Source organism: Macaca mulatta, chromosome 4 (assembly GCF_049350105.2).
Source record: "Macaca mulatta isolate MMU2019108-1 chromosome 4, T2T-MMU8v2.0, whole genome shotgun sequence".
NCBI lineage: Eukaryota > Metazoa > Chordata > Mammalia > Primates > Cercopithecidae > Macaca > Macaca mulatta.
In genome coordinates, this window is record NC_133409.1 from 45,991,540 (window position 1) to 46,279,897 (window position 288,358).

Genomic DNA, 288,358 nt, shown 5'->3' on the forward strand with positions numbered 1-288,358 from the left:
GTGAACTTTATTCTAGCTCATGTTAAATAATCACAATCAAGCATATGCTATATTTTTGATGTTTATTTGGCTAGCATTGAATTAGGATTCCTTTAGTTTCAAATTTTAACACATACCGCTGTAAACTGCTTCAATACAGTAGGAGGGCAATTGTGTTTTATTACATACCTCTTGACTTCTTGTCTCAGTTGTCTCTCCTCCTCTCAGTAAATGTTAGTTGATGGTAATTCCACCGTTACAGCCCTCTCAATGGCAACATTCTTTATCCTGTAATATTAATGGGGCACATAACTATGACACATAACTCAGACTTTTTATTTCAGCAATTTTCTATCCTATTTACTTTAACTGGCACCCCTAGAGTTACAGTGCTTTATTGGCTTAGTTTAAATGTGCTATTGTTACTTATGGGTTAAGCAGGTAGGCTTGATTGCATTAATAAAAATTGATAAGTAGGCAGGTTATCCTTCCTAATTTATTTCCATGGCAACAGACAAGCAAACCTGCCTTGTTTCTCAGGAGCAGAATGCTAATAATCAAATGTGCCTCTACTCAGATGAATATATAACAGAGTTTACTAATATAAATGTCTTGACATTGTGTGTTTTACTGAAGAAAAATACACATTAATTCTGCATCTAAGTTACATGATGGATATGCTCAGGAGAATGAAAAAATGAGAATGTTCTCTCGAAACATCACAATTGTTCATTAAAGTAATGTATTTTAAATAGTGTGTACACTGAACAATTTAATTCTCTGACATTCACATTGTTTATTTCAGGAGGTGCTTTTATTACAGAAAAATGTCTTAATGCACAGTTATTTTGACATCTCAGGAAATAATGGGTCCCACACAAGAGTTCAATTAAGCAATAATCCCTGGGAAAATGGTCATTACTAGCAGTTAATGATTGGTTTGTTAGTTAATGGCCCAAGGTAAAGCTGAGGGCGGTTAAGACTCTTAACAAACGAATTGTGAATTGTAGCAATGGCTTGTGAATTGTAGTAGTGAAGGATTTTAAATGTTTTTTCCCCTGGTTATGAACCACCTTTAATGGTTTATGATAGCAATAATGTGCTTTTTAAGACTGATTTTAACGTTGGACAGTCTGAATTACCTGATATTTCTAGTAAACTGACAGTTGATTTTCTACTGATACTTCCTAGTGCTATAAATTTGTCGGTGTGGTGTCTTTTTAGAATATAGGTACTTATACCCATATATTGTTCATGTGTTCAAAATGGATGCAATGTTAAGCTAAATACAAATAGCATGCTTCTTTAGTGGTTTTCTAGGTTACAAATATTACATGCATTCCTAGTAGTGATAATTGTATATTTTCTTTAGGTTCTGTGGCTGGCAAGTTTTGACCTGTGATATTAGTTTAACTTTATCTTGAAATGAGATCACCCACAGAGTTTTTCCTTGAAGAGCTTTAAGATTACAGAAAGGGCTCTTGCATTTCCCACACCCCCACAGCTCCCAAAGGAAGAAAATACTAGCGGCACCCCCACTAGCTTACAACCATGTTTTCATGTGTTCATGAGTAATTTAACAGAATAAATGTGCTATATTCAGAATTTCTTTACCTAACATCAGCGATATCTTATCACTTCTCTTTTTTAATCTGCAGGAAATTAGACTTCATTAGTCTGGGTACTTGCCTCACAAAACTACATATAATGAAACTATAATAGCTTCTGGGATCCACGATGGGTTCCTCCGCTTTCAGAAAAATACTATATTCAGCTTCAATTAAGTCTAGGCCTGCATAACTGACAACCACAACCAGTCAACTGGTGAATTGATGGGAAGATCAAACTGATAATTTGGCTTTCTAGATATATTTTTGAAAAAAAAATTAATTGATTTCTTTTAAAATTAGTTTTTTCAATCCATTGAGTTAACATTTTGTAGGTATCAGCTAGAATTTGGAATTGACTTCAATCAGAGGGGTCATGTGGAGGGTCAGTCTAGTTCTATACACACGCAATAGGCACATATTATCAAATTAAATTATTTGATTAAAATTCTCCCATAAAACCAGAGTATCTTATTAAAATGTTCTACCACTTACATATAGGGATTTGCCTTTGTGCAAAGAACATCCCGTGGGAGAACATGTTTTGATCCAAAACAAAATAACAATCTCTCTCCTTCTTTTCTCTCTCCCCCCACCTCTGTGCATGTGCTTGTGTATGCACGTGCGCACACACACACACACTCTCACACACATCTATGGATTTATTCAGCAACTAACATTTGGTGAAAGAAATGGTATATTCTTAAATTTCCACATGAATAAAATGAGAATCATGCAAGTAAACTGACCTATACACTGTCAAACAAGAACAAGTAGCTAATCTGGGATTTAAAGCATTGATGTTGTTAAGTCAAGTCATATGTTTGTTCCTATTACATAAAAACATCAAACAAAAATTAGAATTACATTGGAAAACGTGATATTAAACACAATGAAAACAATCTTTTAAAAATAGTGTAATAGTTTGAAGCTAATATTTTAAGATTAAGAGCCAAAGATTATTATTACTAAAAGAATACTTACCATTCTAAAGTGTCACTATTAAAGCATTTTTCCCTCTGAGAATAATTTAGTTTTCTGAATATCCTAAACACTGTAAGAATCTCCACATGTTCGGTGATACATTTTAACTTCAGTATCAAATGGAAATCAATTAAGGCTCAATAAATTTAGCTTTTATCTGAGGTCAGAATGGGCCCCAGGGAGTCATCCAAATCCTACATAGTGTTGACATCTAATTTATATGTGCAGACGGAAGTAAAGATTTGGGTACTTGAGGATTTGTCAATTTATGCTGCTTTTTCCAATCTTATTCCTATTCACTAAATCTATAATTCGTTGGTATTGTTTTTTCTTAATAATGCATATTTGTGTTCTGAAGAAACAAAATACTTGACATTAGATAAAGAATTGATGATACGTAAATAATGACTATTAGCCCAATAAAGACATGCTGTCAGCAGAATATCTTCCATCTCTTTCTAACTTAATTGGGAATGCAATGCAGTGTGTACATTATGTTGCTCCAATTAATTCAAATCATTCCTAATTGGGATGTCTTAAATAACTCCCTCCTGGGTCTAGAGAGGAAATTGAATCAAGCATTAAATCAGGAAGTCATCTTTATCTTTGAATATACTGTTATTCATAATCAAATATGCTGATATTGATGTTGCCAAAGATTAGGAAAAAAAATATTTTTTAGTACTTTGTAATTAAGGAAGTACTAGTTAGTTAAAATCATGGTTAACTGATAGTGGTAAAAACCAATGGACTATTAAATGTATATTGATTACTGTGGGCAAATGGAATTGCTTACTTGAAGTATTTAGGATACAGAACTAATGATAAAAATACAAACCTAGAGACAACAGGAGCTGATTTAATAACCACATGAGTAAAAATAGATCTCATTACTGTGAATGATGTTATAGAAATAGCAATATGGAGGAGACAGTATTCAGGGCAAAATACATAATGAGAAAGGAAGTTCAATGTTGAAATAGTAATAATAATTCTATGAAGAAAAAAAGCAATGCCTTCCCAGAGGGAACCACAGTGGGAGAAAAAGAAATAAAGAAGAATGCATAGTCCATAATGGAAAGCATTCCCAGTCTAATACTCAGAGGACACTTGGGAAATTAAATTGCCTTCTAGGTACTATATTTTCAAAAGGTATTGAGGAAGATAAAGGCTCCAGAACTGATGCCATAAAATAGACAGGTAAAGGACCTGTAATTATTTAGTGTAAAACAGAAAACTGGGGGGAGATGGTCACTTTTAAATATTTAAAAATTTGTAATTTGGAAGAATTTCACTTAAATTTTTCTTCCCTGGAGTTCAGTTATGAAATAATGCATAGGCATTAAATGGAGGCAAATTTAGCTCAATGTAAAGATATCATTTTTACCATTAGTAAAACTATCCCAAACAAATTCATGTAAAAGTTTAATGATGCAGTATGTTATAAACATTTAAGATGAAACTAAATAATTTCTTTTATCCCTACTGATTTCTCCCCATACTATCTTACGTCTTGAGAGCTTTAGCTGCTGAAAGAAAGGTTTTTGGGAATCCTGAGCCAGCTTGGAGAAATTTAACCAGAGATGGCACAGAATGGCCATTGTTTCAGCCTAGCCCTTAAACTCCAGGGATATGCTAAGATTACCCGAGTATGTTTGGGTAAGGAAGAAGGGAAGTAAGCTGAGGCAGAGTACATACTTCAACCAAATATATTTATGAGCACAGCTTCAACCATGGCTTCTGTCAGTCCCATTTTGACTGTTGCAAGTCACTTCACCTCTCTGAGCTCAATTTCCTAAATACCAGATGATGATGGTATTAACTGATGTCGTGACTATTTCAGTTGACTTGGGTAGTATCAGATAAGATATCGGTTGATAGGTAAGAAAGTTACCAAATGTGACTCTGAGTTTACACATCTGAGGGTATGCACAGGCTTGCTGGCTCTTCACTAGAACTATGTTATTTTCTACCTATGCACACAGATGTCTCTACTTCCCAGCATCCATGTGGCCTGAGACTGAGTTCTATACAAGAGAAAGATGGCATGTGCCACCCTCAGGTCTGGCCCATAGATCCTTCCCACACAATCCTCTTTGTTTTTTAGTTTTTTTTTTTTTTTTTTTTTTTTTTTTTTTTTTTTTTCCATTCTGGCTAGATAGGATGGACCCCTGGGGAAATTTGGAAATCAGGTGTCAAAGATTGAGCCTCAGGATGAAAAGAGTCATTTAAAGGAGAATAGCAACATTCATTTGTGGATTTATGTGAGCCAGAAATAAAGTACAAATGTATTAATTCACTGATGTCTTGGAGTTGCTGTAGATGTTATCCTAACTAATATGGAAATGAGTTAGAATGTGATATTGCCAGCCAAAACCTAAAAATGATAATATTGACCTACTCACTGAGGTGCAGATTACAAAGAAGAAGTTGATGTTGGAGGATGGAAAGATGGAGACCTATGTTATGTGACAAAATATTTAGCAAGTAGGTTGCCTTTGATGACTTTTAAATTGGACCATCTTCATGCTAAGGTCTCAGCACTGAATACAGAGTTAGAAAGAGATGTGCATATCACACCATTTCATAAAATTTCTATTATACAAATACAATAGAAGTTAATAACCTCTACAGCAGAGATAGTACTAGCATTAATAGGATGTGATGGATTTTGATTATTAATCAGATTTGTTTTTAATATAATTTATTTAATTATGTGTTTATTTTAAAATAATGACTGTGACTAACAATTGGCTCACACAATTACTGAAAATTAACTAGTCAATTTTTGTGATCTAATGTGAATCAGCTCAAGCACATAACTACATTTTCAACTTCGTAAGAATAAGAAAAGAATTTTATCTGTTGTAAACCACTGGTATTTTGGAGTTTACTGTGACCACAAGTAGCACTGAGCTAATGAATGCACAGGCTACATTCTTCATTCAGAAGGGGCATGTAATTTCAACTTGTTCGCTGCTCCACTTGGTGATAGGGAGTCCCTGCTTATATCTTTAATCTCTGAAATCTAAGGATCTTGTCTGTAGGTGGCATTTCTCCAGGCTCCAATAGAAACTTTCTTGTCCAAGTGTGTTGAAGGTGGAAGTGTGATTGTGAAAATCCAAGTTTAGTAGCAAAATTGACATCTAGTAATGTAGAGTTAGATGCTTTTTCATTATCACAAGGCAACAGGACCATAATGCTTAAATTCTGTGACTATTGTCCACATAGATAAGTCAGGGGCTGCTGTAGTAATCTCAGAGCAACTAGCAAACAGAGAAAGAATGTTAGTTAATGTTAGTTTACACACCAGACATATGTCCCTGAAAGATTCATGTCTAGTAGTAGGTGTACTATGACACTGAACAATGTACCTTGATATAATCTTTGAGAATTTCTGTAACATTAAATTCTGAGGTTAAATCAAATAATTTTCACGTTAAAAGTTATCACTGTGGCCCTGGCCCTTTAGGTACTGACTGAACCCACTTACTAATATATGGGAATCACAACCAGCCAGGTCATAAAACTAAGCTATACATAAGAGTAAAAATTCTAGGTAATTCTCTTTGCCTTATTTTCTCCTTGTCTCTGTCTCCCTTCCGTTTTGAAAATCATTATCTGATTATCCTTCACCTCCCAAAGTAGGATAATATTTCCCATAGCATTTTTTACCCCACCCAACTCCCATCACTGTTTAATCATCCATTGGAAGAGGAGAAGTGGATGGCCTAAAGACTTGCTCCTATCTTCTGTGTGCTCTCCACAGGAGTTGTGCCTGGTACTGCTGTCATTGGAAGCTCACACTTTTCTCACTATATCAAGTAAAAGACTGCTCCTGTTGGCATTTTCTCTGGTGAATTCTGATGTGGTGTTCCTAGTGATATTCCCGTTCTCTCTTCAGCTTGCTATTTCAGCGTTTCCAGAATCAATATGCATGTCTTGGATGTTTCTCCTACTTTCTGGTAGGTGTCTAGTAATTTAATATGCAGATCCTCACTACCAAAGTCTTGTAAGCATGTGGCTGCTCACTAAGACATTGATCATGCCTTGGATAACCTTGCAGGGCAATGTTCTCAATGCTCCTCTTAACCCTTCTCATAGAGATGTCCATTCTTAATCCTGAATTTTTTTCAAACCTACTTTAAAATACTTTTTAGATAGCCATCTAAACTTCCCAAAAAATCTGTAGTTTTAGTACTACATCATATTTAGCCTAAACTTTAAAAATTACACAGTTGCCTCTCCCAGAGAATTTACTTTCTTTGGGGTGTTCGTGCAGAGAGCTGAGCACATGGTTAAACTTTTAAATTGTCTAATCAAATCTGGCTTGGTTGTCTCTTCAAGTTTGAGAAAGACCACCCCACTCCAAGGATTTTTTTTTTAAATTCTGGTTTCTATAAATAGGTGCTGATTTTCTCTTCAACATTTGCCAAAAACCACTTCCCAAGGAAATTCCAACTTATCTAATTGTAGGCATACTATACTGGGTAAATCTTAATTCTGTGTTTTATATAGAATATGTCTTCTCTACGGAGCTTCTGTGCCACTAGGATTTTTTTTTTTTTTTTTTTTACAAAGTCTCTCTGACTTTATTCAAAATTTCTCAATTTGACTAGCAATTTGTCCATCATAGTGAGGGTGCTGTTTTGCAGCAGAAAGTACTAGGCCATGGGAAGACCATTCCAACAAGCATGAATGTTTACAATTACTGATTACTGAGGATCTTCTCCCTGTTCCCTCCATATAATACATGGACAGCCTGTAAAACCATGGGTGTAGACAGGGTAAATTCCTTACTTCCTGGAGACAACTGGGCATATATTCATATATGATTTGCCTTCGGATTGCAATGGTGTTATGCCACCTGCCTCTGGGTATATTCCAACAAAATTGATAAAAAAAAAACCCATGGGTTTTCCTGAAGCCATTTTGGGGCCATTCTTCTTTCTCAAGAATGATTGTTTCCTTGTTACAGGACTGTTCTTTGGGTGACCTTGGACCAACCCAGTTCCCAGTTTTGCTTGTAGGTTTCAAGAATAACTAGAATGTTCTGGGAATGTAAAATCCTGAGGTAAGGAGGAAGTGGCTGGAATACTATAGGCTCTGTTGCAGCTCCCTTGTCTTCCCAGAACAGGGTGGCCTTCAACAATTTAGTCCAGTGGTTAGTGTGACCCTGAGGTGTATAACTTGGAGTAGGCTGCCACTGAGGCTCCCTCCACTGTGGTGTAATTGGGCATGCACAGCAGAGACTTGATCCAACCCCGGGTAGCTTTCCTGAGCTTTGGGAGACTGGCTTGTGGTGCATCCTAGGTTTCTGTTGTCCCTCATTGCCTATCTGTAAGTGATCAATCTTCTTCCTGTAACTTGTGCTGCATGTGAGTGTTCTGTTTCACTGGACTCAGACAAATTGGCCATCAGCGCACCGGGAACCTGCTTCACATTTGTCAGCATCAGCGTTTCGAAAGCGTTTCTCTACTAATTTGTTTCTCAAAAACTTTTATCTCCCAAAGACCAATCATTCTCCCTATCTCTTATCATTTTCTGGTCAGCCAGATCATTCGGATTCCTCAAATCAGATTCTTGTGTTCGCCGTTAAAACTTTCAGAATACGAAGCATTGAAATGGTAGTGGGTCAAGCTGAAGAGTTTACTCCTATGTAATTGAATTCTGGTGTTTATTTGAAATAGGTTTAGCTCAGTGATTGAAAATCAAGCTTTATTTCAAATATCCCTTTTTGTTTAATGCTGCAGAATTGCATTTTCAATGTTGGAGACAGGTTCAGAGAGAAGAAGAACCATGTCTAATGGGTATTAAAATGCAATTTCACAGACATTCTTGAAACAGTTCCTCTAATAATATTACTTCACACTTAACTAATTTATTTGTTTAATGTGAAGTTAGCAAGAAATCTAAAATCAGAAAAATAAAAATAAATATGGGCCATTTCCATAAAACAAATACATACAGGCACACAAATTTGGCTTGCATTTTTTTATACAAGCAGATTTTTATCAACATATTATTGCCACACAAAGACAATCAGGGTTGTTTTTTAATACATTATTTTGAAAGGTAGGTCAGCATCACATTTCCTGCAAGGATTTGTTTTATTAAGTCAGTGATTGTAAGAGGAATTAAACCATAAGGGACTACTTCCTATATATAGGTCACATATCCATTTACTAACCCTTTCTGACAGTGGGGAACTTAAACAAATAATTTAGATACTTTTACACAAGGAAAGTAGTCAAACAGAAACACAGGGAGATAAATATACTCTAGAATTCCAATTGCAAATGGAAATAAAATATTTGCATGAGTCGTAAGTAAAATCTTCTCAATACTAGCCAGTAGGTTATTGAAATTGCTACATTACTTTGAGTCAGGGAAATACTAGGATGATGCCTACAATTGGAAAATAATAGAACCTTTTTTTTCTTCTCTAATGATATTAATTTCCTACACCAGAACATGAATAGAATGATATTCTTAACAAATGAATAAAAGAACTATACTCATTCTCACTTCAGCTAATATGTTCTATGGTGCAAACAGTGGGGAGGTGATAAATCAGGCCACTTATACTACGAGTCCAGTGAAAGTATTGTTTTCTAACTTCAGCCGTGTTCCCAAGTGGCCAGGATCATGGATAAGAAATGGATGTTTTATAGTACACAAGGCTCAAACAGGGAACAATTTTACTTTCATTATCCAGATTCTGTACATATTCGTCTTTAGCCTCGACTTCTACAGATCACATTTTGAAGAATTTCATTGGCCCTCTAATTCACCTTTTTGTTTACATGAGAACTTTTTTTTTCTCAGCATTACTAACAGAGTGTTATTGTATCTCATATTGAAGATTATTAACTGCACAAGGTAATATATTTAATTACAAGAAAATATTAAAAAAATAAAACTTTGGTATGACGTTGAGCTAAAATTCATCAACATGTCTACATTTCTCATAACATTGACTACCCACTATTCCAGTTTTTCTAAGTTCCTTTATAGCTCCGACACCCTAAAATAAACATTTTTAGAAATGATCTCCTTAGCAGAGAGAATACAGGCTCTATTGTTTTCATAAACCAAGATACTGTATTTTCACAATTGTACCCAAGATCTTTGTTTGCTCTTTTAAACACATCACATTGTTTATAGGTATTGCTCTTGTGGTCTTCTAAAATCTCTAGGCCTTTTTAAAGCAGTTTTTCTTTTCTAGGTCTTCTTTTACTATATGTATTAGTCCATTCTCACACTGCTGTAAAGAACTATTTGAGACTGGGTAATTTATAAAGAAAAGAGGTTTAATTGGCTCACAGTTCCACAGGCTGTACAGGAAGGATGGCTGGGGAGGCCTCAGGAAACTCACAATCATGTCACAAGGCAAAGGGGAAGCCTGCACGTCTTACATGGCTGGAGCAGGAGGAAGAGAGAGTAAAGAGGGAAGTGCTGCACACTTCTAAACACCAGATCTTGTGAGAACTCACTCACTGTCATGAGAACAGCCAAGGGAATGTCTGCTCCCATGATCTAAGCACCTCCCACTAGGCCTCCTCCTCCAACATTGAGGATTGCAATTCGACATGAGATTTGGGTGAAGACACATCGTGAAACCATATCACCATACTTAGAAATGTATCATTGATTATGCATGTTATACTTTTCAATTACAGTTTTAATGAAGAGGTCACATAGACTTCTGTTTTTCATATGTACTATGTTTACCATCTGTTAAAGTTGGGTGTCTCTTGACTTTTTGATAATTATTCTTTGTATGTCTTCCTCCAAAAGACACAACAATATCCAATTTATTTAATCTGGAAGTTTTGATCCACTGATTAAGAAGCAACCTAATTGTCCTGTAATCTAAGCTGAATTTCAGTCTAAACAGAGACTGTAACAGATTATTAAAGGGGAAATAAATTTAGAGACCATTTAATCAAATACTATCTTAGAAGTTTAGAGAAAATGAGTCTCAGATAAATGGAATGCCTTTCTTAATATGATTAAGCATTTATTGAAAGTGAGCTACAACATATTTATTTGTAGTGCTCTCCATATCAGGGAATAATTTCCCATATTTATAAACCAGGTTTGTGAACTATAGTAATTAATTGTGGTTATTAAATTCAACTAACTTTTCTAGATTATAGGCTGCAGCTAATCAAATTTCTATTACTATCAAAGTCTCTTTGAAAGAAGAAATGATGCAAATATTTTATTTCACCTGCTAATTATAATGTTTGTTAATGAAATAAATGCATTATTTCCTCATGTTAGGAGGGAGTTCAAGAATACCAGTTATAATTTTTTTTTAGTACTTGGAAATAAATACATGAACTCTGGGGGCTGTCTCAATCTCAGAACATTCTGAACTTAGAAACGGTGGTTGGAAAAATTGTTTTATTAAAATTGAAAGAAGAAGCAAAGAAAGTTCATGATTTATTGATCTGCTTTTCTTGCTAGCTTGAACTAAGAGAATTGGTACCAATTCTGTATGCATATATTGATTATTATATAAAAGGACCTGTAAGAGGGGCAGTTGAATACTGTTGAAAGTGGCTAAAAATGTTTCCGGACAAACCTTATGAGATTTTTATGGTGTCAATTTTATTTGAACACTACACTCTTGTTTTCGTTATTTTTCAAAGAAAAGGGAAAGCTAATTTAAGCCAGATACAGTTCTTTTTACTGTGAATTGAAAAGGATCAATGATCTTAATGGGTTGATGGTAAGCCCCAAATTGAAAACTATGATATCTGATTCACATTTCATAACTAGTATCTAATTCTCATAAATTCTTAACGTTAATGAAATTAAATATTTAATGAATGATGTTCCACTGAAAAAAATGTAGAACCACCATGCCCATACTTCCTTCATTTGAATCTTTCTTTGCATTGCTTTAAATCTAAGTCTTGCAGACATTATTAAGTCAATATCTTCAGGGGGTATTTAAAATTATCATTATCTTATTTTGTAAATGATTAAAACCATGGTGGTTATTTTTAGGAACTATTATAAGGAAACATTCCCAACTAGGAGAATAGAAATAAAATGCAGGTTTCCATCTGCATTTTCCATTTTTAAAATCTCTTGATACATTTACAGATTTAAAAAGCATAAAAGTATATGAGGTACAGTTGAGTGGTCAGAAGATCATAGTGATATATAAAATAAATATGATCTGAATAACTACAAATACAGAAAAGTACAGTTTGGAATTATTCCCTCAAACACTAAAGTGACATTCTTATTGATGATGCAATTTTATTTTGGTAAAATTTCAAACAACAAATTATGCTCTTTTAAAAATTTACTTTATAGTTGTTTTCTGGAAAATTTAAATTAAAACCAGACAAATTATTTTGTTTATAAGTAAAAGACAATTTCGTTCTTGGTTCAAATAATGCAGAGCCTCCTCACTCGACTTTGCATGAATAACTGACAAGAGTTCAAAAGAGTTCAAAAGGTCTTGTAGGGGCTAAAAAGTTTTTCTTCATGTTATATGCATATGTACTGCAGGACCTCTGGTACCCCAGCTATCCCCCAATGAAATGTGTGTGATTGCTCCCAACACACTTTTACAACCAAAAAATCCATATACCTTTCTAAAGCATCACTCGATGTGACTCCACTCCTCATAAAAACATTGGTTATATGGTATGCTATAGATTAGATACAATATGGTATATGAGTAAACATACAGAGGTAGTCACAACCGTGTTATTATTAGGAATAGAACTGAGACCTTAAAGTAGAATCGAAAGAGAGGAAACTTTCAATATAAGAAAAACTGAATACCCCAGAATGTAATACGCTCCTGGTCTGCAGGCAAGTGAAGCAAAAATGAATCACTTGGTAATAACTTGCAAAAGGCAATTCTTCTAGTGATTAATTAATTGAATGGCCACATTTCCAAGAACAAAGTATTATAGTAGAATTTTTCCACCTGAGAATTTTTGAGTTATCAATCCATAAATATTTCTATATCGATTTATCTTTTTCTGACATCACCCAGTTGCCATTTTATTGGTTAATAAAAGTTTCTTGTATATTTTGTATTGTGGGCGTTGTTCATGTCACAAGATCAAAAATTTTATCAATGGTAGGATATCTTTCATATCCACAACGTTTTATTCCCCCCTTGTTTCTCTTAATGTTTAGATTTAGAAATATCTTAACAAATTTATGATTTGCAAATACGCACACACTTGAGGATTATTGATGTAGACTAGTTTAAGAGGAATTCTTGAATTTAACTGTAAATTGATTGTAAGATCACTAACATTTCAACTAAATTTCTCATCTATTATAATTTCTTCCTTGGAGTGTTCTTCGTAATTATTTATATGCAGTTGTCTAATATCCTCTTTTAGAATGATGATTGAGGAGTGTGGCTATGTCTAATTTACTGAATAATCGTATTTCCTAAAATCTGTAGCTCCTTGTCATAGCACTCATGAATGCTCAATGAATCGTCTTGCTTGACTCATTAAACTTGATCCTGAAGCAGATTTGGCAGAGACTATGTCTATGTCTTTCTGTTAAGAAAATAACCAGCCAGGTCTGGCAAGCTCTGGACTGCTCAATGAACCATTTAAATAAATTGATTGGTTAATTTCAGCAAGTATCTGATTGATTCAAATCTTTTTATTTACTTTTTATCCCACAAAACTTAAAGGATGCTGGAACTGATCACGTCATCAGATAAACTTAGCCAGACCTACATCTAGCCTGGGTCTTTGATGTCAGATCACTGAGAAACAAAAAGAAAAATTAAAGGAACCAGGGACCCTAAAAGAATGGTCGGTGGTACCTTTCCCTTTTTCTTTCTGCTGGTTCCTCCTTCTTTTTCCTATATTCCATCAATACTCTTTTTTTCTCTCCTCCTGTTGCTTCAGCATATTGAAAGATGGTAAGCTATGCATAAAATGGAGGAAAAGCAGATGCGCTATTGTGAGCCCCTGCCAGTGATGCTGGATGAGACACACAGCAAGGCCCGGCGCGGTGGCTCAGGCCTGTAATCCCAGCACTTTGAGAGGCCGAGGTGGGCGAATCACAAGGTCTGGAGATTGAGACCATCCTGGCTAACACGATGACACCCCATCTCTACTAAAAATACAAAAAATTAGCCAGGCGTGGTGGCGGATGCCTTTAGTCCCAGCTACTCAGGAGGCTGAGGCAGGAGAATGGTGTGAACCCAGGAGGCGGAGCTTTCGGTGAGCCGAGATCGCGCCACTTCACTCCAGTCTGGGTGACAGAGGGAGACTCCGTCTCAAAAAACGAAAATAAATACATAAATAAAAATTTAAAAAAAAGAAGAGACACAGAGCAAGGGCGAATTATGGAAAGCTTATGTCAGAAGATAGCTATGGCATTGTGTGTAACTGACCATTTGCCTGCCCATAAAGCACCGCAGAGACACTTAAGTAGGATTGGGTTATTTTATTCCTAAGCGTTGTCAAAATCACTTTTTCTCCTCATGAGAGTCTAGCAACTGAGGAAGTAAACAAGTATTTACTGAACTATTAAGATTATAATGATTCTTCTCCTGAAAAACATTAAAGAAGAAAAAGATATTTTGTGCCAAAACAGAAAGGAGTCCAGGGAGGTCAATGAAAAAAAGTTGTTTCCCTGTTTGCTTTTTTGTCTGTTTACGTGACCCAAATGAAGCAATTTCAATGTCTTTCTTAATGTGGAAAGGGTGATCAAATCCGTCTTATTTTAGTCACTTATTTCTCTTACCTGCCATTCCTGAAATTTTGCACATTATAATTATAAGTAAAAAACTGAAGTAACTATGAAACAAACTAGTCTTCAAAATATAGTTCTTAAACACACTTAAGTCAAGAAACTGAAAGGTGAATGGTCTGACAGACATTTTTATAATCTCATTTTTTTAATGAAGAAGTGAAAAAACAATCTTTGAAAAACAGAACAATATAATTTTAATTCATTTTGAGTTAATGGCTGAAGACCAGAGGCAAAATAAACCAAACAGGAAGAGAAAATAGTACATATGGGTAATATGACTTGGATAATGCTACTAAGGAACCATAACTTTTGACTTTAATAACTTTAATATGATTCAATTTTCAATTTTAACATTATAATGACTCACATTCCTAATTATTACTTTTTTCTGCATATCACGTTCTTTCTTCTTGGGATTGTTGCTAGCACTATTTCCTGGTTAGCACATTTACTTTATTTTGTCTCTTTTAAAAACATGCAATCAACATTTCAGTATAATAATTTCCCAGCTGTATTTTGCATTCTTTGCTCAGAAACGTTTTCAGAAAGAATGCTAAAACTCAACATTTCATGTGATAAAAATGTTTCAGGAATTGTATTTCCTCAATTTTTTCATATGCATGTATAATTTATTTTAAATAGACAACATTATCAAAATTCTAAGCATATTAAAGAGCATATCTTCTTCTCTATGTATCAGTTTTCCTAAAATTTATAGATTCTTTGTAAAGAAAGATAAGCTTTTATTGCCTGTGGCATAAGAAATAATTATATGCATTATTTGAAACCAGAAACAATCATCAAATATCTTTAAAAATTTATCTGTGGCGTCTACTAACTAATGGTTCTCCATCAGATTTTCCTTTTCAAAAAATAGTTAAGGCAAAAGTGTTAAATGTGTTTTTATTTAAATAGCAGAAATGTCTATTACACCAAAATCTTACATAGGACCCCATTTATGAAAAAGATCCACGTAGACTTGAACTGAATGGGTCAGAGGGCTGTGTTCTGCTATATAATTTTCTACTTGCCTCTGCAGCAACTTGTGGAGATCCAAAATTAACCCAAAGTTTCACAAAATACTGTTGGAAAATCAGAGTCAGTTGCCAAACTTAAAAGCATTTTGCATTTCCTTGGCTTATAAACCAAGAAACGGAGCTTTGCTTTCCATTCCTGCGCCTCAAACCACTCACCAACCCACTCAATCCATTGTAGGCTTCTACAACACTCTGTATTTATCTCTCACGCCCTTGACATATTTCAGATTTTACTCTTTATATGCTTCTTTCCAGCCTGTTTGGCCTCTCTATTAATTCACAGACTATAATTCTCCAGATTTTTATACTCTCATTTGCTAACATTATCTTGGGCAAATACTAAGTACTCAGGAAACATTTGCTAAATAATGACATGAAGAACCAACAGATAATCTATTAAATAAATATATAATTTAAGAAGAAATTAAATATACACTGATCAGTAGAATAAAAGGTATAAAATGATGTTTAATAATACCAATTTGCCATTAATAATCTATCTGCATACTATCTAACCTTCTTGCACATCTGTAGCCTCAATAAAGAAGGTTCCCTCCTTATACCTCAACAAATCCCTTTACCTATTGCATTGTGGTATTTTTCTATGTTCTCAGGAATTTTTATTGCTATAGATTGTTCTTTCTTCTCTATTTTCAACCTATCCTCTGCCAATTATTTCCCTTCAGAAAGTAAAAATTCTCAAGCTGATACAAAATTAAGAAATATCTTCTTTTAACTCCATCACCACTTCATCTCCTACCATTCTCAGTTAAATATGTTAATAGTTCAGGAAGAATACAACCTACTCTGTGTTTCCACCAATGTTTCATTTATTCTTCAATCTGCTGCCCATTATCACTATAATGTGTCACTATTGCCAAGATAAAATGAATAATAACAAAAGTGATGATGATAATAACAACATGTTATGGTTTCCCATGTGCCAGGCATCATTCTAATTAGTTACATGTTTTAATTTAATATTCCATAAGAACTGACTCTGAAATACATACAGCTTAACTAGATAATACAATTATTAGCGGTAGAGTCAGTATTTGTGTCCAGTCAGTAGGCTTCAAAACCCAAACTTTATAACTGCTAGACTACAGAGACTGTCACCAAAAGTTATTAAACAATTCTGGGACTTCTTTCCCAATCTAACATTATTGAATGAATATTTCTTCCTTCAAAAAATATTATATTTCCTAACTTTTGGTGAAATGTTCTCCTGATAACTTTTTTCTTCCTCTTAATGCCTTTTCTCCCCAAACATTAAATGTGGGTATTTCTAAAAAATATATCCTATGTTCTCTTTTCCTATTCCATATACTTTTTCCTGGAGATCTAATTCCTTCCAGTGGCCTCAATTACTGTCTCTGCATTAATAACTCAATAATCTTTATCTCCTATTCATTTCTATTTACAAAACTAGTGATATATATCTAATAGCCCTTAAACATATATACTTTGATAATTCATGGTCCTCAAATTCTAAATGTCCAAAGCTGAGCAATAGGCACCAAAATTTAAATGATCATGTTTAAAATGTTTTAAAATACAGAGAACTAGCTGAAACATTTCAAGAAAGAATGAGAACATATGAAAAAACAAATGAAAATTATAGAGATGTAAAATGGAGAAACAGCATCATGTCTGCTACTGGCTCTTAGAAGAGACTGAGGTCCTAACCATGGTAGTATCAGATGACCATTCAGCCTGAGATACCTATCACTAACTGGGTATTATCTGACCCACAGCCAAAAAGTTGTTCATGCACAGAAGGAATATATTATCAACTAAAAATATTTACATATAAGAGACTAGGCTCAGTCATGTAGGAAAGGTACAAGTAAATTGAGCAGGCAGATCATACTTTCTTAATGCTGACTCCTACTACGCTGTCGTCTCCTTTCACCATTGCCTAAGCCTTCATGTTCTTTACAGTTAGTTGAATGAGAAATTAAAATTTGAGCCTGGTTAAAAGAAGGATCTACATGATATAATGATCCATCCAGAAGCAGATGGCTGAGAAATTACAACCCTCCCCAGGGGTGATTCTGAAGCAGAGTCATAAAGGAAAATCCTTCCAGTGTACAGAATTTTGAACAGCACTATTTTATTTTATTTTATTTTATTTGTTTTATTTTGTTTTGTTTTGTTTTATTTTTTAATTTAATTTAATTCAATTTAATTTAATTTTACTTTCATTGGCCACTCTATTTGGCCAGAAATACAAATATGCTCTGATTCACAGGCAGTTGTTAAGAGTTTGGCTGAAAGGTCAGAGACTTGGAAAGAATAAGATTGGAAAACTGGAAATCTAGGGAAGAGGTATGAGGACAGAGCTTTCAGAATGAGCCCAGATTTGAAGATGTTTATATCTCATATGAATAAACACTAAGGAACATCCATTGTAGAGAAGGCTTTCAATAATCAAGTGGACACAATGACACTCACTGTGCATATCAGTAAGCTTCTTTCTCAGCCAAGCATAGTATTTGCTCAATGGAACTATAAACAATGTGTCTATACTGTCAGGAGTAAGGCTACTAATGAGTTTAAAAATATGTTCTTCCTCTTACCAAAGCTGACCTTGCTACCACAAATGCTACTACTAATGCTAAGTACCTAAAATGTCTCTAGCAGTAACCAGTGCTGAGACCCAGTTATGACACCATACCCCAGGAGTACCGTCAGGCACCTGATGGCAAGTTGATTACATTGGACGTCTTCTTCACAAAGGGAGCAGAGATTCTGCCTCTCTGGGGTATGCACTTATTCTCCATACAGATTTGCTTTATCTCCCAGTAATGCTTCTGCCAGCTCTGCCATCGGTGGACTCATGGACTACCTACCTACCATCATTATATGCTGCATAAAATTACTTCTTATCAAGGAATTTATTTTATAGAGTAAGAAGTGAAGCAATTGGCTTATGCTCATATCGTTTACTTGTATTTGCACATGCCTGAGAAGTCACTGGCTTAATAGAAACATAGAATTGGCTTCCTGAGGATTCAGTTAACAGTGCCAGTTGGAAGACGATGCTAAACTCAATCAGAAACCATTTTATGTTCCTGTCTCCTTTATTGCTGGAATACATGGATCTGAGAATTAAGGAGAAGAAGTGGGAAAGACTCCTCGCTAGTGTACCTAATAGTCTATTTGTGAAAATTTTGGTTCTTGTATCAGGAACTTTGAGTTCTGCTAGTGTGGAATTATTTTTTTTCCTAAAGGAAGAATGGTACTACTCAGATACACATGTTTCCATTGAAGTGACGCACGAGAATGCCTCCTGGACATTTTGTGCTCCTTATGTCATCAACTTAACAAATACAAAAAGTGGTTATTCTTCTGGTTTATTATATTCATAATGATAATGATTATGAAGCTGAAATAGATTTGCAGTTTTACAATGGAGGCAAAGAGGAATCCATGTGGAACCCCTGGGAGTCTCTAGGGGTACCTCTTAGTACTTTCATATCCAAAAGTAAAGATTAATCATAGACTAAACAAACAAAAAACGCAGGACTTTTGAAAATAGCACTTTCAGAATAACAGTTTGGGTTACCCCACCTAACAAAATCTTGGCCAGCTGCAGTATTTTTCTGAGAGCAAGGGAATATGGCAAAGCTTGTAAAAGAAAAGTCATAAATATTAATAATAGTCATGACCAGTTATTAATATGTGAACTATAGTTATTTTATATAGTTTCTCCTTATTTGTTACATATATATGTGTTAGATTAATTATATTCTCTTCTTTCCTATTTTTCTTTTTATTTTATATGCAGCATATTGGTGGATAATTTTATAATGTAGTCTTTAGATAACAATATTCAGTGGGATTGTGACTGAATTTGATTAGTGATTAATACAGCAAATGATGGACGATTAGGGCCATGGGCCTCATCATTTTGGTGAGAGAAAAAGGACTTTGCACTTACGTAAAGGATAACAACTTTTTATTAGAAGGAATTATAAAGTCGTTTGCTTGCTGTATGGAAACTCACACTACATGAAGAGTGTGTTTGGAAGCTGAAGAGCTGAAGGGATAGATTATGCCCATTCTGAAAAATGTCTCTCATCTCATCACCCACTCTTCTTTACCTTTTCTTTATGATACTAGAACTGAACCTAATAGACATTCTTCCTTTGCTAGCTGGTTGAAGACATCCCTGGAAGGACACTGTGAAATGAGACAAGTAGACAAGAGCTTTCTTCTTGTATCTTGTGTGCTGCTTTTCAACGTGACAGCCAATCCAGAAGCATGTGGCAAGCCTGGGGGCACTCACACCAGTGGTTCAGATGGACAAGCTGCGGTCAACATTTGGGATGTTTCCTCATCATCTAGCAGGTTACTTCTGTACAACACCTATGGCCATGGTCTCTGGAAAGATTTTCCCCTACCACATGCACTTACTTCAGCATGTTTCTTTACCACCAGCCGTCTGCATGTTCTTGCCCTTGCCAAAAATACCTGAATCTCTATTAGCAGGGGACCTCTTCTAAGTTCTTAGTTCCTTCCTGATTCACACTCTCTTAGCTCTAAAAGTGGTAGTTGTTTCCTGCATTTGTGACTTTAAAATCATTCAGTATTCTTTTTTACCCCTTTCCATAGTTAACAAATATGTCTATTGAATTTTTCCTGCTTTAATTACTAATATATTTTCTATTCCCTAACTGCATCCTAATAGAAACACTAAAGGATTTTCTCAGGCAGAAATAAAAAGATTCCACAATGGAACACAGGAATCGAGAAATAAATGAGAAGCAAAGGTAAAAGTAAATATAAATACACTTAATTGACTGCATCAACATGTCTTCTGAAGTTTATAATATGTAATGAAATAAAATGTGTGGCAATAATATCACAAAGAGTAGGAGACTTAATTCAGTCAAATGATTATTATATGCTTGCATTTTCTAGGAAAAAGTTAGAGTACTAATTGCGTTAGATTTTAATGTCAAGATGAATAATGTAATAGTGAAGATAAGCCCTAAAACTATAGTAAGTCTAATTAAAACACTAATAGAGAAGAAATACTGAATAATAATGCTACTAATAGTAACAATACTGGTTATTACAGAAAAAGCTGATAAAGTAGCAGAAAACAGGCAAATATATGAAACAAAAATCAAACATTGACAGGATGTTAAATATAAGCTAGACACAATAATGATTATATTAACAGTAAATAAATTTTGAAACTCCAAATAAAATACACATATCATCATATTGGTTTAAAGTAAAATCAAACCCAATTTCATACAAATTACCGCACAAACTAAGATACAGAATTTTACAGAAATTAAAGAAAGGTTAAAAAAGAAGAACAAGCAAATATTATCCAAAATGAAGCTGACAGTCTCAATTTTTTAAAAAGGGATATTTCAAAATGATAAAAATTTTAATTCTCAATTTTCATGGACTTATTTACATACTCTTAGGATATATAAAATCAAACTTGATAAAATTTTTAACTAGTAGAACTAGATAAATCAATTGTCATAAAGGGAGAATTTAAAATGCCACTGTCGCTATCTGATAGAAAACAAAAGATCCATAAAGATGGTGTTTCGTATAGATATTTTATAGAAATTCTTTATCAACTTAAAGACATTCTTCTTGCCTTAGTTATCCAAGCACTTTTAAAAAGTCATTATACATAGTGACATCTGCTGAATAAATTTTCTGTATATTTTGAGATGATAATATTCTTTCCTACTTTAATGATTTTATGTAGTAAATTAATGTTTTTTCATTGATGTTAAACCAACCTGGAATTCCTTTTATGAACTCAATTTGATTGAAATGCATTGTTTTTAATGCATTGATGAATTAGCTTGTTAATTTGTTTATGGTATTGCATCTATACTCATAAAAGTGATTGATCAATATTTTTCCTTTCCTGTCTTTGTCTAATATTACCATTCTGTTTGTCCAATGACATGAATTGAAAATTGTCCCTTCTCTTCCCTTTCCTGGGAGAATTTATGTGAAATTATAATTTTTATTTCCTTCGAGGTTTGAAAGAAGTTCTCTAAGAAACTTTCTGGGACTGATACTTATATCTAGAAAAATTTCCAATAACCAGTTGCACTGTTTAAATGATTATAGAACTATTCAGTTTTGTATTTCTTTTTGGTTATATTTTGGTGAATTTATTCTATTATGATTAATATATTATAGTTTTGTATTATGATCAATATAGTGTTCTATTATGTTATTTGCTCTTATCTTAATCACATTCTACTTTGAGTTATTCTAATTTTTTTTTTTTTTTTTTTTTTTGAGATGGAGTCTAGCTCTGTCGCCCAAGCTGGAGTGCAGTGGCACAATCTCAGCTCACTGCAACCACCGCCTTCTGGGTTCAAATGATTCTCCTGCCTCAGCCTCCCGAGTAGCTGGGATTACAGGCACCAACCACCATGGCCAGCTAATTTTTGTATTTTTAGTAGAGACGGGGTTTCACTGTGTTGGCCAGGCCGGTCTCGAACTCCTGACCTCATGATCTGCCCATCTCGGCCTCCCAAAGTGTTGGGATTACAAGCATGAGCCACCACACCCAGCCTCTAAATTCTTAATGTTGTTGCTTAGCTCACTAATTCTGAGCTTTTCTGCATTCTATGCATTTTTACCTAGTATTTTTATTTGATTCAATTCTCAATATTTTCTAAATTTTATTATGATTTCTTCTTTAGTTGAGTTTATTTGTATTACAGTGTAATATTCCTAAGGTGCTCAACTGGATAGACACAAATTTAAATTTATCTACATACCACTATTTTAATCCACGTAACTAACACTCAGATCAATAGATAAATGATTTACAGTGTTCCATAAGTTTCCTTAAAGTCTCTTTCTAGTTGATCTCATGCCCAAATCTCTCCCCACATCAGTATACACTCATTAACTATCTAACTTTTTTCATTTATTTATTTATTTATTTATTTATTTATTTATTTATTTATTTTTTGAGACGGAGTCTCGCTCTGTCGCCCAGGCTGGAGTGCAGTGGCCAGATCTCAGCTCACTGCAAGCTCCGCCTCCCGGGTTCCCGCCATTCTCCTGTCTCAGCCTCCCGAGCAGCTGGGACCACAGGCGCCGCCACCTCGCCCGGCTAATTTTTGGTGTTTTTAGTAGAGACGGGGTTTCGCCGTGTTAGCCAGGATGGTCTCGATCTCCTGACCTTGTGATCCGCCCGTCTCGGCCTCCCAAAGTGCTGGGATTACAGGCTTGAGCCACCGCGCCCGGCCTTTTCATTTATTATCTCACTGGTGAGATTCATCCATGTTGTTTCATGTAGCAGTAGTTCAATCTCATAGCTGTACAGTATCACATTGTATGAAGGTAGCACAATTTATTGATTGATGTTATTGTTGATGAATATTAGATTATTTCCAGCTCTTTGGCTCTGAGGCATTAATCCTCTATGAACATCATTGTTTAGACATTTGGTAAATATGCACTGTTTTCTCTTGGAAATGAAATGGAACTGTGGAATTCCACCTGAACTGGGAATTGAATTGTAGATTTTTTGGAATATAGAATGAGAGTAAATATATATTGTTGTCAGATAATTTATTCTACATGTCATAAAAATTCCTTGTCATTTGATGCTGCTAGCTTTATGAACTATTACATTATCAGTTTTCTTGAATGTTTTTTGAATAGTCTTCAATTGTGTGTATTTCCTACTCGGTGAGTGACATTAGTTCTGTCCTGTTAATTATGCTGGTAATATCTGTTGTATTCGTTCTGATTATCTTTGTCAATTTCATCCATTTCTATGATATGTATTAAAAAGTATCCACTCAATTTTTAGATTTGGCCACATTTTCTTAAAATTATGGCAAACTTTTCATTAAATTAAGTTATATTAATAGCTGCATTCAATTTTAGAACTACTCAACTTAGATGTGAATTAAATGTAAATTTTCATGTAGTGATCTTGTCTTTAGTTATCATAATTTTGTTTGTATGGTTTTTAATCTGATATTAATTTAACTACAACAGCATCATCTACTTAGTTTATGCTTTATATATATATATACACATATATATATATGTCTAACTTTTGAAATTTAATTTTCCATTCCTTTACATTTTAGGCTTGACTCTTGAAAATAGTATATCCTTATATTTCATATTTACAAGTCTCAACTTCATTTTTGAAAGAAGGTTGTTTCATTTATTTCACTTTCATTTAATGTGATATGTTTACATTTACATATATTACAGCACTAATTCTCAATCACTTTTTACCTTGGAGAAAACCTTGAAAATATTTACATGTGTCAGGGAACCTCTGCAAAAAAAATTGTTATATCTACATTGCATAATATATTGGCATGAATAAACTTTAGCTATATTAGTCCAATAATAGTTGCCTCTTATTTTTTGAATAGAGAATAATCTATTTTCTGTGGATCTGTTTATGTTGGACAACTTATCATCATACCATGTTTTTGTATATTTTCCTCTACCATCTACTAAGTTAATAGAATATTTAAAAAATAATTCAAATTTTTCTTCCTTTTAAAAAAATTTAATCTCTTACTTATTTTTTCAACTCAATTCAAGTTTTTCTGAAAGATTTAACATAGAGTTTTACTGCACAGAATTCTAATAAGGATGTTACTATAAAGTATGTGAAAAAGTTTTCTTTTTTCTCTCCCCTTCTTAAAACCAGAATTGACCTGTCAGCCAAACTTTCTTGAATAAAATTTGGTATTAAGCTTAATTTACCTTTCTGCAGATTAATTTCTTTCCTTTTCAAAACGTATAACTCAAAAAGAAAATATACAAATGGTGATTCTAATTGGATATTTTCTGATGTTATTACCACATGGAATGGGTTGATATGGTTGAATGATAAAACTACTAAAACTGTAAACCAAAGACGTACGATTAAAAGTATAGCCTAAAATATAATTTAATATATCTTTGGAAAACATATTTTCTGAGTGGTATGTTTAGACTCAATATATCAGTTATCAAACTGTTATGCACATGTGTTGGTTACATAAACTTTTTCATAACTCTATATATGCCTAAAAGTTATTTTGTAATCAAATATAAATAATTAAATTTATATGAAAATTGTGCTTATGTTTCTTTGCTAAATAGTCACTCAATGCTGGTTCAAACTTGCAATAAACATACATTAGTTTCATTTTAAACTGAATGAGACAATTTCTTTAGTTGCTCCCAATGCCTTTTTAAACAAGTAGAAGGTTGCATACCCATGTTAGAAATTAAAAACTGCATGAAAGCACTCAGTGCCTTCTGACTGGAGGGAGATTCTTTTTCTTCCATAGAAATGTAGAAGGTGTCTAGAGGCAGAATAGTAACTCTAATCTTGATTGTGTGGTCAGACTGTAGCTCATTAAGTTATTTCTCTCTCTTTTCTTTCTTTCTCTCTCTCTCTCTCTTTTTCTTTCTTTCTCTTTCTTTTTTTTTTTTTTTTTTTTTTTTTTTTTTTGACAGGATTTCACTTTGTCATCCAGACTGGAGTACAGGAGTTCAGTGACACGGTCTGTTCACTACAACCTCAACTTCTCAGGCTCAAGTGATCCTCCCACCTCAACCTCCAGAGTAGCTAGGAATACAGGCGCACACCATCATACCGGGCTAATTTTTGTACTTTGTGTAGAGACAGGGTTTCTCCATGTTGCCCAAGCTGGTCTCCAACTCCTGAGCTCAAGCAATCTGCCCGTCTTGGCCTCTCAAATTGCTGGGATTACAGACATGAGCTATGGCTCCTGGCCTCTTTCTCTTCTTTCAAAGCTAAGTTCTCGGGCTGAAAAGAAATTACAGAGAAAGTGTTTATTATTCTGTTATATACTTTGAGTTGAGAGGAAAGAAAAGTACTGTTTAGTATTATTCTGGAGTTCTCGCGATGATTTTCAGAAAAGTTTGGGCTTTGACATGTCCTTTCTCAGTCTAAGCCCAAGTAATGGTGAAAATATTTCAATGTTCTCTTTTGTAATATGATTTTTTTTTTTTTTTTTTTTTTTTTTTTTTGAGACGGAGTCTGGCTCTATCGCCCAGACTGGGGTGCAGTGGCCAGATCTCAGGTCACTGCTAGCTCCGCCTCCCAGATTCACGCCATTCTCCTGCCTCAGCCTCCCAAGTAGCTGGAACTGCAGGGGCCCGCCACCTCGCCCGGCTAGTTTTTTGTATTTTTTAGTAGAGACGGGGTTTCACCATGTTAGCCAGGATGGTCTCGATTTCCTCGTGATGACCTCGTGATCCGCCCATCTCGGCCTCCCAAAGTGCTGGGATTACAGGCTTGAGCCACCGCGCCTGGCCTGTAACATGATTTTTAAAATGCAACTGATATTTCTAAATATGTGATTTTTCTCATTTAACTACAAAAATTTTGCATTTAAAGTAAAAAAAAAAAAAAAAAAAAAAGTATCCAGGTCCTTGCAAAGACTTGTTAAACTGGATCATGTGATAACAATCTCTGCCAATTAGGTTGGTTTCTGCAGTGATTTTTCATCTTTAAAGTGCTCAGCAAAATTCGGCCTGCATTTTTTTTTTTAAAGTGCTTCTCTAATTCTTGTTCAGCTGAAACATCCTATCAGGAACTCTCCCTCCATTAAGCCACTGAATTCCTTTTTGCAGCAGGAGGTGTGTGTGTGTGTGTGTGTGTGTGTGTGTATGTGTGTGTGATATTTGCCCAGGTTTTTTATATATTTTTAAAAAGATTCTTAAGCAAGCTGGTTTGGATTTAATAAAATTGACCATTTTTGTGGTATTCCTGAACTTTTATTATTTCCTTTCCATGACTTTCTTTACACTAGCACCAGTTTGTGAACAAAACATTGTTTGATGACAGTATTTGGACTTTGGCTTAATACGAGAGGTAAAATCTTCAAGGAGCCAACTACTGATGGAGTACCTAGTGCAAATGCTAATCCAACCCACCGAAGAGAAAACTTCTGTTTCCGATATAAAGATAAAACATTAAATATAACTAGTCATTTGCTTGTTACAGACCACTCTTTGCACAGGGAATGTTACTGTGAATTTTATTATCATTTACAAATATTACAAATGCTACAGAATGCCATTTATTGGTGAAATCTGTTCATCAACTTGGATATTAGGTTCTGGTTTTTCAGTTTATTACACAAAACCTCTTCAATATATTGTAACATATCATCAATGCCTTGATGATCATACTCCTTAAAAGTGGAATCTTTTCAAACTTTCCTTCAGCATCTTTTCTCAGCCATTACCTCAGCATAATTTTACATGCTGGCATTATTAGGTTTTGACCATTTGTGTAACTTTTCTGGACAATATTTTCTGCTAATACATAACTTATATCCTTTTCACAGGATGTACTTTTCAACAAACATGATATTTTAAATTCTAATAGTTATACAGAACAATCAGTACTATCATTTATCCAGTGACTGTGATTTGAAATTAGTGTCTTTAATTTTCCTGGAAATAATGTTGCATTTTGAGTTTGTCACAGAAGACAGAAAGGCATATGCCAGGTTGGACTATCAGCTCAAGTAAAATTCACTGAGAAATAGATTTTGTTGGAAAAAGAGATTTTATGTGTCCCTTTCCACACCACTACATGACTCAGCAGAATGTAAGTCTTCATCACGAACCTTATCAGAATTATCCATTGGTACTAGCCTAACATGCTCCTCTTCCATTTCATAACTAATCTTAACAGATCACCCCATTGAATCCTCAGACACATTTAGAAATCCAAGGGCTAATAAGATACAAAATAGAAGGGTATAATATAAAATGAAATGAGAATATTGAAAAAAAATCACAATATAATTTACTTCTAGCCTATAATCAAAGTTTTGTAATGTCTATCGGCAGAGAACTTACATTTGATTACCTGAGACACCTGAACTTAATTTCTCCCCTTAAAACTTTTCTTAACACATAAGCAGTGTTGCAGTTAATTCTGTTACACGTGGCAGATAGTATTTTTCAAAGAGAGCCACATATTCAGAACGCAATCTTCTGTAATAACCAGCTAATGCTTATCATCACATCATTTTGTTCCTTTTACCCAATGTCAAGAATGAGAAAGCTGAATTTCCTTGCTGTCATTTCTGAGGAGTAGGGGCTTAATATCTATTTCATCACTGTTTTTGAGGACTAATCTTATGAATAAGTCTCTTATTTGATGCTTCACCACAGTGTGTCATATGCTATACTTTTTGCAGTCTGCAAAGAGGAAGAATTGAACTTCCATTTTTCCACAGAAATTGTTGGGGCTTGCATTAGGATGTTCTTGCATTGCTATAAAGAAATACCTGAGACTGGGTAATAAATTAAAAAAAAAAAAAAAAGAGAGATTTAATTGGCTCACAGTTTTGCCGGCTTTACAGGAAACATGGGATCTTCTTGGCTTCTGGGGAGGCCAAAGGAAGCTTACAGTCATAGTGGAAGGTGAAGGAGGAGCCAGCAAGTCACGTGGCCAAACAGCAGCGAGAGAGAGAGAGAATGAGAATTTGCCACACATATTTAAATGACCAGATCTTATGTGAACTCAAAATGAGAGCTCCCTTATAACCAAGGGGAAGTTCTGAGCCATTCATGAGGGATCAGCTCCCATAATCCAAACACCTCCCACCAGGTCCCACCTCCAATGTTGGCGATTACACTTCAGTATGAGATTACACTTCAGTATGAGATTTGGGCAGGGACAAATATCCAAAGGATAACAAGGCTAAAAAGGTTTCTTTCATCTTTTTTTAATTACAATAATTTTTTGGTATTGTTGAATTTCTCATCATCCCAGTGATGCTTTAAAAACTTGTGTGTATTTGTGTCTTTGTCCATCTGTGCTGCTACAACAATATACCATAGCCTGGTTACTTTATAAATAATCAAAATGTATTTCTCACAGTTCATGAGGCTGGGAAGTCCAAGATCAAGGCACGAGCAGGTTTGTGTGTGGTGCAGGCCGTTCTCTCTTTCAAAAATGGCACGTTGCTGTACCCTCCTAAGTGGACAAATACTTGTCCTCACATGGCTGAATAGTCAGAAGGGCAAAAGAGACTTCCTTCAACCTCTTTTATCAGGTCTCTAATTTCATTCGTGAGGACTCTGACCTTCTGACTTAATCACCTCCTAAAAGCACTACCTCAAATACTATCACAATGCAATGAAGTTACAACATACGAATTTTGGAGGACACATTTAGAACACAGCAGTTTGTTTTGTTTTCAGCATATCTGTTATTTCACTCCATAGGAATTTCCATCATATTTTTAGGAATAAAAATTCAAAATGATCTTCCTATAAAGCAAGTATTTTAGTGTCATTGCCACTTGAGTGCCACAGCTTGAAACTATTCTGTTGATGATATTACTCTTAAAGTCTAAACTCCTTTACATGCATTACCAGGTCAGCTCTCCTCTGGTCCCTGCTTGCTTCTCTTGTGTATTTTCTCCTTCCCCTTCAATGCACTCATTCTGTTCCAGCTTTCTAGGCTTCTTAAAACATGGCTTCCATTGCTTTGTTTTTCTTTTCTTTTCTTTTTTAGTCTACTTCTATGTAACCTCCATGTGTTTCTGGGGCCCTTTTTTTTTTTTTTTTTTTTTTTAGCAGAAACCTTTATCTAGAAGCTCTATTTCCTCATTCCTCAACCCCTTCTATCTACTTGCTGTCCTAAAACTTCACCTCTTAGAGGATACAGCCAAAGTGCATCATGTCTGCCTTGTTAGTTAACTCTCCAAAGTAGGAAATATACCCCTGGAGAGTGAGTTCATTGCACATCGGTACGGCATCTTTCCTTAGATCCCAGCAAAAGGCCATAAAGATGGAAGGAATTGAGTGTAGGTACAATAAATAAATGAAAGCATCATACCATTATATTACTTATGATGGCCCAAAGAATAAGAGGGTGCACATATGTGGTACGTAAGTGTGCATGTGTTTGAGATGCTTAAAATTATTATTCTTGTAAAAATGGTTTAAAGGAAGATTTCCTGTTATAATTATTCACTCTGAAAGCTTTTTATTTATCTTTCCTGGCATGTAATTTAAGCAATTTATTCTGTTTCTTGATTTAAAGTTATAATTATCATTATTTGAATTACTTGCTTTGTATCAGTTTTTACAGTATTCCTATAGTCATATATTTAGACAATATAAATAATTATTTATGTATTTTATTACATGTTGCTATTAATCTTTGGGGCCAACAATTGCAGTGTGTTCATGTCCATATTATACAACTCTAACTGCTGCATTGAACAAACATAACTCATTAGGATGCAACTATTCCAAAAAAACTATTGTTTTTCACTGTGACCTGGAAATCCACTATGATATGTCCTTCCTCTTTTCTCTGTGAGAAATCTTAGATAGTCTTCATAACATTATTATTATGCCATTATTCTGGCACAATAAGTCTAACAGTCACCCTTATCTGAGGAAAATTTCCATTTTGTTAATTAAATTGTCTTTTGTAGTTGAGCCTTCATTTTCACCTCCCCAAGCAAAGGCCTTCCTCAAGCTAGAACTGTAGTGAGAAGAAGGGATGTTGTCAGTTTCCTCTCCCTTTCCCCAATATTGTGCTAATGCTATTGCTGCACTTCTTTGCTCTCAGTCCCCAATTCCCATCCCACTAGGTTGCCTGGAGCTCCCCATATAAAATAGGGATTGGGGAGAGATGAGTAAGAGATAGTATATCAAATGCACTTTGAATATCAAGAACATTATATATCTCTATTAGTAAATGTGATGGTATAGAGAGTAAGAAAGATATAGAAAGATGGGAAAGAGATTTATTTGTGCAAAATTATATTTTTGATGTCATATTTTTGCCTAGTTTTGGCAGGTAAGGGTTTTCATTCGAGTCACCTCAAGTCTCTTCTTCTCTTACTTTTGCTTCCCTCTGACCACTGGCTTTATTATCAGTAAAAGATTTTCACTCAGCAGCTCCCATATCTCACAGCAGAAGTATTTGCCATCAAAGATAGGATCAGACATGCTACACTTGGACCCAAGTCCAAAAATCAGAGTAGTCTTATACGCATTGCAATGAATATAAATCTTAGGGACAATAAGTTGTGAGGAGGAAAATATAATTTTAAAAAATGTAAATTCCATTGAACCACATATTTGGGGAGAAGAAAAGTGTTATTGCGCAAAAGAGCTAAGTGAGGTATGTTAGGAATTTTAAGTGCAGAAGTCATTAGCCATTGTATGGTGATGGATGTAAAGAGAAAATGCATTCTCTTAGGAAACAGTACCATATTTGTGGGTAGAAGTTTGTTGGTTTTGTTTGGTTTTGATGAAACTTGTAGAAAAAAAACAATTCACCCTGGCTTTCAGAAGACTAAATCTTTATGACACATGATTATGTTGAAATACATAACAGATCTTAGTCATTGAAAACATTATTTTGATTTTTTTAAAAAGTATTTGGAGGCAGGGTGCGGTGACTCACACTTGTAATCCCAGCACTTTGGGAGGCCAAGGCAGGTGGATCACTTGAGGTCAGGAGTTTGAGACCGCCTGACCTACATTTGCCAGGCGTGGTGGTGGGTGCCTGTAATCCCAGCTACTCTGGAGGCTGAAGTAGGAGAACTGCTTCAATCCAGGAGGCGGATTGCTGCTACTGCACTCAAGGCTGGGCAACCGAGCGAGACTCCGTCTCAAAAAAAAAAAAAAAAAAAAAGGGATGATTTTGATCAAACTTAGAGCACCTACCTAAATATCTAAACAATAAGTATCTTATATTTATAATAGCATAACACGTAGCCTTTGAGCAGTCTCCAGCATGGGTGGAGTCAATGGCTCAGCATTGTCATTAAGAGCTGGTCCCCTTCTTTCCTGCTCCAGCCTTGACATTGACTTTTCTTTCTTTCTTTTTTTTCCCCCGTTCTGTCGCCCAGGCTGGAGTGCAGTGGCTTGACCTCAGCTCACTGCAAGCTCCGCCTCCCGGGTTCACACCGTTCTCCTGCCTCAGCCTCCTGAGTAGCTGGGACTGTAGGCGCCCGCCATCACGCCCAGCTAATTGTTTTGTATTTTTAGTAGAGACGGGGTTTCGCCGTGTTAGCCAGGATGGTCTCCACCTCCTGACCTCGTGATCCGCTCGCCTCGGCCTCCCAAAGTACTGGGATTTCAGGCGTGAGCCACCATGCCTGGCCGGTGACATTGGCTTTTCTTAAAAGATGGTGGCGATTTGGCTACAGCCATTCAAGCTAGTCCACAAAATGCAAAACTGATTCAGAGGCTGTGAAGAGCTTAATTTTACTGTGGTTCTTATTTAGATAAGAGGAGTTAATTTTAGAGAAACCCTCTCACTTCCCTTAATGCCTTTGGCCAGAATTTGTTTACATGCCTGTTTCTGATCATGTGGTAGCAAATGGTTTACAATTATTATGTTGTCCATATTCTTGTTGTCTGATGTTACATGGACATTGATGAATCAAATACAATATATGGTATTAAAATCAGAAATCTTTGAACTTTAGGCTGGGAATTTATTTTTTGAGTTCTTGTTTGAAAGAGAAAAAGTCATTAATTGTTAAAACACACATTAGAATAAAAATATAAATATAAACTCTTACCACCATTGTTTCTATTGACTTCATTATTGGATTTTACTTCTATTCTGAAATAAAAAGAGAGTTGGCTTTAATGCTGGTGTAAAAATAATAAGCTGTCATTTCCCAAAGTTTTAGAATTTTAATTCTGCTTTGTGGTGTTGAGTCATTCCTAATGACCTTTCATATTACAAATGCAGCAAATATTCCAATAAATAAACTGGGCATCTGCACTTTGACTCATAAAATAATAAAAGCCAGAGGAAATTATGAGATTAAAATGTAATTTATCTAAAATTCTGATAGAAATTTAACCTTTGGGTCATTTAAAAATAGCCAAAACCATTTAATGCCTCCTTTTTATTATTAAATATATTTCATCTTATAGTTCACAAACAAGTTTATGTTTAAAATATCATTTTAAAATTTAATCTATTTAATCGATTTACTATCTAAACTGCTTTGCTTCTTTTAGGAAGTTTCTAAGAAAAACAGGAAGTTGGCATTAGTAGATTCATCATTGAGCACAGTGTATGAAAGCTTGGTTATCATCTAAAGCGGAATGATTAACAGACATGAGTTTTTCCTATACTCTAGCAATATAAATAAATGGTAAAAATAGTGTCTCATGATTTTGACAGTTGCTTCTGTTAATTAACAATTTATAATTTCACATGAGTAAATATTTTGGCTATTTAAGTTCTGTTGTTCACCTCTGTATCCATCTCTTGAAAATCTTTCCTAATGCTTTAAATGAATACATCTGAATAAAATAAATAAACCAGAAAAAAATCCCAAGGATCAAACCGTAAAATACATTTGTATATTAATAGTTAATAAGAAAAAAGCATTCCGAAAGCATGTAATTTGTATAGAACACTGTAGAATAGTGTGCTTCATACCATTTTATGTAATCTAGCAGAGATAAGCATCTCATAGGTCCAAAGGTGTTAACATGGCCAGAAGATGGTGAGCGGACTGCATCAAAAACACAGGATGGTCAAAATTTTTCTTACACTTTAGTCAATTCATGAAATCTACTTTCCCACCATTCTATTTCCTTAACATGTTCAGTTTCTAAATTTCCAGTTTAGTGAAAGGCATGTTTTAATAGAGTAGATTAACTTTGTTCCATGTACCTCAATGATGAAAATTAGAACATGTTCCTCTTTATCAAATAGTAGAAACATATTTGGATGCTGCTAAAGTCAAATATTTAGTGAACATAAAATTGTCATGATTTACAACTACATTATAGAAAAACAGGATTTCAACAAGCCATTACAAATTGTCCTAGAAGGGTTTGGAAGTCAGACATTAAATCAATCTTAAAACGAGTTGGGAAGTACAAGATTAGGTCAATGTAAAAAAATACTCTTACTATAGCACTAGTTGGAGTTGTTATATTGGCAAGTTGGCAGAGAACTGAGAAATATAAATTATATACCACTGATTTTTATTATTAGTGGCTGATACATTCTATAAATTTGCCACAAACACAAAATCAGTCAATATTGAACTATTGTTCCTAGGGGAAATACAGGTTATGGTCCCTCAAGCCTCTGGTTACAAAATTATCAACTGATTAATGTAATACATGACCTTGTTTTTTTGTGTGTCTCTTTGTCTGAAGACAACTTATTTAATATATATTGTTGATTTATAAACATTGACCTTATGTCTACAGCCCTGTAGCTCATTCTAGAAAGAAGCTGCTAACACATGTATTTTCTCCATGAGGCACATTCTTTTGCCTTCCTGTATTTAGGAAAAAGGGCCATAGTTTATCAGTATCCTTGGGGGACATTTTAAGCAGTGAAATCACCAATAAAAAGCCAAAAAAAAAAATGCCTAAAGTGTGGCACTAAACAGATCACGAAAGGACACTTGTTTATTGTTTGTGAGCCGAGATAAGAAAGCAAGATATCATTTTGACCTCAGCTGGAAATGCGCTTGTTGGACAATTCACATTTTTTACTACACTGGACATATCTGTTTATATCCACAAAATTGATTTTTGTATTACAAAATGTTTTACCAAGTAGGCAGCTTCACAAATAGGGAATTTGTAAGTAATGAGGATTAACCTGTACATAAAAGAGACGTAGAAAAAAAGTCATAATTTTTAACCTCCAAATTTTCAAATTCAAACTCATTACTACTACCAAAGATTTACAAACAGATTATTTACAATTCAGCAACAATGCAGAAAAACAAAAATCACTCTATGTATTGCTCTGCTTGCATGGACTTAAACCCCTATGCAGAGCTTAGCCAAGGTGATTTGAAAACTCAGGTTTTCAAACTTTAGCATGCATCAGATTCATCCAAAGGCCTTATTAAAAAACAGACGGTGACACCCCATTCCCAGGTCTAGCCTGAGGCTTGAAAATTTGTACTAGCCAGGTGACAGTGATATTCAGGAACTATATTTTGAGAACCACTGGATTAGATCAAGTGTAGATCAGGAAGACCTTGTAAATCTACAGGACTTTGGCTCAAAAGAGACTGCATGGGCCTCTTTGGCCCTGTTCCTTTAGCTTCACACCTCCCATGAGATTGTGTTGCTCTCATGTCAAATATAAGAAAGTTAAGTAAAAATAAAGGAAAGGTCTGCAAAATAAAGAGCTATTCTATTTCAGCCTTGGAGCAGAATCCACCATCCCTAGGTTTCCCCAGTGCATGGGGCTTGTGTCACTTGGATGGTAGCCCAATTTTACTATATTAGACTCGTGGTGGTGCTGAGAAATAGTCCAAAAAGGAAATGAAATTTCAAAGTTACTAAATTGTGGGAATTCAAAGCTGAAGAAAAGCCAAAATTAATATGCCATATGAACTCAAGAGACTTTAAACTCTCTTGGATACATTAACATTTCTAGTCCTAAATGTCCTAACACTATGGACTTTATAATAGTTCTCAGTTTAAGGGGTTGTTGAAACACAGACTGCAGTTCTCATACTCAGGTATAAGAGGGTACATAATTAAGTGCCCTCATATTATATTATTATTTTACCTTGGAAACATCAACAATTCAATTAAAAAGATTCCTACAAAGAAATCATTAGTGCACTTAATGTCAATACTGGAATTCCAAGCAAATAACAAGAAAATAGCTTATTTTATATTCTCAGAACATTCTCAATAAAGACTTTCTATGTACTAGAGCAAAAAATGTGATGTGCAACCCCTTTTGGAATGTCTATTTCTTGTTAAACAAAACTGATGTATGGTTAGCAATATAGTATTACATATGATTTTTTAAAAATATTATCTTTTATAGGTCAAAGCCGGAAGTGTACAAAGTATTACATGATTTTATTAGTATGGTTAGTTTTATAAAAATAGATTTGCAATATATAAAGAAATCATTAAAATATTTTATGATGAATGGAAAGAGATCAGAAGAATCTGTAAGAGGTTCTCTGCTTATCAAGTGTCAAAATGTTTATAAGAATGGTCAAATCTGAAGACACTATCAGGGTTTTTTAAGTATTTCAAATACGCTTAAATTTTTAGAATGCACAATTGGCAAATGTCTTTTGTAGCCTATATCAGTGGCGTGTGTTCACTACTTTTACTGTAGAAGTGTCTAGAATGTACTTCTAAAGACAAACTATGGAGTTTGAAGAATAGACAAAACATATTTCTGGCGGGACATGGGAATCTCAAGTTCTGGGCTTCAGCTGCTTATTCCGGTTATTTTACTTGGGCTGTTTTTTCTGTCTGACCAGGATGACAAATTTCCTAAGAGCCCTCTATCAGATTAATAGCAGGGAACCTGAGTCAGACTGCATGCATTTAAAAATCACTTCTGACTTTTACTTTATGGTTATCTCAGATCAGTTTATTTACATGTTTCTATCTCATTCTCTTTACTTGCAAATTGTGGATGATAGATCGTACTTTGCAGGGATTAGAAAAGTACCTAGTATATAAATAATACTCAATATCTATTAGTATAGTTCTATTTTATTTTGTCACAAATTGATTAATATTTGTTTTTTTCCTTGTTTTTTCAAATATCCAGTTTCAGATAACTATCAATCTTAATTCCCAAAATAATGGATTAAATGATTTCTCTTGAAGAAAGAAGGAAAAAAAATCTGCTCAGGCCATATATCGTTTCCCCAAGTGAACTTCCTAATTTTCTCTGTAAGTTTGGGTAAGTTGATTTTTCACAGCACTGTTATAGGAACCATTTATTGCACAGCAGAGTATTCATAGAGCAGTTCAGCTTCTAGTGCTATTAGGGTCCCCAAATTACAAGTCACTGTAACTGTGACAGTGCACCTTCCAAACACTTGGCCTGCTAAATTACCTAGATCCTCTTCCTCTAATAGAATATAAATAATTTTATAATAGTTTGAAGAAAATAAAAGCACTTGTTTTTTTTTTACCAGAGTCAATCTGACAAAGGTAATTTTGTCTATTACAGGGTTTTGCCTTCAATGTGAACCGCTCATAGAGCTATGTCATTGGAAGTTAATATCACACCAACAAAGTCAATTTAAAGTGGTAGTTGTGTAGCAAACTCACCCAAGAACCTATAGGTACCAATAGTTGGCATGAAAAATACTACAGAATAAAAAAATATGTAAAATTATCCTAATGACTCAGAAGAAGATAAACAGTTCTGTGGGTTATTTTATTAAAGGAATAAAAAAAAATGATGGACTAGCATCACAAATAAAATATAAATATACCTAGACTGTGAAATAAAAGAAGAGACCCCTAAAGAGAAATCAGAATAAGGTGAAAAGACAGCTGGTTAAGTTTAAATGAAAAGTGTAGAGTAACAGAAAGATTGTAAATAATTTAAAATATAATATTTTGTTTAAATTGCATGTGGGGAGCAGAAAATTAAAACACAGACATGGCCAAAAATCCTGTCATTAATGTAAGGTAGAGAAAGTAGGTAAATATTAAAATAATGAAAACATTAGAATGTAATTATGAGTGACACAAAATGAAGACCCACGCTAAGCATTGTAGGTGCTCTGAGAAATAAAAATATTTGAAAGAGAAGTATCTTTAAATCTTTGATCAGTGAGCAATCATAAAGATCTTTTTCAAATTATTTTGTAATAATCTCTAGTTAAATTGTATTGTAGCAACAGTATGAATTAGGTAATTATATGTTATGGAAATATTAAGGTTCATTTGATGGGCTAGTATATGGGCAACTTACAGAAATACTAGAAGTGCGGTGAAAAGAAGGGGTAATATTGGTATTAGCCACCTTTGTGCAGGATCTGCCTGTGCCAGACATTGTCCTGAGTACTTCACACACACTGAAATATTCAATTTTCAAAACAACACTAATCCTCAAAATAGCAATATTAGTCAGGGTTCTCTAGAGAGCAAGAACAAACAGGAGATATACAGATATGTAGATCTAGAATGAGATTTATTGTAAGGAATTGGCTTATGTGATTAAAGAGGCAGAAAATTCCTACAGTCCACCCTCTATAAGCTGGAGACCCAGGAAAGGTTGTGGAATAAATTCCAGCCTGGATCTGAAGGCCTGAGGACCAGGAGTTCTCATGATGTAAGTTCTAGTTCAAGGGCAGAAGAAGACCAATGTCTCAGCTCTAACAGTCTGGCAGAGAGAGAGAATTCACCCTTCCTTTGCCTTTTTGCTCTATTCAAACCCTCAGCAAGTTGGAAGATGCCCACTCACACTGGGGATGTCCAGCTGCTTTACTCGGTCTACTAATTCAAATGCCCAGTCCTTCCAGAAACACCCTCATCGACACACTCAGAAATAATGTCTAACCAAATATGTAAGCATCTTGAAACCAGTCAAGTTGGCATATATGATTAGCCATCACAAACACTTACATTTCAGATGAGGAAACTAAAGAAAAGATACGATAAGAAATTTGAGTAAGGACTGCTTAGCTTAGCTTATGAATGGAAGAAGCTTGAATTTATAACTGGCCTCTTGGGCTCCATCATTCATCCCTTCTGATCAGAACTTGCACAAAATATTACGAGAGGGCATGCATTTTTCTATAGCATCCTCTGGCATCTGAAAGAATGTCTGACACATAGTAAGCCCTCACTAAATGTTTTCAGAATGAATAAATACATATTTTTACATCAACCTCATGATTATATTTTGAACAATTTATTTCACTTGCATAATCAATTATGAATGTTAAAACACTGAAAAATTGTACCCCTCACAAATTCTGTATACATTTGAACAGATTTTGTTTTGGATATTTGGTGCTTTGTTAACAAATAGCATGGAAGTGTGTGACTATGAAGTTTTCCATTAGTTGCTCCTTTTATCAAAGAGATTGATATCTCAAAATTTAATTTTAGAGAAATAAATTGCCATCATTGATTTTACTTTATCTTTATCCTAATTTGTCTTAGTTTATTTTTTCATTATTAAATTTCTTTTTAAATTACTTGCACATTTCTTTTAAGAAATATATTATTTGACTCTGGTTTTAACTTAACCTATAGCCTTCAGCCTAAACCATACGTCTTAACTAATGTGCGTCTGTTGCATAGTGGTGTATTTCAAATAATTTATTTCTCTTTCTCTTTTTAAGGTATTATTTTTATACATTGTTGTCTCCTTTTTAACACTATCTTTGACATAAAATTTAGTTCTATTAATAGCTAACTTAACGCTTAAGGAATACAAATGAAAACAACATTTCTATAATTATTAAAGTGTAAAACAGAAGTGTAATAGCTTGATTTTTCCCTAAAGGAACTTAGCAAAATTGAACTATCCTATTTCCCAGTGTCTACTTCTTATTTTTGTTAAAGTACTGAGGTTATATCTTGAAATTAATATTTTGCATATTTTCTGCTCAGAAATTCATCCATCTTTTCCATTAGGCATCTATTTTCCTCTAGAAGTATTCACCTACTGTAGGAGGGCTTCAAAAAAAAAAAAGTCTCTCTCTTTATATATATATATATATGCTTCAAAACTGAGTTCTGACACTGAGCTTTTGACAGTCAAAAGGATCCACCACAAAAGGAAAAAAGCAACAAGTTCATGCCCAATTGAAAATTAGAAAGAAAATACAAGGAGGAGAACAGGACTTGCCTCTGCCCAGAGAAGGCTAGACAAGCATCAGCTATAGCAGAAGGGAGAGAAGTGTTGCCACATGACTCTGCAGAAGGACAAAGATTAAAGACCAGATAACTAAACTTTGGTGAAACAGAAAAATGATTTTTTTCAAGGAATATCCCTCTATCTTGTGATGAAACATGACTTCATTTTCCTGTTCACCTATATTTTAAATTATTCGCTAACATTATCCTTAAAATGTATAGCTATTCTCTTTCTATACAATATTCTTTATTCTTCCCTCACTGTCTACTTCCTTTTTTTTCAGTGTTTTTCATCTTAAAAAAGCTTGTCCTCACACAATAAAACAACTTGAAATTTGTCATGAGAAGTCAGACATAGAAAAAAAAATAGAGGAAAAAGCTTCAGAAGCCAAACAAGTCATACTAAATTGAACAAACTCCAGAAGTGAAGGAAAATATTTGCAAGCTGGATTAGAGTAGGGAATATCATCTATTCAGATCAAGCATTATGAAAAAGATTATAAAATAATTGGCTAGGGTTAAAACTTGAAATATGCCCATGGAATGTGGGACACTGGATTTTCATTTACTTATGAAAGGCTCAGGATATGGTCCAGCATGAATATAGCAGACAAAGATGAAGTTTAAGAAGCAGTTCAACATGTTCCGCGTGTCTTGAGAATATTTCTGCAAGTATTTAGCATCCAGCTTCCAATTTTGAGGCAGAAATTCATCTTATTCATATTCAGTCATCATTTCCATGCCTTGTCTTTTGACTTTTACTTTCCTCAATTTGATATAAATGACTATACCAAAGGAAAAGACATAATAAAGTGTCTAATACAGAAATAGATAATATATAATTGGATACATGATAATAGGATACATGAAGTATAACATACATACACCATATGTCTATTACATATTTACATAATGACTACATAATTATACAAAATTAATTATACTATGCTATGTTCAGGAACAAGTTGCATAATTATTAGATAAATATGAGTGTTTATTATTTTAAATGCCTCTGACATTTTAAATGCCTCTCATTTATAAAAATATTAAGCACATTAAATTTGCTGATCCAATGTGCTTGTCAGAAATTTATAATTAAGTTTAGAGAATTTAATTTGAAATATATGAGATTTTCTATTTGAAATATATGAGAATATGATTTAGTTCTTACTTCTTCCTTCATGCACATGTGCACAGTATTTAACAATACTTCATTTACTAAATATATATAATTTTAGTATGAGAATTGTGTATATGCCATGTCAAAATTTAACTGCTTGTAACAGTCAAATACATTAAATTTGCATTTGTAGTTTACAATATTTAAGGTCATTTGTTGTTTCCTTTTTTCATACTCAGGAACATCACTAAAGCAATTCTCTCTTACACTATTTGTTTTCCATTTTTTTCCTTTCTTGTTTTCATCCTAAAGTATTTACTTCTTCCACATTGACAAATTTTCCTCACTTGACTTCCAGGTCATTACACTTATCTACTTTTTTTTTTCTCTTGAACATCTATTCTTTTATTTTTTATGTACCCTAGTACCCAGTACTCAGAATTATCTTCTTTTCTATTTACACTCTTTCTCTTGATATTCTTCATATAATCCTGAGCCAGCTTGCTAATATTTTGGGTCTTGGTTTTCCATCTGTAAAATGGAGGTAACTGTACCAATGTTATTTAATTGTGTGAACTAATGAAATTAACACATATTTAGAAAAATGCTTAGAATAGATTCTGGTTCACTTACTACGAGTCATACATAGGTTCTGCTGTTATTACTGACTCATCAATCACCCAAGCTCGAGGCTTAAAACACCTTTTATAGATTGACCACTACCAAATTTCTATCTCTAACTCAGACCTCTCTCCAACTCCAGACTCACATATGAAACTTCAGGATCAACATTTCCATTTGAGTGTCTAAAGGGCATCTCAAACACAGTAAGTTTATAATTGAGCTCATACATTTCCCTGCTAAACCTGTTCCTATCTTACTCTTTCTTAGTTAATTGCAACTGCAACCTTTCAGTTGTTCACACCCAAAACCTTGGAGTCATCTTTTTTTTTCTTTCTTGTAAATCCTACAGCCAATCCATCAGTAAATCCAACCAGATTTATCTTCAAAATATATTTAGAATCTCAACCGTTCTTATTACTTTCGCTACCACTACGCTGGTCCAAAACACTATCATCTATCACTTGGAATATTCTAATAGTTTCTCATTAGCAGAGGTAAGGAAGAGCTTGAATTTGGCATACCATTTTATTTCATTTTTACTGCACCTCATTGTAATTTGCAAAAATATCAATCTATGATAAATTGGGGAAAAATAAAAAAAGTGGGTCCATCACTATAGACCAGTTAAAAAGCACTGACACCATGTATAGTAAAAAGTGGTAGATAATTTATATGGGAAAAATTAAGTGGGAATGAGAATAAGGAATATGAGCATCAGAAGGAGGAGGCTGTAGTTGAATTTATTTTTGCCTTCAATTTCTTGTTTTAAAAATTATTTTAAATACAAAAAAGCTGAAATTAGATTAGTACCCAGATGCCTTCAAATTTTATGTAACAATTGTTAAAAACCTTACTTACTTGTCTTATAATTCTCTATAAATAAACCTATGCCTAATTTTTCTGTAAATACAAACGTAAGTTGCAGACATCATGACACATAAAACACTCAGTATCTGTTTCTAAAAAAATGAGGGCAATCTTTTTCCAAAGGTACAGTGCCATCATCACACCTAAGAAGATGTCAATAAGTCTGTAATGCCATCTTTTATTAACTGTCCTGGCCACTTCTAAAACTGAACGTTAGGGAAAAAATGATATGTTATTCCTGAAATCTTGGGTCAGAAGGAGATCTGAATTTGGAGACCAGCTTGCTTTAATATGGTATGGAATTTCATTTTAAATTTATTTTTTCACATTTGTAAAAAAAATTTTAATGCAATCTTAAAATAAATATAGTCCATTGCAATGATAAAAATTTAGAAATGATTTTCAAAGGTGTACAGGCTGTTAAATTCCTATATTTTAAATCCTAAACATTACTATAAGGTTCTTCTATCCAAAGCATTTTGTTCACACTTTTCTACCAGTAATGTAATGTAATTCTTTAGTTCATTCATGAAAACCCACATAAATATGAGAACTCATTTCACATTATATAGAAGAGGTTTTCACATATAGAGGTAGTACAATTTCACTCCCTAATGTTCTTAAACCATTTCTTCACGTTCTATCCTAAAATGATTGTGTATATATATAAAGTATACAAAGGCAAATAGTCAACAATTTATCATTTTAAAGCTAGATGACTATTTCAGAATGTTAGTTCATCTTTCTGATTTTAGTCAGTTTATATTGAAAATGCGTACAATTTTTCCAGAAAGTCAATTTTAGTCTGTAGTTGGCATGACTGTATACATTTCTTTTTACTGAAAATGACATACACATTTAAAAATCTATTAAATGGTGGGGATGTACATTATTGACGGAATTATTGACATGGTGGGAATTTTTTCCCTTCTCACAGAAAAAACCATGGAGTATCTAAAACATTTTGCCCTGTGCATATATCTACAGATCTCCTGTCTTCTCAACTACAGATAGGGTTGAGTGGAACACAGATGATAGAGGAGTACATTTTTTTTTCCAGATTAAACTAGGGTAACTACAGAAAAGCATATGTCTGTATATAATTATAATATAGAACTTTATATTTATTTGAAACACATATATGCCTAAATCATCCTGCAGATGTTCAAGAAACTTGTTTACTAATTTGGTCGTTCACTTGTATTTTAAAAAAGAATATAATCTTAAGTTTTTAGATTGCTTAACATTTAGAATTTCTTTTCATTTCTGACTGCTTTCTGAATGAGGAACTCTTAATTTGAAAGATTGTTGGCAGAACTGACTCAAGTACATCAGCTCATGCACAATATGTTGTTCCGTCTCTGGAACTGTACATATTGTTTTTCTTCCCCTTGTGGATGTTTATTTGAAGGATGAATAGGTCACTCTTAGCAGGAGAGCTAGTCATGTGACTGCCCAATACTGAAGACAGATGAGTCAGTTCCACACAGACTACAAATTATGCATGCTGGATAAATCTATATTCATGTTTGCATTTGACCTAAGCCTCAACTTTAAAAATAGATTTATCAGAAATTATACAGAAATTCAAAAAATTATTTTGCTAGGAAGCAAACAAGTTATGCAATACAATTTTAAAAAAGAATGTTCCCTCTGCTGGAAAGAGATCACATTAGCAAAGAAATACTATATGTCAGTCTGAGCTTAAGCCCAAATTCAAGAACATATTGTACACAAAACTTCTGAAATCTATTTATCTGATGTGTGACTGATAGCTATTGATGCAGCTTGGAGACCTTAGGGCGATACTGACTCCCCATCATTTATCGTTATGGAGTATTCTTTGAATGGAAAGTTGTTTGCCTTTCATGGTCAGGGGAAAATAGTCCTGGTGGCTGGGTGCTAGTTAGAGTATAAGAACGTGGGCTAAGAAGGCAAGGAGCTGGTTTCAAATCCTAGTTTGGACACTTAGCTGATTACATATATCTACAAATTATAACTGCCTTAGTTTATTCATCTGTAAAACATAACATGACTAATAATGATACCTGCTCCATAGGACAAAGCTAAGGTGTGATTCACCTGACAACCTTTCAAAGGATTTAGCACACTGATACATACTTACTTAGGCAGTAATACCTGTATTTTCTTCTCTTTCATTCTTTCCTTTTCCTTTTTTTGAGACAGGCTCTCACTCTGTTATCCAGGCTAGTGTCCAGTGGTGGAATCTCAGCTCACTGCAACCTCAACGTTAAGTCAAGTGATTCTCCCACCTCAGCCTCCTGAGTAGCTGGGACTACAGGCATGAACTAGCACACTGAGCAAATTTTTGTATTTTTTGTAGAGACTGGGTTTCACTGTTGTGACCAGGCTGGTCTCCAACTCCTCAGCCAAGTGATCCGCTAGTCTTGGCCTCCCAAAGTGCTGGGATTACATATGCATGAGCCTCTGCACTTGCCCTGATTTTCTTTGTCTTCCTTTCTTTGTTTTCCTTCCCTTCCTTCCCTTCCTTCCCTTCCATCCCTACCTTCCTTTCCTTCCCTTCCTTCCCTTTTCTTTCCTTCCTTCCTTCCTTTCTTTCCTTTTCTTTCTTTCTTTCTTTCTTTCTTTCTTTCTTTCTTTCTTTCTTTCTTTCTTTCTTTCTTTCTTTCTTTCTTTCTTTCTTTCTTCCTTCCTTCCTTCCTTCCTTCCTTCCTTCCTTCCTTCCTTCCTTCCTTCCTTCCTTCCTTCCTTCCTTCCTTCTTTCTTTCTTTCTTTCTTTCTTTCTTTCTTTCTTTCTTTCTTTCTTTCTTTCTTTTTCTTTCTTTCTCTCTCTTCTTTCTTTCTTTCTTTCTTTGTTTCTTTCTTTTTCTTTCTCTCTCTCTTTCTTTCTTTCTTTCTTTCTCTCTCTCTCTCTCTCTCTCTCTTTCTTTCTTTCTTTCTTTCTTTCTTTCTTTCTTTCTTTCTTTCTTTCTTTTTCTTTCTTTCTTTCCTTCTCTCTCTCTCTCTTTCCTTCTCTCTTTCTTTCTTGACAGAGTCTTGCTCTGTCACTCAAGCTGGAGTGCAGTGATGCAATCTCAGCACACTGTAACCTCCACCTCCTGGGTTCAAGTAATTATCCTGCCCCAGTCTCCCGAGTAGCTGGGATTACAGACAAGCGCCACCTCGCCCGACTAATTTTTGCATTTTTAGTAGAGAGGAGGTTTCACCATGTTGGCCAGGCTGGTCTTGAACTCGTGGGCTCAAGTGATCCACCCCTCCGCCCCCCAGAGTGCTAGGATTACAGGCATGAGGCACTGCGCCTGGCCTGATTTTCTTTTTAATTACATCTTTGTATATGTACTATTGCACAACAAGCCTATAGTGCACACAGACTGTGATTTTTGTAAAATTTTCTATGCATTCTAAGATCTCAGGAACATTTGTCTTGCCTCTTTTTCCAATATACAATAATTTGAAAACTAAACTTCTTTTTAAGAAAGATCTGCAACTAATATTTAAAAAAGAAATCTGAGAAGAACAAGGATGTAATGCTAAATACTGCATCATAGCTAAGTAACAGCAAGTTGATGGTGTATGAGGACTAAGTTCTGATTTTTTTTATCTTGCCCAAATTCCTTTCTAAGGAGGCTGGGAACTCATGCCCTACAAACCATAAATTCTCATCAGATGGGTTTTATTTGATCCCGTGTATCATGACTTACTTTTCAATCTGACTCTGGCATAAATTTACAAGACAAGGAAAAAATATTTAACCTCAAAATATATTTCCTTGCCTTATCTTGAAATTGCCCTGCAAAGTCTCTTGTGGGAAAAATCCACGACCTACAGAGAATCTCCTTTCCCCTTTGTTTTCCTTCCTTTCTTTCTAGATCCAAAAGATAATCGACTAAGAGCCAGGCACCCTTTTAGGGCTGATCAGAAACAATTTACAACCTGCTCTCTCTCTCTGAAGTCTGCTATCTGAGAGATTCCTCTGCACAATAAAACTTGGTCTCCACAATCCTTTATCTTAACTTGAACATTTCCTTTGATCCCAGGTCTTCAGATGGACTCAACCAATTGTCAGCCAGAAAATATTTAAATTGTCCTGCCTTTCTGAACGAAACCAATGTATTTATTGAATATATTTGTCTGATGTCTCATGCCTACCTAAAATATATAAAACCTAGCTGTACCCTGACCACCTTGGGCATATGTTCTCAGGATGTCCGGAGGGCTGTGTCATGGGCCATGGTCACTCATATGTGGCTCAGAATAAATTTCTTAAAATATTTTACAGAGTTTCACTCTTTTCAACAACAAGTAGGATCTGAAAATGTATCACCTTGGTATTCTCTTAAAAAAAAAAAAAAACTGTAGCCCTCATTATTTTATTCTGAAATCTTTGACTTGAGAGTATAAGCAAATTTGAATTTTAAAAAGAAACTATAAAAAATCTGTAGGCACATGCTTAAATTTGAATGATGATAATTTTTATAATTATAATTACATATTTTATAATTATGAATTATTAATCAATATTTTGGAGGAATTTGCATATTTAACTCTTACAGTAATCTTTAAATTAGGGGTTATGATTCTCATTTCACAAGTGAAAAAACTAATGTCCAATAGTTAAAGGCTGTTTTTCAGGTTTTCACAAGTACTAGGTGAAGCAATCAAAATTAGAACCAACTTACCAAACAATATTGCTTTGTGATAGGAAAAAAAAGGTTTAATCAAAATTGAGGGCTTGACTTTTCTCTCTGACACTACAGGCAACTCAGGTCAGGCACTGAGGCTGTTTATTAACTAATTCTTTTCTGTGAAGTTATTGAGCTATTGAGCTTCATGGAATAACCAGAGAACCCATTTATATTTGTGTATATTCCAGTAAAGATACTGGTTAACATAGAGCATTTTGATATTATCTTCTGATCTATCCCGAGAGGCATGGAGGCTAGCGACCCTGAATAGATAGGTCTTTCCATGTTAATTATCAGAAATGATGCATGCCTTTGTAGGTTTTTAAAAATCTATAACTAAGAGGATATACAGACTGGAACTTTGTGTTCCTGATTCTGAATTCTGATGATACTCAGTTAGTTGAGAGATGGTAGTAGTTACGCAGGAAGAGACCTCGTAGGTGTAGCAGGACGAAGCACAGACAAAACTCCTTAGACACTGAGTTAAAGAAGGAAGGAGTTTATTCGGTTAGGAGCATCGGCAAGACTCCTGAACTGAACTGAACTCCCGGAGTGAGCAATTCCTGCCCCTTTTAAGGGTTCACAACTCTAAGTGGGTGCATGTGAGGGTCATGATCGATTGAGCAAGCAGTGGGTACGTGACTGGGGGGCTGCACGCACACGTAATCAGAACGAAACAGAGCAGGGATTTTTACAGTGCTCTTCCACACAATGTCTGGAATCTATAGATAACATAACCGGTTAGGTCAGGGGTCGATCTTTAACTACGAGGCCCAGGGCATGGCGCAAGGCTGGCTGCCTGTGGATTTCATTTCTGCCTTTTAGTTTTTACTTCTTCTTTCTTTGGAGGCAGAAATTGGGTGTAAGACAATATGAGGGGTGTTCTCCTCCTTTATAGGGTATATTAAACTGAATAAATAGTTTTAGCCACATTATCTTGTTATATGATGTTTCTTTCTGTTATCTGTTATAAATACTATCTGGCTCTACTGTATTTCTTTCTGTTATCTAAGTACTCTCTTTAAGTACTACAGAGAAGATTCAGCTGGGCTGCAGGAAGATATTTTTTAGCAAGTCATTAATACATACTTGGGTTCATGAAAGTGAACCAAAAGGGAGAGTTCAAGAATATTCCCTTCATTGCTCAAAGTGGAAAATCTGGAGTTGACTTTGTAAAAAAAATTACAAACTGCTTCAACCATACCCAAGGGCATACAGAATAAAATACACCTGTGTAACCATACCTTGTCCAGTTTATAAAATAAAACATTACAAATGGTAATGAAAACCATGGTATTAACCATTCCATAGACCTAGTTCCTCCTTAAGGTAGCCATTACATTGAATTTGATATTTACTATTTCTATGCATCTATTTTTTACCTTACTGCAGATAGTTTTCTTAAACAAGATATAGAGCTGTTTAGCCAGATTATATAATTTTAAACTTCATACGAATGACATTATATTCCTCATGTCCTTCCACCTTTTTCACTCAGATTTGTTTTTGAGGTGTATCCATGTTGATACACATCACTCTAGTTCATTCACTTATCTGTTATATAATATTTGTGGATTTAAAATCTATTTTTTCTTGAGTCAACATTTAGAACTTCTAAAATTTATTGTTTTACAAACACTGCTGCTTTGAACATTTTCTACATCTCAATATACAGGAGATCTACAGACTATCCAGCTACAATAAAGGAGTATTACTATCCTCAAATGCACTAGAGATTTTCTAAATTTGTCTTTCCACCTGATTGTAGCAATTAACATTCTCATGATATAACACAGCCTTTTTGGTACAATTAGATATTGTTAATTTCATGGACACAAAAATTACCTCATGGTTATTGTAATTGGGTTTTTCTGATTACTAGTGAAATCCCATTTCTTATATTTTGACGCTCGAGGTTTTACTTCTATAAATTATCTCAATATTATTGGTTTATCTTGCCATTTATACACTGGACAGTTTTCTTAATGATTTTAATGTATTCCTGATATAATCTATACCATCTCTTTAGGGTTGCATACATTGCAAATATCCTATCCCACCTTGTAACACATATTTTAATGTTTTTCTTTTTTTGCACAAGCATTGTAACTTTTAAGGTAGTCAAGCAGTTTTTAATTTTAAAAAATTTCCCTACTCAAGGACAAAAATTCTCCTTTACCTACACCTTGTATAAATCAATAATGCTATTTTATTTTATTTTTTCATATACAACACATTGTTTAGACCTTTCATTTGAGTTCATTATTTCCTCATGTTTGTCATATATCATGTTTTTATATATGAAATGCCTGTTTTTTTGGCTTTATCTAGTTCCACTGATCTCTTTATCTATTGTCTATCCCTGAACCAACTGTACAATGTCCTTGTTGCATAAATTTATGATTTCTTAATATCTATACCATTTACTTTTATAGTCTTCAGAATATTCCTATTACAAGTACACAATCTTCCCATATAAATGTTAGAAATAACTGGTCAAATTAATGATTGGCAAAATTTCTAAACTTAAAGATCAACTTGAAAAATATAAATGACTTTAATATATTGCTTCTTTTATCCATGATCATTATTTGCCTCTTCATTTTCTTTAATCTCTAAAATCCTTTAAAAAGTTTATTGAATTTTCACTATCATGGTCACTCATGTTTTTTATATAATTTATTTCTGAATAACTAGTCTATAATTTTATTGTATATTCTAAAGTTATAGATGTATTATCCATCTGTTGCTGAGTTATAGAAAAGGAATTGACATTTATACATTGATTATAAACAACAATGTTGCTGACCTCATTTATTAAGTATAATAAATTGTCTATATATAATCCTTAGTAAACCATGGATATATATATATATATATGCCTTATATAAAATTTAAAAATATCATTTACCTGTGTGTGTTTTATTTTCTTATTTTACAGTTTTACAAAGGTATCTGGTACAATGTTTAATAGATGCAATGAGACTGGGTATCCTTGTCTGATTCTTATTTTTTAAGAGCTGGATATGTTGGTTCACAACTGTGATCCTAGCACTTTGGGAGGACAAGGTAGGAAGATCACTTGAGCCCAAGAGTTTGAGACTAGCCAGGTCAACATAATGAGACTCCATCCTTAATTTTTTTTTTTTTTTTTTCAATTAGCTGAGTGTGGCAGCACATGCCTATAGTCCCGGTCACTCAAGAAGGAGACTGAAGTAGAAGGATCATTTCTTCCCAGGAGGTCGAGGCTGCAATAAGCTGTGATCATGCCACTGCACTCCAGCCTGGGTAACAGAGTAAGAACCTGACACACACACACACACACACACACACAGAAAGAGAAAAAAAAGAGAGATAAAAGAAAAAAAACTTTTTGACATTTAACTATATTATTCAGTGGAGGCTTTTGTTTATATCCTTCACCAAAGTAAGAAAATTTGTATGTGTGTTACCTTGTTTTGTTTGTTTCTAAGATAGAATCTCGCTCTGTCAACCAGGCTGGAGTGCAGTGGCGCGGTCTCGGCTCACTGCAACCTCCACCTCCCAGGTTCAAATGATTCTCATGCCTTGGACTCCCAAGTAGCTGGTATTACAGGCACACACCACCACTCCTGGTTAATTTTTGTATTTTTAGTAGAGACAGGTTTTCGGCATGTGGTCCAGGCTGGTCTGGAACGCCTGACTTCAAGTGAACCACCCTTCAAGTGATCCACCCTCCTCGGCCTCCCAAAGTGCTGGGATTGCAGGCATGAGCCACCATGCCCGGCCTATGTATGCTATCTCATACAGATTTTTGTAATTTAGATTATAAATTGGTTTTGAATTTCCTTGTGTAATTATTCTGAATCTTTTGAGATAATTGTATGCTTTATTTTCTTTCACTTCTCAATGTGATAAACTTATTGATACATATTTATAAAGGTAAGCAATCTTTGCTTTCTATGTTTGCTTATATTTTACTGGATTTGGCTTACTTATATTTTGCTTAGAATTTTTGCATTGCATCCTATTTTAATGAGTAAGATGATTCTATAATCTTTTTCCTATTGTCTTGTCAGAAATACAATAAATCAGCACTATCTTTTTGCTAAATATTTTTTGTGTGAAATTCATATACTAAACTATCTGGAGGGAAATGTTTTATTTCTCTTTTTCTCTCTCTTTTTTTAAGTTTAGATTTGTCTACTGATTGAATTCCTTCAATATATTTTTACTATATAGATGTTTGGTAATTCTTCTTAAGTTAGGTTGCTTAGTTATATTTTTCCAGGAAATAGCCCATTTTATCATATTTCTGAATAATTGTACCAAAGTATCTAATAGTATTCACTTTTTAATTTTTTTACTATTTTTAGAGGTTTCTCTTAATTTTTATTTTTAACAATTTCTGTCATTTACACACTCTCTCTTATTTTCTTGATCTATCTCAATAGAGTTTTATCAATTTTATGTGCCTTATCAATGATTTGAAGGCTGGATTTTTTTACCTTTGTTGTCTCTTTGTCTTTATTCAATTTCTGCTCTCTAAAATACCTGTTGTAATAGTTTTGTGGCTTATTCTACAAACTTTTTGTTTCAAACTTTTAAAATGAGCTATTAACTTCATTTTTCTTTCTTCTTAAATTTTAATACTCAATTCCATAAATATTACTTAGCATTTTTCCACTGGATCCTACTTGTTTACTCTGTATCATTTTCATTAATATTTATTTCTAAATATTTTCTTATTTCCATGATAATTGCTCATTTGATCCATGACTTAAGAGCGTATCTTTACATTTTCATTAAGTATTATTTATATTTACTTCTAACTCAATTATGCTGTTGTCAGACAAAGCATTTTTGTTTGTTTGTTTTTGAGATGGAGTCTCACTCTGTTGCCCAGGCTGAGAGTGCAATGGCACGATCTCCTCTCACTGCAACCTCCGCCTCCCGGGTTCAAGCCATTCTCCTGCCTCAGCCTCCTAAGTAGCTGGGATGACAGGCGTGCGCCACCGCACCTGGATAATTTTTGTATTTTTAGTGGAGATGGGTTTTCACCCTGTTGGTCAGGCAGATCTTGAACTCCTGACCTCGTGATCCACCTGCCTCGGCCTCCCAAAGTGCTGGGATTACAGGTGTGAGCACCGTGCCCGCTTGACAAAGTGCTTTTTATGACAACTATTCTTTGAAGTCTGAAACTTGTCTAATGTGCAACCATGTGGTGCATTTTCTTTAAAATTCCATGTGTCCTGAGAAGAGTGTGCATTTCTAAATTAGATCTGGGATCCCATGTATGCTCTAGTCAAGCTCATTACTAATGTTATTTAAGGGTTCTATATACACGAAAGTAACGATCAACCTTCCATTGGGAAATTCCCACAATATTTGTGAATTTGAAACTTCAAATAAATGAATTAATTTTTGCTTTATATATATAAACATATCTGTTATTTTTGTGGTGACAAATTTAGAATTGCTGTTCTTTCCCAAATAAATATATTTATATATATGCAATTTTAGTAATAGTTTTACCTTGTAATCCACTTTATCTGATCTTTTTAAATTTAATGTTATTTTCATTTATTGATTATAATCCATTTATTTAGCTTAACATTTTATGTCCAAGTTTTTCAAGCAAAAAGCATATGGAAAGATTTTTGTAATTCTATCTAAAACTTTACTGAATTAAGTTCATTTGAACTTCCTGTAGCTACTAATATATTTGAATTTCTGTTAACATATTGTTTTGTTCTTGCTATTTATTCTGCATTTTCCATTCTCTTTCCTTACTTCATTCTATTTCTTCATTTTGGTATTAATCATTCTTCTCCATCCAGTGTTTTGGACATCACACGTTACATTTTAATTATTTTGATTGTTAACATCAAATCTTTAATATTTTAGCACTTTACAGTTACCATATTTCAATGCCTTTTCTCTTGAACGATACTAGACCATTAGAAATCTTTAACTTCAACTTACTCTTATGCAACCTGCATACTATTACAAGCCAGTGTTTTAGTCCTACCCTATTTTCACCTACAAAATTGACAGTCTTGATTCTTACGTTATTTAGTCAAATTTTGTTTAGTTTTACCAATATGTTTATTTATTTCTTTTTCAGTTAATTGACCCTGTTACATCTTAGTCTTTCCACCTTTCTTCTGGATTTAATTTCCTCCAACCAAAGTACATACTTTGGAAGCTCCTACATAAGGGCTTTTTAGTAATAAATCTCTGGTTTTATTTTTCTGACCAGAAAAGGTCTTTGCTTTGTCTACATTCTTAAATTATTTTCTACATTATTATAAAAATTCTATGTTGACAGACATTTCTGTGTCATCACTTTCAGGATATGATTTTACATTTCTGGATATTATTATTGTTGTTTTAGATATATGCTGTTAGTGTAAAACATTTGAGGGAAGAGTAATTTTCTTGCTGTATTTAAATATTGTTTTGGTCTTTGTGAGTTTTGAAGTTTTACAATGATTTATCTAAATGTGGGAGTTTTAAAAATTTATTTACTGTTGGCCGGGCATGGTGGCTCACACCTGTAATCCCAACACTTTGGGAGGCCGAGGCAGGTGGATCACCTGAGGTTGAGAGTTCAAGACCACTCTGACCAATATGGAGAAACCCCATCTCTACTAAAAATACAAAATTAGCCAAGCGTGGTGGTGCATGCCTCCAATCCTAGCTACTTGGGAGGCTGAGGCAAGAGAATCGCTTGAACTGGGAGGCGGAGGTTGCGGTGAGCTGAGATTGGGACATTGCGCTTCAGCCTGGGCAACAAGAGCAAAACTCCGTATCAAAAAAAAAATTATTTACTGTTTTAGAAATTTCTAGGAACACATATTGTATAAATTCAAATCCCAGATTTACGTGAAGATATGCTTTTTTGGTTAGAGATCAGATATGATCATTTTTACCCCACTCTGATTTCAGAACACAGGTAATAATACTTTGTTGTCTTTTACTCTGGACTTTTTTTTTTTTTGTATTCCACCATTGAATTAAGGGAATTGCACTTTGAATATTGCTATTTTATGCAGGAGTCTAAGTTACAGCTCTTCAACTTGCCTGGTTGGTCTTTTTCTATAAACCTCTTAATACTCAAATGTTCTTTGTTTCCAAGATTTACAATAGTGTCTGATTACCCACTATATTTTCTGCTCCCTCTTCGCTTTTCACCCCTACGGTTACCTTGTGTGTTAAAAGGTTATTTATTATATTCTACCCAGGATTTCTAGATGTTGTTTTTTGACTTTTTTTCATGGTATTTATTTTGGTACATTGCAGATAATTAAAGTCCTCTGCATTTAATTTTAAGATAACCTGCAAGTGTTTTACTTATGTCATCATGGGTAATGAATTTAGCTTCTATAATGCTTTTACATTTTTTCTTTCCTTCCCTAACACTTCTACCTAATTCCACCTAAAAAAAAAAAAAAAAAAAAAAAAAAAAAGTTGTATGCGGATGCTTGTAAAGAGTTTCAAAGGAAATAAAATGGTAAGGAATGCTTACACAGAAAACACACTTTGAATGTTTAGCCTATGTCACTGACACAATGGGACTTATTAAATACTACTTAATAACTACAGACTAAACCAATTTGTCACGCAGTCAATTAACTGTATTTCATACTGTGATATGGATTTATGTGAAGATTTATGTGATGATGGAGCTATCAGCTGGGAATAAAAAAAAGTTCTTACCCTTAACATAAGTTCTTAAAATATACGTTCTGATTGACTGAATTTACTTTAAGATGCCAGAATTTCTAGTACAATTTATGGCCTAAGTAGTACTTTGGTTTAAAAAGAAAAGTAACGTATTTTTAAAACCATAAAGTGAACCTAATACATACTGAAGCTCTTCAATTTTCCCATACATATTGAGTAGTCTTATTTAATTGTGTATCATAATCCCACGTGGTTATGGCAACTTTTGAATGAAAAGTAAATAATTCAAAAGCATATTTTTGTCATCAAAAACATACATTTGTCATGTTTATGGCTCATTTTATAGAGAATGAAGAAGACACTAAAGTTAGCTGATCTTAATCATAAGATGAAACTCTAACATGAAGAATGTATTTTAAATCAAATTTAACCTTAAAATGTGGTCAAAATTAAGTTTTTTTGGTACAAAATACTCATTTTGTATATATAAAATCTTTGATGATATAATAATCATGTGACATGACAGTATATCTTATCACAGAAGATATGTCATATGATAATAGAATAATTATTATATAATAATATGATAATAGAATAGAATATAGAATTCTGGAGAGATAGTGATAGCTTTCAGTTTCTACAGATTCTCCCACAAAATATTAAGCAACTACAATAATAAAACCAAAATGTTCACAGACAACAACAAAAGGTATATATGAAGAAATAGGCAGAAAAAAAATAAACTACTACCAAGACCTTTGTGGTATCATCTTCTTTGCAAGAAAAGGTAAGGGGAAGTTAAAGTGGTTTCTTGTGTCTTGAAAGCTAAAGCCATAAATCACTCTAAGATAGTCAATGGATGATTTAGAAAGACAATTTAAGAATCAGTTGCAATGAGATTTTCTAGATTTACATTGCATTTGTGTGCAAGAAGGAAATGTGAGTGACGTAAGTAAACCTCACGTTATGGAGATGTCGGGCTCTATGAATTGATATTAACCAAAATGAAATTTCCTTTCAGGAAAAGACTTAGACTGTGGTCAATCCCTTAGGACAGAAGCTAAACTGACAAAACTAGAGACAACCCAAACATCCACTAGTAGGCACTGGCTGAATTAGTGTGGCTCATTTACATAATGCAATAATACACAACTATACCATGAAATAAAGAAAAACTACATAAACTACTATCAAATCTTCAGGATACAAAATAATGTGAAAAAACGAGCAAAGAAAATGTATACTATTTGGTGTTATTTATCTACGTAAGTGGTGAGTGGTTACAAATACATTTTTATATTCTTATTATTTTTTAATAAAAGTCTAAGTCAAAATGATATTGCTACCTATGTAGGGGAGAGAGAGTACAGGATAAAGAAGATCAGGAATAACAGCTAGACTTTTTTTAACTTTTATTTTATTTTCAGGGGTACATGTGGAGATTGGTTCTAGAGATAAATTGTATGACACACAAGTTTGGTGTAATATTATTTTGTCACATAGGTTACAAGCATAGTAGCAAATAAGTAGTTTTTCTATCCTCATTCTCCTTCCAACCTTCACCCTCAACTAAGCCTCAGTGTCTGTTGTTCCCTTCTTTCTGTCCATGTGTACCTAATGTTCAACTACCACTTGTGAAGTATGAAAATGCAGTGTTTCATTTTCTGTTTCCTGTGTTAGTTTGCTTAGGATAACAGACTCTAGCTCCAACCATGCTGCTGCAAAGGACATGATCTCATTATAGTTTATCACTGCATAGTATTCCATGGTGTATGTATACCACATTTTCCTTATAGAGTACACCGTCGATGGTCATCTAGGTTGAGTCCATGTCTTTGCTATTGCGAATGGTGCTACAATGAACATACACTTGCATGTGTCTTTATGGTGGAATGATTTATAATCCTTGGGGTGTATAACCATTAATGGGATTGCTGGGTTGAACTGTAGTTCAAGTTCTTTGAGAAATTGCCAAACTGCTTTCCACAGTGGTTGAAAGAATTTATATTCCCATCAGCAGTGTATAAGTGTTTCCTTTTCTCTGGAGCCTCACCAGCACGCTATTTCTTGACTTTCTAATAATAGTCATTCTGACTAGTATGAAGTGGTATCTCACTGTGGTTTTGACTTCATTTTTTTCTAATGATTACTGATGTTGAGCATTTTTTTCATGTACTTGTTGGCTGCATATATGTCTTCTTTTGAAAAGTGTCTGTTCAAGTCTTTTGCACTCTTTTAATGGGGTTGTTTAACAGCCACACATTTTTGACTTTATCTTATTTTTTAGATTTCATACTAGAACCAGGTCAATATTTTACACAAGTACAAAACAAATTTAAATCAACATGAGAATATATGAAAGCAAGTGAAAAATTTACATCAAGTTTATGGCTTAAAGAGACAGAAAGACATTATTCCAAGTGACCAAAAAACATAATAAATTGTAATACTTAGTATTACAAAACAAAAACGAAGAGCAACAATAACTGTCAAAATATTCCACAGCTATGTTCAGAAAACATATTTTTGGTAATACTGTTTGTATTGTTATTCAGAAACTATTATGTCTACAACCAGCCTTCTATGTTCATAGGTTCGGCATTCACAAATGTAACCAACCGCGGATCAAAACCTGCAGATGAGGAGGACCAACTCTACTACTTCGTTTCATATGAGAGTCTTGAGCATCCTGGGATTTTGGTATCCTCAGGGGTCCCAGAACCAATCCCTCATGGATGCAGGTAAATGACTGTATATAACAGATAAACCAAGTCATCATGTAAAGTCATCAAGAACCCAGATTTTTAACCAAAGATGAAAGAGAAATTAATATAAAATGAATGAAGTTAGGTAAAAGGTGAAAATATCACATTTGATTCATAAATATGAATCTATGATAAACATTATCTTAAAGAAACATTTTCTCATTAGAAAGACAACCAATTACAGAGAACAAAAAATGGAACAAATTAGTAGCCATGAAGAGCATAGAACAAATTCTGTGTCTCTGTGCACCACAACAACTCATGCTCTTTGGAGATATGGCTAATTTCAGTTCTGGGGCAGGAAGTGGAAAAAATGCCACATGGTAAGGTGAGGAAGCCAGTAAGAACTATTTTAATCTCACCAAAAGACTGAATCAACCTGAAGGGGCTGACATTTATAAAATATAGTATAGTTCGGACTTCATTAAAATTGTATTTATTTAATGTACTTTAAATTGGATTGAAGGTTACAATTTGTAAATTCAAAAATGATACTAAGGAATAAAAACAAACAAAAACTTCTTTAGACATATTTAGAAGACCCTACAGAACAAATTTATTGTCCTGAGAAATGCTAAATGCAGGATACCAAATAATTGAGAAAGTTTCTTTCTATAGAAGAAATTCAACTAATAAAAAGATAAATGGACCTGGTGCGGTAGCTCACTAATCCTAGCAGTTTGGAGGCCGAGTCGGGCGGATTGTCTAAGCTCAGGAGTTCGTGACCAGCCTGGACAACACGGTGAAACCCCGTTTCACAACAACAACAACAACAACAACAACAACAACAACAAAATAGCCGGGCATGGCGGCGTGAGCCTGTAGTCCCAACTACTAAGGAGTCTGAGGCAGGCGAATTGCTTCAACCGGGGAGGCAGAGGTAACAGAAAGTGAAGATCACGCCACGGCACTCCAGCCAGGGCGTCAGAGCGAAACTCCGCCTAAAAAAAAAAAAAAAAAGCGAAATGATTAAACTAAAAATATCACCATTTTACAAACATGTACTGAAAAAAATGGATTTCAGCATGTATTCGTAATGGCCAGTGTAACCTCCAAAAAATAGAAACAATTAGATTGGTCCAACAGTAATTGCAGGTTTTACCATTACTTTCAATGGCGAAACCTGCAATTACTGTTCCACCAATCTGATAGATATCATAAGGTTCTTGGTGGGTGTATACACCACCACATATAAAAATCCCTTTCTAACACCTCTACACTGAATTAGATCATAACTCCTAGATCTATCTACCAGTATTAAGGAAATATAGGGACAGAGAAAGATGTTGTTTTTGTTTTGGCTATCGTTTTCCCTTAGATTCTGGGAGGACCCAATGAGCAAAAAAACAGAAAGTGAGAAATTATAAAACCACTGTAGAACCTATGGAACAATGTCTTCAAAGCAGTATTTTTAAAGAAAAAAAAAAAGAAGAGGAAGTTACAGAGTAAAGAAATTTAAAGACGCATTTACCAAACACAATGTTTGGATGTGAATATAAACAACTTATATTAAAAATTAATTGGGCGTGGTGGTGGGTGCCTGTAATCTCAGCTACTTAGGAGGCTGACGCAGAGAAGTGCTTGAACCTGGGAGGTGGAGGTTGCAGTGAGCCAAGATCACCCCACTGAACTACAGCCTGGGTCACAGAGGAAGACTCTGTCTCAAAAAAAAAAAAAATTATCAGGAAAAGTTGAATATTGACTATTGGATAACTTTAAGATGATTGTTATTGTTGAGTTTTAGGGATGAAAAATGCATTGTGACTACCTTTTTTTAAAGATGTACCTATCTTTTAGAGAAACTTATTGAAATATTTATGAGTTCAATTATATTATGTTTGGCATTTGCCTCAAAATAATAGAGAATGATGGTGAAAGTGAATAGGGGTATAGATGCATAAAACAAAAGTGGTGATGATTATTACAGCTGGGTAATGACTTCACAGGATTTCATTTCACTGTTATCTTCTTTGTATATGTTTGAAAGTTTCCACATACAAAAGCTTCAACATGGGCCTTAAGTCACACTTGTCTCCCTACATTTTCCTGGCCTTGTCATTTCTTTCCATTTCATTATTTATCTAAGCATAAGAATAGTCCAAGAAAAGCCATGTAGTTGATAGGTAATTGAGTTGATCGTGTTTTTGGAACCAGAATCAAAACTTAGTCTTTATCGTCCTATTTGTGACTCCAGTTAGAATAAGAGCTTCACAAGGACAAAAGCCACATATTTCTTATTATAACATCAAGACTTATCCTAATATACAGAACTTTTAGCTATTCAGTCAGTGTTTTAATTAAATAGAAAAAATGCAGCCACATTATGCACAATTATTTTCAAAAGGACGTCTTGATTAGTTTATTAATACCCTTTTTGCTATTACTGTATTAGAGGATTGTAATTTGTCCAGTTACTCAAACTCTTGCATATTTTGAAAGTTTTGAATCATGTCTTAATAGAACTCATAGTGTATTGGGATTTTAAAAATAATATCACATTTGTTTTAAGTGAAACTATGTAACAATCTTGGCAACATATATTGGTCAGTACTCAGCCTTCACTAGACAAACTTAACAGCTCTCAAAGGTTTTATTTTCTTCTGATCAAGAAACTAATAAAATCTTTAGAAAATTGACTAGGATGATAATGGGCAAGAAACTCAATAGCTTATATATAAACATTTGGCTGAGAAACATAGGGAGCCCTCACAATGAAAAAAATAACATATTTTAACATCCAAAATATATAATTTGATTTTAATTGTAACTAACAAGACTGAATAGAATGTAGAGTACTATGTTCAAAGAAGACATATGTTAAACAACCAGAGGAGGTAAGTTGTATTCAATCATGAAAAAGGAATTAAGTCCATGTGTCTACACCACTGAGCAGATGGGACAGAGCCCTAAAGAGTAAAAATGAGTAAAAGTGCCTACTTGACAGGAATAACTCCAGAATAGACATTATGATATCTTCTCTAAATGGCAATACTCTAGATCAACGAAAAAACTCCAAGAGAGACAGACAAAGGGAGAGAGAAAGAGAATTTGCTCACTAGCTGACATAAGAATTTAGATACCCTCCACAGTCAATTTTTATTGAAATGACTACATCAACGTTGTCCTTGCATGAATATGCTTGTTGTGTTTAATTAGTATGTAAGGCCCTGAGGAAGGAATCACTTTTGGATATACTGACAATAATCATATTTCTGGAACTGCCTTGGTATCTTCATCAAAGCACCTATATACCGTAAAAGTTCTGCTGACCTGGCCATTTTACCCTTCCAAATAACCAATCATAATGCTTTAATGCATAGTCACTGGAGCCATAACCCCTGAGTTCTAATCCTTTTCTCTTTGGCTTATGAGTTGTGTGGCTTATTTTGTCCACTTATAAATCAAATTATTAATAAAGGTTACTTCATAAAATTGTCATTATTACCCCCTTTTTTTTTTGAGACAGTGTCTTGCACTGTTGCCCAGGCTGGAATGCAGTGGCGCAATATCAGCTCACTGCAAGCTCCGCCTCCCAGGTTCACACCATTCTCCTGCCTCAGCCTCCGGAGTAGCTGGGACTACAAGCACCCGCCACCACTCCCGGCTAATTTTTTGTATTTTTAGTAGAGACAGGGTTTCACTGTGTTAGTCAGGATGCTCTTGATCTTCTGACCTCGTAATCCTCCCGCCTCGGCCTCCCAAAGTGCTGGGATTACAGGCATGAGCCACCACGTCTGGCCTTATCACTTTTTAAAAAAAAATCTGTAGTACCCATCACTTCCACCTCTTCATGATTGATTTAAGCCAAGTCAAATAGAAAACCTTTTAATATTTTGCTTTTATGTGAATTATTTCCTGATACAAATATTTATCAATTATCATTGCCATATTTTAAATGTCATTTTAGAAATATTTTTTAAAGTTTAGATGGAGCCAAAATATTAGTTAAAAATTGAGGTAAATTAGTGATTTAAAAGTGCTGTCATCTAAAGAAAAACAATTCTCTATTTTAAGGGAAATTTTATTTTAGAAGACCTTAATTATTCTGTGCTTATTGTACATGTCTATCTGAAACTTTCTAGTACATGTATTATTATCCTCATTTTTCAAATACAAAACAGGTTTTGAGAGGTAAAGTAACTGGTCTAAGGTCATACAGGTTAGTAAGTGGAAGCTGAAACTAGAGGCAGGCTTGCTACTTTCAGTCATCAGAACCCTTACAACACACCACAGGGTAATTCCAAAAGTGAAAGTACAGAATTATTAAAATGTACAGCCATGCATATGATAATAATGCTAATTTAGGAATTTGCTATGGATGGAAATGCTGAAGCCCTAACCCCTAACGTGACTGCATTTGGACACAAGGCCTTTTGAGGTAATCAAGGTCAATTTGGTTTCAAGGTTGGGTTCTGATCTCCTAAGACTGGTGTCACGACAAGAAGAGACACTGGAGAGCTCTCTTTCTCTCCATCTCTTTTCCTCTCTCTTTTGCAAGCACTCCCGCCAGCTGCCCACAATATAAGGACGGTGAGAAGATTGTTACCTGCAAGCTGTGAAGAGAGTCTTCACCAGAAACGGAACCCGTCAGATCTTGGTCTGAGACTTCTAGCCTCTAGAACTTCCTGAAAATAAACTTCTGTTGTTTAAACCATCCACTCTATGGTATCTTCCCATGGCAGACTGAGGTAATACAGAGCTTTACTGTCATCCTCAGAAGCATCAACTGGATTTGTAGAAATTATGATTAAAAAGACTTGAAAATTTCACACAGATTAAATGCTTTCACTTTATTTCTCAGTTTTACACTAGTGCTTTCTTTAGACTCTTCAAATCGCATGTCCTTCCTTATGTTTCCTGGGCATTGACTTATTAGTTCCTGGGTGAAATTTAACAAAGGCTGTGCCACAGGTCTAGGATTAGTCATTTTCACAATCTTGGATTTCTCAATAACTATGACTACATTCCCCTTAAATATGAGTTCCTTAGAAAATCTGTTTTTATTATTTGGACATAGTGCCTGGTGATAATAGACAGCCTATGCTTTTTTGTCTTTCCTCTGAACTAGAATTCAAATGAAGGATATGCTAAACACAGCTGTTGCTGTGTATAATGACATTCAGTATGTGGATGCTGCATCCAGATTCCATTTTAAGGCAGCCATCTGTCCTTTAGCAGGCAAAATAACAGAAGATTTATACCTTAATAAAACCACACACATAAGTGCACCCTACACTCCTTCATGTGCCCTCCATGTAGTTTCACATTCGTTAGTGAATTTTCTGTAGGATTTTTCTAGCTTTAAGACTATTTGAGGTTACATTCTGGACCTACTAAGCCTGAGCACAAGGGTTTTAGCATAATATATTTGGACTCATGATTTTCAGTAAATCTTCGTAGATTGACATGAATGTCATGAAATTTAAAAGATTAAGAAACATTCTTTCTCTATTTTTCCAGGCCTATACAGACTAATATTTGTTTAGCACTGCAGAGCTTATAAAACCTTTTCCTTTCTTATTTAATTTATATATCCAGACCTACCTGCAGAGTTGCTCAAGGTCAGAAAATCCATTAGCAAAGAAGCCAGGGCTCCAAATAATAGGTTCTTTCTCCAGATTCCTTAGTTTTCTCATCATCCTGCACAGTTACCTATTAAGCTATGTACTGAATTGTTCTATATTATTTTACTTAGTTATAGATGTTGATAATAATGATACTTTATTGAACCTTCATTTTGTGCAAGGCATTTTTATTTTATATTTTGAATAAGTTATTCTGCTTATTCCTTACAATATCCTGATGTTGTAGACACCATTTTTTAAAATATGCTCTCTAATATAAGAAGTTATAAAAACAATTGTCTACATGCAGAATATATGCCCACATTCTTTCTCAAATACAAATTAACAGAAACGCTTTGTTTTTCTTTTTGTAGTAAAGAAAATTTAATACATTTTTTAAATTAGTATAATAACTTTACTATGTTTTAAAAAGTAAAGCTTTAAAACTGTATAAACTCAGAACACTCGTTTGTTTGCTGATTAATTTGCATATTTAAATGATACCGTCCTCTTCTTTTAACTTCCCATTAACTCTAGTTAATATTTGACTTTTCTATTTGACTTTCATAATTCTGAAGCATAAAAGTATACAAATATTGCATAGGAAAGGAACTATTTTTCACCTTCCATATAATAAAATATTTCAACTAGTTGACCTTTTACTCAGTAAGTAAATTGAGTGTCTATCATGTGCTAGACACTGTTATGAGCACCAGAACTAAAGCAGGGAAAATACAGACCAAAAAACCTTCCCTCATACAGTGTCTTCTCTAGTGGAGGCATCTACTGTTTTCATGCATGGCTATTCTCTTGTCATTGTATGAAAAGCTGGCATATCTTTCTGTTGGTGATCTGGAAGGTGATTGGGTCGTTTATAAACATGTGTACTCTAGAGCCCTACTACTCAAATTGTAACCTACAGACCACCAGCATTGGCATCATTTTGTTAGAGATGCCAAACCTCAGGGCCCACAACAGATCTACTGAATACAAATCTACATTTAAACTAGATCCCAAGGTAATTTTTGTTCATATTGAAATTTAAGAAGTGCTACTGTATAGGTATTCGATAAATGTTTTCACCTGAGATATGTTTATCTCTAGATGATCCTCAAACCACCCTTTGTGATATACAAATGCATATCAAAATGCGTTTTCAATTTGACCATAGTACGTGCATTATCAGTCTCTCTTACAGTTGCAAAGAGCTAACAACTAATTTTTTATTGAATGAATAAAAAATGATCAAATAAATTTCACTTCAATTATATATTTAAAAAATAATTGCTATTAAGTTAGCAATTTTGAATTATGCAATTTATTAAAATGAGGAACAATATACTCTGTTCACATAAAATCCTTTTTTTATCTATACACTGTAGAACCTGATATATAATGAATGCTAAATCTGTCAAAAGTTAAGTATTCCCCTAAACTTAAAAATATAGATATCTATGTATGTTCCTGTCTACCTGTATTTCTTGACATTGTTAAAAAAAAAAAAGGACAAGCTTTTTTTAAACAAATATATGACTGCTTCTCCAGAAATTGATGTACAACCCACAGAAATGTATTTGCTATTTGCTTACCTTTTGAACTCTACATACCAAATAAACAAAAATTGACGTACTTGCACTAGCAGCTTTGCATCTATCTATTTTTAGGACAGACAGCTACATCTTTCTCTCTGCACTGCAGGGAAACTGAACATTTGTGGGAAAGTGTAGTGCATTAATCCTGTTTAATATTCCAGGACTCACACAGACAATTAATTGCATACTGAAAAGGCAGACTAATAAATTTTTTCTTCTTCAGAACACAGTTAATAAGTTTGTTTAATTGTATATTTCTCACAAACACAATTAAATTGTGAAAATGACCAATGTTTGAATGTCATATTCTTTCCTTATTATATTTTTCCTTCCATGTGTAATTTGCTTATTGTAATCAATTTTGGAAAAGTTGAAAAAAAAGTGCAACACAATGTATAAATTATATGTGTTCTATGATTCTGCACTATGAAAATATATGTAACTTTTTATCTGTGGAATGATTCTGAAATCTTTTAAGTGTAAATCTGTTTTGTTAACTTTTTATTTTATAATAAATAAAGACCTAGAGAAAATGGCAAAGAGGGGAAAAGACAGATCCACATATCCTTCACCTGGTCCCATCTTAGATTTCCCTAATACTAACATCTTCTTAACCATGGGACAATAATCAAAGTTAAGATACTGGCATTGATATAATACTACTAATTAAGCTACAGACATTATTCAGATTTTCTTAGTTTTTCTACTTATGTGTTTCCTATTTTTACATTTAGGATCAAATCTAAGCTACCATGTTATGTATAGTTGGCAAGTATTCATTGCCTTCTCTAATTTGTGACATTTTCTCCATCTTTCTTTGTTTTTCATGGCCTGGCTTTTTTTTTTTTTTTTTTTTTTTTTTTTTTTTTAAGAATACTTGCAGTTGTGTAATAAAATGTCCTTCAATTTATTCTTGGCTGATGTTTTATCATATTAGATGTAGGGTATGCATTTTGGGGAAGCATAGCATAGAAATGATATGCCTTTCTCCTTCTCTTCTTCTTGCTTTGTTTCAGGGAACACATGATATCACTCTGTCTTACTACTGGTGATGTTAACCTTGATATCTTGGCAAAAGTGGCATCCAGTAGGTTTCTCCTCTCCAATGTAGAGTGGCTTTTCTTAAGCCTGCTGTACTCTTTATTAGAAGGGAGAAAGTAAGTACATAGCCCATACCCAAAGAGAGGGAAATCAAGCTTGCCTCTTGAAGGAACCATAGAACTCACCATAATAATTAGTAAATATTTTAGAGAAGAACCTTTGAGGACGTGCAAATATCCTATTTCTTCTTAAAGTTTCTTAAGTTTCTTCCACTAATTCTAGTTGTCCTCTCTTGTATGCAGCATTGTTTGCTGTGATGTTTTTGCGTTGATTTTTGTATTCCTTCACTCCTACATGTATTGGAATTCTTCTGGAAGTTAAAGTTGTTCCTTTCCCCTGCCTTATTTATTGACTTATTTTCTTATATCACTATAGATTCAAGAGAATTTTATTCTTTGAGTTATAATCCAAGACTGTCATTATGTACTTTATGGCTCAAATTGTTCCTGAGTTAATCTGTGGGAAATTTTTCCAGTTGACTTCTGTGTGGTGGTCGTCCTGCTCCTCCTCCACCTCCTCCTCCTCCTCCCATTCCTCCTCCTCCTCCTCCATTGGCTTCTGTGTGGTGTTCCTCCTCCTTCTCCTTTCTCCTCCCTCTTTCTCCCTCCCCTTTCTTTCTCCTCTCCTTCTCCTTCCCCTTTTCTCTTACCTCTCTTCTTCTGCTCTACTCTTGTCAAGTAGTATATTTTTTAGAATACTACCTTACCTTCTGGCATGGCAACTTGTTTTGGGTTTGTCTTGTCTTTCCCTGCCACAACCCCAGCACCAATAATTTCTCCAAGAAACCCTGGTTCAATTAATTAGAGAATTATCTTTAGAAACTATAATATGGGTTCTAGGTGTTTTCTTTGCTGGTGGGGATCCTGGTTCTAGGCTGTCTGTGTATAGGACTAAGAAATGTATATATGTATTCTAAGTCATGTATGTACACATATCTGTGCCTATTTCTGTATCTATGCATGTATTATAATAAATGTGTTCATACCGATATCTCCAAGTTCAACCCAACACTACATCTATTATTCCCCTTTGCTTATTTACAACTTCTTTTTCCTACAGTAAAAAACAAACAAACAAACAAACAAAAAACACGTGGCTCACATTATCTATATTATATTTAAACGTTTGTTCAACAAACGTTGTTAAGTATAGTAGCTCACAATTGCTAACCTATGCCCTTTAGGTTTTCCTTTTTCATAAAGGCACAGTATTTGGATGCAATTGTATCTGCCTTTTGCCTTATGGTATCTAGTAAGAAAAACAAAACAAAACAAAACAAAAACACCATTTTATAAGTTACTTGAGGTAGCTCTTTTATTCTCCTCTTGCTTCATTGTGATTATATCACACATTAACAATACAGTTAGATGTATTGGCCAAAGTCTGCATTTCATATTAGGCTTCTCCTGTCAATTGTGTTTCTTTCTCAATACTTTGCATACAGTAAAACTCACTCTTTTGGGTGGATAGTTCCGTACATTTGGCAAACGCATTGATATATGTGTCTACCATCACAATATCATACAGAATAATTTTATTATCTCCAAAAGGTTCTTGTGTTGCTTCTTTGTAGTCAACTCGTCTTCTCACACTCAATTCTTAGCAATCACTGACTTGTTTTCTCTCCCTATAGTTTGCCTTTTCCAGAATGTCATATAATTGAAATCATACAATTGGGGCTTGTTCCTTTCATGGTAAAATGCATTGAAAACATATCTATGTTGTGTAAATCCATGTTAATTATTTTTTTATAGTTGAGTAACATTCCACTGCATGGATGTATCTAAGTGCGTTAGTCAGTCATCTTTTGAAAGTCATTTGGGTTGTTCCCAGTTTCAGTTATGATTGAAACTCGTATAAATTATTGCATACAGACTTTTGGGTGAACATGTTCATTAGGTTAATGTATTAGTCCATTTTCACACTGCTGATAAAAACATACCCAAGACTGGGTAATTTATAAAGAAAAAGAGGTTTAATGGACTCACAGTTACACGCAGCTGGGGAGGCCTCACAGTCATGGTGGAAGGCAAAAGACATGTCTTACATGGCAGCAGACAAGAGAAAATGAGAGCAAAGTGAATGGGGGAACCTGTTATAAAACCATCAGATCTCATGAGACTTATTCACTACCAGGAGAACAGTACAGGGAAAACCACCCGCTTGATTCAATTATCTCCCACCGGGTCCCTCTCACAACATATGGGAATATGGGAGCTACAATTCAAGATGAGATTTGGGTGGGGACACAGCCAAACCACATCAGTTAAATAACTTGTGGTGGAATTACTAAGTCTATGGTTAAGTGTATAACTTTATAACAACTATAAAAACTGTCAATTTTTATTCCAAGGTGGCCATACCATTTTTCCATCCCTTGTGGCAATATATGAGAGTTCCAATTCTCAGCATCTTGAAAAGCTCTTATTTTGAGGTTGGTTTTTGTTCTTTTGGTTTTAGACATTATAATATATGAACAGTAATATTTCATTATGGTTTTAGTTTAGATTTCCTTGAAGATTAATGATGTGGAGCATCTTTTCATATATTTATTTGCCATCCATATATTTTGTTTTGTGAAGAGTCTATTCAGATTCTTGCAAATAATGTTGTAGGAATTGTTTGTTTTATAATGGTAAGTTTAACAATTCTTTATATTCTTTTAGCCTATTCTAGAGAGAATTCCTTCATCAGGCATAAGGGTTGCAAATATTTCATCCCAGATTTGACTTGTCTTTTCATTTTCTTAACAGTATCTTTCACAGAAAAAAAGTTTTTAATTGTTATACATTCTGACATAATTTTTAAGGATTCTTCTTTTACTTTCATATCTAAAATGTCTTTGCTGAATTCAAGGACATAAAGATTCTCCCTATGTTATCTTCTAAAATGTTTGTAGGTGTACATTTAGACCTATCATTCATTTGAAATTAATATTGTACAAGATGTGAGATAAGATTTTTAAGGTTTTAGTTGTTCTTCACTGAATTACCTTTAGAACTTCTTCAAAAACAAGTGCATTTCCCTCTAAACACTGCTTTTACTGCATCTCACAAATTTTGTTACATTTTCCTTTTCATTTAGTTCAAAATAGTTTTAATGATCTTGACACTTCTTTAACCCATGAGTTGTGTAAGAGTGTGTTGTTTAATTACAAAATATTTTGCAGTGTTCTACCCATCTTTCTATTATTGATTAATAATTTTATTCCATTATGATTTGAGAACATAGTTTGCAGAATGTTTTGTATTTTACAATTTTCAGTTTTTTTTAGAGGTTAGAATGTTATCTGTCTTGTGAGTGTTCCCTGTGAGCTTCAAATAATGTGATGTGTTGGTGTTTGATGGCAGAAGGGTTTTGTAAACATCAATTAGGAAATGTTGCTTAATAGTGTTTTGAGGTCATCATACCCTAATTTTCAACCTACTTCTTTATTAATTACTGAGATAGACATATTGCATTTTCTACCTATAATTTTGAATTTCTCTATTTCATCTTTCAGTTCCATTCTTGTCTCATATTTTTTAAAACTCTTTTTTTTTGGCTAATAGTCTTTCTTTAAATTATTATTATACTTTAAGTTCTCGGGTACATGTGCACAATGTGCAGGTTTGTTACATGTGTATACATGTGCCATGTTGGCGTGCTGCATCCATTAACTCATCATTTACATTAGGTATATCTCCTAATGCTATCCCTCCCGCCTTCCCCAACCCCACGACAGGCCCCATTGTGTGATGTTCCCCTTCCTGTGTCCAAGTGTTCTCATTGTTCAGTTCCCACCTATGAGTGAGAACATGTGGTGTTTGGTTTTTTGTCTTTGCTATAGTTGGCCCAGAATGATGGTTTCCAGCTTCATCCACGTCCCTCAAAGGACATGAACTCATCCTTTTTTATGGCTGCATAGTATTCCATGGTGTATATGTGCCACATTTTCTCTTTAAAAATTTAAGATTGTTATGTCTTGTTGGAGAATTGACCTTTTTATCATAAAGTATTGTTCCTTGTTACCTCTGATAATGTTTCTTGTTTTGTTGTTGTTTGTTTGATATTAACACAGACATTCTAATTTTCTTCTTCTCCTTCTCCTTCTCCTTCTTCTTTTTTTTTTTTGTTTTTGTTTTGTTTGTTTGTTTGTTTGTTTGTTTTTTGAGACAGGGCCTGTAATAGTATAGTGCAATCGTGGATCACTGCAGCCCCTACTTCCCAGGCTCAAGAGATCCTCCCATCTCAGCTTCCTAAATAGCTGGAACTACAAACATGTGCCACCACATCTAGCTATTTTTAAAAAAAATTTTTGTAGAGATTGGGTCACACTATGTTGCCCAGGTTGGTGTTGAACTCCTGGGCCCAAGTGATCCTCCTGTCTCAGCATCCCAAAGTGCTGAGATTACAGGCATGAGCCACTACAGCCAGCTATAATTCTATTTTTTATTACTTTGTGCATTATGTACCTTTTCTAACCCATTTGCTTTTCATATTTTTACATATTTATACTTAATGTGGTTTTCTTGTTGAGAGCATTTACTTGTGTCTTACATTTGTATCCCATTTGACAATGTTTTAATTTAAACTGGTGTGTTTAGAACATTTTTATTTAAAGTAAATTTGACATAGTTGGATTAAAATGTACTTATCTGGTAGCTACTTTGTATTTGTTCCTTTTGTTCATTGTTAGTTTTTTCTTCTTTCTCATTTTTACAAATTAACTGAGCATTAAAAAATCCTAGCTTGCTTTGCTCTGTTGGCTTACAGTAATTTAAATTAGATTTAGTAAATTTATTAGGGTTTATAATATGCATTTTAAATTAATCTGATTCTGTGTTTCTATAACATTGCACTATTTTATGTATGGCTTTAAGACCTTACACTAAGTTTTTTCAATCAGCCTCTCCTATCTTCCTAATGTCATTGTCAAATATTTTAATTTTGCTTGTGCTATAAACATAGAGTACATAATTTCTGTTTTTTTTTTTCTCAGTTTTTGTTTGTCTAGGAAAATATTTATTTCTCACCCATTTTGAAAAACCTGTTTTTGTGTGTGTGTGTTCATTTAGCACATTTAAAAGGACACTTCATTGTCTTCTTGGTTGTGCGGAATGTTTGAGAAGTCTGCTGTTATTTTTAACACTGTTCTTATCTAGGAAATATGTCTTTTTCTAAATACCTAAGAGACGTTCTATTTGCTTTTGACTTTTGGCAGTTTCAACATGGTAAATCTAGGTGAGGTTTTTGTTTGTGTTGTTGCTGTTGTTTTATTTGTTTGTTTTTATTCTGCTTGATGTCTTGAGCTTCTTGAATCTGTCATTTGGTGTCTGGCACTGATTTTGCAAAATTCTAATAGTGTATTTGTTTTCAGCCCTTTCCGTCTTTCTTCTCTTTCTGGGTGTCTGTGTATGTTAAAATATATTATATTGTCCTATAACTTTTCCTCTTTGCTTTTTTCTTTTTCATTCTCTCTTTTCACTCTTTGTATTTTATTTACAGCAATTTCTATTAGGGTTATCCTCAGGTTTACTGACTTTTCTCTTGATTGTATTGAATCCACTAATGAGTGCTTCAAAGCCATTCTTCATCTCTGTTACTGTGCTTCTACTTCTAGAATCTTCATTTGCTTCTTTCTTATAGTCACCACATTGCTGAAAGTACCCTTCTGGTCTTTCATACTTTATTCCATTTTCATTAAGGCTTTTAATATGTTAATCACAGTTACATTAAATTCTCTTTCTGATTGTTCCAACATCTTCATCATATATTAGTCCTGTAATTATTTCTTTCACTCATTAGAGTGTTATTTGTTATCTTTTCATATGCCTCTTAATTTTTAGTTGACAGTCAAATATGTTGTATGGGAATTTAGAGACTGAGCATTTGGTGTTTAAAGCATACTTGTTTTCCTGCTTAACCTTTATTATACCTGTTTGCATTCACCTTTCAGGAATTGGGCTGAGTTTAAAGTTTGTTGTTGTTATGTGTATTTTGAGTAGAACACAGGCTTTAAGGTAATTTACTTAATCATATAATTTCATTTCAATTCCTGTTATATATAATAATATGTGATTTACTTCAAATTAGTAAGATTTATGCAAACTGCTCTCTTTTCTTTTGTGAAGGATGTTATCTATGTAACTGTACAAAATGTGTTTCTGAGTGAGTACCTTTGGGAATGTTCACAATGTAGATTCTGTACTTATCCTGAGATATCTGAAACAATCATACTAAGTTATTGTATTCAGATGAAAGATCCACCAAAAATTTAACTGTTATACTTTATTTATGACAATACACAATTTTCTAGTAGATAATTTGAATGCTTATGATTCATGTCCTAAAGGAAAATATTTAAATGTAAGAAAATACTTTAAAATAATTTAAGTCAATTAGTCTATAATGCACAAAGCAAAACCTTCTTTTTATACCTAAATTAGCCAATATTTAATTAAATTGTCATAGAGTAATAGTCTACACCATTATGTAAGTTTTAAAAATCTTATTTTGCCTAATAAGTAAAACATCTTTTAGAAAATGCATTTGACTATATCCTTGAATATGAAAATTATCTTGCTAAGTTTTTTATTCTTTCAAAAAATTATCTTTATTGAATAACTATTGTTAAATATTTCCCAGGAGTGCTGTTAAAAAGTGATGGGAATTAAAAACAAATAATCCTCAGGGGTAGAATATTCAGAGAAGTAAGATATTAGCATACTTCACATTTTAATTGTTTTCTGTTAAGTATTAGTGGCTAGTGCCACTGAATCTGAATCTAGGTCAAAGCATAAAAGGTATCAGATGTAAAAGACAAAAGGGAAAAATAACTGAACTACTGTTTATTTAGACATTCCAAACATTTAATTTCTAAATATAATGAATGTGTATCAAGATGTATTTAAAATGGAGCAATGAAAAACTTAAAGAGAATAAAAACAATTTTACATTCTCCTTCATCATCAGTAACTTCCACTAATAACACACTATGCCCTGTCTTTTGGACTGGCTTTTAAAAATGTTTAACATTAGTATGTTATGTGTTTACATGAACAATCAACATTTTAGGCTGATTTGTAGGTACGGCAATGCAAAGCAAAACACTACATGATTCACACAATGCTTGTTTGCTATGGGTTCTAATTATTTTTCAGGCACTAGCTCTAGGCTACATTTTGGCCAAGTTGAAGTTTGTTTTCAATTCCTTTATTTTCCTAGATACATTTAAATAATAAAATTGTCTTTATAATCATAGTTAATACTAATCACATAGATTTTAAGCCCTGGAATTAAAAAACAATTAGCCCCAAATAATAAACTTTCATTGTTGAAACTGAATAACAGTTTAAGACCAGAAATATATGGACGTGTAGTCTCTATAGAGTCCCTTTCATTTTGCCACATAGAATGGATCTACCTCTAATTAATATTATTGTAAATACAGTAATGCTGAGGTACCATTTTATCCATGTGAAGACACTTCAAGATATCTTGGAATACAACTGTTTTTAGTTGAGACAAAAAATTCATGTTTTAATACCATGTGGACAAAAACAGTTTACTTAAACACAAACATTTACAACCATAATATTGACAAAATAAATCAAACTAAATATTTCGTCCAAAGCTTTGGTTTGGAAGATCTTTTTGATAAAAATTCCAACTAAAAATTGCTTACTGTCCATAGAATCTTTTAAAAAGATTGAGAAAACTGGGTATATTTGAGTTTTATTCAATTTTATTAAAATACAATACTATTAGTATTTAAGGTAAGAATGCTAGTTGAAGTATAATTGCAAAATGCCAGATTTAATTTATCTGATAAGTAATTTCCATATACAAACAGTTTGAGTAATACAAAATGAAAATAATAGCTTAGAAGTATTGAAGTCTTAGTATAGTATACTAGAAAGAAGTCCATTTGTTACATTTGGGGGTTTTAAAGAAATAGTATTGCAATGATAATTTTTCTTTAGAAAGCAGCATTTTTTAAGCACAAGTGAATAATAACTATAACATTCATCATGTCATATTTTTCAGAATTAAATATAAGATTGAGCTGACCTTTGAACAAAAACAAACACATAAACAAAACCATTTAGAGCCTCACAGATGAATAATCCACAGAAAAGAACGATGCTGATACTCCTGATCAGAATGCCCCTATAAATCCAAAGGATGTATACCCTGAACTGAATACAGAGATCACAGCAACAGTCAACCAAATACACTAAATGGCAGTGGTATGCGAGATGGGGATTGGGTTGTGTTGTGGGTAATGGGGATATAGGAATGAACAAGACAAACAGTAAACTTGTCTTTAATAAACTTATATTCTAATGGCAGGAAACTAAATTATCAAAGAAACTACTCAATTATTTTAGGGACAGTGTACCATCACAGACACAAATAGGGTAATGTGTTAGAGAGAGACTCAACGAATGAGAAGCAGCTTGAACTAGGGAATGAACAAGATTCTTCTACGAATCGATGAGTTTGATCTAAATGATCAGAAGAAAACACTCATGAAATTGTTGCAGGACTTTCCTTAGTTCGGCTAAAGACAGGGTTCTTCTCCATTCCACAGCCATGAAAATTAAGGATCACAGACGGTTTAAAGGGTGAGCAAAGCAGGGTTTTATTGGGTGAAAAGGGGGAAAAAAAAGGGTGGGGGAAACCGAGATCCTCAGCAAGGCCAGAGTCCTCTGCTAGAGAATTTCCCACTTGCTGTTGGAATCCCCGGTTCCACACAGGAAGAGGAGGGGCCAGGCAGGCCACTCTGCAAAGGATGTGAACTTCCCGAGGCTCCACCTCGGTGGGCAGGGTGGCTGGAGTTTCTCTGAGGACCCCCTCCCACCTGGCTGTCTCATTTCCCCCTCTAAAGAAGTACATCTAACTGCCCTTAGATTAAAGGATAAGGATGAAGACCGATCTTAACTGCTTCCAGCTGACAGGGGGAACTGTTTTGGGGAAATGGCAGCCAGAGCTTTCCGAGAGGCCTATTTAAGGGTTCCCAGCAGGAGAGGCCATTGTCAGAGCCTCTGGTTGCATGACTGTTTGGAGTCTGATGGCCTGAAGGCAAGAACAGACAAACTGGGTTATTAGAAAACGTATCACTAAAGACAGCTCTAAAATTCTGAGGTATTTTACCAGTTTACACAGGGAGAGAGAGGCCAAAAACACTGGTAAAACAAAACAAAACAAACAAACAAAAAAATCTTTACTCTTTTGCCGTCATGTTGGGCTTTTGGGTTCCTGTCCCCTGACCTCAATCCTAAGCCAACCAGTGAAAGTTTTGGGAAATTAACTGTTTCCAGTTTGGAGAATGCATCTGAGGGGAGTGTCTCATAGTACAGAAGCATAATTACCTATTAGTGAAAAGAGAACTGAGGAGGAGAAAGGAAAAAGAGGCCATTTTTTTCAAAGGAGTCCTAGGGGTTCCGGATGCATTCGAAAGGGGTACAGACTGAAGATGAATGGTTACACATCTATAAAGAGGGGAGCAGCATCCCTGGTTCCCCTTTCTTTCTAGCAAATACACAGGGTATGTGAGGGAAATGGAGAAGTGTCCTCTTTCCATCTTCCATCCTTGCATGTCCGAGTTCCAGTGACATTTGCAGGTCTCATCGTGAATGTCAAAGTGGTTTGCACCCGTGAAGCAGGGAGGTCCTAGAGAATAGGAATTATCTGCTCTCACCTATGTCTCTTTCTCACCTACTGTCAGCAGCCTTGGAGTTCCCTAGACTTCATTTATGCCATGGATATTAACGTGGCCTTTATCCATGAAACAGGAAGCTTGGGGTTGGCTTAACTGACAGGAATCAGCCATGCTCACCTGCGCTGTGCCTTGTAACCTCCGTTGTCATCTGCCTCTGGATCTTTTAGATTTGATCTTTTTTAGATCTTTTAGAATTCTTTCAGAATTGAGTTTAGGACAAAAATGTGTCTTGGGGCAGTTGCCTGGACTCCTTATCATAAGCCGAATGCTGAGGAACTAAGTCCTCCTCCAACAAAGGAGACAAAGGGATGTCTTGTGACATAACCCAGATAACTGGTAGCTATAGTTATGCTTGCTAGGATATGGAGTCATGTTTCTTGGCTTTAGTTAGTTCCCTTGGTCTTACTTTCCCAAACAAGAAACCTCTGGGTGATGGGCACCCTATTTATTCCATCACCTGGAAGGATTCGCAGGATAATTGCTCAGAGCTAGCATATTGATCCTCATTTTCACATTTCTCACCCTCTTGTCCATTCTCAGCTGCAGCCAGAGATTGCTGGGTGGTTCACAGGAACAAGCAGGGTTAGTCTAAAAACGTAGGTAAAAACTGAAAAACAACTAGTGAGTTTAGAATTTAATGAAAAATGTACGATAAATTTTGAAACATGATATCTCTCTTTCCAGTCCTCATGTTTGTTAATAAAAGAAATCATCATAGGACAGAGCAGTTTGCATTTAGTTTTATACTTGCCCTGATTATCTGCATAAAGTGCAGCAAGAATAATTATTTTTACACAGGCCTTTTAAATTGGCTTTCATGGAATTCTGTTCCATAAAGAATCTTAGATAAAACCTTTAAAAGTCGAGCATGGGTCGGTATCCTTAAATTCTTGTGCGTTGAGTGATCCTCTCCTCTCAAGGTCACAAGATAAACTTGGAGCTTCTAGACCTGTTAGAAAGTGACAGTCTTTACTGACCACAGGCCAGGAACTCTGTATATGGACTGTGCAGATGAAGGCATGAGACCAGTCTCCCATGGGGCTTTTATTGGCTCTGTAAGTAGAGTTTGACTCCTTAAAGGGAAGCATACCCTTCCAGTCAAATCCTCAAATCCTTGGTAACCATTTTCTCCAACTGTGTCCTGTTGCAAAAGAAAAAATAAATTCTTATTGCACTGATGCAAACAGCTATATTGCCATAAGTTGAGTACTCCCAGATAGGTTCTAAATTCTGCAAGACCCAGACAGAGAGAAACAAACATGCTCCAAATTTTGATCGCAAGAGTGTATACCTTACTTACTTATTAAATGCCATAAATAGTTCAAAATATGTTCACTTGACTCTGGAAAAACAAAATGAGGATCAGAAATATTCCAAGCAAAGTTTCAAAAGGTTGCTTCAGCTTTCTGAGTTCAGTTCATTTAGTTAACTCTAGTTTTGCTGAATATTCATGAACATTTCAGCTCTTCATGAATCCTATACATTTTCTTTTATTCCAATGTTAAAATCTCTAAAGTTATCAGAAACCTGATTGTCTCAAGTGCAATCAGAAATTATATTTGAGAGCACCTGTCAGTGTCCTATAGCTCATTTTAAACCATCTTTTGAAACAGACTACAACATGACAACAATTGTCTGTGAATAGCAAAATATCCACAGTAGTCACAGTTAGAAACATGATTTGACAAAGAAGTTTGGTTATCTCCTTGGTTTACAATAACTTAAACATAAAAACCTTAATTTTAATTGATAGCATATCCTCAGACATTAGAATTTTAGAAATCCCATACAATTTTGGAATGCATATGAGCATTATTCACCAAGATACAACCTAAAGACCACTGAGCATCATTTGGCAATTCCATGTATCTAAACATGTTAAATAATCCTATTTAACTTCCCTTTTCTGAACACTTCAGGGGCCCTCTGAAGTATTCAAAAAGGCAAGTGCCAGGGAAGACAATTTTGAAACTGAAGTTTTATTTTGGGAAGGCTGTTAAATGCTTCAGGTTAAAAACACTTGATTTATAAAATAGAATTTCAGATTATTGTAAGTTATTTATTTTGTCAAAATGATGACAAAAGAAACAAAGACGTTTTATAATCCTTTACAAAGTTCGCCAAAGAGCAGATTAGAACCTTAGGAAAACCCTATTATGCTTTTATTTCAATGCTCAATTTACAGAAAAACCATGTAATACCCTTTTTAAAATTTAGTCAATATGTTCACACAGAGAATCTCTTCTGCAAGATTATTTTCCTCAATTCTTCTACCACTTCTTTGAACTTTCAGCTTTTTCCTAAATTAACTCAAAACAATCCTTTGACCTTAGGCAAAGATTTTTATTTCCATCCCTTCTTATAACCATTTACTCTAAAACACATTTTATTGTTCTTAGACACCTTGCACATAAATCTATTTTCAGTAGTTTCAATCACGTGTTATAATGGTAACTCTTAACAATTGTTAGCTTTAAGGTAAATCCTGGTAAATTGCTTTAATTGTGCTAACTGGAGTCAATGTTTACCTTCTTAGCTAAGGGTGTGTGTAGTTTCATACATCTCCAGGCCTAATTGTGAAGCAGGCAAGACAGACAGTTCTCAAAATCCATGAAGCAATTTGTAACCTCAAAATGCTTAGCAAGCTTGCATCTGACCTGCATTTAAATCCCCAGTAGTCTTTAGGGCTGTTTTTATTTCTGAAAGATTAAAGTCATGTGAACCCAAAGGCACCACAGCTTTTAACTTCCCTTAAAAAAAAAAAAAAAAAAAAAAATTGATCCAAACACTTCCTTCTGTAGGCCAAATTATTAGAGCTCTTTTTACAAACATCACACATAGTACATACACAGACAGCCAGAAGAAAACCCAGTCACTAGGTGGGGCCCTATAAGAGACAGGGCTAGGAAAACATACAGTTATCCAACCTGAGAAGGCTCGTTCCCTCAAGTGGGATTGCCAAATAAAGCCTTGCCAAGCAGCTGCTGGCCATGCCCCCAGGATGTAAAACAAAATGGAGGCTTGCAACCAAACCATCCAGAAATGCAAAGCACACCAGACTGGCCACAGCCCAAGATTAGCCTCACAAATTCTTTTTCACAATCAAAACTTTACAGAGTGTACAAACAGTGATAGTTGGAGAACGGGGCCTTTTCAAATTCAGTGAAAATGTCTTCTAAAAGGAAAAAACAAACAAAAAAAGTTACAGGTTAACTGCTGTTGGGGTAGAAAAGAGGAAAGGGGAAGGAAAAAAAAGGTTTAAAAATGCCTTGGGAAGAACCTCTTATTCTTAAGCAACCGGTTCCTCCACCACAGGTAAAGCTTAATTACCATCCGATAAAGCTAAACCGTTCTCCCAGGGAAGGGAATGGCTGCCCTGGCTTGTGGTTGGGAACCAGCCAGCCAGCTGTGTGGGACCCTTGGGCCATGCGTCCCAGCCCCAGCAGGGCAGGGAGCTGCTGCTCAGCAATGGGTCCCAAAGAGGGAAGGAAAGGCCATGAAAAGGCCCGGTGTGTCCAGAATTGGTTCCTTCTGGTGGGTTCTTGGTCTCGCTGACTTCAAGAATGAAGCCGCAGACCCTCGCAGTGCGTGTCACAGTTCTTAAAGATGGTGTGTCTGGAGTTTGTTCCTTCAGATGTTCAGATGTGTCCCGAGTTTCTTCCTTCCAGTGGGTTTGTGGGTCTTGCTGACTTCAGGAGTGAAGCCGCAGACCTTCTCAGTGAGTGTTACAGCTCTTAAAGGTGCATGTCTGGAGTTGTTTGTTCCTCCTGGTGGGTTTGTGGTCTCGCTGACTTCAGGGGTGAAGCCGCAGACCTTCACAGTGAATCTTATAGCTCTTAAAGGTGGTGCATCTGGAGTTGTTTGTTCCACAGGGTGGGTTCATGGTCTGGCTGACTTCAGGAGGGAAGCTGCAGACCTTCGCCTTGAGTGTTACAGCTCATAAAGGTAGTGCAGACCCAAAGACTGAGCAGCAGCAAGATTTACTGGGAAGAGCCAAAGAACAAAGCTTCCACAGCATGGAAGGGGACCCCAGTGGGTTGCTGTGATTGGCTCGGTGGCCGGTGTTTATTCCCTTATTTGGCCCTGCCCACGGCCTGCTGATTGGTCTTTTCTACAGAGCACTGATTGGTCCATTGTACAGAAGCAGATTGGTTCGTTTTTACAGAGTGCTGACTGATGCATTTACAAACCTTTAGCTAGACACAGAGCGCTGATTGGTGCGTTTACAATCCTTTAGCTAGACAGAAAAGTTCTCCAAGTCCCCACCCAACCCAGAAGCCCAGCCAGCTTCACCTCTCACCAGGAGCCACAGGAGCGGGGGCATGGTTTCTCCCACCCTCAGAATTCCCAGGATGAAAAGGCTTAGAAGCAACAGTGAGAGCTTTTGAGCCCCCACCTTACTCACCACTTCTGGAGCTCCCTGGCTGCACGCCAAAATGTCACAGGACCTCAGCTAAACATGTGGTTCTTATCTGTCCCATGGCCACAAAAATTTAGGCTCACAGACATTTTAAAGAGTGAGCAAAGCAGGGTTTTACTAGGTGAAAAGGGAATAAAAGGGGGAGACAGGGATCCCACGGAAGGCCAGTGTGCCCTGCTAAAGGCTTCCCCGCCTGCCATTGGAATCCCAGGTTCCACACAGGAAGACGGGGGCGGGGGTGGGGGTGGGGAGGCAGGCTCCTCCCCCATGCAAAGGGCATGAACTCCCCAAGCCTCCACCTCAGGGGACAGGCTGGCTGGAGTTTTTCTGAGGTCCACCTCACACTTGGATGTGTCAAAATCAGAAGGAGGAGTGGTATAGGCAGAAAAAAAATAGTGAAAAATATAAAAGAATTCCCTAATCTGTAAGTGTTAATAAAGTTAGCAAAGTGAAGATTTCAGGTGTTAAATTTGACTTAAAGATTAAGTTATATATTTAAATGCTCTTAGAAATATCTAATAATTTATCACAGAAAAATTTTCTGAACATTATTTGGTTACCTTTAATAGTTCTATGTATTCCAGTTCTGTCAAGAATTTAGGCTTAAAACGTTTATTCTGACTTCCACCATGAAATCAACATTATTTTCACCTCAGTCTTCCCTGGCATAATTATTCCATACAGCCAGTCACTTTGATTCAATTTAACTGATCTCTATGGCTGTTTTTGTTGTTGTTGTTATTGTTGTTGTGTATACTGACCCAAGCTTTACTTTATTTCCATTCCTTCTAGTCCTGAGTATATCTAGTACTTGAAACTTCATAGTTTTCATTCACACACAAACACCCTCTTTACAATGTAAAAACTAGTTAACTCTGGAGAGAGATCTTGGAGGCTTAGTCATGAAGAGTGGTAGATCCTTCTCTAGTATTATCTTAATTCATCATCCATTTCTAAGGAATTTTTCCTTCTGAGTTATCAAGAAATTAAAGTTTGAGGATATCAAAATCATTGTATTAAACAAACAATTCTACAAATATTATAAATTCTAATTTTGAACACATAATTTATGTGGAAAATGATTAATAAGTAGAAACAGAGTTTCTTAACTGACATATGAAATATTTCAGTATAAATGAAAATAGAATAGAAAAGTACCTAGAATAGTCGGGTAAAATTCATTTTAACCCAATTTTCTTGGCTATTCATTGAGTTTCTTAAAAGAATCAGAGTGTAAAGAAAAAAATTGACCTTATTAGTTTGTGTCAATACAATTGAAAGTGCTTAAGTATTTACAAAGACCCATTTTCTTTCAGTGGGTTCTGATCCTCTGTCCTGAAACTTCTTCAGAACTCTAGTTAGTGACCACTTGCTTTTATTGATTATATTGATACAGTTATATACATGAAATAGGTGAACTTTGGCTTTGCCACTGGGATAATTCTACTCATTTCAGACAAGATTTTAATACCATTATTTTACATTAAGAAATATTTTACTTTCAAGCTTATATCTGCTGTGAGTGATTATACTATAAGTGAAAGAAAAATCATTATTAAGTGCATTTTTGTGGTTTGGACTTCATCTTCTGACATCTTCCCTCCTTGTAATTGTAGTTTTCCTGTCTAAAATTCTGACTAAAATTAGTAACCACTAAGATAAAGCAGAAGTAACTTCTTCTTGATATTCAGATAAATGATTCACTGTAATTTCCAGATCCTAAGAATTGAAGAAGTATCCTGCAGTTCTTTATGACATCTAAGGACACGATCTTGACTTATTTGTTAATACCAATACCTGACTAGTCTTAAGGCTTTCCTAGATCTAATGTATCTATTAATTATAGTAATAACTATATCAGTTCTTTCTATAGGAGTTCAAGAGCCTTGCACATGAAGCCCTTTTCATTCTAAGAGGTTGCTCACTCTCTGTTTTCTTGTGAGATGTAAGATCCATATTATACATTTTAGTGGTTGACAAGAATTCAGTATATATAGTGTCACCATAAAATGGCAAAAAGTAAGAGTTAAAGAACCTTGGTTTCTTCTATCATTATTTTTCTATGTTACCTTTAACAAAATTCTCTAGACTTTTTTGAACTTTGGGATATCTTGCCTTCCTGTCATTGTGGCTAGTGGATGGTCTTCTATATTTCTACCTGAGCCTTCTATGGGTCAATCTGGTTACTATGCAGATGTGGTGCTATTTCAATTATGACACATAAAAAATTACTTGAAGAAATTAGAAGACTTAGCTGGAAAAAAAAACCAGTAAATATTAACTCATGGGTTCTCAGACTTTATGCTACTCATTGCCTATTTCTTCCAGAAATATTTTCCACATTTAGAAGAGAGAAATATAATTTTCATTAACATTTACAAGTTCATAGGTGTACCACTCTCCCTGAAACAAAAGAAAGATCAGTAAGAGAAAAGTAAGCAGAAGGATATTAATATGTGTACTTCCCATCACACAGGAGAAAAGTAACTGTCTCTAAAAGTAACTCTCTCAAAGCAGTGGTTTAGGAGCTTTGTTTAAATATTTTAACAACAGCAGTACATTTTATAGCAAGAAAAGAGAAAGAGGAGAACAGTTTCAAGCTCCCAAAGACAGGAAAATTATGAAAGGGTACTAAAGTTTGCTTCATTATTACTCTGGCTTGGTTGGTGCCATTTCTGAGCTGATAAAATCCCTACACCCTCTCCAATAAAATCAAAATTTACATCCTGGCTTTAGAGCAGAAAGGAGATAAGATAGGGAGAGGTTGTGTTTTCTTTCTTTGTTTATTGCTTCTTAATTGCCTTTAGCTAAAATAGATCTACATTAAAGAGACACAATTGGGTAAAATATTTTGGTTTCCTTCATTTCTAAATGTATTTTATCAAGTCCACACAATTATAATCGTCATTTAAAAAAAAAATCAATCCTAAAATTCACATTTCATTACATATCTACTGATTTAAAAAAAAAATTTTATGTTTTACAATTTAGAATAGGAAAAAAAAAATGGATAACTTTGACACAGGATTTTTCTCGGTCACTTTACAAGTGACCACTTTACAAGTGGAACCTCTGGCCAGTGATGCCCATGCCCAGGCCTCACTCAGCCATGCTACCTGCCTCAAGAGATGGCCCACCCACTCAACCCCTTTTAGCTGCACCTGGCTTGCACACTGGCTCAGCCCATAGCTTGCCAGGTAGGCCCCAGCCTGCTCATGTTATAATAGGTCATACCCATATTCGGTGGTTCCCAAGTTCTTGTCCCACATCCAAGAAGAATGAGGATACATTGGCAGTTGAAGGGTGAGGAGGACAGAGAAGAAATTTATTAAGTAACAGAACACTTCTCAGCAGAGAAGGGACATAAGGGTGATCAGCCAACTCAGAGTCAGGTGGTTTCTCTCCCAGTGTGGCTGAGTCCAGGGCTTTTATGGGTTCATAAGGAGGGTGTGCTGATGGTTTGTGAGTATGCAAAAAAGGTCAAAACAAAGGCACCACTCAAAGGTGGGCACCAGAGTGTAAAAAACCAATTAGGGAAGGGTAGGTATATGTAAAATAGGAGAAGGGTGAGAATTAACTAGATAGAGACCTCGGCCAAACCTATAAACTCCTCTAAAGCAAATTCAAAAGCCATTGCACATAGTAAATATGGTTAAATGTCACTAAGTTAAAATTAAGAATAACTCTATCAAATTACGTTTTGAGGAAAGTGAAAAGGGAAATTACAGTCATGAAGAAGATATTTTCCCTTGTAAAGCAAATAAAAAATTAATGTGAAGAATGTATGAATATAAAATGTTGTTGATGGCCGGGCGCGGTGGCTCAAGCCTGTAATCCCAGCACTTTGGGAGGCCGAGACGGGTGGATCACGAGGTCAGGAGATCGAGACCATCCTGGCTAACACGGTGAAACCCTGTCTCTACTAAAAAATACAAAAAACTAGCCGGGCGAGGTGGCGGGCGCCTGTAGTCCCAGCTACTCGGGAGGCTGAGGCAGGAGAATGGCGTGAACCCGGGAGGCGGAGCTTGCAGTGAGCTGAGATCCGGCCACTGCACTCCAGTCTGGGTGACAGAGCGAGACTCCGTCTCAAAAAAAAAAAAAAAAATGTTGTTGCTAAAATAAAAGGAAAATAATACTATATAAAAAAGAAGAAACAATATTGGGTTAAGAAAAACTCAATGATTCTCATTAGTAACCAAAGATGTTTAAATTACGTGATTTGCACAAATAAAAGTCTGACAATACTAAGTACTGGGAATAATTAAGAACTTTTTATAAGCTACGCATAGCACTACAAATTAGTTAACCCATGTTAGAAAATACATGTCATTGTTTAGTAATGTTAAATGAATGTATACCATCCTAAGACTTGTCAGTCTCACATTGTGTTATTTTTTTTAGAGAAATTAGAAGAATGTTCATGGCAAAAAGTAAAAATGAAAGCCAAAACAGGCCAAGCATGGTGGCTCATGCCTGTAATCCCAGCACTTTGGGAGGCCATAGTGGGCAGATCACGAGGTCAGATGATCGAGACCATCCTGGCTAACACGGTGAAACCCTGTCTCTACTAGAAATACACAAAATTAGCCAGGCATGGTGGCAGGCACCTGTATTCCCAGCTACTCAGGAGGCTGAGGTAGAGAATGGTGTGAACCTGGGAGGTGGAGCTTGCAGTGAGCTGAGATAGCACCACTGCACTCCAGCCTGGGCAACAGAGTGAGACTCCATCTCAAAAAACAAAAACAAACAGAAAACAAAAGAGGGAATGGAAAGTGACTCAAATATACATCAGTTGTAAAATGGATAAATGAATTGTGTTGCATAAATTAATTGTGTGAAAATGCAAAACTGAAAAGCAATGGAAATAAATAAATCATAGGTACAGATATCAACTTATACGAATAAAGAAACATTCTTTTTTCAAAAGAATGCCTATAGTATAAGGCCATTTATATGAATGTTAAATCAGGTAACATTGAGTAATATATTGTTTAGGAATAGACACCTAGGAGATAAAACCATCAGGAAAAGCAATAGATAGAGTAAGATAAAATTCAGAATATTGATATCTCTGGTGAGAGGGAAAGGAATGTAACTGAAGGGAAGCACAGAGAGTTGGTAATATTCTAGTTCTCAAGTGAAGTGGTGTCCAAGTGAGTCTTCATTTCATCACAATTCTCTGAAATATATATATAGTAAATATTCTTTGATGCAAGAGCTTTCAAATGAAACATTTAAAAATAAAACACATGAAAAATAATAATATAACAGATATAGGATAAAAGCCACAGCAAGTTAAATTCCAGAGAACCATTTCTCATACATAAAACAAACTGAATTTCAATCACATCATTCATTATAGATGTGCCAAAATATCTCAAAGAGTATATCCCAAATAAATGAAACATTTAACAAAGGGTTCTAAAAAATAACTGATAAAACTTTACAATTACTACAATTTTCTAAATTTTTCACGTTTTTCTATCCCAATAACTTTTAAGTCATTCTAAGGTAGACATTAGTCTTACAGTGAAAACACACATACACAATATAATATCAGAAATAAGAGAAAGTTTTAAAGTCTCAGAATAAAATATTCTTTTTATATACAATTTTTTAGTATTTGGACACTGACAAAGCATATAAATAAGTCACAAAGTAGGAAAAGTGGCATTTTTGTTTTAATGTGATCCTATAAAAATAATGTCACGAGATGTAGCTTATGTAAACAAAAATGTTAATTGTGCTGAATTGTTTTTATTTAATGGCAGAGCATTTTAAATCCAAATTTGCATTTGGTAATTCTTTTTACGCTATGTCAACTGACTTAAATTAATATCTGAATTACATAGTATATATAGTATATACCCAAAAATGAGATGAGAATTGACTATCTTCTTGAGGTGAAATGTTTTGTACAAAATTCAAAACAATAAACTCTGTGGAAAGGTTAAATTTCAATGATTTTTTTTAAACTTTAAGTTTTTATTTTTAATTATTAGAGAATTGTCCAGAAGAGAATAAAGTTATTACAATTACTTCTTAAAATAGCATACTTTAATTAGCTGTTGACAAAAATATGTAGATGTAGGAGGTTAACTTGCAGGCAATTAGAAAAATATTTATTTTAATAATATGTAATTTCTAATTATGAGAAAATCACATTAAATTACCACATTGTATTATACAATATTAGCATATTATGTAAAAAAATTACTACATGACAATTTTTAATATAATAAAGTAATCTATTTCTGACCTTATTTCTCATCAGAGATTGAGAATTCTCCAGGGAAAACTCAAATCAGTTAGTTGCATGAGTGCTCTGGATATTCATGAGCATTTACGGGCCATTGAAAATATAACTGGCTTGGCGCTGTGGCTTATGCCTGTAATCCTAGCACTTTGGGAGGCCAAGGTGGCTGGATCACGAGGTCAAGACATGGAGACCATCCTGGCCAACATGGTGAAACCCCTTCTCTACTAAAAATACAAAAATTAGCTGGGTATGGAGGCACGCACCTGCAGTTCCAGCTACTCAGGAGGCTGAGGTGGGAGAATCGCTTGAAGCCAGGAGGTGGAGGTTGCAGTGAGCTGAGATCAGGCCACTGTACTCCAGCCTGGTGATGGAGCGAGACTCTGTCTCAAAAAAAAAAAAAAAAAAAAAAAAAAAAAGAAAGAAAGAAAAAAGAAAAAGTAAAGTATAACTGATATTAGAAGAAAACATAAGGAAAGGGGAACAAGATTTTTCTATACTATAAATTTAATTAGAGCTGGTTGGGGTAGCTAACACCTGTATTCAGCACTTTAGTAGGCCAAGGCAGGAGGATCTCTTGAGCCCAGTAATTCGAGGCCATCCTGAGCAACATACAGCCCCTTACAATCTCAACTGTTAATACTGAGGGGGCTGAGCTTGGGGAATCAGTTGAGCCCAGGAGTTTGAGGCTTCAGTGAGTTATGACTGTGCCACTGCACTCCAGCCTGGGTGACAGAGAGACACTCTGTCTCAAAAAAAAATAGTAAATAATATTTAACATTAAATTTCTTCATCTTTTCCTCTACTTCGCGAATACATTCAGCACTTTATCTTAACTATTGGTATTTTTCAATCATAAACAGAAATCCAAGTGCATTAATATTATTATAGTTGTAATAAATGTATGTATATAACATTTTGTCTCCAAGGAAATTATTTTTTAACCTACACTCTTGCTTTAAAAAAGAAACACAAAAAGTACAAAACAATAACTTTTAAGGAGGAATATAAAAATTCCTGCATAAAACATCTCTCTCTGAAGTGAAGACATAGTTTCAATTTACAAAATAATCCACGTACCTTACCATGTCCCTGCATATTCCTCCTCCATTACTGCTAGATCCCAACATTTCTGGATTTGTTAATGGTGATACTTTGGTGCTTCTGGCACTCATTGTATTTTTCAGTTAAAAAATTCAATATTAATTATTTTTCTTGCCAACACAGTGCTGATTTTTTCTTGAAACTACTAAATGGAGATAAAGGTAAATGAGTGTTGAATAAAATTGAGAAAGAGGCACAAAGAATCTTTTTCTTCTCCTGAATCCAGTCAGGTTTCTTACTTCATGGAGAGTGAACAGGCATCTGCAGGATATAATTCACTAAGTGACAGGAAAAATATTAACTGCTATTTCTAGCCTACATATAGTGAGGGGATATAATTTCAATGGCATTTTCCATAGAAATGATAGTAGAGTTTTCAGATGAGTAAAATATGTGGGTGGCAATATCATGACTGGAGTTTGGGTAATTGAGAAAACACAGAGAATTACTGAAAATTTATCTCTGGATAAAAAATACAGACAGCTAAGTCTGAAAGAGAGAAAGAAGGGATTTGTCTCAGTTATGCGAATAGAATACAAGGAAAATCTTAGTTCTTTAAAAAAGTCTCAATATAATACTACATGCAAAGCATTTATTTTGGTACAAATAATTATAAATTTTTACAAATTTATACAAATTATTTGAATGGATTTTTCAATAGTAAACGTTGAAACAAATGCAGTAAGCAATGTATGGGTGTCTCTTTAGCTTGCATGTCTGTGACAAGAAGCTACTATGGCTGTTTCCCAAAAGTTATGATTTCCTAAAATATGTAGTCCTGATGAAAAAGCCTCCATGGAGTGCTGAGCAGATACACCTTCAGATTTGGGACATGATTTTTTCCCCCCTAAACTTCCAGGACTAGAATAACAGATTCCAACACATCATCCAACTCACTGATCAGCAATTAAGATATAGATTGAGTCAGTTCTGTTGGTCTATAGCAAACTACCCTGACAACTAAACAGTAGGAGTTGAAGAAATGCAGCACTGTTATTAATGTTTATTATTGTTTTCACTGCAACATATAATAGTTATGTCTGCTTAAAATAGCAGGGAAAATATTAGTCATCTTTAATAGGATTGACAATGCTGCAAATAGGATATTAGTTAACTAGGTTTCAAGGAGAAATAATAACAATCACTTGTAACTGTTGTAAACAAAGGTATTTGGGAAATCTAAAGTAGGGAAACATCATTTCCATGCAAAACAAACTAAAAGACAAGCCTACTTGTCCTTTAGAGTGAGGGGAATAAACTGTATCAATATCATTTTTGTTTTCTGAACAGTTTCACTCTGCCAGGCTGGAGGGCAATGGTACAATCACGGCTACCACAGCCTAGACCTCCCAGGCTCTAGTGACCCTCCCACTCAGCTGAGACTACAGAGGTGTATCCCTGTGCCTGGCTGATCAAAAAAATAATCTGTTGTAGAGATGGGGCCTCCTTATGTTTCCTAGGCTGGTTTGGAACTCCTGAAGAGCCGAAAAATTAGATAATTTACTATATCCATTCGTCTTCATTTATTCTAAGCCTGAACTTTTACATACTTTGAAATCTAAGAGTCAACTTCCTTTAATGTACTTTGGAAAGAGTGAGGTGTCGTCTGTGTGCTCTTCAGTCATCTATATTGTCATGGGGTCTGTAGGGTGTCACTTTTACAGTTAGTTGGAAACCTCTGTGACTGATGGCACATTTACCCTAGTTTTGCTCAGGTCTGCTGGGCTTCTTCTGCCCACTTGGCCCGGCATTGTGGTCAGGAGCACTACCAGCCCGAATCTCATTCATGCCAAGGGCGAGCCAGGCACACAGCAGTGAGTGGTGTGTGAGTGACTGCGGGGCCCGACCACAGTGCTCAACTAGGTGTACGAACTGCAGCGTGGCAGACTGTTCCAGGCGCCAGCATAGGAGCTGCCTCCATGTGAGGCTGTGGCTGGGTCCGGCATAACACAAGTGGCTTCCACTGCAGGCACCAAGGACCACGGTGGCACCGGGAAGCTTGGAGATGACAGGAACCACAGAGTCTCAAAGAGGGCGTCACATTTCTGGCTCAAGGATCCCCTAGGTGTGGGATTCCTGAAGGGCTGCAGCTCTTCTTTCCTTCTCATCACCCATAACAACTGAGTAGAAGTGTGAGGAGGACATGTTTCAGCCCTGTTTGTGTTACAGCTCTTTCAGTCCTGCCATTTGGCAGGTTCCAAGTTCTTGTCCCATATCCAAGAAGAATGATGTGTGCAGACAACTGGAGGGTGAGCAAGGTGGAGAGGGACTTCATTGAGTGACAGAACAGCTCTCAGGAGACCCAAAGTGGGTGGTTCCTTTCCTCAGGCAGGTCATCCTGACAAGAGTTCAGCTCTCAGCAGAGAGGATACTGAGTAACTAACTTCCTACCACAGGCAGGTCGTTCTGACTTCTGTCAAGTTCTCAGTGGAGAGGAGACCTGCAAAGGGTAGCTCCTTTCCGCAGGCAGATCATTCCAAGGAGTGGCCAACTCTCAGTGGTGAGGAGACTCACAGTGGGTAACTTCTTTCTCCAGGTAGATCATCCCTACATCGGTGTTAGTCTGGCTAGGTCTGGGGGTTTTATGGGCTCACAGGGGAGGAACTACATGCTCGTTGGTCCATGGGTGGCCATGAGTGTGACCAGAAAAAGCATCATAATTTCTTACTACTGCTGTGGACTCCACTAGAAACTGATAGCTCAGGCCCCAGGCTTCAGACCAACCCTGGCTTGAAGGTGAGGCTTCACCAGGCACCTGTCTCTTCCTGCTCAGGAGTCTGTCTGCCTCCTGCCCATCAACAGGTAGTCCATGGTGCCCAGGCTATTCATGTTGAGGGACTTCTGCAGACCCATGCCAAGCTACCATCAGCCCCCTCTCAGCCTCCCTCCTGTGCTCGGTGCCCAAAGTCTGGAGGGGGAAGAAGTGGCAGGGGGCTGGCTTGTCAGTACTGCACTGAGCGCTCACATAGCCAGCCAGGTAATGACAGGAATGGGTTTAGCTTCAACTTTGCTCCAAAATCGGTGTAGGTGTTAGGAGCAGGGAGAGGCCAAGCAGCAGGAGCAAGCACTTCTGAGACTGAAGGGGCAGGGGGCCTCCTGGGTCCCCAAGAGTGGGTTGCCCTGGTCCATAGTCATGGCTGGGTGGGTCCAGCTGTGCCTGGGAGTGTGAGGCTCCTGCCCTGCCAACTTGAAAGGGGGTGGGGCTCCTGCCTGTTCCTGGGTCCCCTGGACTCCCTGGAGCCCTGGCCACCCCTTCCCTGCTGCAACTGGTGTCTTTGCAGCAGTTGCTCCAGTTGGGCCACTGCTGCCCTCAATATCACAATTACTCTTCATATTATCTCTCAGCTTTGTTCAAGGGAGGGATATATCATCACTTTTGCATTCTTTTGGACAACAGACCTTCTTGTATGAGAGGCTATCTCTGTGTTATTTAGTCTACAATAATAGCATGGCCTAATCCAAAGTGTACTTTGCTGCTCTAAATCCGGGTTCCTTCCAATATTTTCTGTAAGTAGTGAGAAGATAAATTTATGTGTTATTGTTGGTTGGTTGAGAAGCAACATTTGCATCTAACACAATAACAATACCAACAACTATCCATATACAAGCAGACACAAATACGCACACACATTCACTTACACACAGACCCTCTGAGAACATTGACAAAACAAAACAAAACCCAAAACTAATGAAATCTAAATCTATTGTATGGAAGAGAAATTTGGTCTAATTTAATCAAAATCTCAAAATCAGAACTGTTGTCCTGGCCAGGGAGGAAAGAGCATTACATCATCATGCACAGCAGAGCTATTCATGGATGACCTCTTATGATTCACATTTAGTTCTTCATCCTATTTTGGACCCATTGGAAAACCACACATACCTGGATGATTACTTCATAACTTGGAGCAATAGAAAAATTAAAAGTCAAGCTTACCTTTATTCTTAGGCCATATAATTTACATATATTAATTGCATAATGCAGTGTTGTTAAAGCAAGGAAAAAGGTTCTTTCCGTCACAGAGGAGAGAATAATGAACTCTACCTAAGAGACATGTTTCAAAAATTCCATCTAGGCCTTGAAAAAAGGTTGGAAATTGAATGGCCTATATAGTGAGTGAGAAGAAAATATCATAGGGAAAATGATGAATCAATACCAAGAGATATGAGACACACGGCACCTTTCAGAAATATCAAAGAATCTGGAGTAGATAGAATGAAAGTTTGGAGGCAGGGAGCAGTAACAGCAGTAATGAGAGATGACGTTGCAAACACAGATTGTGACTTCCTACAAAAATATATTTTATCTTTTAATTGTTATAATTGGTATTGTTGAAAAATAAACATTAGTCATAGCTTTAAAATAATTGAGTCAGAGAGTTTGGTATATTTTTGCAAATGACTCAATGTGAACATATAACTACATTTTTCTTGCTCTTTAAAAAATGATCGTTAACAATAGGCTCACATTTTTTACTTATTATCCCTTCATTTGTTCACTTTCTTTAAATTCTAATTTCAAAGAATAGGGAAACAATTTACTGAGCTGAAGTTAAATTCCATAACAGATGACCTCAAAGGAATTAGTCTTATTACACAAAATTGCTTTGGGTAAAATGGTGCAAAGGTCTCATTCATTTGGATGAGCTGTTGCTTATTAAAAATAATATGCATTTATAATATGAACAATCTCCTTTTTAACAAGGGGTTGCTGTTATCTTTAAAATTTCAAGAAATTAAAACACTCATTTGCAAGTTACATTCACTATTCTTAAACAATCCTAAATTCTATTTTATTTTAAATTCAAATGTTATTGTGAATATTATTTATGAAATTTTATTCTACATATAATGAAGAGGCTTGATAAATTGACTAAAAATTACACCACAGATTTTCAGAAACAAATTGTCCTAAGCAGTGTCAAACCAAGGGTGGAGGGGCAGGACCAAGAGAACAGTTTTACTCTGCTTGTGGAAGATAAGGGAGTGTGTTTTAGGAACAAAATTTAAAACAATAATAAAACTGACTAAAATTGCTCTGCATTATATTAACCTCATGCACTGACAATTCTAAATATTGTCAGTGACTAAACTTTACTCTCTGAAAATCTTTTGTTGTTCTGTTAATACATTTGCTATGATTACTGCACACACACACACACATAATATTAAGTTTATATATATGTAAAGTTCAAGAAGAAGAGAAGAGGAGAAATGGAAAGTAGGGAATACACAAAGAAATAGTGACAGAGAATTTCTAAAAATTGAAGAAACCTATTAATCTTCAAATTGTAAAGACCCATAACATACTAAATAGAAAGATTGTGCAAGGGTTGACACATATAGATAGCATAGTGAAATGTAAGAACATCAAAGACAAAGAGAAATTTTTAAATTTCTAGAAAGATCAAAACAGAATACCTTCAATGGGAAATGTGATTTAAAAATCAAAATTCTCAATTGCAACAATAACTTCAAGAAGGCATAGACTTATCAATTTTATATTTCATGGAGTAAATTATAAATTTTGTATCCAGAAAGAATGGCATTTAAGTGTAAAATAAAAATATTTTTAGTTATGACACCACATATGGAAAATTTTATGAAAAGGTCTGAATGTTTGACTCTATTAAATGGAGCATTAAAGCAGTGAAATTTCTCAAATAATTATGCAATAAATAATACATAAACATATCCATAATGATATTTTGCTAACATTTATTATTTATTATGTGCAAAGGACAGATGGAACACTTTCATATATATTGTATATTTAAACCTCACCAAAACCCTAGGAGATCAGCATTATTATCATCCCCAATCCACAGACACCCAATTTGGAAATGAAATTCTACATTACGTCAATATAAATTAGAATGAAAGAGGATGAAGAAAAATAAACTTTCATTTGAAATTTTGTGAAGGTACACACTTGTCTGTGTCATAAAATAAGTTATTGTTCAGTTTTAGAAAACAATAAGAATACTAAGGATAAGTAGAGATCACAATTTTATTTTTTTTTTAAGTACAGAATAACTTTTAAATCAACAGGAAAAAAAATTTGATCTGCCACTGGAAATTAGGAAAGGAGAAAGTCAAGAAAAAAAATGAAAGACCTAATAGTTTTTTGTGTGTTTTTTGTTTTTGTTTTTTGTTTGAGATGGAGTCTGGCACTGTCGCGTAGGCTGGAGTGCAGTGGTGCGATCTCGGCTCACTGCAAGCTCTGCCTCCTGGATTCATTCACGCCATTCTCCTGCCTCAGCCTCTCAAGTAGCTGGGACTACAGGCGCCGGCCACCACGCCCGGCAATTTTTTTGTATTTTTAGTAGAGACAGGGTTTCACCGTGTTAGCCAGGATAGTCTCAATCTCCTGACCTCGTGATCCGCCCGCCTCGGCCTCCCAAAGAGCTGGGATTACAGGCGTGAGCCACCGCACCCAGTTCAAGACCTAATGATTTTAAATTAGGAGAACTATGTCTTAATATCAAGTTGATTGCAGTTATTTTAAACTGGTTAGCCTCACTAGTCAAAAGACGGATATGTGCAAATTGGCAGCCCCTCCCTGAAAAAACTCAGTAATATGTTTTCTCTCTGGCATACTTACAAATAATGAGGCAGAAATATTGAAAATAAAATAATGGAAAAAGGTAAACCATGTATGTATTAACTGGCAAGTATTAGAATAGCAAAATAACAGGAGATAACATCAATTTAAAGTAAAAACTAGCAATACAAATTGAATTTGCATACTGCAAATGTAACAGTAGATCAATTCTTATTATAACAACGACATTATAAGAAAAAATACAGCCTTAGAATAGACAAAGACAAGAACTAAAAAGAGGAAGAAATGGATAAACCAACAAGTGAAGTCATACATTTTACTGTCATTAAAAAATTGATAGATTAAATTTACAGAAAACAAAATACGAGATGTGAACAAAGTAATTAACAATCTTGATATATACAACTTTATACATCATAGAATACACATTATTTTTAAGCATATGTGTAATATGTACCCCCTAAAACACATCATATTCTAACTTCCAAGAGAATCATCAATAAGTTCCAAAGAATCAATTTCATGTTTTCTAATCACATGTGGGAATTCGGAAATTAATAAACTACTACTAAAAACCCTATCGAAAAACTACAAAACATAACACTGAATACATGAGAAACAGGTAAAAGAGGTCTTAACTCATGGAAGAGAGCAATGAGAATCAGACTCCATTTTTGGACAATGGCAAATTATAAGCAAAATACCAGTCCCTTGTAAATGGGCTTCTGTTTAGGGCAAAATCTCTGTCCTGGGTGAAGGAAATACAAGAAATGATCAAAAATCATGTCAGGGAATCTAGGCATAGAATAAACCTTGCACACTGGTTCCCACATAAGAAAGTGGGTTCCGGGGGTAATAGCCACATGGTAATCTCAGTAGTCCAGAGCCTTCTCTTTTCGGGAGGCTCTGAATCCTGGGTCTCATTAGCTGCAAAATCACTTGTAGAGACTTGCTAGAGAACAGGAGTCAACAGGTATCAAATTTCAAAGAGTGAAAATGTGTCCTTCTCTGAATTGATCTGGAAATCAGAGTATTCCTCATAGTGCAAAACCCTCAGTAGACTCACATGTGACAAATGAGGAAAAGCAAAGACCAAGGCTACATCAATGATGCCATGTCTATCCTGCAGTCACAAAAGGTAGATTTACACAAGTAAGAAGAAAGAATCAGTGCTTACTGAGGCATATTCACTCTTCTTTATAAAGATTAGCAAAGAGAAAAAAAGGAGAACACTAAATTCAACGAACATTTTTATCTATTATTAATTTGCCCTACAATTTTGCTGTGCTTTCAAGTTTCATGGCAATCAATGAAATGACTCCTTCTTGATTTAGTGCAGGCCAAAGGTGCAGCAGTCCTGCAGCATATGTGTGGAGATGCTCTTGTTCTTAGATCTCCACTGGCATCAGCCAAAAGTACCTTTTTCACTTTTCAATCAGTGGCTCCAGCATTAAAGGATAAAGGAAATAAGAATTTTCAGTAAGAGTATCTACATCACAAGGCACCATGCAAAATAAAGCATAGTATTCACTGAATATTTATTAAAGAAATAAGACCACTTTTCCTAGAGAGGTAATGAGTAAAGAAGTAATAACTGTGCCAATTTTTACAGCCACATAACAACGTAACCCAAAAGCTAGCAGTTCAAGACAACAATTTTACTTTGCTCACAATTTTCTGGGTTAGGGATTTTGAAACAGTTCAGCTAAGTAGTTCTCAATTGAATTCTTTCATGGAGTTTCAGTCTGATGCTGGTTATGATCAAATTGTCTAAAGGGTGATTTGGTTACATATCCAATTGGGCCTATTCTCAGGGTTGGCAGCTGATGCTGGTTATTGGCTAGGTGTGTTGGCTGATGTTTCTACATTTGGCTTTTCCAGGGTGGTAGCATCAGAACAATAAGAATTGTTACATGGTGGGGCTTCACCAAAAATAGGTGTCCCAGAGAACTAGGAGAATGCTGCATCACCCTTTATAACCTACTTGCAGTAGTCACATAGTGTCACTTTCATCATTTATGGGTCAAAGCAGTCACAAGTCCACCAGATTCAAGGAGGAAAACAAACAAAAAAAAACCCACTTCTTAATGGTGGGAGATGTGTAGACATTTGATTTGTAGATATGTTTTAAAACTTTCAACATGACTAATACCTTATTTGACAATAAAGATTATTCTAAATGAAATGTCTACAGACTTAATTCTTAAAATGAAATATAGAGATGTCAAACGAGTGAATATTCCACTATTAACATGGAAATATCTAATAGGCAAAGACCACATTTGCTTTTAATTTATACTTTTTGCCACACTATAAAATAGGCATGAAATCAAGAGAAATTTTGTATTTGATTCAGAGAACACCAGAAAAGATGTGTATACTACAGTTTCATGTTTTCCTACCTAAAATATGAAGTTTAAACATTTATAGAAAATTAATCATGTAATTACCTGCTTTGTAGACTCAGCTTTAAATGATTGTTAATTTTTGCTTAAACGGTCAACATACCCCAAAAGGAAAATAAATCTAATTAGTCAGTGTATAAAAATCAATTATCCGTATGAAAATATCTTCAATTATAGTAGTAATTATGGAAAGTTTTTATATCTAAAGGCAATGAAAAATAATGGAAGAAATACTGTATATTAAACAAAAATTCAATATGTGTTACTTTTTAAATGTGAAATTTAGAATGTTATTAGTTAAATAATAGAGGCTGATGTATTATGTCTGCTATCCCAAAGGAAATGCCGAGGGATACCTTCCTGCTACCCAATGCATTGCAAAAGAGGACAGCATGCTCTCTAATGCCGTTATTTCCTCCATTATGGGGAAAAAAAAAAAAAAAAAAAAAAAAAAAAAAAAACCTTGGAATTGATTCTAGGTGACAATTTCTATTAGTCCTTGTTTACAAACTATAAAAGAAATAAAACTTGTTTACAGATTCATGTAATTTCATTGTATTTGCCATACAGGTTCATCTATTTATTAAATGCTTTATGAACACACAGAGCTTTCTTTTCTTTCACAATTGATTAAATTTGTTATTGAGAGACAGATTATTTCTGAAGTTATTACTGCCATTTCATAAAGCTCTATATGAGCCTTCAGATTTCTTTAAAAAAAATCTATACTTCTTTATGCCAGGTCAGTCTTTAGAGGAAAACAGTAAGGATTCAAGAGTTATTATTTCTCTCTTGTTTGTGTAAAGACTCCAGGTCGTTTTTGAAAATGAATGGAGTCATAAACTATATCTTTGTCCTCATGTTTTAGCATTTCTCCTTCAATATCTAATATGCCTTGCATTGAAGATGCTACTTCTGTAAACAGAATATGGAATTCATTTGTGAGTAGTGTTTTTGTTCTATGTAGTACTAGTGATAGAAACATTTGGTTTGAAGCCAAAAGATAACTATTTTAGGCTTAGTATAATTTTCCAGCTGTTGTTGAGGAAAGCATGTTACACTTCCCCACCCATTACACTGACATATTCATCTATACATTTATATTTTGCTGCTTTTTCAAATCAGTGATGCAGCTGCCACAATATGCCTCCTCCTTTCAGCAGGTGGTAGATTATTCTCTGTATAAAATGACATCATTCCCTATCTTGCAGAAAACATGCCCTCTGAGCAGAGGAAAGGGCAGAAACATTATGAAAAAGAAAATTTAAATGAATTTATCACATTGTATTTAGTGAAACCATATTATATATTTTAGAGAATTAACGACTAAAGGCAATACAATCAAATTATTAATGGCATTTGAAGAAGAAAGTAAAATGCAAACAAAGATTTCAATAATTTAAATAGGAGTAATACTTTGCCTTCTTTAGAATCAACACTAAGAGAAACATAATTAGTTTGTGTGGTCCTATTGCTATCCTACTTCTTCCCCGATAGAAAGACAAACACTTGTGTTATACTTAAGATAATTTCTGAGCTTATGAGGCTATATTTAGCTGATGATTTGGTTATATGCTTTACTAAGCAACGCCATAACAAACATTTTCATTAGAGCTACAATGGCTCAAAACATTTTTGCTCCCAAACAGAAACCTATTTAATAGTCAATAAAAAGGAGTTTTGGCTGACATTCAATTTTAAAATGAAAAAGGCATATTTCATATTTGTTTTCTAGTGAAGATAGAGTAGGAAATGATGTAAAAATAAACCACAGTACCAATTGGGCTATCCAGTAGTTTACTTTAGAGGTGAGAGTCTATAAAAGAGCAGGTTATACCATAATATTTGCCATTCTTTGATAGATAATTTAAATTATCTGACATAGACTATTCAGCATATTTTTCATTATCTTTGAAGGAAATAAAAATATTTTACACCAAAATATATTTTTTGAAAGATTTTAAAATGGCTGCCTCTTGGTCATCCTGACAGAAGTAGCTTTGCAAAGGTGTCTTAAGTGGGAAAATTGTGCATCTATAAAGAATCTCCATTAATCCATCCATACCCCCTCCCCTTTCTATCCCTTTCCTCTGACCCAGGAGAGATTGAGAGTATCACACTTTTTAAAGTCTGAAAAGAAACACTTACTATCTAGTCTCCCTAAGGGAGGTTTCATCTGAGTAACAAAGTCACCTTTGCTAGCCAAGCTTCTCTCTTCCTCTCTCAACCTGTCTTGCCACTAAACCCGATTTACCTTTTTCTGGCCATACTCTGAGTCTGCATTTTTTACTGTGGCCTCAAGATAACACATAAGTTCCTGTAATTCATTGGGAAGTTGGGTTTTCATTCTGACGGCTCCTGTGTATGCTTGTTAAATACATTTGTATGCCTTTTTTTTTCTTATTAATCAAGTTGCCTCGTGTCAGTGATTTTCAGAGAACCCTTAAGTGGCCAAGAGCCCATGGCCCCATATATTGTACATATTTTATGTATATTTATACATAAATAAAATCATGTTGATGTACACGAAACAGTATTTTCCTTTCTACATATGTTCATTACTTAGTTATTGTAAAGCAGAAAGTATCTAAGATAGGTCTCTATCAATTTAGAAGTTTATTTTGCCAAGGTTTAGGATATGCCTGGAAGAAAAGAACACAGAATCACAGAAACAGTCTGTGGTCTGTGCTTTTCTCCAAAGAAGAACTTCAGGGTTTTCATATTTAAAGATGAAAAGTGGACTGGAGGGAAAGAGGTGAAACTATCTTTGCAAAAATTATAAGAGAAAATTATGACAGGAAAAGAGACCTGACCTAACTGACTCCCTGTTGATTCTAACTTCCAGCTGTCCTTGTTCATTCCTGGGCGTAGGCCAAACTAACTTTGGGAGGAACTTATTTTGCCATTGAAAGTATTGGCAAAAACTGCAATTACCTTTGCACCAACCTAATAGTTTATAGTTTAACTTTGAAACAAAGACAATAACAACCCTTTCCCAAAATGAACCCGCTTCCTGCCTGGGGACTAGACTGCCTATGCGAGAGTAACAAATTAGCCACAAGTTGAGAAATTATGGTTTAGAAGTCACACAACTGGAGGCTACAACATTCTCAATCTCCCGAAATTGTTCCTGGGGATAAACTCATTATTGTAAAACCTGAGATCAGAGCTTGAGATGTTTTATAGACCCTGTATTTGGTGAATCAGCTGGCACCACCCAGATGGATAAACTGGATCAGCTGGTATTGTGCCCCCTTCTCCACCCCGGGAACTGACTCAGTGCAAGACAGCTTTGACATCCTAGAAGTTCATCTTGGACCCAACCTATCAGCACTCATCACTTTCCAACACCCCCCTCACCAAATTATCCTTAGAGATCTCCATCCCTGAGTTTTTGGGGCAACTGATTTGAATAATAATAAAATTCTAATCTCTTGTACAGCCAGCTCTGCATGAATTAAACTCTTTCTCTCTTGCAATCCCCCTGTCTTGATAAATCTGTTCTGTTTAGGCAGCTGGCAAGGAAAACCAGTTGGGAAGTTATAGAGGGAGGATATGGTTATCCACATGTTTCAAGGGAAAAAGAGCAGGAAGGGGAATAGTCAGTTACGCATTCATCCCATGCATTTTAGATAAGATAAGGTGAACACAGAGTAGCTACTTTTGGAGATGTTTAACCTTTTATTTCTACCTATCTGCCTAGGAACAAAAGAAAAGGCAGTTTCTTGCATGGCTCAGCTTTCAGCTTAATTATTTTCTTTTGGCATAAGGAATCGGGGCCCTGAGTTTTTCTTTTCCATTCACATTTCCTTTAAATGTCATAAAAGAATACAGTAAGGAATCAATAGTTCTAATCTCTACTTTGTTAATGTTTATCAGTTCACCTTTTTTGTAATGGTAAAAAAAAGTTGTATCATGTATGTGGGTTATAGAAAAAGCTGGACTTTAAACACATTGAGTAATTATAGCTTGTATATGTTACTTCATAGACAATAAACTATATCTGGGTTATGAAGAAACTTAAAGTTTTGAGGTGAAAGAGATAAGTTCAATTCATGCTACTGTTAGGAGAAATTAAATGTCTGTGGCAATAAATAGTTTGGGAAAGGATTGGCAAGCCCTCTAAAGCAAAGAAACAAATTATTCATTGTGAAGGACTACCAATTACCAGAGTGGATAGTGTGGTTTGTGCTGGAAAGCTATTGACTTGTTTATTGTATCCTTCCTGGAAGACAACACAAGGTGTCATGAGGAAAGTGTTTCCAATATTGAATACTTTTCTATCCTAACAAGATGAGCCCAAGAAGGTGGAGATAATAGATGGCAGTTATGTACTGTAGGGAGAAACATTTTTTAATGACTTAGCACACAGTAGTCCCCAGTGAATCTCTTAAGTGAACAGAAGAATGAAGACGAGATGTACCACATTTTTAGAAAATAAAAAATTACATCTCTCTCTGTTAAGCCAATATTTAGCATGTGAAGTCAATGTTTATATTGCTTTCAGACTTCCAGAAATGCTGTGGAAAGATTAAGCTCAGAATTAGATAACATTAGGTAGCAAATTGATAACAGATACTGTATGTTTTTAGAAGTGATGCTTATGTTGCATGCAGAAATGTTTAAAAATGTTTTTACATTAAAAATTTATTCTAGTAGCTAATTTAACATAGTCATACAAAAATAAGAATTATAAGAACCTTCCATGATTCTACCAACCAGATATAACCCTTGTTATCAGAGCAGCATGTATCCTTCCAGTCTTTTTTTCTGAACATATGTCGCTGGAATCTCAAATTATTGGGATCCACAACATTTCATATTTTCCCCCAATAATACAATAAGTAGATAATTTAAACAAACCCCACTCTCATCCCTGCTTACATACAACTCACATACTTTTTTCTTGCTGAATAGCACTTCCATCATTAGCATTTTTGACTGATTTTATACTTTTCAGTTACCTTTAGTTACTAGACTGTTACAACCTAAGAAATTATCATTTGAACTCAATATTGATCCAAAGCTTTGGTATTTGTCTTTCAACATAGGCAGATCAATGACTCCAGTCCCTTAGTGTAGAGAAAGGTCAGTCTTGTACTGAAAAGCTTCTTAATTTTTCCTTTTCTATTTGTTCCTCAGGGTTTGTCACCATTGAATGATAAAGGTGTTAGGTCCCAGTTGTCAGTTCATTGTTGGCTATGTAGATTTAGAATACATGGTACTTAGCAACTTTTGAACTTAGCTGTGTGCTTCAGGCACAATTCTGAAACAATAGGACAAGTTTTGCAAAGCTATACATAGAGAAACATAGCCTTAATTTTTTATAAAAATGGGACTTACTATACAAATTCTTTGTAACTATTTTTAACATGCATTATATCATAACATTGTTCTATATTGAGCATCATTCATAAAACTTTCATCTTTTCTACATTACAACGATAACACATACTTCTTTTAACAATTGAAATGATATGCAAATATTCCTTGATTTACAATGAGGTTATATCTAGATAAACTGGTTGTATGTTGAAAATACTGTTAAGTGAAAAATGCATTTAATGCACCTAACCTTTAAAACTTCATAGGTGAGCCCAACCTACCTTAAATGTGCCCAGAACACTTACATTAGCCTACAGGTGGGCAAAGTCTTCTAACACAAAATCCCCTTTATAATATCTCCCGTAATTTATTGAATACTGCACTGGAAGTGATAAACAGAATGGTCATTTCGGTTGTTTACCCTCGTGATTGCACAGCTGACTGGGAGCTGTAGCTCACTGCTGCTGCCCGGCATCCTGGGACTGTATCCTGCAGCTAGCCAGAGAAAAGATCAACATTCAAAGTATGGTTTATACTAAATATGTATTGTTTTCACATCATCATAAAGTTAAACAATTGTATGTCAAACCATAGTAAGTCAGGGACCATCTGTATTGCAAAATGCATAAAAGCCATGCTAGTTATCTTTCTCTGCTTCTCCTTCTCATCTCATTGAGATAACCAATGCTAATAGCCTAAAATCCTCACTTTCAATCCTTTTTGTTGTTCATGAATATATATACAAGGATATATATTTACATATATTATATCCACTATTTTCTTGTTACTAAAGTAGAATCATATGATATACACACACTTTTGCAACTTTCCTTTCCCCTGAAAAAGTGACTCCCCATCAGTTGGAAGAGAAAGATTTAACAGCTTTCCAAAACAATTGTCTATAAATACAGATACATATAGACAAATAAAATTTTATTCAAATTAGTTTTTCTTTTTTTCGTGGTCGCATCCGTTTCCTTCCCTCTCTTCTCTCAGGCAGCCTGTGCCAAAAACAAAAAGAAAAAGAAAAAAAAAAAAAAAACCCAGGTATATAAATATTTTCTTTTTCACACAATCTTCCAAACATTTTTCCCTCTTTCACTCACACACACCTGCATGAATGTATAAAAGAGAGCAATTGATAACTCCAAGTGCTCTTTTCTGCACATTACCTTTTAAAAAATCAACAGTAAGGCTTCGAATGATGATTGAAAAGACTCAGTTCAAATATACAGCTCCTCCTCAGATCCTTGGGGCCATACCAAGATGGAACACATTTATGGGGCCAATATAAATCTTTCTCCAAGGTGTCCATTAACCCTCGGATCTCTGAAGAGTAAACAATTAGCAGACTCAATTCAGACTCTGCTCCAAGGCTTTCCAGATTGTCTCCTAAAGCCTCCAGGTTACCAAGATCTTGTATTTCTCAAACAGTGATTCTTAAACAGTGATTCTCAAACATTTGGTTCAAATCCTTTTATATTCTTATTATTCGGGACCAAAACACTTTTATTTTTGTGGGCAATATCTCTGAATATTGATCGTATTAGATGTGAAAACTAAGGAAGTTCAAAAATACTTGTTCACATTTAAAACAGAAATAATAAATGTTTTACACGTAAACATACTACATAAATTACATGTAAACATACTACATTTCAAAAAATATTAAGGAAATTAATGCATAATAAGACTATATGCTATACGTAGGTGTTGAATGTGGCTATGGAAAGTTTTATAAAAATAACAGATGAATAACAACTCCTTTTCTGTTCATATGCCTACATTAACTTTTCTTTTTTTAATGAAAAGGTGTATTCTGTATTACAATTGTTCCTGGATAGAAAATATTAGCCTTGACTGTTATGGAAAGAAAGAAAATAGAGATGACTAAGACTCCAAATATTTGATGAACTACCTATTGGCATCAAAACATTCTGAGAGAAATATAAAGTTGTCCCTTCACAAGCACATACACACTATGCATTACAACAGGACCTTTGTTGCACACTCTTTGTGGCCTCTCCTCAGACATACATTCATAAATTGGATGGTTCTGGCTCCTTTACATGTGTTTCACTTACAAAACTTGCCACTTCTTTTTGAAGAGTACCTAACAACTATGAACCTATCTACTCCCTCACTGGAAGCTTCTTCCCATAGTAAAAAAGGTGATTTGTTTCCTTAGCTTTGACTCCTGTTAACTCTGTGACCTTCTACCTTTGAGTGAAGGCTAGAGAGAATGAGTAAGTAAGTGAGTGAGTGAGTGTTTGTGTGTGTGTTTTATAGGGAGATTGCTGGCAAGGAGCTCCTCCTAGAGGTTAGGGAATGCATCTCCTAGTGTGTGAAGTTATAATTGTTTTAAGAAACTAAATAAAATGTCAAATGTACATATGCTCTGTTAGTATAGATGTATATATAGGAAGCCAAAATTTTTTTCTATATGTGTAAAAATTTTGTCTTCAGAAGTTGTGTCTTCAAATATTTGGGGTCTGTAAGAAAGTCACAGTGAATAAAAGTCATCTTGATCAATTGTGCCACTTTACAAGTAAGAAAAATAATAACAGTCATTTAAAATCTATTGGCAATCAGAATTTTTGAAATCTTGGACACATATCTCCCAAACACAACGTTCCACCTTTGCATTTTCAGTGGTCAAAAATTTAAAATTGAAGTTTCTTAACTAGAACTTACGACAGATATATTTAATAAATAAATTTAGATTTACAGAATCATTATAAAGATAATATAGAGAGTTACAGTATATCCTATGCTCGGTTTCCCCTATTAACAACTGAAATTAAAACAGTACATTTGTCATAGTTATTGAACCAATATTGATATAATATTATTAACTAAAGTTCATTTAGATTACTTTTTTAGATTCCCTTGGTTTTCCTGTTTTTTTTTTTTTTTTTTCTGTTTGTTTTTCATATAAACTATTTATTAACAGACAGGGCCCACATGCCGATTTCTTTTTGGACACACCCACAGCAGGGCCACCGCAGCCAGTGGTCTTGGTGTGTTGCCTGAGACATGAAGGCCTGTGGGCCTGAATCTTCTTCAGTCACTCCAGATCTTCATGGACCTTGTTTTCGAGACCATTGCCCTATATTTTCCACCCTTTACATACTTCTGTCTATTTAAGAACCAGTCTTGGATCTTGCACTGGTGTAGATTTTGTATAATGGTGATCACACGTTCTACCTCATCCTCAGTGAGTTCTCCTGCCCTATTGGTGATGTCAGTGTCTGCTTTCCTCAACACCATGTGAGCATATCTTCAACTCACACCCTTAACGGCGGTGATGGCAAAAGCTATTTTCCGCCACCCATTCATGTTGGTGTTGAGTACTCGCAAAATATGCTGGAACTTCTCAGGGATCATTATGGATATGGCAGCAACACAAGTGGAGGTGTGGAGGCTGCCTGTAGAAGAGCTCAATTTTCCTTAACGCCCTTTTTCTGTCCTAGAATCCCATCCAGCATAACACATTACAGTTAGTTGTCCTATGTCCTATGTCTTGTTTGTGGTAGTTTCTCAGATGTTCCTTGTTTTTGATGACTGACAGCTTTCAGGGTTACTGCTCAGATATGCGGATATTTGGTAGAATATCCCTTAGTAGAGATTTGTCTGAAGTCTCCCTTGTGGTTAGAATGCAGTATATGTTCTGGGCAGTACTATAGAGTTTTATTTGGCCTAAGCATAGAGTTCCTGGCTCATAGCCAATTTTACCAAGAGATGGTCTTCAAGTAGAATATTCCTAGCAAAAGGTGATCAGGAAGTTCAGAGTTTCTAAGTGCTCAACTGTGCTTTAGAACATGTACATTTTCAGGAAGTTTCTAGACCCACATAAATATTGTATTTGTTCCTAGTTCCTAGGAGGCTATTTAATACTATGTATATGGAAGGACAATCACCAAGAAAGTTAACCCAACACCCTACAAAGATAAAATGATTTTACTGATAAGATTTAACTTAATTTGGCAGGGACATTTTCAAATTCTAGCGGTTGTCCCATTGTCATTTTTAGTAGCCTCTGATCTTAACCTAAAAATGTTGGTTGTTACAAATAACAAATTGTCACAAATACAATGACAGAACATAATTTTTTTATTGTACAACTTGGAGATCAGAAAGTAAAAGTCAGGTTTAACAAGCTGAAATCCTGATATATGCAGGACATCAGGAGACTGTGGAGAACCCACTCGCTTGCCTTTTCCAGCTTCTATTGGCTGTGGCACTCATGCAAGGTAACATATGTACAGGTTTGAGGGATTAGCGTGTGGTGATCTTTGGAGTATCATTATTCTGATTACCATACACTGTAGTAACAAAAAAACAAGTAAAAAGTTAAAAACATCAATTTTGAGCCATGAAGCATGTGGGTTTTGGGTACAAGACTTAACTCTGACAATACATTTAAATGTAACTCATTGCCCCTCCATCCATTCTTATCATTCATCTGCCATTCAGATATAGAAACATAAATTATAATAATGTGTGATAACTTTTGGTGATAAAATGCTGTAAGAAGAGAAGGCAAATAGCATAAATTTATGACTGTGTTTATTAGCTACACTCCCCTCTCCTAACATTGCAATATGAACCTAAGCAAAAGCAAGTGAGTTTATGTGGCAAAATCATAAAATTTCCAAACAGAATTTCTTGAGAGCTTTAAGATCTCAATATTATTTTATTGGTTTTTTGCCTTACTAATTCTGTGACATCCTAATGAATTAGACAACTTCATAGAATCATTGCTTAAAGACAGCTTGGTGAATTTCTTTGGTGTGACTAAACAGAGGAAGAGTTGCCTGTAGAAGTGGCAGTGTAGACCGTGGTAGTGGACAAACAAGCAATACAGTAAAATGGAATCCTTCTAAACATATGACTTTTAAAACTAATAGTTGATTTCTAGCACGTTGCCAAGGACATTTCTAATAAGTGTAACTCCATTATTTCCATGTACATTTGAGATAAAAATAATTCAGCACCTTTCATGGTTAAATATTTGTTCATCCATAGCTGAAGACTGCTTTAATCTGTGATGGCATAAAAATAGCCACAAATATTTTGACATTTCTTCTAATGAGAGGTGAGGTCTATGAGTCCTCCCTTGAATTGGGGCTAGACTCTGACTGTTTAAATAATGTAGTATAGTGAAAATGATGCTATAGAGGTTTTGACTGTAGATTTTAGGAGGATGAGCAGCTTCATTCCTCTTGGTGCATTGACCAACCATGTCAAGGTCTGACTGACCTGAGTCCTCTGTACTGTGAGGAAGCCCTAGCTAATGTTAAGGTCATATAGAACAAGGGCAAGAGAGAGGGAGAGAGACAGAGAGAGGGAGGGGGTTGGGGGAGAGAGAGGGACAGAGAGAGAGAGACAGAGAGAGACAGAGAGAGATGCCTTGCTAGCTCTCAGCTCTCTGTTTATTCCAGACATGCAAGTCATTACAGTATCCCAGTTGGGATGTTTTTGTGGATCAGAGATGAACTATCTTTGTTGAGCCCACTCAAATTTCTGAGCCAAAAACTGAAAAAATAAGAAAATGATGGCTGTTGGATGCAAAATTTAGATTTCAGTGTGTTATATTTTACGGCAGTCATTAATAACTGCATACTCAAAGTGTACACCTGCATTCTTAAACAACCTGGGGGAATCTCCCTATTGACTCTGTTCACACTTCAAATTTTGGAGTTTCTTCAGTTGGGTCGTATATGGCTTGTAATGCCTGGCTGATCTCTTTCAATTAATACTTTGTTTAGAATATATGCTTAATTACTGATTCCAGGTTAAACCCAGACTTAAATTTTGTGTTTTGTTTTACACTTTCTGTATATGCCAAAGGCTGACTCTTGTACGTGTAAACTGACCTCTTGATCCCAGAAGTCTAACTGCGAGTTAAGTAGGGACAACCACTGATGCATTTGGGATAGAAAATTTTGATTTTTATTATGGCAACCAGACCTAAGGGGCCATTAAAAAAAACTTAGAACTTTTAGCATTTATTTAACCCTTGCTTTAAAGAGTACGCTACATAACATATTTAAATTTTGAAAAAAAAGCTTTTTATATTTCTATTGTTTTCAGAGTATTAAAAGACACAAAAAATCACCATGTCCCAACTGCTTTTCTAACCACTTGAGTTATAATAGTGAGCAAAAAGGGCAACAAATTTTACTTTTAGTGGTGAGAAAGGGGAAATGTACATATAAACAAACAACAAATATGTAAGTGATATGTCTGGCCGTTTGGTCCTTTATGGTAGTCACTGGCCACATATAGCTTTTTAAATTTAAATGAAACTTAGTTGTAAATTCAATTTAAAAGCTTCAGTTCCCCAGGCACACTAGCCAACTTTTGAGAGCCCAGACGTCTACTATATTGCACAGTATGGATTACAGAAACTTCCCATAATCACAGAAAGTTCTATTGGTTGGACTAGAAAGGTAATGCAAGATAAGGATAGGTGCTCACAATAATTTGAAATTCAAGAGGAACAAAAATATTTCTGAGTGTCTTTTTAGAGCATTATATAGATCTCCTTATGTGCCTCATAATTATCATAATTCTCAAGAGATGATTAATTTTTCTTAGTTGAAAGAAGAAGGTGAATTTGTTGTTGTTCAGCATTCATTAAGGGCACAGTTTAGAATTTCTTCATTTTTCTTTTTTAAATCCCTTTACAAGAAAGAAGAGGTAATATATTAATGATGATCTTTGCTACTTCTGCTGTGGTTGGAATTACACAAAATGTTTACAGATGCTATGAAAGAGCTCTGGATGATGAATGAATATTAATCATGTTCAGATTAATGAATATTTATTGTAAGAAAGAATGTTATAGTAACAAATCAAATAATATTGAAGCCTAAACTTTTGCCATATTTGGATTCAAAGTTGACATTCAAGCAAAACATAATTCACAAAATATTTATTTCAAGAAGATAGAATTTTAATTTAGTTAAATATTACTGAACAAAATATATCAAACTTCTGCCTCTGGCTAATTGGATTTTGATTGCTTTTTAGTTATCATCGTCTGTCTTTGGTTCATCAAAAAGATCTATATCTGCACTCAAATTTTAGTGAAATAATTGTTACTCGCGCATACATATTTCTAAAGTTATGATCATGTCATATTACCATTTAAATGTATTTTAGGTGAAATGTTAATGAAGTGGAAAGGCTTACCACTGTGCCACTGAATAAAAAAATTTAACATATAATGCTACATTGGATATTAAAAAGAGCAAAAATATATTGATGAGAGAAATTTAGAACTATTAGTGATAGAAAGTCATACCAAACTTTGAATAAAAAGGAACTTCTTCAATCAGATAAAAGTAACCACAAAAATCTCTCAGTAAATAACTTATTGATGTTAAATCAGAAACAACACATTAATGTTCAGGGTTTTTTTTTTTTTTTTCTTTTTTGAGATGAAGTCTCACTCTGTCACCCAGGCTGGAGTGCAGTGGCACAATCTTGGCTCACTGCAAGCTCTGCCTCCTGGGTTCATGCCATTCACCTGCCTCAGCCTCCTGAGTAGCTGGGACTGCAGGTGCCCTCCACCATGCCTGGCTAATTTTTTGTATTTTAGCAGATATGGGGTTTCACCATGTTAGCCAGGATGGTCTCAATCTCCTGACTTTGTGATCCTCCTGCCTTGGCCTCCCAAAGTATTGAGATTACAGGCATGAGCCACCATGCCAGGCCCTAATGTTCAGTGTTATAGCATTTATTCTACTTATTATGAAAGGTCTTAGCATTTATATTTTCATAAAGAAAAAAGAGGGGTGCAGGCAGGGCACAATGGCTCATGCCTATAATCCTAGCAGTTTGGGAGGGTGAGGTGGGAGGATCACTTGAGGCCGAGAGTTCGAGACCAGCCTGGGCGTATAGTGAGACCCCATCTGTACAAAAAGAGGAAGGGAATAAAGAACAAGAAAAAAGAGGTGCAATGGTTAGAAAGGAAGCAAAACAGCTATTATTATTCACAAATAATATGTAATATGATTATTTAGTTCAATACAAATAGTCACCAGGTTTTCTGTTCAACAACAAGAACATCTATTTTTGGAAGTTGCATTTATGATATAAATAATATTATGGAGTAGTTATGAGTAAAAGTAAGAAAGAAAGAAAAAAAGAAAAAATGATACATGTAAGTTTTACGAAAAAGTATTTAAAAATGTTGAAAGATATTTAGAAAGTTCCAAATATGTGAAAGAAAATGCTATGCTCATAGACAGTCTTCTCCCATAAAGATATATATTGTCCTAAACTACTTTACAGAGTCAACAGAATTCCAATAAAATAAAAGCAAAAAATATGTACAACCAAGGACACACATTACAAAATGGAGGAGAGATGTTACAAGAATAGTTAAGGCATACTAAAAAAGAATAAGATTGACTGGGGAGGGGAGCATTTTCTATGTGGAAAGATATATTTAAAAATCTTAATAGCTAAGAGTATCTGTTTTGCCTCAGCAATAAATAAACACAGCAATGAAAAGGATAGAGAGAGGAGAAACAGACCTAATCATACAGATTAAAAACCAAAACTTTTAGATTCAAGGGTATATGTGCGGTTTTGTCATATAGGTACACTTGTGTTACAGGGGTTTGTTGTACCGATTATTTCATCAAGTAGCTACTAAGTGTAGCACCTAATAGTTCTTTTTTTTCTGATTCTCTCTCTCCTCCCACCCTCCAACCTCTGATTGGCCCCAGTGTGTGTTGTTCCCCTCTATGTGTCCATATTTTCTCATCACTTAGCTCCCACTTAGAGGTGAGAACATGTGGTAATCCGTTTTCTGTTCCTGCATTAGTTTGTTAAGGAAAATGAAGTCCAGCTCCATCCTTGTTTCTGTAAAAGACATGATCTCATTCTTTCTAATGACTGCAGAGTATTCCATAGTGTATATGTACATTTTCATTATTCAAGCTACCATTGATGGGTGTTTAGGTTGATTTCATGTCTTTGTTATTGAGAATAGTGCTGCAATAAACATGCTTGTGCATGTGTCTTCATGATAGAATGATTTATATTCCTTTGAGTATATACCCAGTAATGGGATTGCTGGGTTAAATGGTATTTCTGTTTTTAGCTCTTTGAGAATTGTCACACTGCTTTCCACAATGTTTGATCTAATTTACACTCCTACCAACAGTGAATAAGTGCTTCCTTTTCTCCCCAACATTGCCAGGATATGTTATTTTTTGACTTCTTGTTAATAGTTATTGTGACTGGTGTAAGATGGTATGTCACTGTGGTTTTGATTTGCATTTCTCTAATTATCAGTTATATTGAGCTTTTTGTTATATGCTTGCTGGTTGCATATATGTCTTCTTTAGGAAAATGTCTGTCCAGTTCCTTTGGTCACTTTTTAAGGGGTGGTTTGTTTAATTTTTTTTTCTTACAAATGTGTTTAAGTTATTCATAATTGCTGGATATTGGATCTTTGTCAGATGCATACTTTGCAAATATTGTCTCCCATTCTGTAGGTTGTCTACTCACCCTCATACAGAGTTCTGATAGATTACCAATGTGATAATGTTTATTAGTCAGAGTATTTGGAACATCTCAACAAATAAGCTCTGAATATTAGTTATCCACATGAAAAAAAATGAAATATTGTAACTAGGCCTAAAATCAAACCCAGAAGAATTTTAGAACAAAATTCTTATTCTCTAAGATAGAAATTAATTTCTCAAAGTTTAATGAATTTTTCAACTATAACAAAAAAAGACATAGTCATCAAAACGACTATAAAGTAAAAGACGAGCTACACCCTAGCAGAAGATGTTTGCAACATATAGCACGGGAAAAGAATTATTATTCAAACTAAATAAATAATTCCTTCATGCCAATAAGAAAAATCATATAGAAACCACATAGAAAAAACAAATGGCAAATATGTAAATGGAAAAAGGAAACATGTGTGTGTGTCTGTGTGTGTGTGTGTGTGTGTATATATATATATATATATATATATATATTTTTTTTTTTTTTTTTTGCGACGGAGTCTCGTTGTCTCCCAGGCTGGAGTGCAGTGGCGCGATCTCGGCTCACTTCAAGCTCTGCCTCCCGTGTTCACGCCATTCTCCTGCCTCAGTCTCCCAAGTAGCTGGGACTACAGGTACCCGCCACCATGCCTGGCTAATTTTTTGTATTTTTAGTAGAGACGGGGTTTCACCGTGTTAGCCAGGATGGTCTCGATCTCCTTACCTTGTGATCCGCCCACCTCGGCCTCCCAAAGTGCTGGGACCACAGGCATGAGCCACTGTGCCCGGCCAACATAGATATATTTTTATCTTATTTATTCATCGGAAAATATAAATTAAACTCATAACGAGATATAAATAAACTAATAATACAAATGTCATGGATACAAAATAGCAGGAACTTTAATAAATTGCTGGTGGCTTTTAAAATTATTATAAACACTCTGTAAAACCATTTGACAATATATAATAAAGTTGAAGACATGTATATAGTAAGACAAAATAATTTTATTTTTAACTGTGTACTTAAGACAATCTGAATATCCACAGTATAATAGACAAATATATGTTGATATATATACAATGGTATATTATATATGAAAATAAATGAACTTCAGATACATATATCACCATAGATACACTTCAACAAAAGAATGCGTGAAAAAACATGTCTAGAGAAGTATTCATGCTATGATTTCATATGTGTAATTAAAAAAAATGTTATTCATATATTATTTAGACATAATATAGATGGACAGGTAATATGTGTGGTTTCTTGCTATTTTTAATCTTTGTAAAAATATGTAGTATATAAAGAAAATATGTATGTTATTTTTACTAGAATTGAGGTGAATTTCATATTTGTTAATTGCTTGCCCAATACCTGGTACAAGACTTCTTGATAAACATAATTATAAAGCTAGATATTATTGTTTTAAATAGTTATTGCCTTAGCATCTAAGACATACCAAAATGGTGAATTTTCTTTGGTTTGAAATGTAGGGCAAAGAGAAATTCCAGAGAGATACGCTATTATTTGGGGGCATCTTTTTACTGAAGAAGTTGTCTATTTGTTGGGACAAAATACTGAGTGCTTTCAACAGCTTCCTAGGGCTAGGGATCCACTGGGGATGGAGATTTTGGAAATCATCCTCTGCCTTGGGTTGAGACTCCCAAAGGGTGCCCTCCCATAAGGTAAGCAAGAATAAAATGTCCCTGCAAGCACTACCACCTAGGTTGCATGCCCTGAATGCCACAAACCACTATAACCCAGGAACCAAGTAGAGACACACAACATTCTCTCTGGTAGAAGAAAACATAATTATATATCTGATATTACTGCAACAAATAACTTTGTAAATACAAAGACAAGGTGCAGTAGGAGATAAATGAGAACTAGTATGAAAAATAAAAAGACTGCAGAAGCATATATACAGGGATGCCTGAGAACAGCTATGCTTACTATATTTAAACACACAAAAGTCCAATGTAAAAATTTTATAATGAAAAAGGAGACAATATATTTGTACAAACTAAGACATGTTAGAACTGAAAAATAATTAAGAACACAATGAACATATTAAAGACTAAATTAAACAAAATTAAATAAGTAATTGGTACATGGAAGGTCAGAAAGAATTATCTATAATAAAATATTAAATAAAAAAATGAAAATACAGAAGAAAGTGTATAGTATCTTTAAGATACAGGGAGAAAGACTGGCATACAATTTAACACAAATCACAGTACGAGTGAAAGGAGAGAGAAAACCGAAGACACTGTATTAGGAATTGTAGCTAAGAATTTTCTAAAACTAATAGGACATCAGATTCAAGGAAGCTGTCAAATCTGAAACAGGACAAAAATTATTGTACACTACTACACTGCATAGCAGACACACAGAAAAAATCTTAATGTAGCTATAGCGAAAGAAAAATGTATTTATGTAAAGAGCAGTTAGTCCAAGAGTTGATTTCTCAACAGCAACAATGGAAGTCAAAGACTGGGAAATAATGTTTTCAACTGGGGCAAAAAATAATCAAAAAACATAATGAGGTATCACTACCTATTTATTACGTAACTAAATTTTAAGAGATGGAAGGAACCAAATATTGGTGAGGATATAAAGCAACTAGAACTCTCATACACAGTTCATGGGAATATAAAATGGTACTTTGAAAACAGTTTAACAGTTGCTTGTAAAGTTAAACATATATATAATTTCCTGTAAATAAAGCTTACTTGGATTTCTCAGTGTTTCTGAAAAGAACCCTAGCCTCCCAAGACACAGAAACAGAAACTTACACAGTAGAAAGTTAAGATTGTTTGCTTTGGCATCCCCTAGAAACATTTTTTACATACTGTAAGGATTAGATTTATTGGTTCCCCTTATGATAGAGATAACTTGTCTGATTCAAAAAGATAAAGACATATCTTCCTTTAAAGTCAAATGTTTATATCCAGGGATAGGCCCTAGCTTAACTGGTAGCACACCACAGAGACTGGTAAGCAATCTTCCTCGATATTGGTATTTCAAGAAGAAATTTGGCTTCAGACACTGAACATATTTCTAGTTCTTAAAAGTTAAGACATTTTGGTCTATCTGGCCCTAAGAGAGATTGCATTTACTTACTAAAGCATTGGAGTAATGAGAAGACTTTTGCAGAGACCAGAATGATAACTTTCTCCTGTGTAAACAGAGAAAAGTCATTTGTTTTCTTATTCCACACCCATGAAGCATCTAGCCACTTGTGTAGGAAAAATTTCCATGGGCTCTCATTGTGTTGCCTCAGGGATAAACTTACCGAAAGGCAAAGAAAGACAATGTACTTATTAATCACTGTGAAGAAATTAATAAGAGATATTTTTCTGATTCAGAACACTCTGTGGGCCCATTGAGGATGAAATTAATAAAGATGAGTATTAAAAACCCAATAATCCTATAACTCAAGAATTCTATTCATAGATGTTTTTCCAAAATAAATGAAAATTTATGTTCCACAAGGACTTCTGAATAAATGTTCAGAGCAGCTATATTCAAAGTGGCCAAAAACTTCCAACAAAACAAATGCCCTAAAACAGGTGAATGTATAAGTAAATTATGGTATATCTGTATGATGGAATACCCAGAAATAAAAAGGAATAAATCAGTGATATACACAATGGTATGGATGGGTATCATAAACATTGAGCTGAGCAGAAGACAGATACTATAGAGTACATTCTGGGTAATTACTTTTATGTAAAGCTTTTATTTATTTATTTATTTTTTTCATCTAATCTGCAGTAAGAAACAGATCAGCAATTACCTGCAACTAGGAGTGGAAGGTGAGGATTTACTGGGAAGAGGAACAATAAAACATATAGGGTGAAGGAAGTTTTGATATTTTTACTCTTTTGGTGGTTACACGGACATATACATTGGGCAAAATTCACTGAAGTGTACATGTAAAATGGAAACATGTATTGCATGTAAATTCTACCTCAATATAGTTGACTTTCAAATTCTGTAAGGGTTGTCATAGGGTAGAAGTGTGCTAAGGTCCTTACTATTCTGTAAGAAAATTATTGCTTAACAGTAGCTTTTATTTTGTTTTGATTAATAGATTTTATTTTTACAGCAGTTTTAAATTTACAGAAATATTGAATAGAAGGTATGGAGTTCTCCTTATACCTTCCCCACAATTTTCCTAATTATTAATGTCTCACATTAGTGTGCATTTGTATAATCAATGAACAAATATCGATCCATTATATTAACTAAAGGTCATAGTTTGCATGAGAGTTCACTCTTTGTGTTGTACAGTTCAATGGGTTTTGACAAACATAAAATGTCATGTATCTATGTTTACAGTAGTATACCGGATAGTTTCACTGACCTGAAATCTACCTGTACTCCACTAATGTATTCCTCTCTCCCTTCCTGCAAATCCCTGGCAACCACAGAGCCCTAAAATTTTGCCTTCTCCAGAATGTACAAAGTTGGAATTATACAGCGGTACTTTTCAGATTAGCTTCTTCTATTTAAAAATATGTATTCGAAGCTCCTCCATGTATCTTCATGGCTTTATACCTTATTAACTCATTTCTTTTTAATGCTAAACTATATTCCACTGCAGTGGTGTGCTACTTTTTTTTATTCACTCACCTGTTGAAAGGTATCTTGATGACTTCAAATTTTGACAATTATGAATGAAACTGCTATTCCCTGTTATGTGTGGGGTTTTGTGAAGATATAATATTCAATTCATTTTGGTTAATACTGTGGAGATCGATTGCTTGATTATATAATAAAATTATGTTTAGTTTTGTAAGAAACTGCAAACTGTTTTCCAAAGGAGCTGTACCATTTTCCAATCCTACCAGCAATGAAGGACATATCCTGTTGCTTCACATCTTCAGCAGCATTTGGTCTTTTGAGTGTTTTGAATTTTGGCCATTCTAATAGGTAGTTGGTGATATCTCATTGTTTTAATTTTAAGTTTTCTAATGACAATGATGTTGAGCATCTTCACGTGCTTATTTATCCATATGCCTTCTTTGGTACAGTGACTGAACAACAGCTTTTTCATCACTTGATGTCAGAAGTTATAAGTTCTAGGCTAACCAATAAAATAACTAAAATAGAGTATATAACTGATAGAAAAAAGAGGAATGATTACATAATAAACACTTCATTCAAAATATTACAACAAAAAAAGTAAAAGGAAAAAAGAATACAGAAGCAAGTAGAAAAAGCAGAATAATTTTTGAAACGTAAATTCAAAGATTATCAATGAATTCAACAAATATAAAGTTATTAACTATTCCAATTAAAAGGCAAAAGAAAGCAGAACAAATGCCAATGATATTCTTTCAGCAAGAGATACTATAAAATATAAGATTAGCAATGATATTAAAGTAGATGATGGAGGAAGATATGTAAGTAAATACTAATCTAAATAAATCTATTGTAATTACACTTAAAATCACAAATCATTATTAATTTTAAAAACCCTTTGTAAAATGATTTTTTTCCATTTATCAGGGAGAAATATAGACTTACAAACTCCTTTTTGTTTTCAAGATGGGGTATTTCTCTGTTGCCCAGGTTGAAGTCAGTGGCATGACCACGGGTGACTGCAGCTTTGACCTTCCAGGCCCACCTTAGCCTCCCAAGTAGCTGGAACTACAGGCATGTGTAGTCGTGCCTGGCTAATTTTTTGACTTTTTGTAGAGATGGGGTCTTGCTATGTTGCCAGACTTGGTCACGAACTCCTGGGCTCAAGTGATCCTCCCAGCTTGGCCTCCCAAAGTGCTGGGATTACAGCCATTAACCACTGTTCCTGGCCCATATACTCTTAATAACATAACCTCAAACTAGATAAAGCACAAGCTGAAAGACCTAAAAAGAGAACAAATTTGCTACAATAATGGAAAAATTAAGAAAAATACCACGGGAACTGAAAAACATCAAAAATCAGAAAGGTTATAGAATGTTAAAAGCAACAATTAGTAGTGTTACTAATTTATCCCCATTGATAAATTCTTAAAACAGAAACAAAACAAAGATGCCTATTACCTAGTGATATATACAATGATATGGACAGATATCATGAACATTGAGCTGAGCAAAAGACAGACAAACTATGTTTGTTCAGTATTGCACTGAGAGTATTAGACATTCTAACAAATTAACAGCAATAAATATAGGGAATAAAAAAGATTAAAATAAATGTAGTGTGTCTAACAAAACACTATAAAACTAGGTGGCTTGTAAACAACAGAAATGTACTTTTTTTTTTTTTTTTTCCGCCAGATGGGGTCTGGCTCTGTCACCCAGTGGAGTGCAGTGGGTGCCATCTTGGCTCAGTGCAACCTCCACCTCCTGGGTCCAAGCAATTCTCCTCCCTCAGCCTCCTGAGTAGCTTGGATTACAGACGTGCACCACCACGCCTAGCTAATTGTGTGTGTGTGTGTGTGTGTGTGTATGTGTGTATTTTTAGTAGAGATGGGATTTCACCATGTTGGCCAAGCTAGTCTCAAATTCCTGACCTCAGATGATCTGCCCACTTCGACCTCCCAAAGTGCTGGGATTACAGGCGTGAGCCACTGCACCTGGCAGAAATTTACTTCTTAACATATCTGGAGTCTACGAAGTCCACGCTCAATGCACCAGTGGATTCAGTGTCTGCTGAGGGCCTATGTCCTCATACATGGTGACTTTGTGCACATGTCCTCTTATGGTGGTAGGGATGAGGGCCTCTCTGGGTCTTCTTTCATAAAAACGTTAATCTCACTCAAGAGTGGTCTGACCTCACAGTCTAACCACTGCCCCAAAGCCCTACATTCTACTACCATCACTTTGGGGATTAGAATTTCAACATATGAATTTTGAGGTAACAAAAACATTTATACCATAGTGCATATATATATGTGTGTGTGTGTGTATATATATGTATGTGTGTGTATGTCTATTGAAGAACCAGTTTTGTGTGTATGAATGTATGTGTGTGTTTATGTATGTGAATTCTCTCCAAGGCCTTTGTAGATTCAATATAAATCCAGGTAAAATTCTAACAAATAAGTATGTCTGATGTCATTTTTATAAATCTGCTTTGAAGGTTAAGAAATGCAAACCTCCAAGAATTGCCGACAGACTCAAAGGAGAAGAAAATGGAAAAATTTACTCGACTGGATGCCAATATTTACTAAATATCTATAATAATTAAGATGGTTTATACAGGTACAGGAATAGATAAATACATGAATAGAATATAAAAAGAGATATAAGAACACAAAATGAGACCGAATATGCATGGAGAGAAAGACACTGCTTTCAATAAATGTTGCTGGGAAGAAAATGGCTAGTAATGTGGGAAAAAATGGCTACATATTGAGGGAAAAAAAAAGAAGACCAAGTCCTTTACCATGCATCACACACAAAATCACATATGAAGTACAGATTCAAACGTAAAAGGCAAAGCAATCAATGGTATATGTGATGGTTAATATTAAGTGTCAACCTGATTGGATTGAATGATGCAAAGTGTTATTCCTGGGTGTGTCTGTGAGGGTGTTGCCAAAGGAGATAAACATTTGAGTCGGTGGACTGGGGCAGGCAGACCCGCCCTCAGTGTGGTTGGGCACCCTCGAATCAACTGCCGGTGCGGCTGGGTTAAAGCTGACTTGCTGAGTCTTCCGATCATCATCTATCTCTTGTGCTGGATACTTCCTGCCATTGAATATGGAACTCCAAGTTCTTCAGCTTCTGGACTCTTGGACTTACACCAGCTATTTGCCAGGGCTCTCAGGCCTTCAACCACAGGCTGAAGACTGCACTGTCAGCTTCCTTACTTTTGAGGTTTTCTGACTCAAAGTGGCTTTCTTGCTCCACAACTTGCAGACAGCTTATTATGGGACTTCACTTTGTAATCATGTGAATCAATACTCCTTAATAAACTCCTTTTCATATATGCTTCTACCCTATTAGTTTTGCCCCTCTAAAGAACCCTAGTACAGTATACACGTTAAAATAAGACAAATGCTAATGAACACATAGTAAGGATTTATTAAACAACACACAAAAAGAAAGCTATGTATGTAGTGTCTACTCTGTGAATATGTATATACACACAGGATACATATGTGTGTCCACCTTGTATGTATGTACATACACACAGGAAAAAATCGTATATTGTATAGAAGATAAAATTTACAATATTTTTAAATGGCTGCATTGTTTGAGAGTCAAAACTGAAAAAGTGAAAAAAACATGGCTATTCACATATAGATGATCATACAGTCACCAAAATGAAAGAACAGGCAAAGATGTCTGATATATTTTTCAATGATAATATTGAACAAAAGAAGCCAATCTACAAAAATGTGCACATTTTATTTTTAAGAAAGGATAATCAGTTAATAAAACTATAAAGAAATACAAGAAAGTAATGATAACACAGCTCTTTGTAATAAAGCCTGATTCCATTTTTCAGGTTTGATTACTGAGAGCATTGAAACTCCCACCTCTCTGTCTTTCCATCTTGCCCTGTATCTGAGCAACGCAATAATAAAGTCCACATGCTCACTCCCTTAGTGCCAGTGTGGAAGTTCCAACCACACAAGGCTGAAACTCTGTACAGTGTAAGGACCCTCATCCTAGCCCCAGAACCTACCTACAATAAAAGACAAAGCAGTCACTTGTCCTTTCTCTCTCGAATTTTACAGACCTATTTGAGAGCCTCCTCTTCTGTCCCAGGAAAGCCTCATTATATGAGTAATAAGCCCCTCTTTCTGCCTGCCATGTGGGATCATCAGTCTCAAGATCTGAACCATATGTTGGTTGGAGGTTTGCTCCTACTGCACACCCTTACATGGTGTAGTCCCCAAATTGCCTTTATAGTGGTTATCTGTGGGAGTTGGGGAGGAGAATGCCATCAGGCAAGAGCACACTGGAGTCTAGTTGGGGTACATGGATGCTTCTTTTCTAACATCGATAAAATTTGCATTTGTCTTTATATTGTTATATGTATGTTTTATGCTTCATAATTAATACAAGAAAGATAATGCAAAGGGATTACAAACACAACACCTGAGATAGTTGTTACTCATCACAGCAAGGCAGATGGCTACCACTGAAGAAACAGACACACAAGTCTTCGAAATTATGTTTCACAAGCTCACTGGTAGTTCCACTGATGTATGATGATGATGAAAATGATTATGATTATTAGAAGAATACATGAGTATTATGTATGGTATTAAATATTTTAGAACAAAACTTTTTTTTAAGAATGAAGCAAGTTGTTTTGTTACAAAGCATAAAAAGCTTATAAGGAAGTAACCTCGGATTTTTGGGGGTAAAATTGAAGTACAATTTGGACTCCATAATAACATTTGTGATTTTATATTTTTTTCTATATACTACAGTGGAAATGATATTTTGAATGAAAGCTGCACATCATTTTAGCTATCATTTCTAAAAGAATAAACATGTTTAGTATGCTCATTTATTACTACCACAGAGAAAGGGACTAGTTATCTCAAGTTCTAGGAGTGTGAGATGGGAATACTCATTTTCCAAGATAAGGTTATAATTTGACACCGAGCAAAGCTGAGTCTGACACTGAGAAATCTTATCTCTAATCAGAGATATCTAACAAGTGAGTAATATAATTCGAATTAGATTACGAAAAATGTTTATTCATAAGCTTCTTGCTTGTGAACTTTCCTTTTGATTGTGTGTTATGTAAAAGCCAGACAGAAACACAATGCTTTTTGTTCCCTCATAGTAGTCTTTATCTCTTTATCCCCTGTATTACATTTCTATTTCATTTGGTAAAGCTTTTATTCAAATTATTGTTTCTATTTTAGTAAAAGAATAAGGTAATGTAACAAAAATTATGATTGGTGTTCAAATTTTAGATGCAATTTTACTCTCATAAATTTAAATTCTCCTGTGTGCTTCTTTATTAGTTTGCACATTTGAAAATGTGAAAGCTTTCCAAACTATGTTTTAGTGTAAGAATATCTTTAGAAACAATGTGTGCTTTCATAATTCCTTTCAGAAGAGAGGGAAATATAAATACATAAATCATAGAAACTAAACTTATACAGGCTGCATATAAAGAGCCAAATCAAAAAATTGTGTCATGATAATATTCCAAGCAATTAATTTGTGTTTTGTTTTCTTAATATTTAACCACCCCCTCCCCATTAAGTTAGTTGAAAGTAGAAGTTTCCAGAGGAGAACCCCGCTTCTGGCTTTTGTTTTAGATACATGAGATTTATGGGGCAGAGTTGGCTAAGAAAAAGACATACAGGTAGATTAGTGACATTGGTACTGGGGTTTTAGCAGTAATTGAGATTTCCACAAAACCAGCAAGGAAGTTTTGGTTTCAAATTAAATAAAGACTGTGATCCGTGCTCCATCCCCTGCCTGATCACTGGAATTGGAGACAAGATTTCAGACAAGAATGATTAGATAACACTATCAAATAGGAAGACAGGCTCTTGGGCACCAAGACTTCCAATCAGGGAAAAGATTACAAAGGCTAAGCTTTTCCTTCCTTCCTGGGCCAAGCTGAGTTAGGTTAACATGCCTATTGCAGTTACCCACCTGGGCCTCCCAGAATACCCTCCTTTGATTTGGAACCTTGCCCACTATTTACATCAAGCTCTTGGGTAGTGTGGGAGTAAAATCGACAATCCTGCCAAACTAATAGGAAAATAGAGTATTTAATTCGAGTTGAATACTATTTTTGAAATATAATGGTCCCGGTACAGTGGCTTACTCTTGTAATCTCAACACTTTGGGAGGCAGAGTGGGGAGGATCACTTGAGGCCAGGGGTTCAAACCAGCCTGGACAACAAAGAACGACCCTGTCTCTATAAAAAATTTAAAAATGAGCCAAGCATGCTAGCACAAGTTATAGTCCCTGCTACTTGGGAGACTGAGACAGGAGGATCCCTTGAACCCAGGAGCTTGAGGTTAAAGTGAGCTGCTCATTCCTGGGGATAGAGTGAGACTCTGTCTCAAAAGAAATAAAGAGAGAGAGAGAAAGAAAGAGAAAATTTATCACTTCTTGCACACTTGAGTATAGTGCACCTAGAATTATGTGTGTGTACTTAGAATTATGTTTATTTTGCTGAATCATGGTCTTCTATTTGGTCTTCTAATAAATGTTTTATTTTTTTCCAAAGGTGTTACATATTCATTTGTCTTCTCCTAATTTTATTTAAATAAAGTATACCCACTTGATATTCATATAACGTTACAAAAAAAAATTTGTTAGAAACAGTAAATTGGCATCACGGATAGAATTGTTGCCCTATTTTTTTCATGTCTTTTATTAAACTCAGTGAATTCAGTCTGTTTCAGACACTGCCTGCAGCTTTTTGGGAAAAAAGACACATGTTTTCATGCATTTTATATAATTTACATTCAACAAAGATTTAAAAAGTAATTGAGTACAGGTTCATGAAGAAGTTTATATGTAAAAAAAAAGTAGACAGGGAAAGGGGTTCCTGCTAGTAATTTAGAGAAAATCATGTGAATTATGCTTTTAGAACAAAATTTAATGAAATTGTGCTAAAGATAAGGTTTATCTAAAGTATTCCGCATAATTTTAAGCCCATGAATACATAAACACAATTATGATTCAAAGTTAAAATGTTCTAGTGTCAAACTTGGTACTGCTGCCAAAATATTAACAGAAAACAGAATATTTGGCACATAGAACCTATCGGTATTTTTGAATAATGCTAAAAATTATGGGAAATAGACAATATTTTTCATCATGTAGTAATGTTGGTATTCAGTTTCTGAAATAACAGAAATATAAAATGAAAATGAGTTATAAGCTTTCTCTGCTGACGTGTTAGTGAAAATTATCATGAAAGAATTCTCTATATTACAAATATTCCAGAAGCCTCAGTTTTTAACACACCAATGAACTCAGAACTGAAATGGCTGGCACAAAGATCTTGACTTTTAGAAGAGTCCTTAGTTTATGAATTTTACTGACTTACATTTAAAACATCAACCTCATACTCTTTTTCTTTTTCAGGGTTGAGTTTATAATTACAGCAGATGAAACAACTTAGAAAAGTAGAGGTAGCTGACTTTTTGCTAGAAGCATGCATTCTAACAACAGCCAGCAATGAAGAGCCATAACTGAAAAACAGACATGAAGGATGAGAACAAAGAAAAAGCACTGATACAGAATTACAAATGCACAGCAACATTTGTAATTTAAAGTTTAAGGAAATAATTTCGCATTCTGCAGTAGCACACATTAACATCTTACCTTGTAATCAAGCAGAAATAAATTACCTTAATAACTCCAACTCGTCATGTAGAAAATTTTAGAAAAATTTGACATTTTCAAGGAAAATGACATATAAATCTCCAAATTTGAATTAAATGACTTACATACTCTTCAAATTCTTCAGAACCATGTATTTTTTGAGTCAAATGTTCTATGATAATCTAAGTATATGGGGATTTTTTTTGACTTGCATTCAGTTCTTATGTCTCTCATGATAGAAACTAAGAAAGATTCCTATGTGTTTCATGTTCAATGCTTTTTACTTTTGTTTTGGCATTTAAAGATCATGAAGAAAGAACAAAACTTGACAGAAAGAATGATGCTGGAGAATGGTCTAGGCTCATTCACTAGATAATTTATTCACTTTCATTAAAATATATTTTGTCATTAAATATATGTGTGTTTTATGGAACATTATTTAAAATATCAGGAATATATGGACTTGTCTCTTAATTTTGAAGGATATTTAACAAGCCATGTGGTAAGCTGAATGCCTTTCCCAAACTGTCCACACCATGATTCCTTGAACCTGTGAATATATTAGGTTACATAACAAATGGGATGTGCAAATATAATTAAGTTTATGAACCTTAAATAGGGAGATTATCCTGGATTGTTCTGTGGACACCACGTAACCACATAAGCCCTAAAAAGGAGAGAACATTCCCTGGCTGTTGTAAGAGAGGAATGGTAGTAGAATTCAGAGAGATTCAAACTATGAGAAAGACTTTCTGGTTTGAAGATGCAGGGAGAGCATGATGAAGAACACAAGTGGCATTAATTTGCTGACAGAGGCTACTGCTGGACAGTGGGACCTCAACCCTGCAACTCCAAGAAAAATGAATTCTGCCAACAACCTAAGGAGCTTGGAAACAGACTCTCCCAGAGCCTTCAGATAAGAGCCTTGCACAGCTGACATTGATTTTGGCCTTGTGAGACCCAAAACAGAAAAACTAGCTGAATGCACCTCAACTTCTGACCTACAGAGCTATGAGAAAAATAAATGTAGATTGCCTTAAGTCACTAAATGTGTGGTAATCTGTCATAGCAGCAAAACAAATATAAGCCATTACACATTTATATTTTTTAAAAGACAGTCACATTTCAATGATGTGGATAATTAAACTGTGTGGAATGCTCAATTACTTAATAAAGCCAGAAAAATTAACTTGTTCTTCAGATTGTGGTACCCAAGGTACATAGTTTTTCACCATGACTCTGTATTGATTCTGTTTCTACAAATGAGAACAGAAATATTTACCATAAAAAATCTCTTATAAAGAACTCAGTTACAGATAAAAAGGAAAGAAAGACAACCATAAGTTAATTTTGCTCAGCAGGTTATGAGGTTAATGTCTAAAGGCCTTATAATGATATAACTCCATATCAATACCATCAGTAGTACTTACAGATATTATAATCAAAGGATATCAGATAGAAGAAAATATTTTAGTTAAAAGATATTTGAAAATAATGGGAAATGAGAATCTAGAAGAACTAAATATTAAAAGAAATCTATTGACAAAATCGTTCTATTTTAGAATACATGTGGCTAAAACTTACATACCTCCTGAATTTCCAAAGATATATGTTTATTTATCTAGCTCTTTCTGCTCCTCACAAACACATGCAACACATAATCCACTCCATTTGTATTTTATTTTTCTTCAGAATTGTGTTGAAAAAACCTTACACATATATGGAAAAAATAGGTGTTAAACTGAAATTGAGAAATTATTTTATTTCCTGTAGGGAAAAAAATAATTCATAGATCATGGATTAAGACAATTTTCTTTTCATATCCTTTCTCATTTTATTCTAGATGAGGTTTAAAAAAATATTGGATAAGTTAAATCATCTATTGAATATTTTAGATCCTTCAGTCCTATCTACATATATTGAAGTAGGGAATTGCACTGTGTATTGTGTGTTTCCATGTCTTTCTTTATGCAGTTGATCACCACAAGTCAAGTACTGTGCTCTTTTCATTCTGCTAGGTTTTGTGCTCATAACAATATTGTATAATAGGTGTTACAGCCCTCTTTCCTTCAGATAAAAGAAAAGTTTTGTAAAATTTAGAAATCTGTCAAAGACCCTTAATTAATCAGTGGTGGAACACATGTTTGAATCCAGAATCATCTTATTTCAGAATATATGCCTTTTCACCTATGAGTAGTTATATGTCTCATAGGAGAGTCTTAAGCAAATGAAATTATCCTTTTCCAATAAAATGCTAAAGTTTTTATAGTAAAGGAAGCTGTTTTATGCAATCAATTCTAATCAACTGATTAGCAAAGTATGGAGAAAATATTACCTGGCATCATTCATGGTAAACAAGTTATGATGCATTTCCTAAAATCCTGAAAAATAAAATAATCTCATTAGTGTGTTTAAACCATTTTAAATCCCAGTGATATAAATCCATTTTGCACAATTTAAATTAAGACATTACAAGTTCTCAGTAAATAAACATTAATGAGTATGCATAAGTATTATCAATTCAGTTTACTATTTTTATATGTATTAAGATAAAAGTATAAACAATTATTCTTAATGAGCTTAATGAACCTTTTAAAAATTTTTGTATAGATTTCTTATGCATGTTTAAAACATTATGAAAGAGTTGTTGATATGCTCGAAATAAAATATAATTAAGAAATGAATTATAGGCCGGGCGCGGTGGCTCAAGCCTGTAATCCCAGCACTTTGGGAGGCCGAGACGGGCGGATCACAAGGTCAGGAAATCGAGACCATCCTGGCTAACACGGCGAAACCCCGTCTCTACTAAAAACACAAAAAATTAGCCGGGCGAGGTGGCGGCGCCTGTGGTCCCAGCTACTCGGGAGGCTGAGGCAGGAGAATGGCGGGAACCCGGGAGGCGGAGCTTGCAGTGAGCTGAGATCTGGCCACTGCACTCCAGCCTGGGCGACAGAGCGAGACTCCGTCTCAAAAAAAAAAAAAAAAAAAAAGAAATGAATTATATCAATGTATAAATATTTCCACATCTTGATTTAGCAGTATAATTTAAAATTTGTTTTCCCACCAAAAGAAACATCAAAAAGCTTACAGCAAAATAAGATAGTAGGGTGTCCTAGAAGCCAAGAGAAAAATAGATCAAGAGTGAGATGTGGTCAACATTTCAAATGTCATCAACATAGTGAATAATATATTATTCAAAGAAGAACCACTGTATTGAGCTACATGGAGCTCATTGGTGACTTTGAAAAGAACAGTTTCTGGCCGGGTGGAGCTTGCAGTGAGCTGAGATCCGGCCACTGCACTCCAGCCTGGGCGACAGAGCGAGACTCCGTCTCAAAAAAAAAAAAAAAAAAAAAAAAGAAAAAAAGAAAAGAGGCCGGGCGCGGTGGCTCAAGCCTGTAATCCCAGCACTTTGGGAGGCCGAGACGGGCGGATCACGAGGTCAGGAGATCGAGACCATCCTGGCTAACACGGTGAAACCCCGTCTCTACTAAGAAATACAAAAAAAAAAAAACTAGCCGGGCGAGGTGGCGGGCGCCTGTAGTCCCAGCTACTCGGGAGGCTGAGGCTGGAGAATGGCGTGAACCCGGGAGGCGGAGCTTGCAGTGAGCTGAGATCCAGCCACTGCACTCCAGCCTGGGCTACAGAGCGAGACTCCGTCTCAAAAAAAAAAAAAAAAAAAAAAGAAAAAAAGAAAAGAAAAGAACAGTTTCAGTTGTAGGGTAGATTTGAAAACCACAATAGAGAAAAGTTATGAGAGCATAGACAAAGGGGGATGAACAGGGTATAGTTAAGTATAGACAAGATCCTGGAATTTTTCTTGTAAGATACTGCAGAATAATTGGTCAATGTATGGAAAAGGCAGGATGAAGAAACTTTGTTTTTCTAAATAAATTAATAATTTAAAACATATTAGAAAAACACTATGTTAGAAGCTATGGTGATTTTTAATTTTTATATTGCTTATATTTTTAGTAAAATATTTCCAATTTTATTTATTTTATTTTATTTTATTTTATTTTATACTTTGAGACAGAGTCTCTCTATGTTGCCCAGGCTAGGGTGCGAGTGGAACAATAATGGTTCACTGCAGCCTCGACCTCCTGGGCTCAATTGATCCTGCTACCTCACCCTCCTAAGTATTTGGGACTACAGTCGTGCACCACCAGGCTCAGCTAATTTTTAATTTTTTGTAGATATGGGATCTCACTGTGTTGCTCTGACTGGTTTTGAATTCCTGGGCTCAAGTGATCCTTCTCCCTTGGCCTCCCAAAGTGCTAGGATTGCAGGCATAAGCCACTGTGCCAAGCCCTCCAATTTTATGTACTTTAAGTACAAGTGCATTTTACACTTTAGTTTTTTACACCACTGTCAGGAGAAAAGCTATGTAAAAAGTCTTGATTGAATCAACATCATAATTGACTTTGCTCAAATTATGAAAAACTATTTATAATAAAAATATTTTTATTTTCTTTTTTATCTAAACATTGGTTCAGAAGGTGCAGGCCCCAAGCCTTGGTGACTTACACATAATGTTGGGCCTGTGGGTGAACAGAAGTCAAGAATCAAGGTTTGGAAAGCTCAGCCTAAATTTCAGAGGTTGTATGGAAATGTCTGGATGTCCAGGCAAAATTTTGCTGCTGGGGCAGAGCCCTCATGGAATACCTCTGCTAGGGCAGAGCAGAAGGGATATGTGGGGTCAGAGCTCCCACACAGAGTCCCCAGTGGGGCACTGCTTAGTGGAACTGTGAGAAGAGGTCCACTGTCTTCCAGACCCCAGAATTGTAAATCCACCAAAAGCTCAAACTGTGTCCCTGGTAGAACTACAGACACTCAACATTAGCCTATGAAAGCAACAGGAAGGAGGCTGTACCCTGTAAAGTCACAGGGGCAGAGCTGCCCAAGACCTTAAGAAAACACTTCTTACATCGCTGTGATGTGGATGTGAGACATGGAGTCAAAGGAGATCATTTTGGAGCTTTAAGATTTGACTGCCCCATGGGATTTTGGATTTGCCACTGGATTTTGGACTTGCATGGGACTTGCATCAATCCCCCATAAAAATTGAGGGATTACAGTATATATTTGATATAAATATATATACACACATATATAAGTATATAATTTTAATCCTATTATATGACATACAATTACACTGTTGATTATATACACTCTAATTCATAAGAGGCATTTTACAGCTTACATACATTATCTTACACAAGTTCCTGGGTACTAATTCTAGTTCCATACATATTTAATCTATGTATTTTTTTCAAAAGAAGGCATTGTGACAGGAAATCAGGAACAGAAATAGCATTGATAGTCCTTATCCCAACCAGCTGACTTTCTAATTAAGAGACAAACTTAGTCTATAGTGATCATAAATATTAGGAAGAATATGATAAATGCAATGAAAAAATGTTAAAAAATTTTTAAAGTGATAAATAAAGGAGATGTTATGGTATCTGAATGTTGAAAGAAAGAAATATTTCAGAGTGTTAATGTGAGAAAAGACAACAAAGTGAAGAATATGATAAGAAAAAGTTCAGAAGTAGGAAAGCACAATACATTTGTGAAATATATACAGTTTGGATGGAGCATTGGTTGGAAAGGAGTAGGGAACAAAGTTAAAATTGTAGGGTGGGACCATACTGTGGAGCAGCTTTAATGTCAAGGTGATTCATTGTATAACATTTATCTAAGTACCAGTAGATAAAGTAAATAAATTTATTTTAAGCATGTTAATCAAAATTTACATTGCTCAAATGTTCACTGAAGAGAAATGTACTCTATATTTTTGTAGTGTATATGTCAATTCTTATTATTTGGTATGTCCTAACATGTTATATGCCAGATGTATCTTATTTTCAAGTTCAGAAGTACATCTATTTAAAGTAGGGTGTTTTATCTCTTGATTAGCTGGAATGACATTTTGATCACAAGTTTGTTTTTTTTTTTTCTGTCTTTTTTTTGTATCATGGATTGTATTCATTAAGCTTTTAATAGGAGAAAGAAGGAATGTAGTAAACAGAGTAAAATCAATTATAACTCAATTCAGCTCTTGAAATTTTCTAGAATACTTGTACAACATAAAAATCATAACCCTAGAAATTTCTTCTCCTTAGAGTATATATATATTAATTTGAGCTGTTCCGCTACAGCTTTCTTATAATAGCTCCTCCACCCACGCCAGTCCTTGTTAAGACTAAGATCTGAAATACTGTAGGCTTAATTCTCCTTCAAACCAAGGAAAAACATTTTTTTCTTTACATTTACAGAGCATTTAACTGAATTCTGTATATTTTATTTCCTTTTGACGCATAACTTCAAAAGAAAGGAAGATGTCCCATGCTTTCCACAAAAGAATGACTCAGAGTTAAAGCTGTCTTCTAAGTAATATTATATAAGCAATTTTTTCAAAAATATATTACTTAAAATATTAGACCATCTGTTTGAAAAAATTAGGGCAATAATTTCAACACATAGGAAATTAGTAATTATAAAAATGCTGCATGCAAAATTGAACCAATGCTGAAACAGAATAATAAATCAACATCCCTGAAAATAAATGAATTGCTAATCCAAATGCTCACTTCCTTCCTCTCCTTACCTCAAAGATTTCTGAACAAGATAGATGTGTTTCAGGTTAGCATTACTAGACCTTTAAGATATTTCTTCTGAATTGTACACAACATGCTTCAGAGAACAGAAAAAGAGAATTTCCCTCTTATCATTTTTAACAACATTATTGAAGTGACACGCAATAAACCACACTGATTTAAATCAAACAATTTAATAAATTGTGGCATTTGTTTATACCCTGAAACAGTCACTATAATCAAGATATTGAGCAAATTCATCTCACCACAAGTTTTTGCTGTCATTTTGCAATTCTTCCTTACATCTCTTTCCTAGATCTTCTGCAAGCATTGATCTATTTTCTGTCAATACAGATTTGTTTGTATTTTATGAGATCTAAGTAAATAGAATTATGCAGTAGGTACTCTTTTGGGGATCTAACTTCAATTCCGGATCATTACTCTGATATTCATCCATGTTGTAGCCTGTATCAACAGTTACTTAATTCTATTGCTGAGTAGTGTCCTAAATGTGAGAATGTACTACAATTCGGTTTGGTTTTGTCTTAAATTCATAGTCATTTTGTGTTGTCTCCAGTTTGGAGTTTTTATGAATAAAGTTTCTATGGATAAGTGTTTTACACAATTACCCTATGAGGGTTTTTTGTTTATTTATTTATTTTATTATTATTATTATTATTTTTGAGATGGAGTCTCGCTGTTGTAGCCCGCGCTGGAGTGCTATGACGCGATCTTGGCTCACTGCAACCTCCACCTCCCGGGTTACAGGTACCCGCAGCCACGCCAGACTAATTTTTGTATTTTTAGTAGAGACGGGGTTTCACCATGTTGGCCAGGCTGGTCTTGAGCTCCTGACCTCAGGCTATCCACCCACCTCGGCCTCCCAAAGTGCTGGGATTACAGGTGTGAGCCACCACAACAGGCCTGTTTCTTTATTTTTATACCTGTAATTTATAGATGAGGAATTGAGTCTTACATATGTAACAGGTTAATTCTTCATCTATAGGTTAACCAAAACTATTCAATTAATAAAGAATGAATAGTGATTCAAAATCATGTCTGTTTAACTTCAAGAAACATCCTTTACTATTTATCTTCATCGAACCAGTGAAAAGAAATTATCAAATGTACCTTATAATGTGAAATGTTTAGTCAGGTCATGATACTGCTGTGAACAGAAGGACATCATTACAACCATGGTTATTCTTAACTTCTGAGACAGATTAATTTTTCACAGCTCCCAAGATTCCAGTTATTAAATATAGAATGCAAAATATGTCAGCATTATGGTTTAAATTAAATTTTAAAGTGCAAGAAACTGTACGAAATAAATATATCATGAAGTACCATCATTTAGGCTCAACAATAATGGCATATTCAGGGTGAATAAAAGAAAAATGATAAAAAGAAGTTTACATTGTCACTATGTGAGAGTAGATGAACAAAGCCAAAAGGCAGTCTTAGAAGAAACTAAGACTTTGCATATTTGTAGATAAACATTTCCAGTGATTTCAGGCTGTAGATATTAATGTGACCATAATAGATGTGTTTCACATATATATTTCTCCTACCAATATGTTACATTTCAGATAGATTTCCTATTTAGAAGTGTGAAATACTATGCAATGATTGGAAGAATAGCAAAATTGTGAATGTACACACTGAGTCTTGTTTTGTTTTACAGTTTATTCTTATACTTTTTGTTATACATTGTTTGCAGATACTTTATTCCCTGGGAAGTACACAAAATGGAGTTATGGCTGTCTATCTGGGATAGTGTATTTGCCTTTTAGAATGATAGCTTTCATCACATTAGAGTAAAATTGGTCAAGCCTGTTTAGAAAAGTCAAGAAGAGAACCCTAGAGACCTTTTAGTCACAACTAAGGATGTGATATGGATAAAAGGATATAAAGAAAGGCACAAAACAGAACTATTTCCTTAAGATTAAGCTTTGTTAAAATCAAGTATCATAAGCAAGTGTTCCAAACCAAGGATCAGACTTTCTATCTAAGAATGTGAAGGATTAGCAATCCTTGGATATCGAAGTGGAAGGAAGGTGAACATTAGAGAAATCTGACAATAGGGCTTAGATACTGGACTGAAGTAATGAGAGGCCGTTTGGAGAATGGGAGTGAAGTCAGAAACTCTGGCACTGAGAAGAAGAGGATGCACAACAAAAGATCCAGAAACTGGAGACGTGTCACAGGATATATGGATGACATTTCAATGAATCGAAGTTATGTAGTAGAAACTCAGTTTCAAGAATATTTTGGAATAAGGCAAGGACAAAAGACTTGGGGACTCAAGATCTAAGTGGGGCTAGCAGTCAACTGATACACTGTTGATTAAGTGACCCCAACTCATATATTCTCTGGCTAGAAAGAGAGACAATCCTTCGGAGTCAGGTCCAATAAATTTCTAAATTTTTAAGAAAAAATTAATTGTGACAATCTTGAAGCATAAATACTGCAGAGACTAGGGTTTAATCTGTCCATTATGTGCATAGTCCTAACCAAGATAAAATATATCTCTGGTATCCCCATGCTCAATTATTTGCAGATTGAGGTTGAATTAATGAAACTTTATACAGATCTAGGGTTCTGATCTTGTATAAAATCTGCTCTATCAACTGAGATACTCAGTGCCATATTTGAAATTACTGGAATGTCACATATGCAAGATTCACATTGTTCACATGAATAGAAATATCCATGAAAAATCTCTACATTTTACAAAATAACTAAATAATAAAAAGAAAAAGACAGAAGCAAAGCTAGAAGATTTCTATTCTAGATAAGAAAATCATATCTGAGAGTATGGCAGGACTCCTTTATTTTCCCTACGGAATGCTCAAGGAAGAGAAAAATGGGTAAAGAGGCCAATATTTATTATATGCTTTTTATGAGCCATAAAAACACAGTTATCTCACCTGTTTCTCACAAAAGCCACAGTGCTTATTACCACCATATTACATATGAGTATCCTAAAGAAGATATGAAGTATCTCATCACATGGGTAACAAAAAATACAGTTCAATTTTAAAATGCATTTGTGTCTTTCTAAAGTTTGACTGCTTTAAAATATACCAGACTGCTTGCTTAATTATAAAATTGACTCTAACTGGATCATAGCCATTTATATAACTCAGATTGCAGAGCATATAATAATAACTATGAATATGTCTCTGAATAATTAGATGCAGAATGTACTCCCATATTTACTTAATATGTTTATGAATCTTTAATTTAGTGCTAATAGTTTCCTTACTACACAGTTCTTTGCTTGGTTTCTTAGTAGTGGTTTTAAATACACTTTAATTTCCTTTGATTAAATATTAAGCTCCTTTATAGCAAGACCGTAGGCAATTTATTAATAGTTTGCACAGCACAAGAAATACATTTTTAATTATATTCTATTGGATGCATCCCAGTTTCCCTTTTTCAATGTTCTTTACCCCTTTTCCCATTTGTGTCATTTCTCTTAATCTTTTCAGACAGATTGTATAATAATTTTTTAAATGACATGGATTGTTTATGATTAAGAAATTTTAACAGTAGATACATATTTCTATATCTTCTGATCATCATGAATTCATTATGCTATACATATTTATGGACACAAACTTCATGTTACGCATTCTTCTTCATAACAAAAATGACCAAACTCCTGGATATAATTCAAGGAGTCTTATTTTACTTGACAGATTCCTGGTTTTATAAAATATGACTTTTGGACAACTTTCATCAGAAAACCTGAAGGGCTTGTTAAAAATGGACACTTTTCTCTCCTGTCCTAGACTGACTGAATTAGAATAAGTCAGAGCAGAACACAAGTCTGCAGTTTTAAAACAACATGGAGGAATTATTATGTACCCAAAAACTTACAGCAAATAATCTGGTAAAAGCCCCTTAAGGTACTGACCCTTCTTGAAGTCAGACACTTCTTTGAAGAAGTAAGCTGTTATGTAAGTGATCATGTTGGAGAAGCCACATGGCAAGGGACTATGAGCAAGTTCTCAGAGCTGAGTAGCCTCTACTTAAGAAACTAAAACCTTCAGTTCTGCAGCCACAAGTAAATGGATTCTGCCAACAAACTGATGGGGCCTGGAAGTGGATCTTTACCCCATCAACATCTAATGAGGCTTCTGCTGACACCTAGATTGCACCTTAGTGACATTCTAAAACAGAGGATAGTTAAGCCCAGATAAGCTATGCCTGACTTTTGAATGGTAAAAACTGTGACATAATAAATGTGCATTGTGTTAAGCCATTAAATATGCTTAAAAATTGAAACATAGAAAATGAATAGAAACATGTATAGCTAACAACATATGTTATCACACTGAATATTCCTACAACATAGACACATTTAATATATACACTTTACTGTGGAGGAGAAAGAATTTTTAAATAAAATATTATATCCATGGTCATATAGCCAATAAGTAGGAGAAATAACATTTAGTAATATTTGATCCAAAAGTGCCTAAGTCTAGGAACCATTTTCATATAAGACCATTAGGAGACCAAAAGATCAATATAATATGAGACACTTACGGGTGAAGATTTCCCAAAATCATTAATATCCTTCCTAACAATTCTAACAATTTTATGCTTCTGTATCTACAGGCCAATGAAGTATGTATTTATATATTTAAATTAGGACAAATATATATTATATGAGAAATTAACATCTATGTCTGTCATCAACTTGCTGGTAGGCAAGCAACTATAAGTGGCTTTTCTAATCTGTGTTGAGATCAATGCTGTGTAGGAGTAAATCCAGGCTCTTGTAAAGTGCAGAGTATGTACATCAGGTAAAACAGCAATGGATACTAGCTAGTAGTTATTTTCTAGGCCCATGTCTTAGTTCCAATAAGGTGAACCTGTCTGAGTAAAGTAGAAACTCAGCAGGCAGATTGGGATCTACTGGCCCCTGAACATCTTGCCAAGCTATGTAGGCTGACAAGTGCTAGCCTGGAAGTCATGCAGAGTAAATTCTCATTTTGGAAACACCTGAATGAGACTTAGGGACTTGAAGGTTGCAGACTTGTAGGACCTCTCGGCTCAAAATCACCCTCTACCCTCATCCCTACATACAGGTCCTTTAGGTACTCTAGATAATAAACTATGATCCATGGACCAAATCTCACTCAACACCTGTTTTTGGATGGCTCATGAGTTAAGACTATTTTTTTATTTGTTTTCTTATTATTTTTTTTTTTTTTCTGAGACTCTGTGATATGGTTTGGGTATGTGTCTCCACCCAAATCTAATCTCAAATTGTAATCCTCACGTGTCGGAGGGGAGTCCTGGTGGGAAATGAGTGGATCATGGGGGTGGATTTCTCACTTGCTGTTCTTGTGATAGTGAGTTCTCACAAAAGCTGATGGTTTTAAAGTGTGGCACCTCCCCCCTTGTGGGTGCTCTCTCTCTCTCCTGATGCAATGTGAAGAAGGTCTTGCTTCCCTTTCACCTTCCACCATGATTCTAAGTTTCCTGAGGCTTCCCCATCCATGCAGATCTGTGAGTCAATTAAATCTTTTTTCTTCATAAATTACCCAATCCCAGGAAGTCCTTTATAGCAGTGCAAAAATAAACTATTACACTCCGTCAACCAGGCTACAGTGCAGTGGCGTGATCATGGCTTACTGCAGTCTCAACCACCCTGGCTCAGGCAATCCTCCCACCTCAGCCTCCCAAGTAGCTGAAACTACAGGCACATACCAGCATGCCTGGCTAATTTTTTAAAATTTTTTGTAAAAACGGGGTTTCATGATCACAATATTGCCTTGGCTGGTCTCGAACTCCTGGGCTCAAGTGATACTCCATCTTTGACCTCCCAAGGTACTGGAATTACAGGCACGAGCCAGGCACCTGGCCAATATTTAAAATAGTTTTTTTGTAATAAAAAATAATATTATTTTATGACAGAAAAATTATATTGCATTCAAATTTCAAATAACATTTTGTTGGAACACAGCCACACTTAATTTGTTTATCCACTGTGTATGGCTGTTTTCCTGCTACAATCACTGTGTTGAGTAGTTTTGAAAAATCTGATGGCCCACAAAACTACAAATATTTGCTATGTGGCCTTTTCCAGAAGAAAATTGTTGACTCCTCTTCTAGATCATCTCTGGTCAGAGACTGGGACCAAACCATATTTCTAGACTTAATTTTCATTTGTTTAGGAATTGAAAGGGATATAGTCAAGAGACTAAAATCCTTTTTGCTTCTAGTTTGGTGGAATTAAGGTAGAGAGGTAAATACACCAATTATAACTTACACGTTTAACAACATATGCAATTTCAAAGTATTCAGGAAACTCTCCCTCTAAAACATACACACAGACACACATATACACACATGCATACACATACACAAAGAAGTGACAAACTAATACATATTTTAATAGTGAGTTCAAGTGAAAATAACATTAGCTCATGAATATAAATTATGTTGAGTTTATGTGATAAGTAAATTGACATTACTGTACCTACTATATTTTTATGGAAAATACTCTAAACCTGAAAAAATTATTCCTAACACTTAATACATCCTTTGAAAGAACATGTGTGAATATTCTGTACAAATGATTTCCTCCAATCGGTTTGAAGAATACTAATTTTCCAACATTGGAGGAAAAAATAGAATCATACTAATGTTTGAATATCTATACATCTCCATCATTAGTGGTATTTAGAAAAAGTCATTTGTGTTCAAATATTCCCAATGGTAGCTTTTGCTAATTAGTGAAAGATTGCTTAAGAAAATCATAAATATTATACATGAATAGATATGTTTATCTATCTAAAAAAACCAAAATGTAACCAAAAATCAGTATGTTCAAAAGACACCAAAAGTTTCCTACATGAAAAGAATATTTCTTGCTTGTTAACACAGGTCTACAAGCTTTTATAATTTTCTTGTAAAAATGTCACATTTTTATAGATTTAAAAAATTATTCTTGGTCTCTCTCAGTCCTTTAAAACAAATATCTATTGTCTATCATGGAACTGAGTCATGGAAAGTTTAACGTATTTTTTCAACCTCCCCAAACAACATTGACTCTTAAAAATATACTGAAGTATCTCTGTAATTATTCAAAAAGTTGATACTAAAGTAAGGCCTAAAGGTCATTTTTAAAAAATGATTATTTTTACTGAGACAAAATATAAAAATGAACTTAAGCAGTTGTTGAAGATATTTGGATAATTTAAAATAATTTTAGTAAAAAGTAAGTAGAGGTTGAATTCCTATGTTGATATTCCAAGTAAAGTAAATTTTGTATCACCCCACAAAAAAGAAAAAAAGATTTCGTTTTGTCTCTCAAACAAATCCCCCATGCACTTCTAATGCTCCTGAAAGACGTAGAGTTTCATTACTTAAGAAGAAATAGCTAGTCTTGAAGGATTGGCTTGTGGTAGATGAGCTTCTGGGAGTTTGTGAAGATAATTCTAACATGAATACTAATGAGTTTAGATATGGTATTCACTGACTACAGTGAGAATACAGAGAAAATCAAGGAAAGTTCCAACGTCATTAAAGCTCTATGGATTCATGATTCGAACGGCCAATTATCTCTTTTATTTAAGAGCAAAGCCAAATTGTGCAAATTATAATCCATATTCATTACTGTCCTCTAGGGAAATGGTTGAAATCCCAGCCTCCTATTTTGAATGGCTTCCTTTTGTCACAGAGATATTCTCCTGGAAAAGTTATGTCTTACTAGACGACAGTAATTCATATAATGTCCTCACACACATAAGAAGATCAGATTTGGCCCTGGGAAAACTATAGTTATTTTGCTGGAGAAAATATTCCGCCTTCTTGAATTAACTTACGTTTATGGTAACAACAATAAACCAATTCGATTGTTGAGGCTTCAGAAACCACTTTTGCTATGCAGATATTAAAATTTGGGGTAAATATTCATATACCATGGTCATTGTTATCCAGAAGGCATTAGAACACTTAAATGTGCAAGATATAATTTTAGTTCTTAGGATTTGTCTTCCACCTTTGTGCACACATTAACACTGGTAAAGTAAGGTGAAGCATTGCTTATATAATCATTTAAAAAGGTTATAGATATTGTTTTAAGCTTCAGTTCATTTAATTACATAAATTTTTCATTTACTCAAGTGAACATTACAATCTCAATTCCAGTTTTTATGTTTTAAACATACAATGGCACTATGTGCCAAATGATTTTGAATCACATTCTAGATACATGAAAATTTTATTCTGGTGACCTAAGCAATTCTAACTATTTTGCAGTGTAGCAGAGTACAGGCTTCAGATTCAATACCATTTTTCAGGGGAAGTAAGAAAATCTGCTTTGCGTTTAAGACTATGATGTAATGTCTCACATTTGCAGATTATTTAAAATGAAAAACAGGTTTTCACCACTTGGAAGCTTGTATTTTCAGTGGTATTCATGACAGGCAAAGCACATTTGAGGCAAAAGTATATATATGTATATACAAAAATATGTATGTATATATTTATATATTTATGTATATAACTTTCAACTGGTGGGCCTGATCAGAGCAGGTGACATTAAATAATTAACAAGTTCTCTTTCCAAACCGCACACCATGCTTTAATTAATATCATTCCTTAAAAAAAGGGGTTGTTTACCAATGCTGCCTCTGCAAGCTGATTGCTGCTCACAAAAAAACCTCTGAGACATGACTATGCCCAAGGGATTGCTTTCATTTCATTGTTTATAATAACTACAAACAAAGAGCTGCAAAAGCTCATCTCGCCATGAGGCATCCTGACAATCTGCCAGTTTAGTCACCAATAATAATGAGACTGGCACCAGCAATAAGCTCAGTGCTAATCTAATGAGGGCCTGTTTCATTCCCCCATTTATATTGCAGCAGCTGCTAAGCACCCAATGTTTAGGACATACAAACAAGAGGTGTGTCTCCAACTAGTTGAAAGATAATTACCCCCACAATATGGCCTTGATAGCACACACAAGTAGCAGCGCCGTCTTATTTTTCTGCAACATTTCCTAGAGATAGAATATCTTGTCAAGAGTACAAAACTAATGAGGTCATCTGCCTATGCTAAGCTTGAAAAGGGCTCAATTAATTGTTATTGTTGCTGGTGGGGTTTTGTTGTCACTGTTTTGCTTTTTTTTCCCTCCAGTCATCCATGCAGATATGAACATACATGTGATTTACAAACTTGTGTATATAAGGAACATGTGATGTCACTTCCTTCACTTAGTTCCTGGGGTGAATGCAATTATGAACAGATGGGCAAATGACATGATTCCACTGCTAATGAACTTCCCTACTGAGGAAGAGGACAGTGCATTACCCTTTTGTACTTCAGACTCTTAATTATCACTTTTTTTTTTCCAATGTGAATATTACACATGCAAACATCTTTGAATTTAAGTCATGTTGATGGAGCATTATGGACGTCATTAACTGCCTCTGTTCTGGTTGGGAAGCAACAAATGCTTCTGAATGCTGCAGAATGAGACATCTAGTATGGGCAGAATTGTCGTACTGGATTCTAAATTAATCGCCTGTAAGTGAGGAGAGATCTTAGTAAACATGTCATTTGTTTGTTAAGGAGCAAATGTCAGAAAGATCCTTTCATTCTCTATGTTTTACAAGAGAAGGAAGGACAAAAATGTAACTAAAAGCATTCTGCTCAAGGTGGGGACATTTTGTGCACGCTGTAGTGCATGTGTTAAAAGCTAACTGATCCTTTAATTTAGCCATAGTTATAATCAAGTACAGTCAGCATCAGAAATTATTCATAATGCACTTATAATTTTTTAAAACAGATCTAACATCTTTTCCTGACAAGATATCATAATTACCCTGTCAGTAGGCCAAGAGAATTGGGTCATTTCCATAGTATTCAAAGAGGGGTGTTATGAAACCTGGGTCACATCCTTATCCTAAATATCCAAAGGATAGAGGGTTCTACAAAAATATATTGATTAATGAACATTCCTCATATACCTGAGCAAATCAGACTTATGGGTCTATTTTAGACACTCTAGATAATACATCAATTTAGGAAATGGCTTGGTTTGCCTGTGTAAAATTCAAGCTCCTATCTAAAGTTTTGCATGTTTGAAGCCCTGGGATGAAATTTTGTGTTCTTGCATATTAATGACATGCTACATCTTATGTTCCTCAGATTTAGGACTAACATTTATCAAATATAAATACAGATCACTCAGTTACATTTGAATTTCAGGTACAAATAATTTTTAGTATAAATGTGTTTCATGCGAAATTTTGGACATACATATACCAACTTTGTATCTGAAATTCATATTTAATTTAGTCCCCCGTACTTTATCTGGGAACCTTACCCAGAATAAAAAGAGTGTGTTTCCTTTTTCAGGTTGGTTATCTAATTTTTAGTGTTAGCATCACGTAGAATTAAAGAGAAACATCATTATTCCTTAATTATTTAGCATCAGTCATTTATTTTGGGATTTTGTATGTTCTAGATTACTTAATTCGCCATATTTTCTTAATTTGAGCTGATTATTAACAATTCCTCAACTGGAGAAGATACAAATAAAACGAACAGGAAAATTTCTTTGTGAGGACAATGTCAAAAATGAAGCCTAGTTTGCTGCAGATACAGAAGAATGAATACTGGGAGGTGAATCATGAGTTCTGATGCCACCATACTCATTTATTGTGCGTCCTTAGACAAATCAATAAACTTCTCTGAGACCCATCTTTCTTGTTAATAAAATAAAATAGGTTAATTTAAAACATTTTAATATTTTATTGATTTTAAAATAGTATTTTTTAATTATAGTAAATCCACCCAAAAGATATTTTGTTCCATTTGGCCTTAAAGATGGCAGAAAAACATAAGCTGATTGCCTCATCTCAAATTGTTTAAATCCGACAATAAAAAATTATTGTACATTTTTTCCTGTTATATGCTATGGAACTGATAACATAAGCCGTTGTGTTCTTTTTCCATTTCTGTAATAACAAAGTACAGTGGGCCCTGTGTATCTGAAGGTTTCCCATCCACAGATTCAACCAACTATGGATCAAAAATATTTGGGAAAAAAAAAAACACCAAAAAAATAACAATTCAACAATAAAACTACTACAATTGAAAAAGTAATACAGTGTAACAACTATTTACATAGCATTGACATAGCATTAGATATTACCAGTAATCTAGAGAAGATTTAAAGTACACCAGAGAATGTGAGTGGGTTATATACAACTACTAAGCACTTTACATAAAGACATAAGCATTTATTGATTTTGGCATCCACAGGGAACCTGGAATCAATCCCCCACGGATACCAAGAGACAACTGTACCACAAATTTAGTGACTTGAGGCAACACATGTTTATTATCTTATACTTCCAGAAGTCAGAAGTTTGAGATGGATTTCACGGGGCTAAAATCAAGACTTCTGAAGAATTTAGTTCCTTCTGGAGGTTCCAGGGCAAAATCTATTCCCTTGCCTTTTTTGGCTTTTAGTTGCTACCTGCATCCCTTGACTCATGACTGCTCCCTTCATCATCAAATGTGGTTGGGTGATGTCTTCAAATCTCTCTCTGACTCTAATGTCCCTGCCTTTCCCATAGAGAGACCCTGTGATTACATCAGGCCTACCTGGCTAATCCAGGATAATTTTCCCATTTCAAAACTCTTAATCACATTTTCAAAGTCTCTTTGCTGTATAAGGTAACATATTAACTGGCTTTGGAAATCAGGGTGTAGCAATCTCAGAGGGCCATTATTCTACATATCACAGGCATTTATTCACAGATTTCATTTATAGTTGCTAAACACCAAAGATTTTTCAGATTTTCAGACAATGGACTTGCTTATAAAGAGACATAGATAATACATAGAATTTGTGCCCTAAAGAATCTCAGTGGAAGAGACAGATAGAGAAGCTGACAATTAAATTATAGACAGTTAGGACTAGAAGTCATGTGATGATAATGGAAGACACCTAACTCATTCTGAAAGATGGAATGATGAAAATAATACTCTCAGAAGGTGGGATTATCTAACGTAAGTTATGGAGGGTAAGAGTGGGCTTGGGCAGGAGATTCACTAAGAGAGAACAGCATGAGCAAAGGCAAAGTCACAAGTAGGTTTCTTAAAGATAATAGAAAGTAATTAGACATAGGCGTATACACTGTAGAGAGGTGAGTGGTGATCAGTGAAGCTGAAACTGAAATCAAAGTCCTAGATCACAGAGGGCTTTATATATGTTAAGGAGAAGGCACTGCAAACATTGAAACAATTCAACGAGAGAAGTACCTGATCAAGTGTGCCTTTAAGGAAAATGGGTATTGTTGTATGAGAGTGAGTCAACCTAGAATACAGGTAATATAAATATTGTTGTGGATCACGTATGAGATTGACATTATTTTAGGCAGTGGTAATAAATATGGAGAGAAGAAGGTGTATTTCAGTGAGACAGGCACAATTGTATTTCAGGAGCAACTGAGTATAAAGATTAAAAGTCTTGATGAAAAGTTTTTCCATACTTATTTGGTTAAGTAAAAAGAGTTCCATTTGTGAAAATATAGAATACGGAAAGAATATATTTTGGTGTAAAGATGATAAGTTTAGTTTTTATTAGTCTAAAATTAGGGTGCTAACAAAATTATAAGTTGAGTTGTTTGGTAGACAATTAAATTTATAGTGTCTAAGGTTCTTTGTAAAAGTCAGCATTAGAAATATAGATTTGAAATTTATCTAAATACAGATGATAGAAGCCATGACAATAGATGAACTATATCAGGAAACACTGTTAGAGTAAAAAAGTCATGAAAAATGAATAGAAGGATATGATGAAAACTAATTATCTAAAGGACAGACAGAGTCCATAAAACAGATTGAAAAAGACAGGCCAGCTGGTTAGAGGGAAAACAAATTGAGACTGAATCATGAAAGGAGGGAATTTTAAGGACCATAGAGTGATCAAATCAAGTATGATAAAAGCTAATAAATATTGAATGTGATTTAGAAACTAGAGGCCATTGTTGACCTTGCCAAAAATAAGACCTTATTTACAATGAACAGATAATACAGTTGAAGAGATCATATAAAGATTAAGGATGTGGCCGGGCGCGGTGGCTCAAGCCTGTAATCCCAGCACTTTGGGAGGCCGAGACGGGCGGATCACGAGGTCAGGAGATCGAGACCATCCTGGCGAACACGGTGAAACCCCGTCTCTACTAAAAAATACAAAAAACTAGCCGGGCGAGGCGGCGGGCGCCTGTAGTCCTAGCTACTCGGGAGGCTGAGGCAGGAGAATGGCGTAAACCCGGGGGGCGGAGCTTGCAGTGAGCTGAGATCCGGCCACTGCACTCTAGCCCGGGCGACAGAGCCAGACTCCGTCTCAAAAAAAAAAAAAAAAAAAAGATTAAGGATGTTACATACACGCCTGTGCATACTCACATGCACAAAGTATATAATCACATTAAGTTGGGTTAGCCTATAAATGAAGTGACCACTTATTTCTTCCTCTTCTGACACCTTTGCCTGATCTTTCAGTTTTAGCATTGTGTTTTATTTATCAAGTGGCCCAATGGACACAGATTTAAATGAGTTGTTTTCTCTTTTTCTCTGTCATTTCAGATTTATTTCCTCATTTCTGAAAATCATCGGTGTATCTGCCACTGGGAAAAACATGAAAAACAATGCACTTGCTTCTTTGAAAAATATTGATTTTAGTTAAACACACTTGGACAAGACATGAAGCTTCAATGAGAATTTTATTATTATTTTTTGACCCAAGAATTTTCTAAAACTAAAATATTAGAATTTTTTCTATGCTTTTACAATTTTTAATTATTTTATTTCAGTAGGTTTTGGGTGAACAGGTGGTGTTTGGTTACATGCATAAGTTCTTTGGTGGCGATTTCTGAGATTTTTGTGCACCCATCACCTGAGCAGTGTACACTGTATCCAATGTGCAGTCTTTTATCTCTCGCCATCCCCCACCCTTTCCCTTGAGTCCTCAAAGTCCAATGTATCACTTTTATGCCTTTGCAACCTCATAGCTTAGCTCCCACATATGAGCGAGAACATACAATGATTGATTTTCTGTTCCTGAGCTACTTCATTTAGACTAATGGTCTCCAATTCCATCCAGGTTGCTGCGAATGTCATTATTTTGTTCCTTTTTATGGCTGAGTAGTATTCCATGATGTGTATACATATGTGTGTATATATATATATATAGATGGGCATTTGGGCTGGTTCTGTATTTTTGGAATTGCAAATTGTGCTGCTGTAAACATGCGTATGCAAGTATCCTTTTTTGTGTAATGACTTCTTTTCCTCTGAGTAGACACCTAGTAGCAGGATTGCTCGATCAAACTGTAGATATACTTTTAGTTCTTTTTTTTTTTTTTAAAGACAGAATCTCGCTGTCTCCCAGACTGGAGTGCAGTGGCCGGATTTCAGCTCACTGCAAGCTCCACCTCCCAGGTTTATGCCATTCTCCTGCCTCAGCCTCCCGAGTAGCTGGGACTACAGGCACCCGCCACTTCGCCCGGCTAGTTTTTTTTTTTTTGTATTTTTTAGTAGAGACGGGGTTTCACCGTGTCAGCCAGGATGGTCTCGATGTCCTGACCTCGTGATCCACCTGTCTCGGCCTCCCAAAGTGCTGGGATTACAGGCTTGAGCCACCGCGCCCGGCCTACTTTTAGTTCTTTAAGGAATCTCTACAGTGTTTTCCATAGTGGCTGTGCTAGTTTATATTTCCATCAATAGTGTAAAAGCATTCCCTTTTCACCACATCCACGTCAACATCTATTATTTTTTGATTTTTTGATTACGGCCATTCTTGCAGGAGTGAGATGGTATCGCATCGTGATTTCTATTTGCATTTCCCTGATAATTAGTGATATTAAACATTTTTCCATGTGCTCATTGGCCACTTGTTTATGTTCTTCGGAGAATTGTCTATGCATGTCCTTAGCCTCCTTTTTTTTTTTTTTTTTTTTCTTTTTTGTAATAGAGCCTTGGTCTGTCACCCAAGGTGGAGTGCAGTGGCGCAATCTCAGCTCACTGCAAACTCTGCTCCAGGGTTCAAGCCATTCTCCTGCCTTAGTCTCCTTAGTAGCTGGGAATACAGGTGCATCCCACCACACCCACTTAGCCCACTTTTCGATGGGATTGCATGTTGTTTTCTTGCTGATTTGTTTGAGTTCTTTGTAGATTCCGGATCTTAGTCCTTTGTCAGATATACAGATTGTGAAGATTTTCTCCCACTCTCTGGGTTGTCTGTTAACTCTGGTGATTATTTCTTTCGCTGCACAGAAGCTTTTTAGTTTTGTTAAGTCCCATCTACTTATCTTTGTTTCGTTGCATTTTGCTTTTGGGTTTTTGGTCATGAAGTCTTTGCTTAAGCAATGTCTAGAAGGATTTTTCCGATATTATCTTCTTGAATCTTTATGGTTTCAGGTCTTAGATTTAGGTCTTTAATCCATCGTGAGTTGATTTTTGTATAATGTGAGAGATGAGAATCCAAATTCACTTTTTTACATGTGGCTTGCGAATTGTCCCAGAACTATTTGTTGAATAGCGTGTCCCTTTCCCACTTTATATTTTTGTTGGCTTTGTTGACGATCAGTTGGCTGTATTTGGCTTTATTTCTAGGTTCTCTATTCTGTTCCATTGGTCTATGTGCCTATCTACAGGCACATAGACCAGTACCATGTTGTTTGGGTGAATATGACCTTTTAGTATAGTTTGCAGTCAAGGTATTGATGACTCCAGGTTTGTTCCTTTTGCTTAGAATTGCTTTGGCTATGTGGGCTCTTTTTGGTTCCACATGAATTTTAGGATTGTTTTTTCCAGTTTTGTGAAGAATGATGGTGGTATTTTCACGGGAATTGCATTGAATTTGTAGGTTGCTTTTGGCAGTACAGTAATTTTCACAATATTGATTCTACCCATCCATAAGCACGGGATGTATTTTTATTTTTTGTGTCATCTATGATTTTTTTTCAGCAGTGTTTTTTAGTTTTCTTTGCAGAGGTCTTTCTAATTCATAAGTATTTTATTTTATTTTTATTCTTTGCAGCTGTTGTGAAAGGGGTTGAGTTCTTGATTTGATTCTCAGCTTGGCTGCTGTTGGTGTATAGCACAGCTACTGATTTGTGTACCTTACTTTTATCTCCTGAAACTTTGCTGAATACATTGACCAGTTCTAGCAGCTTTTTGGATGAGTCTTTAGGATTTTTTAGGGTTAGCAAAGTTTGAGCCTAAGTTCCAAAGCTGTGGACACTAGAAAATTGGATTATATCACCAGCAAACAGTGACAGTTTGACTTCCTCTTCACTGATTTGGATGCTTTCTTGTCTGATTGCTCTGGCTAGGACTTCCAGTACTATGTTGAATAGAACTGAGACAGTGGAGATCCTTGTCTTTTTCCATTTCTCAAGGGGAATGCTTTAAACTTTCCCGTTTTTGCTAAAATACACTTATGCTAATATTATTCTCTCCTCTTTAGAATGAAAAATTTAAAAATAAGATGTCATCGTTTTTAAACAGGAAATAAAGAAGATTCTCAATAGCATCTAGATATATTTGCTTTAGAGTCAGAAAAATTATAATGTTGTAATTTTCCTCAAGATATTTGCTCTACGTGAGCATTGCCATTGAGGATTTTTTCACTGATAGAGATAAAAGACATTCTGTATTTTTAAGGCAGTCATTCAAATTTCTATTAAAAATGCAAAAAGAATACAGGAGAGACACAAAATTTATACAATTTTCAATTGACAGTCTTATTTTAAAATAAGAGTTGGAAGTCCTGCTTGAGACTTAATGCATTTTTAAGCTTTTAAATCATAACAGAAAAATGTCAAATGGGATGTGAAAATTGTCAAACTCTGTTTTTGAAAAAATCATTTACATAGTCTTCCTGATAACATTACATATAGTTCTCTTTCCTTTCTTTTTAAATATAAGCCTCATTAAAAGTAAATCCAACGTTCGAACTCTGGAATAGCATCATAATATGTAAATTGATTAAAAAATTTTCGTCTCACAGATACAATATTTCTTTTTGACAAATGCTACTTTCAGTGTTATAAAATATTCGTCTCATAATTTACTATGAGATAGACATAAATATTATACCTACTGTGAATGCAAGGGATGTAATGGGCTTCTCAAATGGAGGAACCGAAGTGTAGGAAACTGAAGTAATTTGCTCAAAGTAACACAGGTGGTCAATATCTAAAGTAATCTGAAAGATTCAAAGACCCTTCCTGAGCTATATGAGTGTAAAGTCACTATATGGGTTAAGAGGTTAGTTTGTGTGAATGCAAGTTTCTTAATGATTTAGCTTTATCCTATATTTGGTAGAGGACACAGCCCAATAGCAAGTGAGAGAAGCCTATCTCTCTCCACCTTTTGTAGCAGCCAAGTGGAGGACATTGCTCTACGCAGGAAAACAATGGTAAGAATACGGGTAATGCTCTCTCTCACTGTCATTCCTGAATTGAATTTTGTATTGCCTGGTGTCTTAGATTAATTTATTGTTTATTTGGATGTGTCTGGAGCTTCTTCCTGCTTGGGGGTTCGTGGTCTCGCTGTCAGGAGACAAGCTGCAGACCTTCGTGGTGAGTGTTACAGCTCTTAAGGGCAGCGCGGAGTTGTTCCTTCTTTCCAGTGGGTTCGTGGTTTCGCTGGCTTCAGGAGTGAAGCTGCAGACCTTCGAGGTAAGTGTTACAGCTCATTAAGGCAGCTTGGACCCAAAGAGTGAGCAGCAGCAACAGTTATTTCAAAGAGCAAAACAACAAAGCTTTCACAGTCTGGAAGGGGACCCCAGTGGGTTGCGCCTGGCTCAGGCAGCCTGCTTTTATTCCCTTATCTGGCCCCACCCACATTCTGCTGATTGGTCCATTTTACAGAGAGCTGATTGGTGCATTTACAATCCTTGAGCTAGACAGAGTCACAGAGTGCTAGTTAGCTAGATACAGAGTTGGCTAGATACAGAGTACCAACTGGTGTATTTACAAACCTTGAGCTAGACACAGAGTGCTGATTGGTGTATTTACAAATCCTGAGCTAGACACAGAGTGCTGATTGGTGCATTTACAATCCTTGAGCTAGACACAGAGTCACAGAGTGCTAGTCCTCCAAAGTCTCCACTAGGTTAGCTAGATACAGAGTACCAATTGATGTATTCACAAACCCTGACCTAGACACAGAGTGCTGATTGATGCACATACAATCCTCTGGCTAGATATAAAAGTTCTCCAAGTCCCCATGAGGTTCAGGAGCCCAGCTGGCTTCACCCAGTGGATCCTGCACCGGGACTGCAGGTGGAGCTGCCTGCCAGTCCCGAGTGGAACTGCACTCCTCAGCCCTTGGGCTGTGGATGGGACCAGGCGCCACAGAGCAGGGGGTGGCACCCGTCGGGGAGGCTCAGGCCGCACGGCAGCCCACCACAGCGGGAGCAGCTCAGACATGGCAGGCTGCAGGTCCAGAGCCCTGCCCCACTAGGACGAGCTAAACCCAATGAGAATTTGAGTGCAGCCCTGGCGGGCCAGCATTGCTGGGGGACCCTCCGCAACCTCCGCAGCTGCTGACCTGGGTGCTAAGCCCCTCAGTGCCCTGGGCCTACGGTGCCTGACAGCAGCTCTGTGTGCTGGGCCCGCTGAGCCTGCGCCCGCACCCTCCCCGCCGGAACTGGCACTGGTTCACAAGCGCCATGTGCAGCCCTGGTTCCGGCCCGCGCCTCTCTCTCGGCACCTCCCCACAAGCAGAGGAAGGCAGCTTTGGCCTCAACCACCCCAGAGAGGGGCTCCCAGCTAGCCTTGGCGGGCTGAAGGGCTCATCAAGTGCCGCCAGAGTGGACGCCGAGGCCGAGGAGGCGCTGAGATTGAGGGCTCCTAGCACATTGTCACCTCTCATGAGGAATGGAGGTGGTGTGGAGGTGGTGGGACTAGAATGACAAATAGATTCTTATGGAACCTCTTTTGAGATTACTAGTTTGAGATAAATAGATGATGCTTTTTCGTTTTTCTTTCTTTCTTTTCTTTTCTTTTTTTTTTTTTTTTTTTTTTTCTGATACAGAGTCTTGCTCTGTCGCCCAGGCTGGAGTGCAGTGGCGCAATCTCGGCTCACTGCAAGCCCCGCCTCCCAGGTTCAAGCCATTCTCCTGCGTCAGCCTCCCAAGTAGCTGGAACTACAGGTGACTGCCACCACGCCTGGCTAATTTTTTTGTATTTGGTAGAGACGGAGTTTCACCATGTTAGCCAGGATGGTCTTGATCTCCTGACCTCATGATCCACCCACTTTGGCCTCCCAAAGTGCTAGGATTACAGGCATAAGTCACCGTGCCCGGCCCCTCTTGTTCTTGTTTAATGCAATTTTCTAGAGTCCTCAGCTTTGGAACTTAGGCTTAAATCTTGCTAAGAAAAATCTTAATATTTCTCTCTTTTGTCATATATATATATATGAAAATATATATATATATTTTCAGCCATCTTTCAGACACATTGGGAGGCATTTGCTTGTGACTTGTAATAAGGCTCAGATTTAGGCATCTCTTGGATATTGAAGTCAAATATTACCTAAAAGTCTCCAAATAGCACCCCAAATTCTAAAGTATACTTAGGAACTATTAAGAGGATAACTTCCATTCAAATTAGACACACAATCTGGATATAATGAAAGAAAATATTGATAGATTCAAATAAAAACTTTTCCATGGCCAAAAAATTAGCAAGTAAACAATAAAAATCAACTGATGACAAGGAGAAAATATTGCAGAGATAAAGTTCTAAAAATTAGAGAATTTTAAGGTAAAAAGTATAAACACCTGACAGAAAGAAATTAATAGACAATTTGTAAGAAAATCAGTATAAAAGTGATTCTCCAATACCAGAAGAGATATTAGCTCTACCCATATGAGAGAAATACAAATTAAAATTACTGCGTGCTGGGGGGCAGTGGCTCACTCCTGCAATCCCAACACTTTGGGAGGCTGAGGTGGCAGAATCACTTGATCTCAGGAATTTGAGACCAGCTTTGGCAACATGGTGAGACCAGGTCTCTAAAAAAAAAAAAGTTTAAAAATTAAAGAATCATCTGGGTGCATGGCACCTCACTGTAGTACCAGCTACTGGAGAATAAACAATCAATGGTAAAACTAACTCAAAGAATGAAATACTTTAGTTAGGTAACACCATACAAATTAGTGTAGACAAATGATTAGTGTAGACAGGGATACTGAGGCAGGACCCCCAGAGGTCCAGGCTATAGGGAGCTATAATTGTGCCACTGCACTCCAATCTGAGTGACAGAGTGAGACCCCGTCTAAAAAGCAAACATACAAACAAAACACAACACACACACAACTACATATCAATTTGGCAAAAGTTAAAAAGCTTGACAAAACATTCTGTTGGTAAAAGCTATGGAGAATCAGACATATTTTACAAATGGGAATGCAAATGGGAATACAAACAGGTCTTGTGAAGTAGAAATCAGAAATATCTAGCAAATTTGCATTTATGTTTTATCTTTGACTCAACAATTCCACTACTAGAAATTTACTCTGATGAGTAAAGTATGAAAATATGAAGTATGAAAAGACTTCTGCACAAAATTATTCATTGCACAGTTTTTTAATTGCAAAATATTGCAAACAATGTAAATGCAAATAAGCAGGATACTGGTTAACTGTGGTACATATGTAAATGCAAATATACAGGATACTGGTTAACTGTGGTACATACACAATGAAATATTGGATAGCTTATTAAAAAGAGCTCTTTGACTAATATAAAATGTAAAATGATTTGTCAGAATTTTTTAGTGAAAAAAAGCTAAGTGTAAAGAATATTGACAACCTGTTATTTCAATATAAGAAAAAAAAGAAAATATGTAAAAGAATCAACCTACTTTTGAAAGAAAAAGCATAGGAAAGAGAAGTTATAAACTCATGAGATTTGGAATAGGAAGACGCTGGAAGGAATTAGGGGGCAATATGATTCTCTGAATATACCTGTTTTGTACAGTTTTACTTTTGGAGACACTTTAATATTTGACATAAACAAAAATAAGTAAAAATTTAAAATTGGGACATAAGAGCTTAAAATATAATATAAACAAATTAAGCAAATTGTATTTCAAATAAAAAAATACGTATGTATTTCAAATAAGTAAATACCTTCTTTTATCAAAAAATAAATGTTCAAGGAAGATAGGGCAGGAGCAAAAGACAAAGGAACCAGGCTGAAGGTGCTTCCACTGGGCAGATCTTAGAAAATCTAAGCCTTAAAATAGGTAATGAAATTAATGGATGCTATGGTTTGAGTGTTTGCCTACCACCCAAATTTACCTTGAAATACTAACCCCAAGGGGATGGTATTAAGTGGTGGGCTTTTGGAAAATGATTAGGTAATGAATGGCATTAATGTGCTATAATAGAGGATCTAGAGATCTCACCTCTTGCAATATGTGAGGATAGAGGAAGAAAGTGTCATCTATGAACTAGAAAGTGGGTGCCCTCTAGACCTCAAATTTGCTGGCACCTTGATCTTGGACTTTCTAGCCTCCAGAACTGTAGGAAATAAATTTCTGTTGTTTATATGCTACTCAGTCTAGAGAATCCCAAAAGGATCAAGACAATGGATTATAACCCATTGAATGAAAATGAAATCTATGTGTCCTTAGTGATGTCAGTATACAAAGGCTTAGGGCACAAGGAAAAGTTCTTTACATACAGTATAATGCAATTACTAAATGCAAAAGGAATTATGGAATTAGAAAATCACCATTTGAAAAACATTGTCAGAATAATTGATTCTGATACAGACAATAAATGGGGGTAAATTAATGGGTAAGAAGAGAGAGGGTATTTATGTTATTTCAAAATATATCTCCCCAAATATTCATTAATACAAGGGAACTTTACCCTGCAGAAATCTGCTGACTTCACTTAATCAAGTAATAAGAGTTATTTCTAGTTATGGAACAAAGCAAAATCACTTGCACAACCTCCAATTAATCAAAATGAAGCATCAGACACATATAAATAGGGGGAAATTCTACAAAATAACTGTCCCATAGTCTTTAAAATTTTCAAGGTCATAGATGGATGAAGAATGACTAAAGAACGGTTACCGATTTAAAAAATACTAAATAGATTAATCCTGAAGGCAACATGTGATTTTGGATTATATTGTGGACTTTTTCGGTGAAAGACATTATTGAGACAATTAGCATTTAGGTCTGTAAATTAGATCATGAACTTGCATCAATTATACAATTGGAGTACTTATAATTAAGCTATTATACAAATATAATAGCCAGATAAGTATGTATTTATCCTGTTGGAAAATCTACACAGGCATCATATCTGCAGCCTACTCTCAAATGGTTTAGAAAAATATGAAATGTCCTTGTATAAGGAGAAAATTCTGAGAGAAAATATGGTATATGTTAATAATTGGAGAACGTGGGTTAAAGGCATGCAGGACTTTTATGTGTTACTTTTTCAAAGTTTCTGTAAAATCATTTAAAATTTAAAAATTATAAAAAATGAAAATATGAAAGTTATAAAATAAAAATATTTAACTCTTCGCAGACAACTTTAAGGATAGACAACACGGCTGAAAGCTTATGAGCAAGTAAGAACTCTGGAGCCAAATTGTCCTAGAGCTACAATACCAGCTCTAACATTTATTTGTTGTAATATCTTGGGCAAGTTACTTCAAAGGTTTTGTCTCAGGTTCCTTATGTTTAAAATATAAGTGTTTTACATGGGGGCTATTAGGAAGATTAATTGAATAGGTACATATATATCACTCTCAGACAGAGGCTGGCACATAATGAATAATGTATAAATGCTTGTAAAATAAAATGAAATGTATTTATTTTGATATCTATCATGAAGCAAAGAACAAAATATTTATAATATGTAATATATATCATCAATATGGTCAAAATAGGAACCAAAATACATCTTGTTGAGAAATGAATTCCTATTCAAGATAGTGCATACAGCATTAATTTTAAAACAGGAAAAAAACTAATGAGAACTAAGACAAATTAAGTAATAGCACCTGAGAGCCATAAGACAGCCTGGTTGAATCAGGACCCACCATTAGTGTAATGCAAATTAAAAATTGGCATTCCTTAGTTTTATAATTAGAATAAAATCTGAATACCAATCTAAATTTGGACCATACTTTTAACAGTAAAAGTTAAGGAATGGAGTTCTGAGAAAGATAGAATAAAGTAGATAGAGTAATTTTTTTCAGAGGTAATATATGAACATAAAACCACTATATATATTGAAAAGATCATAAAACAGCTGAAAAAGGAGTTCTGAAAGATAAGCGTGAAATCTTTGTATTGTATTGTTTATTATGTATGTTTTGGAGGTGTTTAGTCTGGATGTAATTTGTTTATGGATGTTTAAAAACTTTGTATAGTTCTATCAATTTAGAAGCGTATATATGCATGTATGTGTGCATATTTGTATGCTATTTCTGTGTTGCTTTTATATGGAATCAATAAAATGGATAAATAGATGCCTAACATTCAAAGGAAACACAGGAAACATTAGCTGAAAAATGGGAAAGTTTAAGCAAAGATGAAAGGAATGCTTTTGTAATTTCATCACTTGAAAGGGAAAGAAGAAATAGGAAAGGTATGGAGAGGTTAGAACGATTCTAGGGAAAGTGCCCAAAGAGTGTATGCTGATCTCCAAGAGCCAGGAGACTAGGGCAAGAAGCAAGCACTGTGGATGCAGCACATCTGCATTCAATCAATTCTTTTTTATAAAATGCTCTGTTTCTCCTCTCCTTCTCTGAAATCACCCTTCTAAAAGCCCTGAGGCGGTTGGAACGTGTGTGCTTCCTCCTTACAAACCTCTCTTGGCATCAGGGGACATGTCTCTGTTAATTTAACACAAAACAAAAAGTATACGTAGAAAAAGTTTACCTCTCTTTTTCTGTTGTTTGGAATAGTTTCAGAAGGAATGGTACCAGCTCCTCTTTGTACCTCTGGTAGCATGCTGTGAATCTGTCTGGTCCTAGGCTTTTTTTGGTTGGTAGGCTATTAATTACTACATCAATTTCAGAACTTGATATTGGTCTATTCAAGGATTTAACTTCTTCCTTGTTTAGTCTTGGGAGGGTGTATGTGTCCAGGAATTTGTCCATTTCTTCTAGATTTTCTAGTTTATTTGCATAGAGGTGTTCATGGTATTTTCTGATGGTAGTTTGTATTTCTATGGGATCAGTGGTAATATCCCCTTTATCATTTTTTGTTGTTACTCCTTGATTCTTCTCTTTTTTCTTCTTTATCAGTCCAGCTAGTGATCTATCTATTTTGTTAATCTTTTCAAAAATCCAGCTCCTGGATTCACTGATTTTTTGAAGGGTTTTTCGTGTCTCTATCTCCTTCAGTTCTGCTCTGATTTTAGTTATTGCTTGTCTTCTGCTAGTTTTCGAATTTGTTTGCTTTGCTTCTCTAGTTCTTTTAATTGTGATGTTAGGGTGTCTCTTTTAGATCTTTCCCACTTTCCCCTGTGGGTGTGTAGTGCTATAAATTTCCCTTTAAACACTGCTTTAGCTGTGTTCCAGAGATTCTGGTATGTTGTGTCTTTGTTCTCATTGTTTTCAAATAACTTATTTATTTCTGCTCTAATTTTGTTATTTACCCAGTAGTCATTTAGGAGCAGATTGTTCAGTTTCCATGCAGTTGTGTGGTTTTGAGAATTTCTTAATCCTGGGTTGTACTTTGATTGCACTGTTGTCTGGAGACTGTTTGATGTGATTTTCATTCTTTTGCATTTGCTGAGGAGTGTTTTACTTCCAATCATGTGGTCAATTTTAGAATAAGTGTGATATGGTGCTGAGAAGAACATATATTCTGCTAGTTTGGGGTGGAGAGTTCTGTAGATGTCTATTAGATCTGCTTGGTTCAGAGCTGAGTTCAAGTCCTGAATATCCTTGTTAATTTTCTGTCTTGTTGATCTGTCTATTATTGACAGTGTAATGTTAAAGTCTCCCACTATTATTGTGTGGGAGTTAAGTATCTTTGTAGGTCTGTAAGAACTTGCTCTATGAATCTGGGTGCTCCTGTATTGGGTGCATATATATTTAGGATAGTTAGCTCTTCTTGTTGCATTGATCCCCTTACCACTATGTAATGCCCTTCTTTTATGTGTGTGTGTGTGTGTGTGTGTGTGTGTGTGTGTTTTGTCTTTGTTGCTTTAAAGTCTGCTTAATGAGAGACTAGGATTGCAACCTCTACTTTTTTTTTTTCTTTCCATTTGTTTGGTAAATATTCCTCCACCCTCCTTTATTTTGAGCCTACATGTGTCCTTGCATGAGAGATGAGTCTCCTGAATACAGCACACCAATGGGTGTTAACTGTTTATCCAATTTGTCAGTCTGTGTCTTTTAATTGGGGCTTTTAGCCCATTTACATTTAAGGTTAATATTGCTATGTGTGATTTTGAGCCTGTCATCGTGCTGCTAGCTGGTTATTTTGCTCATTAGTTGATGCAGTTTCTTCATAGTGTCAATAGCCTTTACAATTTGCTATGTTTTTGCAGTGGCTGGTACCAATTTTTCCTTTCCACATTTAGTGCTTCCTTCAGGAGCTCTTGTAAGGAAGGCCTTGTGGTGACAAAATCTCTCAGTATTTGCTTGTCTGTCAAGAATTTTATTTCTCCTTCACTTATGAAGCTTAGTTTGGCTGGATATGAAATTTTGGGTTGAAAACTCTTTTCTTTAAAAATGTTGAATATTGGCCCCCACTCTCCTATGACTTGTGGGGTTTCCTCAGAGAGATCTGCTGTTAGTCTGATGGGCTTCCCTTTGTGGCTAACCCAACCCTTCTCTCTGGCTTCCGTTAACATATTTTCCTTCATTTCAACCTTGGAGAATCTGACAATTATGTGTTTTGGGGTTGTTCTTCTTGAGGAGTATCTTTGTTGTGTTCTCTGTATTTCCTAAATTTGAATGTTGGCCTGTATTGCTAGGTTGGGGAAGTTATCCTGGATAATATCTTGAAGATTGTTTTCCAGCTTGGTTCCATTCTCCCTGTCACTTTCAGGTACACCAATCAAACACAGGTTTGGTCTTTTCACATAGTCCCATATTTCTTGGAGGCTTTGTTCATTCCTTTTCATTCTTTTTTCTCTAATCTTGTCTTCACACTTTATTTCATTAAGTTGATCTTCAGTCTCTGATATCCTTTCTTCTGCTTGATCAATTCAGCTATTGATAGTTGTGAAACTGGAAACATTCCCTTTGAAAACTGGCATAGGACAAGGATGCCCTCTCTCATCACTCCTATTCAACATAGTATTAGAAGTTCTGGCAAGGGCAAACAGGCAAGAGAAAGAAATAAAGGGTATTCAAATAGGAAGAGAGAAAGTCAAATTGTCTCTGTTTGCAGATGACATAATTGTATATTTAGAAAACCCCATTGTCTCAGCCCCAAATCTCCTTAAGCTGATAGGCAAATTCAGCAAAGTCTCAGGAAAAAAAATCAATGTGCAAAAATCACAAGCATTTCTATACACCAATAACAGACAAACAGAGAGCCAAATCATGAGTGAACTCCCATTCACAATTGCTACAAAGAGTTAAAATACCTAGGAATACAACTTACAATGGATGTGAAGGACCTCTTCAAGGAGAACTATAGATCACTGCTCAAGGAAATAAGAGAAGACACAAACAAATGGGAAAACATTCCATGTTCATGGATAGGAAGAATCAATATTGTGAAAGCAGCTATCTTGCCCAATGTAACCTATAGATTCAGTGCTATCCCTATCAAGCTACCATTGACTTTTTTTCACAGAAGTAGAAAAAACTACTTTAAGTTTCATATAGAATAAAAAAAGAGCCCATATAGCCAAGATAATCCTAAGAAAAAGGAGAAAGCTGGAGGCATCTTGCTACCTGACTTCAAGCTATACTACAAGGCTATAGTAACCAAAACAGCATGGTACTGGTACCAAAACAGATATATAGGCCAATGGAACAGAATGGAGGCCTCAGAAATAATGCCACACGTCTAGAACCTGACACATCTAGATCTTTGACAAACCTGACCAAAACAAGCAATGGGGAAAGGATTCCCCATTTAATAAATGATGTTGGGAAAACTGGCTAGCCATATACTGAAAACTGAAACTGGATCCCTTCCTTACACCTTATATGGCAATTAACTCAAGATGGATTAAAGACTTAAACATAAGACCTAAAACCATAAAAACCCTACAAGAAAACCTAGGCCATGCCATCCAGGATATAGGCATGAGTGAAGACTTTATGACTAAAACACTAAAAGCAATTGCAACAAAAGGCAAAATTGACAAATGGGATGTAATTAAAGAGTTTCTGCACAGCAAAAGAAACTATCATCAGAGTGAACAGGCAACCTACAGAATGGGAGAACATTTTTGCAATCTATCCATCTGACAAAGGGCTAATATCCAGAATCTACAAAGAACTTAAACAAATTTACGAGAAAAAAATGAACAACCCCATCAAAAAGTAGGTAAATGATATGAACAGAAACTTCTCAAAAGAAGACATTTACGCAGGCAACAAACATATGAAAAACAGCTTATCATCACTGATCGTTAGAGAAAGGCAAACCAAAATCACAATGAGATACCATCTCATGCCAAATAGAATTGAGATCATTAAAAAGTCAGTAAACAACAGATGCTGGAGAGGTTTTGGAGAAATAGGAACACTTTCACACTGTTGGTGGGAGTGTAAATTAGTTCAACCATTGTGGAAAACAGTGTGGCAATTCCTCAAGGATCCAGAACTAGAAATACTATTTGACCCAGCAATCTCATTACTGAGTATATACCCAAAGGATTATAAATCTTTCTACTATAAAGACACATGCACAGGTATGTTTACTGCAGCACTATTCACAAAAGCAGAGACTTGGAACCAACCCAAATACCCATCAATGATAGACTGAATAAAGAAAATGTGGCACATATACACCATGGAATACTATGCAGCCATTAAAAAGGATGAGTTCATGTCCTTTGCAGGGACATGGATGAAGCTGGAAACCATCATTCTCAGCCAACTAACCCAGGAACAGAAAAACAAACGCCACATGTTCTCACTCATAAGTGGGAGTTGAACAATGAGAACGCATGGTCACAGGGAGGGGAACATCACACACTGGGGCCTATCCGGTGGTGGTGGGGGGCTAGGGGAGGGATAACATTAGGAGAAATACCTAAAGTAGATGACAGGTTGATGGGTGCAGCAAACTACCAAGGCACAGGTATACCTATGTAACAAACCTGCCCATTCTGCACATGTATCCCAGAACTTAAAGTGTATATATACACACATACATATATACACACACACACACACGTATATATATATACACACACACACGTATATATGTATATACACATGCATATATGTATATATGTATATACACACACATATATACACACATATATGTATATATGTATATATACACACACATGTATATATGTGTATATATACACAGACATATATACATTTATATACACGCAGACATATATACATTTATATACACACAGACATATATACATATATATATATGTAAAAAGTTGACCTCAACTTTGTTTGATGATTTAATAATATTGATCTGAAAATCTTGTGTTCAATTGCTGGATTTGAAATCTGCCCAAGTCACTAGTCTGTCTAGCTATATAACCAGTGGAAAAGGTGAAAACTGCAATAAAATCTATCTGATCTCATTCATGGTTTATGAGTCCTCTCTTACACCTTACACTTCATATACTTTTTTTTCTCTTCACCTGTTTTTTTTTGTTGTTGTTGTTTTTGGGTTTTTTTTTTTTTTTTTTCGTGGGGGACAGAGTCTCTCTTTGCTGCCCAGGCTGGAGTGCAGTGGCACAATCTCAGCTCACTACACTCTCTGCCTTCTGGGTCAAAGTGATTCTCTTGCCTCAGGCTCCCAAGTAGCTGTGATAACAGGTGTGCACCACCATGCCCAGCTAATTTTTCTATTTTCAGCAGAGATAGTGTTTCACCATGTTGGCCAAGCTGGTCTTAGACGCCTAACCTCAGGTGATCTGCCTGCCTTGGCCTCCCAAAGTGCTGGGTTTACAGTCACGACTCGCTGCACCTAGCATCCCCACCTGGTTTTATTTGAAAGTTTGACTTTTTTTTGTTGTTGTTGTTGTTGAGACGGAGTCTCGCTCTGCCGCCCAGGCTGGAGTGCAGTGGCCGGATCTCAGCTCACTGCAGGCTCCGCCTCCCGGGTTCACGCAATTCTCCTGCCTCAGACTCCCGAGTAGCTGGGACTACAGGCGCCCGCCACCTCGCCCGGCTAGTTTTTTGTATTTTTTAGTAGAGACGGGTTTTCACCGTGTCAGCCAGGATGGTCTCGATCTCCTGACCTCGTGATCCACCCGCCTCGGCCTCCTAAAGTGCTGGGACTACAGGCATAAGCCACCGCGCCCAGCCGAAAGTTTTGACTTTTGAACATTAGACCATGTTGAAATTTTTTTCTCAGATCTCCTGTATTTCTTCATTCCTGTGTTTCAAGTGTAGACATGGCATTGATGATGCTAAAGTAATAAAGTCTTTTTAAAGTAAAGGTTTTCTTTAATTTTCCTCTTGCATCTTTGTAAGTCAGTTTATGATAGCCCCTATCTAAAACAAACAAACAAAAAATTGTATTTTCATTAAGGTCATTGGTCCTAGAAATGATTGTAGGGCTTTATCCTTAACATTTCTAATCTCTGTGTTTCTATTCATAGGGTTAATATTTTTTCTTTTTTATTTGTCTTGCTTCAGATTTGATTAGCACACTTGTTCTATTTCTCCCACTATCTGTTAAACTGTTCTGCTAGTTTTGTATTCATAATTTCCCCATGACATCCCTTCTCTGATATCTTATCACTAGCTCTGACTTTACGAGGTGATTCCTCCTTGATTTATCTCTATTTTATTTTATTTTTTATTTGTTGGAAAGTTCCCCAAAATATAGACAGCTATTTACAATATTTATATAAATATTTTGTTTGTTCCTTATGACAAAATTTCATCTATGCAATGAATATTCTTGAGCACTCTCCCTCATTCTAGTGTTCCAAATAATGGTAGGTGTTTGTGATACAAAAATGGAAAATATGTTCCAGGATTGTTCTCCAAAAGAGAGTGAAAAAATGTGGTATTATTTGAGGGGTTTTAACAAGAAATGTATGTGCAACAAAGAAAGAACACTCTACTATGTCTTTTAGCATAAAATGTAGAAGGTATTTACAGACAATGCCAGAAAAACAGAGGAATAACATTCCATGAGATGAAGATATTATGAACAAAAATGCGTATGTGTCAGATACGCATAGCAGTATATGTATACATAGCAGTATATGTATTCATAGCAGAATACATCAAGAAAAATCAGATATTTTCAGTGTTGCTAGAGTATAGCATGCAAAGGGAAAAGATGAAAGGAGATGAGAATCAAAAGATAGAGAGGTTTCCCAGTATTCTGAAAGGAACCTTGACTATATTTTGGGGAGTCACTGAGAGACTTTAAGCAAAGTAACAGTGAGATCATGTATATAATTCAGAAATATTGCTAGAACTTCAATATCAAATGAATTAAAGAGAAATAAAATTAAAGGACAGGAGACCAATGTGGAGATCATCGAATAATTAATACATACTTACATGTGGTGACTACTGAACTATTAATACAGACTTGATAAAAATATGAACTAAAGAAGTGGTTAAAAGAATTAAGAGAAGGGGACAAACGTGAAATTCACTAAGCGGATAAACTCTACGGAATTGTATAATCAATTGAATATAGGTAATGAGAAGTCAGATATGGTTTCCATATTTTTTTATTTAGTAACTAGATTGACAATTGCTCTAGGAAAGGTGAAGGAAATGGGGAGTGGCAGATAGGTTCTGGAGAGTAACAGTTCAAATTCGAGATTTCACAACCTTTGAGTCTGTGGAGTTGTCAATAAGGCAGGAACAATTGGTAGAGGTCTGAATTAGAGGTAATATTTGGGCATTTATTGCACATTTATAATAGGTGAAGGTCTGGTCATGGAAGACATTGTCCAGGCTGAGGTTAGCATAGAAAAAAGAACATGTGAAGCCCAAGGCAGTGATCTCTGAAATAAAAAGAGAATCATGATAGTCAGATATGACAGAATTTCTTGAGAGATGACAGGAAAACAGAACCCAATGAATCAGTGAAGTTAACAAGTAAAGGGCTAAAGTATGTTTATTGAACCTGAAAATTCTGAGGTTATTTATGCAATCATCAGGATGATTTTTAGTGGAGTAGAGGGAGCATAAGCCAGATTACTGGGATTAGGAAGTAAAATAGAGACAGAGATCTTTCAAGAGGCTTAGATTTGATAGAATAAAGAAATCGGGAGAGTGCTATAGGGGAATAAAAAATCAACAGAGAGAAATTGTTAATATTAGCAATAACTTGAACATGTTTCTGGATGGAAGAAAAATTGCCAGAAAGGTGAAAGATTGTTGAATATTACAACTGCTTCTGCTACTAGTAATATTATAAGAATTACAAGAGAATTCACAATTCCTTTTGAGAGGACATTAGGCAAAGATATGAGAGGGAGGAGCATGTTCTTAAATCAAGTAAACTAGCATTTGCTAACATATTGCATATGTGCATGTTTATAGGAAACTTCTGGAACAATGTCTAAACCCAAACAATAACGAATAGTAGAACATTCAGACATCATAATTGGCAAAAGAGGAAGTGTCTTGGCAAGCAAGCCCTACTTGCAATGTCAATTGTTATTTATTCTAACAATTCCAGACACTGAAATTTCATTTCAGAAATGAGGGCCCTCCTAATCCTACACTACTTTAACCACCTAACTTTCACTGAGTAACTTTCTTTTGTAATCAAGCCAATTTATTTATTTCAACTATTTCCATCTGCATCCCTACGTTACTTTTTATTATTCAACCTTATATTTTTATCTTTGCTTCTCATTTTCTTCCCTCACTCTTTCTTGAAATCTCTCTCTTCTTTTGCCAGCTAGTTCTGCAGTATTTCTAACTAAATTCAACTCTATCGTAGTAAGTAATTAGAAATGTGTTATATGTAGTCACTCTTCCTAATTGTTTTCAATCTATGGATGGAAGAGTATTTGTCCTTTGAGCAGCGAGAGAATCTTAAGCCTCTTTTATTTGCAGGACTTGAAACAGTACATAGCTGAATGCTAGAGATATACTACTCATTTAATAAGCTGCTTTTTAATTGAAAACACAATACTGATATTATATAAATGGTCACCTATTTTGCCTGCTATTAAAGTGAAATATTTCTTGTTTACTCCTTATTATATAGCTCACTCTCTGACTTTCATCATCTTCACTCAAACGATACCTTCTCAGTGTCATTTCCCTTGACCACTTTATATGTAATCACAGTATCTACAAACATATTGTTATGTTCCTATTCCCTCCAAATTTTCTTCCTAAAGTATAAAATTATTTATTTATTTATTTATTTATTTATATTCTATATCCTGAATTAAACTGTTAATTACATGAATGTTAAGATTTTAATTGGTTTTATTTAGTGATGTATCTTCAAAGACCCAGAATGAAGCCTAACATGTAAAAAAAATTCAATAAATATAAATATACCCAGAAATTTATAATTAATCTTATTACCAACTTTTTCTTCTTCCTTTGCAACTCTACATTCTGTTTTTCTTATTTTTGTCCTCTATATTCAATATTTTCACAAGTGGCCTGCATTAGTTCGTTCTCATGCTGCTAATAAAGACATACCCAAGACTGGATAATTTATAAAGGAAAGAGGTTTCATTGACTCACAATTCAGCATGGCTGGGGAGACCTCAGGAAACTTACAATCATGACAGAAGGGGAAGCAAACAGGTCCTTTATCACATGGCAGCTGCAAGATGTGCCAAGCAAAAGAGGGTAAAGCCCTTTATAAAACCATCAGATCTCATGAAAAGTCACTCATTGTCATGACAGCAGCATGAGGGTAACCACCTCCATGATTAAATTACCTCCCACTGGGCCCCTCCCATGACACATGGGGATTATGGGAGCTACAATTCAAGATGAGATTTGGGTAGGGACACAGCCAAATCGTATAATGGCCAAACTACCACCTCAGTTTAATATATTTATATACAATGCTGTTGTTCTTAAGTATTTCAACAATGCCAGAAAAGATATTTGGGAAGCTCTATTAATTCAAACAAGTAGTATAAGACAAGTTTAAACTAGGAATAAACTGGAAACACTTTTTGGAAACTTTTCGCTTAATGAGCCTTGAAGTAAGTTAGGAAACAATGTTAATTCCTTAGAGCCACTCTGGTTCCATTTAATGTATTACAAGTTCGCTGGTTAAATAGCACCTTAGTGGAGGGAAGCTGAAACAACTTTTTTATACTAATGGCAAGGGCTAATTTAATTTTTCTTTCTTTAAAACTGAGAACAAATTAGGTCAGAGTGATGGATTAGAGCCAAACATAGTACCTTGGCTTGTCATAAAGGGAAAGTTCTGGTCAAGAATTATACAGAACGTGTACTTGTAGTGCTAAATTTGTGACTATGTAGAGTTAGTGACAAGACTCATGGGAAAGGAGAAATAAAAAGAAATGAGTCCCTTAGAAAATCTAATCAGAAAAAAAATTATTTTTTTAAAGAGTTTATAAATTAGGAGTTCTTTGATGCCTAAAAGTCACACATTCTTCATTCACCGAGCAAGCTACAAGTTAGTATAAGCTCATGCCCTGTCTAGAGCTTGCACAGATATGCACCAAGCTTGTCATAAGGGAGAAGTTATGTTTGACTTGCATTAACCTCAATGGATCTTGATTCATTGTCCGAGCAAACTGATAGTGTAGCATTCTGAACTGATGTCTAAAATAGATGCTGGCACACTGTCGTGACTAGCTCTGTCTTTTGTTTGACTGGTTTCAGACAGATTCCAATAGGTTGTCGAGGAATAGACACAGCGAGTCTTGAGACCTGGTTCTGCCAAGGAACAGGAAGCCACAACTCATGGCAAGCTCACCTTGAATTCCCTTACTTGAGCAATAAACACTCAGGAATGTGTTGGGATTGTTTTGTACCAGTGATTTCACTTGGTGAGCAGGCAGGCACACAGCCAGTTTCAGAAAAATCCAGCGTAACCAAAAAGAACCAAGATAGTATGAAAACTCTCTGAGCTTGGCAAATATTATTTCTCCGATCTGGTAGAAACTTATTCTATGAAGGCATTATCTGGAGCTGTGTACCTCCTTGAGGGCTTTGGGAATGTGGTAGGCTCCCATGATTGGGAGTATGCCGCAATGTTTCTTCTTGTGGCTGTCTCGGTTGACAGAGGTTTCTATATCTTCTGCCACTAAAGAAAATTTAAAACAATTCTTTCACCCTGCAAGTCGGCATCTTTGCATCAGTCAGTTCTTAACTCATTGTAACAGGTTCTTGCACTCAAGGTCACACAGCAAATTAAAGGTGAAGTCAAATATATAGGTGTAATTTAGTTTTATTAAACTCCAAACTACTTATCCACACTACATTCCTTCCTATCCCTGTCATCTTCTTCAAATCCCAAAACAAACAAATCATTAAAAACAAAACTAAGTTAAACTAAAATTTAAATAATTTGTAACTTTAAAAGGAAGCACACAAGTTATTTAATATTTTTTGGACTTATCTTTTGAGGCATAAACACCAGCCAAGGCTAAATAAATGGAAGACCTATTAAAACTTATGTAATCCTGGTGGGGTAAAACGTGGTTCCTCCCCAGGCCTGTTTCTGCTCATGGCAGGATTGAAGCATGAGCATCCACAGATATCTTGAGCTCCTACTGCGACTCCCTCTGTCCTTTCATCTTTGTCACTGCTTTTAGCAGTGAAATATCAGGAAATCCATTTTTTGATAATGATGCAATTAAATTTAATTGATAAAAGTAAGATAAATAAAAAAGCCACACTGTTTGGAAATTTGACACCTCGTTTTGTAACATCTATTAAGATATAATTCTTGCAGCATAAAATTTGCCCTTTAAAATGTATTAAAAACTAAATTTTAAGTAATGCATATATCTCAAAGAAAGCACAAGCATAAATAAAGCATATTTTAAACTGAATGATAATAAAATCACAACATTTAAAAACTGGGGCAATACAGATCAAATATTTAGAGAAAAATTTATAATCTTAAAGGCTTTTAGTAGAGAGAAAGAAATGTTTACTATCATCTCTCAAGTTTTCACCTTAAGAAGCTAGAGGAAAAAAAGCAAATTAAACTCACACAAGCATAAAAGTACAAATAATGAATAAAGAGCAGAAATCAATGACAGATCAGAAAAACAATAGTCTAAGTTAACAAAGCTAAAAGTTGTTTTAATGAAAAAATTAATAAAATAGAAAAGTGTCTTGATACACTGATTTGGAGAAAAGAAAGATAGAATACAAATTAACACTATCATAAATAAAAGATTTACTACAAAACATACTACTGGTATTAATAAACACAAGATATTTTTTAACATGTCAACAAATCATGTCAACAAAATCAACAATTGTGATGTTGTACGAACTCCCCAAAAAACACAACTTACCAGAACTGACACAAGAAGATTTTTTTTAAGAAAACAATATGGCCGGGCGCGGTGGCTCAAGCCTGTAATCCCAGCACTTTGGGAGGCCGAGGCGGGCGGATCACAAGGTCAGGAGATCGAGACCACAGTGAAACCCCGTCTCTACTAAAAATACAAAAAATTAGCTGGGCGCGGTGGCGGGCGCCTGTAGTCCTAGCTACTCAGGAGGCTGAGGCAGGAGAATGGCGTGAACCCAGGAGGCGGAGCTTGCAGTGAGCCGAGATCGCGCCACTGCACTCCAGCCTGGGCAACAGCGTGAGACTCCGTCCCAAAAAAAAAAAAAAAAAGAAAACAATATAACTTTATATCTGTTAAATAAATGACTTTACTATAAGTCATTATAAAATGTCTCACAAAAAATTCTCAGCCCTGATGGTTTTCCTGGTAAATTCTATTAAACATTAGGGAAAACTAATATCAATCATGCACAAACACTTCCAGAAAGCAGATGATAGAAAGAAACTTCAAAATTTATTTTATGTGATCTGCATTATTCCAATAAGAAATAAAACAGAAGTATTACAATAAAGGTACAGAACAATAATTATTATGGATACAAATGCAGAAACTTTTCATAACATATCATCAAATTGAATTCATCAATATATAAAAAGAAGATAAAATAAGATGATCAGATAGTATAATTCATTGCATGACTAGAATGACGGAGAACAAAAATATACAATCTTTTCAATGGGTGCAGAAAATTCACTTGGCAAAGTTCAACATTTCCTAATGAAAACTATAAATAAAAGAGTACTCCTTGAATTTGATAAAGAGCATTTCTAAGAAACAAAACAAAACAAAAAACTAATGCTAACATATTACTTAAAGGTAAATTATGGAAGGCTTTCCTTCAAAGATTGGGAGTAAGGCAAGTATAGTCACTCAGCTTTTATTCAACAGAGTACTGAAAGTTCTAGCTTGCGCTCTAGGGCAAAGGGAAGAAATTAAGAGACTGAAAAGATAAAAATAAACTCTCTTTTTCATAGCTGGTATATCGTATATCATACCTAGCAACTCACAAGGAATCTTCATAAAATTACTAGAACTAATAAATAAATTAACCAAAGTTATTGAATACCAGGTAATGTCCTCAGTCCTCATCCCTACATGTAAGAATCAACTCTTCCCTTGGGGTGCCATAACTCTCATGGCCTCTGTGACATTCAGTACCCTTTTTTCTCCATATGTCTTTCCTCTTCTATGAACTCTTTGAAGGGAGCATCTATGTTTTATTAGGCTTTGCTTTTCTGGGACTTGGCATAATTTCTCCCTCAGAGAGACACTTAATACATGTGTATTTTAAGAACAAATAGGTAAGTTAATCTGCCACTTAACTGGATCTGATGCTTTTGCAAGTAATTTTTACAATTACATTTTGAGTAGAGTTAAAAACACAAAATTTCAACAAATGTAGTATAAACATCTGATTGTCATTATTAATAATTTATGAATTAGGTATCATCCCACCTAAATAAAATGTGGTCTGCTGGGCATGTCAGAAAAGTTGGTTTTTGAAGGTATGTTGAGGAGGAACAAGGAAAGAGAATAATAGCAAAAAGAAATGGATTGGTTAACATAGCTTGATTCAGGTGACTTTCCTAGCAAGGGATAAAGCAGAGGGGACTTCCTTTTCATGTTGGCTCAGGTTGATTAGGCCCTTTCTGATTGGTTGCTGGGAATCTCTTGATTTTAGAGAAGAAAAAAAAAAGTCTTTGGGGGGATTTCCCTGCTTTCTTTCTTTCTTTTCTTTTCTTTTCTTTCTTTTTTCTTTTTTTTTTTAAATTATACTTTAAGTTCTTCGATACATGTATAGAACATGCAGGTTTGCTATGTAGGTATACATGTGCCATGGTAAAGTTATAGTTTGATGGCATGGCACTTAGCTTAAGCAACTTGATTTTGATTTGGTCTATTGATGTATAGTAGCTGATGTATGTATAGTAGCTCAGTTCACGACAATGACTTCTTATAATTTTATTGAACAGTTGGTGTTATTACCTCAATTTTTGAAGAAGATCTTAAAGCCAAAAATGGATTTTCAACTAAAACTTCATCAATTAGCTTGGAATTAACAAAATGAAAGCTTCCTGATTTAAGGATATTTCTCTTTCTACTATAAGTTGCTGCCTAAATCAATAGATTGCTCTGTTGTCTTTTATATTATAAGCTGCTGCCTAAATCAATAGACTGCCTTGTTGTACTTTTGAAATTTGTTTACATCTGTTTTTAATTATGAAATAAATTATCTCTGAAAAAAAGGAGGAAACCTGAGTAATGAATAGGCAGCTTCTCCATCAGTAGATTTGTTCTTGCTAGGCTCGCTATTCTTTATAGGTCATGGTGCCCACAAATAATCTGATAAGTTTTTCTCTTCTCTACATGCCTGGGTACATACCTTAAGAGATTTCACTACAAATATTTGTTTTAAATTAGTCCACTACAAAGGGCTAATATCCAGAACCTACAAAGAACTCAAACAAATTTACAAGAAAAAAACAAACAACCCCATCAAAAAGTGGGCAAAGGATATGAACAGACATTTCTCAAAAGAAGACATGCATACAGCCAACAGACACATAAAAAAATGCTCATCATCACTGGCCATCAGAGAAATGCAAATCAAAACCACAATGAGATACCATCTCACACCAGTTAGAATGGCAATCATTAAAAAGTCAGGAAACAACAGGTGCTGGAGAGGATGTGGAGAAATAGGAACACTTTTACACTGTTGATGGGATTGTAAACTAGTTCAACCATTCTGGAAAACAGTATGGCGATTCCTCAAGGATCTAGAACTAGATGTACCATATGACCCAGCCATCCCATTACTGGGGATATACCCAAAGGATTATAAATTATGCTGCTATAAAGACACATGCACACATATGTTTATTGCAGCACTATTCACAATAGCAAAGACTTGGAATCAACCCAAATGTCCATCAGTGACAGATTGGCTTAAGAAAATGTGGCACATATACACCATGGAATACTATGCAGCCATAAAAAAGGATGAGTTTGTGTCCTTTGTAGGGACATGGATGCAGCTGGAAACCATCATTCTCAGCAAACTATCACAAGAACAGAAAACCAAACACCGCATGTTCTCACTCATAGGTGGGAACTGAACAATGAGATCACTCGGACTCAGGAAGGGGAACATCACACACAGGGGCCTATCATGGGGAGGGGGGAGGGGGGAGGGATTGCATTGGGAGTTATACCTGATGTAAATGATGAGTTGATGGGTGCAGCACAGCAACATGGCACAAGTATACATATGCAACAAACCTGCACGTTATGCACATGTACCCTACAACTTAAAGTACAATAATAATAAGTAAATTTAAAAAAAATAAAAATAAATAAAAATACAAATAAATTAGTCCACCAACGTCCTTAAAGCTCAATCTTTTTAATACAATTCTAATACAAGCTTTAAACTCCATAATATTTTGCAAATTTTTTTATTTTATTACTGATATAGGAAGAGATCCCTTTTATTCCTTATTTGAATATTTGTTTTATTTAAAGGCAACAGAATGTGAACTTGCAACCTCTTTCTCATTCTCTTATACTCTGTGGATTTACCTGCTTTTTGCAAGAAGTAGTTCGATAAAGCATGCCATGGAACCATATCAGATATTCGCTCTACATAATTATTTAGTTACTCTGTTCTGCCTTTAGACTGTCTTAGAACACATTTCTGAATACTTCCTAATTAGTTATTTTTATTGCCATATTAGATATTTTCATTAGGCAGAAATATTTTAGGAAATTAAAATACAGTTCAACCAGATTGTCTCTTTTAAATCATGTATTTGTATGGCATCATTACCAATCCACATACACACACTTAAATAATTTTTCAGCTAATTTAGACCTTTTGCCTTCAGCATTACAGCTCCCCATACATTACTGTCTAATTTCACAGATAGTTAAACCACACATTCAAGCCTGTGCACCTTTAGCTAAATAGAAATCAGTGGTAACTAATAATTAGAGACTAAAGGGCCTTAACCCCAGCATTGGATCGTTTTCTTATTATTTCTCTCAGCCCATGAAAGCATTTGATTTTTGTTTCTGGGTTACATTTGCTTATAGAAAATGGAACTATCTTTCCCTTTACGAAAATAGACCCTATCCAATTCTGCAGGTTGCTTGGTATATGCCTAAATGAGACAGAAACTTCACTCATAGCTCAGGCATTTTATTTAAACTTTTATTGTCTTTTCATATCATAGTAACCAACATGTATTTTATATTTCCACTATTGCTGCATTCAACAGCCAAACATATTTAAAACTATACATATTTAGGATCTTAGCACAGTGGTGGTATTGGAGGCCATTAAAACATTCAAGAAAATAATGCTTAGCAATGGGAACAGAGGGCTGAGCAATAGAGACAAGTCGGATTCTCTCACCTTGTATGAAATAATCTGAATTGCCTGTTAGGACAAGAGAAAGAGATTTCTGCGTAAATTTCACTTGTCTTTCATTGAGCAGGAATAAAATTCATTAAATATCAGTAATTGTTTCTAGAATGTGATTTGTTTTTAGCTTTTAAGTGAATAACCTTCCAGGTTTTCCTATTTTTTTTCCAGGTTTTCACTTTAGTACTTTTTGCCAATCAATGTCAAGAAAAATAACTAAATAGGAAACAAATAAGGAGACAAAAGAATAGAATAATAATTTGAAGTCAGGTAGCGTGATGCCTTCAGTTTTGTTCTTTTGACTTAGGATTGTCGTGGCAATGCGGGCTCTTTTGTGGTTCCATATGAACTTTAAAGCAGTTTTTTCCAATTCTGTGAAGAAACTCATTGGTAGTTTGATGGGGATGGCATTGAATCCATAAATTACCTTGGGCAGTATGGCCGTTTTCACAATATTGATTCTTCCTATCCATGAGCATGGTATGTTCTTCCATTTGTTTGTGTCCTCTTTGATTTCACTGAGCAGTGGTTTGTAGTTCTCCTTGAAGAGGTCCTTTACATCCCTTGAAAGTTGGATCCCTAGGTATTTTATTCTCTTTGAAGCAATTGTGAATGGAAGTTCATTCATGATTTGGCTCTCTGTTTGTCTGTTACTGGTGTATAAGAATGCTTGTGATTTTTGCACATTAATTTTGTATCCTGAGACTTTGCTGAAGTTTCTTACCAGCTTAAGGAGATTTTGGGCTGAGATGATGGGGTTTTCTAAATATACAATCATGTTATCTGCAAACGGGGACAATTTGACTTCTTCTTTTCCTAACTGAATACCCTTGATTTCTTTCTCTTGCTTGGTTGCCCTAGCCAGAACTTCCAACACTATGTTGAATAGGAGTGGTGAGAGAGGGCATCCCTGTCTTGTGCCAGTTTTCAAAGGGAATGCTTCCAGTTTTTGCCCATTCAGTATGATATTGGCTGTGGGTTTGTCATAAATAGCTTTTATTATTTTGAGATACGTTCCATCGATACCGAATTTATTGAGCATTTTTAGCATGAAGGGCTGTTAAATTTTGTCAAAAGCCTTTTCCGCATCTATTGAGATAATCATGTGGTTTTTGTCTTTGGTTCTGTTTATATGCTGGATTACGTTTATTGATTTGCATATGTTGAACCAGCCTTGCATCCCAGGGATGAAGCCCACTTGATCATGGTGGATAAGCTTTTTGATGTGCTGCTGGATTCTGTTTCCCAGTATTTTATAGAGGATTTTTGCATCGATGTTCATCAGGGATATTGGTCTAAAATTCTTTTTTTTGTTGTTGTGTCTCTGCCAGGCTTTGGTATCAGGATGATGTTGGCCTCATAAAATGAGTTAGGGAGGATTCTCTCTTTTTCTATTGATTGGAATAGTTTCAGAAGGAATGGTACCAGCTCCTCCTTGTACCTCTGGTAGAATTCAGCTGTGAATCCATCTGGTCCTGGAGATTTTTTGGTGATAGGCTATTAATTTTTGCCTCAATGTCAGAGCCTGTTATTGGTCTATTCAGGGATTCAACTTCTTCCTGGTTTAGTCTTGGGAGCATGTAAGGGTCCAGGAAATTATCCATTTCTTCTAGATTTTCTAGTTTATTTGCATAGAGGTGTTTATAGTATTTTCTGATGGTAGTTTCTATTTCTGTGGGGTTGGTGGTGATATCCCCTTTATCATTTTTTATTGCGTCTATACTACAATGCTACAGTAACCAAAACAGCATGGTACTGGTACCAAAACAGAGATATAGACCAATGGAACAGAACAGAGCCCTCAGAAATAATACCACACATCTACAGCCATCTGATCTTTGACAACCCTGAGAAAAACACGAAATGGGGAAAGGATTCCCTATTTAATAAATGGTGCTGGGAAAATTGGCTAACCATAAGTAGAAAGCTTAAACTGGATCCTTTCTTTATTCTTTATACGAAAATTAATTCAAGATGGATTGGAGACTTAAATGTTAGACCTAATACCATAAAAACCCTAGAAGGAAACCTAGGTAATACCATTCAGGACATAGACATGGGCAAGGACTTCATGTCTAAAACACCAAAAGCAATGGCAACAAAAGCCAAAATTGACAAATGGGATCTAATTAAACTAAAGAGCTTCTGCACAGCAAAAGAAACTACCATCAGAGTGCACAGGCAACCTACAGAATGGGAGAAAATTTTTGCAATCTACTCATCTGACAAAGGGCTAATATCCAGAACCTACAAAGAACTCAAACAAATTTACCAGAAAAAAACAAACAACCCCATCAAAAAGTGGGCAAAGGATATGAACAGACATTTCTCAAAAGAAGACACGCATACAGTCAATAAACACATGAAAAAATGCTCATCATCACTGGCCATCAGAGATATGCAAATCAAAACCACAATGAGATACCATCTCACACCGGTTAGAATGGCAATGATTAAAAAGTCAGGAAACAACAGGTGCTGGAGAGAATGTGGAGAAACAGGAACACTTTTACACTGTTGGTGGGATTGTAAACTAGTTCAACCATTATGGAAAACAGTATGGCGATTCCTCAAGGATCTAGAACTAGAAGTACCATATGATTCAGCCCTCCCATTACTGGGTATATACCCAAAGGATTGTATTTTATTTTATTTTATTTTATTTTATTTTATTATTATATTTTAAGTTCTAGGGTACATGTGCATAACGTGCAGGTTTGTTACATATGTATACTTGTGCCATGTTGGCATGCTGCACCCATCAACTCGTCAGCACCCATCAACTCGTCATTTACATCAGGTATAACTCCCAATGCAATCCCTCCCCCCACTCCCCTCCCCATGATAGGCCCTGGTGTATGATGTTCCACTTCCTGAGTCCAAGTGATCTCATTGTTCAGTTCCCACCTGTGAGTGAGAACATGCAGTGTTTGATTTTCTGTTCTTGTGATAGTTTGCTGAGAATGATGGTTTCCAGCTGCATCCATGTCCCTACAAAGGACACAAACTCATCCTTTTTTATGGCTGCATAGTATTCCATGGTGTATATGTGCCACATTTTCTTAAGCCAATCTGTCACTGATGGACATTTGGGTTGATTCCAAGTCTTTGCTATTGTGAATAGTGCCGCAATGAACATAGGTGTGCATGTGTCTTTATAGCAGCACGATTTATAATCATACCCAAAGGATTGTAAATCATGCTGCTATGAAGACACATGCACACTTATGTTCATTGTGGCACTATTCACAATAGCAAAGTCTTGGAATCAACCCAAATGTCCATCAGTGACAGACTGGATTAAGAAAATGTGGCACATATACAACATGGAATACTATGCAGCCATAAAAAAGGATGAGATTGTGTCCTTTGTAGTGACATGGATGCAGCTGGAAACCACCATTCTGAGCAAACTATTGCAAGAACGGAAAACCAAACAGCGTATGTTCTCACTCATAGCTGGGAACTGAGCAATGAGATCACTTGGACTCGGGAAGGGGCCTTTTATGGGGAGAGAAGGAGGGAGGAGGGGGGAGGGATTGCATTGGGAGTTATACCTGATGTAAATGACGAGTTGATGGGTGCTGACCAGTTGATGGGTGCAGCACACCAACATGGCACAAGTATACATATGTAACAAACCTGCATGTTATGCACATGTACCCTAGAACTTAAAGTATAATAATAATTTTAAAAATCTCAAAAAAAAAAGAATAGAATAATAACAAAAACAGAAACAAACATATTCAGTATTATAGTGGATAGACAGCAATAATTGATATAGTGATACAAATAGTTAAATAAGAGTTAAGTTATGCAAAAAATGTCATTTTTAAAAGACATTTGAGGTGAGGAGTTAGGACATAAAATATGGAGAAGATGAGAGGAGGAGATGATAGATTTTACCTCTGAAAATTGGCATACAGTCATGCACTGCAGAAGGACATTGTAGTCAAAGATTAACTGCATATACGACAGTGGTCCCAGAAGATTATAATACCGTATTTTTACCTTACCTATCCTATGTGTAGATATTAAATATATCTACATGATACACAAATATGTATCATTGTGTTCCATTGCCTGCAGTGTTCAGTACAGCAACATGCTGTACAGGTTTGTTGCATATTATAAAAATAGGCAATACCAGCTGGGTGTGGTGGCTCACGCCTGTAATCCCAGCAGTTTGGGAGGCCGAGGAGGGCAGATCACGAGGTCAGGAGATCAAGACTATCCTGGTTAATACGGTGAAACCCCGTCTCTACTTAAAATACAAAAAAATTAGCCGGGCATGGTGGTGGGCGCGTGTAGTCCCAGCTACTCGGGAGGCTGAGGCCGGAGAAGGGCGTGAACCCGGTGAGCGGAGCTTGCAGTGAGCCAAGATTGCGCCACTGCACTGCAGACTGAGCGACAGAACTAGACTTCGTCCCCCCCCCCAAAAAAAAAAAAAGACAATATCATCTATTCTAGGTATGTAGTAGGGTAGTAGGCTGTATGTACCTCCTAGTAGGTTTGTGCAAGCATACTGTATGATGTTTGCAAAGTGATGAAATTGCCTAATGACACATTTCTCATATGCATCCTTGCTGTTAAGTGACGTGTGACTGTGTTTTAAGTTAAGGGATGCATGGATATATTTGTGAACTCAGAAGGTTATGAGCAGAGCAGGTGAGGGTTCCTTGAGGGAAGAATAGTCAAGGATGGAAGCAAAATGAAAGAGAGAATCACTTAATACATGTGATGAAGAAATCCCAGCTCTAGTTTACAAGATAAATTGTGTTGCATCTCTGGGAAAAGAGCAGCTGCTCCTTCCTCTTTTAAATTTGGCTTATATAGTACTTTGTATAGCAAATTTAATTTATAGCATTGCTAACATTACTTTGTGGGAATGAGTTCTTCTAACATACTCTAAATAATGAACTCTCTTCTATATAAGATTTAACATTTGCTTATCTAACCAACATAAAGATTGCTGTCCATTTAAAGTAAGTACAAGTTGGGACTTCAACATTGACCAATAAGCAAATTTACCACCACCAACTCCACCCTTCTTCAAAAAGCATAATATATCCAGTTTCCAGCTCAGTATTAACAATGGAAACTTTTGAGTTAAATACTGGTGTAAAACATGAATCATGTGTGCTATTTTTAAGAAGATTATCCTTGGTGCTGGAGTATTTTGGATACTATGTTTAGAAATAGGATTTTTGTGCTCTCTGGTTATACATTGAAGAAGCTGAGCTTTATGGAAATCAATATTCAAATTTAGAGCTTATCCTCTCCTAAAAGAAAACAACATAAGAATAAATGAACATCTTCTTTCAGAAACTTAGTCTTGCTAACGTTAATGAAGGCATTAATTCTCAATAAAGTAAATAAATTTAATAATGTGAAATGGAGGCTTTTCTCTCAAATCTGTTAAGATTCTCTTAGTACACTGTTCATCTGTGGTAGCTTTATTCCAGATTATGCCAGAATTATGTCTTCAGTAGTAAATGCATATGTAAAATAATTTGCACACACAATTGTTTCAGACTTGGATAAAGTGAGTGATGATAATTTTATTGTCATTACCTATGGACCCCTATATATATATGTATACACACACACATATATATATACACACACACATATATATGTGTATATATACACACACATGCACACATATATGTGTATATATACACATATGTATATATACACACATACATATGTAAATATACATATATGTATATACAAATAGCTATATATATATATATGTACATGCATACATACATATAGGTATGTACATACACATACAGCCATACCCAAGATATAGCTATTTGTATTTCTCTCCTGGTCACAAAAACAAACAATTATGCTGTGTTCAACATTTTCAGTCTAAATTATGCAAAATGTTTAAAGAACGATAAAGACTTGCAAAATTTAAATTTACTGGGTAGATAGCAGTTACATTTTAACAACTATCTTCAGCATCTAAACCCATTGGCACAATTATAATAACCTTACATCACAGGTCAATGGGCTATTTTTGTTACCATTAGACTTTTCTCAGATTCAGCTCCTTGGACTCTTCCAAAACCCTTATTATACTGTGGAAATCTCTTAAGACCTAAATACATATTAATGGCTATTCTTTAGGATATATCAGAGTCACTATGTGAGTAAAATCTGTTCTTACTCAGGAAAGGCTCTACTTATTCAGGAAAGTTTGAGAATTGCCTAGGATAAATGCAAGTAATTTGGAGGGAGAGATGGAATAGCATGGTCACTGGCACAGAGATTAAAGAAAGAGGAACCAGGAAAACAAAAACAAGCAAGTTTGTCAAGTCAGCTAGATTGTATATCAGGGAAGAAATATATTACTATTTGAATTTGAAGGAGGGAGGTGGAAGTGAGACGTTTGAAGAAATCTTGAAATCCTTTAACAAGGATTTGACACTTTACCATTTCAAGGCACCTTATGCGCGTGTGGTGCACTATTTGTAAATGTTATAACCACCCTTAGATAGATGCCAATGGAAAGATCTAGTGACAGGGAAGGGAGGAAAGAACAGCTATTTTTAAATCATTGTTTCTATTCTGAAAATTTAGTTGACCTTTTTTCCTGCTATGAATGCTTACATACTTTTATATAACCATTGTATTTATAGCGAAATGGGATGATAAAACATAACGTATGATTTTTTTTATAATAAAAAGAGCTGTGAGTCCTACTGTTTATGTAGGACAAGTGCCGTGGCAGGGACGTTGCCTGCTGTGTCAGTGACATTGGAGGAAAGCAATGCAATGGGGCAAAAACATAACAAAACTATTCAGAGCCTCTACAGCCTTTTATAATGATATGTTGTTGTGTAAACTAGGAAATAAGGGGACAGGAGAGGTTCTCTCATATTCTATTATAAATATTGATGGTAGTTTGCGATGAGTGGTAGGGCATATGGAAAAAAGATAAAATAGGAAATGAAATCAGCTTTAATTTCAACAGGTCAGACCTCTGGAATTAAATATCAAAAGATAAGATTCCAATTGGGTGAATGCCTTTGGATTTTGTTTATAAAGAAAGAAAAGCCTTTTAAAATGTGAAGACAAGCAACTTAATATTATTTTTCCTCTAACTTCCCTCCTTATAAATTGTGACTGTGAAGATTTGAGTCCTATTATTCTATAAATATGGGAATTATGAGTGTATGTGAAATTACGAGTTTTTAAAATTTTACTGACCCTTCAGAAACTACTGTTTCAATCAAAATATGTGTTAAAGATCTCAATGAAATGAACATTGAACATGCAAACTAATTTGCAATACCTTGCATTACTCAACACATAGACTGTGATTTTATATATATTATTTTATTGCTATGATTGTTATTAATGTATAGCTGGGAAATTTGATTTAATTAGATCAATGCTCTAATTATGAACACAAAGCAAGTGAGTAGCATGTTGAATCTGATATCCCTTCAACATCACGATACCATTCAGAATGAATTTATAGTAAGAATCCAGAATAGATTTTATCAAATTCAGAGAGATAAAGAGACAGCTGAAGAAGGAAGGGGTATATGAGAATGTCAGTTAACTTTAGTGATATTAGAGAAAAAATACAGTGATACAGTTATAATCAACTAAGGGCTGCCATGTTAGTACTTAAAATATATTGAGCAAATTAAGCTTCTGTTTGAGTTGTTTTCAAGTCAAAAATCACTGAGTTGCTGTTCTCCATACAAACAGCTCAGTTACACTTAGCAAGCTTAACATGTGGAAAGATTGACAAATGGTAACAGTAGCAGTCAATCAAAAGCAAAGCTGTCAAATAAAGAAGGAATTGTTCCAAAATCAGAAGATCAAAAATATAAGGCTCTCAGAGGAAGGAGATTACTGACCATGGCAACACCCACACAAATATTTTATTGTGTTTGCTTTCCAATTTCATAATATTTTAATGAGCTGTGGAAAAACAATAGGTTTAGATTACACTATATTGAAGCTACCTCCAGCAGCTGTCTCTGGCCTTGAATGGCATTTAATTTCACAATAAAATATTTCAAAGAATATGAGCACATGCATGAAACTGCTGATTTTAAAAATGCCAATCAAACTAGCATATTTGTCATTTTTTTAATGCCTATGAAATGTATTTATCTGAATAGTATAGGGAAAACAACTTTTTTTTCAGGTAATCAGAGCCCCTTTATGAGAAAAATAAGTTGTTAAAAAGCAGTCAATAATTGAGAATGCTAAAGGTATTTTCATGGCAGCATGTTTCCCGAAACTAATTTAAAAAGCAAATAATATTAATAAAAACATTGCGTCATTTTATTCTGCTGTATCCTATCTGACAAATAACATAAAAATGTTTTTAGAATTAAAAAATGAGAAAATAAAATATCCTGCCCTATTTTTGGAAACAGACCAATGACCTTCCTTGATAAAAGCACATTTATTCACACGAATCTTACTAAATGATTTCTGGCCCAGTTCTAGAATAACCACTGTCATGATTATATTTGTAATATGCTAAAGAACATTGTTTAGTTCCTATTTTAGAAAGAGAGAATACTGCAGTTTTGAGTTAATTCCATTAGTCTACATTAACAAAATAAAAAGATTTTAAGTATTATATTTATATATTTTAAAAATATGTTATATTGACTTCTATAATTTCAGGAAGATATAATCATAATTATAAAGTTAGATTGAGTATTTGTGCTGTTTTACGATACCCATCTTTTCAGAATCATCAAGGTCGTTAATGAATTTTTGAAGTTTAAATAATGAAATACATTTATAGCCATATTCCTTAAAAATCTTTCTAAATCATTGGAACAATAAAAATCAGTTAATTTTGAGAAACTTTAAGGAGTATTGTTTCTTATGGAAGAAGGAAACATGACTATCTTAAGGGAGATAAACATATTTTTGCATGAAAACTCAGTATCTTAAGGTACAAAAGGAGGACTAATTAATTTTGGGTTTATTATGTACTTAGATGAGATTCTGTGCCAATTTATTTACCCAATTTATTTCACGTAATAGTTGCAAACACCCTACTAGGTCAGAATATTTTTTCTGTTTTTTCAGATGAAGAAACTGAGGTGCAAATAGATAAGGTTACTTGTTCAAGGTCCAACAGCTAAACAGCACTAGAGTTCATGCTTACTTAATCTTAGTTTTTTCTGACTCCAATTTCTGTGTTCTTCCTAGTATACTATAGTATATTTCCCACCATAAAAATTATGTAGGCATTTGGCAAATTTGGAAGCTGCATCACTTTTTTCATCATGTAAAACTGCTATCTTCAAAGTTCCTTGGTCAGAAATATTATTTTTTTCCATATAACACTTCATGTAATTCTAATTATTTCTTTTTCTCATACTTTTCACAAAAAACAAGGCAAATATATCACACAAGGTATTTTATTAAGAACTAGGAAACTTTCTAGAAAAGTTAAAAAGTAATCCATTTCGCTTCCAAAAAATTTTAGAAAGACGTTAAATCCAAATAAAAGGAGAGAGATAGTAAAGATAAGCAAAGAAGTCATGAAATTAAAAACAATACAAACAACAACTATAAAAATACAGACTATAAATTAACACAAAGCTAGTTCTTTGAAAATATTAAAATTACTAAAACTTTAGTCTAACTGATGATAATAAGGCAAAAGACAGAATTTATCAGTATTAGAAATTAGGAATATCAGTTCATATTTTACTGAAAATAAGGGAATAAAATAAAAGAATGATATATATTTTATATTAACAAACTAGGTAATATAGATGAAACTGTCAGATTATTTGAAAGATACAAAATATCAAAGCTCCCTCAAGACCAACTAAAAAAACTAATATCCCAGTATCTATTCAGAAAATGGAATGTGTAGATAAAAACATTTCCATAGGAAAAACTCAAAGTCCAGGTAGTTTTCCTTTAGAAATTTATCTAATATCTAAGAAGGAAATAATATCAATTCTATAGAACATTTCCTAGCAAATATAAGAAAAATAATCTTTCCACTCATTTTATGAAGCCAGCGTTGCATTGATGCAACAACTAGATAAAACTTAACAGGAAAAAAGTATACACCAACCCTATTTCTCATCAACATAAATGCAAAATCCCTTAACACAACATTAACAAATTGAATCTGGTAATACATAAAAAGAATGATACATCATGATGAAGTGGAATTTACTTCAGGAATGCAAGTTTAGTTTAATACCTAAAAACAATTAATCAAATAACCATATTCAGAGGATAGATTAAAAAAAGAAAAAACATACTATCATCTCAATAAAGTCATTCAACAAAATTTAGCACTTATTCTTGATAAAAACGAAATAGGAGAAACTTTTCTCAACCTGATGAAGTTAAGTTGTAAAAAAATCTTGTGCTAACATCATAGTTATGGTGAAAGATTGAATGATTTACCCCCAAATCTGGGAAGGAGGTGGGGAGGTCAACTCACATCATTTACATTCAAAACTATACTGGAAGCCCAAACAGGTACCATAATGCAAGAAAAAGAAATACAAAAGATATGGATTGGAAAAAATAAATCATTATTTGTTTGTAAACGGCATGACAGACTCTGTAAAACAGTCCATCTTTGACTGTTCTTCCCTCAAGGAACCCTCACCTGCTCTGCTCATAACCTTCTGAGTTCACAAATATATCCATGCATCCCTTAACTTAAAACACAGTCACACGTCACTTAACAGCAAGGATGCATATGAGAAATGTGTCATTAGGCAATTTCATCACTTTGCAAGCATCATACAGTGTACTTGCACAAACCTACTAGGAGGTACATACAGCCTACTACATACCTAGAATACCTAGAATAGATGATATTGCCTTTTTTTTTTTTTTTTTTTTTTGAGACGGAGTCTAGTCCTGTCGCCCAGTCTGCAGTGCAGTGGCGCAATCTTGGCTCACTGCAAGCTCCGCCCACCCCCACCGGGTTCACGCCCTTCTCCGGCCTCAGCCTCCCGAGTAGCTGGGACTACACGCGCCCACCACCATGCCCGGCTAATTTTTTTGTATTTTAAGTAGAGACAGGGTTTCACCGTGTTAACCAGGATAGTCTTGATCTCCTGACCTCGTGATCTGCCCTCCTCGGCCTCCCAAACTGCTGGGAATACAGGCGTGAGCCACCACACCCAGCCGGTATTGCCTATTTTTATAATATGCAACAAACCTGTACAGCATGTTGCTGTACTGAACACTGCAGGCAATGGAACACAATGGTACATATTTGTGTATCATGTAGATATATTTAATATCTACACATAGGATAGGTAAGGTAAAAATACGGTATTATAATCTTCTGGGACCACTGTCGTATATGCAGTTAATCTTTGACTACAATGTCCTTCTGCAGTGCATGACTGTATGCCAATTTTCAGAGGTAAAATCTATCATCTCCTCCTCTCATCTTCTCCATATTTTATGTCCTAACTCCTCACCTCAAATGTTTTTTAAAAATGACATTTTTTTGCCTAACTTAACTCTTATTTAACTATTTGTATCACTATATCAATTATTGCTGTCTATCCACTATAATACTGAATATGTTTATTTCTGTTTTGTTATTATTCTATTCTTTTTTTTTGAGATTTTTGTTTTATTATTATTATACTTTAAGTTCTAGGGTACATGTGCATAACGTGCAGGTTTGTTACATATGTATACTTGTGCCATGTTGGTGTGCTGCACCCATCAACTGGTCAGCACCCATCAACTTGTCATTTACATCAGGTATAACTCCCAATGCCATCCCTCTCCCCTCCCCCTCCCCATAATAGGCCCCGGTGTGTGATGTTCCACTTCCTGAGTCCAAGTGATCTCATTGTTCAATTCCCACCTATAAGTGAGAACATGTGGTGTTTGATTTTCTGTTCTTGCGATAGTTTGCTGAGAATGACAGTTTCCAGCTGCATCCATGTCCCTACAAAGGACACAAACTCATCCTTTTTTATGGCTATATAGTATTCCATGGTGTATATGTGCCATAAATTTAATGAAATGTGTATAAACATGTATACTGAAACATGCAAAATGTTGCATAGAGAAATCAATGAAGATTTAAATTAAAGGACTAATATACAATGTTCATGGATCAGAAGACTCAGTATATCTGACATATCAACTATCAAGTCAAAGGAATCCAAATCCCCATTAGACTTTTTGTGTGTGTGACACAAATTGAGTGGCTGATTCTAAAAACAGAAATTATAATATATATTCAAGTTTTATCTGTAATATATATTATATACATATACATATATATATAGTCAACCTTAATATATATACCTAACAACACATAAATAAGTTAACTAGAAATAGGTCATAACTCCAAATATAAAATAAGAAAGATATAAAATTATAAAGCTCTAGTAACTGTGGGTAAGCAAATATGATTTAAATTGGATCAAACACATGTAGGAGAAAAAATGGACAATTTCAACTTCATAAAAATTAAAAACCTTTTTCTTCAAAATATTTGTTAAAAAACAAACTGCAAAGTCATAGTTTAGAAGATTATTGCAAAACCTACAGGACAAAAGTTATGTGCCAGAATCTATAAATAAATATTGTACATTTACAAGAAACTAAACAACCAGCACTATTCACAATAGCAAAGACTTGGAATCAACCCAAATGTCCATCAGTGACAGATTGGATTAAGAAAATGTGGCACATATACACCATGGAATACTATGCAGCCATCAAAAAGGATGAGTTTGCATCCTTTGTAGGGACATGGATGCAGCTGGAAACCATCATTCTTAGCAAACTATCACAAGAACAGAAAACCAAACACCGCATGTTCTCACTCATAGGTGGGAACTGAACAATAAGATCACTTGGACTCAGGAAGGGGAACATCACACACAGGGGCCTATCATGGGGAGGGGGGAGGGGGGAGGGATTGCATTGGGAGTTATACCTGATGTAAACGATGAGTTGATGGGTGCAGCACAGCAACATCGCACAAGTATACATATGTAACAAACCTGCACATTATGCACATGTACCCTACAACTTAAAGTATAATAATAATAAATAAATTTAAAAAATAAAATAAAATAAAAAAAATAAAAAATAAAATAGACAAACAGGATCGGGCGCGGTGGCTCAAGCCTGGAATCCTAGCACTTTGGGAGGCCGAGATGGGCGGATCACGAGGTCAAGAGATCGAGACCATCCTGGCTAACACGGTGAAACCTCGTCTCTACTAAAAAATACAAAAAACTAGCCAGGCGAGCTGGCAGGCACCTGTAGTCCCAGCTACTCGGGAGGCTGAGGCAGGAGAATGGCGTAAACCTGCGACGTGGAACTTGCAGTGAGCTGAGATCCAGCCACTGCACCCTAGGCTGGGCGACTGAGCGAGACTCCATCTCAAAAAAAAAAAAACAAATGGACAAACAATTTGAACAGAGACTTTACTAAAGAAGATATGCTAATGACCAATGAGCACATAAAAAAGAAATATAACATAATTAATCACTGGAAAACACAAATTGAAAGTATAATGATATACTGTTACACATACTCTTAGAATGGCTAAAATTAGAAAGACTGACAATACCAAGTGTTGGTGAAAAAGTAGAGTAATTTTAACTCATGAACTGTCAGTGAGAATGTGAAATATTACAAACACTTGGTAAAACACTTTGGACATTTCTTATACAGTTAACATATATTTGTCACATAACCAGTAGTTTCAATGCCAGGTATTTGTTAAAGATAAATTAAAACAAAAAATGTCCCCAAATATTTAAGGCTGCTTAATGCATAGTAGCTTTACACTGGAAAGAAACTTACTAGTCCCCAATTTGTGAAAACTGTGGTATATTGAAATTGTGCTATATCTACGTTAAGCAACAATATCCAGCATTCAAACGAATTACCTACCGATACATGCAGTGACATGGATTAATAACAAGAGCTATATAATAAATCAAATAAATGACATAGAAAACATGAGATATTTTATGTTTACATTTACATAAATGTCTAGGAAATGCAAAACTAGCAGATCATTGGTTGTCAGAGTCCAGGACATTAGGAAAGGGAATTGACTGTGAAAGGGCATTAGGTTACTTTTTAGAATGTTGGAGGTGTCTTATGCCATAATTTGATGGTGGGCACATGGCTATGTATAAATTATCTTATCAAATTTTACACTTAAAATTTTGATGGATTTTATGGCATGTATATTATACCCCAATAATACTTATCTAACATAAAAGTATGTTAGCCAAGGTCACATATTTTGTAAATGGTAGAAGCAGTTCTTAAACCCAGATATGCTGCCTCTGAGTAAACTATGATATATATTTCTGAAATTTAGTACTACTATCAAATATGAAGGAGTCCACTGAACATGGTGAACATGGGCTCTTCCAGTTGAGAGGGAAAAAAATGAACTGAAAGTATCATTTATCTCATGATTCTCATTACAATTAATATTGTGCTACAATTACAAAAGAGGTACATACCACATAGACATGATATTATTTATGTGAATGGGAACCTTTATTGGTTAAATTGTGTCCTCTACCAAATTTATATGTTAAAATCCTAACCTCTAGTGCCTCACAATGTGGACTTAATTGAAAATAAGTCATTGCTGATGTAATTAGTTAAGATGATGTCATACTCATGTAAGGTAGGTCCATAATTTCGTAGAACTGGTATCCTTAAAAAAGTGGAACATTTGGAGACAGATCTGCACACAGGGAGGACCTCATGTGAAGATGAAGGCAAAGATTAAAGTAATGCAGAGGCGAGGGCATGCCAAAGATTGCCAGTGAGCTGCAGAATCTAGGACAGAAGCATGGAGCAGATTCTCCCTCACAAACTTTAGAAGACACCAACCTGGCTGACACCTTGGTTTTGGACTTCTAGCCTCCAAAATTGTGAGACAATAAGTTTATGTGTTTAAGACACCGAATTTGTGGCATTTTGTTATAGCAGACCTAGCAGACTAATAGGGATTCATGAAGTTGTGCAGTGCACAACCTGCACTGATATAAGTGGTCTCCCAGCAGGTTGCCAAGGCTTAGGTCTAGGTCATGCACATGAAACTCAGTAAACTTTTAATGCTTTTTCAATGTTAATTTATTTTGAAAATGAAAATAAATGTGTAGCTCAGACTATATCTTGAATAATATTTTTCTCTTATAAAAACATTGTTCTTCTTGAATTGTATATCCTTTTTAAAGGATGACATTTATTTTATTCTTTTTTTCCTCCATCACTGACATTATTATGCCTGTGGAGAAATAACCAACTCTGATGCCATTTAGCATGATTTTCCAATAGTATCAATTTCAAAAGTTTCCATTTACTTACTAAAAAGTTTTGTTAATCAAGGACATGGTTAAGTTTTGTTAATCAAGGACATAATTATGAATATTAGAGTTACTGGGAGAACTCTAGATGCTGCTATCAAGTTTTTTGATTCACATTTTTGGCATGTAGCTTAAAATAGAACATTAATGTATCAATAGTAGATTATTATATTTGTTATTGCTTACTCTTAACTACATACTTAGATGCTTAATTAGTTAAATTTGTTTATTCAGCCAAGAAATTTCACTACATTCAAATCTGATTTTCTCTACTTACATAGAATATATTTGTTTGTGTGTAGATTATGAAGTAGCTTTGTTAATTTTCATTTTGATTATTTTTTAAATTATACTTTTAGTTCTAGGGTACATGTGCACAATGTGCAGATTTGTTACATGTGTATACATGTGCCATATTGGTGTGCTGCATTCATTAACTCGTCATTTACATTAGGTATATCTCCTAATGCTATCCCTCCCCCACACCCCCACCCCATGACAGGCCCTGGTGTGTGATGTTCCCCATCCTGTGTCCAAGTGTTCTCATTGTTCAATTCAGACCTATGAGTGAGAACATGTGGTGTTTGGTTTTTCCGTCCATGTGATAGTTTGCTGAGAATGATGGTTTCCAGCTTCATCCATATCCCTACAAAGGACATGAACTCATCCTTTTTTATGGTTGCACAGTATTCCATAGTGTATATATGCCACATTTTCTTAATCCAGTCTATTACTGATGGACATTTGGGTTGGTTCCAAGTCTTTGCTATTGTCAATCGTCCTACAATAAACATACGTGTGTATGTGTCTTTATAGCAGCATGATTTATAATCCTTTGGGTATATACCCAGTAATGGGATGGCTGGGTCAAATGGCATTTCTAGTTCTAGATCCTTGAGGAATTGTCACTCTGTCTTCCACAATGGTTAAACTAGTTTGCAGTTCCACCTACTGTGTAAAAGTGTTCCTATTTCTCCACATTCTCTCCAGCACCTGTTGTTTCCTGAGTTTTTAATGATCGCCATTCTAACCGGTGTGAGATGGTATCTCATTGTGGTTTTGATTTGCATTTCTCTGATGGCTTGTGATGATGAGCATTTTTTCATGTTTCTGTTGGCTGCATAAATGTCTTCTTTTGAGAAGTGTCTGCTCATATCCTTTGCTCAATATTTGATGGGGTTGCTTGTTTTTATCTTGTAAATTTGTTTGAGTTCCTTGTAGATTCTGGATATTAGCCCTTTGTCAGATGAGTAGATTGCAAAAATTTTCTCCCATTCTGTAGGTTGCCTGTTCAGTTTGATAGTAGTTTCTTCTGCTGTGCAGAAGTTCTTTAGTTTAATTAGATCCCATTTGTCAATTTTGGCTTTTATTGCCATTACTTTTGGTGTTTTAGACATGAAGTACTTGCCCTTGACTATGTCCTCAATGGTATTGCCTAGGTTTTCTTCTAGGGTTTTTATGGTTTTAGGTCTAACCATTTCCATTGTTATGTGTGCCCGTTTCCACCTTTAAATGCCCCTGTTTCCACTGTTATATTTGCCTGTTTTGACTATTTTTATACCAAGTTTCGAGTGGGGAAGCAAAGTAAAGGATGAGTGATGATCAAGGTGACTAATGAAAGCTATGGAGAACTAAAAACTCTGGTGGATACAATGGCCTAACAGAAGTCACTGAAGATTAACATTTAAGTTGCCCAGATAATCTCTGGTTTGGGTAAGCCAGAAGCATAAAAACAGATCTGATCTGTAGCTTGGGACTTGTTTATTCAATGAAAGTGGACAATATCACCATTGCCAATTATTTCATATTTATTTGTTAGTAATGATTTAATTGAACAGGTAATACTGTAAACCTGCAAAAAGAAATCTTAGTTTTAAATAGACTAGAATATAAGATGGAAGGTAGAACAAAGATATGGAAACATGCTTTAAAATAATTTTGTTTATATATAAAAATGGCATTACTCCCTTTTGGCCCAAATTAATATATCTAGCACATAATAATTCTATCTCAAGTCATTTTTGTTGTTGTTGTTGGCCATTGGGATGGTGAACCAACTTAGTTACTAGGTAACATGGCATAAGTCTTTGAGATAAAATTAAAGTCAATAGTTCTACTACTAATAAACCTTGGCTTCATTAGTTATATCAAAACCAGAAGGTTATAGAATAGAAAAGATACTAGATAATGATTGAAAATGTAACAAGTAATATATCTTACAAGTAAGAATTGTTTTACAGGCTAATTGTTAATGCTATAGCTTTTAATACCCAAATGAACTATATGAAGACCTTTAAATTGCCATGTCCTTAAGCTGAGATTAGAATTGTTCAAAGGAGTACTTTCATGTCTATGTCACGTCCAATTTTCTCCAACATTCCTTATCTCCCTGTGTTAGATTCAACTGGTGTATTCTTTTAATCTATACAGACAATACATTTATAACACTTACTTGACCTTAAATCCTATAGTTCTCAGTTGCAAATGTTAATGCTTCCACATATGTTAAACTCCTCTTCTTATCCAGGCTTTAAGGCTCAAAAGCAGACCCTGTACTACACTTTTTTTGTCTCCTCTGCCAGTTTCCATTCATTCCCAGGTGTATTATAAGTATGTTGCAGTAATATAAATGCAGAAAGTGGCACATATTTTTACCATATAGGTTGATACATTCTCACAAATTGAACTTACTCAAGTAAAGTGTTTCCAGGTTAAGAAACAAAACATTACCAGCACCCTCAGAAACATCCTCATAACCCTATCCAGCCAAGACTCAATCCCCAAGGAAAATCAATATCTTAACATCTCATGGGATTTATTGTGTACTTTTTGGAAATGGAATTATACAAGATACAGTCATTAAATTTGGGTTATCTCCTTCATTATCATTGTAAGAATTGCCTGTATGTTATGTGTAGTTTTAGACTGTTCATTCTCATTAATGTATAATACAAAATATTTTAGCTCTTCATTTTACTGTTGATGGGGTTTTCATTAATTTCTAGTTGAGGACTATTATACTAAATGTAGAGTTAAAATATAGTGATGTGTGCTGTGCTGTTTGATTACATTGCTCTGAGGTCAGTCAATTCTAAGATATGAAAAGCAAATGATAAATTATTCATATTACGTGTGCCAATATCTATTGTACTTTTAAATAAGCATTTTTTAATATTGGGAAAGTATATTTTGAAAATATTAAAATGGAGTATGTGGGCTGCTTTCTCAAGCAGCCACTTTTATTTAGTCCAAATTTTCAAGTTTTCTATTAAAACCTAGTCTTGCATCTTAAATCAAATTATTATTTTTTCTAAGAAGCTGCCATGTCATATGGAAATTCATATGTTGAAGTCCTATCCTCCAATGTAATAGAATTAGGAGGTGAGAGGTGATTAAACCATGAGAATAGAACCCTCACAATTGGCATCATTGGCTTTATAAAGGAGACCACATTTAGCTAGCTCCTTCTATGGTGTGAGCAACAAGCAGCACAAAGTCGTCATCTGTAAGGAATAGGTCCTCACCAGACACCCATTTGCTGATAACTTGATCTTGGAATTTCCAGCCTCTAAAACTATGAGAAATAAATGTTTATTGTTGGTGCAATTTATGGTATTTTTATTATAACAATCTGAACAAACCAAGATAGAAGCATTTGAGGATTAGTATAGATGTTCCCACTTGACAACATTCAGAAATAAAACAAGCCTACAGAAAGAATAAACCAACATGTGTCCTATCACATTCCCACACACCACCCAGTCTACTCTCCATAAAAATCTCAGCATGACTAATGTGAAAAAATATGTGTATGTCTACATATACATATACATATAAACAGACATATATGAACATATGTGTGTATGTCTACATTTTAATAGACATTTTTTAGAGAAGTTTTAGATTCACAACAAGAAAGAGCAGGAAGTACAGAGTACCACATATGGCCTGACCCTCCACCCCCATCCACGCCCACTGTTAACATCCCTCACCAGAGTGGTAGGTTTATGAAAATTAGTGAATCTACATTGACAAATCATCTGCCCAAGTCCACAGTTTACATTAGTGGTGTTTACTCTTAGTGTTATAAATTCTATAGGTTTGGACAAATTTATAACGACATGTATCTACTACTACAGTATCACATAAAATAGTTTCACCACTCTATAATTCTCTGTGCTTTACCTATTTTTCCTTCCCCACTAACTCCTGACAAGCATGGATCTTTTTACCGTCTCCCTAGTTTTGCCTTTTCCAGAATGTCACATAGTTAGGATTCTACAGTAATGTAGCCTTTTCAAATTGGCTTCTTTCGCCTAGTGATATTCATGTAAGGTTGTTCTATGTCTTTTCATGACTTGATAGCTCATTTGTTTTTAGCACTGAATAATATTCCATAGTCTGGATGTAACACAGTTTAGTTATTTATTCACACACTGAAGGATTTCTTGTTTGCCTCTGAGAATTTGGAATAATGAAAAAGGTGCCATAAACATCTGTGTGTAGGTTTTTGTATAAACATAATTTTTCAACTACTTTGGATAAATAGCAAGGAGCTCAATTGTTGAATCACATGGTTAGAGTATATTTAGATTTGTGAGAAACTGCCAAACTGTCTTGCAAGGTGACTGTACTATTTTGTATTCCCACCAGCAATGAATGAGAGTTTCTATTGCTACACATCCTTGTCAGCATTTGGTGCTGTCAGTGTTGCAGATTTTGGTCATTGTAATAGATGTTTAGTGGTATCTCATTGTTCTAATTTGGTTTCCCGGATGACATGTGATCTGGAATATCTTTTCACATGCTTATTTACCATCTGTATATCTTCTTTGGTGAGGTATCTGTTAAGGTCATTGGCTCATTTTAAAATCTTTTTTTAAAATTATTATTATGGTTGAATTTTTATGGTTCTTTGTATATTTTGGATAACAGTTCTTTATCAGATATTTTTGTTGTAAATACATCATCCTAGTCTGTGTCATATCTTCTCATTTCCTGACAATGTCTTTTGCAGAACAGAAGTTTAGAAGTTTTTAGTTTTAATGATGTTCAGCTCCTTTATTTTTTCATAAATCATGCCTTTGGTGTTGTATTTAAGAAATCATAAACATACACAAAGTCATCTTGATTTTCTCATACATTATCTTCTAGGAGTTTCACAGTTTTGCATTTTGCATTTAGGTCTGTGATGGTACTGCTAAAGTCAACTACCATTTGAGGTAGGTATTAAAAAGGGTATAAATTCTGTGTCTAGATACATTTTTTTTTTTCTGCATGTAGCTGTCCAGTTGTTCCAAGCGTTGTTTTCTGAAAAGACTATTGTTTTTCATTGTAGTGCCCTTGCTACTTTGTAAATATAATCATTCAGTTGATTATATTTGTGTGGATCCATTTCTGGGCTCCCTATTGTGCTTTATTCATCAATTTGTGTATTGTTTGTTTGTTTTTACGAATAACACACTGTCTTGATCACTAGGACAGTGATAAGTAGGACAGTGTCACTCCTTTAATTTTGTTCTTCTCCTTCAATATTGTGTTAATTATTCTGTGCATTTTCCCTCTCCATACAAGCTGTAGAATCAGTTTGTCAATAACCACAAAACAACTTTCTGGGATTCTGATTGGGATTATGTTGAATCTATAGGTCAAGTTGGGAAGAACTGACATCTTAACAATATTGAGTCCTTCTATCCATAATCCTGGAATATCTCTCCCTTTATTTAGTTATTCTTTGACTGCTTTCATTGAAGTTTTATAATTTCCTTTACATAGATCTTGTACATACACTGATTTATTTTTGAATGGTAAACCCACTTTACATATCTGGAAAAGTCCTACTTAATCCTGTTGTACAATTATGTTTCTGTTGTTAGATTTCATTTGCTAATATTTTATTGATGATTTTTATGTCTAAGTTTGTGAAAGACATTGGTTTACAGTTTTCTTTTGCTGTAATATCTTTACCTTGTCATTTCTTAGGGTAACACCATCCTTGTAGAATGTGTCTGAAAGTGTTTACTTTTGCTACATTTTCTGGAGAAGGTTGTAAAGAACTGAAAGCATTTCTTCCTTAAATATTTGATAGACTCACTATCTGGTTCTGGTGTACATCAGGCAGTTTGTGTCTTTCAGGCAATTGGTCCATTTAATATAAGCTATTAAACTTGTGGGTATAGCTCTATTCGTCGTAGCTCTGTATTTTTCATAGGATTAGCACAGACGAGCCTTTTAAATTTTTTAAATTGACATTCACATTGATAATGTGCATCTCCTCTCTCTCTCTCTGTCTCCCCTCCTTACTTGTATTTTGATTTCCACTCCAACTTTATTTTCTTTTTCTGTTGATTCATGTTTTATTTCATCTTCTTTATCTTTCTCCAGTTTTCCTGATTAAATTATTTTTTATATTTTAATGTATATTTAATCCTATAAATTTCCTAGTTAGCAATGCTTTCAGTATATTTTCATTTTCAATTATTTTAATTAAAACCTTTTTTGAGATTTGTTTAGCCAATTTTTGTAGCAGTTTGTTTTTTAGTCTACACATAATTGTAGATTTCTTCCAGCTATCTCTCTGCTTTTTATGTCTAGTTTAATTTTGTTTTTGTCTGAGAATATACTTTATATGATTTTTTAAAAATTTGTTAAAGTATGTTTCATGGCTAAAAATGTGATCTATCTTGGTAAATATTCCATTTGAGCTAGAGAATATGTATTCTGCTATTGCTGGATGGTGTATTCTGTAAATGTCAGTTAAGTCAAGTATATTGATGGTGCTATTCAAGTCAACTTCATCCTTCCTGACATTCTGTCTGCTTGGTAAATAAATTACTGGCAGAGAGATATTGAAGTTTCCAACTATAATAAAGAATTTATCTATTTTTCCTTGAAATTCTATTATTTTTTTGCCCATGTATTTTGACACACTATTGTTAAATTCATATATATTTAGAGCTGTTATGTATTGTTTAAAAACTGAAATTCTTATTATTGTGTTACATTCCTGTTTATCCCTGATAATTTTCTTTGTTCCAAAGTCCGCCTTGTCTGAAATTAATACAGTTGCTTCAGCTTTTCTTTGGGTAGCATTAATATAGCATATATTTCTCCATCTCTTTTTTTCAAACTGTGTCTTTATATTTAAAATATATTTCTTGTACTCAGCATATAGTTTGGGTTTTGAAATCAATTCTGACAATTTGTCTTTTAATTGATGTCTTTAAGCCATTCATATTTAATATGATTACTAATATAGATTGAAGAATATCTATCAGATTTCTGTTTCCTAATTGTTGAACTTATTTTTTGTTTCTTCTCCCTCCATCCTTATTTTCTACTCTTTCTGACTTAATTTAAGCTTTTATAAGATTCCATTTTATGTCCTTTCTTTGTATGCTTTTAAAGCACCTTCTAAACAGTTTTCAATAACTGTTATGGAATTTAAAATATACATTTCCTACTAACCTAAGTATACCTTCAAATAATATTATGTACCTTGTTGGGTAAAGTGGCATTGCTCTCATTCGTTTCACTTATTCATATGTTATATTCACCCAATATATTATTAGTAACATAGCTTTCGACAAACAGATGTCTTTTAAGTCAATTACAAATGAGAAAGAGAAAATATTTCATTTTGTATGTATTTATTTCTTCTCTAAAATTCTCCCTTTGGAGAGAATAAATAATATTCAAATTTCTTAGCTATATCATTTTCCTTCTGCCTGAAAAACTTGTTTTAGATTCTTGCAGGACAGTTCCTCCCAATGAAATTCCTCTGTTTTTGTCTTTCTGAGAGTATTTATTCTCCATTTTTGACAGATAACTTTGCTGAATATAAAATTCTAAATTGGAGGCTTTTTTCTTCTTTCAGTCACATAAATATTTCTCACTCCATTTACTACTGCCTTTCATAGTATCTGATGAGAAGTTCACGGAAATTCCTATCTATGTTTTTCTATAGGAACTAACATTGTGCCCCTTCCCACTTTATGACTTCTTCCTTTGGTTTTTGTTTTCTACAGTTTGAATATGATATGCCTAGTTATAGTTTATTTATTTTGTTTTTCTTTATTCTGTTTTGTTTTGTTTTCTTTAGGGGGAGGTAGTTACAGTGTTTGGTGTTCTCTGATCTTTGTATCTTTCATTAATGTTGAAAAATTCTCAGTTATTGTTACTCCAAATTATTTCTTCTGCTCCCTTCTATCTCACTTTTCTGGTAATCTAATGTAATGTATATATTACATCTTTTGAAATTGCCACATGGGTCTTAGATATTCCGTCCTGCTTTTGCCTTCTTTTTCCTCTTTGCATTTCAGTTTGAGAAATTCCTTTTGACCTATGTGCAAGTTCACTGATTCTTTTCTTGGCCACATCAACTCTACTAATAAGCCCGTAAAAGGCATACTTCACTCATGTTAAGTTGTTCTTTAAGTTCTTGCATTTCTTTGGATTTTTTCTTAGAGTTCCCTTCTCTATTCTTGCATTAGCCATATGTATTTCGTGTTGCCTACTTTTTTCCCTTAGAGCACTTAACATGTTAATTGTGGCTGTTTTAAATTACAGTAATTACAGCATCTGTGTCATACCTGAATCTGATTCTAATCTTTTCGTTGTCTCTCCAAACTGCTTTTTCTTGTATTTTGGTGTCTTCTAACTTTTTGTTTAAAGAATAATGTAGTGTCTATATTATCCATAGGTACCAGGGGTTTCAAATTCCTCTAGCGTCCTTATTTTTGTCTCCCTGCTTAATTCTTGGCATTCCTATGTATTCCTCCTCTCAGAGAATTTGAGTCTTGTAACTCTGTTAGCTATAATTATGCTGAAGTTTTGGTTGTATGCTAGTCAAGTATGGAGCATTCAATAATTTTACAACTAAATCTTAGTTTTTCAGTGTCCTGTGTCTCTGAGATGTGCTTAATTTTTTAATAATGTTTGCATATGCCGTATGGAGATGAATAAGGTTCTTCTTTTTCCATGTAGTTTTTTAGTTCCATTGACTGAAAAATATCCTTTTTCCCTTGAATTTCCTTGACGATTTTGGCAAAACTGAATTTACCTTCTATGTGTGGGTGTATTTCATTTCTTTCAAATTTTTCATGATCTATGCCTATATTTATGGCAGTATCACGCTTACTTAATTAGGGAGGATTTATAATGTCTTAAAATCTTAAAATCAGTGTACTTAGGTAGTACACTGAAACATCAGCAACCAACCTTCACATGTACTCCCTGAATCTAAAACAGAAGTTGAAAAAAACAAAACAAAACAAAAAAACAGGTAGTACATGTTATCTGATTTTGTTTTCCTGTTAAAAGGAAGTTATGATTTCTACATAAATTTCTAAATTAGTTTGTAATTTTTAAAAAGCTCAGTGAGATTTTTATTAGGATCATATTTAATTTGTACACTAACTTGGGGAGAACATCTTAGCTGTATTTGTTTTCAGTGGCATATCTATTTTTTGGTGTATCAATTTTTTAGACCTTATTTGTTTCCTTTCAGTGATATTTGGTAATTTTCATTGTATAGATATTTTGTATATTTTAATGAAGTTTTTTCTAAGCATTTGTTTTGATGTATTGTGAATGAAATTGTTTTTAAACCTTATCAGGAAGTATGTTACAAGTATATAAAAACACAATTTATTTTTATATAACAAGCCTACATCCTAAGATCAGTGACCTTGCCAAATTCACTTCTAATAAATTTTAGTCGGTTCTTTAGGATTGTCCTCATAGGTAGCAACCATGTTATTTCCAAATAAAAGGATCTTTGAGACATTGGACATTACAACATACTGATTATTGAAGTCAATGTTGAAGAAAGAAAATGATCTAAAATCCAGGAAATCCACATCACACCTGTCTTCTGCCTCTCAAGTAATCAAAAGAGATACTTAGCCTATGATTTTGTACCCAACCTTACTGCCCTGTCTCACACAAATCTTGTTGAAAACGTCGTCTAAATAATGTTTTCTTTAATGAAATGATCCAAGTTCTAATTTTGTTGTCTCAAATCAGCAGTATTTATCTTGTTTTCTCAAATGTTTGTTGTTTCAGCATGTTATATGAATATATCAATTCATTGTTTAGACAATTTAGTGATGAGAGCATGTGGCTTCCCGGTGGAGCTCTCTATTGAGGTAGTCTTATTCTTGAAGACTAGGGGAACTAGTGGACTAACTTAAAATCCATGTTCTAATTGCCTATAAATATAAATTTTGGCCTTTGAAAAATATATTTGGTGTTCCTATTGAAACAGATATAATAATCCCTTATTTGTTTACTTTTGCATACCTTAGTGTACATACTTTCGTTGTGTACACATTTCTTAAAAGGAGTATCCTATCAGAAAATTAAGGCATGGTCTTTTTAAAAAGTAGGATTGTCTAAGTGACAATAACATTTAGAAATTTTTAAATCCCTTGGAATATTCTTTTGAATATCATTATGGATTTCATTATGAGTTATAAAAATCCAAAATTCTAGAGAGATTTCATACGCTCAGGAGTTTAAATTTCTTTCATTGCATATAGTTACATTTGCATAAAAGTTAAGTAAAGCAATTTCAGTTCTGTTGAACAAAGGGAGAAAAAATCCATGGTGAATAACCTGTGATGATAGTCTTTTCTACAACTTTGACTTTATCTTTACTCCTCAGGAAAAGGAGCTTAACAGCTTTTTGTCATAACAGAAATCAAACACTAAGCACTTCTTTTCCTATATAGCACATGATAAAGCAAGGCCCATAGAAGATTTAGCTGTAAGAAGACGGATATCCATTCACTTAGTGTTGTTTTGGATATATTATTCCATTTTGCTAAGATTAATCTCCCAAGCTGTGTAACCATTGTGCCAACTATTTATTTGATAAAATATGGTATAGTTTGTGAACCTGAATTTATTATTCTTCTTTTTATATCCTTATTACAGTCAACATATTAAATAATACAAATGTGTATATGAATATAAATATTCAACATTCTAGTGGGAATTATACATAAAAAATAGAAAAACATATTTGCCTTGGAAAGGAGACAAGATTTTAGGTGGTAAAACATGTTGAATGTTTATGTTGGAAGCGGTTCTAATAATAAATTTGTCCCTTCTATTCTCCACTCTTTTTACCTCTATTGAGAGTTGTGTTTATGTCTCCTTGACAGACAACACAATGTAGGGGAACTAAGTGAAAGGAATCAAGTTCTTTCTGGTATCTAAATAATATCCTCTTCTCTTAAACACACCAGAATACCACTAAAGAATATGTTACCATACTTTCCCACCAGTAAAACACCTGTGTCATCAATTAGAATCCCAGGAAAGAAAAAGGTACAATTGACTGCATTTTAGTATATTTTACAACGTGTTTCTAATCTGCCATTAAATGTGTGGCCATGTGTTTTCATCTTTTAAAACAATTTAAACATGAATTTGTGCAGTAGCAATAGAAAAAAAAATAAGACAATTTCAACAGACTGATTGTGTAGGTCTAATTACCAAAGCATTACAAATCTTGTGAAAATGCATACTGGTCTTATTTATGAAACAAAGAGCTCATATTCTCAGAGGGCTTATTACCTCTCCTTGGTCTCTATTTTGAGGAAAAAAAAATCAGACTGGGTAAAATCGGTGTAATGGGTTTACTTTCATCCATGATCCTTTCTCTTCCTCATTGTAATCTTGACGAGTCTTTTAGAAACTTTTGATCCCAATTTCCTAATAAGCAAGAAGAAAGCCTTACACTTGATGTGTCTAAGAATAAACCAATTCAAAAATTATATTCCATAGGTTTTATTTTCATTAGATACTGTACCTTCTTTTACAATTTTCATGTCAATGTTTTCCTAAATATTTAATTATTTTAGGTTTTTTTCCCAAGTAGAATTTATGAAATAAAATTTAATCCTTTTTTTCCATGTGGAACAGTCAGAGAGAACATGGACACACACGAGACAGTATACATGGGCATGGGAGAAAAGAAAACAACAGTGATTCTTCAACCATAGATTTGCTTGTCATCTCTTTCAAAAATTTTTCTTTCCTTTACAGAAATCTAATTTTATGCATGAAAGCATATCCTAACTTCAAGAGAGGATGATGGTGTCATAATCTGATATACCCATGAATTTACAGTTTCCTCCACATTTCCTCACCTGCTAAGATAATCAGCATATGTTTTTCTCTACTTCCCAATCAGTTGATTAAAATATTGAACAGTATTTGACCTATATTAGGTAGCATTACATTCATTTGGGATCTTGTAATGTGATTTTGTATTATTATTGTTCATTTCAGCAATTCATTGTCTCTTTTCACAGAATTTGCATCTATCTTAATTTGCATCTCACTATTTAAGTGAAATTAAAGTCTCTTTAATAAATGTCACTTTGACTTGAAAAATCCATATTCTTTAAATAGAAAACACATTTCTCTATTGATGTCTAAACTTATTATTTTCCCCACCATTGTACACTACTTAAAAGGAACCCAACATGGGCAGGATTTAAATAGTTTTCATTATCACAAAGGAACCACCGCATGTAGGGCACCATCTAAATAGTCCATGAGTAGGGTCTGGAGGTGGAAAGAGAAGATATTGTGTAGGTGAGAAATGCCTAGTTGTGCAGTTGGGTAAACTCTTAGGAAAGTGGTGAGCTGTGGGTCAGCTGCAGGGCATAACATGTGATTCTGTCTTCCTAGTGGGGGCTTTATAACAGTCATGGACATAACTCAGGGAAGAGGCAGGTCTGAATATTTCTGAGAAACAAGACTTTCCCTTATTAATCTGGCAAAGCCACGGCTGGCCCTCTAGAGGCTTAAAGTTTATTTGCTTCACTTCCAGAGTCTGAAGGTTTATAGAAGCATATCCCTAGAGTTTTTTACTATCCTCATCTTCTGCATTACACAAGATATATTAGACCTCAATGTATTCCTTGTACCACTTTGTCTGTAATGTTTCCAGTTTTCTTAGGAAAGTTACACAGGGTTTTGGAAGCTTAGAAAATACAACTTCCCTTCCATGCTTTTGTCCATAGAGGAATAGCAAATTTATAAAGTATGAAACATGTCATTTCTAAAATATTCCTAACCTGCTTCCTGGTGTCTTTGACTGATGAGTCGGTTCAACTGAAGCTGCAAACACTTGACATATTTTTATGCCAAATTTATAATAGAATGATATTTTTCTAAAAGTTAATGTATCTCAGCTGGTAGAATTGATTAGTATTCGTAAGTATTTTCATTGGCACTGCTAACAAACATAATTAATATGCTTTCAACAGATGCCACTTGTGATGCCAATGAGTAAATAAGGACTTTCCTTTTTATTCTAGACAGACAGAATAAGTGCCAAAAAGTGCTTTTGTACCTTTGTGCCTTTGCTTGCCAAATAGACCAGTACTCATTTTTTAACTGTCTCCACACCAAATTTAACAGAATCTCAGTAAAAAAAAAAGTATTGTTGGGTTAGGGTAGAGTTCTGATTACGATGTGAGAAAATAATCATGCTGCACAGTTTAAAAATATACAAATTATTGACAGGTAGAAAAGTAAAATGCCTTGATGATAAGAAAAACATTGGTTTAAAAAAAAACCCTCAAATTTCTAGTTTCTTTACAAAGCCATCACTCTGTTTTTAAACACTCAATTGTTAGAGGTATTTATTGGTATTTACTGGCTTAGAACACTCAATGTACCCTCAGGTAGACAACAACAAAAAATAAATGTAGACATAAAAAGTAGTAGATTTCCATGGTGGTGTTTTCCAATGTATTTTTTTATTTGTGAGGTACCCCACTTCTATCTGTAGCATAATCATAAACCCAATTTCTTACTGGCTTCCTCAATGCTACCCAATCCAATGTTTACATTGGTGAATGATAGAGTAGTGGGCCCATGACCAAAGGTGGTCTAGGTCCAGTCGTTTATGCAGATTCTAGACCCTTGTCCTGGTTTACAATCAAGAGGCACATATATAATTCAATCTGGTATAAAGAAATCCCTTCCCTACGATTGTCAGGGTTGGAACCCAAAACACTGAGCTACTCTGCATTAAGTGAAATTCTGAATGTAAAGTTCTGGAGTTATCTAGAATTCTTGCCAAATGAATTTGAAAGAGAAAACTGATGCAGCTGATAGTGTCACCTGCAACTAAGAGTACTTATTAATACAACAAACTGCAAATATTGCTTGATAGGAGAGGCGAGGAAAAGCAAGTCCTAAAATATTTGATTCCAAGTTTCTGATAGTTTGTATAGTTTATTTAAATATCATACCACTGACTCATATCTATACTGTATTTTTTCTTTTTTTTTTTCTCTTAAGCTTGGTGAAGTTATGCTTCCATCACTTGCAACTAAATTAGCATTGAAAATGCAACAAACTGAAAATATTGCTGATAAATATCCCAAGCTACCAAAAGCTTTCCTAGAGTATATTTTTAAGAGTTTTTCAAAATCCTTAAACCCACCATTACCACTACTCATTTCTCAACACCCACACATACCAGAACATTTCATCTTTTGGATCATTTTTGCTTTTAATTGATTTGACGGAAGAGATAAGGTGGAGTTGAATTGGACTAAGTCAATTCTGAAGTTTCTTAACCACTATTGAAAACAGATGATAGTTTTGAAAATACAGTATAGCTAATGTAACCTGAGGTTCAACTATAACTCTACTGTAAATTGTACAGTGTCTGAAATTTTTAAAATTAGTATCATTTAATAACTCATTTGGTATTATTTATAAATATTTACTAACCATTTATTATGAGTCAAGCACTCTGTTATGTGCTTTTTAGTATAGAAGTGAATTAAAAAATTTAAAAGTTCTTGTTAAATTGAAGTTACATTTTAGCATAATCCAAACTTAAATGGACTTCAAACTAATTTTAATATTTTTAATTAGTACAATAAGATTTGAATTAAACAGAAAATATAGTTAGTAAATGGCTTGAAATTTTATTTCTTTTAATCAGTAGTTTTGTGAATACTTTACCAGATGTCATGGTAGATTTGAAAATACTTTCTAAAAGGTTTCAGTCTATTGAGACTCAAAAATAATTCATAGATTATTTTCTATTAATTATTTAACATTAAAATGTTTCTATTAATTATAATGATTTTCTATGAATCATAGTAGAAAACCCAGATCAAACTAATATTATGACATCATCTTCTATAAAGAAAACAGGACTTTAGATTAGATGACTTCTAATAACATTATCATCTGTAAGATAATATGAATATACACAATTAAGCATTTTAATTATTCTAGATAAAACATTTTTTGTAAAGTGAGTAGTATATAGTAAGTTGTGAAAAGTTAGCAGGTACTTATTTTTAATCTTATTTGTATTAATATTTTTTAAAATGAGAAATGTACTTTCAAAATGGCCTTATTGATAAAATTATCCTCCCTTTGACATATTCTTAATTGGTATTATAGCTAATATCTTAAAGTTACCTTGGAAGTACACATACTTTTAATTATCTTTAAATGCGGAACCTTGAAAGAAAGAAAATGAAAATAAACTCCCCCTTTTTGTGTGTGCTGGAGTCTCACTTTGTCACCCAGACTGGAATGCAGGGGTGCGATCTCAGCTTGCTGCAACCTCTGCCTCCTGGGTTCAAGCTATTCTGCCTCAGCCTCCCAAGTAGCTGGGATTCCAGATGTCCTCCACCATGACCAGCTAAGTTTTGTATTTTTAGCAAAGATGGGGTTTCACCATATGGGCCAGGCTGGTCTTGAACGCCTGACCTGAAGTGATCTGCCTCCATCAGCCTCCCAAGGTGTTGGGATTACAAGCATGAACCACCGTGCCTGGCCAAAAATTAAAAATAAACCTTTATTGAGCATGTGCTTTTTAATAGGTACCGTTAGGTACTGTTCTAGGCACTTTTACACATGCTTTCTCACAATAAACCATAGGTAGGTTGTACATTGCCCCAGCTTTACACTAGAAACTAAATTTATTTTTATTTTTATTTTTATTTTTTTTTTGAGACGGAGTCTCGCTTTGTCGCCCAGGCTGGAGTGCAGTGGCCGGATCTCAGCTCACTGCAAGCTCCGCCTACCGGGTTTACGCCATTCTCCTGCCTCAGCCTCCCGAGTAGCTGGGACTACAGGCGCCCACCACCTCGCCCGGCTAGTTTTTTGTATTTTTAGTAGAGACGGATTTTCACCATATTAGCCAGGATGGTCTCGATCTCCTGACCTCGTGATCCGCCCGTCTCGGCCTCCCAAAGTGCTGGGATTACAGGCTTGAGCCACTGCGCCCGGCCGAAACTAAATTTAGACCTGTCAAATTAAGTAATTTGAATCTGGGTGTCTAAGTCCATTCCCACTGCTAAAACAAAATATCACAGACTGAGTAATTTGTGTGTAACAGGAATTACTTCTCATAGTTCTGGAGGCTGGGAAGTTCAAGATCAAATCCAAGATTTGGTGTTTGGTGAAGGCTCACTCTGCTTTCAAAATGGTACCTTGTTGCTGTGTCTTCACAGGGCAGAGAGTGGGAAGGCAAAGAATGCTTCCTTCAACCTCTTATAAGGTCATTAATCCCATTCATGAGAGTGAAGCCCTCATAACTTAATCACCTCCTAAAGGTCTCCCCTCTTAATACATCACATTGAAGTTTAAATTTCAACATGTGAATTCATGGAGACACATTCAGGCCACAGAACAGAGTATTTGAACTTTTCTTTTTTGATCTTTAGGCTGTTTTTTAATCCTCAAAATACCATGGTTATACAAACATGATATTGTATGTGCAATAGACTGTTTGAAGAAGATTTAGATGTCCTGTGGTTTTATAAAATTTATTGGTCAGGGAGGAAAACCAATTATTTTTGATATTGTATTTTTGAAAGTAAGGTTAAAGTAGTTGCTTTTTAGTAGTTGTATTTTTCCAGAGCAGCAATGGAAGTTACCTGTATATAAGCTAGTTACCATACTCCCATTTGTATATTTATATATTATATTCTACACATTTTAAAAGAACACATGACTGACTAAAGCACAATTAACTTGGAGAATAGGAGCCTCAGTAGCCATATTTGAGTATTGTCAAAAGATACAGTATCCTGTAGATCTTCTTTCTGATGTTTGAAATATCTATGTTCACACGTATTGGTTAGTGCTTTCCAAACCTGGTTGATACTTACTATTCTAGAAAGATAATATTACCTTTCTTTTGTTCTTGGTTTCTAATTTGTTTGGTTCTAATAAACATGTCTACATCATGTTTCTAGAAAGTTTGATTTGGTTGCTCTAGACCATAGCTCACATATTGGAAAATAATTTCTGCTCATTAGGAACACATTGACTTGAATCAACTTGTCAATTCAGTTTAATGACATCAACTGCTATGAGAGTTCCTGCCAGCATGTTTTAAATTGAGAACAAATAATCATACTATGAAGCAACAATATCTGTTGACTGATCATACATAAACAGAGATTAGTGTTATTATAAAATAAAACTTCAATGTATGCCTTCTGAGACATTTAATAGGTCCAAGGTAATCTTAATACTGCCTATTAAGAATAAATAGTAAATAGTACAGTATAAGTTTAGAAATGCTGTTTTATTCTCTGTAGTGTAGCCCTACTTCTTCTGAAAATATTCCATTTTGAATAGGAAAAGAATAAAACTAGGAAACTATTCAGAACTTCTGCTCTTCAGATCAACGTGAAATAACAGGGACTGGATTTACCTTCCAACATGATAGAACTAAAAAAACAGAGAAATTATATCAAACAACCATTGTCAATACATTGACTATAAAACAAGAACAATGATCTAGGAGAGATATAAAACAAAAGATATAAGCTCTATGACTGTCCCAGCTTACTGCCTGGAAAAAATTTTCAGACCCTGGAGCAACTAGGGCGACTCTAGAGAGTGCTCTGAAGTCCCCTGGGACAAGTAGACAGAGCTGAGATAAAGGGGAGATCAAAGGGGCTAGAGTTCCCCGAGAATCAGAAAATAGAGTGCTACATACGGAGAGCATTTCAGAGATCATGAGTCCTAATTTCGTATTCCGCTGAGTGCTGATTAGCCAGCTCACGCATATGAAGAAACTACATGAGTTGGGAAAGAGAACCACTCAAAGTAATTAAAGTGGAAAAATTCCCAGATCTCATACAAATATGTAGAGATAAAAACTACATATTCTGCGATTAAAAAATTCACTTATAGAATTACCAAAACATTAATTATTGCTGAATAGAGTAGTCAACTTAAAGAGATGGGAATAAAATCTACTCAAAATGAAACATATTAAGAAAAATATGACTAAAAATATTGACAGAGCAACAGTGAACTGTGGGACAACTTCAAGTAGCAATTGGAGTATACTCCAAGTACACTCATATTTGCAATCCATGAAAGAGAAGAAACATGTGTTTGAAAAATTAATGGACAAAAATGTTCCAACTTCATGGAAACTATAATCTCACCCATCTAAGAAATTCAATAAATTTTAATCACAAGAAACATGAAGAAAAGTACACAAAATCCTATCATAGTCATAACATTCAAACTGTATAAACTAGTCATCCTGAAAAAAATCTTAAGAACAGCAAAGAAAATACACCTTATATACACAGATAAAGATGACAGCTGATTTGTCATCAGAGAGAATAAAAGTCAGATTTGAATGATGCAATATCTGCAAGGTGCAGAAAGAAAAAAAACATTATCAGGCAATACAAGAATTATTCACCTAATATCACCTAATAATAATAGCTTTCAAAATGAACGTAAAAGAAACACTAATCAGACAGAAAATCAAATTGATAACTATCAGATCTGTACTACAAGAAACATTAAACGAAGACCTTCCAGCATAAGAAAAATGGTATCAGAAAAAATCTGAATCTATACACAGAAAACAAGAGCACTAGAATTGATAACTACATGAATAAATACATAAGCTTTTTTCCCTAATATTTGAGATATTTAAAAGATAATTGGCTGTTTAGATGGAAATAAAAACATTATATAGGGCTTATCACATATTCTCAAGCAAGATGCAAAAGCACAAAGGTCAAGAGGAGAAAATTGAACTATACTGTTGTGAGATATATTATGCCTACCATGGAGCACAGACTGTGATAAATTAAAGATCAATAATATACATACTGAAGTCTGTGTCAATATAACCATTAATATAATACAATGAAGTATTACAACTAATAGACCGGAAACAGAAGAAAAATGGATTCATAATAATAGAAAAGAAATAGAAAAAAGGTAAAAAGAACAAATATAGATTGAACAAATTGAAATCAAATAGCAAAATGACAGACAAAATCAATTATACAAAATAACATTAAATATAGGTGGTATAGGCACACAAATTAAAAGGCAGAGTGTCAATGTGTAACAAAGAAAATCCTAACTGTATGCTCCCTTCTAGAAATATCCACTTAAAAATAAAGACAAATAACTTGTAAGTGGAAGAATTCCCGGGAAAAGATATTTTATGTTAGCACTAATCAAAAGGAAGCTAGAGTGGCTCTATTAAAATTAGACAAATTAGGTTTCAAAATGAAGAAATTATCAGAGATAAAAAAGCTCATTTTATAATAATAAAAGGGGTCAATTCACCTAGAGGGCATAATTTAAATTTTAACAAACATGAGAGAAGTCCAACATACTTAAAGCTAAAAATCGTAGAACTGCAATAAGAAACAGACAAATCCATAATATTGGTTGGAGGTTTTATCATCCTGGTCTCAAAAACTGAAAGAACAGGTAGACAGAAAATAAGTATGCACATAGATGATTTAAACAATGCTATTGTGTCCCATCTGGGTCACCAAAATGTGTCTGGAACTGGTTCCTTCTGGTGGGTTCTTGGTCTCACTGACTTCAAGAATGAAGCCGCAGAGGCTTGCAGTGAGTGTTACAGTTCATTCTCAAAGACAGTGTGTCCGGAGTTTTTCCCTCAGATGTTCACATGCGTCCAGAGTTTCTTCCTCTAGGGGGTTCCTGGTCTGTCTGACTTCAGGAGTAAAGCAGCAGACTTCTGCAGCGAGTGTTGCAGCTCTTAAACGTGGCATGTCCAGAGTTGTTTGTTTCTCCCAGAGGGTTCGTGGTCGCACTGACTTCAGGAGTGAAGCTGCAGACCTTCGCAGTGAGTGTTACAGCTCATAAAGGTAGTGTAGACCCAAAGAGTGAGCAGCAGCAAGATTTATTGTAAACAGCTAAAGAGCAAAGCTTCCGCAGCCTTGAAGGGGACCTGACTGGATTGCCACTGCTGGTTTGGGTGGTCAGCTTTTATTCCCTTATTTTGTCCTGCCCACATCCTGCTGATTGGTCCATTTTACAGAGCGCTTATTGGTCCATTTTTACAGAGTGCCAATTGGTCCATTTGCAAACCTTTAGCTAGACACAGAGCGCTGATTGGTGCGTTTTTACAGAGGGCTGATTGGTGTGTTTACAAACCTTTAGCTAGACACAGAGCGCTGATTGATACGTTTTTACAGAGTGCTGTTTGGTGCATTTACAAACCTTTAGCTAGACACAGAGCACTAACTGGTATGTTTATAATCCTTTAGCTAGACTCAAAAGTTCTCCGAGACCCCACTGGACCCAGAAGCCCAGCTGGCTTCACCTCCCACTATCAACAACTTGATTTGTTAAAATTCTCAGAACACTCCACCAGCAACACCAGAATACCTATTAAATATGGATGCACTTTATCAGGAATGGAATTCAGGGTTTTGAAAGTCAATGTTGAGAGAATAAAAAGATAAACTACAGACAAATGAAATATTTGCAAGTCCTATATCTGACAAAAGACATGTATCCAAAAGACATAAAGAATGCTGCAAATTCAATAATTAGTAACAACACAGTAAAACATGGACAAAAGATTTAAACATATGCTTGACCAAAAGAGATAAACAGATAGCAAAAAGCACATGAAGAAATGGTCAACATAAAACCAAACAATTTTCCTTGGCAAGTAAGTGGATGAACAAATTGTGACTTTTCATAAAATGGAATACTGTTCACTAATAAAAGGTAATGAAAAAGGAATATCTACATTAACATGGATTAGTTTCAGCCTAATTATGTTGATTCAAATAAGCCAGAATGTAGTGTATTTTTCCATTTATATATTCAGTAAGTAAAACCCTAACTGGTACATATTTGGTGGTAATATAAAGATCAGTGATAGCATACAGACTGGGATATGCCTCAGGCATGGGGAGGAATAGGAAGCATGGATTACAATGCAGCACAAAGAAACTTTGAGAGGAGCTAGAAATGTTCATCATCTTGATTATGGAAGTGATTTCACAGATGTATATACATAAGTCAAAACCAAACAAGAAACTTTTAAAATGTATGATTTATTGTACGTCAATTATACCTAAGCAAAGCTGATTTTAAAAATTGGCTTGGAAAACTCATGACTTAAAATCAGCACAGTAAGCAAGAAAATAAATATCTTCTTTTCTCTCTTCTTTCTTGTAAGACTTTTATCCAACAATGTAACAAATTTTGGGACCTTAAGATAGCTCTCAGCACAGTTTTATGCTCAGATCAATTTTGCTCAATCTGCCTTCCAGATACAAAGGACCTGCTGCTTTGAAAACTTATCTTCCCCAGTCTTTTCTCCTATTGCAGATATCCTCATGAACAGGAAAATTATATTTGGTTGGTGAAAGATGTTATCCTTATATCAAATAGGAAGTTTTGGATTTTAAAAGAAACACAATTGCATGTGTGTATTTGTGTGAATAAATTGTATCTTTACTTTGGTTTGTAGTTTATGTGTACATTTATTTGCTTTTTATGATTACAGTATAAAAAAGGAACTTGTACTTGGTTTTGAAATAAATGTAACTTTTAATGAGAGCTTGACACCCTTAAAATTCTTTGACTGGAAGGTAGCAGCTAAGAGTAAATTTTTTAAAGTCATTCATGATTAGGGTGAATGTCTGTATAGTTATCTTATTCTCTTTGTCACTATTTCCTGTTACAAAGTACACTTATAGCTAAGGAGCTATCTTTGAAACCTTTGTTTATATAGACACATTCAAAGTAAGTTAGGAAAAATGAATTACCTATCTTTACTTATCTTTGAATTTTTTTATATAACATATTCAAAGTAAGTCAGCAAAATGAATTGCCAATCAGAAAATACTACATAATCTACCAAAAAATGTAGAAATGATCAACATTGTTTTAAATAATTTTTAATTTTAAGCATTTCATTTTATATTGACTTGCGGTTGTAATTTTTTGGCTTAAGAAGACTCCAAATCTTACTAGAAATGAACTAATTAATGTTATCAATTTAAGATCATCACATTAATGCATTGATTGCATTAAAAGAAAAGTATCTCCATTTAATTATTTTTGAATTATATCTAAAAGGTGATTATATAACTGTATGTCCTTTGTGCAATATATGTATGTGCATGCCTATCTATATATTTCTCTCTTTTTTTGAGACAGGGTTTCCCTTGGTCACCTAGGCTGGATTCTGGTGGCATGATCACAGCTCACTGCAGCCTTGATGTTTCAGTCTCAAGTGATCCTCCCACCCCAGCCTCCTGAGTAGCTGGGACTACAGGTGTGTACCACCACACCTGGATAATTTTAGTATTTTTTTGTAAAGACAGGATCTCTGTATGTTGCCCAGGCTGGTCTTGAACTCCTGGGCTCAAGTCATCTCCCTGCCTTGGCCTCCCAAAGCATTGAGATTGCAGGCATGAGCTACAGTGCTAGACCCCTTTTTAAAATATTATATTTTTCCTGTTATCTTTGTCCATAACTTCACTTTCAAATCACTTTCTAGTTTATCTATAATTGATAGAATAAAATACAGCTAATTTTTTTCTGCCTTTTGGGAGAAATTTCCTGTGCTTCTCAGGACTTCCCATATGACCGAAAAGTCCACTTATTTTGTAAATAGAATTTTTTTAAAAAGAAAAAAAAAAGCAGTGATAAAATTGATACAGTATAGTGACCCTGCTTATGGCTAAATTTTAAAATCTGAATTAAGAGAGGTTGTAAAATGAGGTCACTGCCCATGAGTCCAAGGTATTTTATGGGCTGTTTTGGCAACAGTGGGGAGATTGCTTAGGTAACTTTCCTTCCCAGTGTTCTTGCTTTCTAAGATCCTGATTAAAGATGCTATTAAAGCCCTATTTTGTAGTTTTCATTTTTACTGTCTTAATGGTTTCTTTTGTTAAACAGAAGTTCTTGATTTTAATGTGTTCCAGTAAATCTGAGTTTCCTTAGAATTGTGACTTTTACATTCTTCGAGAAAATTATTTTCCTACTCCAAGATATATGCTCATATATTTACAATGTTTCACGGTTCATTATAATATTTGCTATAGGTTTCCACGGATACATTTTATCAGATTAAAGAGTTTTCTAGTATTTGTAATTTTCTAATTAGATTATTATAAATGCCTACTTACAAATTGACATTGAATTTTATCACCCTTTGATACAATTTAAGATCATTATATAACTTTTAAAATTTTATTTTAATTTGATGAATTACATGTTGGTATTATAATATTAAAGCAAAACTGAAATCATGAAATAAAACAAAATTGGTCATTTAGTATTATGTTTTTGCATATTACTAGTTTTTTTTTTCTTTTTTTTGCTGAAGAAGATTCTAAAATGTACTAGAAATGATTGGTTAATGTTATCAATTTACCATAATCACATTTAATTAATTAATTGCATTAAAAGAAAAATTATCATTTAATTATTTTTGAATTCCATCTAAAAGATGATTATGTAACTTTATGCCTATTGTGTAATATATGTCACTCTATTCTTGTCATATTCACTTTAACATATATATAGTCATTACACAAACTCTATGAAGAAATGCTCCTTTTTTTTTTTTTTTGAGATGGAGTCTCGCTCTGTTGCCCAGGCTGGAGTGCAGTGCCGCAATCTCGGCTCATTGCAAGCTCCGCCTCCCGGGTTCACCCCATTCTCCCGCCTCAGCCTCCTGAGTAGCTGGGACTACAAGCGCCCACCACCACACCCAGCTAATTTTTTGTAATTTTAGTAGACACAGGGTTTCACCGTGTTAGCCAGGATGGTCTCGATCTCCTGACCTCGTGATCTGCCCACCTCGACCTGCCAAAGTGCTGGAATTACAAGAGTGAGCCACTGCACCTGGCTGGAAATGTTACTTTTTTATCTATTTTGCAGATGAAGAAAATGAGCAATGGGGAAATTTAAAAGCAAGCACAATATCTTCCAGCTAAAAATAGAGGTTGTTGTACTTTGGACATTTCATTACTAAGTATAAAAGGCTGTGTTTCTAATGGCACCCCACCCCAACCACACATCCCAGAAATAATCTATATTCTTAGTTTGGTGTATCTCTCAGGATTCAATCAGGAAACAGAAACCACATCAATTATTTTACAGAGATAATTTAATATAAGTGTTGCTAACTGGACATAAAGCATTGAGGGAACAAATGAAAGGGATGGAAATGAATGAAACATAAATGCATGGAGGAGAGACCTTCAGAGCTGAAGCTCAGACTTCTGAGGAGAGCTACTCTTCAGCTGGCAGACGGTCTCTAAGCTTAGACAAAGTTCTCTACCAGTCTATAAACCAGATGTCCTAAGTGTTGTGTGCAGGAGGGATCAGGGGAGAAGCCAGCTAGTGAGGCAAAATTGGTTAATCTATTGCTACTGGAACAAACAGATTGTGATTAGGATAAAGAAGCTGGTTTTGAGTGATGCTGATGGGCATCACTCAAAGCAGGGAGGTGGCAAGTAGAAAGCAATGTGTTTCTTCTGTTTGCCCCAGCTGTTCAGTCTTCTGTTAAAGCACCTATTAACAGAAGTAAACAGGGAGATCCAGCCAACAAAGGACAAATGCAGTTTGTAAATTCGCAGATACAACCCCATAGAGTACACAGAAGTGTAGGTTCTAAGTTGGGAGAAAATATCTTGGTAAGTGTTGCACATATTAATATTCCTCTAAGTTTTTAATGCATATGCAGAAATACTCCCTGTCCCTATACCCGTACTCCAACACACAGAGCAGAGGTTGAAACAAAACCATAGCAGCATCTGGTAGGAGACCTATACATTTGAGGACTGCACTATATATAGTCTTTCAGTCGGAAGTAATTCATTGAATCATTCAAGTATTTATTTACCAACTACTCTATGTCAGTCACAGTTCTTTTTTTTTTTTTTTTTTTTCAGATACAGTCTCACTCTGTCACCCAGGCTGGAGTACAGTGGCATAATGTGGGTTCACTGCAACCTCTGACTCCCAGGTTCAAGTGATTCTTCTGCCTCAGCCTCCTGAGTAGTTGGGATTACAGGTGCATGCCACCATGCCTGGCTACTTTTTGTATTTTTAGTAGAGACAAAGTTTTGCCATGTTGGCCAGGATGGCCTCGAACTCCTGACCTCAGGTGATCCACCTACCTCAGCTTCCTAAAACGCTGGGATTACAGGCGTGAGCCACCGCACCCAGGCCAGTAACAGCTCTATGACAAACACTGGGATCTATACCCTAAGACACCAGAAAATACATGATTAAAATTAAATAAATAAGCATATAATGTACTGATTAGTGAAGGTAAGTATATTTAGTGTATTAGTGCAAATAAGTGCTATTTAGTGTGCTATACTACACCTAAATGTCAGTGTATTGATAAAGAAAAATATTATTCTCTTGTTCATATTAAATATAATACAAAGCTTTGGGGGAAGGATGGTGTTCTGCTTTATCCTGTCATGTTGTGGTTCACCTATTTTGAAAATACAGCTTCAAACTTGCTTGGTGTCATATAAGCAATGTGGTAAAGAGAGAATGGGTGGAGAAGGTATACCCACTGCGAGTCCACACCACACACATCAATTCTGCTCATATTTCTTGAGTGAGAACTGTCCCCATAACCCCACCTAGTTGCACAGGGCCTGGACAAATAATTTGCTCAACAAAGTAAAAAAGAAAACTGATTTTTGTGATTCTTTGAATTTCAATGAATTCTCTGAAACAGCATGTCAGAAAGTGATAATTACTATTGAAATCAGAAAAAGAAGAGCAGGATGAGGGGAACAGGGCTTGAGGAGTTGATTCCAAAACTATATAGACTGATAAGGGGAAATTTGAAGAGACCGGTGAGGGAAGTAAAGTGATACAGATGTTAGCGATACAGATTTTTTGTTTGTTTGTTTTTTGAGATGGAGTCTTGCTCTGTCACCCAGACTGGAGTGCAGTGATGCAATCTCAGCTCACTACAACCTCCGCTTTCCAAGTTCAAGCAATTCTCTTGCCTCAGCCTCCCCAGTAGCTGGGACTACAGGCATGTACTACCACTCCAGGCTAATTTTTGTATTTTTAGTAGAGATAAGGTTTCACCATGTTGGTCAGGAAGGTCTCCAACTCCTGACCTTAGGTGAACTGCCCACCTCGGGCTCCCAAAGTGCTGGGATTACAGGCATGAGCCACCATACCCAGCTGCAATATAGATATTTATGTGGGAAAAGGGCTTTCTTCCAGCAGAGGAAGTTGGCAGTGTAAGATTCTCAGGTACGGAGAATGACTTGATAATATTTAAGACACAACAAGAAGGCCAAGTGGCTAGAGTAGAATCATTTAGAGAGAGTAGTGAGAGATTATTCAGAGTGGCAGGGTGGCGGCAGATCATGAAAGGGTTTAGCTTTTATTCCAAGATCATCTGTCTTGTATTTTTAAAGCATTACTCTGGCTGCTGTATTGAGATAACTAGCAAGAGGTGCAAGAGTCAAATTAGCAAGGCCAGTAAGTGGTGTTGTAGAAATTCACAAGAGAAAGTGGTGGCTCACACCAATTAAACTTGAGTAGATTCTATGCTGAAAGTAGAACCAAAGTTGTTTACTCATCATAAATAGGGCACAGAGGAGAGAAGCAAAGGTGACTAAAATTATAGGCTCGGCAATCCAAAACAATGATGTAAAGATGTGTGTGATGTAACTTTGCATAAGAAAATTAAGGATACCCCAAAATATCACTATTGTGTTTGTAATTACTCCCTATTCCCAACCCCAGCCCAATAAATCATTAATCTACTTCCTGTGTCTGTAACTTTGCCTTTTCTGAAAGTTGGACATAAATGGAATCATACAACATGTCTTTTTTATCTGACATATTTTACTTAACAAGCTTTTGAGATTTTTCCATGCAGTAGCATGTATCAGTATTACACTTCAGAATTGTATTTTATTTTTTATCCATTTGCTTATCCATTCATCAACTGATGGCTATTTAAAATGTTTCTACCTTTAACTATTATGCATAATGCTACCACAGACATTTGTGTAGAAGTCTTTGTGTGGATATGTTTTCATTTTTCTTCTGTAACATCAGAGTGGAATTACAGGTTGTACATTAAATTTATGCTTAAGAAATTCCCACATTGTGTACCAAATTATCTGTAACATTTTACATTACTACTAGTATTCTTTAAGAGTTCTAGTTTCTCCACATCCTCTCTAACACTGAAATTATCTTTCTTATTATAGCCTTTCTACTAGATATGAAGTAGAATCTTACTGTGGTTTTGGTTTGTTTCTTTTTTGTTCTTTTTTGGTTTTTTTAGAGACAAGGTCTTGCTCTGTCACCCAGGCTGAAGTGCAGTTCGGCTTACTGCAGCCTTGATCTCCCTGGCTCAAGTAATCCTCTGCAGTAGCTGGGACTACAAGCGTGCACCACCACGTCTGGCTAATTTTTGAGGGTTTTTTTTCTTTTCTTTTCTTTGTAGAGACACACCATGTTGTTTAGGCTGGTCTTGAACTGTAGGGCTCAAGTGATCCGCCTTCCTCAGCCTCCCAAAGTGCTGAGATTACAGGCATTAGCAACCACACCCAGCCCTTACTGTGGTTTAAATTTGCATTTCCCTAATCCTTATGACTTGAGCATCTTTTAATGTATTAGCCCTTTATATATCTTTCATGAAATAACTATTGAAATATTTTTCTATTCTTAATTGGGTTATTTGCCTTCGGATTATTGATTAGGAAGAATATTTTATGTATTCTGGTGACAAGTCCTTTATAATATGATTTGTCAGCATTTGTTATCATTCTATGGCCTATATTTTCATTTTCTTATCTATGTCCTTTGATGTGCAAATATTTTTAATTTTGATGAAATCCAATTTATCAGCTTTTCCTCTTACGTATTAAGCTTTTGGTACTGCAACTAAGAAATATTTTCCTAACTGGAAGTCACAAAGATTTTCTCTTATTTTATTCTAAAACTTTCATAGTTTTATGTGTAGGTCTATAATCCATTTCAAATTAACTTTTCTGTGTAGTATAAGTTAGGGGTTGAAATTCCCCCTTTTGCAAGTGATTTTCCGGTTGCTTTGATACCATTTTATGAACATACTATTTTTTCCCCAATAAGTTGTCTTGGCATCTCTGTTGAAAATCAATGGACTATAAATGTAAAGGTTTATATCAGGATTCTCAATCTTGTTTCATTGATCTATATCTGTCTTGACATGTGTACCAAGCTACCTTGATTGCTATAGATTTATAGTAAGTTTTGAAATTAGGATGTAGAAGTCAGTCAAATAACATTGTTCTTCACTTTCAAGATTGTTTTGGCTACTCTATGCCTGCTAAAGTAAGACAGAGATTATATTGAATCCTTAGATACATTTGGGAAGAAGTTGTTATTTTGTACTTAAAGAGTAATTGTGTCCATTCACTTATGGTTCCTTGTAAACTACTGATATCTGAGTTAACATATATTAAATTCTTAGAAGGTAATGCTCATTCCAGAAACTGGATACCGATAGCTTCTGATACTTCCTAGAGTGAAGCATATTGCTTCCTGCTTTACAGAATTTATCAATTTTTTTCCCCGAGTTTATTCATAACTTCCCTGAAGACTGCATAACCTTCATATATCCAGAGGGAGACAGCTTGATACTATCCACCATATTCTGAAATTAAGGTACCATTGCTAACTCTCTATGATGATTTTCAAATATAATTTAAAATACTAAGATGCTTCCTGGTAACTAAAAAGATTTTATTTTCCTTTTCTTTGTTTTCTGTTTAAAAATCATATAATCGGAGACACGTGAAGGTCGGCGAGTTGGTGCGGAGTTCGTCTCTGCAAGCCTGGTCGCCCTGGGGTGGATTCCTCCTCTTCTTCCTCCGCGGCGGGTTTGGGTGCAGTGGACCCGCAGTTGCAGCATTTCATCGAGGTAGAAACTCAAAAGCAGCGCTTCCAGCAGCTGGTGCACCAGATGACTGAACTTTGTTGGGAGAAGTGCATGGACAAGCCTGGGCCAAAGTTGGACAGTCGGGCTGAGGCCTGTTTTGTGAACTGCGTTGAGTGCTTCATTGATACAAGCCAGTTCATCTTGAATCGACTGGAACAGACCCAGAAATCCAAGCCAGTTTTCTCAGAAAGCCTTTCTGACTGATCTCAGCATTACCTCTTTGGAAAAGGAAGGTAGTTCAAGAAATGAAGAGCTGTTGATGGGATGATTGAAGAAACAGCTATGAGAGGATTGGCTCCCATCTTTTGTTACTCTTAGGACATCCTGTCATCTGAGAATGAACAAAGACCAATTTTTTTGTGTGTGAAGCTTGAGGGTCATATGTTTGCTTGTATTTTTTAATGCTAATCTTGTGAAAATAATTGACAAGTTAATGGAAAACTCTATTTAGATGCATATTACTGTACATGGGACTATGCTTTTCTCAAAGCCCCATTAACTGCTTCCTATAATTTTGATAGTGGGACCACATACGTAAAAATCTCTCATTTGTATGGAGTCATTTCTGATTTCAGGGAAGATCCTTGTGTTTATCAGAAAGGGCAGAAGTGGGGGAAGAATAATTTGGTGTCCTTATCTAGTGTTTGATTATCAGTGCTGGAGAAAAAGATCTGTAAGAGTGTTTATACAGTGCACTTCAGTTTTCTTGATGATCTCCCTTTCCTATATGATGATTTGCTTAAATATCCATATTAAGTGTAGTCTCAAGGTAGGATAGGTAGCCTAAGAGTCTAGAGGCCTTTACTTATAAAGGAATCTAGCCAGTGAACACAATTCTTATTACTAGACTGCCACAAGGAAGAAGTTAACTTACCCTGTATATCAGGGTACAAAAAATTCAGTGATGTGCCTAAATAAGTTATAAAGATTTAGGCCAATCAGAAGCTAACAGCAGTTTCAGGTAGAGGTGCATGCCTAATGTTAATTAGTGTAGATTCCATTTATTGCATTTTTTTGATCACTGAAATAAAAGCTATATAAGATTCAAAAAAAAAAATCACATAATCATGTGTCTCATAATAAAGTTTTGGTCAATGATTAACTGCATATATGACCATGGTCCAATAAGATTATATGTTTAGATACATACATACTTAACATTGTGTTACAGTTGCCTACAGTCTTCAGCACAATAAAATGCTATGCAGGCTTATAGCCAGGGAGCAATAGCCTAGGCTACCATATAGCTTAGGTATGTAGTAAGCTAGATGGTAGGCTATACCATATAGGTTTTGTAATTATACTCATTGATGCTCATACATTGAATAAATTACCTAAGGATGCATTTATTAGTATGCATCCCTGTCGTTAAGTAATGCATGACTGTATTTAAGCAACTAGTTTTTTTTAATATGATTGCTTCTTTTTAAATATATCTTCTTCCTCAGTGATGACTATTTTCCATAAGAAACAATCTGTTTAAACATTCAGTCAGTGAAATCTCTCCTACCTCCAAATAATTTGTATGTTTAATACATAAAAGGATGAACCAACACAAATAATTTTGTTTTTACAGAGTCAAAGATCAAGATGGAAAAAAGACATTATTCATTTTATCTTTCTGTTTAAAGACCAAAACAGTATAGAGAGCTAAGGATTTCTTTAGTTTTGAAAGACATCCAGAAAAGAAAATATTATTACTTTGTTAAAAATAAAAGAATAAAAAATATTTTTCATTAAAATAATGTGGGATTTTAGCAATTTTATTTCTATATTGAACACTATTTTTAAACTGTATTTAGTAGCATACATGTGGGCCAGCACAAATTTTCTCCCTCCACCTAAAAAAAAAGAAATGACCAAAATCATACAATTTTAAAAAACACAACAAAACTATTCTTCTGTTCCAGGATCAAAAAGGCTTTTACTAGATAGGCAATAGAGAAGCTCTGTTTTCTAACAATTATATTTTTCCAACCATGTGGATGAAGTAATAGGGAAGATGCTGTTTCAATTTCTCCATCTCCTTTGGAAGTGGTTCTTGAGTAAGAAAAAAATAAATAAATAAAGGAGTAGTACAGATAATTTACTGACTGCAACTTTTTTCCTGAGGAATATCAGACATTCCTCTCCATTTCCTGAGTGATTTCACATAAATTTGAGAGTTAATAAAGAAACACAATAGAATGTGGGTTAGCCAGGTTCTTCTAGAAAGTTTTCTCTTCTAGTTGTACTACTTGAGACGTAGTTTAATAAAGTTTATTCCAAACTACAAAATTTTCAATCACCTATAGAAAATTCCTATTTTTAGCTACATAATGATTTAGATGGTGAGAAATCGAATTCAAACTGCTTTTTCTAAGTTAATAATATAGAGAGAATAGTAAAAATAATCATTATAATCACTGATTATTTTTATAAGTATATGTGTACTTTATAAATATTGGAGGACTGTGGTTTATAGTCAGAAACGTGACTGAAGATGTGATTTTGGTTCATATGATTTGGTTCATGGAGGTGTTTATTTATCCATTGTCTATGGTCAAAGTCTGGCTCTAGCACATCAAAATGTACCATTTGAAATGTCCACATCCATTGCAGAACAGAATAGTAGGAGATTCAAACCTTACTTAGATTCTACATTATATCTATCATATTTCTTACTAAAAGTTGCTTTATAGGACATCCAAGTATGAATGACCTGTATAATGCATATCCCAGGAAGGAATAATCTCATAGGCAATGTTTATACAATTTATAGTAATATTTCAACCAATAGACCCCTCTGAGTATGTTGGTATAATTTGGCTGTTTAGCCAGCTTTTTTCTCTTCAATACTTTATTTGTTAGAACTTTAACTACTGTACTTATAAAAGTCATACCCTTTCTCCCCTCAAAACGTGCCCTTTTTATCTATTTTAGGATTCTTTACACAAGAGAGCAAGAAAATGTAAATTGCAAAATAGTATCTCTTCTCCTTAGAAGAATTAGGTCCTTGGCAAAAATAAATAAATAAAATAATAAAATTCTCAAATTTAAAACATTTTAATACCTGCTTGACAGTATTGGGAAATTTTCTTAACCTAAAACACACACACACACACACACACACACACACACACACACACAAAAGAAATTCAAGTTGGAATAAGTGTAAAGAAAAGTTACAAACTCTGCTCTGTATCATTATAAGCAATATTAACTTTGTTATTGGATAAAGGATTTTGACAAATTAGGAGGAAATTTTAAATATTTTGTCCTTCTATTTTGGCATGTCTCTGAAAATAAGGTCATATTTTGAACAACAATCATCTTGGCCAACTATTACTCATAGAGGGAGTATTCGCAATGGGAAAATGTACAGGCTTGATTGAGATTCAGATTAGGGAAAGTGAAGAAATCCTTATACAATATTACATGACTTTGGCACCAAAATCTTATCCTTCCATCTAAACTTTTGAAATTTAGTGAGGTTTAAAAGTACAAACACCATAGCTTTTCAAGATCAATGTCATCTAGGGCGTTGTAGCTCTAGACTAAATTACTTAAGTTTGGAAAGACATAATGCAGGGGGAAGCAGATAGGGCTAGTTCAAACTCTATGCATAGAGTTGGGTTTCTAAATGGTGGTGGAGACTGGAAGATGAGAGGAGTTAAATTAGTCATTTGAGTCACTTTGGTGGAGAAGGAAGGAATTCAGAGTGGAGGAACCAGATTAAGGTTGAGAATATTTACACAAATTGAGCCCATTGTAAAAAGTTGGACTTTATAAAGATATCTCCTTTTGATCTAGAAAATGTGATATTTTACATGTGTATTTAAGTTTGTCTCCATGTGTTTTACTTAGTTTAGGCTGCTATTACAAAATACCATGGACTGGGTGGCTTATAAAAAGCAAAAATTTATATCTCACAGTTCTCAGGGCTAGATGTCAGAAATCAGGGTGTCAGTATGGTTAAGTTCTGGTAAAGACCCTCTTCCAGATTACAGACTGCTATCTTGTTATATCTTCACAGGACAGAAAAAGGGTAAGAGGCTCAATGAGTTCTCTTTGAGAAGGGCACTAATATCATTCTTTGAGAAGGGCTCCACCCTCATGACCTAATTACCTCCCAAAGGCCTCACGCTCTCCTACCGTAACACTGAGCGTCAGGGTTTCAACATATCAATTTTGAAGGACATGAACATTCATACCATAACACCCTGTTTTAGTCCCACAGTAGAGTAAAGAGTATCATATATGCTAGTATTGTCTTGTGTTCTGGTCTTTATTAAATTTAAATAATTGAGGTAAGTAACCTGACCCATATCTTCTTCTGATGGCATCTGTGGAAAGGGAGCATCTCCTTTCAGGTGACATATCTAGAAGTTCTAGGTGGTGATTAGAGCAAAATGAGTAGAGATCCTTAGGGTTCCTGACAGAAATGATTATTTAGTAGTCATTACATTTGATATTCTTGTATGTCACCGGGGTGTGTATGAAAAGAATAAAGTATGTGCTCAGCTCTAGGTTGAAAGCAAGTTTCTTATACGGTGTTTAAAATCCTATACTTTAAGTAAAATTACTCCCATTTTATATCTAAGCAAGTGAGTTTCACCAACTTAAGAAACTAAGATACAACTGTAAAAGTTGCTGTCAGAACTCAAAACCTCTTTGAATATTAACTTTGTTCTCAAAGCTATATTTCCATAACTGTAATAATGGCCATTTGTCTTTAGAGGCTGAATTCACTTTACATATTTTGTTTAGTTTGCTAATTTTGTTACAATAAAAGTAAAACCATGTTATTAAACATAATATTTTAAAATTTAAGAAAACAGAATGTGGTAACACAGAAACTGGTGGATATTACACTTCTATACGTGGGGATAAAATTTCAGTCATTGTGGTGGATGCAGGGATCTGCTAACCAGATCATCTGTAAAAAAGGACCTGCTGCCCCAGCTGTTGGGAGTGCTGTCAGGCTTTGGCTATGATCACCTTGAAGAATTGTCTCAGCTTCACAGAGCTACCTTGCCTACATCCATGCCCTTCCGGGGAAGCTCACTTCTGGTGACCAATTCAGGTGTGGATTTGGAGGCCCAGTTACTTTGGCTTGACCTGGGACAACTCTGAAGGCCACTTTAGTTTCTGTTCTTCTCATGGAGTTGACAGAGGCTTTCAGACCACTTTACAAACTAACTTCTCTTTCCTCTCACTCCTGCTTCTTTTTCTTTCATACCAAAGGTGTTGATCATAATGGCCTCCTTCAAAAAAATCCTGAACACTAAATTTGGCCTCCAGACTGTTTCCAAACAGTGACAGTTTCTGATTGGATTATCTCCAGAAAGCAGGTGAAAAGATGTTGTTTCGGAGCTGGATCAGCAGGCCCTTGGCTGGCAATGAGGCCCTCACTATGGTGGTAGGTCAAACACAGTTACCCTTGGCATAAGGTATTTCTACAATTGTTCAAATTTTAATGGTTAATTAGGATTATATAATGGTGGAAAAATAGCTATCTCACTAGATAATTCACATATTTGAAAAATGTGGAGAAAATAGAAATTATAAGAACAATGGAACTTGTTGGCTGTTGCCAATATTGCTAAACTAAACTGAAGATCTGGAAAAAATAATGAAATTTTGAGATGAGTCAGAGGTGGCTGACATTCAGAATGTAATATATTTCCCTTGCTTGAAAACAACTGGAATCCCTACATATGCATCTATGTACGAATCTCTCCAAATCTGTCTCCACCTTCTCTCTTGGTTACTAGATCTATACTTAGGGTTAAATTGTACCAAAACTCAGCTGGAGATATTCAGGGCCTGAGAAGAAAGGAAAGGGAACAGACCACTATGAAGCTGCTTGACATTAAAGTATGCCCCAGCAGTAGTTAAGGGAGAATATCTGGGGGACTGCCTTCTAAAAGGATTTGAAAAAGAGAGACCACAACATGAATTTGGAAAGGGCATGTTTACCAATTTAGATTGATTCTTTTGAGATTCAGGATTCATCACCTAAAAACAACCCAATCCCAGAAAAAAAGTAAAGTCATTGTTAGTAGGTCTGATAAATATCTACAAATGATGATTTACGCTCAATGAAGGCATATTGCTTCCAATGTCATGTTAGTTGATAAAGGAAAGGATTAAAAGACTCGGAGGAGTTATTATGCAAGAGGTATACACTATAAGGCTGGAACCGTCAGATGTTCTATGTGAAGGCCTAGTGGTACATCATATAATGAAATCACATAAAATACACTGGTGAGAAGAAGCACTACTCCTAGAATTTCATCATTCCTAAGGCGAATTCCTTCAGTAGGTCGATGCTGATAGTAGGAGAGACTCTTACAGACCTAGCCTTGTAGTTTACAATGGGGATAATATGCTCATAAAATATGAAGGGCAAGGTGGGTAACACTTAACTGTCAGAGGTTAGAAGATAGACAGAAGCAAAGTTAGTGTGGCAGCCAGGGTAGGCTGACCTACAAGTATTTATGAAGATACATTTATGAGGATGCTTGATAGAATACAGGATCCCTATGGCTAAATTAGATTGACAGCCAATAAGCACCCTACTCAACATATATTAATAAATAGATCATGATTGGATGATCAGGAGGCCAATGGCTGTTGCCTCAATAAAATAGGATCTCCTGCCTTATGTCCACGTCTTAGCCAATTTTTGAACTTGGAACTTATTGATTTCATCAGAGGCCAGGTCCCCAAAAGGGAGGACCCTATAACACCCTGACATTTGTACATGGTCATAATACCTGCAGTCCTTTGCCAAAACATGGTCATTTACTCAGGTGACTGAACACTGGGGAAAGAGAGATATCCAAACAGTTGAACTGTTGAACACAGAGCTGAGGATGATACATAGTTACACAGTTGACAAGGGTACATGGAAATGAAGAGCTTCATTGTGTTCCCTCCGTTAGTTTAGGAGGCCAAGCAATAAATGGAGTCCTGGCTAAGATCCAGATCACAGTGAGTTTTATGTGTCCATAGACCCAGTCAGTAATTGTCACTGTAGCTCCAGAATTTATAATCAAAATATGCATACTTGGTAGTTAGTATGAGCCCCGTATTAATTTATGACTGTGAGTAAAGAGAAGTTGAAGTTGAAAGTACTTCTGACACATACACACATAACCAAGTTAGTAAATCAAAAACAATATTATATCCACTATCACATCAAGAAACTGTAGTCTTATGAAAACTACAAAGGTATATATGGAGTACCAGTTTGTTGGAAATACCTTACAATAATAAGACACTGTCTTCTAAGACATAGTATCTACCTAAATCAAAGATATTGATGTGGTTGTTTTCTCATAAGTAAAATATACAGGTTTGGGAGTTAAGCATTGGAAATAGGAGTAGCCTATTGCCATCATTCCAGTGCCTTATCTGTAAACTATTTTCCCCTGTCTCCACAATTCTATGTTCTACATGGTTAAAGTTCCTAGTTCCCTATGGGGGAACACTTCTACCAGGGAACACAAAAATGTCCCATTGAATTTTATGCCTTGGCTATTGCCTGGGAGCTTTGGGTTTCTCCTGCTGAGGGATCAAATGTAAGTTAAGGAATAACCATCTTGGCAGTGGTAATTGACTTTGATCATCATAAGAATGTTACAGCACTGTTACACAATGGGGCAGGCAGGAATATGCTTGGCAAACAGATCATCCATGCCACTAAAACCAGTAGAACTATTATCTGAGGATGAAAGGACTCTAGAATGAATAATGGAGAAGAGAGATAATAAGTATTAGTTGTACCATTGCTGTAGGAAGGGAGGCTATAATTTGTCCCATTTATCTTTCCATTCTAGGTTTTCCCCAGACTGAAAGGCCCACATGAACTACAGGAAAAGCTGTCCACTAAACATCTGTGAAAAAATGAATCTGATTGTGATACAAAGGATGAACTATGGTAGATCCAAATGCATCCCTCAAACACATCCCAGGTAAGCACTTATGGTGCCATCTGTTGGGAGGGCTCTCAGTAGACAGACTTCATCTCTGAGTTCCTCAGGGATTTCCACAACTGCATAGATTTGTCTTGCCTAAGGTCATGCCCTTCTTGGGGCAGCCTATATCTAATGCCTGCTTCAGGTAAGGGTTATTCAAAAATCAGATTATTTGCGCTCAGTGTAAGACCATTCTGTGGGATCCCTTACTTCCAGAGCTCTCCATGAATTTGGCTGAAGCTGTCAGGCCTATTCTGTAGTGCAACCTTATCTCTCTTTCCAACCATGCTTCCTCCCTTTCTTTCCATAGGTTTTGATGTCATGGCTATTGCTCAATATTCATTCTGAACATTGCATTTTGTTTCCAGGTCTGCTTCCTGGAAAGCCCAACCTGTGACTGTCATTTAAAAAATGTTCTGTTTTTTATTTTCCAGTTGCATTTTTTTTAATTTACAAAAAAAATCTAAAATCAAATTAACATCCCAGATTAGGTGAATATTTGTGTTGTTTGAATAGATATTTTCAGATGCCTACTCTGTGCCAGAAAAAAGTGAACTCTGCAGAGTTTTCCTTAGCTTAGCCTAGAGTCTAGTGGAATAGAAATAAACTAAACAATAATCACAGAAATAATTATAATTATGGTAAAAGTGAAAGAGGAAAAACTGTAGAGTATCTCTCTCTTAATTCAAAATGAGTTAAGGTTAGATTCTTAAAATAGTAACATTATTAAAAAGAATAATTACTGGAAGGAAAAAAAATTAATCGAGGGACAGAGTCGACAAACATGGAACATAGAAAAAGTCTGATAAAAACAACAACAGTAATTACAGCCACAACCAACAAAAATTTATGATATCACCAAAGGAGAAGACAGTTTTTAAAAGCTGTCTTCCATCTGTTCCTACCATAAAGTAGAGCTTAGCACAAGAGAAATAAAAAAGATTCCAATTCAGTTCACTTGTGAAAACTTCCAAGCAATGTTGATTTGTCATGCTGCAAACATAAAAGTAAACATTCTTTTTAACTTTTTTTGTTTCTCACTCCATTCTTATTGATTTCTCCTGAGAGCATTTTTCTTGCACAGTCTGAGGCTTGTTTTTGTGGTTTTATGTTCAATCCCTGGTTACCCACATGAAGGCAATGCCTTTTTATGCCAGTGAAAATATCAGCCACATCATTTGTGGGGCTTTGCATGGACTACATTTGGAAAGTGAGAGGAAAATGTTCCAGAGAAGATAAAACGCAAATAAAGCAAATCTGCGGTAACAAAACATTTGCATAAAAGATCCCCTCATTTTATCTGTCACATAAAAAGTAGCTCTGTATGAACAAATGATATAAAAGTGAAAAAAAATGATGTAACAGTGAAAAAAGAAAAAGAACAATGTTTTCATCAAATTCAGTTATTTTTCCATTTAATTTAAAAGGATATTAATTTTTGGTAGAATGTCAGGATTCTCCATGACCACTCAACTGAGTTGAAAAAAAGGTAAATAGCAAATGGACAACAAAACTCTGTTCAATTTATATTAAATATAATAAAGCATTTTATACTATTCTTATATTAAATGAAACAAGAATATTTTAAAATTTTTAAATATTTGGAGAAATTTTAATACACTAAAATAAGGCTTTTGTACTTTGAGTTATTCAGTATCAACATTTCTCACAAATCACAGTTTTACTTGTTGAATATCTCTTGGGTACCATTTAAAAATACTGATGCCAAAAATATGAGTGTTTCCACTGGAAAGGAAATTCAAAGCACTCAATGAATTGTAGGGAACACTTTGAATTTTGGATTGACACTCTTGACAATTTCATGACTCCTGTTTTTTTCCATTGTTTCTGGCAATGTAATTATCTTACTATTATATTTAGTCCAAGTCTCCTGTCAAAACTAGTCCTATAAAATGTCTACTGGCAAGTCTGAGTCTATTTGCTTTCTGTCCAGCCCAATTTGCTTCCCCCCTCCGCACCACAGCAATTGCTTTAAATGATCTAGCCAACTGTAATAAACTGTTCTTTTTCTTTGCAGGCTGCTACAAGCTATTCTTATTTACAGTACCCATTCTTGAAAACTACTCAGTGGTTTTGGGATCCTGCTTTGGTTTCAACAAAACTCTATGTTTCTGTTTCTCATTATTGTATTTTCATGTCTAGATTACTCAAGGGTTCAAACTGAATTATTACTTTAGTTTCAAAGACCAATTTCTTTTCTTTTCTTTTTTTTTATTAAATTGTGATGTTGGGGCAAAGAAAGGCTTTTATAAAAAATGATTTGGGAGGAGTGAGAAAGATAAATTTTTATTTTATACATTTTAAAATAAAGTATATATATTGACCATTATAATATTAGCATTATAAAAGTAATACATTATATTATTAGTGTCATAAATATGAACATATTATGATTAGTACAATAATGTACATTTATAAAATTTAAGGTAGAGACTCCAGACAAGAAATGCTTATTAGCTTTGTTTGTAGAATTTATAAAGAACTGAACCATTTATAGAAATAATTGAGGCCGGGCATGGTGGCTCACACCTGTAATCCCAGCAGTTTGAGAGGCCAAGGCAGGCGGATCACGAGGTTAGGAGTTTGAGACCAGCCTGGCAAACATAGTGAAACCCCGTCTCTACTAAAAATACAAAAAATTAGCCGGGCATGCTGGTGGGAGCCTTTAATCCCAGCTACTCGGGAGGCTGAGACAGCAGAATCGCTTGACCCCAGGAGGCAGAAGTTGCAGTGAGCTGAGATGGTGCCACTGCACTTCAGCCTGGGTGACAGGGCGAGACTTTGTCTCAAAAAAAAAAATTAATTAATTAAATAAATAAAAAATAAGAAATGGTTCATTCAGCAGGATGTTTAGGTTATTTATTATTATTATTATTATTTATCATTACTATTTTAGAGACAGGCCCTCACTATGTTGCTCAGGCTGTACTCAAACTCCTGGACTTAAGCCATCCTCCCTCTCAGCCTCCCAAGTAGCTGGGATTACAGGTTGCTGTGAGCTGAGATTGTGCCACTCTACTCAAGCCTGGGAGACAAAGCCAGACTCCGTTTCAAAAAAAAAGACAAAGCACTCAATAATTACCTTTTACTAGTTATCATCTCATAATTTTTGAGATAAACTTTTAAAAAGATAATGTGTTTTTTTTAAAAATAAGTATCTGTTTATAAAAATCAATTATAAATAGTCAATTTATTTCCTGAAATACCTGGAAGAAGAATTTATACTCTTATAAATTAGAAATTTCCTCAACATAGTGTAATGGAATCTTATTTAGAAAGTAAAATCAAGTAAGCGAGTTTAACATCAGTTTTGTTGTGAATACAATTATTTGGAAGGAGCATAAATAATAGTTAAGAATAAAAATAAATTAGATGTATTTCACGAGGGCCGGTAATTCATGAAATAATATTATACAAACTATAATTCTAATAGCAGTAGCCTCATCAGTAATATTATAATATGAAGAATATTAATCAGGAAATTGTATAAAATTTAAATAGAAATTAAACCAAAATTAAAGGAAGAAACATCCTATAAAAATCTTTGGAAAGAACATGATTTTCAATACTGGATAGTTTTCTAGCTTTTCTGCTCTTTTTCTCTTTTCTTACAGCAGAATACTGTCAAATCTAAAGAAATAGTACCTAAAATAGCAAAGCAGATCCATGTTTCATATATTATATCACATCCAAAATCACACAGCACAGTTTTACAAGCAGAGCTAGGTTTTATTAGGTGGTAAAAATCTCATCTGTAGTGTTTAAAGCCACCTACCACATTTAGTAGTTGGCAGTTCTGATATTCTGCAGCAAAAAGCAATCAATATATATGAAACAGTTACAAGAAACATCAAATATTTACTAAATATTCACCAAAGCTGAAAATAATTATCCCTTCTCTCAAGGCCACAACCTATACTAATTTTCATAGCATTCCGTTATAATTTGTCCTACTGTGGTTTGTTTGTTATCTTTGCACATTGTATTAGTCCGCTTTCACACTGCTATGAAGAAATACCTGAGACTTGGTAATTTATAAAGAAAAGAGGTTTAATTGACTCACAGTTCTGCATGGCTGGGAGGGCCCCAGGAAACTTACAATCATGCTGGAAGTTGAAAGGGAAGAAAGGCATCTTCTTCACAGGGCAGCTGAAAGGAGAAGTGCTGAGCAAAAGGGGAAAAACCCTTATAAAAATCATAATATCTCATGAGAAGTCACTCACCTTCATAAGAACAGCATAGGCCAGGCGCGGTGACTCACGCCTGTAATCCCAGCACTTTCGGAGGCCGAGGCAGGTGAATCACGAGGGCAGAGTTTGAGACCAGTCTGGCAAACATAGTGAAACCCCGTCTCTACTAAAAACATAGACACAAAAATGCTGGGCATGGTGGCAGGTGCCTGTAATTCCAGCTACTTGGGAGGCTTAGGCAGGAGAGTGGCGTGAACCCAGGAGGCAGAGGTTGCAGTGAGAAGAGATTGTGCCACTGCACTCCAGCCTGGACAGGCAACGGTGCAAGACTCCTTCTCAAGAAAAAAAAAAAAAAAAAAGAAAGAAAGAAAGAAAGAGAAAGAAAAGCATAGGGGTAACCACTCTCATGATTCAATTAGTACCCACCAGCCCCTCCCATGACACATGGGGATTATGGGAACTATAATTCAAGATGATATTTGGGTGGTACACAGCCAAACCATATCACACATAAACATATTTTATATTCCTGTCTAAATTGAGACAAGAGATTACTTTGTACTACTTTATACTTCTCTTAGCTACTATTTCTCTATTCACTGTACATACATATTTGTTTCACTAATTCATCCTTTTTAGTTTCCGCAAGGAAGCTCAAACAAGATGAGATTTTTCTAATAAATAGTTTGTAAAACAGTGGAAAGAAGTTAGATTGAAAGATTTAAGATCAAGAAGCACTTCCTGGCCAGGCATACTGGCTCCCACCTGTAATCCTAACACTCTGGGAGGCCGAGGCAGGAGGATTGCTTGAGCCCAGGGGCTCGAGACCAGATAGGGCAACCTAACAAGACCCTGTCTCTATAAAATAATAAAATAATAAATAAATAATAAAAACAATAAATATTCAGTAACAATAACTATTCAGGAAGGAAGAAGAAGAAAAAAACAAAAGAAAAATCAGAAGAACATCTAAGACATGGAGTTTTAAAGAGGACTAATACAGAATGACAGGCCTGTTATTGTTTGCTGTAAGCACTTCAGTTGTTTGGTTAAAAAAGTAAATAAATTCAGTAAGCAAAATCATTTTTATAACATGCAACATCAACCTTTGTGCCTAGTTCAAAACTTTTAGTTTTTCTTGGAATCTTTCCTGTTGCTAGCATGCCTCATTTCTATATTTGAGGGTTTGATGCATAGCATGGGACTTTTAAAGAAAAATGGTTTTAATCCTCTCTTCTTTCGAGAATAGAGTGAAAGGTATTTTTAGTAAAATACACAAATGAAAGAGAGTAGAAATAACTAAGTGTAGGAGATCATGGAGTCCAAAGACATTCAAAGTTTCTGTTTTCAGCTTATTCCTTTCTTTCTATATATATTATAATGGCTAATGTTGATTGAGTACTTAGTGCTAGGCAGTGTTACATTCATATGACATTTATCACCCCACTTAATCTTCTCAGAACTCTGTAATTTAGATGTTGTTATTACGCTTATTTTATAAATGAAGGAAGAATTGCAGAAACATTCAGCATCTTGCCTCTGGTCCAAGGTGGAGCCAGAACACATGATTTCATGCTAACTAAATCACTGCAAATTCTCTCTAATTATTGTTTGAAATATAAAAATCAATGCAATTAGCTGAGCTCATATTGATTACACCTAAAGTGTATGCTAAGTGCCAATGATATATTTTTGGGAGATTTCAGATTAAGAACATGCCAAGAACTCAGGGTACCAATACATTATGTCCTCATTCCCTTCTCCGAAAGTGAAAGTCAGGAATGGAGGGCACATACACCAGCTGATTTCTACTGTGCCAGAGTTTAGGGAGAGCAAAAAATACTGTCTCTGAAAATAATGTTACAAATGTGAACTCATGAATTCTCAAATTATTAGAATTAATATAAAGATTTTAAAAAGCATATCTCGGCCGGGCGCGGTGGCTCAAGCCTGTAATCCCAGCACTTTGGGAGGCCGAGACGGGCGGATCACGAGGTCAGGAGATCGAGACCATCCTGGCGAACACGGTGAAACCCCGTCTCTACTAAAAAATACAAAAAACTAGCCGGGCGAGGCGGCGGGCGCCTGTAGTCCCAGCTACTCGGGAGGCTGAGGCAGGAGAATGGCGTAAACCCGGGAGGCGGAGCTTGCAGTGAGCTGAGATCCGGCCACTGCACTCCAGCCCGGGCGACAGAGCCAGACTCCGTCTAAAAAAAAAAAATAATAATAAATAAATAAATAAATAAAATAAAATAAAAAGCATATCTCTACAAGTAGGCCAAAGACAGGATGATAATGGAATGTCATAGCAGATTGAGTAATATCCTCATGAATCACAGTTATTACCACAGCTTAAGTGTAATTAAAAATCAGCCTTTCCACCCGACCCAACGGCCTTATCTACAGAACAAAGCAAGTAATATATTTATTTGTCTTGGGCATTCTGTTGAAATTCCTGCAATTGCAACATTTGTGGACTTTCCATGTAACACTTGAGGGATTCCAAAAAATTGTTGTTATACATAGTACTAAAATTTGTGAGTATAAAAGGTGTTCCTATAGAAGTTTTGGAACTCTGTAAAGAAAAAAGATGTTGGAGAGGAGGAAGAAAGGATTTTCTGAGTTGAAAATAAATCATTGTAATGATGATAAAATTATTCCCATTCTGGCCGGGCGCGGTGGCTCAAGCCTGTAATCCCAGCACTTTGGGAGACCGAGTCGGGCGGATCACGAGGTCGGGAAATCGAGACCATCCTGGCTAACACGGTGAAACCCCGTCTCTACTAAAAATACAAAAAATTAACCGGGCATGGTGGCGGGCGCCTGTAGTCCCAGCTACTTGGGAGGCTGAGGCAGGAGAATGGCGTGAACCCGGGAGGCGGAGCTTGGAGTGAGCCGAGATCGCGCCACTGCACTCCAGCCTGGGCGACAGAGCAAAACTGTCTCAAAAAAAAAAAAAAAAAAAAAAAAAAAAAATTATTCCCATTCTTCATAACCCTTGGCTACCATAATGATTATTGTTCACCACCTGTTGCCATTGGGAGAATAAAAGACAAGTTTTCATACAATCATAAAGATGAGTGTTTGACAAAGAACCTACTCATTTATGCTTATTTGCTTTCTTTTCTTTTAATATGAAAAGAATAATTCTTGTTATTTTTATACATAATTGTTAATAACTTCTGAGGATTATAAGTGACAATTTTAATAAATTTTAGTAGGTGCTTACTCTAACATTCACCATTACCAGGTCTTTGAAATGAAGTTATGGGATTTATATCTACTTCTTTTTGGCTGAGTCTTGAAGTTATAAAAGGATATAGATTTATTTTTGTGCTGGTTTGAACATTGCCAACCTACGAATTATCTACTCTGTGGCTATAATTAGTCAATGATGTAAATTCAACTCGATAATTCTTATTTTTATTAGAATCCATTAGATTTATATTTTACAAAATGCAATTAAGATATAGCACGAAGTTATTGTGATTAATGAATAAATCTGTAAAATAGACAGAAAAAAGAGGATGGTACTTAAATGTTACTGGTTTGACAGTTTATTTTCAAAATGTATATGAAAAATATAGTCTATGTTTATGAATTAGAATGCATTTATTTGTGATGTAAAACATTGTAGCAAGGTTATGATAAACCTCTGAATAAATTGTGTTATGCTTTAAAATACTAGCATAAATATTAATAGCATAAGTACATTATTTTTCTAGAATATTGAACTATTATAATTTATATGTTAAACATTAGTTAGGAATATGGAAGCATTATTTAAATGCCCTTATTTTAAAAAGATATTAACTCTTGAAAGAGCTTGATACAATGGCTAATACTTTAAAATATATTACTAAATGCCTCCTTTAAATGTATTCTTGTTTGTTTTTAAAAGAGTTAATAATAGATACATGTGGTCAGGCAGCTTATCTAACTCAATTTGATAATTTTAAACTTGTTCAATTATGCTTACAATTTTCTTATTAAATATATATTAGTCATGATGTGATATAAAAATTAGATTTAAAAATATTAAGAAAAATTAAAGCTACATTTACTTGTGTTACTTGTAAAAGATTTTATGTAACTGAAAGCAATGTATCTTTTTTAAAAGATGAATTTCCCATAGTTATGCATAATTTTATTTTAGGGCCTTATTTCTCTGTTATCGTCTCTTTTATGGTACAAACATACATTTATTTCATGATGAAATAGGAACCATTCATCTAAATGGAATAAATTTCAATATGTTGCTATAAATATAAGAAAAAAATATAAGGGGTGGCAAAAAGATCCCAAAGCAAAGCCTTATCAGCTAAAGGAACTGAATGAACAGTCGTATAGTCAGTCAGTGAGGCCCAGGAAAATATGTGCTTCAAATGTGAAAACTGAACATGAGCTATTTCAGCCTTCCCTAAAGCAGTGTGAGAAGAAAAACTGTTCGATTAACTGTTACAGGGGTTTTTGTTTACTTCTTTCTTTCTTGAAATATCGACTAAGGGAACTAAAGATAAAATTTAAAAATCATTTGAAATATTTCAGAACATTATATTTCATTCTTAGTGGTATCTGCAATTGTCGTTAAAAATCATAAAAGAAAAAAAGCAAACCAAACCAATCATAAAACAAAGAAACATAGATATTAACAATGATATTAACCAATATATTGATCACTAGTATTTTTGTGAATATCTGTGACAAATATCTTTGTATTACTATATCTATATATTACTATGTAGTATTTTTGTGAGTATCTTTGTCACGGATATTCACAAAAATACTAAAGATCAAAACAAAAGAAAAACAAAGCAGCCACAGCATTAGAGGATACTCTGCTTTCTTTTTGGAGGAAAGAACCTTGTTCTTGGAAGCAAAACAAATTTGATTTCTCCATAATCACACAATAATGACCTTTCTGGAAACAAAAAATCAAAGTTCAGTTAAAAAGGGAAATACTACTGCCAAGAAATAATTGTGGTTAAATCTACAATTGTATATTATCCAGTACAGTTCTATTTTTCATATTTTCTAATCTGATTTTTGTAACTCCTTGTGTTGATACACTGAAATCTTGAAACAACATAACTATTTACCACATTATATATAGCTTCTGGCAAAGATCCATTGCCACAGCACTGACTTTTATTTCCTTTTGCCATGGTAACTTCTCACTGTCTCCCTCTGCTCAGAATGAAGGTGAATAACTTTGATCATTGACTTCCAAATGCAGTCGGAGCGTCGGCAGCAGGTAGACCTGAACAAGCTTCTTTAGGACTGTATGTTGAATTGTGTTCAGCCAAGTTTTGGACAGTTGAGAATATATATCCTGCCACATCTCACTGCTCAACCAATTTCTCTTCTTTGGCTGCCACTGCTTATAACTTCCTTTGCCAAAGAGTTTCAGAATTGCTCAGTCTCTATGGATAAGAAAAGCACCAACAGTACGTGATAATGGTGATAATGAGCTAAGTCTTTTATATCTAGCTTTGAATTTAACCACCAGGGCCCTTTGAAGAAGATGTAGTGAGCTACATTTTACAAAAGATATGAAATATCATTCTCAAATTGTTATAACCATAAGGTGATTCAGCTGGAGTTTGAAGTTAAATTGGCCCAACACTAAAGCCCCAAACCATGTCACTATACACATTGTTTGTCAGCAGGTGCCATTGCGTATTTCTCTGCTACATAGTGACTATCTCAATCAGGGGTCAGCAAACATTTTTCTATAAAAGTCTTGATAGTAAGGATTTTAGGCTTTGCAGTCTACCTCTAATTCTGTCATACAACATTCTTATTTTGTTGTTTTATAGAAGCTTTTAATGATGTAAAAATATTCTTAGTTTGGGATCATATAAAAATAGATTATGGGCAAAATTTGCCCAACAAACGGTAGTTTGTCAAACCCTTATCTAGAGGAAGTACACATGTAACGGATCTCTTAGATCTGGCACTCTGCCTACTACCTGCTTGAAAAATGTGACGCTTCCAGAAACTGTGCTTCCCATTCTTCATTTTCAACTGAGGCTCTGGGGAATGGAAAGCACTGTTTCTGAAACATATATACTCTTCTAGTAATCCACAAAAAATTTTTAAAGTGACTCCATTCAATCTGGGTACTCCTTCCTCCTTCTTCTCTTCTATGTGAATTTATGTACTCTTTCCTTCCTCTTGAATTTGTGTTCCTACCAAATAAATTATTTGAGATATGATAAGAATTTGTTTGATCAAATGTATTTTTAATTAAATTATTGTCTTTTTATTATTATGAATATATAATAGTTGTACATATATGGGTACCTGTGATATTTTGACAAATAATGTGTAATGATCAAATCAGGGTGACTGGGATATCCATCACCTCAAGCATTGACCATTTCTTTGTGTTAGGAACATTCCAATCCCACTCTTTCATTTATTTTGAAATATACAATAAACAATTGTTAACTATAGTTGCCATATTGTGCTACTGAACACTAGATCTTACTCCTTCTATGTGACTGTAGCTTGTACCCATTTTCCAGCCTCTTTTAACCCTGTCTTTGCCTTCCCACTAACCTTCCCAGGCTCTGGTAACCATCATTCTACCCTCTATCTCCATTAGTTCTTTTTTTTTTTTTCAGCCTTTACATATAGGTGAAAATGTGTGATGTTTGTCTTTCTGTTCCTGGCTTATTTTAACACAATGACTCCAGTTCCATCCATGTTGCTGCAAATGACAGCTTTTATTCTTTTTTATGTCTGAGTAATAGTCCATTCTGTATATGTACATTTTCTTTATCCTTTCATCTGTTGATAGACACAGGTTGATTCCATATCTTAGCTATTGTGAATAGTGCTGCAGTAAATTCCAGAATGCAGGTATCTCTTTGATATACTGATTTCTCTTTTTTTTTTTTTTTGGCTATATACCCAACAGCGAAATTGTTGGATCATATGGTAGCTCAATTTTAGGTTTTTGAGGAAGCGCCACACTGTTCTCCGTAATGGCTGTACTAATTTTCATTCCCACCAACAGTGTATGAAGTTTCCCATATTTCCATATTATTACCAGTGCCTGTTATTGCCTGTCTTTTTGATAAAAGTCATTTTAACTTGGGTGAGACAATATTTCATTATGGCTTTGATTTGTGTTTCTGTGATGATTAGTCATGTTGACATCTTTTCATACATCTTTTGGCCATTTGAATGTCTTCTTTTGAGACATGTCTATTCAGGTTATTTTGCCCATTTTTAATCCAATTATCTGTTCCCCCGCCCCCCCCCCCCGTAGAGTTGTTTGAGCTTCTTATAAATTCTGGTTACTAATTACTTGCTACATGGGTAGTTTGAAAATATTTTCTTCATTCTGTGGGTTGTGTATTCACTTTGTTGATTGTTTCCTTCATTGTGCAGAAGCTTGATTAGATGCATTTATAACCTAAAATAATGCTATGGATTTTCTCCACTGAGCATACATACACACACACACATACACACACACACACACACACACCCCATAGTCTCAGCATATGTCACCAGCAGATAATAGATTTCTCCTTTCATTTTTCTGAAATTGCATTTAGCTATGCGAAACTATGGATGCCCTTGAAGATTCTACTATAATCTAAAGAGTGTTTTACATTTTTGTCCTAGGGAGTTCAGATATATTCTATCTAATTGCATCAATTCTTACTATAATGCCAAATTTTACATGCTATTCTTTTACTTATTTTGCTATTCTTTTACATTTTTGGTCAAAATATCAATTGCACATTTATGAATAATTTATATTGGGTTAAGCTGCTTAGTAAAATTCTTTCACGTTTCTTTTTTGCTCTTTTCTCTTACACTTAGAAATTATTTGTTAGTAATTTTCTAATTTTAACAGTAATATTTGGCTATTGTAGAAAATACAAGAAAGCTAAAAAGAAAATAATACATATCACACAAAATATTATCAAACACAGATAATGATTGCAGGGGCCTTTGAAAACAGTATGCTGAGAATAGGTAGGGCTCAAGGACAGAATCTCCAATTGAACTTTTAATGAACTCCCGTAGGCGCCAAGAAGGCGGGCAGATAAGGAAGAACATAGAGACAAGGAACTGAGTAGAAGGTTACATCTGGGTAAAGAAAGTTTGTTTTGCATTGTGTTCTTTCTGCTGACGTGGGGTTTATGGAGTATAAATGAAGTGAGGCGGAGGCTCTGAGTGCGGCTGCCATGTTCTCTGTTTGTCTTTGTCTTTTGTGTCTGTTCATTCTCCACCACCCCCGGCATGGACCCCAATAAGTGGCGCAGGGAGCAGGGTTCCCACCGTGAGTAGGGGAGAACAAGAAGGGGAACCCCCTAGGAGCGGGTAAAGCCCGGATATTGTTAAGGGGAACCTTCTTAAGCTTTCATTATGGGGAATTCCAGTTCCTTGGCCTCAGAATATTTAAGATTATTACAAGGGCTTTTACTTTCAATTGGAGTTGATACCAAAGAGAGAACTTTACAGAAATTGTTTGCTTATGTGGAACAACATTGCTATTGGTTTCAATATCAAACTAAAGTGCAATTAAATAAACGAGATTGTCAACAGGTTGTTAAGACCCTTCGTCAAGCGCATCAGTGTGGCGATGTAATGTCGGCACCTTTGTGGGCCCTCTATGCCTCTATTACTCAGGCTTTGGAGCTCTTAGAGACAGACCCTGAAAAAGGGGAAGGTGGAGATGAGGAATCTTTGAAGTCTCCAATAGCCATTTCCCCTCCTTTAGATAATCCTGTAACTGATGGGGAAGGTCCTTTGTATAATGATGTGTCTCAGGAAAGGGAATCAGAAATTCAAAAGGAGCTTCAGCCCGTTGTTCAATTGTTACAACAAATTTTACAATTGCAGTTATCTCCCCCTCACCCTTCTCCTCCACCCACTCCTGTTTTTACTTTTCCCGTTGCTCATCCACCCCCGTCAGCACCCAAGGCGGAGGAGGAGGATAGTTTTCCACCACCACCACCGCCGGTGGAAATGCTGCCTCATTCAGGCACGGTTTTTACTGTCCCTGCTTCTACTGCTAAAGCTGTAATTGAGGTATTGGATTCTCAAGAGGATGAGGATCCTCTACAATTGTTCCCCATTACTAGGCAACCTTTTGGCCCTAATGATCAATTTCCTCAAGGAGGTGTGAATGTGCAGTATAATGTCCTTTAAGTTCCTTAAAGAAATGAAGGCAGCTGTTGCTAATTATGGCCCTCAATCTCCTTTTGTCATGGGCTTTTAGATTCTTTCTCCTCTGAGAATTTGTTTTTGCCTCTTGATTGGGAGACTTTGGGGAAGGCTGTTTTGGACCACTCTCAGTGGCTCCAGTTGGTGGCTGGAAGATGCCAAAGAACAGGCCCGCCGCAATGCCACTAGAAATCCTCCAGGACCAACAGAGGAGCAATTAACAGGTACTGGTCAGTTTGCTACTGTAGCGGCTCAATCTGGGCTCGATGACATAGCATTATCACAAGTTAAAGGACTTTTTTTAAAAGCTTGGTGTAAAGTAGAACCATTGGGAAAAACTGCTTTGTCTTTCATTAAGATTTTGCAGGGTGCTAATGAACCTTATCCTGATTTTGTTGCTTGGCTCCAAGATGCTGTAATGAAGACTGTGGGTAATGGGGCAGCAGGCAAAATACTGATAACCACATTAGCTTTCGAGAATGCTAATCAAGAATGTCAGAGGTTGTTGCGCCCTCTAAAGGCTGCTGGAAACTTACAAATAGAAGATTTTATTAGAGCCTGTGCCGGAGTGGGAGGGGCTGCCTGTAACGCACAATTGTTTGCTGGAGCTCTATCTAAGGCACTCATGGGAAAAAAGGGGGTTTGCTTTCAATGTGGAAAGACTGGTCATTTTAAAAAGGAGTGTCGTAAGTTATCTAATAAGAATGACTCCCCCAAAATAGGATCTAAAAGGCTTCCCACTGAGCCCTGTCGTCGTTGCGGCAAAGGGCGACACTGGACTAATCAATGTCACTCTAAAGTGGACAAATACGGTAACCCTCTAACCTCCGGATCGGGAAACTTGCAGAGGGGCCCTTCAGCTTGGGGACCCAGCAACAATACAAGCCCTCTTCATTTGCAATTTCCAATCAGCTCGGGGGTCCAGCATCAGCAGGCCAATCAGTCAGTGTTAACCCCCAATTTTCACTAACTCAACTTTTCTCTGCTACTTCTGGTAGCGCCACTGCTGATGTGTCAATTTTGCAGGCCGTCAAACTCACCCCAGAAATAGGAGTTTTTAAATTGTCTACAGGTGTTTTGGGGCCATTACCTCCACATACTGTTGGATTGCTTATAGGATGTAGTAGTAGTATTCTAAAGGGTTTACAAGTTCATTTGGGTGTTATAGATTCTGATAATAAAGGGGAAATTCAAATTATGGCACAGGCTCATAAACCCATATCCCTTAAAGAGGGGCAACGGATTGCACAACTCCTTTTACTACCCTATTTTCAGTTTCCTTCACGGAGGCAAGAAAGAACCGGAGGTTTTGGAAGCACGGGTAAACATATTTTTTGGGAAACTTTAGTAACTCAACAAAAACCCTTGTTTCCTCTTGAAGTAGAGGGACAAATTTTTCAGGGCTTGGTTGATACAGGAGCTGACGTTTCCATTATTGCCTCCGACCAATGGCCTTTACAATGGCCTAAACAGCCTGTTGCTGTGTCTCTTACTGGATTAGGTTCTGCCTCAGAGGTGTATCAAAGTTCTCAATCCTTGAATTGTCGAGGGCCGGATGGTCAAACGGCCCAAGTCCAATTTTATATTGTTCCTATTGCCCTAAATTTATGGGGGCGAGATTTATTGCAACAATTTGGAGCTTTTGTTTCTATTCCTCATGTTTCTAATTCTGCCAAGAATATGATGTTCCGCATGGGCTACAATCCCCTTGAAAAGTCTTTAAACATGTAGCCACTGTTCAGCAGCCTCAAGCCCTTCCCTTAAAGTGGAAAACTAATATTCCTGTATGGGTTTAACAGTGGCCTTTAACACGTGAGAAGCTTGAGGCCTTGGAAAACTTAGTTCAGGAACAATTATCCTTAGGTCATATAGAACCTAGTACTTCTCCATGGAACTCCCCTGTTTTTGTGATAAAGAAAAAGAATGGTAAATGGAGATTTTTAACAGATCTTCGTGCTATTAATGCATGTATTCATCCCATGGGATCCTTACAATCTGGCCTTCCTAATCCTTCTATGATTCCTCAAGATTGGGTGCTCATGGTTATTGATTTAAAGGATTGTTTTTTTTCTATTCCTTTGGATCAAAAGGATTGTGAGCGTTTTGCCTTCTCTGTCCCTGTTTTTAATAATTCTCAGCCACTTTCTCGATACCAATGGAAAGTTTTACCTCAAGGTATGTTAAACAGCCCTACCTTGTGTCAAGAGTTTGTCCATCGGGCCTTGGATCCTGTTCGAAAATGTCATCCTTCTGTTCTTTTATATCATTATATGGATGACATTCTTCTTGCTGCACCCACCAGAGAAAAGCAGCAAGATGCTTTTGCATCATTACAAACTCAGCTTTCTCTCTACTCACTTAATATAGCCCCAGACAAAATTCAAGTGGATTTTCCTATTCAATATTTAGGTTATACCTTGGGAGCACGAAATATTTGACCCCCAAAAATTCAAATTCGACATGATCATTTAAAAACATTAAATGATTTTCAAAAGCTTTTAGGAGACATTAATTGGATGCGTCCTGTTTTAGGAATACCAACATACCTGTTACAACATCTTTTTTCTATTCTAGAAGGAGACAGTCACTTGGACAGCTCACGTCATTTAACTCCTTTGGCTTTACAGGAACTCCAGCTTGTAGAAGAGCAACTTCAAAAGGCCCATTTACATTATATCCTTCCCGACATTCCCCTTTCCCTTTGTTTATTTCATACTTTACATTCTCCTACAGGAATGATTCATCAAACCAATCGGCCGCTAGAATGGATCTTCTTGTCCAATAAAACATCTAAACGCTTGACTACTTATATCGACTGTTTAGCTGAACTGATCATCAAAGGACGGCATCGTTGTCGACAACTTTGGGGAGGAGATCCTTCCTTAATTATTTCTCAATTCACTCATAGTCAGATCACTTATCTTCTTGCAACTTCTGATTCTTGGCAAGTTGCTTGCGCTTCATTTGTTGGACAATTTTCTACCCAATATCCTAAGTCTCCAATCTTTTCATTTTTTAGGCAACATTCTGTGTTGCCTTTCTCACCAATTTCTGTATTTCCTGTTCAAGGTTCTACCTTTTTTACTGATGCTAGTAGCAATGGTAAGGCTGGATATTGGAGTGTTCATCAATCTTGAGTTACAGTTTATCCTTATCCCTCGGTGCAACAGGGAGAATTGTTTGCTATTCTCATGGTCTTACTTGATTTCCCTACTACTAGTTGTAATATTGTTAGTGATTCTCAATACGCCGTTTATGTTACTTCTTGTATTTCTCAGGCCACTTTACCTCTTTGTGCTACTTCTTCTCTTCAAAAACTCTTTTCTTTGTTATCCACTACTTTGAGCCAACGTCGAGCTCCTTTATTCATCACTCATCTTCGTTCTCATTCTCAACTTCCTGGACCATTAGTTCATGGTAATACTCAGATTGATTCACTTTTAATTGGCCACCTGCAGGCTGCAGAACAAGAACATGCTCTACATCACACTAATAGTTGTGGCCTTCAACGACGGTTTCATTTAACTCGTAAACAAGCTCGTTCTCTTATTCAAGCTTGTCTTTCCTGTGCTCCTTTGAGCATTCCATCCTGGGGTTAATCCACAAGGTACTCAAGTTAATCAGATTTGGCAAATGGATGTCACACATGTCCCTTCTTTTGGACGATTAAAGTATGTTCATCATACCATTGATACCTTTTCTCATTTTCAATGGGCCACTCCGTTGCCATCTGAGAAAGCTGATTCTGTTATTACACATCTCTTAGCTTGTTTCGCCATCATGGGCATTCCTCTTATACTTAAAACTGATAATGCCCCTGCCTATGTCTCTCGTAAATTACAAGTTTTCTTACAGCATACAATATTCAACATATCACCGGTATCCCGGGCAACAGTCAAGGTCAAGCCATCATTGAGTGCGCAAATTTAACCTTAAAAACTCAACTGCAAAAACAAAAAGGGGGAAATGAGTCCCCCAGAAACCAGATTTTGAAGGTTCTTTTTACCTTAAATTTTTTGAATCAATGGAGACAATTGCAAGACTCCGCTGCCGTAACCCATCTTTCCTCACCTCCCTCGGTGATAGTCCCCGCTGACAATTTAAGGGTTTGGTATCCTAATGAAGAAGGTAAGTATGTTCAAGGGCAAGTTCTAAAACAGGGATGGGGCTATGCTCTTGTCCTTACAGGGAGCGGACCTGAGCGGTTTCCTACAAGGCGATTGAAACTGTTGAAAAGAAAACTGGATTCAGCATGCATTTCTTCCTTTGTTGGATGTGCCTCGGCGGGGGACTTATTTCCCTTAGTGAGGCTTTGTATGAATATTGGACTTATATTCCCTTTCCACCCTTGTATCAGGGAGTCACCTGGGGGGAGGGGGAAATTAAGGTTTTCACCAATGACACTACTTGGATGCCGTCCCCCTATATAGACAAGGACAACATAGAACAGGAAACGGGAATCATAAACAACACATACCAATTTGGAGTGGAAGGACTTCCAATATGCATGGGAAATAGTCCTCATTGTCTCTGAAAATCGCATGAAGCCTGGGCTGTTCCCTATAATCATAGTCATGTGGCTGCTAATACTGTTATTATTGTAACTAGAAGCTTTCAGTATAATCATACTGCATATAGTAATGAGACTATTCCTAGTTCTTTAGCTTTTTGTCCTATCCCAGAGGTTTCCCTTAATATTGAGGTGCTGGAGTGGCAACAATGTCGGGGAACTAAACCCCAGATTTTATTAGAATACAGTGGGATGCAAATAACTGATTGGAGTGTGCACGGTGATTTTCAAACAAAATTTAGTCACTTACCTTTGAAATGGCACCGGGTAAATAAAAGTATTGCCGCTAATGGTAATGAAACCTTGGTATGGCGTGAAGGAGGCCTGTCGCCACCTATACCTCATCTTAGACACTCTTTACAAGTACAGAGTCATCTTTGGAAGTTGTTAGCTGCAGGCGATGCCATTAGCACTTTTGTGGGGAATATGTCCCTTAATCTTTCTAACCCGAATAACTCCTTTCATATTCAGTTATATCGGAATACCTCCCGATATATTATTGCTTGTGTCCGTAAGCCCTACCTATTATTAGCAGGGAATTTGACATGGGATAATGATACGGGGATTGTTAATTGTACAGATACATGTACATTTTTGTCTTGCCTCAATCATTCCTGGTGGCACAACTTTACTGGGGATATTTATATCCTCAGGGCTCATAAGGAAATTTGGCTACCTGTTAACCTTATGTGACTGTGGGGGGCATCACCTCTTGAGACTTATATTTGGACTTCTCTCCAGTGAACCCACCGTGCCCTTGGACTTATAATTGCCTCAGTGATGAGCCTTGTTGTCATCGCCTCCACTGCGGCCATAGCAGGGCTCGCTCTTCATCAAAGCATACAAAATGCTGAATTTGTGCAGCAATGGCATGAACAATCTCACTGGTTATGGCTTCAACAATGAAACATTGATTCTCAACTTGCTGAAAGATTGGACAACATGGAGCAAGCATTGACATGGCTTGGAGATCAGCTCACTGTCCTCAGTACTCGGATAACATTACAATGTGATTGGAACTCCACTCAATTTTGTGTAATGCTTGTGCCTTTTAATATCTCTCAGAATTGGACTGAAATCCGGAAAATATTAGTAGGCCATAAAAATATTAGCTTGGACATCCAAGAGCTCACTCAGAACATTTCCGAAGCATTTCGACAACAATTAAATGTGTTGTCTGGAACCGCAACCCTGCAGGAGCTGGGTCAACGCCTTGCTGCCTTTAACCCATGGACCCAGATGAAAACATGGATTTCTACAATCTCTGGAAGTATATTGCTTTGGGCACTCAGATTAGGTCTACTTCTCTTGGTGATTCGATGCTCCCTCCATCGCCTTCAAAAACAAAAGAAAACACAGGAACAAATATGGGCTACCTTTTTAGGATTGAGGCAAAACAAAAAGGGAGAAATGCAGGGGCCTTTGAAAACAGTATGCTGAGAATAGGTAGGGCTCAAGGACAGTATCTCCAATTGAACTTTTAATGAACTCCCGTAGGCGCCAAGAAGGTGGGCAGATAAGGAAGAGCATAGATACAAGGAACTGAGTAGAAGGTTACATCTGGGTAAAGAAAGTTTGTTTTGCATTGTGTTCTTTCTGCTGACGTGGGGTTTATGGAGTATAAATGAAGTGAGGCGGAGGCTCTGAGTGCGGCCGCCATGTTCTCTGTTTGTCTTTGTCTTTTGTGTCTGTTCATTCTCCACCACCCCCGGCATGGACCCCAATAAATGATTTTGAAATATTTGATGCAATTTTGCCATTTTTATATATATCTCTGTACATAAGTGTTTATACCCTATATACATTCACATATATATGTTCACATGACTGAGCTTATTAATGGGTTTATACATGTTTAATGGATAGGGTTTGATTATCTAATTGAGATTATATAGTAATAAGATTTTGTACCTTTTTAAATTTCAAAAAGTATAAAATTTCCTATTGTATTAAGATATTTGAAAACCTCATTATTATCATCTATATAATAGTCTACAGTTAACCACGAGGCATTTCATTCCAGTTTCATAATTATTAAATCAATTTCTTAGTTTTCGACACCTTATCACACTTTCTCTACAATAAATGTTTCTGCAATAAATATTTATTACATAACATTAAACATGTTTTTATTTCTTTTCATTTTTAAAATTTGTAAAAAGCAATTGCTCAATAAAAAGGCATAAACATTTTTAAGCCTTTTTTAATGATATTCTTGATATCAGAAATCAAGCTGCTTTTAAGAGTTCAATGTTCAAGCTGCTTTTAAGAGTTGATACATTATTTACTCTAGAGTGCTTAAAATCTCAGGCTTTTTCCTCCAGAGAGATAAAGAAGAAATGTTTGTTCCACACATCATTGTGAACCACAATGCCACTTATAAAAGTTTCCGCTGTGTCACTTCAAGTTTTTCAGTTATTCAATATCCATTAGATTTATTTCTTTATAGAATCTCATACAATTGGATGACTGTCACATGAAATCAGTAGAGAATTTTAATATTAAACATTCACATTAGTTATCATAAATGATTTTTGTTACTGCTATAACTAAATCCTTCTTCATAGGTTTTTTTATTTTTCTAGTTTCCCTTTTTGACTTACATACTTTTTTCTTAACTTTTGAGACAGGGTCTGGCTCTGTCTCTGTGGCTGGAGTGCAGTGGTGCAATTTCAGCAACGTACATAGTTTTTTAAAAATAACTTCGCATTCTTTAAATGCAGAGATTTGAAAAACACATTTTGTATTTAAATACACGATTGATTTTTTTATTTTCACAAATGCAAGTTATTCATTAAATTACCCCACCATATTTGAAATAAAACAATTGCACATACTTGTGTATCTTATTATCCCCATAATGCATGGATTTTGTTGATATGTTCTGATATTTATACTTAATTTATTAATAATAAAGTATGATTTTGTTTTACATATATATGTGTATATTATATATATATATATACACACACACATGTATATATGTAGAGAGAGAGAGAGAGAGGGAGATTTTTTGAGGCAGAGTCTCGCTCTGTCATCCAGGCTGGAGTGCAGTGGCATGATCTCCACTCACTGCCGGGTTCAATGGATTCTCATGCCTCAGCCTCCCAAATAGCGGGCATTACAGGCAGGTGCCACAATGCCTGGCTTTTTTTTTTTTTTTTTTTTTTTTTTTTTAGTAGAGACAGGGTTTCACTATCAGGCTGGTCTTGAACTTCCAACCTCAAGTGATCCGCCCACCTTGGCCTCCCAAATTGCTGTGATTGCAGGCATGAGCCACCGTGCCCAGCCAAGAAATATATTTTTAATAATTATTTTTATATTTACCATATTTTATAACTATGATTAGTGATCTGAAATATACATTATATTTATGATTTCATTTCTTATACACTTTTAAAAATCTCTGCCCACCCCACAGGTGTTTAGAACAGATGTTTTTGTGCAGATAAGGGAACCTGCATAGGGTATTGCCTGGGCATGCCTGCAACAGACTGGAGGCCCTCCTGCACTGGAGGAATGGGATGGAGGCACCAGGAATCTGGAACTTAGGCAGGGAAGGAACCTGTTCTCTTCAGCTCATGTATGGTGGCCTGTTATTCCATTTGTGAGGGGGAAGCCTGCTGGCAAGACCCCTCTCTTTTCTAAAAGATCCCCTTTAGTTTAATACATTCCACCCTCCTCATCCTTCAATGTTTCTTCATGCCTAATTCTTTCTAGTCATCAGACAAAAACCCAGATTTAGCTGAGCTAAGGAGCAAAAAGTCGTCCATCAATTTTATCTTTGAATTTTCAACCTACAGAAAAGTTGTAAGAATAGTACAACTATAAGTGAATTGCAGAACTCACTAATCGTTAACATTTTTTCACATGTGCATTCTCTCTCTGTGTGGGAGTGTCTTGAACTATTTGAAGGTAATATATTTCTTCTCCTTTAAATGCTTTGGCATATATTACCTAAAAAGATTATCTGATGTAACCATAATTAAATCATCATACTCAGTTAATTTAACTATGTTAAATACTAATATATAATAGTCAATATTTAAATTTCTCTGATTGCTCCAATAATGTTACTTACAGCTGTTTGATGTTTTTCTTGTTTGTTGTTTAATCCAGGAATCAATCAAGAATTATGTATGCACTGGATTTAGTGATTAGAAGAGTTTACAAATTCTCATTTATTTTAATTTAATTATTTATTCTATCTTTTATGCCATTAATATTTTCATATATCCAGGCCAACTGTTTTAGAGAATATTCTTCAATTTGTCTTTGTCCATTGTATCTTCATAATTAGATACAGTTGAAGAGTTTTGGAGGAACTGTTGCATAGGTGATCTATCTGTTCATTATATCTCATCATGGTTTATACTGATGTCAATTATGAAAATACTGAGTTTGACCACTTTGGTTAAGGCCAAATCACAAAATTTATCTATTATTGGACACTTTTTCCACTTTATTATAAATAAGTAATTTATAGTTTATTCATTTGAATTCCTAAGAATATACCATTCCCCAGTAAACTTTCATATAATATTTTAGTCTCCATTTATATGTCTTCCCTTAATCATTTATTACCAGGGTGAATACATATAATTATTTTCTAATTATTGTATTTATTTTATGTTTCTTAGTTGCTATTTTCTGTAAATAAAAGCTTTTACCACAAGCTGATCAACACATTTTATTTTCATGATTTTTATTGCCAATTTTGACTCACAGACATTTTTATGCTTCTATAAATTATTGATTGTGTTATTTAAATTATCCCTGTATGAGCCACTGAGATACCCTTTAGCTGGATACTGGCATCTTTTGACAAGTTCACATAAGTGCATATTTACTTCTTCCATCTTTAGAATAAAAGATAGTTCAGGTTCTTCTCGCACTTTTCTGCACCAGACATAAAATCAGACATTTCTCTAAGGAACCCAGAACTTTTTTGAGTCATTAATGCCACCTATATTTTTAATTTTTACTCTTTTCTTAGGGCACAGCTATAGTTATATATATGTATATGCATATTTTTATAATAATTTAATTTTGATAACTCAAATCCCAACCCAATGGAATTTTTTCTCTTTTTATACAAATCCATATTTTTATCTTCTCTATCATGGTGAAATATGTGGTTCCCCCAAAATATTAATATACTTAATATTTCACTTAGGCTTACAATATGCATAAAATAGATTCACAGTTACAGTGCTAATGCCTATGCCAAAAAATCAATTTACTAGATAAAGTTCAAGATCACTTTGTAGTTTGTTTCTTCTTCCCCTTCGTGTGTCTTAACTGTTTACAATCAGTGTTCAAATTTTTCTTGGAATATTTTTTTCCTCCTATGAGACTATACTCTCAACTTGATATGTTTCATTTGTTTCCTTTTATTTTCAGCTTTAAGCATTTTTCTCTATGTTTTTTGAGTTAGTTTTGAAAATCAAATGTGTTGCAGTAAAACTTACTTCTGATATTATAACCATTTAAGGATTCAGTTGGACAAGTTTTGTTTTTATGTGTGACTATTTTTTGGATCTCTGGTTATGCATTACTTTTTTAAAAACTTAAAAAATAAAAATTATATATATTTACTGTGTACAACATAATGTATTGAAATATATATACATTGTGGAAAGGCTCAATTATGCTAATTAACAGGAATGGTACTTATCTTCTTTGATGGTGAAACACTTAAAATCTATACCCTTAGCCATGTTCAAAACACAATATATTGTTATTAACTATAATTACAGACATTTTTATGCCAAGTCGCTGGGATTACAGGCACGTGCCACCATGCCCAACTTTTTTTTTTTTTTTTTTTTTTTGTATTTTTAGTAGAGATGGGGTTTCACTATGTTAGCCAGGCTGGTCTTAAACTCCTGACCTCAAATGATCCACCTGCCTTGGCCTCCCAAATTGCTTAAAACACTTGAAATCTACAACCCTAGCAGTGTTCAAAATAAAATATATTGTTGTTAACTATAATCACCATGTCATATAATAGATATCTTGAGGAAAATTTCTATTTAAATGAAATTTTATATCCTTTGATCAACATCTCCCCAACCCAAACCGCCACTCACTTAATCTCCTAGTAACCACTATCCTACTGTCTTCTATGAGTTCAAAATTTTTAGATTTCACATGTAAGTGAGATCATGTGGTATTTACCTTTCTGGGCCTGGATTACTTCATTTACCACAATGTCCATCAAGCCCATCTATGTTTTCACAAATCACAGGAATTCCTTCTTTATTAGGAATGAATAGTGTTCCACATGCATGCCTACAACATTTTATTTATTTATTTATTTATTTATTTATTTATTTATTTATTTTTGAGATAAGAGTCTCGCTCTGTTGCCCAGGGTGGAGTGCAGTGAAGTGATCTCGGCTCACTGCAAGCTCCGCCTCCCGGGTTCATGCCATTCTCTTGTCTCAGCCTCCTGCCATCACGCCCGGCTAATTTTTGGTATTTTTCGTAGGGACGGGGTTTCACCGTGTTAGCCAGTACGGTCTCGAACCCCTGACATTGTGATCTGCTCGCCTCGACCTCCCAAAGTGCTGAGATTACAGGTGTGAGCCACCACGCTAGGCCTGCCCACATTTTCTTTATCCATTCATCCACTGATGGACACTCAGGTTGATTCCATATCTTAGCTATTGTGAATAGTGCTGTAATTAACATGGAAGAGCAGATATCTCTTCGACAGACTGATTTCATTACCTTTGGATATATGCTAAATAGTGGGATTGCTCCATAAGTTTGATGAGATTTGACAAATACATATACCCGTGGAACCATCAATACAATAAATATAGGATATTGATGTCCACCCAGAAGTTTCCTTCTCTTTTCTTGTTAATTTGCCCACCTCTAAATTCCTGGCCCAGGGCTATACCTGATCATCTTTCTGTCTCTATAAATTAGTTTTACTTTTAGAATTTTAGATTAATAAATTCATGTAGTATGTACACACTTGTGACTAGCTTTTCTTCTCTCATATTTTAGTTTTAGTATCTTAGTTTTTGTTTTTGTTTTCATGTTACACGGATCAGTAATTTGTTTTTATTTTTACATAGTTTCATTATAGGGCCATGACAAAATTTTCTTATTTGAGTTTTAAGCCATGATGTATATGACTAGTATGTATAAATATATCTATGAGAATTTATAAACAAGTAAATTCTGGACATACATTTTTATTTCCATTTGGTAATGAACTAGAAGCAGAAAAGTTGTATCATATGGTGAGTGTATGCTTACATTTATAGGAAACTCACAATTGTTTACTAAAATGGTTTTCAGAACTATGTAATTTGTGGGGACCAGAACACAATGATATTTGGAATTACTTGTCAAAAAGTTATCAAAAATTTCAAGATGGTGACAACAGAGTTTTAAGCCAAACACAAGACTCTTCTAATCCCTATGTAACTGCATAGGTTGCATGCACATGAACCAGCCCCGGTGTTCATACCATGTTTCATTACAACCAGCAATGTATGTGAGGCCCGGTTGCTCCACATGCTTTCCAGGATTTGGTAATGTTGTTCTCTAATTTTGATTATTTCGGGGTTAATTAGTAATACCTAGTTGTGATAATTATTTATATTTCTCTGAAGAAAAAGGATACTATTATTAATCATTTTAATAGCCATTTGCATAAGTACTCTGAAGTAACTATTCTCATCTGTTCCATATTTTTACTGAGTTTTGTCTTTTTATTCATTTGTAATAGTTATTTTATTATCTGAATACACGTGTGAAATGTCTATTGAAGATATTTTTTCATAATGTGTGGATTTTCTAATTGTAATTAGTATTTTATTTTTTAACTTTTATTTTAGAATCAGGGGTATAGGTACAGATTTGTTGCAGAGGTATATTGTGTGATGCTAAGGTTTAAAGTATGAATGAACCTGTCACCTAGGTAGTGAGCATACTACCCAACAGTCAGGTTTCTTCAACCCTTATTCCTTTCACTTCCTCCCCTTTCTTGTAGTCCCCAGTGTCTATTGTTCCCATTTTTATGACCATGTGTACCCAATGTTTAGCTCCCACTTATAAGTGAGAACATGCAGTATTTGATTTTCTGCCCCTATGTTAGTTCGTTTAAGATAATGGTTTCCAGCTTCATCCATGTTGCTGCAAAGAATATGATTTCATTCTTTTTTATGACTGCGTAGTATGCCACAGTATATGTGTATCACATTTTCTTCATCCAATCCACCATTGATGGGTACCTGCGTTGACTCTAGTCTTTGCTGTTGTGAATTGCACTCCAATGAACATGCAATTGAGTGTGTCTTTTTGGTAGAAAAATTTATTTTCCTTTGGCTATATACACAGTAATGACATTACTGGGTCAAAAGGTAGGTCAACTCTCAGATCTTTGAGAAATCTCCAAACTGCTCTTTACAGTGGCTGCACTAATTTGCATTCCCACCAACAGCGTATAAGTGTTCCCTTTTCTCTTTAGCCTTGCCAACATCTAATTGTTTACTTTTTAACAAAAGCCATTCTGACTGGTATGAGATGACATCTCATTGTGGTTTTGATTTACATTTTTTAATGATGAGTAATGATGACCATTTTTTACACATTTGTTGGCTACATGCATGTCTTCTTTTGAGAAGTGTCTATTCATGTCCTTTGCCCACTTTTTAATGGAGTTATTTAATTTTTCTTGTTGACTTGTTTAAGTTTCTTACAGATTCTTATTTTCTTTATGGTTTCTTTAGAAAAACAAAAGTTTATTTTGTTTTTGTTTTAATAATGAAATTCAACATTTTTCAATTTTTTTTTTTGGTTGGGGGAGTAACATTGTGCTAAGACTGCTAAGACATTTTTGCTTGCCTCAAAATCATGGACAAGTTCTTTTATGTATTCTTCTAAATTTGTTTTTTTGCTTCAACATTAGTGTCTATAATTTGTTTTGCATTCATTTTTGTACATTGTGAAGTAAAGGATAAGATTTATTTTTTTATGTTCTATATGGATATCAGATTTTTGTAGAAATATGTTGAAGAGCTTATTGTTTCCATGAATTATCTTGACACCATTTTCAAAACAACTGGCTATGTGGAGGGTCTATATCTGCAATATGTACTACTTTTTTTTTTTCGTTTTCTATTTTATTTAATTATTATTATTTTATTTTATTTATTTTTTTTTTTGAGATGGAGTCTCGCTCTGTCGCCCAGGACGGAGTGCAGTGGCCGGATCTCAGCTCACTGCAAGCTCTGCCTCCCGGGTTTACGCCATTCTCCTGCCTCAGCCTCCCGAGTAGCTGGGACTACAGGCGCCCGCCACCTCGCCCGGCTAGTTTTTTGTATTTTTTAGTAGAGACGGGGTTTCACCGTGTTAGCCAGGATGGTCTCGATCTCCTGACCTCGCAATCCACCCGTCTCGGCCTCCCAAAGTGCTGGGATTACAGGCTTGAGCCACCGTGCCCGGCCTTTTTTTCGTTTTCTAATTTATCCCTATGAAATACCACACTGTTTAGACTATATTTTTTTAAATTTGAGAATTATCAACTCATACTTTACTAAGTCCTCAAACTTCCTTCATTTTCAAAATTGTATTGTCAGTTGTAGGCAATTTGGTTTTGCAAATAGTTTTACAATAAGCTCACCAATTTTTATTTATTTATTTATTTATTTATTTATTTATTTATTTATTATTATTATACTTTAAGTTGTAGGGTACATGTGCATAACGTGCAGGTTTGTTACATATGTATACTTGTGCCTTGTTGGTGTGCTGCACCCATCAACTCATCATTTACATCAGGTATAACTCCCAATGCAATCCCTCCCCCCTCCCCCCTCCCACCTCCCCATGATAGGCCCCGGTGTGTGATGTTCCCCTTCCCGAGTCCAAGTGATCTCATTGTTCAGTTCCCACCTATGAGTGAGAACATGCGGTGTTTGGTTTTCTGTTCTTGTGATAGTTTGCTAAGAATGATGGTTTCCAGCTGCATCCATGTCCCTACAAAGGACACAAACTCATCCTTTTTGATGGCTGCATAGTATTCCATGGTGTATATGTGCCACATTTTCTTAATCCACTCTGTCACTGATGGACATTTGGTTTGATTCCAAGTCTTTGCTATTGTGAATAGTGCCGCAATAAACATACGTGTGCATGTGTCTTTATAGCAGCATAATTTATAATCCTTTGGGTATATCCCCAGTAATGGGATGGCTGGGTCATATGGTACATCTAGTTCTAGATCCTTGAGGAATCGCCATACTGTTTTCCAGAATGGTTTCCCACCAACAGTGTAAAAGTGTTCCTATTTCTCCACATTCTCTCCAGCACCTGTTGTTTCCTGACTTTTTAATGATTGCCATTCTAACTGGTGTGAGATGGTATCTCATTGTGGTTTTGATTTGCATTTCTCTGATGGCCAGTGATGATGAGCATTTTTTCATGTGTCTGTTGGCTGTATGAATGTCTTCTTTTGAGAAATGTCTGTTCATATCCTTTGCCCACTTTTTGATGGGGTTGTTTGTTTTTTTCTTGTAAATTTGTTTGAGTTCTTTGTAGGTTCTGGATATTAGCCCTTTGTCAGATGAGTAGATTGCAAAAATTTTCTCCCATTCTGTAGGTTGCCTGTTCACTCTTTAATAAATGGTGCTGGGAAAATTGGCTAGCCGTAAGTAGAAAGCTGAAACTGGATCCTTTCCTTACTCCTTATACGAAAATTAATTCAAGATGGATTAGAGACTTAAATGTTAGACCTAATACCATAAAAATCCTAGAGGAAAACCTAGGTAGTACCATTCAGGACATAGGCATGGGCAAAGACTTCATGTCTAAAGCACCAAAAGCAACAGCAGCAAAAGCCAAAATTGACAAATGGGATCTAATTAAACTAAAGAGCTTCTGCACAGCAAAAGAAACTACCATCAGAGTGAGCTCACCAATTTTTATCAAAAGCTTAATGAAATTTTGAATGTGACTTATTGTTAAATCTGTAGACCAATTAACCCTGTAAATCATTGCATTTTCCAATTAAACATTGTATATTGTTTTATTTGAGTTTATTTTAAAATTTCTCCCAGCAGGCCGGGCTAGGTGGCTCACGCCTATAATCCCAGCACCTTGGGAGGCCGAAGCGGGCAAATCACGAAGTCAGGAGATAGAGACCATCCTGGCTAACAGTGAAATCCCGTCTCTACTGAAAATCATACAAAAAATTTAGCCAGGCGTGGTGGCAGGAGCCTGTAGTCCCAGCTACTCGGGAGGCTGAGGTAGGAGAATGGAGTGAACCTGGGAGGAAGAGCTTGCAGTGAGCCGAGATCGCGCCACTGCTCTCTAGCCTGGGTGATAGAGTGAGATTCCATCTCAAAAAACAAAAATAAAAAAATTCTCTCAGCAATGTTTTAGAGTTTTCAGTGTGCAAGTATTGCAGATATTTTGTTGCATTTATCCTTAATTGTTCATGTTTATAAAACTTGTATAAATCAATTTTTAAAATTCAATGTTATAATTTTTGAATTGTAATTTAGAAATGTAATTATTTAGGGAAATTGATTTTGTATTATGCGATCACATTAAATGTATTTATTAGGTTTAATAGTTCTTTTTAATTATTCAGAATTTTCTATGATCACACAGTGTATCTGCAAATATTCAAAATTAACTTCTTTTAATCTACATGTTTTTAAATCACTTTCTTGTCTTATTGCACTTTCTAGTACTTAAAATTAATTGAAATAGTAAGACTGATTGACTAGCCATATCTTGTTCCCTCTTTCGCATTAAAGTATAATGCTATTGTTACATTTTTTTCCTTTTGGTAAAATGCCCTTTATTAGGTTGAAGATATTCCTGCCTATTCCTAGTTTGCTTATAGGTTGCAATTGAAAGTTGTCACTGGTGGTGAACTGCAATGTAAAACTGGAAGAGATAAATTTAAAAGCTGGTGTATATACTAACTAAGAAAGTAACATGGGAAATTTTAATTATATTGACAATGAAACTAGATGGCCATTGCTTGAGTAAGTGATGCTGCAGAGCAGAGGTCAATAAACATTTTCTGTAAAGGGCCATATAGTATATATATGTAGGCTTTGAGGGTTACCTAAAATCTCTGAACATATTTTTCTTTTTTTTCATTGCTTTATTCTTTTTGTTTGGTCATAATTTTTTGTTTCTTTCTCAATCCTTTAAAAATATAAAACTATTCTTGACTCTCAGACCTTCTAACATGAAAGCCAGGACAAATGTGCCCCTGGGGCTTTAGTTTGGTATACTCTGTCCTGGAGATAGATAATGAAAAATTCCTCAAAACTATAAATCATCAACTAAATGTTAAGTGTGAAAGCCAGAGGGTTTCCGTGGCAGCATATGTTCCAGTTACTTTTGTAGCATAAAAAATTTTCCAAAAACTTAAGAGTATAAAACAATCATTTTATTATGCTCCCAACTTCTATGGTCTGAAATTCAGAAAGGGCACATTAGGGAGTGTTTTTCTCCTCCACAATATTTGGGAACACTGAACAGCTGGGAGTAATGCTAGGATTGAATTCTGGAATTATCTATGGGTGTCTTCACTAATATGTCTGGCACTTTATCCTGGTTGGCATAAATATTTGGATCAGCTCAAAATATTGACTATCCATGTGGACATGGTCTATCTATGTTGACTGGCTTTCCTCACAGCATAATGGTCTCAGAGTAAACAGACTTGTAAAATTGTTGCTTAGGATGCCAAAAGTTACTATCTCAGTATCTGAGGAAGCAGATGCATTGTTCAACTTAGCCTCAGAAGTAGCCGAGTCACTTCTGTTGTACTATATTGGTTGATGCAGGCACAAACCCTGTCAGATTCAAAGGAATTTGATGTCGATCTCACCTTTCCATGTCAGTGTCCAATAATTTTGCAGTCTTTTTAAAAAATTGCCACAATTGACCCTCGTGCGACAAATTGTTTATATTCCTTACATTAGCAAAGTATACTCACTGCCTTCTAAAATCTCCCATAATTCATTTCATTTTGAATTCAGGTTCAGGCTGAAGTTCCAGGATAGTATCAAGTAAATAGGCCTATATGCAGAGAATACTCCTTTGGTGTAATGTTTAGGGTGTCCATCATGCATATCTGAAAACCTGTGCATTGAAGAGACAAGATATCCACCCCATATACTCGAATATACTATGGTAAGACAGACAAGGATGACTGCAATCAGGTTACCTATTCAAATGATGGAGAGATGGGAAGCAGACAGCAATGACTAATTCACACCAATTCTGAAATTAAACAGGGCACATGTTGACAGCTCCTTTGTTAGGAATCATTTATGTTCTCTGGAAGTGATTCTTCGGAGCTCTTGGTTCTATCTTTTGAGCTCTTGGTTACACTATTATAGTCATCTTTCGATTTTCTTTACAGTTACCTGTAATTGAGGCAAAATGCCATGTAATTTGGGGATCTAAACGTCTATTTTTTATTTTATTTTATGTGATCTCTATGTCTTTTTGTCCAAACAGGTATAATTCCTTTAAAATCTTTTTTGGTTTCTAGTAATCAATTTATAATCCACTCCATTAGACAAAAACCACATGAATTAATCTCCTTAACTTGAACTTGTGTGTATTTTTGGCTCAATGTAATGACACTGAGTGACAATGTCCCTAATATTCTCAGAAGCTCTATTTTCTAATGGGGGTTAAGTAGGCATGCCATTTAAGTTATTCGAAGTCCCTTCTTTTATTTTTCTATCTAACAAAAAGCTTCTATGAGACACCACCTTATAATTTTCTAAGGATCTTGCAGTTGCATTCTATGTTTTATCTTTTCCACAAAACCATTTCTTAATTGGATATTCTTTTGCTAACTAGAGGAAATAGCAATTAATATCTTCTATGAAATTTGTTTCAAAATGGAACAGCTCTTTTTTAGCTTGGGTTGTTCTATCTGTATCTTATCATATAAAGGTAAAATAACCAGTTGGCTTTCCTAACATTTTGTTTGGAAATCTCCTTAACTGAATCCATGTGTTTACTATCGCATTTTTTATTTTCTACATTAATGCAGATAAGAGTTGGGCTAATCTTCTCCCCATAACATAGCAAGAGTTTCCTTTCCTCCAGCTTTTAATCACACTCTTCACTCTAAGCCCTCAACAACAGTTTCTTCCAGGCTATCAGTCACCTCATAACTTCCAGCATCCCACCAGCATTTGGTCCCAAAGATAAAGTCATATATTTCAGTTGCCAAATTATGTTGTAGTAACTACTCCTGTGTAACTAATTACACCAAAATTTAGTTGCATAAAACAATCATTTTATTAAACACTAGCTCATGGATTTTGTTGGCCAGGAACTGTCAAATAGAGGAGCGCTGTCTTATCAATGGTACGATTCTTGGAAGATTTGGCTGGGAGTGACTCAAGAAGTGGAGGAGGCTGTAATCATCAAGAGTTATTTCACCCATATTTCTAGTGCCTGTGTTGAGATGAATAAAAAATGTTTCCAACTGCGACTGGTATTCAGAGTTCCTTTACATAGTTCATCCATGTAACCTTACAGTATGGTGGCTTCAGGGCAATCAGACATCTTAAATGATGACTCAATTCTCCAAAATGAGTGTCCCAGCAGAGAAAACAGTAGTCATGTAGCATCACTTCTGTTGAGTCTATTGGACAAAATAATCACAAGCCCAGTCAGAATAAAAGAGAAGTGCATAATTGCGACATCCAATAAGAATGGTGTCAAACTATTGTGGTCTTTTTTTGAGATAAGGTCTTGCTCTGCTGCATAGGCTACAGTGCAGTTGCACAATCATAGCTCACTGCAGGATGACCTCCCAGAGTCAAGTGATCGTCCCACCTCAGTGTCCCAAGTAGCTGGGACTACAGGCATGTGCCACTATGCCAAGCTAATTTTTTTGTTTTTTTGTAGACATTAGCTTTTGCTATGTTGCCCTGACTGGTCTCAAACTCCTGAGCTCAAGTGACCCTCTGCCTTTGCCTCCCAGCATGCTGGGATTACAGGCATGAGCTAACTTGCCCAAGTAACATCAATTTTTTATAACTGCCAGACCATATAAATCCTTTAGATGGAAAACAGAGAAAGCTGAAAAAAAAAAAAAATCCAAGATTTTGTCGTAATGGTACAGTGGTTTGGGTCACTTAAAAACCTTGAGTACTCCAAATTTCCCAAATCCTCTGAGCCTAGAGAAATGGTTCGGCTCACCCTGTTATAGAATAGTGCTCACTGCTTCTCACCTGCAAAACAACCCATGCCTATCATCCCAGGATCTACCCATCTTCCTAATAACTGGGGTTAAACCAAACATAAATTAAGCAGAGACATGCTAAGCTTTTTAAGGAAATAAAGATCCTATACATGAAACGGACAAGGGAAACTGACCAACATTTATTAGCAAGAGATGGAAAATTACATATGGGACTAGATTCTGAGAGTGCTGAATAAACAGAGGTAGACTATAAAGAAAAGTGTATTGCTATGGGAGCACTCACCCCAGATATAGCACTTAACAACCTGACAAGGATGTTGGGAGACAGAGAAAACATGCTTCAAGGATAGTTCTTTGGAAGAAAACAAAAGCTAGGGCATATTCTATGTGAATTCAGAAGTTTTAGAATTGCTGGAGCGGAGAATAGAAGAGATCAAAAGGCATAGAGAAGTGGTTTTGCAGAGCAGATATATTATATAAGTTCAAATATCAGAGGACTGTGGTCAGTAGGTAGTCCCAGAAGATGCACTATTGATTACAGTAAAAATCAATACACTGAAGAGAAGGGCACCAGCATGATGAAGAAGTTCAACAATGCTTTCATTCTATAGGTTAAAACTGACACAAGGCAGTTTAAGACATAAGACAGGGTAAGGTGAGAAGGGAAAGAGACTATTTGATCATTGGAATCAAGGTGGACACAATCATTGTGCTTCATGCAAAGTAAAAGTGGCAGCCTGTGAGGCCTGACATGCAGAAAGGTATTGAGATGGTCAATAGAATATGGCATCCCTAGAGGCAAATAGATAGACATCCAGGAATGATATGACTCATTCTATTCAACAAAAACTAAATCAAGGATTATGATCAGGAGGTTACAGCCATCAGTTCCAATCAAAGACACTATTCATTTCCCTATTTCTGAACCTAAGCCAGCTTTTGATCCAGAACCCATTGCTCACGGTGAGATCATGACTCCGGTATTGAAGTCTTTCAGCATTATGAGAATTGTGTGTATTAATAAGTCTCTATTTCTTCCCGATAGAGATCTGTAACAATTTACTTGTGTAACTACATGTTGGGGAAAGAAACACACAAAAATATTTCTAGGTGTTTTTTGGTCAAAGGGTCTGAATTAATGTTGGTATCCAAAGACTCAAGCACCATTAGCCTCCAATTTAGAGTGGGGGAGCACGTGAGCCAGGTATCTAATGAACTACTGACGAGTGTAGTTTATAGCATCCCAGCATGCCCAGGAACTAGCATTTCCTCCATCTCTGATTGTATGGATGGAAAATACATATATTTGGTAGGCGAGACCATGCTTTCATTGGTTTTGTGATCTATAGTTAAGAAACTATAGTAGTGGAGAAGGCCCAATAGAGCTGATTCTGCTCCCACCTCTGGCCAAGAACGAAAAGTAGTGTTTACATCATATTCTGAAAGGATGGTAGAGATAAATGCTGCCCTTAAGGACCTGAAGGATGCAGAGGTAGAGTCTCCACTAATTATCTGTTTCATTCACAGTTTTGTTCCTACACAAACCAGGAACATCCTGAATGAAAAAGTACAATATTTCATACTCAACTACATAATTGAAACTATCAGCCAGAAGTAGCATCTTTGCTAGTACAGATTAACACATTCTGAAGTACTAAGTATGCATTCATTAATCTAATGAGTGCATCTCTACCTACTCCAAACAAACAGGACAATCAGAAGCAGTTTGCATTCACCTGAATTGGCCCACAGTCTATATTTTTAGTTTTTCCCCAAACCTATAACTTTGCCATCTAATCACATAGTTTAAATATGGACCAACTGTACTTCTTGTGAAGCATCACATGGTCTGCAAGATTGATGAAGTCATTCTATTAGGGCTAGTTGGTCAAGAAGGGACTATTACATTGAATGTCTTGGTAAGACACATGGACTTCAGAGGATAGGAGTTAAACCTTATGAGCTTTACAAAGATTCACTAACGTTATCAGATGTCCATTGGTCTGGGATATGCTATACCTCTCCCTCCTCCCTTCCCCAAGTAAATGATGACATTTGACTCATCTCATCAGAAAACATAATGCCTGCTAGACCTCTTTGGTTTTTGTAGACAATATATTCTGTGCTAAGACATTGTTGTAGTTTTATGTGAGCTGGCATAAATGGCTGTCAGCTTTGATTAGAGCCCAGAGCAGAAGAAGACTCTTCAGTAGGTCCAGGGTATAGTATCCTATCACTTGGGCCATGCAACCTAGCAAACCTTAGGGCATTAAATCCATATGTGGTAGAAAATGATGCTACATAGAGTTGATGTAGGTGTCAGTAGTAAAACTATGACAGACACATAGTTTTCTAGAGCCATACAATGCCATACACAGGATACAAATCATATTTTCTGAAAAAATAGATAATTCTGACTTGTTTTTATTTTATTGCTTGCTGGACCTTAGCCAGCATCACTATCCAAGGATTTCAGTGTAATTTTCAGTAACATGAGATCCCACATAAAATCATACCACAAACTTCAGAAAGGGAGGTGAGGGAGTAAGCATTTGACCATATAATACACTAGCTCTATCTTCATATAAGCCTACCTAGAAACTGTTGGCCTGACAGAGTAGTAAAACAGATTTTCAAGGGCACAAGTTGGAGACTATACCCTGTGAAAATGGGGGCATCATCCTCTTAGAGACAGTGTAACCTCAAAATGAGCAAACGCTGTATGGTACAATGTCCCTTGTAGTAGAATACTTGAGTTCAGGATCAAGGAGTACAAGTACAGTTGTTTGCATTTAATATCACTCCAAAGGGACCCATTTGTGGAATTGTACTTGCTTTCTGGGCTTTGCAGGTTTAGAGTCTTCATTCTTTAAGGGATAATTTTCAGCTAGGGGACATAGAATGAAAGACAACTGGGGACTTCAAGCTGATGATTATATTGTGTTATCTTTCTTAAATTATCACAGTCTTGATCAGTTGATATGGAGGCACTGATCTCCCAAAGGCATTTAACTGAAAATGAGTTGGCATTCACTTTAAGTGGACAAGAATAAATGTTGAAAGTCTTGCATCAGGAATATGTTATCTTTCTTACCCTCTGTCGTATTATACTTATACAGGCCTCAATCAGTTGGACCCACTATAGAACATAACTCTAGTGAATGCTAGCAATAAATTAATATTTAATGGATTGATTGAAGAAGAATTCATGCAGGAAGACTTGGTAGTATACGTATGCTCTAGAAAGTGGGAAATAATCCTTAAAAATGTTCAGAAGCTTATTACATCAGTAAGTATTTTTCTAGTCATCTGGGACATGCTAGAACATCCCCTCCATTTTAAAAGACAATTTTCATCTTGCACCTCCAAGCAGAAAGAAGAAATCACAACCCTGGATGGATGGGATTCTTCAGACAGGATATTCCACACCTATGAATTTTGCTGTGATTTATATATGAGTTGCCAACGTTGATTGGGCACAGACATAGAAAAAGAACTGGTAGCAGATTCAGACTGCACTACAAGTAGCACATGTGACCGGGCAGACGCACTGCCATTAGAAGTATAGATGGCACTAAAGCTACCTGATAGAGGTTATGGCAAGTCTCAGTGGAATACTAACAATGAAGAAACCGAGAATTCCTGAGAAAGACTCTGCTATCTACAGTGGAGAATTTTTAAACACACTGCTGGCAAATATGTATGATATACCCATGAGTTCATTTCATTATGATACAACAAAAAACCCATCAGTCTTATTAGAATTTGTCAGTGATAGGCTCATTACTCTGAAAATTAATGAAGGAAAAAATTATTTATCCTGCATTCCCTAATAAAATTTGATTGCAAGAAATAGTTAATAAGACAGCTTTAATGTACTTTTAATAGAAGAACTCCAGCTAATAAATAAAAAAGAAGTAATCAAAATAGAAATATACTAATAAGCACTACATTATAGAATAATAGAAACAATGAATGTAGACAAAAATCATCAATGGATGCTAAAACTATTACATAAAATATTAAAGAAATGTATAAAGATAATATCTGATTAAAAATATATTAAGATCATTGGATGTAGGAAATTAGGGTTTACATGCATCATGGTGTGATCTAATGGGGTAAAAAGCAGTACCTATGAAAGTTCTTGCTCAAATAAAATGAAACAAAAATATCCTGAATCAAATCAAGCATCTAGGCCGGGCGAGGTGGCTCACACCTGTAATCCCAGCACTTTGGTAGGCCAAGGCAAGAGGATCACTTGAGGTCAGGAGTTCGAGACTAGCCTGACCAACATGGAGAAATCCCATCTCTACTAAAAATACAAAATTAGCCAGGGATGGTGGCGCATGCCTGTAATCCCAACTACTTGGAAGGCTGAGGCAGGAGAATCCCTTGAGTCCAGGAGGCAGAGTTTGCAGTGACCCGAGATTGCACCATTGCACTCCAGCCTGCATAACAAGATTGACACTGAAACTAGTCTCAATAATAATAATAATAATAATAATAATTTTAAAAATCAAGTGTCTAGTTTAAAGGGAACATGGAGTTAGAGAAATAGGTTAACACCATGCTAAAGGAACCAATAAAATCCAGAATGAAGGATATCCTACAGTATGGATGACTTGGTTTCTCAATTAAATTGTATGTGTACATATACACACACATGCAAGTACACACACACACACACATGCACAGAACTTATTCTAGAGCACAAAAGAGACTGGTGGAATAACCAAATGTGGGGTGGTCATGCATTGACTTTATATAATTTGTGTGGTTTGAGAAAACCAACTGTAAAAATTATCTTTGAGACATTTGGACAATTTTTATTATAGATTGCATATTAGATAATATGAATTACTTATTATTCCTTTATTTTGTATGGTAATGATAAATTTTTATTTTAAAATAGCTATCGTTCAGATATAAATATGAAGAATTATTGATGACATGACTTATTTTAACATATTTCCAAGAAAACAGGTGTATCTAACAGATAAGAGGAAGTTTGCAGAAGGTAAGGAATTGTTGAAGCTCTGAGAATGGCATATTGGCATTCAGCATATCTTTTTTGCTTTTCATGCATGTTTAACAGTTTCTTAAAAAAAGCAAAGAAGAAAAAATCACTTGTCAATTTGGTAGACCAACATGTAAAGACAAGTATTAAGTTTTCAATAAAAATTTAACAATATAAAAATAGGTTATGTGCTCTCTAACATTTATTAGTAGAGTGAAAATTTACTGTTCGTTAACAAGGAGCAGTGGTGTTTCAAACTCATCAAAGAGTATAGGAACACACCAATATATTTGCTTTAAAAATATGAATGCATTTTCTTATAGCGTGCCTTCTACAGACAAGGAATTTACTAACGTTACTATGTGGTTAAATGGAAGATCCTCTTCTGTACACCACTCAGAGACTTACGGTTTTGAAATTACATGAGTCTTCACATCTCCTATCTTATACATCCATTAATTCAATCTTTCATTTAACTTTAAAGTTTGGGTTTTTACTGAAATTAACTAGATAGTGTATCAGCCTTGTTATCCACTCTTCTCACTCCCACCCATGGGTTTTCACATCCTCACATCTCCTTATCTAGAATCAGCAAATCCTATAAATAAGTGTCAGCAGGAACTGTAGGAGTGATTTCTCAACATCCCTGCTGATTAGGCAGAAATCAGCCTGATTCTTAAATTGTTCTTATCAAAATGAGAAAGGTCATGCAAAACCCATGCTGCTTAAAAGTCTTGAGTCAGAAACTGGAAATGTAGGCCACACTTTCAGAAATGTGTGGTTTCCAAATAGCTCTGTAGATTTAAACTATGTTGAATCTAATTCTGACACACTACTTAATGATATTAAAAAAAAAAAAATTGTTCTCCTCCTGAATGGCCCTAAGGCTTCCCACCACACATTCTGCGGCAGTCTTTTATTTGTGCATACAGAAGATGTCCCTCTGTTTCTACTTAGCCAATGAATTTAAGGGTATTTGAGCTCAATGTCCCTTTTTAAAGATTTTTTTTTTCTGTTTTATGCTTGTGAGTCCTTTGCCTGCTTCTACTACATTCACTTTTGCCAAGAAACGATATTTTAATATATAAGCTAGAGTTCTGTTTGAGCTTGGGACCTGCTTCATTATCATTTCAATGTCTTTGTCACTTCAATATCCCAGCACAGGCATAGAAAAATGCACAGATCTAGACTAATGCAAAGATAGGATGGTGTTGGCCATGTTTGCTTAGGATGTGGCAATTATTTTAATACATGACTGGTTTTTGTCTTCTTTGGATTAACATGACTACTTTAAATTCTGGTAGAAAGTGTTGTTTGATTGAAGAAGACTTTTCTTTTCATGGCTATAGAATACTTGATAAAAAGCAAAATACATGTAGGGACTTTAGTTAATGAAAAGAGTTCTGAAAAATAATCATAGTACATGAATTTGTGAGAAGCAACAGCTCTTTATATCTTATTCTAGTCTTTAAATATCAATAACCTAGGACAAGAAAGTAGCAGGGAGAAGAAAGGCAACACATTGCCAGAAAGACAAAGCATATTTTAGACCTTTGTGAATGCTACTGTGTGTGTCTCTCATATGTTCAAGTATTACTATTTCTTGTTTGTACTGTCAGGCTAATTCTCCTTAAGCGAATCTCAAGTTGAAAACATATAATTGAATCAGAAAAGAACAATTGCCAATTAACACTGAGTATTATGTGATAATACACACAGCAAAATGCTTAGGTTAAATTTGTAATCCCTCAGAATGCCTATGGATTAAACAGTGAATAGGTTGTCATGGGTGGTATGTGGAATTATACAAATATGAATATAATTGTGATGATACAAGAACAATACCTGGAGAAAAGAGCAGAGAAAAGAGAAGTGCCAAAATGCAATAGTAATTTATTCACATGCAAGAGAGAATTTGTCTGAGCTATTAAGTACCAATAGCAGTAAATTCCAAGAACAGTGAATCTTCAATTAATTTCCCTCATAAAGCCTTTGAAGGGCCTCCGGGCTTATTCAGATCATTAAAATTGCTTTACAGGCCCTAAACAAGAAACCCCATTTGTTGTTAATCTAAGAGAAAGTTTGCAGCTGGAAAACTGGAAATATAATTGGATATATTCCTGAAAAGATTCAGAAGAATTGATTATTTTGGTCTAAATTAGTAAATATCTTAAAATCTTAAACATTAAAGAAAATAGTTTCCCATACACAAATACTTTTGACAATTTTTCCACAAACAAGTCAACAGAATCCAACCAACTTAATTTAAAAATGTCATGCTCTTTGTTTCTGTTTATTTTTTATTCAGCAAGGTGGCCTGGAAAATGCCATATATGATTGAAGCAGATATATTATTTTGTAAAAGACAAGTGTTTACAATTTTTCAAAAAGCTAGCATCGAAAATCCTCAAAATTGATAGTGGATAGAATTGCCCTCACATCCATTCTTTTGCCCACAGTGATTCCACAACACACACTTCCTTTCTCTTTCTTTTCTTTTTGTTTCTGAGTACAGTTTCTTTTTCAAGCCTCGACAACCCCTCTGAACTTTTGACTTATTCTTGCTATACTTCCCTTTGTTCCTTTGAGACTTTATCAATTTTTTTTCTTAGTTTAAAAACATTTCTCTGTGCCAGATGTCTCCATTCTTCTTAAGAATATGCTTAAGTCTCACTTCCAGAAAGTGCCCTTCCTGTATTTCTACAAAGACCTTGATTTATTCATCTTGCCTCCATCCTTCCATTTCACTGACCAAGAGAAAGCTCTAGGTCTGACTCCTCTAATTCAACATTTTATTTCACTTATTCCTCAACTTTTTGAAATCTGCTTTGATTCCCCTTCATATAATCTGCAGCTTTTCTCATCCTATTGAAGCATGCATACCGATTTCTATTGGAGTTATGTTAAGCCACTGATAAATAAGACACAAGTGGCAAATTTTCTCAGAGCACTGATTTTATGTGAAGATGTTTTTCTCAGTGAAATTTATTTTAACTGGATAGTGGTACTGGGTTAAAAAGTAATTCTCAAAAAGCCATGTCCTTCTACGTTTTGATTTTTCTTGTTAAGGCTTTTTTTCTTTTCTTTTTTTTTTTTTTTTTTTTTTTTTTTTTTTTTGAGACGGAGTCTCGCTCTGCCGCCCAGGCTGGAGTGCAGTGGCCAGATCTCAGCTCACTGCAAGCTCCACATCCCGGGTTCACGCCATTCTCCTGCCTCAGCCTCCCGAGTATCTGGGACTACAGGCGCCCGCCACCTCGCCCGGCTAGTTTTTTGTATTTTTTAGTAGAGACGGGGTTTCACCGTGTCAGCCAGGATGGTCTCGATCTCCTGACCTCATGATCCGCCCGTCTCGGCCTCCCAAAGTGCTGGGATTACAGGCTTGAGCCACGGCGCCCGGCCGTTTTGGCTTTTTTTCTAATTTTGTCTTGAGGTCCCGTCAAGAGTAGCCATAAACCAAGAGAGCCGCTCCTTAGGGGAGCCCTGTCTTCTGAGAAAAGACCTTATGTAGTGAGAAAGAAATCAATTATCCAAGAAGATTTAACAACTCTAAACATGTCTGTACCCAAAAGCAGATCATCAAAATGAGGAAAAAGTTGTTAGATAAAATCTCCAATGCAGGAGAAGCTTAAAAATTTTCTTAGAGTCTCTTGTCTCAAGAGGTAGTGCAAAACTCTCCAGAACTTAACTATGGCTACTAATTGCAACTTCCTTTCAAAGAGTACAGTGTGAGAAAAAGAAAAAAAGAAAAAGGTTTTTTTTTTTTTTTTTTTTTTTTTTTTTTTTTTGGTGTGTGTAGAAACTTACAGTTCTACCTCAGCCAGGTTGTCAGAGTTGGCATAAACAGTGATAAGCATGCCGGTAGCAGCATGTACTATGATGTTGATAATATTACATGATAAAAATGGACCTTACCTCTGTAGTCTTCCTTCCAAAACACCTAACCCAATATAATCAGGAGCAAAATAGCAGACTAATTTCAACTGAGGTAAATACGACAGAATACCTGAACAGGAATTTTCAAAACTGTCAAGGTTATCAAAAACAAAGAGTCTGAGAAACTTACAGCTAAGAAGAGAGTAAAAATATGTGATGACTAAATACATTGTGGTATTCTGAATGGCACTCTGGCACAGTAAAAACATTAGGCAAAACAAAGAAATTTAAAAATTATTTTTATTCGCTATTCTTTAATAATATACTAATATTACTTCATTAATTTTAATAAGTATAATACATTCATGTAATATTTTAATAATGGGGCATCAGTGTGGAGATTAGATTGGAATTCTCTGTAGAATGTTTATAATTTATTTAAATCTAAAATTTATATAAATTATTGGGTATATGAAAATGTTTTCCAGTAAAATATATACAGACTGCTTCATCTTTGTTTATAGAAATACAATACCACACAATTTTTTATAGAAATATATAAAGTTTTCAGTCCTACATTTTGGAAACTCTAAAATAACAGTCCTCAACCCTCTAAACCTAACATATTTTTTCCGTAAGTGAAAACATTTCACAACATTTATTACATTTTAAAATTATGATTGATGGCTCATAATCCCATTGAAATTCGAAGATCTATAATGACTTTCCAAACTATCTTTCTACCTTTCTTTACCATTGCCCATTTACTTTCAACTACATTCTTTAGTAATTGAGTACATTCCTGAGGAATTCTATTCTGTTTCACCAATCCATGTTTTAAATTCCAATGAGCCCCCATGGCTCAATGTGTATTTTTTTTTGAGTTATTAAGAAGTAAGCTCTGCTTTCTCTGAAATGCCATGACCTATTGTTTATATTTTTTCATTCACATGTATTCATGCTTTAATTTTCAATAATAGTTTTAGTTTATTTCTTTGCACTTGGTTACTTGATTCTTTGCTTCCATTTCAAATGTCACCATGAAATGAACTTTAGAAACCTCTCTAGGAGTTCACCATCTTTGTACCTCCTGGAGGACATATAATAGTATCTTAGAAATGATTGTCATTAAGTATGGTTCAATTTAAGTAATTCAATTAATGATGAATGCAAACTTGGAGATATATTACATATAATTTCCTTTAATATGTGAAAATATACAACATAAGTGCACTATTAATATACCTATATACATGCAGACACACAGGTTAACTTTATCACAGTGATAAAATAATTATATATAATTATAAAAGTTAATATATGTAATTTATATATTTTGTCCTGAATAATAATAAGAAAAATCTGAATCTTGGTTTCAAGCAGGGGTAATGTTGAATTGCTACTATCCCAGGTAAATATGCTGCTCATGTTTTTCCAGGTTAAACTAATTTTCAGCTTGAACTCGTAAGTAGGTATCTCTTCTAGAAAAAAAGCAAATATAACTTCTTTTCATTTGATTCAGAGTCATAATAAATAGAACTTCACTCTTTCTAATGAAGATGGAAGAGTTACAGCATATATGTTTTCTTAGGTAGTAGCCAAAGCAGACCATTTTACATAGGGTTCTATGTACTTAAGTTTTCCTTAAGAAACAGCTGAAAACATTCTATATGAAATTGCATCAAACCTAAAACTAGATGTTGAATATTGAAAGGTATTACGCCTTTCTACTTTTTAAATGTTACTATCTAAATAGTCTTGAAAAAGAAGTGCATGGGACAAAATGCAAAAAGGTAAAAAACAAGCCAGGTGTTATGGCGCGTGCCTGTAGTCCCGGCTACTTTGGAGGCTGAGGCAGGAGACTCCCTTGAACCCTGAAAGAGTAAGTTGCAATAAGCCAACATCGCACTACTGCACTCCAGCCTGGGCAACAGAGCGAGACTGTGACTTGGGGCGGGGATGGGGGGAAGATGGTGGGAAACATATACATAGATAATCTGTCTTTTTGAAAAACTGCTCTCTACTTCACCATTTTGCTTAGTCTTACTTCACTCAGTATGTTTATTTTCACAAATACATAAAAAAAATAAAAAACACAAGTTAAAGGGTTTAATGGCTCATTGTTTCTGCAATAAAATTTAGTAGCTGAAGTCAGGAGGCACCATGGATTTACAAGGGCAGGAGGCTGACTAAGGGATGAATTCAATCACTATTTATCTTTTGAATTAAGAACTTTTATTTCTCTGTTCATCATGTCCGTGAAATAGATCAGAAGGCAATATTGCAAACAGTATTTGTGAGGATTTGGAGTGAGATTGTTAAGGAGAGATGAAGTACAAAAATAGACTTGTATAGATACTATTCATTACAATGTTGCCATTCTACCAAATAGCTAATTATATCAAATTTCATTTCAGATAAATGTTTTCTGGCTTAAGATTTAACCAGCTTTTATAACTGTGAAGATACGTTGTGAATATAAGCCATTTTAAAGTATTTGAACTTGTATATTATGATTGACTAGTTACTATTTTCTTGTAGAAACAAATCCATAACTTTAAGAAAACTTTTTTGTTTTAATGGCCATTTAAAGTAAGTTGTTCAATTAGTTTAGTATTAGACAATAAGTGCATTTGGAACATCACCCATACATTGTGGAATTGTAATAAAATATAAATAAAGGACACTTTGGAATGACAACCAATTTTAAATGTTACAGGAAGTAAAATGAAAACATTTAAACTTTTCAATCTATAAAAAGGATATTGTTCAAAAATTGTAAAACTGATTAAAACAATGTATAATATCTTCCTAGAAAAACAAAGCAGAGGTATATTCAATAGAAGCACAGTTGATTATGCTAGAGGTTTAGAAATATGCTTTTTTCCATACCTTCATAAATGATTTCCAGATGGTCTAAAAGGTGCTCATAGTACTTTTGTAAAATCTTACTTTTTAAATTAATTATAAGTATTTTGGTAAGATATAAATACTTACATTTCTCCACAAAATTCATGTTGATATTTAAAATAAATAACTCCTCATATACTTATGTCTATAATAAACACAGCTATAAATATGGTATTCCATGTGCTTTGCTATTATTTGCTATGGAAGTTGAATGGAATACAGTTTCCAAAATCCTCTTGGATTACGAAGAAATTGGACTTAGCATTTGTTATCAGAATCCAGTGTTTAGAGTTGTGTCAAAAAATTGACTTCATAGTTATTGCGGTTAGGGCATAGGAAAGAAATAATCTTTTTGATTGCCCATTTTGTCTGAATGGCAGATTTTGATGTTTTAAACCTGACTTGAAATGGAAAGACCAAACGCGATTATACAAGAGTCTTTTAATAAGTGTATCAACAGGCAAATGTAGAAGAGAGAAAAATGATTAAGTGTTTTTCTTTGGATCGAATATTTGAATCTTGTGTTTAACACAAATAAGTGGATTTTAGTTTTTTCTGTGCCCTGACATTTTGTATGTTAATTAGTTATCCCCCATGTTATGAGATTTGTCGGTATGTAGATAGTTTCACAGAGATTGAGTTGTACACTTCTAATGCAGGAGCTTGTTTATGTTTCATACTTTTATACTTAGAGAGAAAAAAGTCAAAGAAAAAGAGTATGACTTGAGGCAAAAAAAAGTGACCAAATAAAAGATAAATTCAAAAAATAAAAAGAATTTTACAAAATGAAAATAAATGAAAACTTTTGACTTTGATCTACATCCTTATATTTCTTTAAAGATTTATTATTAACTAATTATAGTCTTCAAAGAAAAGCCCATTTAATTTATAATGTGTTTCTAGCTGCTTAGGTCTGAGATAATATACTGACGTAATAAGTATCAAGGAGACACAAAAATTCCTAAAGGATGAGTTGCAGTAAAAGATAGGTCCAAAGTCTCAATTAAGTAACCACATTTGCCCAAAGTCCAAAATATTATCACTTTTATGTATTAGAAATATGAATGAAATTAAGGTGAGATTAATATGACTTATATTCATAGTAATATAAATATACTTTCTACTGTATTATAAATATCAGTGAAGAAGCACCATATTTAATAGAAAATCTATAAGAAATATGATTGGAAGGCACATTAACATCTTATTAATTACATCTTTTAGGTCAAGCCAAGAATAAGTTGTCAAATACTGACTATGTAAGTATAGATTTTAGATGATAGAAGAGAAATGTAAGAAATAATTTAGGAAAACAAACTATTAACAGAAATGTCATTTAGAGAAAAATACAGTTAGTAAACATATGGAGGGGCAATGATTGTTTTTGTAATTCTGAAGACAAAAATATTTCTAAATTTTCTTCATTTGTAAAACTTATGTTCTAGAGAGACGTTAGTGTTGAGAGATATTTTAAATAATTAAATCAGTGAGACTTGGTAATTAATTGAAAATTGGGTTGAGGAGGAAGAATTCAAGGATGACTCCCAAGTTTCAAACTTGGGCTACCACAGTGATGCTGATGTTTTCGTCTGAGATGGGAAATACTGAAAAAAAAAATTAGTAAAGGTAGTGATGTTTGATTATGAGATTGATCTTGAACACAATGAATGTGAGATGTCTTTGAAATATCCACATTGAGATCCACATCAAGACAGTAGTTTATTTACACAAGAAATGCAGGCTTGTCCAGCTATCTGGTGAATCAAGATGAGAAAGTTTCCAGAGTGGAACCCTTTACTTTCTTTGGAAGGCAAGAGAATTCACCTTCAAAGAGTAAGACAGAGCGAAAGGGGAATTGGAGCTTAGAAGAGAGCTCAAGCAGTTTGAAGTTTATATTCTTCAAAAGAGTGGGAAAAAAAAGTTCACCAGAAAACAAAAAGATTGACAGATTTCAAAGCATATTTGAGGTTGCTGATAGTGAATTTGCAGTGGTCTAGATCAGCAATCTAGATCTAGACCTTTTGCAAAACTTTTTTTCAGCAATAATTGGCAGTTCAAAAGCAAGAACAGAGGAAACAGCAGGGTTTTTGCAAATAAGTGTATATTAGTCTGTTCTCATGCTGCTAATAAAGACATACCAGAGACTGGGTAATTTATAAAGGAAAGAGGTTTAATTGATTCACAGTTCTACGTGGCTGGGAAGCCTCACAATCATGGCAGAAGGTGAATGAAGAACAAAGTAACATCTTGCATGGTGGCAGGGAAGAGAAACGTGTGGGGAACTCCCATTTTTATAAAACCATCAGATCTCAAGAGACTAACTCACTACCATGAGAACAGTGTAGGGGAAATCATCCCTATGATTCAATTATCTCCACCTGGCACCACCCATGACACATGGCGATTATTACAATTCAAGATGAGATTTGGGTGGAGACACAGCCAAGTCATATCAAGATGTATAAAGTGAAGGAACATTAAAGTATTAAAAAGAATATTGTTGATGCAGTGGACAGTAAAATCTGTACTGCATAAAGGGGAGAAAATACAGAGAGAATTGTTTTACTGTGACACAATAGAGGTATTATTGGAGAACATATCTTTTTAAATATACTAATGATCATGGTACAGTGATTGAACAGCGTGTTGGAAGAAGAGTAGACTGTGGTAAAATGTTTGGATGCCTGAATTGGTAATTTGGAAACAAGAAAGAATTAGGCAAATCTCCAGGGGCAGACAGACCTACTAGGTCGGCAGAGGAATCTGATGTCTTGGTCTGAATTAAAAGGATGGAGACTTGTTAGAATTGCGGGAGGAAAGGTAGATAAATAAAATCAATAGAGTGTATTTATGATCCAAGAAGCAAGTAGTATCTTGTATTACTTAAACGTTTAGTTTCGTATGCATACATATGGCTCAAACTCATTTAAAAAGATATTTGTAAAAAAACCAATTAAAAATCTAACAGTAACAGCATTTATCTTGGTACTCACAATTGAGGATGACAATGAAGTAGTATTTCAAAATAAATGAAATAACATGTAATAAAGAAAGGTAAGTAAACCTTAACAACAAAGAAACAGAAAACATTAGAATCACTCCCTAAATGTGGTAGAGATGATAAAATTGTTAAATTGTACACATAACAATTTGAAATAAATGTTTGTGTGAATTAACCTGGATACCAATGATAAAATGCACAAATAGGTTAACTCTGTAAGTTCTTTCCAGCATTGCCTCCTTGGTAGATTACTACCTCAGATCCATGTCTGAGTTTAACAACCTCACAAAAGAAAAATAAATAAATAAACAAACAAACAAACAGGTCTCAGATAATGGTGAATTTTTGGCAAAGGGAGAAAGGACTGTAATAGTTTTGGCTAAATGAATGTGAACCTAAAAGTTAAAAGACATAAAATGCAAAGAACATGAAAGTAAATGATTGGGATGAAAAGATGTCATGAATTGTTAATGAGATTTGCTTTGAGGTTCTGACTCACACATGCAAAGCTTTCTTTGAAAGCTTGAAATATTAATAAAATAGACCATATTTTTACTTATGAAAAGTCTATTTTTCTTTCTAATGCCATTTGGATAATTATGAAAAGGACAGAGTAATTTTTATATTCTCCTTTGAATTGTAAGACTTTGATATTAGAACAAAAATTTGGTTTTGGAAACAAATCATACATTTTAAATTTTCCTCTTTTATAGTGAAGGTAAAGGCAATGGATTAAGGAGAAACTCAGATAGAAAAGGAAGAGAAATTGATTTATAATCTCCTACATATATATTGAGAAGTGAGCTCTCATTTTCATTAAATAAAAATATTTCATTCAAAGCAGTCTTATTCTTTATTCTATAAAAGCTCAGATGAATCAACTTTAATAGATTCCCAAGCCATCAAAAAGAATCCTTAATCACAGAAAGTGGAGACTTTTTCTTTTCATATTACTCCATTCCAATTCTCCAAATCCTTTACGTATACACATATACACACCTGGGGAGGCATGTGTATGCACAGGTAAATGCAGATACCCACTCATGAGAGAGAGGCTCAGAAAAAGGTATTAGGAAACTAAAACATTCCTAATTTTTTTGAACGTAAAATGAACTATAAGTTAAACGCCCACCTTGTCATTTGATGGAATTGCTTTCATTAGTAAAATCCTTGCTTAAGGGATCTGCCATCTCAAAATATTAACTTTTAAGTATATATTACGTGCAAAAATTTATTTAAAACCACTTACCAGTCACCCTAATCAGAAAACACATTTTTCTAGTGAAATTTCAACTGTTTTACACTTGGTATCTAAATGCACCTGTCACAGGTTAGGATGTTTGCTGTAGAGAAAATATGATGTCTTTGTACTCTTCTGAATGATTGTTACTGGGACTTATAAAGGAGATACTATGTGAATAGAGACATTAAATTTCTAAGAACAAAACATGCCATAAATATTGCAGAATATTTTTTCCTGATGTTCCTGAGGGAGCTAACATTTTTAGAAAATTGTTTTTAGAGGCTGGGCACAGTGGCTCACGCCTGTAATCCCAGCACTTTGGGAGGCCAAGGCGGGTGGATCACAAGGTCAGGAGATCGAGGCCATCCTGGCTAACATGGTGAAACCCCGTCTCTACTAAAAATACAAAAAATTAGCCTGGCGTGGTGGCAGGCTCCTGTAGTCCCAGCTACCCAGGAGGCTGAGGCAGGAGAATGGCATGAACTCAGGCGGCGGAGCTTGCAGTGAGCAGAGATCGCACCACTGCACTCCAGCCTGGGTGACAGAGCGAGACTCCATCTCAAGAAAAAAAAAAAAGAAAATTGTTTTTACAAAAAAACACTTTAACAAATTTTCTGCTAACTGAATTGTTGCAATGTTGCTACTCAACTTCTCTTACATCCTCAGAATCCTCCCTGTCTATGCCAATCTTCATTTCCTTCTCTTCCTTCAAATGTGTAATATGTTAAGAATGTAGAATCTAAAACTTTTTGTTAAAATCTGAGCATTTTGTGAAAGGCATTAGAATTTATTCTGTGTCTTCATTTGGATCCTCTTCATGACATCCTGGCAAATGGTTTCCTTGCTTCTGCTTGATTCAATTCCTACTAATAATCTTCTTTCAACAACTCTAATAATTAGGAAACAAAGTATCACCTATACCAAAATCTGCCTTTTAATAACATCCATTATTTGGTGCCAGCTTTGTATTCTAAAGCCATGCAGAGTAGATTCAGCTCCTCATCCTCAAAACCAATCTGTCTCATCCTTTGTAAGTGTATTAGCCTGTTCTTATGCTGCTATGAAGAAATACTTAAGACTGGGTAATTTGTGAAAAAGAAAAAAAAAAAAGAAGTTTAATTGACTCACAGTTCCTCATGACTGGGGAGGCCTCAGGAAAATTACAATCATGGTGGAAGGGGCCTTTTCACAGGGTCTCAGGAGAGAGAATGAGTGCCAGCATGGAAAATCCACATGCCTATAAAACCATCAGATCTCATGAGAGAGACTCACTCATTATTATGAAAACAGCATGGGGGAAACTGCCCCCATTATCCAATTACTTTCACCTGGTTTCAATTTGATCCATGGGGATTATTACAATTTAAGGTAAGATATGGGTGAGGACAGAGCCAAATCTTATCATTCTGTCCTGGTCCCTCTCAAATCTTACATCCTCACATTTCAAAACAATCACGCCCTTCTAACAGTCCCTCAAATTCTTAACTCATTCCAGCATTAACCCAAACTCCAAGTCCAAAGTCTCATCTGAGACAAGGCAAGTCCCTTGCACCTATGAGCCTGTAAAATCAAAAGCAAGTTAGTTACTTCCTAGATACAATAGGGGTGTAGGTGTTGGGCAAATACACCTGTATCAAATAGGAAAAATTGGCCAAAACAAAGGGGCTGCAGTGCTGCAGCTATAAAACAGGCTCTAGTCTTTTCTTCTGTCAATTGATCATAGGGAACTCCCAATGTGGCCATCAGTGCAGACTTGGGAAAAGAAGGCAGATTGGCAGGAGTGGAAACCATGGGCATTTGAGCCACTTCCTCATGTAACTTACTTGTGCCTTCAGGATCTCCTAAAACCCAGTCACATACATATCACTTCCACCTGATGATGAAATGCTGCTTTGCATGTCCGACTTTATGGTGAGCTGGGTCAGAAAGCACCCAGTTCATGATAGGCAGTTCAGGTTGCATGGTGGCTTAATGACCCACAGTCAAACATTCAGTTTCTACCAAAGCCCAGTAACAGGGCAAGAGCTGTCTCTGAAAAGGAGAGAAGTTATCTGCAGAAGATGGCAGGGCCTTGCTCCAAAATCTTAGAGGCCTCCACTGTGATTCACCTACAGGGGCCTGCCAAAGGCTCCAAACAACATCCGTATTTGACATTGACACCTCAAGCACCATTGAATCTGCTGAGTCATGTGACCCAAGTGGCACAGCAATTTGCACAACAGCCTGAACCTGTTGCAGAACCTTCTCCTGTTCCAAACCCCGCTCAAAACTGGCAACCAATAAATGGGCCAGAGTAACAAATGCAAATGAGGAATGTGCTGCCTCCAAAATCCAAATAGGCCCACTAGGCATTATAACTCTTTCTTGGTTGTACAAGGCGCAAAATGCAGCAATTTAATCTTCACCTTAGAATGACTATCTCAACAGTCCCCACACCACTGGACCCTTGGAAATTTCACTGGGGTAGAAGTTCTCTGAATTTTAGTCAAATTTATTTCCCATTCCCTAGCATGCAAATGTCTCATTTGCTGTTATTTATGGCTGAGAGAACAGAAGATGGTTCACATCACAGGACTGTGCAACGCCCTCCAGTATCAGCACAGAGCCTGATAGCTCTGCTGGGTGGCTACATTCAGATGATAAATAACCATCACTACAGTCTGGCTCTCAGGAAGCCACATCACTAGGAAGAAGGGGAGAGCGCTACATAAAGGGAACACCCTGTGGGACAAAAGAATCTGAAAGGCAGCCCTTGAGCCACAGATCTTTTCTCTAACATAGTCTACCCAAATGGTAATATGATAAAACAAGTTTCTTTAATGCCTACCAAAGTAGACATTTTGCAGAGTTAAAGAATCTTGTTTTATCATATTGCTCACCAGCAATGGATCCAAAACGAGAAATCCAAGAATTGCCAGAAAAAAGAATTCAGAAGGTTGATTGTTAAGCTAATCAAGGAGGCACCCAGGGAAATAGCATAAAAATAAACAATCACAACTTCTGGAAATAATGGACAAATTGAGGGAAATGCAAAATGCACTGGCATGTCTCAGCAGTAAAATCAAACAAGCAGAAGAAATAACTTCAGAGCTCAAAGACAAGGTTTTAGAATTAACCCAATCAAACAAAAATAAAGAAAAAAGAGTAAAAACAAAACAAAGCAAAACAGAAAACAAAGCCTCCAGGAAGTTTGGGATTATGTTAAATGACCACACCTAAGAAAATCGGTGTTCCTGAGGAATAATGGGTAAAAAATCCACCAACTGTCATGCGGAGACTTACCTAACACATAAGGACTCATATAGACTTAAGGTAAAGGGGTGGAAAAAGATATTCTATGCAAATAGACACCAAAAGCAAGCAGGAGTAGCTATCCTTGTATCAGAAAAAACACACTTTAAAGCAACAGCAGTTAAAAAAGACAAAAAGGGACATTGTATAATGATAAAAAGAGTAGTCCAAAAGGAAAATATCACAATTTAAATATATGTGCACCTAACACTGGAGCTCCCAAATTTATAAAACAATAACTATGAGACCTAAGAAATGAGATAGACAGCAGCACAATAATAATAAGGGACTTTAATACTCCACTGACAGCACTAGACAGGTCATCAAGACATAAAATCAACAAATAAACAATGGGTTTAAGTTTTACCCTGGAAAAAATGGACTTCACAAATATGCGCAGAACATTCTTTCCAGTAACTGTAGAATATACATTCCATTAATTAGCACATGGAACATTCTCCAAGATAGATGATATGATAGGCCACAAAATGAGTCTCAATAAATTTAGAAAATTGAAATTTTATCAAGTACTCTCTCAGACCACAGTGGAATAAAATTGGAAATCAACTGTAAAATAAACCTTCAAAATCATGCAACTATATAGAAATTAAATCACCTGCTCCTGAATGATCGTTAAGTCAACAATTAAATCAAGATGGAAAGAAAAAAAAATTCTTTGAACTGAATGATAATAGTGACACAACCTATCAAAACCTCTGGAATACAGCAAAGGTGGTGTTAAGAGGAAAGTTCATGGCATTAAATGCCTACAACAAAAAGTCTGAAAGAGCACAAACAGACGATCTAAGGTCACACCTCAAGGAACTAGAGAAACAAGAACAAACCAAACCCAAACTCTGCAGAAGAAAAGAGGTAACAAAGATCAGAGAAGAACTAAATGAAATTGAAACAAAAAATAAAAAGATAAATCCAACAAAAACCTGGATATTCGGAAAGATAAACAAAATTGATGGACCATTAGTGAGATTAACAAAGAAAAGAAGAGACACAATCCAAATAAAGGCAGTTAGAAACAAAACAGGAGATATTGCAACCTATACCACAGAAATACAAAAGATCATTCAAGGCTAATATGAACATCTTTGCACACGTAAACTAAAAAACCTACAAAAGTTGGATAAATTCCTGGAAATATACTATCTTCCTAGATTAAACCAGGAAGAAATAGAAACTCTGAACATACCAATAAGAAGCAGTGAGATTGAAATGGTGATATGATTTGGCTGTGTCCCCACCCAAATCTCAGATTGAATTGTATCTCCCAGAATTCCCACGTGTTGTGAGAGGGACCCAGGGGGTGGCTAATTGAATCATGGGGGCCAGTCTTTCCCGTGCTATTCTCATGATAGTGAATAAGTCTCATGAGATCTGATGGGTTTACCAGGGGTTTCCGCTTTTGCTTCTTCCTCATTTTTCTCTTGCCATCACCATGTAAGAAGTGCCTTTTGCCACCCACCATGATTGTGAGGCCTCCTAAGAAGTGTGGAACTGTAAGTCCACTTAAACATCTTTTTGTTCCCAGTTTCACGTATGTCTTTATCAGCAACCTGAAAACAAACTAATACAGTAAACTGGTACTAGTAGAGTGGGGCGTTGCTGAAAAGATACCCGAAAACATGGAAGCAGCTTTGGAACTGGGCAACAGGAAGAGTTTGGAACAGTTTGGAGGGCTGGGGAGACAGGAAATGTGGGAAAGTTTGGAACTCCCTAGAGACATGTTCAATGGCTTTGACAAAAATGTTGATAGTGATATGAACAATAAGGTTCAGGCTGAGATGGTCTCAGACAGAGATGAATAACTTAGTGGGAACTGGAGAAAACGTGACTCCTGTTATGTTTTAGCAAAGAGACTGGTGGCATTTTGCCTCTATTCTAGAGATTTGTGGAACTTTGAACTTGAGAGAGATGATTTAGGTTATCTGGCAGAAGAAATTTCTAAGCAGAAAAGTATTCAAGAGGTGACTTGGGTACTGTTAAAAACATTCCATTTTCAAAGGAAAACAGCATAAAAGTTTGGAAAAATTGCAGCCTGATGATGCAGTAGAAAAGAAAAATCGATTTTGGGGGGAGAAATTCAAGCCACTTGCAGAAATGTGCATAAGTAACAAGGACCCTAATGTTAATCACCAAGACCGCGAGGAAAATGTCTCCAGGCCATGTCAGAGACCTTCATGGCAGCCCATTACAAGCCCATGGCAGACCATCACAGGCCCAGAGGGCTAGGAGGAAAAAGTGGTTTTGTGGGCCAGGCCCAGGTTCCCTGTGTTGTGTGGAACTTGGTGCCCGGTGTCCTAAGAACTTGGTGCCCGGTGTCCCAGCTGCTCCAGCCATGGCTGAAAGGGGCCAATGTAGAGCTCAGGCTGTGGCTTCAGAGGATGGAAGCCCCAAGCTTTGGCAGCTTCCAGGTCGCATTGAGCCTGTGGATGCACAGAAGTCAAGAACTGAGATTTGGAAACCTCTGCCTGGATTTCAGAAGCTGTCTGGAAACAGCTGGATGCCCAGATAAAAGTTTGCTCCAGGGGTGGGGCCCTCATGGAGAACCTTTGCTAGGGCAGTGTGGAAGGGAAATATGGGGTCAGAGCCCCCACACAGAGTCCCTATTGGGGCACTGCCTAGTGGAGCTGTGAGAAAAGGCCCACCATCCTCTAGACCCCAGAATGGTGGATCTACTGACAGCTTGCACCATGTGCCTGGAAAAGCCACAGACACTCAATGCCAGCCTATGAAAGCAGCTAGGAGGAAGCCTGTATTCTGCAATTCCACAGGGGCAGAGCTGCTCAAGGCCATGGGAACCCACTTCTTGCATCAGCATAACCTGGATGTGTGACTGGGGTTAAAGATCATTTTGGAGTTTTAAAATTTGACTGCCCTGCTGGATTTTGGACTTCTATTGGCTCTGTAGCCCCTTTGTTTTGGCCAATTTCCCTCATTTGGAATGGCTGTATTTACCCAATATCTGTTGTATCTAGGAAGTAACTAGCTTGCTTTCTATTTTATAGGCTCATAGAAGGAAGGGACTTGCATTGTCTCGGATGAGACTTTGGACTGTGAACTTTTGAGTTAATGCTGAAATGAGTTAAGACTTTGGGGGACTGTTGGGAAGTCAGGATTGTGTTTTGAAACGGGAGGACATGAGGTTTGGAGGGGTGAGTGTCAGAATGATATGGTTTGGCTGTGTCCCCACCCAAATTTCAACTTGAATTGTATCTCCCAGAATACCTATGTGTTGTGGGAGGAAGCCAGGGGGAGGTAATTAAATCATGGGGGCTGATTTTTCCCATGCTATTCTCCTGATAGTGAATAATTTCATGAGATCTGACGGGTTTCAGCAGTTTCTGCTTTTCTTCTTCCTCATTTTTCTCTTGCTGTTATCACATAAGTAGTGCATTTTGCCTCCCATCATGATTCTGAGGCCTCCTTAGTCATGTGGAACTGTATGTCCAATTAAACCTCTTTTTGTTCATGGTTTCAGGTATGTCTTTATCAGCAGCGTGAAAACGAAATAATATAAAGAGTAATAAAAAATTTGCCAGCCTCCCCCCCTCAAAAAAGTCTAGGATCAGACAAATTCACAACTGAATTCTATTACACATTCGAAAAATAATTTGTACCAATCCTATTGACACTATTCCACAAGAAAGAGAAAAAGGAGATCCTCTCTAAATAATTCTATGAAGCTAGTATCACTCTAATACCAAAACCAGGAAAGAACATAACAAAAAAGAAAAGTACAGACCAACGTCTTTGGTGAATATAAATGCAAAAATCCTTAACAAAACACTGGCTAACCAAAATGAAAATGAATAGCATATCAAAAAGATAATCCACCAAGATCAAGTGGGTTTCATGCCAGGGACGCAAGGATATTTTAACATCCACAAGTCAACAAATGTGATATACCACATAAAAAGAATTGAAAACAAAAATTACATAATCATTTCAAGAGATGAAGAAAAAGCATTTGCCAAAATCCAGCATCTTTCATTGATTAGAACCCTAGCAAAATTGTCATTGAAGGGATAAAACTTAATGTAATAAAAGCCATCTATGACAGACCCACAGCCAACATAATACTGAATGGGGAAAAATTAAAAACATTCCCCCTGAGAACTGTAACAAGACAAAGTTGCCCAGTTTTACCACTTCTATTCAATATAGTACTGGAAATCCTATGCAGAGCAATCAGACAAGATAAAGAAACAAAGAGTATCCAAACTGGTAAAGATGACGTCAAACTGTTACTGTTTGCTGATGATATGATTGTATATGTAGAAAACCTGAAGACCTATTGAAAAAGCTCCTAGAACTGGTAAATGAATTCACCAAAGTTTCAGGATACAAAATTAATGTACACAAATAAGTGGCTCTGCTATACACCAACAGCAACCAAGCTGAGAATCAAATCAACCCCCTTCACAGTAGCAGCAAAAAATTAAGAATAGTAAAGTCCTTAGGAATATACCTAACCAAGGACATGAAAGATCGCTAAAAGGAAAACTAAAAACACTGCTGAAAGAAATCATAGATGATACAAATAACTGGACACATATCCCATGCTCATGGATAGGTAGAATCAATATTGTGAAGATGACCATATGGCCAAAAGCAATCTACAAATTCAATGCAATTCCCATGAAAATACTGCCATTATTCTTCACAGAACTAGAAAAAACAATCCTAAAACTCATGTAAAACCAAAAAACGAGCCCAAACAGCCAAAGCAATACTAAGCAAAAAACAAAAACAAAAAAAACAAAAACAAATCTGGAGGCATCTCATAACCCAACTGCAAACTATAATATATATGAGACCATACTGACCAAAACAGCATGGTACTGATATAAAAACAGGCACATAGACCAATAGAACAGAATATAGAACACAGAAATGAAGCCAGATACTTACAGCCAACTCTTTGGTTGCTCTTTGACAAAGCAAACAAAAATACAAAGTGGGGAAAGGACACCCTATTCAACAAATGGTGCTTGGATAATTGGCTAGCCACATGCAGAAGAATGAAACTGGATCCTCATCTCTCACCTTATACAAAAATCAACTTGAAATGGGTCAAAGGCTTAAATCTAAGACCTGAAACCATAAAAAACTATAACATTGAAAAAAACCCTTCTAGACATTGGCTTAGGTAATGACTTCATGACCAAGAACCCAAAAGCAAACACAACAAAACAAAGATAAAAAGATGGAACTTAATTAAACTAAAAAGCCTCTGCACATCAAAAGAAACAATCAGCAGAGTAAACAGGCAACCCACAGAATGGGAAAAAATATTTGTAATCTACATATCTGACAAAGAATTAATATCCAGAATCTAGAAGAAACTCAAACAGATTAGCAACAATAAATAAAAAAATAATAAAAGCAAACAAGCTCATCAAAAAGTAAGCTAAAGACTTGAACAGGCAATTCTCAAAAGAAGATATACAAATGGCTAACAAGCATATGGACAAATGCTCAACATCACTGATTATCAGGGAAATGCAAATCAAAAGCACAATGCAATACCACCTCATTCCTGCAAGAATAGCCATAATCAAAAAATAAAAAAATAATAGATGTTGGCACGGATGTGGTGAAAAGGGAACACTTTTACACTACTGGTGGGAATGTAAACTAGTACAACCACTGTGGAAAAGAGTGTGGAGATTCCTTAAAGAACTAAAAGTAGATCTACCATTTGGTCCAGCATCCCAATACTTGCACAACCATTTTTATAGCGGCACCATTTGCAATTGCAAAAATATGGAACCACCAGCTAAGATTGCGGAGGCAAAGGTTGCAGGGAGCTGAGATCTCGCCACTGCACTCCAGCCAGGGCAACAGAGCGAGACTCTATCTCCAAAAAAAAAAAAAAAAAGGAACCAGCCCAAATGCTTATCAATCAATGAGTGGATAAAGAAAATGTGGTATATATATACCATGGAATAATACTTTGTCATAAAAAGAAACAAAATAATGGCATTCACAGCAGCCTGGATGGAACTGGAGATTATTGTTCTAAGTGAAGTAACTCAGGAATGTAAAACTAAACATTGTATGTTCTCACTCATGTGGGAGCTAAGCTATGAGGATGTAAAGGCATAAGAATAATACATTGGACTGTGGGGTCTTGGGGGAAAGGTTGGGGGATGGCGAGGGATAAAATATGGCAAACTGGATACAGTGTATGCTGCTCAGGTGATGGGTGCACCAAAATCTCAGAATCACCAATAAAGAACTTATTCCTGTAACCAAACACCACCTGTTCCCCCAAAACCCATGGAAATAAAAATAAAAATAAATATAAAAGAGGACATATGATAATTTCTTTCGGAATCCTTAAGTTTAAAAAAGTGATAGTAAAATTTAAAACAAAAAGATGACTTGAATACATAAATACATTTCCATGAGTTGGGAAAAATTTTTATTTAGAATTTCTAATACCCCAAAAAAGGACAGAGAAATGCAAGTGCCATTTTTGGTATGGAGTTAAACTCTACGATTATTCTTGTCTGAGTAATTTATTGATCTCTCTTCTCTGTCATGTGTCTCTGCAGCTCTCTGTTTCTCACTCCCTCTCTCTCACCTTATATAAGTACACATGCATATTCATGTATATATAATACTTCGGATTTTAGATTTCATATCTATATATATGTTATAGAGATAAAATCTACTTTTTGACTACAGTAATCCTTCATACAATCTACTTTTTAAAAACTTTATTTCAGCTGAGATATAGTATTTATTATATATTATTGTGTCAGATCCTTAGATATCTGACTAAAGTTGACACATACACACATTTGTAATGTTCTCAAAGCACTTTTATTTGGTGTATCAGAATTAACCTATGAGATTTGCCTAACATATTTCAATTGAGAGTAGATAATAAAGTATTACAAATGTCATGAGCTATCGGTTTTCATTCTGAAACTTCTAGCACAATAAACTACTGAACATCTACTTTACCTTTAAAAAAGATTTCCCTTTCATTTTTAGCTGACATGTAATAATTGTAAAATTATATCTTTTTAACAAGCTTGATCAGCTAAGAGTACCAATATTTTAAATGATTTCAGAAAAATTTATCTTATTCCAGATTACTAGTCCAAAGAGAACCAAACATTTGTTTTCTACTGTTTCTTGTGGAAAATTTTACAACCAAGCATTACTTTGAATCATAATTTCAACTTTTATATTTATTTGTGACTATAGGGAATAATTGTCTGTATACAAACCATCTAAAACAAAATTGTCAATAAATGGCTGACAACTACTTTAAATTCAAAGCAGTAGAGACTTTCCAATAAAATATTATATAATGAAAATTGCTTTGCATAATACATTGAACAGGTAGATACCCTAAAGTACTCATTTACTTTCAAAATATAATATTTTAAGTTAGTAAGGTGAAGTGGAAAATAATATATTTAAGTATGGAAATTTTGCTTCTAAATGCTGAATTTCCAACAAATGTGACAAGCATGAGAAACTACCAAAGCTTTTTGCTAGTCAAGAGTTAGTGATAGATGCCTAAAACAGGTATTTGCTGAAAACAAAACTGCCTTACAATGGAGTCTTTTTGCTCAGTTGCATTTAGTTTATGTGCCTGCTACCTAATGTTACCTGTTTAGCACAAAGACTCTGTAGGCCTACATTTTAAGAAGCAATTTTAAAATATTTTGAAATTTATATCTATACCACCATGATGATTTTTATTTGTAAACTTTTTTTCTGTTATAATTAATGACTTTTCTGTAACGTATTTGGCACAGCATGTTACTCTTAGAAATATGTATTTATGATGCAATTACATCTCATTAAGTCCTTGAGTTCCAAACCTTAGGTGGAGTCTTATTTCGTATCTTTCCTCATTCTAGGCATACATTTGTTTATGTGGTATTTATGTTTCTTTAAACTGAAAGTTAATAAAATGGGTGCTAAATTAAAGAAAGGAAATGTCACTTAACACTTTCTTTGAAAGCAGAATATAATGTATTCCATTGAACAGCTGGGGAATTTTCATACTTTATGCAAATTTGTTCAAAAGTAACAAAAGTAGAGAAAATGTGAGTGTATAAGACTATTTCAAAGTGCAAATAAATGCAAATTGTCTACACATTAAAAATGTGTGCATACACTTATTTTTAAGCATTCATTGCACAATTGTTAACAGAAAACAGGATTTTTATGTTTTTGCTGCATAGCTAAGGGAGATCCAACTATGATATGTAGTGTGCTCATTTGCAAACAGAATAATGACATGAAATCCATAATTTGATTACACAAAATACAGAGCAATATGTGATAAGAAGAAAGACCCATCAGAGTTAGATGTTCCATATAATGTTTTAATCTTTCAGGAAACAGAAACAGCATTTTATTTTCCATCTTAGTACTTAATACTTTTACCAGCAAGAGTATCTCTTTCCAAATGGAAATAATTTTGAGAGTCCCATTAAGCACTATAAGTTTAATTCGTGAAATACATATTAAATTTATATATTCTTCATGTCTTATATATCATCTTTTTTATTTTATAGATATGAAAATAATGCAATGAAAATTCATTTTAAATGACTTTTCAAACTGAAATTGCTAAATGATATTCAGCACTGATATCCTAGATTACCTGTTTTTGAATTATGTGGTATATACATATCACAACTGGGCAGCTTACATATATTAATCTATATCATTGTAACTGGAATATGCATTTTTATTGATGTAGGTCTTAAAGTTCTCTATATTGAGTTTTCTTGGGGTAGATGTTTATAAAAAGCTAAAATATTCCCTTGGAAATATTAAAAAGTCATAATTTTTCTTCAATATATAGCATTTCTATCATTACACATTGGAATTCCAAATATTAATATTAATGTGAGATCAGGTGAACTAATCGGAGAGTAGATAAAATTAATATCGTGTACATTTTTCTTTTACCCAACAACAGACACTATCATCCCATATATCAATTTCTGTTTTACTTAATTTGAAATAATAATTGCATTTAAAAAAAAATATGGTTAAAAACCTGTATGTATTTGCTCTTTCTTTTCATTTTTTATTATACAATGGTGTAAATTTTATTTTGTTATCAAATATATAACCCTTGAGTCTAGTTACTTAACTATTTGAAACATAGTTTAAATATTTAGGAAGTAGGGTACCATACCAACTAAACAATAAAAAGGAAACGGTTAAATAACACACCAAAACTCAACTCCTGTCACCCATGAACTGTTCCTGTGATTTGATACAACATTTCTATTTCATTGGCACACAAATAAAAGAATAGCTCACCAAATAAATACACATATCCTAGATTAAATGTTATTTTGTCTGTGATGCTTTCCCCAAACTGAGTTTGCCAATCCAAACTTTTTTTCTAAAAAGTTTAACTGTGGCCTGGTGTTGTAATTTGTTTGTTTACAGATTTGTCTGTGTCACTGGATTGTGAGCTCTTTCAGTACAGGGGCCAGAAACAAAGTACCAGAGACCAGGGATCATGGTTAATTTGCTTGTATTAATTCAATATTCCCTGCCAAAACGATCTTTCCAAAACACAAAGCTAATGATTTTATCCTTCTGCTTCAAATACATTAGTGATTTTCCATATAACTACAGGGACTTTAGCATGAAGACTTAATTATCTGGTTCATTTTAATTTTTATTCTATCTGACATTTGTCTTTTGACTAACTATTTATATTTAATGAAGCTACTTATATATTGGAATATAAACCTACAATCGTATTTGTTTTGTATTTATCCATTTTGTTGTAATTTTTTCTCCTTTCTGGTCTTATTTTGAAGTAAGATTTTTTTATTATTTCCTTTCTCCTTCTATTAGCTGGTTAACCTCATCTCCACACCTTTGCCCGCAGTAATCATTAACTTTATAGAACTAGCATTAGCAACATCAAACTCTCATGCTGTTTCACACTTTCACACACTATGCCTGAGATTCAATCTTCAAAATACCCTCAATCTTCATATGATACAAGAAGTTCTTCACTGCCCAAGGTTTGGTCAATATGAAGGAAACACTACAGTCTCTTTCACATCTACCCTTCGTATTTGCTCCGTTCTTTAAAGGTCGTAGCTGTCTGAGAGTTTAACATTACTTCATGTTTTTTCTATATATTGTAAATTTAAAAAATTAAAATCTGGGAGGTATTTATGTATTTTGTTATGGAATTTACCTGTTAAATCTCTGGCAAATATTGTCTATCAATTCATTTTTGTATTTAACTTTTCTTTAATGAATATTTTATAGTACAAAAGTGTTCTTAAATTATAATTTTTTTCTTTGTTGCTACTAAGAATACCCTAGCAATTTAGGTAGGCCCACTTTACCCTACATTTTCTTCTAATGGTTGACTATATATTCTTCTACTATCTTCATATGTAGTATTGTTTCACATTCACAATTTTAATCTGTTGAAGTTTTGTTGTAAATAGGAATTTGATAATTTTTCATAGGTATCTAATTTTATCCAAACCATTTATGGATAGCTTATACTTCCTTCCACTGGTATAAAATGTAAATCTTTTTCATTAACTACATTCTCACATTATATTAGTTTCTTTCTGTAATTATACAATTTCATTTGTAAAATTTATATTAACATAAAATATCACTTCTTTCTCTGTTAGATATGTCCCTCTTCACTATTATTTAGTTTTAAAATCTTTATTGGTTGCTAATGGCCTTCCTGTCTTCCATAGAACTTTAGAATTAATGTGTGAAGTTTTGTATTAAGAAACTCCTTTTGGAGTTTTGATTAGTATTGTAATGAATTCATAAATTTACTTGATAACACTTGTTATTTTTATAATATTAGGTTTTCCTTCAAGAAACATGATTTAAGTGCTTAAGAGTTTTTAAACAAGACAAATATGCTATACAGAAATAAAAAGATTGATAATTCTGATTATGTCGATAAAAGTCAAAAAGTACAGAAATTGGATCTACTTATCTTTTTTAGATAAATTGTATATTTAATAGCATACAAACAGATATATACAGATATCTATCTATAAATGTAAGTGAACACATAAATATATTATATATAACTTTATACATTTATAAATTTAAATTGATGTAAATATATTCATCATATATATGTATATGTGTGCACATAAATTTTTATATATATAAATGCATTGTTGATGGGAATAGATTCTAAGAAATGTGTCCTTAGGTGACTTTGTAATTGTGCAAACATCATAGCATATATTTATGCAAACCTAAATGATACAGCCTATTGCACACCAAAGCTATATGAAATAGCTTACTGCTCCTGGACTTAAACCTGTACCGTAGGTTATTTTATTGAATGCCCTAGGAAATTATAACACAATGGTAAGTTTTTGTGGATCTAAACATATCTAAACATAAAATAGGTAACAGTGAAAATATGGTATAAAAGATAAAACATGGTACACCTATATAGGGAAACTCCATTATAATCTTATAGGACCACTGCTTTATGTACAGTCCATAGTTGACCAGAACATTGTTATGTAGTGTGCTATTGTTTATTTTCAAGATTATAGTCATCCTACATAAAAAAAGATGAGAAATATTTTCTTTTTCTCTATTCTTCAGAAGATTTTGTATAAGACTGTGGTGAATTATCATTTGAAAGTTTGTAGAAAATTCTCTTAAGCACCATCTAGGCTGGATATCTTCTTTATACCAAGATTTGTAACCACTGCTTCAAGTTCTTAAATAAATATACAACTATTCAGAATGTGTATTTCTTCTTCAGTCAATTTCAACATTTTTTTCCTTTCATTTAGTCTGTTGTGTCTAAGCATTAACTTGTTTGCATAAATTTTTTGTAATACTTGTTTTATTTGTAGTTATGTTCACATTTTTGTTTATATTTATTTCTATTTGTTTTATTTGGTCAATCTTGGGAAATTTATGGTTTGTATGTCTTTTTAAATTTTCATATGGCTTTGTTTATCTCTAATCTATTTTTCTTGCCTCTATCATTGATCCCAGCTGTAATTTTTTAATCTTCTGTATATCTTATTAGGTCTATTGTAATTTTTGTTTTTTTCTAATTTTTTATATATCAAGCTGGTTAATTTTCAGCTTTTTTTTCTATATAAGCTTACAGATTTAGATTTCACTTGAAACATTCTTATTTACATTTTAAATTTTTGATTTTTTTATCATTCTGTTCTAAGATTTTCATATTTGTTATTATTTGCTTCTTGATCCAAAAGTGTTTTAAAATATTTTTAATGTTTAAAAATATAGGATTTTATAATTTAGCTTTTTTAAAACTAATATTGTGGTCAGCACATGTGGTCTGTGTAATATATTTCATATGATATTTGTCCAACTATTTGTTATAGTTTGGTGTACTAATGGTTTTTGTGAATATTTCTTATGTGCATGGGAATAATGTTGAATGTAGACATCTGCATATAGCCATTAAGAAAAGCATGTAAACTCTATTCAAATCTTTTTCTTGATATTTTGTCTCCTAGATTGATCAATAATTGAGAAAGATATGTATATTTTTTCCTAAAAGTCTATGGCTTTTTTCAAACCTATTTTGAATCTATTTTATTAGGCATTTTATAATTTTAGGTTCACAGCAAAACTAAGAAGGTACAGAGATTTTCCACACATCCCTGCTCACACACATGCATAACCTCCCTCACGATTAGCATTCCTCATTAGAGTGGTAGAATAGTTACAATTGATAAATCCATGTAAACACATCATAGTCATCTGAAATCCATGGTTTATATTGGGGTTCACACTTCTTGTTGTACATTTTATGAGTTTGATGAAGAGACATGTATCAATCATTACAGTATCATACAGGGTATTTTCACTGCCTCTGTGTTCTGCCTATTAATCTCCTGCTGCCAACCCGCTACAACAACTGATATTTTTATTAACTGTACAGTTTTGCCTTGTCCTGGATGTCATAGAGTTGGAAGCATACAGTATGCAGCCTGTTCAGGTTCACTTCTTTCACTCAGTAATAAACATTTAAGATTTCATCGTGTCTTTTCATAGCTTGATAGCTCATTTCTTTTTAGTGCTGACAAAGACTCTTTGCTTCACCATACATTGGTCGGACTCGTGAACCTTCTTCTAGTTCCATGTATGCACTTTCTTGTAAAATCCAGTTTTAGCAAGAACTCCCTAATCTGCATATTTGATCACTCTAGATATATGATCAGGTTTGTCATTATCCACCATCCCGCAAAGTCATATCTAATCACTCTGGCCTGTCTTCATCAAGAATCCAATTTGATCAATGCAGCCAGAATTCCCCTTAGCCCTCATGTTTCCTCTTAGTAATTTTCCATCCACTGAGCCTCACTCTGCTCCTTGGCTATAAATTCCCAATTTCCATGCTATATTTGGAGTTGATCCCAATCTTTTCCCTTACCACTGCAAAATCTATTTCAAGCAGTCCTCATAAAATCTTCCTTGCTGTGCTGTAACAACAATTATTGTATAAATTTTGCTTTAACAGTGCTAAATAATATTCCACTCTTTGAATGTTCCATAGTGTATTTATCTATTCATCTACTGAAGGACAATTTAGTTGTTTCCTAGTTTTGAAAATTATGAAGAATGCTTCTATAGGCCGGGCGCGGTGGCTCAAGCCTGTAATCCCAGCACTTTGGGAGGCCGAGATGGGCGGATCACAAGGTCAGGAGATCGAGACCATCCTGGCTAACACGGTGAAACCCTGTCTCTACTAAAAAATGCAAAAAAAACTAGCCGGGCGAGGTGGCAGGCACCTGTATTCCCAGCTACTCGGGAGGCTGAGGGAGGAGAATGGCGTAAACCCGGGAGGCAGAGCTTGCAGTGAGCTGAGATCTGGCCACTGCACTCCAGCCTGGGTGACAGAGCGAGACTCCGT

The 288,358-nt window shown here is 35.1% G+C and overlaps 1 pseudogene; it reads left to right on the top strand.

Moving 5' to 3' along the window:
• Positions 1 to 94,107: 94,107 nt before the first annotated feature.
• On the top strand, positions 94,108 to 214,478 carry LOC706686 (mitochondrial import inner membrane translocase subunit Tim8 A pseudogene; annotated as a pseudogene).
• Positions 214,479 to 288,358: the final 73,880 nt, after the last annotated feature.